Source organism: Myxocyprinus asiaticus, chromosome 38, assembly GCF_019703515.2.
Source record: "Myxocyprinus asiaticus isolate MX2 ecotype Aquarium Trade chromosome 38, UBuf_Myxa_2, whole genome shotgun sequence".
NCBI classification, from domain to species: domain Eukaryota; kingdom Metazoa; phylum Chordata; class Actinopteri; order Cypriniformes; family Catostomidae; genus Myxocyprinus; species Myxocyprinus asiaticus.
The window spans coordinates 36,857,149-37,131,515 of NC_059381.1; the positions used below are offsets into that span (position 1 = coordinate 36,857,149).

The following is a 274,367-nucleotide window of genomic DNA, read 5'->3' on the forward strand; positions in this document are numbered from 1 at the left end:
CTCCCAAGAGTGACCCCTAGTTTCACTACATCGACACAACTTTGAGTGAGTGACAGATAGGGAACTATAGTTAATGTATTATGAACTAACAATGAACAATTTTGTTTTTATCAACTATCATTGACAAAAAATTTATAAATGTTGTTTTAATATATTGTGTCTTGCATTAATGCCAATACATTAAGCCATTAACTAATGTAAATAAATGGAATTTTTTTGTGAAGTGTTACCCTTATCTACACAGATGAGCCAAAACATTATGACCACTCACAGGTTAAGCGAATAACGTTGATCATCTCTTAACAAGGCCACATATCAAGGTCTGGATAGATTAGATGGTATGCGAACAATTAGTTATCGTAGTCAACGTGTTGAATGCAGGGGAAATGTGCAGGAGTAAAGACTTGAGCAACTCTGACAAGGGCCAAATTATTATGGCCAGATGACTTGGTCAGAGCATCTCTGAAATGGTAAGGCTTGTGGGGTGCTCCCAGGCAGCAGTGGTGAGTACCTACCGACAGTGGTCCGAGTTGGGACAAACCACAAAACAGTGACAGGGTGTTGGGAGCCCAAGGCTCATCGATTCGTGAGGGCAACGAAGGCTATCCCATCTGTTCTGAACTGACAGAAGGTCTACAGTGGCACATATCACATAAAATTGTAATAATGGTTATGGGAGGAATGTTTCATAACACACAGTGCATCACACTGTGCTGCGTATGGGGCTGCATAGCCGCAGACTGGTCAGAGTGCCTATGATGACCCCTGTCCACCATCGAAAGAACCTACAATGGGCACGTGAGCATCTGAGCTGGACCTTGGAGCAGTGGAAGAAGGCCGCCTGGTCTGATGAGTCCCGTTTTCTTTTACATCATGTGGACGTCCGTGTATGTGTGCACTATTTACCTGTGAAGTGATGGCACCAGGACGCACTGCAGGAAGACGATGAGCCGGTGGAGGGAGTGTGATGCTCTGGGCATTGTTGTGCCGGGAACCCTGGGTCCAACCATTCCTGTGTACGTGTATTTGTCACGTGCCACCTACCTAAACATTGTTGCACACCAGGTACACCCTTTCATGGCAATGGTATTCCCTGATGGCAGTGGCCTCCTTCAGCAGGATAATGCGCCCTGCTACACTGCACACATTGTTCGGGAATGGCTTGAGGAACATGATGAAGAGTTCAAGGTGTTGCCTTGGCCTCCAAACTCCCCAGATCTCAATCCGATTGAGCATCTGTGGGATGTGCTGTACCAACAAGTCCGATCCATGGTGGCTCCACCTCGTAACTTACAGGACTTGAAGGATCTGCTGCTAATGTCTTGGTGCCAGATTCCCCAGGACACCTTCAGGGGTCTTGTAGAATCCATGCCTTGGAGAGTTGCCGATGTTTTGGCGGCACACGGAGGACCAACAGCATATTAGGCAGGTGGTCATAATGTTTTGGCTCTCAGTGTATTTGTATAATAAATTGTGATTGGTCTTACCTTCCTTGCATCATATTTAACTGTGTATATCTGCATTCTCTGAATTGATTTGTTCCTTCTTGTGCACAACCAATATAAAACAAGACTCGTGCTGAGTGTCATGACAACAGCAAAACAGCTCTGATGCAGCACCTAATTTACCCAGAATCAAAGCCTAACACTTAAATTTATGTAAAGCTTTAACATTATTCTTTTGCTGTCTTGCAAGAAGTGCTAATTCCTTCTGGAAATGCAAATCTAGTTTTCAATGCTACTGTTCAAGACTTGCCTTTAGATGGACTGTGAGAAATGTTTATTCATTGGGTTCATATGCATAAGAAGCCTTGATTTTAGAATGCTGATCTTGGATCAGCTTACCTGATGCATGAAACTTTATTGATTAGGACATGAGGAAGAAAAAGAAAAAAACTGCTCCAGGATTAGCTCATGAACAGTGTGCCCAAAAATATTTGCAATCTGAAAAATATTTGCAATAAAATGTTTGGATCATTTTTGACCCGTAAGTCTGAAAAACAGAAAAAAAGAAGAAGAAGAAGAAAAAGAAAAAAAAAACGAATCCTAATTTTATATTTGGTCAAAATGCATTTGGAATCTTCAAAACAATAATACTTTTACTTAAAATACTTTTTTAATACTTATTTATTGTCAGGGTGTTTTGGATCATTATTAGGACATAGACCATCCCCAAGTCTCTATGACTTTGTGATCCCAAAATATGTGTGGAAACCTATTCAGTGGAAGTAGTAATTTCTCGTCTGCTGGGCAGAAGTTTAAATTCTGAAATAAAAATGTTTTGAATGAAATCCAAGATTCTGTATTTGTTTCAAAAAAGTATTTAATTATTCTCTTTTTTTACTCAAAATGAGTATAATTTAAAATATAAAATGCTATTTTAAAAAGCTTATGTCAATAACTGCTTTTATTTTCAGCAAACTTAACATGTAAATATTTGTATGAACATAAAAAAACATTCAACAACTAAGACATAAACTGAACAAGTTTCACTGACATGTGACAAACAGAAATGGAATAATGTGTCCCTGATCAAGTGGGGGAGGGATGGGGTCAAAATCAAAAGTAACAGTCAGTGTCTGGTGTGGCCACCAGGTGCATTAAGTATTGCAGTGCATCTCCTCCTCATGGATTGCACCAGATTTGCCTGTTCTTGCCGTGAGATGTTACCCCACTCTTCCACCAATGCACTTGCAAGTTCCCAGACATTTCTGGGGGGAATAGCCTTAGCCCTCACCCTCCGATCCAACAAGTCCCAGACGTGCACAATGGGATTGAGATCCGGGCTCTTCGCTGGCCATGGCAGAACACTGACATTCCTGTCTTGCAGGAAATCATGCACAGAACGAGCAGTATGGCTGGAGGCATTGTCATACTGGAGGGTCATGTCAGGGTGAGCCTACAGGAAGGGTACCACATGAGGGAGGAGGATGTCTTTCCTATAACGCACAGCGTTGAGATTGCCTGCAATGACAACAAACTCAGACCATGATGGACCCTCCACCTCCACCTCGATCCCACTCCAGAGTACAGGCCTCAGTGTAACGCTCATTCCTTCAATGATAAACTCGAGTCCGACCATCACCCCTGGTGAGACAAAACTGCGACTCGTCAGTGAAGAGCACTTTTCCCCAGTCCTGCTTGGTCCAGTGAAGGTGGGTTTGTGCCCATAGGCGACGCTGTTGCCGGTGATGTCTGGTAAGGACCTGCCTTACAATAGGCCAACAAGCCCTCAGTCCAGCCTCTCTCAGCCTGTTTTGGACAGTATGAGCACTGGTGGAGGGATTGTGTGTTTCTGGTGTAACTCAGACAGTTTTTGTTGCCATCCTGTATCTGTCCCGCAGGTGTGATACTCGGATGTACCGGTCCTGTGTAGGTGTTGTTACACGTGGTCTGCCACTGCGAGGACGATCAGCTGTCCTTCCTGTCTCCCTGTAGTGCTGTCTTAGATGTCTCACAGTATGGAAATTGGGATTTATTGCCCTGGCCTCCATGCAGCCTGCCTAAGGCACGTTCACGCAGATGAGCAGGGACCCTGGGCATCTTTCTTTTTGTGTTTTTCAGAGTCAGAAGAAAGATCTCTTTAGTGTCCTAAGTTTTTATAACTGTGACCTTAATTGCCTACCATCTGTGAGCTGTTAGTGTCTTAACGACCGTTCCACAGGTGCATGTTCATTAATTGTTTATGGTTCATTGAACAAGCATGGAAAACATTATTTAAACCCTTTACAATAAAGATCTGTAAAGTTATTTGGATTTTTACAAAATTATCTTTAAAATACAGTGCCCTGAAAAAGGGAAGTTTATATCTTTTGTGCTGTATACAAAAAAGGAGGTGTGCTGTATATCTACTCTATACAACCTGGTCTTTTCTTACCTGAACAGAACAGTTGTTTGGAAATTTTTCCAAAACAGAAGGGTTAAGAATGTCATTACTTGTATCCGATTAATTTTTCTGGTGATTTTTATGTGTTACATGTATTGCTAATTTATAGTCAGTCACGACTAAATGAAGAGATGAAGAGATTTTAAATGATTGTGAACGTCATTGCAGTAGATAATAAAATATCAAACCAAGTGTTTTCTGCAAATAAATGAAGCTAGAGCTTATGTCAAAACTAACTTGTCTGAGCCATTTTTTTTCCAATGACTTTCAAGCAACTGTTAAGGTGATTTCCTTTAGTCAATGTATAATGTTTTTTCTATCAAGTTCATATTTTTCAGTCATGACAACTCTCTTTTAGATTAAGCATGTTAATGTGGGTATGACATATTAATAGGATAATGGTCTTTGCGGACTAGATATGCCACACTGCTGCTGCACCTGCAGAGTGAGTACGGAGATTTGCAACTGCTAGAACATACACAGACATACCGAATTAGGCATGTGGATATGCTGCTGTTGCTGCACAATTTGAAAAACACAAGTCATGCTACATTAGCATGTATGACATGGAGCTGCTCAATTAGACGTAAACACAATTCCTGTGTATCAGATCTAGACATGTTGAGCTGGGGAGGAGGAGGGAATAGTAAGGAAACAATAAGAAAATGTTTTAACATTCTATAAATCGATTTTAAAAGCTATCGGCCGATTTATTGGTTATCAGCCATTTCCACCACCTTAGTTATCGGAATAGGTAAAATCAGGGATGTGCACAGGGGGAGGCTTGGCGGCCCAAGACACTGCCCCTTTGCCCTCCTGGGCTGAGGTGCCCCTCTGGAGAAAGAAATTATATTTGCAAATATTCATTTTGCAGACGCTTTTCATCCACAGCCTCAAAGCAATTAATATATGATGAATAGTAAAACACTTTCTACGTATTTTCTTTTAAAAAAAAAAAATGTTTGTTTAGATAAACATGTGCTAGACAATTGTCTTTGGCTGTTGCATCGTGTCTCGTTTTGCAGTGCAACAGATCAGGCGCGACAGGGGGATGGCGCTTGACACTTGAGCGGGACCAAATGCATCAAAAATGCGCATTAATTTAGTATTAACATCGCTTGAGCGGGTCCAAATGTGTTAAAAAGTGCATTAGTTGATAAGGTGAATGATTAGATCACAGAGCTAATATAAGTCCCTGAAAATGAATACTTTTGTTCCATTTTGTTGTTATTTAAAGGCTGTCCGATTACTACAATTGCTGCACAGCTAAATCATAAAGTTATAATATAAATGATAAAGAATGATAAAGTGAGCCCTTCAACTGTTGCTGAACTGAACATATGAAGCAAGCTGTATTCTACAATTTACAGTGTTTTAAAGTATACTTACATACACTACCGGTAAAAAGTTTTGAAACACTCAGTCTTTATATATATATATATATCAATTCACCCCTTTTGGGGGGGTTCTTCCGTACAACCAAGCCTAATGATCAAATACATCAATTCAACCTCTAAGTATCCAATCCCTTTACTTTCAACTTGCTGTCCTAAACTCCTTCTTTGGGGGGGGATACTTCAGAGCTCGAGTTGAAGCTGCTTCCTCGAGCCCCTCCACCGTGGACAGCAAGCCAAATAAGTTTAACCTTAATAGCTTAAAGATTATATGGGTAAACGAACTTGTGAAATGAAGTTCCTAAACGTAAGTTCGGGAGGATAGAGTCCATCTAATCTTTCAATTAACAGCCAGAGTATATAAGCAGCTGTTTACCTCTCCTAATGATCATCTACATCAATTCAACATCTAAGCATCAGTTACTTTACTTTCAACTTGCTGTCCTAAACTCCTCCTGCATTTTTTGGGGGGGATACTTCAGAGCTCGAGTTGAAGCTGCCTCATCGAGCCCCTCAACCATGGACAGCAAGCCAAATAAGTTTAAACTTAATAGCTTAAAGATTATATGGGCAAACGAACTTGTGAAATGAAGTTCCTAAATGTAAGTTCGGGAGGAGTGAGTCCATCTAATCTTTCAATGAACAGCCAGAGTATATAAGCATCTGTTTACCTCTCTTCAGTCTCAACTGTTTCCAGCATCCCTCCACCTCCCCAACTCCACCTTTACATTAGGCATCTTGCCCCATGTAATCATCTCCTATTAATAGTACTGGGGGGAATACTTCAGAGCTCGAGTTGAAGCTGCTTCCATCGAGCCCCTCCACCGTGGACAGCAAGCCAAATAAGTTTAACCTTAATAGCTTAAAGATTATATGGGCAAATGAACTCGTGAATGTCTCTTAGGCCTGTTTGATCAGCATTCGTGGTGTCTGGAAATATTCATTCATTAAACAATGCAGAGTGGAGGTCACATATGTTGGTTTTAAAAACAAAATACAAAATACCCTTTAATAAGAATTTGTCACATTTTATTTATTTATTTTTTTTAATTTTTTTTTTTTTATTGGGCAAGTTATCACAGATGTTTTAAGTGTTATTCATTTATGCAATTAATTCATTATTTATTTGATATTTTTGGTTATTATCTTATGCGTATTTGCTGTTTCATAAATTGTGCAGTGTTTCCTTATTATTTTACTTTAGTTTGTTTTTATTTATTTTTTTATATGTCACAAAAAGTTAATGTGTGTTCAAGAACTATTCCTTTTATTTGTAAATAATAGTGGGAATGTTTAAAAGCTTATCTGAAGCCAAGACTTTATTATTTACAAATTCATTTTCAAAAGTAAACATAACATCAGAAATATTTACTGGAGCAAACAGTGTGACAACTATCAGGGGTCAAACAGTCTGGGATCAATTTTGGACATCTGGGATTTTTTAAATGAAACCTGGAAATAAAAAAAAAAATTTGGATTTAAAAAATAAAAATAAAATATTAATAATAATAATTGTTCATATAAGAAATATTAATAGCTTGACAGCAATTGAACTGTCCTGCATACCTAACGGACATGATTCCATCCCAGATGCATTACCGAGGTTAGCTTCACTTTCCAGCATGTATCAGCTCACTCTGTATAGGAACAAAATACAAAGCACCTTCAGAATTCTGCTGTGCTGTACCTCCGAGCGTTTTGTAAAATATAAATGAGGTCAGTAGCTACATCAGTTTTCCATTCATACTGGAGCTGTACAGATTCCATCTCTTGTCATCCTACATGAAAGTGCCCAGAGGGATTTCTGCCTCGCGGATAGAGCCACACACAAATTATACAACTATTCCACTGCAAAATATACAGAGATCTCCACTTTCAAATAATATCTGCCTTTTTTGTTGGTTGCTCTTTAACATGTTCATACAAAGCAGTTAGGTTTTTAACTGGAAAAAAACCCCCACTCAACTAAGTACTGCAGATGTATTCCTATTTTATATTTATATGTTTATACTGTATATATGCATTTGAAAGACACTTTCTAAATTTGAATACTTTGTGTGTTCCATGGGATTTCAAAAAGAGAGGCCTGCTTAAATAAGAACAGCATGTTTTTAAATTATGTATGAGACAGAGAATGAACTCTTTATACTTTTTTCACTTGTTTCGACTATAAAAAGTTAATAAATGAAAACAATGTGCCTGTACAGGAAGACAAAATACAGTTATATTAAAAATACATTCACTGAAAAGAGCCTAAATATCAATTGTAGTGTTGGTTCTAAAACGAGATAGTAGTAAAGAATTAACAAGAAGTACATGTATCTTGTTTTAAGGACTTTTACATATTTATACAGGAAAACAATACAAAAATTATCATAAGAATAAGAATTTTGCTGTACATCTTTGCCCTATTATCAAAGGTCTTACTAGTGGGGGAAAAAAGAAAAAGGATCTTACATGTTTTTCTGATTGTATTGCTCCAACAGCAAAAAACAAACAAACAGAACAGTTTTATGCCATCTCAGCAAGACAAAATAGAGAGCGGTGGATTACAGCAGTTAGAAGACAAAAAGAGGCCAAATTTTCTGTCTCTCCCTCAGCAGCTGTATTAAAAATGCCATCGCAGCCGCGGTAACTCGTTTAAAAAAAAATTTCAGGTTAATATGCTACAAAGTATAATGTTATAAAAGGACCCACTTTATAGTAGGTGGCCTTAACTACTATGTACTTAACCATTTGATACAATGTACTTATTATGTACAAACATGTTGTTGCCTTGTAATTACATTTAAAGTACTTGCATTTAATTACATTTGTAGTTACACTGTTAACTTTACCCTTAACCCAACCCTTACCCCAAAACCTAACTCTAACCCCTTATCCTAACCCTACCCTTACTTACAAACCTACCCATACCTCAACCTCAGCAGTGGATATTTTGCAGAACAACATGTAGTTACACAGTAAATACATAGTCTTGTATGTATTTAATGTTAGTACATAGTAGTAATGGCCACCTAATATAAAGTGTGACCTTTAAAAATAGCAAATATAAAAATGTTTGGTGGAAATGTCATCACAGTATGTGTAAAGGGTCTATTAAGCTCCCAAAGGGAAAGATTTTCAATATTAAAATATATCCACCTTTTCACACATAACAGTGTGAAAGTGCCCTCTGTCTGCTCATATTAATATAACACATCATTTGAACGTGTTTCACCGCTTTTTAAACGCTCCTCGGGTCGCATCATTTAAATAGATACATTTTCCAAATGAATATACTGAATATTAAATTAAACAATTGACAATAAAATGCAAAGGACACGCTTCAGTAATCAGAATACTTTTTGAATGTAACTGTATTCTGATTACCAACTATTTAAATTGTAACTGTAGTGGAATACAGTTACTAATATTTGTATTTTAAATATGTTATCCTGTTACATGTATCCCGTTACTCCCCAACACTGCTGATATAATACTACTAAAATGAAATACATTAAAAAAAATTAATTATGTTCATATCTGCTTGCACGTGTGACAATGAACAAAATAGAAAATATTATTTTAAATTTGTGGGAAAACCAAAACTTTTCTATGAAAAGTGTTAAAATTTAAGTAATTAGTAATGTGATTTCATTCTGATGAAGTAATTAGCATTACATTCTCAGCACCAAACCCCCTCAAACACCCGCCTCATGTATGTAGCTCTTCTATCTCTGTGTTCTCTCATCTGACTGACACTGAGGTTTCTAAACTTCTCCACTCCAACCACCCCACCACCTGCCCGCTTGATCCTATTCCTTCCCACCTTCTCCAAGCCATCTCTCCAACCATCCTACCTGCACTCACAAACATAATTAACACATCTCTACTTACAGGCACTTTTCCCACCACATTTAACAGGCTCGAGTAACCCCGCTGCTTAAAAAAGTTGCACTTAAACCCACACAAGTAGAACACTACAGACCAGTCTCTCTCATCCCATTCATGGCGAAAACACTCGAAAGGGTAATTTTCAATCAGATCTCTGCCTATCTCTTTCAGAACAAGCTGCTGGATGACAATCAGTTGGGCTTCAAAAGTGGACATTCCACCGAGACTGCCAGAGTGTCTGTCACTGAGTCACTGAGACAGGCGAGAGCTGGATCCAGGTCATCCGTCCTGATTCTACTGGACCTTTCTGCAGCATTTGATACAGTCAACTATCAGATCCTACTGTCCAACCTCTCTACTCTGGGCATCACAGGAACTGTGGCTGGTTTAAGTCCTATCTGTCAGGCAGGTCTTTCAGTGTTTCCCGGAGATGTGAGGTGTCCAAGTCACATCAGCTACTTGCTGGGGTACCTCAGGGCTCAGTGCTTGGGCCACTTCTGTTCTTTATATACACAACATCACTGGGACCCATCATTCAAATGCATGGGTTCTCTTATTATTTCTACGCTGATGACACACAGCTCTACTTGTCTTTCCAGCCCAGCGACCCCACGGTAACTGCTTGAATCTCGGCCTGTTTGGCAGACATCTCGGCCTGGATGAAGTAACACCACCTGCAACTTAACCTAGCGAAGACTGAGCTCCTTGTCTTTCCAGTCAAACCTGCTGTTGAACACAATATCACCATTCAGCTGGGTTCAACTACAATAATGCCTTCCAAAACAGTCAGAAATATATAGGTAACCATTGATAACCAACTCAGTTTCACAGACCACATCTCAAAAGACAGCACGATCATATAGATTTACACTACAATATCAGGAAAATAAGACCCTTCCTCTCTGAACATGCCACAAAACTCCTTGTTTGGTCACTTGTCATAACTAGGTTGGACTACTGTAACGCTCTCATTGCAGGCCTCCCTACATGCGCAATTAGACCACTGCAAATGATCCAGAATACAGCAGCACGTCTGGTCTTCAATGAACCAAAGAGAGCACATGTTACACCCTGTCTCTCTTCACTGGCTGCCAGTTGATACACGTATAAAATTCAAGGTTCTAATGCTAGCATACAGAAAAGTCACCAGGTCTGATCCAGCATATCTAAAATCATTCCTGCAGAGCTATGTTCCCACCAGAAGCCTGTGGTCAGCTAATGAACAGTGCCTTGTTGTACCAACACAAAGAGGCACCAAATAACTTTCCCGGACTTTCGGTTTTACTGTACCACGTTGGTGGAATGACCTTCCCAACTCCATCCGTGAAACAGACTCACTCTCTGTCTTCAAAAATGGGCTAAAGACATTGTGGTGAGCAGGGTGGGGCCAAGCGGCATCTGGGCAGAGTAAGGCCCGGAAGATAAATGGTAAATGAGGTCCACCTGTGAGCCACATCGGTCTCGCATTCCAGTGAGGGGCGGCGGGAGTATTTAAGGAAAGGAGACAGTGGCAGACGAGAAGGAGAGTGCGAAGCTGACTGTGTGTAGTGTTGAGCTGAAAAGCCAACTGAGTTTATGTGTAGTGAAGCTGAAAAGCATAACATAGTGTGAAGCAGTGTGTTATTGTGTGCGACTGAAAAGTGCAACAATAAATGTCTTCGTGTTTTGTCAAGCCGGTCCCAGCTTCCCTTTCCACGAACTGTTACAAACATCTTTTCCATGAGCATATTGACCATGATATATATATATATATATATATATATATATATATATATATATATATATATATATATATATACTGTACTGTATATTCTTGTTGCACTCTAAACTGTCTTGGATAATATTATTCTGATGCCAAATGAATAAATGTAAATGTAAGTAATCATTAAAGGAATTTGATTACAATTTTAAAAGAAGCAATTAATAATTTGAGATAGATTACTTTTTTCTACTTAGCCAACACTGTTTCTAACCTAAACCTAACCATGATTTTAATAGAAAAATAACAGAAAAAAGAAAACATCAGGTTTGGAACAAGATGACGGAAGCATATAATTACAGTTTATTGACATACATCAGTCATTTGTATTGAATAAATAAATGTGGAATGAGTAAACAAATTTTTTCACAGATGTTCCCTTCTTAAAATAAAGTGTTGGATAGGAGACTAGCTAAAATTGTATGCCTCTATTACGAGACAAGGCTGAAAACTGCGGCAACAGCAATATGATTAAAAGACACAAATGTTCAATAAATGTTTACATTTATTAATATTAATTATAAGAAAAACTATTGTTCTGCCAAATAATATAGTTCCTTAGCCTAACTGTAGGCTGTTTAAGGTTGCCTAGTAGTATTGTAGTTGAACGTACAGTTTAACAACGGCTTTGAGCATCTAATCAAAATTTTTAGTCAGAACTATCTATTTTATAATATTACTTTGAGATCAAATTCTGAGTTGCATTATTGTGTTTATAGGTTTATTAGCCATTTGTTGTCACTGCAGTAATGTTTTCAAGTGTGGAAAGTGAGAATTAGAGCATATGACAGATGAGAACATGCACAGATGGTAAACAAACAAGACTGATGATATGGAATAGAGATTTTATATGAAGCAACTTTTTTATTAACATCAAGCAGCTTCACACTTGTAATATTGCCTGTGTGTGTGTGTGTGTGTGTGTGTGTGTGTGTGTGTGTGTGTGTGTGTGTGTGTGTATGTATGTTGTATATTTAAAGGTTCGGGGTGCAATTGAGGAAATTAATTTCTGTGAAGGAACACAACAAGAGAAAATACAACAAAATAACAACAAAATAATCAGCTTTTAGAGTTATATACAGTTTTTATTGATGCTTCATTGATTTTTAAAGATATAAACAGAAGTAATTTTGCCTGTCAGTACATATGCATCCTGAAAACTCTATTGTTGACATTAGAGAGGGTTTGTTGGTTTCCATTATTGTGGTATATTGTGAAGTCTCCTCTGTGAATGGAAGCTAAGGCTTATTCTGTGAACATGTGCAAAAACACACACTGTCAATTTGTTATCATTACTCCATCATGCTTACATTTCTTAAAGCTGAAGTGTGTCATTTTTGTTGTATGTTAAAATACTTTCTCTTATCCCAGCTTTAGGATTTAAGTGTAAATTTGTGCCATTTGTTCCGACTAGCCGACACAGCAACATTGACTCAAACAATGGCATCAGTTTGGTTTGGGGCGGGACTCTCTGTTTGCCGGCAGAGGGGGAGAGTGTTATTAATGGCCTGTCTTAAAACAGGTATCTCAAACAATCATTGGTGATGCTAGTGGTACAGAAATTCCAGACTTCAGCTTTAAAAGAGTTTCTGCCTTTGTAGATGTATTACAAATATATATATATTTGGAAAAAAAAAAAATCATTAAATAAAACACAAAAGAATAGAATGAGAGGCACAAACAAAAAGCAAAGCAGTTACCGAACAAGGTTGTGTTTGACAGCTGTGCATTTCTCTCAACAGAAACTAGCACTCACACACATTCGTAGACCTTTATCTTTGTTTCTCCCATACACACACAATCATACACAATTGTATGTTAGTATCACTAAAAGGCGTAGTTGTGGCATTTAGAAATTCATGATTTTTTAGGACCTTAAATGGATCGGAAAATGCAGAGAAACTGAGTTGTAGTTACCAGTATTGGGTGTAATCTGATTACGAAGTAATTTGGTACTATAATCTGTGTTTTTTTTTTTGTTTTTTTTAGTCAAAAAGTTAGATTTTTAATTCATGTAATCAGATTACAGTTACTAATTTTTTATTTAGTTACTTTTAAGTATATTTTTGGGTTACACATATTTCCGAAATAATTGTATGTAGAATACAGTGGCAAAAAAAAAGCATGTAAACCCATTTATAATTACCCTGAATTTATGTATACAGTAAATTTGTCTTAAAATCTGGTTTGACCTTCATCTGAGTTACAATAATGAACAAACACAATCTGTTTTAACTAATAAAACACAAATTATTGTATTGTTCTTGTACATACGAATATACATCATTCAAACATTCACATTGTAGGTTAGAAAAAGTATGTGAACCCATAGGCTTATGATGTCAACAAAAGCTAATTAGAGTCAGCAGTTGTCAAACCTAGCATCCAATTAATGAAATGAGATTGGAGGTGTGGGTTAGAGCTACTTTGACATTTTGAGCTTGCTGTTCACAAGAAGCATCTGCTGATGTGGACCATGCCTCACAAAAAAGAGATTTCAGAAGACCTACAGTCAAGAATCATTGCTTTGCATAAAGCTGGATACGGTTACAAAGTTATCTCGAAGACTTAGATATTCATCTGTCCACTGTTAAACAAATGATCTATAGAGACTATTTAATACTGTGGCTACTCTCCCTAGAAGTGGCCGTCCAGCCAAGATGACTCAAAGAGCACACCACAGAATGTTCGGTGAGGTAAAAAAAGAACACTAGAGTGACAGCTAAAGACTTGAAGGAATCATTGGAACTGGTAAACATCTCTGTTCATGAGTCTACTAGGAAAGCATTAAACAGGCATGGTGTCCATGACAGGACACCATGAAGGAAGCCATTGCTTTCCAACAAAAACTTTGTTGCGTGCCTGAATTTTGCCAAAGATCACATTGACACTCCACAACACTACTGGGAAAATGTTTTGTGGTCTGATGAAACTAAGTTTGAATTATTTGGGATGAACACACAGCACTATGTATGGCATAAAAAGGGCACCGCATACCAACATGAAAATATCATCCCAACGGTGAAGTACCGTGGAGGGAGCATCATGATTTGGGGCTGTTTTGCTGCTTTGAGGCCTTGACTGCTTGCCATCATCAAAAAATTAATTCCCAAGTTTATCAATTTATCCTACAGGATAATGTCAGGGTTGCTGTGCACCAGCTGAAGGTCAGTAGAAGTTGGGTGATGCAGCAGGACAATGGCCCTAAACATCGAAGTAAATCCACCACAGATGGCTTAAAAAAAAGAAAATCTACATTTTGGAGTGACCAAGTTAGAGCCCAGAACTTAACCAAATAGAGATGCTGTGCAATGACCTCAAGAGAGCCATTCACACCAGACAGCATAAGAATATGGTTGAGCTGAAGCAGTTCTGTAAGGAAGAATAGTCCAAAATTTCTTCTGAATGTTGTGCAGGTCTAATCCACAGCTACTGGAAACACTTGGTTGAGGTTATTGCTGCCAAAGCAGCATCGACCAATTATTAAATCCAAGTGTTCACTTTTTCCACAGCACTGTGAATGTTTAATGGGATGTGTTCAATATAGACATTACAGATTATAACTGTTTTTTTTTTTTTGTTGTTGTTGTTAGCTTAAGCACATTGTGTTTGTCTATACTTGTGACTTTGATGAAGATGAGATCACATTTTGGCCAATTAATGCAGAAAACCAGTTAATTCCAAAGGGTTCACACACTTTTTCTTTCCACGGTACATTTACTGTAAATCATGAATTACGATCAAATGTACATCTGCTTGCGTTTCTGTGAAGTCACATCGAGTCATTGTAAGGCAGAAAATTGGTGCAAAGTGTATGACTTATGTGCAACAATGAACGAGGAGATAAACAACATTATTTTAAATTTGTTAAGTGGGAAAAACACATTCTGTGAAAAGTGTTTTCGAAAGCAATGCAAAAGTAAAGTAATTAGTAATGTAATTACTTTTACCATGAAATAATTCGAAATTTAGAGTAGACTACTTTTTAATAACTTTTCCAACACTGGTAGTTACAAAGTAAAACAACAAAAGACCAGAAAATATGTTGTAAAGAAATTAAAAGATCATGTTGGGTATTGATTGTAATGAAGACATTATATATATATATATATATATATATTCCTTACACTAGGCAAAATAAAAAGTGCGGTAGAACCAAGTTCAAAGTGGAAACAAGGAATATTTGTTTTTACTAAGGTGAGCAAGTGGCAAGTCAAAGTATTTACATTAATGATTTGTCACCAAACATTTTTTATAACATTGCTTTGTAGTAACCTTTGCATTAACCAGTAAAGTACAAACCAGTAAGTTTCGAAATATTACATTGCACGTTTTTAGAAAGTGTTTCGTATTTACATGAACATCTGGCTCCAATTGGATGTTTAGTACCATAATTCATATTTACAACTAGAAATATTTGTATTTGAAGTATATTAAAATAAGCCCTAATGCCCAAGTTCTCCTCATATCATTCCTTCTAATAATGTACACAACCATGATATCTTCTACAGCTCAGATTATGATGAAGTCAAACAAATTAGATTTAGAAACTTTGATGTTTAAAATATAAAGAGTGTAAAAGAAAACATTTCACATGGATATACAAGAATGATATGAATGCAAATGAATGAATGTAAAGAAATGATATGTATTAAACTTGAAAAATGAGAAATGATTGTGTGACAGCATGACCTTTTTTTTTAAATAAACAAAAAGTGCCTTAATATTGCACATTTTACACTTATTGTTTTCTAACTTACCATCGTTATGAATGTACATTCACTCTAAATATCCTATTTCTCTATATAGCACACACAGGCTGTTAATGAAATCTGTTCACACATCACTGATCACTGAGTGAAGAAGTTGCTACGTATTATCATATTATTTTTAATCTCTTCAAAAAGTACAGCACTATAATTCTGTTGTGAATTTTTCTTACTGTAAGTTTGACAAACCACAAGATTGGGGGTTAATATGAATCGCAAAATATTACTATGAGTGAATGGTACCAGTATAGAACAGCATGCAGTAAAGATGAGAGTTAGGGATGCATTAAATAATAAACATGGCTAATAAATATGTGTTGATTGATTTACTACATGCTTTTAAGTCGATATGTCCTTGGTTATGAATAGTGTATCAAAGTGCATTCAATATTTCGTTTATACTGATCAACAAAGGAGTTGGGAGATAAGAAGATCAAATCATATTAAATCAATGTTAATTATTATTTCTTTGAGCTTCAAACTCGCTGTGCGTTGTTTTAGCCCTGTTATCTTTTGATATTAAAAAAGTGCAGAAGACATTGATTTATTGAGGTATAAAATGTTTGTTGCCAAACTATAAAGTCATTTCAATGAGCATGATGCATACTGTTTTATCTCTTATTAAATGTATGTCTGTTTGATTCAAATGTAATTGCAGACCTTTTTGAAAACTGTTTTACATGCAGCTCCATCATAATTACACATATTTATAAATGAATAATGAATGATGTACCATGACAACTAAACTTCATCATTTCAAGAATTAAATAAGGTTGTGAAACATAAACTAGGACTAAGTGTATCAGTTAAATCTGGACAGTATTGTGCTTTTATATATTTTCAGGCATTGTGAAGCTATACTATATTCATCCTCCCTTCTCACTGGTAGAAAGAATTCATCAGCCCCTCCCCCACGCTTCCTCAATAATACACCTTTTTCAAATCTTTTCATATGTAAACACAGAACTATGCTTCATGAGTTCTCAATGAATCCGAATACATATGGTATTTTTAAACAATCCTATACAAGAGATATTTACAATACATGGTGCAAAGGAATTCTTTTCATTTTGTTTACTCTTTTTCATTGAGGAAGCCTAGAGTTTCCTTAATTGCTGGCTTTTTAAAACAAAATCTGAATATGTAAAATTCATCAAGATGTTAAAAACATGAACAGGATAATGTCAATAATTACAGTACGTACTTCAAATTTAACTCAACCCAAGCACCAAAAATTTAAATAAATTTACAAATAAATAAATACTGAGAATTAAGATTTAGTTGCCCAAGTATGACGTTAAAACATCCAAGTTTGATGTACATTGCACACGCAACTGGCAAGAGCTTTTTTTTTTCCGACAAGGTTAAATCTGATTAAGTGGCTCTTATGTAATTTCTTGAAGACATGTTTTTAAGCTACAGAAAACCACTTTTGAAGAAAAAAAGTTATTATATTTCCCCTCGTATGTGAGGTTCATGGCACTGAATCTTTGAAGGATATTTAAGCATTGTGTTTGAGGCAGTTATTAGCAAGTAAATTATTCATCTTCAAGAGCAATTGTATATTCTTCTTTGTTCCAAGAGTTATTTCTGTGAAACATTTGGTACTTATTATTTTTGTATGGCAGTTCTTGACCGGATTAAGCTGCAATGTAGACAAGACTTTGGCCCAATAGTCAGTTGTCTTGCTATATAAGACTAGTTAATTGATGTATAACATTTATGGGTGTTTTATTATTTGATATAACTAATTACAATGTGTATAATTTATTTATTTTATTTATGCATTTTGGCAGATACTTTTATCCAAAGCAACTTACAGTGCATTCAGGGTATACATTTTATCAGTTTGTGTGTTCCCTAGGACTCAAACCCATGATCTTAGCGTTGCGAGCGCCATGCTCTACCAGTTGAACTGCAGGAACCCTGTATAATGAGTTAAAAGTGTTAGCTTGTGTCAGAAGTACCTTTAACTAACACTTTAATGTTTAAATTTTTTTCATTTGTTTCATTTTTTATTTTATTTTATTTTTATTTTATTTTTTTCATTTAAAAAGAAATAATAATACTTTTTGAGCCTAACAGCCAGCACCCGTCCCCATTCACTTTCATTATATGGACAAAAGTGTCTAGAACACTGCAAAAAAAAAAAAATAAAAATAAATAAATAAATAATAATAATAATAATAATAAAATAAAAATAAAACAAATCTTATTTTTGGGAAAAAATATCCAAAAATCCCTAAAACAAGAAAAATTACTTGGAAAGCAAAATGACATAGATTTCTCTGAAAACAACACAAAATATCTAACAAAATTTTGTGGGGTTTATGCTTGAAACAAGAAAAAAATATTTGCCAATGGGGTAAGAAAACACACTTGTTTTCCCTTTCGAATCAAGTTTTTATTTTCTTGTTATATAAACATTACTAACGTTTTAGATTAATCTGAAAAAAGAAAAAAAAAAATTTTTTTAATTTTGCTTCTCAACAGGGACTAAATGTTTTTCATTTCGGTTCGTTCAGAGAACAACTGTATTTTTTCATTCCGGTTCTGGCGTTCCGCAGCCTCCTTTCCAACTGGTAACCGGTTAGAACAAAATAAAAGAACGGTTAATAACAATCTTTTTTAAATGACATGACTCTGTTCTAAGGGTGGGTGACAGTGTTGCCAGATCTCACAAGAGAAACAAGCGACCAGGGGTGCGTTACCCTTACAATAACGTAACTCACTGCTTAACCACCATAGTACGATCGTTGGAGAAATTAACTAGCAAGTCTCGACTGTTTCACAAAACCGTAGTAAATATGTCACACATCCATCATTTGAACCACACTGGTTCAACAACATAAAGCTGTTGTCAATAACGTTACTCAGGGAGTGGAGTAATAACTTCCGCAAATATTAAATTATAATAGCTCATTTACACATACACCAGAAAGCTGTTTAATGCGAGGAAGCTGCTGAAGACAGGAAATCTGCATGCACTGTGTAGATACATACACTGCAATAGATAGGTTTCCCTCTACATCAAACTTTGGGGTTCCCCCGACGCAATTGAGCACATATGCACATGCACTTATGCGTTAGCATAAACACATAAAAGCACAGCATTCTCTTAACAGCCTTTAAAACCTTAAACGGCTGCATTCGCGTTTACGTGACGTTTCAGAACAGCACTTTTCTGCAAAATAATTTTCTTAAATGCATGTTAACGTGCTCAAAGTGTTGACAGAATGAAAGATATATATATGGAATAAAAGATATAGAAGCCTCAGTGAATTGAAATGATGTCCAAACAGCAAACTAACAAGAAACTATACTTCTAACCACGGGTAAAGAGCTGTAGTTCCATGCTGTTGCGATGCTGTTTGCGGATATTCGCTGGAACTACAGTTTCGGGAAACACCAATTTGTTGAACTATGTTGGTAAAGATGGAACTTGCAACCATAGTTGGCTAGAGATGCTTTTGGGAATTGAACCGCTGATCTGGAAAAACAAGCTCAAAATAAGGGACTTGTCTCACCCAAAATAAGTGAAAATTTAAGCATTTTTTTCCCCCCAGTTGGGGATTTACCAGTTTAGAAATCATAGCAAGCATAGCATACAATATTTGTTTTAATTACAGATCTGCTTCTCAGTCAAAACCAGACAGTTTCAGATCTGTATTAATGCATCATACCTACAAATAATTCAGTGAAGACTTGGAAACAATGGAGAAATTTACTTTTTACCTCAATATTTTCCATTGCATCTGGATTAATCAAGCATGTACTGTATATGTAGTAATTATATATAGTTGCCAAAAAGGTCTTCAGCATGTCACAGCATCCACAATGTGCAATTAGGCAAAGAAATGTGTGATGCAGCGTTTTCCTTCAGGATCAAAGCACATGCTTATCATGTTCTAGTAAAAAAAGAGAAGCCCCATGTTGTGGGCATCAGGAAGTGGTGTAATTCAGAAAATGTACTATGATGAACCCTTTGGTCTTTGGTTTAATGAAAAAAAAAAAATGATCAAAAGGAAATTAACCGGTTATTAACCGGTTACCAGCATTTAAAAATAAAGTTTTCACTCCAGAACAATCGTAAGGGACTTTGTTCTCATTTTTGGTTACATTCTGCAAACATTTTTTTTCGGTTTTCGGTTTTCGTTTTTTGTTCCTTGAACGGTTTTTAGTCCTTCCTTCTCAAGTAAATTTATCTTGTTTTATGATTGTTTAGATATTTTTACTGTCAGCATTTTATCATATGAGGGTGAGTACATGATGACAGAATTCTGCCATCATTTGACTTTTTTCATCCATGAAACAAGATTTATGGATGAAAGGATAGTGATTGTGACTGTCAAGATCCAAAAGCACCGTAAAAGTCGTCCATTTCAATCGTGCGCTATATTTCATTTCTTATCAAGCCATACAATAACATTGTGGGAGGAACCGACCGAAATGTAAGTGTTATTTCACCTCTTTACCCATTGAATATGGCACGTACGTGATAACGTCTTTGTTTACATATGCGTAGCGCAGTGAACACAAGGCACAAACGCCTTGGGCCGTCGAGAGTGCGGTGCTAGGCAAAAGTATAAACAAGGCATAAAGAGAAAAGGCGGACAAAAAAAAAAAAACTTTTTGTGTGTATTTTGTGTGTATAAAAGTGAACTAGATTTGAGAACTGGAGTGGGGATGTGCCCCACACTTTGAGAACCATTGCCAAAGAAATGTCAAGTGCCATTTTGTAAGGGAAGAAACCGAGAGCGAAGTTTTTAGTTGAAATATTTCTTTGTATTAAGACATTGGCATTTCTGTCAGTGAAAAGAATGTTTGCTGCAATAATTGTTTTTATCATTTGGCAACAAAGAAGATATTTTGCATCTTGTTGCAATACAAATCTAACCAAACATTGAACAACACACTCAAACTCACTACTTAACATAAAAATTAGATTTTTGAAAGAGGCACCATTTGTCTTTAACCTCTTTAAACTATCAGTGTCAGCCAGCAATTAAGGTGAATCCAAGGTCAAACATAATTAGTCCTGATATTCATCTGGCAACATAAGTCCCGCTTGTATTGCAAAACCAATCGGCAGGAAACGGAAGAATATACTGACATAAAAATAAGTGGGGTTCCCCGGATGGCACCAGTTAGTTGACATAGTAAAGCCAATAGATTATGTTAAAGAAAGAAAATACGGTGGGGAAGATCATTCTCGACCACTTGTCGATTGAATTCACATCAGCTAAATCAGGGATGGTAATTTTGAGCTGTGAAGCGCGCCGTCGTAGTCGGCTCTTCTTCTGAACAACATGACGTTCCAGCACATTGCGTCCAAAGTTGTGTCTGGCCAGGCCGGCTTTGCGATACTGCAGCGCGGTGCTGTCATAGGCTAGCATGGTTGCTCGGGGGTCGCCCAAAGCCAGGGTTAACTCTGACGCGCCCATGTCGTTCTTGATCTCCAAAGGACTGAGAAGAATGTTTTCATGGGGGTCCATCTAGGAGGTAAATATAGATGAACAGGTTAGTATTAGTAACATGTACAGTATCCATTTTCTTATTCTGACATTAGCTGATGCTAACTGACGTTAGATGGTCGGTTGAGAACATGTGCTACATTGCAAAATAGTGTGTTAAGAGAAATATGGAATCTAGTTACAATGGATACATGAAGTTAAAGGTGAAGGGTGTAATTACGGTAAAAACTACTAGTGGCACAAAACGGAATTTCAGTCTCTTTGTTTGAGCCAAGGTCTGTAATATATGGAGAAAGCTAACCGCAGCATTAGCATTCCCATTGATCTCAATGGCAGTTATTCGGCTGGCGCATAACCCCCTAGAAACAGACAAAATCTGCCATGTTTTCTCATTGGTTCTCATTTCTGAATGCAGAAAACTTTGAACCTGAGCCATACATGCCATGTAACAAATCACTCTGGAGCCACGATTATCCTGAGCTGTGACATCAAAGGCCGAAGACAGGAAAAAATATAGAGTCTTCCAAAAAAAGATATCACTGGTAAAATGATTACCATAATACACTAATAACACAGCTGCAAGTAACAATTATGGGGCTAAGCATACCAACGGCAACAATGGCAATACTATTTGATTGCCATAAATTATCACCAGAGATGGTATAATAAAGGTGGTTTAAAAGCCATAAGTAGAATTAATTGAAACGTGAATAAAACTGCTTATATATTTTGACCAGTAGTTGGTCACCAAATGTATATAGTTTTGTCAGGGCATGGTCACAATGACACATGCAAAGTTTCATGTTAATACATTAAAGCATTGCTGAGATACAGCCTTGGTTCTTCAACAAATTCAATGATGTGTTACATGAGAACAGTTTGGTTTGTTAAAAAGCTTTTAATAATTTTTTGCCAGCATGGTCTGAAGAAGATCGGACCCAAATTTGGGGAAGATCCGGTTAACACAGTAGGTTTCATGTCTAGGCCATTTGGTTTAAAGTAAGCGGAAACTTTGAACTGTTGGTGGTGCTAGAGGATTTGAGATGGAGTCTTTTTTGACACAAAAAAGACACATTTTTTATTGTATTAATTCAGATTGTCCTCTGTCAGTGTGCCAGATTTCAAAACTTTCCTCCAAATGGTTCTTTTCCATTGATTTCCATTGCGGAAGAGGAAGAAGCATTGCAATGTATACAGTATGTTGCTTGCAAAAATTGTTACTTTTGATTGGCCGTCAATGGAGAAAGCTGCTCTTAGGCAGCAGAATAATGCAATTACAGCATCTACCTGCAGGGGATAACTGATCCATGCTAACCAGCCAAACCTTGAAGCAATTCCGTTCAGTCCCACTAATCACAAATAAAAATTATTCATAGCCGTTCATACTTAACATTTAAACAAGCATTTTTGTATGTCTGGAAAGATGCTGAAACGTACAATATGGACGCTTTGACAGCATCTAAAACATATACATTTTTACGTATTTACAGCTTTAGAAACAAAATATTTACGAATGCTTTATATTGTAAATACAATATAATAATACAATATTAATTCAATATTCATGGACACAATATTAATTAAATATTCATGGCCTCAATAAGGATTCATAAACATTTGTACATCTCTAAAGTTGTTCATTTGTAAATGATTTATGCTTTAGATGTTGTCAATACGTCAGTATTGCACGTTTCACTGTCTATGCTAACGTAATCAAATGTACGTGCGCTAGAACCAAACATTACGTAAGAGTACGTACAAATACTCATGTAATCACATTACACACTTCACCTTTAAAGATATATAACTTTCTTTTTTTAGCATTCTTTGTACATTGTTTTATTAGACAATAACAAATTGATTTCTAAAGGTCACCTTGGCTACTTTTTGGTTTGTTAAAATACTAACAGAATCTGTCAGCAATTTATTTATTTTTATTTTTTTTATTTTTTTTTATTGACATAACATAAACATGCACTTACCTGTTGCTTTTCTCAGATTTTGTCTGTTTGGCATTTACAATGCAATATTTTACACAGATGAGACAAACCAACGAAGTGCCAGTTACACAGTCTTATGGAAATTAGTTGGTAGAGATGGAGATGTAAAGTGAAGTATGGCATGGTGGTACACAGCTCTATGGAAGACATTTTCAACTATAGTTTTTCTATTTTAAGCCAAATAATAGAGCATCATGTTGAATCATTAAGCAATGTGTTGAATTTTTTTTATTTTTTTTTTTAATTATTATTATTATTATTCTCCATTCAGTTCCACCATTGGATACTTGAAATAGTATTTAGTCATTTTAATAAAAAGCAGCTGTAATAGTATAGTAACTTTGTAAACATTTACTGTATTTTTTGTTAGTGGTTTTGAGGGAAAAGAGAAGTGACCATGGTAATGAAGAGAAAAAAATAAAGGTTGTGCTCTTAAAGGAAATATTCTGCCAAAAATGAATATTTGCTCACCATTTACTCACCCTAATGTTATTCCAAAACCATATGACTTTCTTTCTTCCATGGAACAAAAAAGTCGATATTTTCAAGAGTATCTTGGCTGCTCTTTTCCATATAATCAAAGCGGATGGGGGCTGGGGCTGTCAAGCTCCCAGATGACATGCAATGCACTATAAACTTGTTCATACTATATGTGTGCTATGTTGCCCTACAAAGACAAAACACAGTAGCTATGCTAACACTTAAACTGAGAAAAACAACTTTGCTTGATTTTAGTGAAGATTTGTGGTTACTGCCATTTTTACACTATTTTTTTCCTCTGAATCTGAGAATAGATTGATACAAATATGTCTGTTACAAGACAGATCATAGTCTAGGATACCTGATTTCAGTCATAACTAAATTCTGATGAAATGTATAGTAACTGCATTTTCCTTTGCACATATCCAGGTTTTCTAAAATTACAGTATGCAATAGTTTTGTGAGTTAAAATACGTCTTTTGAAGTGCAACAAATGTGTTGTAGAAGAAAGTCAGTCAAACAGGTTTAAAACAACATGAGAGTGAGTCATTTTTGGATGAACCTATTCCTTTAAGAAGAGTAAACAAGGTTTTCTGGGTCTCAAATTAATTTGACGCATTGTCAACTCTATGAACTTTTTTCCAGTACCTTATTTTTTGAATCGCCTAGTCCTAATGCTGCATCGTCCACAAAGATTGGTTCCCACATGGAGTCATGCACGTCAATATCCCTCTGTTTCATTCTGGCATATAGAGTATCGTCTCTCTCAACTACATTTCCCATCAACCACTGAAAACATACAAAAATCAGCACTGTCAAAGCAGTCACTTTTCAAAAGAGGTGGTGACATATACTGCCTTTACTTCTGAAGGCAGGTTTTCCATATTGGGTTTGATTAAGAGTGTGAGGCAATGCTGGATCATGCCTCAAAGAAAACCACGTCCCTCAATCCAAACTAAAGTAGAGGGTCTTCCTTCAATAAGTTCTCCAATGACATCTGAACATCAGCAAAACGTTCTAAAACCCTCAAATAACAAATTCAAAGACCAAAAATCTTGCCCATTTCTCTAAGTTTTGTTATCGCTCAATCTCTGCTATGATTAAATATAAGCACCTAAAATGATCACTACTAAGTAGTTATAAGCAATATTTTACATGTGCCTAAAATACTGCCATTGTAGATTTTAATAATTTAGATCAGTGGTTCCCAAACTTTTTCACTCAAGCCCCCCTTTACTACTCCAAACAGATATTGTTTTCCTTTTACCAGACTCTTAATGATTTGGGTATCATTTCGATTATAGGAGTATCTGACGCCAAACCAGGCCAGTTTGTTTCCTAATCTCAAACATCATCAGAACAGGAAATGTATTAAAATAGTACATGAGTTTGTTAATAATTTATAATGGTCCAGATTTTTATTCTACATTGTACATGCTCTTTTGTTTACCATTGTTCTTTCATTTCTTTTGGTTCTTTAATTGTATAACAGTTGCATTTGTAATGCCATAATCACAAGAAAGACCACGGATGGCTCCTCATTAAAATGGTTAGTTAGGTAGTTAGTCTTTCTTAAAAAAATAAACGGTTTATTTGTTAACAATAATAATAACACATTTAACACCACTTTTTAAATACAACTTCCACAGTTGTAATGAAAAATTATGTTACAGATTACAGTAATAAATGTTAGTAAGGGTGTTGTTGATGTGTAGATGTGAAAAGAGAGTGGTGATGGTGTAGTGGGCTAAAGCACAGAACTGGTAAGCAGAAGGTTGCTGGTTCAATCCCCACAGCCACCACCATTGTGTCCATGAGCAAGGCACTTAACTCCAGGTTGCTCCAGGGGGATTGTCCCTGTAATAAGTGCACTGTAAATCGCTTTGGATAAAAGCATCTGCCAAATGCATAAATGTAAAAAGTCTTGTAATTAATGCTGGTGAAAAGCAGATGTTTTCCCTTTATCTTGTCAGAGCTGTTCAGTATGTCAGTGCTTTAGCCGTTTGAAATGGTTGAATTGCTCCATAGCACTTTAAAATAGAAAATTCTCATGAAGAATTCAAATGGGTCGCATAAGTTTTGTCGTCTGCACCACGATATTGAGAGAAGCCCAGTTTAATGAGACAGTCGTGTGATCCGCTCTGCGCTATCCTGTTACCGGAGCTCACATATCGAGGGAAGCCTGGTTGACGTGCGTTGCGCGTGCACCTGCGTGCTCCATAGATACAGTAGGATAGAGCAGAGCACGTCTAGCATGCGATTCTTGATGGATTGCAAAACATTCACGCAAAACCAGTCTTTAAGCACCCCGCACTCATCTATGTTCCGGATGAGAAGCATATTTAACGCTTATAAAATGGCAAAAGCAAGATGACGGCCGCCGAAAAAGTTTCAATGCAGGAAAAACCCCGTTCTCACAAAAGCAGGGGATTTAACAGTGGATTTAATACTTTAAAATGTACAACAAGAAAACAAACTGCCGTGGCAGCCATCTCTCTTCACTGAGAGTCATGGTCCTCTACAGACTCCACAGTCCAACTGAAATATAGGCTATCAATCAATTGCACAATTGACAGTCAATTGGACTGGAAGCATGCTTCAAAAGTTTACACTTAATAATAATAATAATAATAATATAACTATTTTAATTATTTATTTATTTTTTTGGACTTCTCCAATCCCACCATCTCCCTGCACCTCCCCTGCAGTGCCCTCACACTTTGGGAACCACTGATTTAGATTATTACTGTTGCTTAAAGACCCCATGATTCAAAATGGAATTTTTGTGGCTTTTAGTTCATGTCTATTAGCCTTGAGGTTATCAATATGCTAGTGTGCTCTTAAAAGGTGACCAAATAGACTTTTGGCAGATGTATACATTTAAACTATACAGTCTTTCTGGGTAAACTTATTTTTTTCAAGCTGTGATGTAACTAAACGTTAATGGCTAGGTTAACACCACAAGTAATTATTTAGAGACATTTTAGAGATACTATATAGTTATTTTGAGTTAGTATCTCATTATTATGAGGTAATTTCTTATTATTTACATTATCATTTAGTCAGTTAGCAGATGCTTTTTTCCAAAGCGAGCCAAAACATTATGACCACATACAGGTGAAGTGAACATGAACGTCGGAACTGGACCTTGGAGCAGTGGAAGAAGGTCGCCTGGTCCGATGAGTCCTGTTTTCTTTTACATCACATGGACGGCCGCGTACGTGTGCACCATTTACCTGGGGAAGTGATGGTGCCACGATGCACTGCGGGAAGATGACAAGCTGGTGGAGGGAGTGTGATGCTCTGGGCAATGTTCTGCTGGGAAGCCCTGGGTCTGGCCATTCATGTGGATACAAATTTGACACATGCCACCTACCTAAACATCGCTGCAGACCAGGTACACCCCTTCATGCCAATGGTATTCCCTGATGGCAGTGGCCTCATTCAGCAGGATAATGCACCCTGCCACACCGCATACATTGTTCAGGAATGGTTTGAGGAATATAATGAAGAGTTCAAGGTGTTGCCCTGGCCTCCAAATTCCCCAGATCTCAATCCGAATCTGTGGGATGTGCTAGACGAACAAGTCTGATCCACGGCGGCTCCACCTCGCAACTTACTGGACTTGAAGGATCTGCTGCCAATTTCTTGGTGCCAGACACCACAGGACACCTTCAGGGGTCTTATAGAGTACATGCCTCGGTGGGTCGGTGCTAATTTGGCAGCATGCGGAGGACCAACAGGATATTAGGCAGGTGGTCATAATGTTTTGGCTCATCAGTGTACAAATGAGGGACATAGCAAGCAATTTGCCATACAAAAGTCAACAATATCTGCAGTACTGCACTGCCAAGTTCACAAAGTGGCTGGAGCAGTAGTATAGAAGCTAGCATAGAAGAAAGAGACAGACAAGTTTTTTTTTAAGTGCATTTAGTGATGATTGGTCTAAGTGCTCCCAGAACGGTTTTTTAGCTGGTTCATGAATGTTAAGATGGTTTCAGCTGATCATGTGGAGATTGAAAGCTCATTCTACCACAGGGTAACAGAGAAAGTGAATGGTCATTGAATAGACTTTGTGCCTCTATGCGATGGGACCACCGGGTGCCGCTCATTCATTAACTGCAGAGAGAGTGTTGGACCTGGAGGAGTGAATTGAAGAGGGTGATGTTCCACAGGCTGTCCTGAAGGCCAGAGTCAAAGCCTTGAATTTGGTGCGTGCAGCATCAGGTAACCAGTGGAGTGAGATCAAGAGTGGGGTGATGTGAGCCCTCTTTGGCTGATTGAAGACCAGGCAAGCTGCTGCATTATGGACCATTTGCAGTGGCTTATTTGTGCTAGCTGGAAGGCCGGCCAACATGGCATTGCAGTAGTCCAATCCTGAAATGACCAGAGCTTGGACCAGGAGCTGTGTAGCATATTCAGACAAGACAGGTCTGATTTTCCTGATGTTGCAAAGCTTCAAGACAGGGCGGTTCATGAGATGTGGGCAGTGAAATTAAGCTGGTCATCTACCACCACTCCCAGGTACCGATATGTCCTTGTTGGCATTAGTGTAGTTGAAGGCAGAGCAGAGGTAGGAAAAACCATGTGCCTTAATTTTTCATCTAAGTGATGTAGTGTAGATCTAGATGAGGAGGGGTCCAAGCCCTAATCTCTGAGGAACACCAGTGGGCAGCTGGTGTGACTTGGACACTCCTCCTCTCCAGGTGACCTTGAAGGATCTGTCTGTGAGGTATGACTCAAACCATCCAAGCAAAGATATTGTGATGCCCAGGTCAGAGAGAGTGGACAGGAGAATCTGGTGGTTCACTGTGTCAAAAGCAGCAGACAAGTCAAGGAGGATGAGGACAGATGATTTGGAGTTAGGTCTCACCAGTCGTAGGGTTTCAGCTGCTGACAAGAGGGCAGTCTTGTATTTCAAAACACTCATTTTGAGATACTTTCTTATTATTTTGAGATTATATCTAATTATCTTGAGATATCTCATTATTTCAAGATACTTTCAAATTTTTCGAAATACTATCTTGTTATTTTGAGATAATATCTCAGATGTTTTAATCAACCTATACAATTCTGAAATACTAACTCACTAATTTATTTTCCAAGGTACTATCTAAATTTTCTGTCTCCGAATAATAACTTGTGCACTGGATTTGTTTGGCAGAAACGGGCTAAGAAATATGTTAACACAGGAATGATAATTGCATTTGTCAATACATATCATGGGGTCTTTAAAAGTGTTACAGTTGTTTGTGAATTTTTAGAAACATATATATATATATATATATATAAATCAAATAATAAGTTTTTTTAATGCTTAAAAGCACAAAACCACCATAACTCAACAAATTGTATTCTGCTCTCCATTGAATAAATAAGCAAAAGGCTGATTGACAGCAAATATTAAAATCAGAGCGCTTTGCACTTTATGATGTACTTCCACCCCCAAACAAAACCCACACCTTATGTCTCCAACAGCCAAATCAACCTCCAAACACAGAAATACATCCACCCACACACATTGCAGTCAGAAATGTTTGACTATGTAGAAGGAAAAACACTGCTTCCATTCTCAAATAAATGCACACTCTAAATGTATGGATTTCATAGGGCTCTCTTATTTTAGTTACCGTACAATCAAGTCAGACATTGAAATTGCAGTGAAGATATGAAAACAGACTGGACAAAACAATCAAAACAACCATTGAAAAAACATTTATATATTTACTTCATGTACAAAATGTTCTGAGTGATTGTCAGTTCAATTTGGTAATTAAACAACACTTTTATACAACAAAAACAATATAGTTGTATCATTTAATTTTTATAACTGGGTGTTTCTTCAACTATGGGCACTTTTAAGTTCAGGGATTGATGTTTATGAAAACTAATTTACATTTTTATTTTAGTTATAAGGTCATCACATTAAAACTTTTTTTTTCCCAAACCTTGCTACTTTTCAAATGCCTTTTCTGTATAGATTTTAATGTTTTACCCTTGATCCAAGCCAAGACTTTTAATCTTTAAATATGAAAATCCATCATAAAAACATCAATTAAAGAGTGACATTGATGATTTCTATACATTTTTACATAAATTAGAACTGTCAGCAAGACTATATAACTATAAGCAGCAGCAATTACAGGCCAAACACACCAACTGCAACAATGGCAATAATAGTTGATTGCCTAAAATGATCATCAGAGTTTGTATAATCAAGGTGGTTTAAAAATCATAAGTAGAATGACTTAAAACGTAAATAAAACAGTTTCAAAATTTTTACCAATTGCGGCGCCTACCAAATTGATATGGTATTGTCAGGGCATGGTGGCAATGACACATGCAAAGTTTCTTTTCAATATGTTATTTAAAAAGCTTTTAAGAACTTTTTGTCAGCATGGTCTAAAGATTATCTTTTGAGCCAAATTTGGGAAAGATCCAATGAACGCTGTAGGTGGATTCAGTCATTCGACTCAGTAGGCCTCAAGAAGCCAAAGGAGACCAGGCTCATGATTTCAGGCCAAATGATTCAGAATGGATACACTTATATTTCTAGACCAATAGTTGGTGCTGTGTCCAAACTGTTAAGGTACCCTCATGATATGATCGATATGACATATACCAAGTTTCACTTCAATACGTCAAAGCGTTGCCATGAATCACGATATAGCATCATGACCTCTTTGTCGCGCTCGCTATCGAAGTCGTTGGTGTGTTATACAAGAATGGTTTGGTCTATAAAAAATGGTCTGTAGATTTTCTGAGCCAAATTTTGTGCAAATCTGATAAACGCTCTAAGAGGAGTTCGACAAAAAAAGTATTTTTCTTCGTTTACATTAATCTCTACATTAATCTGGATACATTTGAAAACGGCTTTTTCATTTTTGAAACTCTCTTCATCCACACTTCCAGTTTCAAACGTTTCCAGATGTTGCTCATCCACACTAAAATGTATGAAAAAGCTTAAATCCCCTTAATGCGCATTCAAAAAATTGCCATTCCATATACGGGCTGAAATGCAATTGTCCTCGTGTTTCGTCGCCGTACAGCAATTCTGAGTAAACTTTGTGTCACCTATGAAGGAATGCATTGTAACGGTTGTTCAAATTAACATTTATCTTTAACAATACTCTAAAAGTAAATAACAGGCACAACAATGCTGCTACAATGTGGGTCGCCATCTTGATTGTTTTGGGTTGAATGGATCACATGACTGCGTCACATGAAAACAAATACGTCATCGTTTTCAGATATCTCCATTTTCCCTGTCCACACTACAATGCAGAGATGCCATTTACAAAATGCTTGGGAGAGCATTTTCGAAAAGCTTAGTTTTTGCTGTCAAAAACGCTGTCTCAGTGTGGATGGAAGGCCAAAACATAGAGAAAATGATGCACTTTCAAATGAAAACGTATAGGTGTGGACGTGGCCTAAATTAACAAGTGAGAGTGTGTAAATTATGTTTATTTTCTAAAAAGTCCACAGGGCCAAAAGTGCCCATAGAAACACCCAATTACCCAAGTTATTAAAAGTTACTTTAAAAATGTAACTAAAATAGTTTAGCTCACCTAACAGACATATTGAAAATTGTCAGCTATTTAAAACCTCATGAGAAGGTGAATTTCAAACATACTTTGTTGGGGTCCATTCTCATTTTCTCATTGTTTGCTGTGGTGGCTTTCTCTGCTGCTTTCTTCTGCCGCTGGGGACCCCTGCCGAAGAAGATGTAGTTGACCAGCGCATACTCCAGAAGAGCCAGGAAAACGAAGACAAAACAGCCCATCAGGTACATGTCGATGGCTTTGACGTACGGGATCTTTGGAAGAGTTTCCCGCAAGTGTGTATTGATGGTGGTCATAGTAAGTACAGTGGTGATTCCTACAGACAAGAGGGATTCACTGTAAATGGTGTTGCCGTATTTGATTTGAGCTCTGTTTACAGGGGTTTATCAATGATATGACTTGAGAGTGAATAACGGCTTTAGTTGCAGTCATCAAACAAAATGATTGCATGCCTTCAGAAGACTTGGAATATGGAACACAAGTCGCATTGACTACTTTTATGATCACTTTGTATGATGAACAGACCGAAATTTAAGTCGTTATTCAATCTCAAATCAAATTATTGGTGACACGTCAATGACATAAAACCTTATTTTGAGGTTCATTTAAAAAGTGATCATATGCATTTTGTGCTATCAGTGTCACTATCAGTGTTGGGTGTAATTGGATTACAAAGTCATTAATTACTGTTATCTAATTACACATTTTAGTCAAAAAGTAGCATAATGCATTACATTAAATTATTGTAATCAGATTACAGTTACTGACTGTCAGTTGCATTTGTTGACTTACACATATTTATAAAATAATACTATTTATGTAGACTACATTTAAAACATAAATTATGTTCATGCCTGTTCGCACATATAGAAATATTTTGTTTTGTTTTTGTTTTTTTGGGGGGGTAGGGTTTTCTCCCCTTTTCTCCCCAATTTGGAATGCCCAATTCCCAATACGCTCTAAGTCCTCGTTGTGGCGTAGTAACTCGCCTCAATCCAGGTGGCGGAGGACAAATCTCAGTTGCCTCCGCGTCTGAGACCGTCAGTCCATGCATCTTATCACATGGCTTGTTGAGCGTGTTACCGCGGAGACCTAGCCCGTGTGGAGGTTCACGCTATTCTCCGTGGCATCCACGCACAACTCACCACGTGCCTCACCGAGAGCGAGAACAACATTATAGCGACCACGAGGAGGTTAACCCAATGTGACTCTACCCACCCTAGCAACCGGTCCAATTGGTTGCTTAGGAAGCCTGACTGGAGTCACTCAGCATAGACATTATTTTTAATTTGTTGAGTGAAAAATAAAATACAAATATATGAAATGTGTGTTTGAAAGTAAGTTAAAAGTAACATAATTAGTAATGTGATGAAGCAATTTTATGAAGCAGTCAGAAAAGTAATTAGATTAGAGTTTAAGAAGACATTAGTAATTTTGAATGGGTTTCTTTTTGAGTAACTTGCCCAACACTGGTCACTATCAACTGCTATTGTATTGAAAAAAGTGAACGGAACATCTTTAAAAATATCTTCTTGTGTGTTCCACAGAAGAAAGAAAGTCATATGGGTTTGGAACGATGTAATGGTAAGAAAATAATGACAGAATTTTCCATTTTTGGGTGAACTATTCCTTTAACAGCATTTCACCCTGCACTCTTTGGCATCTGACTTGGCAGCTAAGTGCTGCAAGTGTAATCTGCATATGGGACCAATATAGACACATTTAAACTTGACCAACGGCTCAACATACTGTATTCCCTCCTCTTACTCCTGGTTCATGATCTTAGCTATATCAGAGCGATAGGCAGTTAGTACACCCCAGTGTGGCAATAGACATGCATACACCATTCTATATTTGTTTTACAACCAAATGCCTAATGAACATACATCTGCTCAGTTTTAATATTCACTTTGTCACTTTGTTATTGCCACAAATCCCTCTCTCTCTTCATTCTGTTAAAATGCTACTGCAGTTTGCTCTTGTGTTGATGAATGCAGCCAGGCCAGACAGCAATCAGAAAGAGTGCTCTGTTATTCACATTGAGAACGCAGCATGCCGCTGCCTACTATTAGTCTTACATAATCAATGATGCCTGGGAAAAACTGGAGGCTTACACAAAAAGGGAAAAATCGAAGGAAGGAGAAAAAATCTTGCTCTGTTTTAATCACAGGCGAGCTCCAGATGCAAAGGCTGTTCCAAAAGGTGATTATGCGGACTTCTTAGATACCTTTTTTTTGACCAAATTTAAGGCCAGCATCACATGTAGCCAGTCCTTCGTGAATAAGGCAGTCCCATACCTACAATATTCCTAAATGCATTTTGACGAGCTTTGAAATGCATCTATTGTGGCGGACGGAAGCAGAGAAATGTTGATTACACACACTCAATAAATAGCGCTTTGGCTGAACTTAATTCAGTTGTGGGCAATGGTTCCACGTGTTTGAAATGAGTTTCCTTTATTTAAAATTACGACGTAATCTCAACAAAAACAGGTTGTGTAGAAAGAACCTGATTAAATTGAGTAAACCCAACCAAATCAAATGTGTCAATGTAACTCAAATAAATCTCTTTTATTATTTATGTTCTACCTAGGGAAAGTGAATGTTAGCATGCTAAATACATGCTGGTTGGAAGCTTTGAGGGTAGTTTCGTAACTATGCAATGGCTAGCATAGCATTTGCTCAATCAATTTCATGTGCGAAATCTACTTGTTCTCATTGTTCACCATAATGGTAACCCCCAAAACTCCAACTCTTCTAAATCTCAACATAACAAAACATTAAACACTAACAAGTCTACCCCTTTATATTCATATTTCACAAAAACACATAAAAAACCCCCACTTTTGAACAAACACAAAGTTTGTTCTCCCTATTGAGTCCCATGCAAAGCATGCTGGGAAATGGAAATCCTCTGCCAAGTTTCATCAGTGCTACATTAACGCCACAAAAAGTATTCATGTAGTCCCAACTCAAATGGATTAAGTAAACTTCCATTTTACAAATTTAAATGGATTGAACTCAATGAAATCAAGTTGTGACAAAATGTTCTAGAATTGTGTTGCTTTAGTTCACGTGTTTCACATGTTGTATTGTGTTGATGCGTACTTAAATGAATACATGTTTATACATTTGTATCTTTTTCTGTTACAGTTTAATGTTATTTTCATTTAGCCAAAATTTTAAGAATCAAGTAAAATGTACTAAAATTAGTTAAAAGACTAAAAAATAAATAAATATATTGATAAATGAACACTGATCGGTACGATCAGTGTTCATTTATCAAGTAATTTATTTTTTTAGTATTACGTATTACGATATTGAGAATTTGTGCTTAATGCATACAAATAATGTCACAATGCCAAAAATCATAATGGTCTTAAAAAGGCTTCGTTTTCTTATTGTATCTTTTGATTTGGGGAAAAATTGACCCGGATTTCATTCCATATGAATCTAAACAAATTCTGTCCTAACTGATGTATTAGATGTATTTGATAAATGTTTAAATTAATAAATGTTTATACACCTTTGAAAAGTTTGGTCTGTCACAGCTTAACAAATTTGTTCATTTTGCTCTTTTATTTTCAACAAAAATATACTTTTTTATTGAGTAAAACTGACTAAAATGAATAAATATGACATGACGAAATACTGACTAAATTTAAATGTTATTTTCATTAGAAGACTAAAACTAACACTAAAACACAAAACTGTACAAATTTACATTGATCGATACATATCAGAGTAATGAGAATTTGAGCTTAAATGTCTTAAAAAATAATGTCATAAATCATAATGGTCCTAAAATAGGTTTCATTTTCTTATGAATATTTTTTATTTTTTTACTTTTGGGGTGAAACATGACCCGAATGCTTTCCTTCCATTTAAACCAAAATAAATGCTGTTTAACTGATGTGCAAGAAGTGAATATTTATATAAAGATAGCTTTCATTAGGTCAGAACCTACCTAAAGCAACCCTGGCAGCAGAGGCATCATAGTTGATCCAAAAGGATACCCAGGACAGGATGGTGATCAGGATGGAAGGCATGTAGGTCTGCAGAATGAAGTAGCCAATGTTTCTCTTAAGCTTGAAGCTCAGGGAAAGACGAGGGTAGGAACCTAGATGAAAATAGCCCAGCAATGAGATCACTCTCTGGAAGACAGATTTATATAATCTTTTTTATACAGTTCAGTCATGACACCTTTCGGAATAAGTTTAGGTTATTAATATGGATATGACAGTTGATCCGATATTGGTCTTGGCTGACTAGATAAGCTACGCTGATGCTGCAGAGAAAGTGTGAAGACTTGCTACTGCTGGAACATACACAGACATACAGTGATGAGCATGTGAGACATGCTGCTGCACAATAAAACATACATACAATCCCCTTGAAGCAAATCTAGACAAGGTAGTACTAGGGAGGAGGGTTTTTTATTTTATTTTATTTATTTATTTGTGAGTTTTTTACTCTGTATAATTGAGTGGGATGATATTCCCACACTGCAGCGTTTAATTGCTTTGGTGGGGTAAATGAAGGTTCAGGCTCCAACGTGTCAGTGTGCATCACTTTTGACATGCATGTATCGGATGGTTGAGGTTAAAATAAGGAAGTCGCAATTTAGAGATGTATTTTATCACGTCAAGTTTATATGATGGTGTGTAAATGTTGCCGATTACACTATATTGTCAAAAGTATTCGCTCATCTGCCTTTAGACGCATATGAACTTAAGTGAAATCCCATTCTTAATCCATAGGGTTTAATATGACGTCGGCCCACCCTTTCCAGCTATAACAGCTTCAACTCTTCTGGGAAGGCTTTCCACAAGGTTTAGGAGTGTGTTTATGGGAATTTTTGACCATTCTTCCAGAAGCGCATTTGTTAGGTCAGACACTGATGTTGGACGAGAAGGCCTGGCTCGCAGTCTTCGCTCTAATTCATCCCAAAGGTACTCTATCGGGTTGAGGTCAGGACTCTGTGCAGGCCAGTCAAGTGTTTTCACACCAAACTCGCTCATCCATGTCTTTATGGACCTTGCTTTGTGCACTGGTGCGCAGTCATGTTGGAACAGGAAGGGGTCATCCCCAAACTGTTCCCACAAAGTTGGGAGCATGGAATTGTCCAAAATCTCTTGGTATGCTGAAGCATTCAGAGTTCCTTTCACTGGAACTAAGGGGCCAAGCCCAGCTCCTGAAAAACAACCCCACACCATAATCCCCCCTCCACCAAACTTCACAGTTGGCACAATGCAGTCAGACAAGTACCGTTCTCATGGCAACCACCAAACCCAGACTCGTCCATCAGATTGCCAGATGGAGAAGCGTGATTCGTCACTCCAGAGAACGCGTCTCCACTGCTCTAGAGTCCAGTGGCGGCGTGCTTTACACCACTGCATCCGACGCTTTGCATTGCACTTGGTGATGTATGGCTTGGATGCAGCTGCTCGGCCATGGAAACCCATTCCATGAAGCTCTCTATGCACTGTTCTTGAGCTAATCTGAAGGCCACATGAACTTTGGAGGTCTGTAGCGATTGACTCTGCAGAAAGTTGGCGACCTCTGCGCACTATGCGCATCAGCATCCGCTGACCCCGCTCTGTCATTTTACGTGGCCTACCACTTCGTGGCTGAGTTGCTGTCATTCCCAGTCACTTCCACTTTGTTATAATACCACTGACAGTTGACTGTGGAATATTTAGTAGCGAGGAAATTTCACGACTGGACTTGTTGCACAGGTGGCATCCTATCAATCACAGTACCACGCTGGAATTCACTGAGCTCCTGAGAGCGGCCCATTCTTTCACAAATGTTTGTAGAAGCAGTCTGCATGCCTAGGTGTTTCATTTTATACATCTGTGGCCATGGAAGTGATTGGAACACCTGAATTCAATTATTTGGATGGGTGAGCGAATACTTTTGGCAATATAGTGTATGTCTGAACTGAATTATTTGGATTTTAGAAAAGTTCTGAAAAAAAAACTACCTTTTTATTTATGCAATATCGTCATAAAATCGAGGTATACTGTGATACCGTCACATCCCTAGTGTACACTTTATGTATGAATGCTTAGGTGATTACATAGAATACAGGCATCAAACCCTGAGCCTAGACCATATGAAATATTCACATATGAACATGGTAACTTTCTTGAAGCTGATACGATGAAAGCCATGCTTGAACATATGCAGTCTAATGTGATGTAGTTGTATCTTAAACAACCTAATCTGGCAGATTTTGGTGTCAAGTTGCTTTTTACTGGCTAGAATTCAAGTAAAGACATGTTTGGGACCATTTCTGAACATCTAAAAGAAGTTACAGTCCATTGAATCGGTGTGATGTTACATTTTCATGTAATGCATTTTGCCATATGCTGTGCACACATTGTGAATGCAAGGAGATGGATATAAAAACATGTTAAATGTTGCATCCCATACATATGCTTGAAGGGAGGCATGCTGAGAAAAAAGGACATCTTCCTATTTGCCAACAAATCATTGTCCTTTAAGATCAATGTAATGAAAGTCACTTTGGTGCATTTAAATGGAAATAGGGTTTCAGCTGTGTTTGATATACTGAAACCCCAGCGATATGTTTGTGCTTGTCCCACAGGTTGGTATCCACTCTACTGAGGGTCAGACACAGTTTGTCGTTAATGCATGCTTTAACATAGTGACAGCAGGAGAGGAAGACTCCATACGATGTGAAAGTCTGGACAAGAGAAATGTGTGTGGCGAAGAGAAGGAATGCATGAATCTTAGACCGCCTTTGGAATTCATTGACTATTCATTTGACATTTTGCTCACATGACCACTGTCATATAACCCCTGACTTATCCAAACCCATCAACATCTCTCTTTTTTTGGTTGTAGCCATATAAAACCTCACTGTACATACTGTATAGAGATTGACCTACATCTTGGCCCCGCAATGGGAGAATAACGGCTAAATTTACTAAGATCTCAAACAATGTGTTAATTTGCTTGTGCGAACTTTCAAATTGCGTGTGCGCATCGTGGATGTATTGCGGGTGATTTACTAACAATAACTGGGCAAATAGCCACACTGCAAATAATTTAGACACATCCATATTTTAAGGGGTATTTTGCATGTGGTAATTGTAGCAAATGCCATGGCAGGTTTGGAGGCAACAAATAGTAACCGTAAACGGAAAATGACATTTTGAAACGGCAGAGTTAGAGACCTTAGACAAAGAGGCGAATGAGCACATCGGAGATTACAGAAAAAAAACATCTATATTTTACACAGAAAAATACAATAAGGGACAAAATTACAAATAAAGTCAATGCAGTGTGAAAAATGAAAAGAACAACTGCGGAAGTTAAGAGAAGGTGGCAAGACATATGAAGAAGAACTAAATAAAAAGTTGCATACAGTATAATAAAACCTCTGCAAAAAAAAAAAAAAAAAAAAAAAAAAACAGGAGGAGGGTCAGTAGAAGAGTACCCGGCATTGAGCAACAGGTGCAGCTCACTTTTTGTGATGAGCAGCTGATCGGGATTCTGGGGTACGATACCCTTGAATTGGTAGTAGAAGGTAAGTGACTTCAAACATGCAAAACATGTTTTTATTTTAGAGGAAAATTACTTTAACTTGTAATGTGTTTCAGCGCCAGCATTTTGATTTTAATATTGTTCTTCTTTTATAATTCTGTTTTTTTAAAAGCATCTCCATCCGAAGTCCCGACCTCCTTTTTACCAAGCTCAGCAGTTCATGACATGGACATTGATAAATAGTTGTTAAAAGAGCAACAACACCAGTCTACAGCTCTTGAAGGTGGATTGTCCTCCATCGCACAGGAGGTGCGAACAGCATAATCCTTGCTGTGAGGGATTAGGCGCAACACTCAGGCCATAGCTGCACATAATGCAAAAATGGTCAACGGCGTATCTGCTCTGACAACCAAATTGGGTGATCTGAGAAGGGGGATCGAGGAATCGTTAATCCAACCACAACCACACATCAAATTTTTCTGCAGAGCAACCAAGAATAAGGGGATTTGGGGCAGACACCCAGGGAAGAGGACGGAACCTGAGAAGGAAAACGGTTAAAAAGCACATGTCAAAGAAAGGTAAATGGGCATAGCTTATTTTTTGTTTATTTCTTTTTAGCCATAGCTCGATATGAAATTAGTTTGAATATTATAACTTGAATATTACAACTGTATTTTTTTTTTCCCCCTTGAAGGACATCCATTTTTTTTTTTTTGTGCCATATAAGTGCAGTGTGACTGTGAAGTTTGAACAAAAGATAATTTTTCTTAGGGTGTACTCACACTAGGCAATCTGTACCGTGCCCGGCACGTTTGACCCCCAAAGCCCAGTTCATTTGACTAGTGTGATTACTCGGGTACGCTGAACCGTGCCTTGGCCTGCTTCAAGAGATGGGCTCGGGCACGGTTCAGTTGTCTCAGGCAAGGTACGCATCTAGTGTGATCGTTAACCGTGACCGAGCACGGAACTTGAAACATGACGTCAATGATGCGACTGGGCAAAGGGATCACTTTGGTCTATGGTGCAGGTGCAGTGTTTACTGGAAATTATAATTTTGAGATTATACAGGAACAACTGGATACAACACACAAGAATACACAAGATATTTGGTAAAATTTGTGACTATTTTCGTGCTCGTGGATACCAAAGAACCATTGAGCAATGATGTGACATGCTGAAAAAACTGCGGGTTCAGTATCTGAAGGTACGGAATGCACACAGTAAATCTGGCAGCTCGTCGGACGAAGAGGATAAATACCAGTGGTACGATGCTGTCGACAATTAGGCATGTGAGAGGGCCGTGTGTCACTGTGCCCCAAATGACTCAAAATAAGCCACAGAGTAAGTAACGTTACAATGATGGACTCCATTGTGCTCTGCGAGAGCACTTTTCTTCCTGTTTTCTTCAAAACAAAAAGTCGCATCGTAATGATGTAAGCGTGCTGAGGCCTGGAACGTTAAGTGCAATGTGAGTGCAGGCCAGCGGGGGAATGGGGACAATCGTGCTTAGGCACGGTACAAGGCAACCGGACCTAGTGTGAGTACAATAACAGCAGCCATGGTGCGCAACCCGAATAAAATTAATACTTGTCTTTCAATCGTATTAAATACCTCTTGTAATTTTCAATTCCGTAATGACTTTCAGGCTTAATAAATCATTTTGCGGGAGCTAATTTCTCTATTTGCATTGACACCACCCTGTATTTTGAAGGAATGAAGGAATGCCCCAAATTACATTTACATTAAGTTTTCTCAGGATTACACCATATGACTGAAACAAAATCTGCCTTTATACTTTACACATAATCATGAGGTTCTAAAGGGGTCCTTTCCTCTTTTATACTTTATTTTTTCACAGGACATTAAAATGGCAACCTACATTTTAAGTTACACCACCTGACTGATTTGATGGACAACAGATTAGTTTTTTTGCTTTTTAAAGGAGTCATGAAATTTGATTATATGCTGAGGTCCACTTAGAATTCTAGTAATGTTTTTTGCACCAAAAACTATTTTTAAATAATTTAGTTATATATGATTATTTTAAAACCCTGTCTCTGGCCCTCGGACTGAAATACTCAGTTTTTGTCTCTTTTCCCCTTTAAGACCTCAATGTAAATGGCACACGCCCACTGGAATGATTGGCCAACATTGTACAACCCCTCGAATACAGCCATATTTGTTTGAAACTCATTCAGAAGAGAGAATGAAACAGCTCCACGACAACAAAGCTATATTTCAGTATTTGCGCACATCGAACATACAACGCGAAATAACAATAGCAACAAAGTCAGTGAAACACAGGATGGGACGTGGTTCTCTCAGCCAGCAGCAGCAGTGAAATGAAGCAGGATGAGACACATCTCTAGAAGTTTAACTTGTTCCGCTCTTTAAACGCAGTGCACATTGGCCAGAAACACATCAAAACGATCAAAGATGGCCATCTAGTGTAAGTTTACATAAACCAACTATTAGAAAATAGCAGAGATAGGTGCAAGAACGCAAGAGCATGTTTATATATATAAAATAATTCTAAATATTCAAGAGTAGGCACAAGAAGGTGTCTTGTGTTAGTCCCCTTTAGTGTTCAGGTAGGCCACTAGGCCTATTTGTCCTGTTTTCTCTCTGTTGCAACTCTGGGCGGGGCCAGGGTTACAATGTTGTCCAAACCATCATGAATTAATGAGCCATCAAGTGACTTAAGAAAACCACGGAAGTAGAGAAAAACGCATTTTTGCAGCTTTGTTTCAATAAATGCTCTTTTTGCAATGGAGAGGAAGTTTTAAGCTCTGAAATGACTTCTTATATGTCAAAATATCAAGGAAAATTTGATTCCTCATGACATGATCCCTTTTTAATATTAATAATATTTTACAACAAGACAAAATAATATCAGAATGTGCATATATTTTCGGTTTGTAGACGTTTTTGCTGTAGCTATGTGTGTCCTTTGTTTGTCCTGGGCAGTGACGTTGTCCACTGTTCTTGAGAAAAAGCCTCCCGGTACTGTACATTTTTTTGCATGCTCTGCACTTTTGAATTCTTCCCTACAGTTGCTCAATGATGTTGAGATCCAGCTTTGCCACTCAGAACAATTGAGGGACTCATAATTCTAATTACTTTAATAACTATCATAAAATTCTGCAAGCAGTCTTTCATTACCTGTGTGGGGCTCCTCCATCAGTGAGTTGCTCTCATTTGTCTCTGATACCTACTGAAGCAGAAACTGAGCTCTTCATATGTGCATGAGGGGGAGGGGTGTCAACCTCAAAGTTTGATAGTAAATAGGGCAGTTAGGTTTCTCAGGGGAAATTCACTAAGAATAAATTGTGGCCGCGGATAGTGTCGTATATTTGCATGTGTTGTTTGCGTTAAGCACCCGATTTATTTAATGAGGCAACGGCACAAACAAGCCCATGAAATAAAAATTTCAGTTTGCACGGTGCAATCGGCTAGTTGCATATGATGGCCATGTTTGTTTTGCGGTTTAGTGAGTGTGGGCATAGCCACTTCCAGTTTCACCGGGTACCGGTCCAGGGACCGCTAAAAATGGCAAGGTGTTAACAGAATCTCTCAATGAAAATCACTTTATAATATTTAGTTGCAATTTCTGTAAACACTTCACTTCTGATGACACATAGGCAACACTTTCCATTAAGGTTCAATTCATAAACATTGATTAATACATTCGGTATAATGAACTAACAATGACAATTTTTTATTTTTTATTTTACAGAATTAATCTAAGTTAATGTTTCATTTAAATATACTATTGTTTATGGTTAATTACTGTTCTTTTATAATATATTACCCAATGTTAATTCCTACAACTTGAAATGTAAAAAAAAATTATTAGTATACGTAGACATTAACACTGAACAAGATTATTTTACATTAGCTATTGCATATATTAACCCCATAAACTCTATGGACCTGCCGCGGGTCCAAAGGGGGAGCTACATCGTGAAAAAATATTACGCTCAAAACGTAAAAGTCACTGTATACATAAGTCAGGCATATGAGGTATCTTTTGATAGCTTAGAATCTGAACTTTTCAGAGATAATCATCACTTCTGCATTTATGTTACTTAAAAGAACAAAATAAGGCCTCAAAACATTCCCGTTGAAAATTAGGCGCCCCTAGAGGTAATGGGGTAGAAATATTTATATGAATATAAAAAAATTTCACATAGCACCTAAATGGACAAGTCATTTATCAAATGAAAGCTCTCATTCTCACGAATGTGACTGTACAGTAAGTATAAGCACCAGAGTGTGGTGAACCATCGGACCAGAAGACATTCCATGAGCCAGTTTAAGGCAGAGTTCCTCTCTAACTTCCAAGGCAAAGAAAAGTTGCTCAATTTTGATTGGATCATGGCAGGACCAACACAAACAAATATCAAGCACAGCCATCAGATAAGCTTCTCGGACAACTGTCAGACACACTTAACAAGGCAGGAAAGACCTTCCAACACATTGGAAAAGACTTCTAATTGGTCCATGAGTGGTTTCTTAGCAACCTCTCACACCCCCCATCCAAAGGTTTGCCCAAGTCTAGAGTTGAGATAAAGACCATAAATATCTTCAAGACCTCTTGAAGCAGCATTAAATTACCATGTGGAAAAAGCTGAAACAAAGAAGCCAAAACTTTTATTCCTAACATGGACACCAACTGCAACACATCAACTCACGTTTGGTCTCTATATCTTCAGAAAAATGCCAAGAGTATTTTTAGAAGAGGTTTGGGAAGGGACAATGCATAGATTAGACTTTATAGACATTGTTCTAACTATATACTTTAAAATATGCAAATGTTCCACACAGAGAAAGGAGGGTGAGCCACACTGTGTGGACCCCCCTCCAATCTCAGCAGCCAATCATGACCCTGAAACAGGAAGGCGCCAAATTGAAATCTCCTCCTCATCAGGAAGGTATAACACTATCCTCTGGATGATCACACCTTTGTTCTGAGTTCCCAGCTGTTTGAGTTTGGGAGCAATAACAGAATAATAATCAACGTCCTGAGTCCCCATCTAGAGGGTCATTAACAGGATACACTTCTATAACACTTCTCCGTTCTGAGTTCCAGGCTGTTCGAGTTTGAGAGCAATAACAGAATAATAATGAACATTCTGAATCTCTGGCCTGAGTGGTAGGAGATGTAACAGAATACAAACCAACTAACGTGCTAAGTCTCACTAAATGAGAGAGAGGATAACAGATCACCCAACGTTCTTAGTCTCCATCCAAGAGAAGATCGACCAAGTACAAAGTCTCACTACAAGAGACTATTGCAATGCCAAGTTCAGTATCCCTATACCAGGGATATAATTACAGCGACAAGGTTTAGCTCTGGCGATCTGTGGCAGCGGGGGCGTGGTCAAGCATCTCTCCGGAGAGAGAAAGCGGTAAGGGCGCTTACTCCTGAGCTAAATTATGTCTAACACCTGTCTCTAATTTCAGTGAGCACGGGGAGAGCGGCATAAAGAGAGCGACACAACGCTCAGAGGGGAGACTGGAGATGACAGAGCTGAGCCAGGGTGACCATTCCTGAATAGAAGTTGTTTGTAGAAGCAGTGTGTGTGTGTTAGTGTGGTTGGAGTGGACGGAAGTAACTATAAAGTGTTGTCGAGGAAAAGGGGAAATAAAAGAGTCACCTGGAAAAGGAAAAACTGCTTCTCGCGTCCTCTTTTACACGATCAAACCTTCTCTTCAAGTTTCGTTCCAGATGATGAATCATGCAGCGACATAAGGGCTATGTATCTGCATGTTCCAGATTGCAAGAACCCTCTTGGTGCTTCAACGAGATCAGCATTCCTCAGCTCCTTCATGTCCAAGGCTGTTAAAACAGAATCCAGATTCTTCTCCACTGTAACGTGGCCCTGAGCCCCAGTGGAAGACGTCACTATCACCGAACTCAAGGAGAACGTAAATATCACTACTAAACCTCTTTCCAGAGACCTTGGCATTAGTGTATACTATCAGTTTATGATTTTTTAATGTTCTTTAGATTGCAAAACCTGTGTATCAAATGTTTTGCAAATAATCTTTGCATCATTTGTTTAATTAGGAATAAGGTTTTCACCTTATTAATTAACAGGGAAAGAGTAAATTATCTTTCATAAGATAATAGTCATACTTTGCCATTGCTACATCCAATTCAACCACTTGCATCTTTGCATCCTTTGCACATGATTTACCTAATAGTTTATTTGATCTTTTAGCATATTAGTACCATTTTGTAGTTTTTGTTAGTTATTCTTGTTTATCTTTTTGCAAATAAAACTCATTTTATTACAACTGTGTGTCCCTCATGTTGATGATACAGAAGAGCTCTAAAGGGTTAAGCTAAACTTATGAATCCTTCAGATTAATCAGATGACCAGCTCCCTCCAATTTACATATTTCTAATTTATTAATTGGTCCATCTGGATAATTCTTTTACTGTTTTTTATTTTTTTTTTTTCTTTTTCACCCAATTTGGAATGTCCAATTCCCAATGCGCTTTTAAGTCCTCGTGGTCGCGTAGTGATTTGCCTCAATCTGGGTGGTGGAGGATGAATCCCAGCTGCCTCCGCATCTGAGACAGTCAACCTGCACATCTTATCACATGGCTTGTTGAGCGCGTTGCCATGGAGACATAGATCGTGCGGAGGCTTCACACCATCCACTGCGGCATCCACGCTCAACTCACCACGCGCCCCACCGAGAATGGCTGGAGTCACTCAGCATGCCCTGGGATTCGAACTATTGAACTCCAAGGGTGGTAGCCAGTGTCTTTTACCACTGAGCTACCCAGGCCCCTAATTCTTGTACTGTTAAGGTGAAACTCCTTAGCTGGTGCCCCGAGGATGGAGGGAGAGGCTGTCTGATATTAATAATCACACACACATACACCTTAAATGAAGTGTGATCAAAAATCACCACATATTTTGGTGTCTTGTGTGAGGCCCAGTTCATTTCAATTGTTGCCAGGGTGATTCTCACTACAAGAGTATTAGGGGTTAACTAACGTTAACATATAGAACCTTTTTGTAATGTGTTACCCACAAATTTAACACTATTTACACTATATAACGCGACCTGATCTCTTTCATTTTCAATGAGCGTGCATATGACCGGAAGTAAGCATGCACACACTCATATCTTGCGGGCCAGTTTTTTTTCTATTTTGTAAATTGCCTCTTTAAAATGTGTTCGTCTACACTTATGCACTTAATTACACAACACATCTAGATATATTAAAACTGGTGGTTTTAATGCTTTTCTCCATTTTTTGATCATAATACTGATGAATTACTGCTTCCATATTACAAAGAAAGTGCACAAAATCATATTTTTGTAATTACATTCCATTTTTTGCCTGCTTTCTGTGGGCTTTAACCCTTGTGCGACATTCGGGACATTTTTGTCTTATATATATATATATATCATTTTGGCTGTGTTAATGCCAACGGCATACACTTTGCCAAAGGTGTGTATTTTTGGGGGAATTTTTTATATTTCAACCTCAGTTCCTATAATACATCTATAATACACTGTGTACACAAAATAGTTACACTCAGGACCTTCAGGACAAAAATGTCCCCATTGAAACCCATTAAAACTGCAATATTTGATCACAGTGCCATTAAAGCATAATATCATTAATTCTATGATGTTATGCTTTCATTCCGGAGCCCTGGCTTCAACATTTATATTTTTTAATATTTTTCACCAGATGGTGCCATTTTTCTCATGTTTAGCCTATGGAGCAAATACATGCTTTTTGCCTATTTTCTGTTTGCTGTATTATAGAGCACTGCAGACCAATTGAATAAATGATGCAGCTAAAATTGTGTGGGTGTGTTGGTATGGATGTCAGAGTGTGTTTTGTATGTGTGTATTGAGAAATTTGTGGGAAGGTTTAAGTGATTTATGAGGACTTTTTTTAGGTTACAAACTGGTAATTACAAGGGTATTATGCTATAAATGTGGTTTATGAGGACATGTCTAGTGTCCCCATAATTTAAATTGCTTAAAAAACATACTAAACTATGTTTTATTGAAAATGTAAAAATGCAGAAAGTTTTTTGTGAGGGTTAGGTTTAGGGGTATGGTTAGGGTTATGGGATAGAATCTATAGTTTGTACAGTATAAAAATCATTATGTCTATGGAGAGTCCTCATAATGATAGCTGCACCAACATGTGTGTGTGTGTGTGTGTGTGTGTGTGTGTGTATGTGTGTGTGTGTGTGTATGTTTGTGTGTGTAAAAAACAACAGTGGCATTATGTAAACAAACCAATATTTAAGGGGTTAAAATCCTGAAAATGAATGAATATTTGGTAGTCATGATCAGAACTGATGTTGGTTAAAAAAATTAACTCGTTGAAAGTGGAAAATTAATATACATTAAATATATAATATTATTATGGCAGTTTTTTGACACAGATATTTTTGTCCTCTAAGGACCTCTGAGTAACTTTTTTTTTATTGACGCACAAGGGTTAATAGTGCAACAGTAATTGCACCATGTAAAAAGCATTGACTTTTGTGAATACGGTGTAAACTATAAAACGCATGGGAACTACATGATTATTAAACAGGTCTTTTAGCAGGGAAGATAATGATGTAACATCAATATGCATGTAACTGTGCTACAACTAACACAGACAGTGGCTGGGTAAACTGGATTAAGGGTGGTTAGTAAGTAAGACAAGTTTTTGCGCTAAAATACTCTGCACAACCACACTAATCTCATTGTAAATTCACTGACAGTAGGTCGAAAGTTCTTCAGCTAAAATCGGTCAGTGCTTATCGAAATTCAAACTACTTTCCTCAATGGGCGAAGTTTTTGAACTGATATCCACAGTTCAAATGTCCATAGAGTGGCACCACAGGCGAGTTGTAAAGCAAGTTGTTTTTTAGTTGTAAATACAGTAATAGAGTGATGAGAAATGCCTATTTTATTAACACTACCCCCAACCCTAAATCTAAACATCAAGGGAGGACATATGTAATCTTAGAATGAAAGTGCAACCTCCAAATTGCACTCATCATTGTTAATGTGAATGCGATTAATTCCTGGTTTTCCAGAACCTGTGTCTCTGAGGCTGTTGAAGCAACGCAATCAGTTGATGTGAACATGTCTGATGGCAGATACCACTTGTCAGTAACTTGGCAGAACGGGTTGATGTCAGGGTACCAGAACACCAGTAACGTGTGATCATGTTAGCACAACAGTGGCACAACTGTTTCATGAATTTGCCCCCTTAGACTTGGCTTTGTAGCTAAGAGAACCATCACCGTAAGTGTCCAGAAGTGCTTTTACCTGTAGAGAATACCACATTCTTGGAGATGAGTTTGTAGTCGACGATGGAGAACTGTGGCAGCTCTATCCTCTCAACTCCTGTTACTGCATGGTTTCCACCTCGCCAGTAAAACTCAATATCATCTGTGGTGTAGCCATCTGAGTAAGAAACAAGCACATATTATAATAACAGATATGGATTTGTCTGTGTAGGGTGAATAAGGAAAGTCTGGAATATTGGGTAATGTGCAGGACATCTAACCTGAAAATATGGATTTAATCACTGTAGCCATATGGATTACTTTTATGCTGTTTCTATGTGCTTTTTGGACCTTCAAAGTTCTGGCCACCATTCACGTGCACTGTATGGACCTACAGAGCTGAAATATTCTTCTAAAAATGTGTTTGTGTTCTGCTGAAGAAACAAAGTCACACACATCTGGGATGGCATGAGGGTGAGTTAATGATGGCAGAATTTTCATTTGTGGGTGAACTATCCCTTAAACTAGGCCTTAATTCGATTAAATCAAAGGACTTTAATTGCCACATCCTCACATCAGAACATGAGGGAAGATTGCTGGAATTGCAATAACAGCAAAGCTCACTACACAGTATTAAAATCTGCATTAGGGTAGGAAATGTAGTCATTCCCAGCCCATTAAACAAATGAACACACACTTTAGTGACCCAAAGGAATCAAGATGTTTATGAAGCTTATCTTGCAGCTGTGGTGGTATCTGGTTAGATGTTACATTATTCAGTAATAAATTCTAAGAAAATAAAATGTGTTATAGTTATGAAAATATAAGAAATGAACATTCTAACTGGTTCTTAAATGGACAGATAGATGTTATAAACAGCCAGCTACAGTCCAGGGCAGAGTCGTTATTCATAATAACTTTGCTCTTTATCAATAATTTAACATGTTAAATCATTTAAGGCATGCTAAGATGTGAAGAATTTGAAATCATGAACAAAGTAATCAAGCTCAGCTGTGAACATTTACTAAACATCTCAGAAATGGACCTGCATTGGTTGTTATGACGTGAGAGTTCCCTATCTGGGTCACTCTCCAAAAATGTTGAAGTTTTGAATTCAATTCAGTTTTCTCACATAAAAGCTGATGGCATGTGTTTATTAACATCTTGAGGTTATTACTAATCATGAAAGACAAATAGATTTTTGCAATTTTTTGTATTTCACAAATAAAACACTACTGACAAATTCTTATAAAAGATGATTTTTAAGATGGTGACAATAACATCTCAAACACACATGAATCACACATTTAAAAAATTACTATACCATTAAACCATTTATTTTCCAATAAAATTCTTTCACACGAGCATTAAACAATGTAACCAAGTGGAAAAAAACACATTTAAACATCTTTTAACTGTGCACATTTTTTTACACACTATTTAGATCTTACAGTAATGCTTAAGCTGGCAAAACAATATAATAATACAAAATAACATAATAAATAATAAATATATAATTCATATAATGTAATAAATAGAAATAAAAAAAACAAATGAAATATTAAAGATAAAAAAAATAAAATAAAAAAAAACTGTAAATGTCATGAAGTGGTATTAAGGCAACAAGAGTAGCCTGGCAAATTAAAATATTGTTTAATAAAATAAATAATAATAAAATAAATATAACCTTTTAAAAGTATATATTTTTCTGTTTAATAATATATATATATATATATATAATGCAATGAATAATAATAATAATAATAAATGGCATGAAGGAGTCAAGAGTAAAAATGAAAATATTTATTTTTAAATAGAAATATAGTAAATAATTAAATAAGATGTAAATGTCATGAAGTGGTGTGAAGGAGTCAAGAATAGACTGGCAAAATAAAATATTTAATAAATAATACATAATAATTTAATAAACAAACAATATATATTTTTTTTTAAACACAAAAATGTATAAAATAACATTTGAATAAATAATAATAATAAAAATAAAAAAAAAGTAGTCTGAAAGGGACATGGGTAGCCTGCAAATTAAAATATTTAATAATAATTAAAAAAAAAATAATATAATGAATATAACTTTTTAAAAATATATATTTTTCTGTTTAATAAAAAAGTAGCTTGAAGGGGTTAAGCGTAACCTGACAAATTAAAAAATTTAACTAATAATAACTAATAATATAATAAACAGAAAATGAAAATGTTTGTTTTTAAATCAAAATACAGTAAAAATTTAGATGTAAATGTCATGAAGTGGTATGAAGAGGTCAAGAGTAGCATGGCAAATTAAAATATTTAATAAATAATAATTTAATAAACATACAATTTATATATATATATATATATATATATATATATATATATATATATATATATATATATATATACAGTAAAATTAGAATAAATAATAAAAACACTAAGTGTCATATAGTTGTATGAAGGGGGCAAATTAAAATATTTATTTAATAATATAAAAAAATAATATAATACACATAACCTTTTAAAATATATATTTGTATGTGTAATAAAAAATATACAATAAAAATATTATTATTATTATTAAAAGAGTAACCTGGCAAATTAAAATAATGAACTAATAATAATATAACAAACAGAAAATGAAAATATTTGGATTTAAATAAAAATACAGCTAATAAATAAATAAGATGCAAATGTCATGAAGTGGCTTGAAGGTAGCCTGAAAATTATTATTATTTTAAAAGTGAAAAACAATATAATTAATATCATTAACAATACTATAATATAATTTTTTATCTTATTAAAAAAATAGGTTGTAGAATAATGCCTTTTATATGTGAATTCTTAAATAATTTGTCATCTTTGTCATGAAAAGTCACACTTTTTTGTCAAAATATTTTGAGAGTGACACATCGAAGAGGAACCTCCTGCTGTGATCTGAATCATTATTTCATATTTTGGTCGAGTTGAGGTGGAATTGAACCTGTATTGTTAGAGAGCAGGGAATAAATGCAAAAACAAGCCATGGGTAAAACTCAATATCAAGTCAAATCATTCTGCATTAATATTACTGACCTCAGCTTCAGAAAAAAGCCACCATAAATATTCAAGCAAAACATGTGATATTTTGTTTGCTTCAGTGCTCTCTGTGCTGAAACTGGCAGAAACATGAGCATTCAGTGCATGCCGAGCCATAAAAGATTGAGAAACGTCTGATTGTATCTGAGCAAACAGCAATCTGCATCAGACCAGAAAACTCTTTTGGCCTTGTAATTCACTCGCAGCCCTCATGTCGTTGTCAAGTTATTAGACTGACGGGTAAAATACTGAAATATTGACTGAAGAAAATACTGTAGCACAATGTTACTACTTAAAGGGATAATTCTGGATAGTTCACCAAAAAAAAAAAAAAAAAATCTGTTATCATTTACTCACCCTCATGTAATTCCAAACTTGTATGGCTTTCTTTATTTTAGAGGATTTTCTGAAGAATATACTGGCCACACTTTTCTCTATAATAGGGACTGGATCGGCCATGCTTCGAAATAAAAAAAAGCACAATAAAAGTGTCTTAGAAGTAGTCAATATGTCTTCTGAAGCCATACAGCATGGCATTTAAGTCATTATTTTTAAAAGTCTTCCCCTCTGCTATAGCTTTCAAATAAAACATGGAAAATTGTCATAAGACACACAAGAGCCAATGACATTTGGCATCAGTGGTGTAGACGTGCCCTTTATGTAGTACATATGACTTATGTAGTCCATCTCGGTGCTTTGTCCCAAAGGAAGTTTTTCGAATTGTCTACACTACTGTTATGGTGCTTTTTTGTCATTTTGGAACTAGTCAAATGCAGATAGAATTATATAGAATTATATATTTGCAGTGAGAAGGAAGTTTTGAGTTCTGAAACTTACAGTATGTTTTTATAGTACAATGACTAATGTGTCAAAATGTTATTCCTCATGATATCACCTCTTTAAAAACCACCATAACAAAAGATTGCCGTTAAAATTAGCATAGCAGTTACTCAATGAGTAAAGTAATACATAACATTCTTAACTTGTACCTTACATTTTCAAAAAAACATAGTTTAGTATGTTTTTTAAGTTATTTGAATTATGAAGGCATTAGAAATGTCCTCATAAACCACATTTATGGCATAATACCCTTGTAATTACCAGTTTGTAACCTAAAAATTTTTCCTTGAAAATCACCCAAACCTGCCCACACACACACACACACACACACACACACACACACACACACACACACATGCATATTGGGTAAAATAGCCAATTCTTATAGAAACATTTTGCAATTGAATGAACTCAAATTATTTATAATAAACATTTATCTCGTTCGGTTTGCCATTGTAGGTTCAAATTATGGGCAGTGTTGTGGGTAATGTGGTAAAAGTAACGTGTTATGTAATCAGATTCCTTTTTTCGAGTAACGAGTAAAGTAATGCAATATTTTTTTATTTTAGACCATAGTATCTGAGACGAGTCACTTTTATTTAAAAAAATGGGAGAAATTGGAACGCCCAACCCAGAAGCTCTAGCACCCAACAGTCAATGGATGTAGAAAGGAAGTCCTGCTTTGCAGGTAAAAGAGCCAATCACCTTTTAGATACAGACATTGCTTGTCAATCAACTCGCTAACTCGCATTTCGTGTTTTAGAGTAAAATGAGGTCAACATTCGGTTGAGTGAAACACAATTGATTCATGTGTTAATACAAACTGCATTAAAAATCAGATAGGCAGAGGGATTATAAGACTAGTCTTCCACTGGCCATGACATGATACACAGGCTGAAATACTCGCTCAATTCACTGACTTATGCAGCTGAACTGCTCTGTGTTACAGCTCCCCTGTAACTGGGAGAATGGGATGAGAAAAGCTGACTCTGGATCAGTGGCTCCGAGCAATGTGCTACATCGATTGTGTACGCAGAGAAAATGTCGTAGTTTCTAAAAAGATTCTACATTTTTGTTTTATAATAAACAAGTAGTTTGATTTGTTAAACAAACCATTTTTATAATATTTTGGTAGCATTAAAAACGATTTAATTCAAGTTGTATCAAAATGCACCTTTGAAATTGTGGCGTCTGTACGCACCGTGGATCAACTCAAAACAAGCACGCACTGAGATGATTTAAGTGAAAAATATCTTTTATTATCAGACACATTCCTTGAACATGTTAGGCTGGCACTCCCTCCTGAATTTTATCCTGACTTTTGAAAAACATCTTAAGTTGACTCTGACATTGTCAATAGGCACTGCATATGATGACGTATGATGCAGGTTCAAGTGTTGGACTTTGCTGCTTTAGGTAAGACAATGGTTATTCTTCATTATTCATATTGGCTGCCATGTTGATGGAAAAACAAATCATGCATATTCATGTTATTGATACTTCATTATAAATATGACGTTAAGACCTACTTTCTAAATATCTGTTTGTTTACTGCTGTTCTGACATGAGTGTTGTACAGTAGTTTGTATGACCTGTAATGTCTCTTGTATGCAATGCATGGCTTACTTGTATGGAATGTACAGCATAACAGAAGAGAAAGTGACTGTGAGAAAAAGGTAATGCAAAAATAATGCAAAAGTAACATAACACTTTACTTTCCATACAAATTTACTTTATAATGAATTATGTTACTTTTTTAAGGAGTAATGCAATATTCTAACGAGTTACTTTTAAAAGTAACATTACCCAACACTGATTATGGGTGGATGCAGATGGGTTGGCTGGTAACCAACAAAAGGTTGTGGGACGTTAGCATTTATTTTCAAACAATGTTTCAGTAACAACAAAAGCTGGATTATAAAAAACACTTACATACGCTCGTGTCACGAGTCAGTCGTGTTCACCTGAGCAGATCACATTTATACAAATTTTATTTTTTTAGCAGTCTCTCTTTGGAAAACAACTATAATGATGAAAAAAGTCTGATCTCATGAAAATTACTTGACAGTGGCAACCTTTTTGAATAATGATATTTTGTGGTTTATACATACAGGTGCATCTCAATAAATTAGAATGTCGTGGAAAAGTTCATTTATTTCAGTAATTCAACTCAAACTGTGAAACTTGTGTATTAAATAAATTCAATGCACACAGACTGAAGTAGTTTAAGTCTTTGGTTCTTTTAATTGTGATGATTTTGGCTCACATTTAACAAAAACCCACCAATTCACTATCTCAAAAAATTAGAATACATCATAAGACCAATAAAAAAAACATTTTTAGTGAATTGTTGGCCTTCTGGAAAGTATGTTCATTTAGTGTATATGTACTCAATACTTGGTAGGGGCTCCTTTTGCTTTAATTACTGCCTCAATTCGGCGTGGCATGGAGGTGATCAGTTTGTGGCACTGCTGAGGTGGTATGGAAGCCCAGGTTTCTTTGACAGTGGCCTTCAGCTCATCTGCATTTTTTGGTCTCTTGTTTCTCATTTTCCTCTTGACAATACCCCATAGATTCTCTATGGGGTTCAGGTCTGGTGAGTTTGCTGGCCAGTCAAGCACACCAACACCATGGTCATTTAACCAACTTTTGGTGCTTTTGGCAGTGTGGGCAGGTGCCAAATCCTGCTGCAAAATGAAATCAGCATCTTTAAAAAGCTGGTCAGCAGAAGGAAGCATGAAGTGCTCCAAAATTTCTTGGTAAACGGGTGCAGTGACTTTGGTTTTCAAAAAACACAATGGACCAACACCAGCAGATGACATTGCACCCCAAATCATCACAGACTGTGGAAACTTAACACTGGACTTCAAGCAACTTGGGCTATGAGCTTCTCCACCCTTCCTCCAGACTCTAGGACCTTGGTTTCCAAATGAAATTCAGAACTTGCTCTCATCTGAAAAGAGGACTTTGGACCACTGGGCAACAGTCCAGTTCTTCTTCTCCTTAGCCCAGGTAAGACGCCTCTGACGTTGTCTGTGGTTCAGGAGTGGCTTAACAAGAGGAATACAACAACTGTAGCCAAATTCCTTGACACGTCTGTGTGTGGTGGCTCTTGATGCCTTGACCCCAGCCTCAGTCTATTCCTTGTGAAGTTCACCCAAATTCTTGAATCGATTTTGCTTGACAATCCTCATAACGCTGCGGTTCTCTCGGTTGGTTGTGCATCTTTTTCTTCCACACTTTTTCCTTCCACTCAACTTTCTGTTAACATGCTTGGATACAGCACTCTGTGAACAGCCAGCTTCTTTGGCAATGAATGTTTGTGGCTTACCCTCCTTGTGAAGGGTGTCAATGATTGTCTTCTGGACAACTGTCAGATCAGCAATTTGAGTTGAATTACTGAAATAAATGGACTTTTCCACGACATTCTAATTTATTGAGATGCACCTGTATATCACAGCAGGTCTGAGGTGAAATGTCTGCTGTGTGGTTCAAAAATCGATTTAAATGTTTTCCCAAACAGATTAAGATTTTTAAGGTCAATGCTCTATTGAGTTTTAAATCAACATAACCTACCTCCCTGACGTAAACTTAAACATTACCTAACCAGAGCAGGACTGGCTCCCCCAGCTGAGCCTGGTTTCTCCCAAGGGTTTTCCCCCCACTAACTAACATCTTATGGAGTTTGTCCTTCCTTGCTACAGTCGCCTTTGCCATTGGCTTTCTTACTGGGGGCCTAAAGACAAAAAAATGAAGGTATGATTTTAAATGAAGTTTTTAAATGAAACTGCTCGATGGGGCTTTCACAGACATTACAGTATTGTTTTCTGCAAAGCCGTTTTGCAACTATGTATATTGTGAAAAGCGCTATAGAAAATAAAAATTCCTTGACTTAAACCTGACTGAATGCTCTGATGCGGCCCACGAGAGATATTGGAAAAAGAATGGAATTTGACCCGCTATTAATTATAAGAAATTCATATTCTGAACACTGGGTGTCACTATTACATACAGCCACCTATTACAGACTTTTTTTTTTTTTTTCAAGATTTCAGATTTCAGGAAAAGAATGATGCATTTGTTATAGAACTTCTATCATGTTAGATACTTTGGCCATGTATTCATTATCGTTAAAATGTCAAGATACCACACATCGTACAACTGAGTAGAGCTGCCATTGTGCGAGTGGCCGAAACGAGTTTATTATTAAGCGTGCGAGCCAAGTACACTCTCCTGAAATGTCTTTTATATTAATTGTAGTAAATTGGTTTATTCTGATGTTTCATTAAAACATGAAAAATAATTAATCGGCTTCCTTGCACCACTTAAGAGTGAGGACATATGAGACAGAGCTCAATACACTTGCGCATCTGTACCTGTACTGTGCACACTCATCTCGCACATACGCACCAACAAAATGTCATTTTTTATTTGTATAGCGTATTTCACAACACACATCGTTTCAAAGCAGCTTTACAGAAAATCATGCATTACAGAAAATGAAACTGTAATATCTATAAAGTCTTCGAGTCAGGGAGCGCAATTGTATTTGTAACACAAGAATACCCAACAGTTCTACAGTATACAGTATGTGCTTTGCAGTGGCACTGAATGGACGTCAAAAAAACAAAAAACAAACACAAAATCCAAGGACAGTGAAAGTAAAAGAAGCTCAATATAATATGAATAATTATAATGGTAAAATGGTATTTAGTATGAAAATGTTAAATCACTGCTCCATTACAAGTGTTCTTGGTGAGAGAAATATCCTTTATTAACACAAAGTGTGATTAAAACTCGCATAATATTAAGCATATAATATAACAATCATGCATTAGGGGACATCTAGTAGCATCTAGCCTTTTTTTTTAATTATTACCCATTAAAAAATCGTTTGGACACCCCTGCAATAGTGTCATAATAAGTAAATGTGAGATTACACAATTGCTCACTTGTCGACTCCTGTGCTCTTTAGGACTCGTACCCACAAGTGTAATGCTATATCAGTTGAACTACTGTGCAATTTGATCACATTTGAACAAGCTTCTAAATTTAGTTAGTTATGTAATGCAAATGTTAAGCTTACAATTCATTCGCTTTAGTAAAAGTGTTTAGATGCCATAGGATAGCACTGTGTGAATAACAGAGTGAAAAGTGTTTATAACCGATAACCTGCCGTTTTACTCGTGATTTGTGTGAAAGTGAATAAAAGTCATTGTTGTTGTAGTGCCTCTAGTGTTCATTTTACGTGCAAAGAGCCAAGTTAAAATGTAAATAACATGAATCTATGAGACTTGGTTGGATGAAAAGGTAGAGTGCTCTAGGTTGGTTTAGCTTTCACTGCATCACCCTGTAAAAACAAACACTACATCATACCAACATGACATCACAGAGTTTTGTGTGGTCGGTTTGGCCATTCATAGCCACTTAACTCCATTGTTTCTATGTCATTGAGCCTGACTTTGCAAATTAGCTTTTGCCGGCATTCCTGTCAGGACTCTTACATCACTTCATTTGGATCGCTCCTTTAGCTGTGAACCCACATAAGCCGGAACTCCACCATGAGGAGAAGAATGAGGAACAAAGGAAAAATTACAATATTTATGCATCTGGGAGGGGGGTTATCCTTTATCCAGTCAAAGGCAATGGGATGGTGTAAAGCGATTTTAAATGTAAACTATAATGATTAAATGGATATAATCTTCTGTTGGTGGTGTGTTGTGTCAAGTGGATACTATTAGAGACCAGTACATATCTGTAATGGAAACCATTATAAACCAATGCGAAAAAAAAAAAAAAAGTAAAACTATATGCGCTCCAAACTAATGTGTTTATGAAAACAATAATAAATGATAATAACACAATCACATGTATTGCCACCCTGCCAGGCCCGGTTCCACAGGAGTGCTTGAGGGTGCTTAGGAACCTTAGAGCACCCTCGATTGCAGACCAGGGCAAACTACTACCGCGGGTCGATTTATCATGAACGTTTTTGATTAGATCTTTCATTTATCTGGCTTTGAGACCTATCACACATCCACAAGCTTTTAATATGCTCAGGGTTGCCAGATAACAAATGCAACACCCCAATCAGAGATTTATACTTGCACAAATTGGAAATATTTCACCTTATGTCATACTTAATTTATGCAATCTGGCAACTATGCATGCAAGTGCACCCGCTTTCTCCTCTTCGAATAGTGCAATATTCTGCTCAAAGAAAAGTGTGATGCAGCCACTCCGTGTCCATTCGTGAGGATGCGTGTGCTGTTCCCTATCTGTCACTCACTCGACGTTGGTGTCGATGTAGTGACACTAGGGGTCACTCTTGGGAGCCCGAGACACCTCTGGTCTTTGATAAAAGGCCAATGAAAATTGCCGAGTGGTATTTGCATGCCACTCCCCCGAACATACGGGTATAAAAGGAGCTGGTATGCAACCACTCATTCAGATTTTCTCTTCGGAGCCAAACGGTCATGCTCATCGAGCTGAATAGCACTGTTCATTCACCTCTGCTGGATCTGACGGCGCATTTCAGCGGCTTCTCCCTCCTCTGCACTGGTGCACTGCAGAGAATGCCCCTGGGCGCTTCGGCAGAAAAACTAAAAAAAAGAGCATTTTTCCCCTCTGAAAGAGTATATATTTCTCTAAAAGAGCGCACACACGGAACGTCTTTTTAAAGACGCGTCTTTTTAGAGTCTGGCTTCTCGTTCGAGGCCCGCGAAGATGATGAGCTTTCGAGCGCAGCGTCGGAGAGCGGGCTTGTCCAGTCGGACGCAGAAGCCTCAGCTGGGCTTCCCCCTTCGGGGACGGTCGCCCAGTTACAGGCCGACGCCGAAATGACGGACATGCTTTCCCGGGCGGCCGCGAGCGTCGGGCTAGAGTGGAACCCTCCGCTCTCCCCTGAACCCTCGCGGCTTGATGATTGGTTTCTGGGCTCGCGGCGCCGCTCAGACCGGCCGCGCCCCGCTCCAGTGCCATTCTTCCCGGAGGTGCATGAGGAGCTGACGAAGTCGTGGGAGGCACCTTTTACTGCCCGAACCCGGCTCCGCAGTTCCCCCGCTCTCACTACCCTCGATGGCGGGGCGGCCAGGGGCTATACGGCGATTCCCCTGGTGGATAAGGCGCTCGCAGTGCACTTATGCCCGCAGAGCGCCGCCACCTGGCGTGGACGCCCTAAGCTCCCCTCCAAGCCCTGTAGGCTCACGTCGTCCCTGACGGCCAAGGCCTACAGCGCTGCTGGACAAGCCGCCTCTGCCCTGCACGCCATGGCTCTCCTGCAGGTCCACCAAGCCAAGGCACTGAAAGAACTGCACGAGGGTAGTTCCGCCCCAGATTTGATGCAGGAACTGCGCTCGGCGACCGACCTCGCCCTCCGGGCGACGAAGGTCACAGCGCGGTCTCTTGGGCGGACGATGGCCACACTAGTGGTCCAGGAGCGCCACCTGTGGCTCAACCTGGTCGAGATGGGCGAGGCCGACAAGACACGGTTCATTGCTGCCCCCATTTCCCAGGCGGGCCTATTTGGCGACATCGTTGAGGACTTTGCCCAGCAGTTCTCGACGGTAAAGCAGCAGATGGAGGCAATCCGGCACATCCTGCCCCGGCGCGGCTCAAGACCCCGCACCCCGTCTGCTCGTCGCCAAGGGCGTCCCCCTGCGGTGACTGCACCGGCTCCGCCGCAGCCCGCCCCTCCGGCCCGGCCCCGGCGTGGAGCCCACCGCAGGAAGCCGACGCCACCCGTCTCTCAGCCGGCACCGAAGAACCCACGGAGGTCTTCGAGGCGCCCCTGAGACGGACAACCCAGGGACGAGGGAACCCACTCACCTGGAGCTGGTAGAAAGACCACTCCATCCCCCGGTGGAGGGCCGGGTGGAAAATCTTTTGTTGCCTTTTCGTTTGATTTCGCCGTACGCCCAAGTGGCTGCGGTACCCAACAGTTCAACAAAAGAGCGGCTTCCTTCCTCCCTGGGTCACATACCCGCTGTGTACGGTTGTCACCACGACTACCGTCCACGGGCTTTATCTTGCAGGATTGGCGCTCCAGCGGTGCCCTTTTCGCCCCTGAGCGCCCAGCTGTGGCACAAATCCACCCCCGATGTGACAGCCTCCACGGGTCGCGAGGACAGGCCTCTTCCTCCACCGTCCCAGGCTGTTCCGGGGGTGGTCACAAGGAGCCAGGTAAGTGCTTCGATGTCCCTAGACTCAGCACGGCCACGACGTGCTGTGGCACCTCGCGCTCCGCCCCGCCGCGAGGCCCCACCTGCCGGTACGTCCGACGACGTTGTCCCCTTGGTTCCCCTCGCACGGAATTTGGACGCATGGCTTGCACTTCCCAATCCGTCGCGGTGGTTGATCCGGACCGTCCGACTCGGCTACGCGATTCAGTTCGCCAGGCGCCCGCCCAGGTTCAGCGGTACTCACTTCACCTTCGTCAAGGGCGAAAACGCTGTTACTCTGCGCGCGGAAATCGCTACCCTCCTACGAAAGGGTGCGATAGAACCTGTCCCTCCAGCCGAGGTGAAGAAAGGGTTTTACAGCCCCTACTTCATCGTACCGAAGAAAGGCGGTGGGTTGCGGCCAATCTTGGACCTGCGAGTACTGAACCGGGCTTTACACAGACTCCTGTTCAAGATGCTGACGCAAAGACGCATTTTAGCGAGCGTCCGGCATCAGGATTGGTTCGCGGCGGTAGACCTGAAGGACGCGTACTTTCACGTCTCGATCCTTCCTCGACACAGACCCTTCCTGCGGTTCGCGTTCGAGGGTCGGGCGTATCAGTACAAAGTCCTCCCTTTCGGCCTGTCCCTGTCTCCTCATGTCTTTACGAAGATCGCAGAGGCTGCCCTTGCCCCGTTAAGGGAGGTAGGCATTCGCATTCTCAATTATCTCGACGACTGGCTAATCTTAGCTCACTCTCGAGACGTGTTATGCGCACACAGGGACCTGGTGCTCTCGCACCTCAGCCGACTAGGGCTTCGGGTCAACTGGGAAAAGAGCAAGCTCCTCCCGGTTCAGAGCATCTCTTTTCTCGGTTTGGAGTTGGACTCAGTCTCTCTGACGGCGCGCCTTACGAACGAGCGCGCCCAGTCGGTGCTGGCCTGTTTGAAGGCGTTCAAACAGAAAACAGCGGTTCCACTGAAACTTTTTCAGAGGCTCCTGGGGCATATGGCATCCTCGGCGGTGGCCACCCCGCTCGGGTTGATGCATATGAGGCCGCTTCAGCACTGGCTCCAGACTCGAGTCCCGAGACGGGCATGGCGCCACGGGACACACCGCGTGGCCATTACACCGGTCTGTCACCGTCTTTTCAGCCCTTGGACCGACCTCTCGTTTCTACGAGCAGGTGTTCCTCTAGAACTGGTCTCCAGGCGCATCGTGGTCATGACAGACGCCTCCAAGACGGGCTGGGGCACTGTTTGCAACGGGCACGCAGCCACCGGCCTCTGGACGGGTCCGCGGCTGCGTTGGCACATCAACTGCCTCGAGTTACTGGCAATTCTGCTCGCCCAGTGGAGGTTCCGGCCGTTGATCCAGGGCAAGCACGTGCTAGTTCGGACAGACAGCATGGCAGCGGTAGCATATGTCAACCGCCAAGGCGGTCTGCGCTCCCGCTGTATGTCACAACTCGCCCGCCGTCTCCTCCTCCGGAGTCAGCAGCACCTCAAGTCGCTGCGAGCCACTCATATCCCGGGCAACCTCAACGTTACAGCGGATGCGCTGTCACGGCAGGTTCCCCGCAGGGGAGAGTGGAGACTCCACCCCCAGGTGGTCCAGCTGATTTGGAGTCGATTCGGTCGGGCTCAGGTGGACCTGTTCGCCTCCCAAGAATCCTCCCACTGCCCGCTCTGGTACGCCCTCACCGAGGCTCCTCTCGGCATAGACGCATTGGCACACAGCTGGCCCCCTGGCATTCGCAAATACGCATTTCCCCCAGTGAGCCTACTTGCACAGACACTGTGCAAGGTCAGGGAGGACGAAGAGCAGGTCATCCTGGTAGCGCCCTACTGGCCCACCCAGACATGGTTCTCGGACCTCACGCTCCTCGCGACAGCTCCCCCCTGGCAAATTCCCCTGAGGAAGGAACTTCTTTCTCAGGGACGGGGCACCCTCTGGCACCCGCGCCCAGACCTCTGGAATCTCCATGTCTGGCCCCTGGACGGGACGCGGAAGACCTAGGTGGCCTACCACCCGCGGTGGTAGACACGATCACTCAGGCTAGGGCCCCCTCTACGAGGCGCCTGTATGCCTTGAAGTGGTCTCTGTTCGCTAAGTGGTGTTCTTCTCAACATGAAGACCCCCAGAGATGCGCAGTCGGATCAGTGCTTTCCTTCCTGCAGGAGAGGTTGGAAGGGAGGCTGTCCCCTTCCACCTTGAAGGTGTACGTTGCTGCCATAGCAGCACACCACGACGCAGTTGAGGGTAAGTCCTTAGGGAAGCACGATCTGATCATCAGGTTCCTAAGAGGCGCTAGGAGGCTGAATCCCTCCGGACCGCTCTTCGTTCCCTCATGGGACCTCTCCGTAGTTCTTCAGGGCCTACAGAGAGCCCCCTTTGAGCCTTTGCAGTCAGTCGAGCTGAAGGCACTCTCCCTGAAGACTGCCCTCCTGACTGCGCTCACTTCCATCAAGAGGGTAGGTGACCTGCAAGCGTTCTCTATCAGCGAAACGTGCCTAGAGTTCGGTCCGGGTTATTCTCACGTGATCCTGAGACCCCGACCGGGCTATGTGCCCAAGGTTCCCACCACTCCTTTTAGGGACCAGGTGGTGAACCTGCAAGCGCTGCCCCAGGAGGAGGCAGACCCAGCCCTGGCGTTGCTGTGTCCGGTGCGTGCTTTGCACATCTATTTGGATCGCACGCAGAGCTTTAGACTCTCTGAGCAGCTCTTTGTCTGCTTCGGTGCACAGCGGAAAGGAAGCGCTGTCTCCAAGCAGAGGATCGCCCACTGGCTTGTTGATGCCATATCTATGGCATATCTCGCCCAAGACATGCCGCCCCCGGTAGGGCTACGGGCCCATTCTACCAGGGGTGTAGCGGCTTCTTGGGCTGTGGCCAGAGGTGCCTCTCTAACAGACATTTGTAGAGCAGCGGGCTGGGCAACACCCAACACCTTTGCAAGGTTCTACAACCTCCGGGTGGAACCGGTTTCGTCCCAGGTAGTGGCACGCAACACAAGCGGATAAGCCCGGGATAGCCGGCCGGGTGTATCGCTTGCACATAGCGCCTCCCACCTCCTTTTGAGCTGAAGACGTGCGCTGTTAATTCCCAGTAGTGTTCACAAAAGTTGTTCCCTGGTTGATTTCCTCCGAGCCCTGTGGCAGTCGAGTCTTCGGAGAGACTCACTGCCGGCCCAGTACACGTGCTATCTAAGAGCCCGGTGCTGGGGTAGGTGCTCCGCATGTGGCGGTTCCCTGTAAGGCTAACCCCATGCGATCTATATCTTCCGCTAGCTCGTTTCCCTGCTGGCAAACGGCGTCTTCCTTGGGCAGAGCCCCTCTGCCGCAGTCTCCATGTTGTAGTACCTCCTCCCCCATTGGGCAGGATCTACCTTGAAGGCTCTCCACATGGTTGGAAAGACCATGTGATGTATTCTTCCACTTAAATATCCCCCCTCTTGGGGCGAGGTGTGGTCTCCGCAGTGTCCTCCCCTTGGGAGGGACACCCCCCGACTAGACCTGGCGGCCCAGTCGGATAATCCCCCTTCTTTTTAGGGAGTGGAAAAAGAGAAGGGGAAAAGAGGCCACGACTGGGTTAAGCCCGTCTCTATCTTTGGGTAGTCGACTTGTCCCCAAGTAGGGCCGTTCGACACTCATAACTGTGTTGGGGGAGGTTACGTGTCGACCTGGTGCGCTGGCTATGAGGCACACAGCAAGTCTGCCCACCACACACCGCCAGTTCACGTAACACAGTTCAGCCTTGTGGCATTTTGTATAGGGACCCCTAGTGTCACTACATCGACACCAACGTCGAGTGAGTGACAGATAGGGAACGTCATGGTTACTGGTGTAACCTCCGTTCCCTGATGGAGGGAACGAGACGTTGGTCCCTCCTGCCACAACGCTGAACTACCCGCTGTAATGGCCGGACCTTATATCGGCTCCTCAGCGTAAAACCTGAATGAGTGGTTGCATACCAGCTCCTTTTATACCCGTATGTTCGGGGGAGTGGCATGCAAATACCACTCGCCAATTTTCATTGGCCTTTTATCAAAGACCAGAGGTCTCCCAAGAGTGACCCCTAGTGTCACTACATCGACACCAACGTCTCGTTCCCTCCATCAGGGAACGGAGGTTACACCAGTAACCATGACGTTTAGTGCCTAATCTGCGAGCAAACTTTAGTGATGAACTTTAGTAAAATCCCAATAGATCTTCACATCATTTGCACACGGAATGGACACGCGGGCAAATCCAAGCAAGAGAGGAATATGTTTGTTCTTTGTGTTATTTGTAAAATACTGAAGTTCCTCACACCTGTATGCAAATGTTACTCTGGCAGTAATCATTTATCAGTGTCATGCAGCCTGTTTTATTCAGTTGTTTGCTGAATGGGATGCCAAACAAACCACTGACGAGACCCACATCATGTCCCATGAGTGTGTAAACAGGTTGATAATGTTTTGAGAATAAAACAACTTTGTCCACTTTGCAGCAAACTTTAAAATAAGCTTTTAGAATCTATCATTTCAGAATATTTTATTTTACTATTAAACCAAACTCCTGATGTAATTGAATACTAAATTACCACTGCATTGAAGTATGGTAAAATAAACCATTAATAATTTTATTTAGCCTTTATTCAGTTTTACAAACACATGATAGAAAACTAGCAGCAAAACTTCAAGCAATCACAGAATGGTCCCATTAGTCTGTATACACTTCAGAAAATTGTGCATCATTCATCGAGTGCATTAGTGCACTACTACTGCTGGGTTTAAAAGATACAACTATGCAGATTATCTTTTCTCTTCCAGGATCTACTTAACGGCTGATGTGGCCCCTCTACCAAAATAATTGCACACCCCTGCTCAATTGAATATGTAAGACTAATACTGTTAATTAGCAAGCAGATTTCCTTGAATACCAGCAAACACACAAACATCCCTGCATTTTGTGAACGCACAAGATGCTGCATCAAAACTTAAAAACGTGTATGATTTTGCAAATCAGTATGTCCTAATCTGCAGGTGCAGCATTTTGCTGTTATTTTCAGTGACAAATCATGTAAAAAAAAAAAAAGAAGCAATAAATGTTTTGTAAATTAAAAAACAACAACTTTTCTTTACGTTGTTTTAGTAGCATTTAAACATGATTTAGTCTATTAAAAAATGGGTAATTACGATACATCTCCACTTTATACGGAGCACCACCACTATTTTCAGTGATTTTGATCTGGAACTGGGCCTGTAAGTAACGTTAACTCACGTTCAATATCCACTGCAGTTATCCACTAGTCCAAACACAATTTTATCATTATCAATGTACGACAGATAACGCTACTGCTGAAGTTTTCATTGATAATTAAGGTTAATCTAACGTTAGCTAAGTTAGGTAATGTTAGCGTTAGCTGTAAGTCTCCTTGCTTATGTCGACTGACATATCCGACTGCTTGTTGTGAAAAACAATGTATAACGTATGTAACGTTATATCTAGCTAGCTAACATTAGCTAATTATCTAACGTTAACGTTATTACCAGCAGCTCTGACAACATAACTATTTTCAGCATCTGAGGAGCAAGTTGGCTCATCATGTAACATTAGGCTATTTGTAATGTTAACTAATCAAGTTGAAGTAACGCTATTGTTTTAAGCTTATTGTTTGTACCCTTGATTTTCAGATCATGAGCATTTTTTTGTATTTCAAGAAGAGAGAGTGAAATCCACTACCAGATGAAGAAGAAACAGCTACAGAGGTAGCTAGCTAGGATAGCTAGCATAGTTAGATGGCAAGTCAATAGCCAAACAGATTATTCATAGGATTATGTCAAGAAATAAACTGGAGTAACAGTGGAATTTTAACGTTACTGGTTTCTTTGTAGCAGAAGAGACAGCTTCTCCAGGTAGCTGATGAGACTGCCTCAGCTGACTCCCATAGCGGGACAGACATTCAGAGCAGCCTGATCTCACAGTGAAATCGGAAAGAGTAGACCGACTTTTCTTTCGTCAAAATGGGTATACGTTGACTGAAATGTCGAAACACTGCCCCCAGTGGCCAAAGTGGTAAGTGTTGTAGGGCATATGGGCATGTGTGAGCTCCATTTATGTCCAGGAGAGGTCGCCAAAAGCTAGTAGTGAAGCAAATTGTTTTCAGCTTTACAGGACGTTATACAATGAAGAGAAAAGCATATATTTATAGATTCTACCCCCCAACCCAAACCCAAACCTTACCTTAACCATTAGTGGAGTAAAAAATTAATGTTAGAGGGAAAAGTGAAACCTCCAAATCATGCTCGTCATTGATTATTCAAACATGGTTACTGCCTGGCTTTGAACTCTAGTCTCCCATGCAGCTGATTCAACGTGCTGCCAATCGTGAAAGGTGGAAAGGTAAACACAATGAAACCACTGCAAACATGTCTGATAAGAATTCTCCAAGTCAGCGCATCGGCATTCAGTCGCTGATCCTAGGGTACTGAAACTGTCGGAAACATCATGCCGACTTCACGTGTGATCATGTTGTTCAGAGAGGGGCAGCAGGGCAGGTACTTCCCATAGGGGCAGCAGGGGAGACAGAATCCCCTGAGGGAGGGACACCAGGTGATTTTGACAGCAGAGAAAGGGGCAGTAGGTCAGAGTAGTTTCAGTTCAGTTTTTGAACTGCGTTAAACTCCGTCTCGTTTATGTTTTGTGGGTGTGACTTTTTTGCCATGTCATCACCATTCATATCTATACAACCAATGTGTTTATGATTAAATTACTACTAGAGCACAAAATTGTTTACAAGAGCACAAAGTTCTTCATAGATCTAACCTCTTAATTTTGATCTCAAAGTGCACCAGATTGATGCATTTAACTTTAAAATGTACACAATTTTCTTACGGGGGAGCATGCCCCCGGAACCCCCAGAGGGTCCGAGGTCCACCCACAGTCTCACAAAATCAAGTGGGAAACACTTTCTCTATCTGGCAATACCAGCTATAATGATGTGTGTTACATATTTTTGTTGGCTGTATAGAATCAGAACTAGCGATGCAGGCAGATAAGTCTCATCTTTAAATCAAGAAGAGTCACATAATTAACAACTTAATGCGTATGCCTATAACGCGTAAATAACAAATAATAATCACAAGTAAATATGCTTAGGTTTACTGTAGTGGTGCAGAAAAGAACAACGAATCACTTATTTTTCTAAAATGGATGCATATGAAAAATAATGCAAAAAGCCAAACTAGGTAGCAAAAAAGTTTTTAATTTAAAGCTCGCACTTTCCTCAGCCTCACACACTCAATGTCTGTTGCGAGAGCTCACATGTAAGCTGAGATGGTCTCTGCACACATTGAGTATTATTACAGACATTATAATCGATTATTAAATTCAGTAATTGATGTATCGAATTTTCATCTTCACATCAATGCACCCCTACTAAACGCATCAAATAAATAAATAAAAACCGTCATTTAATTTGGGTTCCATTTGCACACCCTAGCACACCTGTGGCTGCGCCACTGGAAAGATCTGAGCAGTCCAGTTACAGTTTTTTATGCGAGCATGGGTACAAGTGTGCTGAAATTTCATCACATGAAAGATTTAAGGAGATTAATAAGGATTAAAAATAAATAACCTGAAGTTAGGGTGTACTTAAGTAGTGTTTGAACTGTATAGGGCTGGTGTCCCTGAAAAAGAGGAAAGGATAAAACCATCTATCCTGTAAAGTCAGGGTGGAACTGAAGGTCGACAGGCCTTGGAGTAGTATTTTACAATTCTTATTCATATGAATACAGATCAAGAATGGAAATGTCTCCTTCATCCATCGGCAACTCCAAATAAATGTTTGATCCAGATTGTTCAAAGCTACTTTAATCCTATTTCTGGTGTGCAATCAAAATTGTCCCTAAATTTCACCCTGGACATGGTAAAGAATATTCTTTACTTTGCCAGATGAATCAACACAGAAACAGGGACATCTATGTCACAAAAAAGAAAGAAAGAAACCTAGACAAGTAAAGTTCTCTGTAAACTAGAGAAGTATGCAGTCACAAAATTGGTTGTGATGGCTACCTGGCTCTATATGTTGTGCTTCGGCAGTGCAGAAAATTTGAGTAATATGCAGAGGCCTGGTAAAACGAGATTATGTCGTCAAGAAAACAAAACTGTTAAACACTGTGCAAAGTCACTTCAATGGAAAGACGTTTAACCCTTAAATGCATGGGTGTTTTGCCAAACATTATTATATACTATCAAAAACATATATCTATCAAAAATGGATCTACTAAATGCCCAGATAGTGTCACAATCTCAAAACATTTTCAAGACAATTAAAAATAACAGAATTTTTTCTATGTTTATTTTTCATATATCAAAGAGATGATGAAACAAATCTAGAACAGGATTAATTGCTTCCACACTGAAATTTCATGAGAAGCAACTGGCTGTCAAATACATATTGAGCTACACATAACACATAATCTACATTTTCTCACGCACTTATTGCGTCTAAATAGATGCACGACTTACATCGTTTCAGTAGTACACCCTAATGACAATAGTCATATCATACTGTTCATGTGTTACACTTGCTATAGTTTACTTCAGTGTTGCTGCTTCATCAAGTAGCGATGTCAAATGTAAATCAAGTCAGTCAATGACACATCTGCACCGCTTTGAGTAATAAAATAGCATGTATAATATGTATGTGTACAAGCATATGGAATACTGATAATTGACCACTGTCACAGAGAAAATCAATGAGATGTAGTAGTCATTTGTCTTGTAAAATATATATATATATACACTATACTGCCAAAAGTATTCGCTCATCTGCCTTTAGACGCATATGAACTTAAGTGACATCCCATTCTTAATCCATAGGGTTTAATATGACGTCGGCCCACCCTTTGCAGCTATAACAGCTTCAACTCTTCTGGGAAGGCTTTCCACTAGGTTTAGGAGTGTGTTTATGGGAATTTTTGACCATTCTTCCAGAAGCGCATTTGTGAGGTCAGACACTGATGTTGGATGAGAAGGCCTGGCTCGCAGTCTTCACTCTAATTCATCCCAAAGGTTCTCTATCGGGTTGAGGTCAGGACTCTGTGCAGGCCAGTCAAGTTCTTCCACACCAAACTCGCTCATCCATGTCTTTATGGACCTTGCTTTGTGCACTGGTGTGCAGTCATGTTGGAACAGGAAGGGGCCATCCCCAAACTGTTCCCACAAAGTTGGGAGCATGGAATTGTCCAAAATCTCTTGGTATGCTGAAGCATTCAGAGTTCCTTTCACTGGAACTAAGGGGCCAAGCCCAGCTCCTGAAAAACAACCCCACAGCATAATCCCCCCTCCACCAAACTTCACAGTTTGCACAATGCAGTCAGACAAGTACCATTCTCCTGGCAACCGCCAAACCCAGACTCGTCCATCAGATTGCCAGATGGAGAAGTGTGATTCGTCACTCCAGAGAACGCGTCTCCACTGCTCTAGAGTCCAGTGGCAGCGTGCTTTACACCACTGCATCCGACGCTTTGCATTGCACTTGGTGATGTATGGCTTGGATGCAGCTGCTCGGCCATGGAAACCCATTCCATGAAGCTCTCTACACACTGTTCTTGAGCTAATCTGAAGGCCACATGAACTTTGGAGGTCTGTAGCGATTGACTCTGCAGAAAGTTGGCGACCTCTGCGCACTATGCGCCTCAGCATCCGCTGACCCCGCTCTGTCATTTTACGTGGCCTACCACTTCGTGGCTGAGTTGCTGTCATTCCCAATCGCTTCCACTTTGTTATAATACCACTGACAGTTGACTGTGGAATATTTAGTAGCGAGGAAATTTCACGACTGGACTTGTTGCACAGGTGGCATCCTATCACAGTACCACGCTGGAATTCACTGAGCTCCTGAGAGTGGCCCATTCTTTCACAAATGTTTGTAGAAGCAGTCTGCATGCCTAGGTGCTTCATTTTATACACCTGTGGCCATGGAAGTGATTGGAACACCTGAATTCAATTATTTGGATGGGTGAGCAAATACTTTTATATATATACATACACTACCAGTCAAAAGTTTTGAAACACTTGACTGAAATGTTTCTCATGATCTTAAAAATCTTTTGATCTGAAGGCGTTTGCTTAAATGTTTGAAATTAGTTTTGTAGACAAAAATATAATTGTGCCACCATATTAATTTATTTCATTATAAAACTAAAATTTAATAAAAATAAAAAAAAGTTTTTGAAATTGATGACTTGGACCAAATAATAAAGAAAAGCAGCCAATAAGTGCCCAACATAGATGGAAACTCCTTCAATACTGTTTAAAAAGCATCCCAGGGTGATACCTCAAGAAGTTGGTTGAGAAAATGTCAAGAGTACATGTCTGCAAATTCTAGGCAAAGGGTGACTACTGTGAAGATGCTAAAATAAGTTTTGATTTATTTTGGATTTTGTTTAGTCACAACATAATTCCCATAGTTCCATTTATGTTATTCCATAGTTTTGATGACTTTACTATTATTCTAAAATGTAAAAAAAAAAAAAAAAAAAATTATAATAAAGAATGAGTAAGTGTTTCAAAACTTTTGACCGGTAGTGTGTGTATATATATATATATATATATATATATATATATACATACATACACACGCAGTTGAAGTCAGAAGTTTACATACACCTCAGCCAAATACATTTAAACTCAGTTTTTCACAATTCCTGACATTTAATCGTAGAAAACATTCCCTGTCTTAGGTCAGTTAGGATCACTACTTTATTTTTAGAATGTGAAATGTCAGAATAATAGTAGAGAGAATGATTTATTTCAGCTTTTATTTCTTTCATCACATTCCCAGTGGGTCAGAAGTTTTTGATACATTTTGTTAGTATTTGGTAGCATTGCCTTTAAATTGTTTAACTTGGGTCAGACATTTTGGGTGGCCTTCCACAAGCTTCTCACAGTAATTATTCGGGTTTTTGTCGGGAGTCAGAATGTGGGAATAAAGAATGTTTATTGCAATGTAATTTCCTCAAACGCTACTCAAAATAGCAGCACAGTGAGCAATGAGCCTAAACAGCATAATTCATAGATCTTAAAATGATAAATCTCACATTAAAGTCAAACAAAAATGATCAAACTGTCACTGCCTGTATATGCACACTGCCCGGGCAGGTTCATATTTCCATGTCATCTGCGTGGAGTTAAACAGTTGCGTTTAAATAGCTTCTTTCGGGTACCTTGATTTTTAAATGGTTTAACATCAAATGGCATTGAACTTGTCTAATTTTTGTACTTAATCTGCACACCAGAGCAAAATAGAAAAACACTGTCTTTCCATTTATCAAGCGTTGAAACAATGCTTTGTTTAAAAACAACCTGGAATCATGTTTAAAAGTATAACAGTCATGAAACATAATGCAGGTGTTATTTTTATCTTTACTCTGTGATCCCACAATGCCATTTTATTGCCACGTTAAATAAAATTCAAAAAAATTACGATTTTGAGAATAAACGTGTAATATTTTGCGAATAAAGTAAGAATTATGAGAATAAAGTTGCAGCATTATGAGATTAAATTTGTATGAAAATAAAGTTAAAAAAAATTTAAAAAATTAAAGCTGTAGCACTTTGAGATTATAGTTATAATATTTTGTGAATAAAGTAAAAATTACAAGAATAGTCATAGCATTGTGACAATAAAGTAGTATATTGCGTGAATAAAGTAGAAATATTTAGAGAAAACAAAATCTCAATATTAGGCTAAACAGAGCATCATTATCACAACGCTGAGCCATGCAGCAGCTTCATTAATGCAAGAGATGGATGTAGTTCAATCATATTATAGGATAGGATTTAGCAATAAGAAATCCTTTGTCTTTTGGTGCATCAGCACAGAGTTTTAATATCCGGACTCTGCAGTGATTATGTAGGAAATGTCATTTATTCAGAAGAACCAGACAGACATTTGCACAGTCCTGCTTGGCGTTGGTGATGTTTGATCTGCTTTTTTGTTGGGTTTTCCTCTCTAAACAATACTGAGGGGATATTACCACATACAATGTCTTAATTCACAGCAGTTCAAATTATTTTTCGCTTCACTTGAGTGTGAGCCTATATCTCATGCCTCCCTTGACAGGCACCCACAGGTTGAAAACTCATGTACTAATGCACAGCTGATTCATTAACAGAAAACTTCCCTCAAATTCAGCTCGGTGGCATGGCCAAGTTATCTCCCTGGTTAGTGGTGTTGTATGTAGACCCATGCACTCCACTTTGCTTTTGTCCACCACATCACTTTGATGTTACTTTCCTTTTGATTTATTCTCAAAATATTACGACTTTAATCTCATAATGCTTGGAATTTATTCTTGTAATTTTTACTTTATTCTCAAGATATAATGATAAATGACAATTGCAAATTTAAGTTGATAAATGACTTTGATTTTATTGCTAGCATTAGTTTCTGCACTATGAACAATGAGCCAACAAGTTGTAATTCTCGTTTTGATCCTCCACAACGTAAATTAAAACGTGTTTGATTTGTTTGTTGTGCGCCTGAAGTTTGCTCGTATAAATTCTGAATGGTGTCAGTTTTGTGCTTAATATAATTGTTATTTGACAGGTAGGGTGGTCATTTTTTAGGTCATGGAAGGAAGGATTCTTCTTATTCTTATGTTAAAATCTGGCCTAGCAACGCCCCTGACTGAAACTCTTTCACATTTCTAATGGACACTGTCATCTTATGTTAAAATTCAAGTAGGCTTCTATAAAGTCTGTATATGTCATGCACTATAACAGTTTTCTTAAGGCATTATAAAGGTATTCATGGTGCTTCCATACAAATGATATTAACTGGGCTAACTGGGTATCCTATGGTATTTGGTCATAAATTTACCTCGTTTAATAACAATTGTTTCCTTTATCTGAGCAGTGCAAGACTAGGTGACTTTTCCTCTATTTGCCATCTGAACATACAAAAAAAAAAAAAAAAAAAAAAAAAACATGGGCTTGATTCTATAAGTCTAATTAGTCATAAAAAACAAGCAGCACATTTGGTATTTGCGGTCAAAATTGACCGACCATTGAAAATGAATGGGAAAGATAAAAAAACAGTGCACTTTTTTTTGGTCTGTCAAATACAATCAATAAATCAGCCACAATGCACTCACAGACTTAAACACACACACAAACATCAGCTGGTGAGACTATAACACAGAGCTTTTTTTTTGTTTAAACATTTGTCAAAAAAATAAATAAAAATAATTCACAATGTTAAACACACACACTCAGAAATGAAGGGGTGAGACAATAACACACAATGCAGAACACACAGAGAACCAGGGCATCAATAAGTGGAGCTCTACAGCCATCTTTTGGTCATTGTTGGCATTACAAGTCATCTGTTGTTTTCCAGCTGATGACAGCAATCTGACACACACACACACACACACACACACACACACACACACACACACACACACAATACACATTTGAAAAATACATTTTTACTATAGAAAGTTTGAAATTGCAAAATGTTTACTCTGATTCTTCTGTTTTATACTCTAATTGAATTTTCATAGTTTTACAGTTCATTTCTGTTTCTTGATGTTCATTTTCTTGACATTATTATGCATTTACTTTGAGATATGACATTTTTATATTTGAAATAAATTATTTCTAGAAAACTTCTTATTCTGTCTTTTCTTTGTAACACCATGGTCAGGTTTGACACAAAACTGACACTTTTAAAATGCTGAACTTTGATAAATGGTTTGATAACATCTAAATACTGTATATATCCAAATGCATATCTTGTAATAAAATATAAAATTAGGTTACAACTAAGGCTGAAACAATTAGTTGATGTTATTGACAAAAATTTTTGTTGTCATTTAACATAACACGAGATCATAAAAAACTCTAATGATGATGCGCGAGATGAGCATCGCAGCTCGCACCTGATTGTGGAGAGGATGAAAACACAGCTCACAGTCCAGACGCACTCCATACTTTGCAAACAGCATATTGTGATGTAGATCTTATGAGGGAATTATACTACAAAAATACAAAATATCTAAATACAGAAGAAGTGTCGTCTCCTGACATGAAATAAAGCGAAAAAGGATCTGGCATCCCGCTTGAGCAAAACTTGCCTGTCAGAGCGTATAAAAATGAAACAGTCCAGCATTATGTTTAATAATGTTTTGTTTGTTTTGTTCACAATTCTTATGTTTTTTGTCTTGGATGTTGTCTGCCTTATTATCTACGACAGACAAACACTTTTGGACATTGGTTCAGCGATCTCACACCGAAAACCGGACTTCACATTCCTCAATGCCGACCCGCTGTTTACAAACACACCAGCGGAGCCCTTTGTCTGGGCAGCACGGCCGCGGAAACGCAAAAGAAAAAGGGGAAACAGAGCCGGTGTTCTCATCAGAGTAAGACGCCGTGCAAATCGACCCCCGCTACCCACTATTCTACTGGCAAATGTTCAGTCTCTGGATAACAAGCTCTGCGAGCTGAAAGCGCGGATCTCTTTGCAACAAGAGATGAGGGACTGCTGCATTATCTGCCTAACAGAAACTTGGATGTCTGCGGAGATTCCAGATTCAGCCATTGAACCTGCGGGGTTCTCCGTGCACCAAACGGACAGAGCGAAAGACCTCTCAGGTAAAACTAGAGGAGGTGGTGTATGTTTTATGATCAACAAATCCTGGTGTGATCAGAGGAACGTACATTCCATCAAGTCTTTCTGTTCTCCTGATTTGGAATTTCTCATGCTTCTGTGTCGACCATTCTGGCTACCGAGGGAATTCACAGCGGTCATTATCACTACTGTGTACATTCCCCCACAAGCCGACACAGACCGGGCACCGGGAACTGTATGGGATTATAAGTGAGCAGGAAACCGCGCACCCTGAGGCCGCATTCATTGTGACCGGGGACTTTAATAAAGCCAGTTTAAAATCAGTCGCACCAAAATATCACCAGCACATTAGTTTCAACACACGAGGGGACTGGGTTTTGGATCATTGCTACTCTCTGTTCCGGGATGGCTACAAATCCCTCCCCCGCCCACCATTTGGCAAATCGGACCACTCTTCCATTCTGCTTCTGCCCGCTTACAGGCAGAAATTGAAACAGGAAGCACCCACCCTCAGAACGATCCAGTGCTGTTCGGACCAGTCAGACTCTATGCTACAAGACTGTTTTGATCACACGGACTGGGAGATGTTCCGGTCCGCCTCTGATGATGACATCGAGCTTTACGCTGATAGCGTAATGTGTTTCATCAGAACGTGCGTAGAGGAAGTGATTCCGACCAGAACTGTACGAATCTACCCGAATCAGAAGCCATGGATCAATAGCGATGTTCGCGTGGCACTTAATGTGCGGACCTCCGCTTTTAATTCCGGGAACGTGGAGGAGCATAAACAAGCCAGTTATGCCCTCCGAAAATCAAAACAGCAAAACAGCAAAACGCCAGTACAGGAGCAAGATTGAAGGACAGTTTAACACCACCAACTCTAGAAGCATGTGGCAGGGAATTAACATCATCACGGACTTTAAAGGGAATAAAAACTCCGCCATGAACACCGCTGCCTCTCTACCGGATGAGCTAAATACTTTTTATGCTCGTTTCGTGGGAAATAACACCGCCCTCGCAGAGAGAGCTCTCGCGGCTGAAGCTACAGAGGTTAGTTAACTCTCCGTCTCTGTAGCGGATGTAACCCGATCCTTCCGACGGGTGAATATCCGCAAAGCCGCAGGCCCAGACGGCATTCCGGGCCGCGTCATCAGAGTGTGCGCGAACCAGCTGGCTGGTGTTTTTACGGACATTTTCAACCTTTCCCTCTCTTTGTCTGTAGTCCCCACATGCTTTAAAACATCCACCATTGTGCCTGTACCAAAACAATCAAAAATAACTTGTTTAAATGACTGGTGTCCTGTTGCTCTGACCCCCATCATCAGCAAATGTTTTGAGAGACTAATCAGAGATTACATCTGCTCTGTATTGCCACTCAATCTTGACCCGCTGCAGTTTGCTTACCGCAACAACCGCTCCACTGATGATGCCATTGCATCTACAATACACACTGCTCTCTCCCACCTGGAAAAAAAGAACACTTATGTGAGAATGCTGTTTGTAGACTACAGCTCAGCATTCAACACCATAGTGCCCTCCAAGCTAGATGAGAAACTCCGGGCTCTGGGCTTAAACAGCTCGCTGTGCAGCTGGATCCTGGACTTCCTGTCAAGCAGACGCCAGGTGGTTAGAATAGGCAGCAACATCTCCTCATCACTAACCCTCAACACTGGAGCCCCACAGGGCTGTGTTCTCAGCCCACTACTGTATTCCTTGTACACACATGACTGTGTGGCAACACATAGCTCCAATGCCATCATTAAGTTTGCTGATGACACGACGGTGGTAGGTCTGATCACTGACAATAATGAAACAGCCTACAGAGAGGAGGTGCACACTCTGACACACTGGTGTCAGGAGCACAACCTCTCCCTCAATGTCAGTAAGACAAAGGAGCTTGTGGTGGACTTCAGAAGAAAAGACAGAGAACACAGTCCCATCACCATCAATGGAGCACCAGTGGAGAGAGTCAGCAGCTTCAAGTTCCTGGGTGTCCACATCACTGAGGAACTCACATGGTCCGTCCACACTGAAGTCATTGTGAAGAAGGCTCATCAGCGCCTCTTCTTCCTGAGACGGCTGAGGAAGTTTGGAATGAACCGCCACATCCTCACACGGTTCTACACCTGCACTGTGGAGAGCATCCTGACTGGCTGTATCTCTGCCTGGTATGGCAATAGCACCGCCCACAACTGCAAAGCACTGCAAAGGGTGGTGCGAACTGCCAGACACATCATCGGAGGTGAGCTTCCCTCCCTCCAGGAAATATATACAAGGCGGTGTGTGAAAAAAGCTCGGAGGATCATCAGAGACTCCAGCCACCCGAGCCATGGGCTGTTCTCACTGCTACCATCAGGTAGGCGGTATCGCAGCATCAGGACCCACACCAGCCGACTCCATGACAGCTTCTTCCCCCAAGCAATCAGACTTCTGAACTCTTGATCTCCCACGATCAAAATACATCAGCACTGCACTTTATTACCCTTACTCTTATATCTCACACCGGACTGTCATAAATTATATTATTATTATTATTATATTATGTTCTCTCTTAACAACTGACAATCAACCGACAGCCTGAATGTCAATACAGTACAATACTGTACATTCTATATATATATATATACTTTTTTTATATATATATTTTTATTTTTAATTTTTATTGAATAATGTGTATCTATATAGTAAAAAAAAAAAAAAAAAACAGCGTATTGTATACTGTACAGTGTATGTTATTATTTGTATATTGTTGAGTGTAATTATGTGTATAACAGATGTTTAAATTGTGTTGTGTTAATTTGATGTTATTGTAAATTGGTATATGTCTCATCACTGTTACGACTGCTATGTTGATCGGAACTGCACCCAAGAATTTCACACACCATTGCACTTGTGTATATGGCTGTGTGACAATAAAGTGATTTGATTTGATTTGATTTGATTTAATGCATCCTTTATTAAAGTTCAAATAATAACGAAGAGGGTTGTATAAATAAGCACAAACTCCGAATCTGGCATTTCTCTGTGTGGTCAGAGCCGCTTGTATGAGTCACGTGAAAAACAGAGCGAGAGAGTTTCAAACTTCTACTGGCTGATAAACCCTCTCCTCTCGCACGGAGACACTCGTCCTTCACTTGCTCTCGCTGCAGCTAGATTTTAACATGATAGATCATGACGTAGTGAATCATAATATATGTGTCACGGTGTGTATCTTATCGTGAATAAAATCGGCGATACTCAGCTCTATTAAGATAAGAGTTTGTTTTTTTGTGAGTTAAAGATGGATCGAAGTGAACAAAAAGGTGAAAGAGTGAAGTCTTAGCCCAATATACCTAAGATTAATCGTTAGATTAGTCAATGATCAAAATAATCATTAGTTGCAGCTCTAGTTACAACAAGCCATCAGACTACACAGTAGGTGTCTACAGCCATTTACTGGCTGTTACTGGCATGACATGGTTTTAAGTCATATTATTTATATTTTGTTCATCAGATTTATGTCACATTCTCATATTTCCTTGATGTTTCAACTTATAGAAGTGTAGGTTCTAAATATTTTTCACAAATGTGCTAATTTGCATATGCAAATTAATGGTCAAATGTAAATAAGATAAAAATAGCATAAAATCCCAAGAGAAATGCATAATTTTATTGTTCTTACTTCAGGGAAGAAGAAATGGTATCATTATCATCAATAAAAAAAAATAAAAAAAAGGGTTACATATCTGACCCTTCCGGTCAAAAATGACCGCGAATACCAAAGGAAGGTGACATTTTTCAATACACTAGGAGGGTTAATGGGGATATTTTGGAACAGAAAATACTGAAGATATTTTAATTTTAAAAAATGGCCATGCCGTTGTTTGGTGTAGAGTTTATTGCTATATATTATAATTTTTTACAGATAATCACCTTTGTTTTTTTGTTTTTTAGACAGACTCTACATCCCTGATGTGGTTTAAGTAGCAGCTAGAATTACCTTTACAGAGTGCAATCGATTGCTTTAAAACTCAAAACGACAGCAATAAGATCCTATTTGCAGTTGGTTATCTCATTATCCATTCTCTAAAAAACTCTAGGATGAAAAAGATAGGACTACCTTGTTTTGATTAAAGTTAACACAATATACTTGATGCAAAATAGTGCAATCAGATTTTAGAATAACACAATAAAGCGACAGGAAATTCTGTCAGTCACTTACTTTCTACTTTTGCGGCGCTGCATAGGTAGCCCCACCCATAGTGAAATCCCATTGGTCCAAATCCTTTTATTATAGCATCTTTATTAAAGTTACATTTAGTCTAGTTATGCGTCACAGCAGATATTTGTTTTATAGCTATCCTCAGGGCCAAGCCACTGTTCATTTTTCCACACATGACATTTTCGCAATCTGCTGAAAAAAAGAAATACAACTTGTGTAATCTCGGCTATATATTTATTGTGACCTACAATATGTTTCACAAACAACTGTGCTGTCTTTACTAGCAGCTCACACATCCAATTAGGGCTGAGAAAAAATATGTATACTACAACTTTTGCACTTTCTATGTTCACACTAATTAGGATACATTTCATGCCCTTTTGAGGTGTTATCTGCAATTCCATGTAGCTTTGAAAGTAAAACATAATTTTTAAATTTCAAATTACATTAACAAAGGAAAATGCATTAAAATTAAATGACAATGCAATAGAATTTTAATGACAAGGAAGTTTCCAGGTATTGAAGTTTAAGGTCCTTTGATGTTGTATAGCTGGTGCATGAAGTGGACTTTAAAATCTTATGGCACATTGCTTAGCAACAGATAACCAATCATAAACTGCATAAACTGCTTGCCTCAATAAATATTAATTAACTTGGTACAGTCGCAGAAACCTCTATCCATCCATTTATATATACAAAGAAAGTCATGTTTTATAGCATATTTAATATTTCCTAATTTTTAAGAGTGTTGAAATGCCTGAATTTCTCTTGTTTGTGCTTGTCTCTTACTCAGACTTTTTTTTACTTTCCCTCAATAAAAAAATATAAAGAGTGTTAAATGTGTAAAATGTGTACTTTTTTATAACACTGTCCCCAATGGATCCTTTTCACATTTCTTGGTATGGAATGCAGATGTAAACTACAGAGGGATAAACTTCTATAGTGTTGCATGGAAGATCAGAGAAAATATATAAAATATAAAAATTCCCATTTGCTCCAACAAATCAGCTATTACATTTCCATGACTTTCCAAAAGAGGAAACAAAAATAGAGTGTTGTATTACGCAACATACAGTAGTCTCTTGACAACTCGTAAGAATTTGTAAGAGATGGCAAAATCCTAAGAAATCATACGACTCGGCTTGTATAAAAAGGTACAATATTTATTGCAAGCAAGTACAACAGGGTCATATCAAGGAATTCTGGGCCCCCTGACTGTATATTGGTCTGGGCCCCTTTTTCTGACTGTATATTGGTCTGGGCCCCTTACATATAAAAAAGTACAGTTTAAAATTTGTTATGGGCCCCCTTGAACCTGTGGGCTCCTAGAATCTTTACCACCTTTCACCCCATTAGCTACGGCCCTGTTTACAGTGCATAGAGATCAACCGATTAACAAACAGAATTTCAAATCAATACAATACAGACATAACATTTTAGCCAGCCTCCTATCCAACTCTTTATTTTAAGAAAAGAAACATCAATGAACAAATTTGGTTCCTCATTTTATATTTATTTATGCAATACAAATGACTGATGTATGTTAATAACCTGTAATACACTTCCCCTGTCTCGTTTTAAACCCCAATGTTTTCCTTCTTCCGTGGTACACGAAAGTTATTAAAATCATGCTTAGGTGTTTGTGCAAACTCCACACAGAAAGGTGAGGACTTGAACCCAAGACATATCCTTAATGCACACAACTAAATCACATTTTAATGCTTTTTGCATAAATTAGTTTTTGGAAATTAAGCCAAATGTTTGTTTTAAAAAAAATATCAACCCATGGAACATGAAAGTGCCCAAAGTTGAAGAAACATGTGTTGTTTAGGGGGTTATCTGAAATATATTACACTACAATTATAGGCCACCATGGAAAACTATTTCAAATAATTGCGCATTAGTGTCGTTTTGCAAACAGAAAACACAGAAAAATATCGGAAAATATGTGCAGACTTTGTTTTGGACTTCTTTCTACTTTTATTTATATCTGTGCAATAGACAGAAATTCTAATCACACTGTTTTATATCTTCTTTTAGATATCAACATTTCAGGCTACATCCACATTAATCCGGATACATTTGTAAACGGCGCTTTCATTTTCGAAACGCTCTCCGTCCACACTGCTGTTTTCAAGCATTTTCCAAAAGATGCTCATCCAGACTAAAACGTATGAAAAAATCTTAAATCCCCTTACTGCGCATGCAAAAAATTGCCGTTCCATGTACAGTCTGAAACACAACTGTCGTTGTGTTCCATCGCCGGACAGCAATTCCAAATAAATTTCCCTTCGCCTAATTTTTTTTTTTTTATCTTTAACAAAACTATCAAAGTGAATAGCAGGCATGACAGCGTCATGAGACAGCAAATACATTATAGTTTTCAGATATCTCGATTGTCCCTGTCCACACTACAACGTGATGTCGTCAATTTCAAATTGATCCATTTGAGAGAGCGTTTTCGAAAAGCTCAGTTTTTGCTGTCAAAAACATCGTCTAGAGAAAAAGAATATTTTTCAAACAAAAACGTATTAGTGTGGACGTGGCCTCAGTCAAAAACCTTCTTTAGAAGAAGCTTAAGCTGAGAAAGCTCTTTGACTGAGATGTTATATATCTAATAAAGATTTGCAAACTAAGACAATGTGCTGGACTTTATCTATTTTTTCATTGGCTGTGACCACCCAGGTTTGCAAGAGATTGTCAATTGTTTGTTGACAGATATTCTTTAGGCTGTAGCTTACAAAATACAGCAGAATGCAATTTTGCTCATGAATATGTAGTGTGGGAATTGCCTCTAACAAAACAAACTAAATTAATATTTTACTAAGGTTTGATGCCACTAACCTGAAAAACTTTGTCCAACCCAATAACTAGTTCCTATTCAGTAGTGCTAATTGCTGCGAGCTGGTGCCATAAACATAACATTGTTTCCTGCTGGACTGATAAAAACCTGCATTTTCTGACTCAATTGGACACAAATCCACAAAAAGTTGTGTTGCAGCCAGTCAATTAGATTGGAAATGCTTCAGCATCTCATGCCATTTTTCTGTGCAGTATGCATCAGACAGTCAGTGAACAGACTGTGGGTGGACTGAGGGTCACTAATGGCCCATTGGCTGCCCTGTATGACCCTATCTTCAGTGCTAGTACTGAACCCAATGTGTCTGGCTTACCTCTTCCACAACTGGGTTATCTTTAGTAAAGTTTACTAAAAAGGTGAAACTTTCGTGAAACTTGAAAGAGACAGAGCTTGCAATAGAAAAAGACTAAAACCATTTAGACAAAAGTTCACAGGATTCTCACAGGATTTGAGATTATAGGCATATTCTGCTCACAGACAGGCTGTCAATACAGGTAATTACATTTGAATACACAATGTTTTTTGCACTGTGACATTATTTTGATGACAACTACCCTCCTGAGACCTGTGCGTGACTACTATGTGCATTTTTTCATTTCACTTTTTGATTTGTAACTAATAGTACCTAATAAACAAGACAAAATTATTATTCTTTTTTCTAGAGCAAATAGTTTTCCTAAAAACCGATGTCCACATATGTGGACACCAGAACTAAGTTGTGAAATTTTAAATAATACCAAGCTATGGAAAGTCTGATTTTTTTTTTCACCAAATTGTTTGTTTCCAGGAGAGTTGATTATTCATGTTTTTGAGACGCTACAGATATTTCATCAGAAATTAGCATAAATAATTCTGATTAAAAGTATTGGCCAGCATCATCCATGTTAAAATACAATTATACATGATAAATTCTGAATCGATGTACTGATTATCATTGCCCCATGTCTGTCAAACATGTTGAGTGATCCAAACATCATCTGCAGCCTGAAACTCAATTTTATGAGTGAATGCACTTAACTGCATAGAGAGCTACAGGATGCTCTCTTGCTCCCTATTTAGTGAATGACTTAACCTCCAGTGTGCTGTCTGTCTGCACTGTTCTCAGAACAGTTCAAAATGCACCTTATTTTCATCCTAACTCTATATGAAGCCTCTGAAGTCAATATTTTTCAGCTTTCGGATGAATCCATTTATTCTCAAAGTGAAACTGCACAGCAAATATACAGTAGGAATGCATTTATTAATGTTAATGAATAGAACCGTATTGTATAGTGATAACAAAATATTTAAAAAAAATATATTAAAATGAAGCGAAATTACCCACAGATGTGTTCATGTTGAAAGTTATTCAACATAACTAACATGTATTTTCAACATTTAGGGAATAATGTATCAAAATTCATATTTGTGGACATCATGTTTATCAGCACGATGACGCACAAATTATTTAATGCGCCATATCAATGAAAAGTCCTGGTTACTTTTGTAACCTCCGTTCCCTGATGGAGGGAACAAGACGTTGTGTCGATGTAGTGATACTAGGGGTCACTCTCGGAAGCTCAAACACCTCTGCTTTTTTGAAAAAAGGCCAATGAGAATTGGCGAGTGGAATTTGCATGCCACTCCCCCGGACATACGGGTATAAAAGGAGCTGGTATGCAACCGCTCATTCAGGTTTTGTGCTGAGGATCCGAGGTCCCGGCCATTTCAGTGGGTAGTTCAGCGTTGTGGCAAGAGGGACACAATGTCTCGTTCCCTCCATCAGGGAACGGAGATTACGAAAGTAACCAGGACGTTCCCTATCTGTCACTCACTCGACGTTGTGTTGATGTAGTGACACTAGGGGTCCCTATACAAAATGCCACAACTAGCTGAACTGTGTTGCGTGAACTGGCGGTGTGTGACGGGCAGACTGCTGTGTGCCTCGTAGCCAGCACACCAGGCCATCACGTAACCTCCCCCAATGCTCTTATGAGTGTCGAACGTTCCATCAGGTACAAGTCAACTGCCCAACTATAGGGACAGGAATTGTTCACAGAAAAAGAGTGGAATTTGTTAACTGACTGGGAGCCATAAGTGTCTGCGTTGGGGGGTGTCCCTCCCAAGGGGAAGACACCGCGGAGACCACACCCCGCCCAAAAAGGGGGGGGTATTTTGAATGGAATACATCACATGGTCTTACCGAGTCTTGTCGGAAGTATGTCATGTGGAGAAGTCCCATGGTAGGTCCTACCCGAAGGGGGAGGAGTTTCTACAGAGCATGGCAACTACGGGCAGAGGGGCCTCTGCCCAAGGAAGATGCAGTTTGCCGTCAGGGAAACAATTTTGTGGAAGATATCACATGGGGTCGCCTTTGGGGACCAGCAAATATAGAGCACCTACCTCAGAACAGGGGCTCATTAGCGCACGTACTGGGCCGGTCAGCAAGTTTCTCCGCAAACTCAGCTGCCAGAAGGCTAAGGAGGAAAGTCATCCAGGGATCACAGTCTGTGAACATGACTGGGAGTCAAGAGTGCACGTCTTCACCTCAAGGGAGGGGAAAGGCGCTATGAGCAAGCGGTACACCAAGCCAGTTGTCCTGGAACTTACCTGCTCGTGCCTGTCAATACACGGGATGAGACTGGCTCAACCCAGAGATTGTAGAACCTCGCAAAGGTGTTGGGTGTTGCCCAGCCCACTGCTCTGCAGATGTCTGTCAAAGAGGCGCCACTGGCCAGGGCCCAGAAGGCCGCCACACTCCTGGTGATGTGGGCTCGTAACCCCGCAGGGGGTGGCACGTCCTATGCCTGATATGCCATCGTGATGGTGTCGATGACCCAGTGGGCGATCCTCTGTTTGGAGACAGTGCTTCCTTTCTGCTGTCCACCAAAGCAAACAAAGAGCTGCTCGGAGCTTCTAAGGCTCTGCGTGCGATCCAAATAGATGCGTAAAGCTCACACCGGACACAGCAATGCCAAGGCAAGGTCTGCCTCCTCCTGGGGCAGCATTTGCAGGTTCACCACCTGATCCCTAAAAGGAGTCGTGGGAACCTTGGGCATATAGCCCGGTCAGGGTCTCAGGATCACGTGAGAGTAACCCGGACCGAACTCCAGGCACGATTCACTGACAGAGAATGCCTGCAGGTCCCCTACCCTTTTGATGGAAGTGAGTGCAGTCAGGATGGCAGTCTTCAAAGAGAGTGCCTTAAGCTCAGCTGACACCAAGGGCTCAAAGGGAACTCCCTGTAGACCCCGAAGGACTACGGAGAGGTCTCATGAGGGGACGAGGTGCGGTTTGGAGGGATTCAACCTCCTAGCGCCTCTCAGAAACCTAATGATCAAGTTGTGCTTCCCCAAATACTTACCATCTACTGCATTGTGATGCGCCGAAATAGCGGCTACATACACCTTCAGGGTGGAGGGGGACAGCCTCCCTTCCAGCCTCTCCTGCAGGAAGGAAAGCACTGATCCGACTGCGCATCTCTGGGGGTCTTCGCGTCGGGAAGAACACCACTTAGCAAACAGACGCCACTTCAAGGCATACAGGTGCCTCGTAGAGGGAGCCCTAGCCTGAGTGATCGTGTCTACCACCGTGGGTGGTAGGCCACTTAGGTCTTCCGCGTCCCGTCCAGGGGCCGGACGTGGAGATTCCAGAGGTCTGGTCACGGGTGCCAGATGGTGCCCCATCCCTGAGAAAGAAGGTCCTTCTTCAGGGGAATTCTCCAGGGGGGGCTGTTGTGAGGAGCGTGAGATCCGAGAACCACGTCTGGGTGGGCCAGTAGGGTGCTACTAGGATGATCTGCTCCTCGTCCTCCTTGACCTTGCACAGGGTCTGTGCAAGTAGGCTCACTGGGGGAATGCGTATTTGCGTAGTCCAGGGGGCCAGCTGTGCCTCGGTCAGGACATACCAAAGTGGGCAGTGGGAGGATACCCGGGAAGCAAACAGGTCTACCTGTGCTCGACCGAATTGACTCCAAATCAGCTGGACCACCCGAGGGTGGAGTCTCCACTCTATCCTGAGGGTAACCTGACATGACATCACACCTACTGCGGTGTTGAGGTCGCCTGGGATGTGAGTGGCTTGTAGCGACTTGAGGTGCTGCTGACTCCAGAGGAGGAGATGGCGGGCGAGTTGTGACATGCAATGGGAGTGTAGACCGCCTTGGCGGTTGATGTACGCTACCAATGCTGTGTTGTCCGTCCGGACCAACACATGCTTTCTCTGGATCAACGGCCGAAACCTCAGCAGGGCGAGCAGTACTGCCAACAACTCTAGGCAGTTGATGTGCCAACGCAGTCATGGGCCAGTCCAGGAGCCGGCGGCTGTGTGCTTGTTGCATATGGCGCCCCAGCCCATCTTGGAGGAGTCTGTTGTAACCACGACATGCCGGGAGACCTGCTCTAGGGGAACCCCTGCCTGTAGAAATGCAAGGTCGGTCTAAGGGCTGAAGAGGCGGTGACAGATCAGCGTGATGGCCATGCGATGTGTCCCATGGCGCCATGCCCATCTCGGGACTCGAGTCTGAAGCCAGTTCTGAAGCGGTCTCATATGCATCAACCAGAGTGGTGTGGCCGCAGCTGAGGATGCCATATGCCCCAGGAGCCTCTGAAAAAGTTTCAGTGGAACCACTGCTGTCCGTCTGAACGCCTTCAGACAGTTCAGCACCAACTGTGCGCGCTCATTCGTGAGGCGCGCTGTCATCGAGACTGAATCCAACTCCAGACTGAGAAAAAAGATGCTCTGAACCAGGGAGAGCTTGCTCTTTTCCCAGTTGACCCGAAGCTCCAGTCAGCTGAGGTGCTGGAGCACGAGGTTCCTGTGTGCGTGCAGTAACTCTTGAGAGTGAGCTAGGATTAGCCAGTCATCGAGATAGTTGAGGATGCGGACACCCACTTCCCTTAGCGGGGCAAGGGCAGCCTCTGCGACCTTCGTGAAGATGCGAGGGGACAGGGACAGGCCAAAGGGGAGGACCTTGAACTGGTACGCCTGGCCTTCGAAGGCAAACAGCAGGAAGGGTCTGTGTTGAGGTAAGACCGAAATGTGAAAGTACGAGTCCTTCAGATCTACCGCTGCGAACCAATCTTGATGCCGGATGCTCACTAGAATGCATTTTTGCATCAGGATCTTGAACGGGAGCCTGTGCAAAGCCCGGTTCAGTACTCGCAGGTCCAGGATTGGTCGCAACCCACCGCCTTTCTTCGGTACAATGAAGTAAGGGCTGTAGAACCCTTTCTTCATCTCGGCTGGAGGGACCTTGCGTAGAAGGGTAGCAATCTCTGCACGCCAGGTAGTGGCGTTCTCGCCCTTCACCGAGGTGAAGCAGACGCTGCTGAACCTGGGCGGGCACCTGGCGAACTGAATCGCATAGCCGAGTCGGACTGTCAGGGTCAGCAACCGCAACGGGTTGGAAAGCACGAGCCACACGTCCAAACTCCGGGCGAGGGGGACCAAGGGAATGATCATGTCGGACGTTCCGGCGGGTGGGGCCTCGAGGTGCTCGATGTGCCACGTCGAGGGGATTCGAGCCCCGTGGCCGTGCTGAGTCCAGGGACATTGAAGCACTTACCTGGCTCCTGCTGCCCACCATAAGATTGGCCGAGGAGGGGGGAGAAGGAGTCTCGTCCCCGTAGTTAAACCAACAGGCCCTGGACGGGAGTTTCGGGCGCCCACGCCAGGTGGCGGTGCTCTGCGGACACAAGTGCACCGCGAGTGCCTTATCCACCTGGGGGATCACTGAATACCCCCTGGCCGCTCCGCCATCGAGGGTAGCGAGAGCGGGGGAGCTGAAAGACCGGGACCGGGCAGTAAAAGGTGCCTCCCACGATCTTGTCAGCTCCTCATGCACTTCCGGGAAGAAAGGAACGGGGGCGGGGTGTGGCCGTGAGCGGCGCCCCGAGCCCAGGAACCAATCGTCGAGCAGTGAGGGTTCAGGGGAGAGTGGAGGGTTCCACTCTAGCCCGACACTCGTGGCCGCCCAGGAAAGCATGCCCGTCATTTCCGCATCGGCCTGGGACTGGGCGACCACTCCTGAAGGAAGAAGCCTAGTCAGAGCCTCTGTGTCTGACTGGACGAGCCCGCTCTCCGGTGCTGCGCTCAATAACTCGTCTCCTTCTCGGGCTCTGAACGAGATGTCGAACTCGCCCTGAGATGAGCTGGCGATCTCATCCGAGCGCCCGACCGGAGCAAGCGAGTATGCTGGGGAATGGGAGGTTCGTGGGGGGATACCCGGCAAAGGTGGTCCCATTGAGGTCCCCAAATCGCCCCCAGTGCTAACCAGCATGGCCTCATACCCGTAGGTAGAAGGATCGAGGCGGGGAGCCGCTGGGGTGGCTTGCTTTCTTACGAATGCAAGCCGCGACCACAACGTTGCCATGGTCATGTTCTCGCAGTGAGGACAAGACCCATCCACGAACGATATCTCCGCGTGGGCAGCGCCCAGACACGTTAGACAGCGATCGTGGCCATCAGAAGTGGAGAGATATCGACTGCAACCAGGAATAACACCCAGACGGAAAGGCATCTTTAAAAAGACGTTCCGTGTGTGCCGCACTTTTAGAAAGAAAATATACACTTTTTTTTAGAATATACTCTTTTAGTTGTTTCTGCCGAAGCACCCAGGAGTGTTCTCTGCACTCCACGGGTGCAGAGGGGGAGAAGCCCCTGAAATGCGCCGTAGAATCCAACAGATGAGGTGAATGAACTTCGCAGATGAATTCAGCTTCAATGAATAGAACCGCTCGGCTCCGAAGAGAAAATCTGAATGAGCAAATTCTACTCGCCAATTCTCATTGGCCTTTTTTTCAAAAAAGCAGAGGTGTTTGGGGCTCCCAAGAGTGACCCCTAGTGTCACTACATCAACACAACGTTGAGTGAGTGACAGATAGGGAACTAGAGACACTAATCTTAACACCCAAACAGGTTTCAATGAAAAAACTTAAAGAAATCAATACTATGCTGTTGTGTCACGTGACTCGATGTGTCAGAAGTTTAACCATTAAATGACAGTCTAGAGTGTTGTGAACAGTATTCAGTCGGTTAAAATTTATTTAAATTATACGTTGCGTATAGCAAAGCCAAAATACAACGTCCACGCATGTGGACGTGGGGTCGCACAAGATTAAGCACATTTACTCTCTTAATTCTCATTACCATAATAAAATCTTATTCTCAATAATATCTCATTCCCATTACTGTAAAAACATGACATAATATTTAAATGGTAAAGAATTTATACACTATTGCAGTATTACTTGTATTTTATTTATGCTGATTTCAAGAATAATAATAATAATAAAAAAAAAAACACATTACAGATTTTTATCCACTGTAACAGTTAGAAGTAATGAGTAATGAGTACAATTAAAGTAATGAGAGTCTGATCTAAAATATTTGGGGGATATGTAATGCAATCCAAAAAAATCTTAATGTTACTGAAAAATAGGCTCCGTTTTCTTTATATAAAATGCACTGTAATTTCTGGTTTATTTTTTTCTTCAAATTTTGTGTTGAAATGTGACATGTATATGTTTTTTTGGTGCTGTTTACAGCATTTTATCAGTCTAAAGAACAACACTGCAGACTTACTATGTGTATGCACTACCCTAAATAGTTTAGCTGGACATAGATTTATAAAGCACCTGTCATGAGCCTTCATGGTTACTGCTCAGCCATTTTCAACTCAATTTTGGATAACATGATCTAGAAGCGCCACAGGCCATGGCATTGCCTGAGCACATTACAGTTCTGTGAGCCCTTATGCTGCAGACAAAAATGAAACACGGCCTCCTGTGATTTTCTGTTTGTATTTGCGCCAGACATTAGCTATTCACTACAATGCATTTGCCCTCCTGATGGCCTTTTCTCCTCTAGCTGCCACTGCTTTCTATTGCTCTGATTTAATGACAGCAGTTAGTGGATCATGTTGAAGAATTCCTGCTGTATCTCCACAGCTCTCCCAGCATACACTGCATACGTACAGTCCCAATTAGGTTTGATTAGGCTTCTCAGCTCATGGTACTGTGTGGCATGAATGCTGGCATACTCTCTGTATCTCTCGAGTTTATGGAGATGAAGGTCATCCTAATTAAGGTAATGGTGGAGAACTCATTCACTGTGTTCACAGAAAACCCTCTAGAGTTTCTGTTAGAAACAAGGAACTCTTACAATTTAGTGTGAAATGATTATGATGCTTATTTGAAATGATCAAGTTTCTACTGATAAAAGATTCTATTAGACAATGCGACTGGCATTAAAGGGGTCATGAAATGCTCTTTTTTTAACCGTTTTATTATCTTCCCAGAGGTCCACTGATAATGTTAGTAAAATTATCGATATTTTTTTTGCATTAAAACAATGCTTGGGGAATAATTTTCCACCGTCTCTGGCCCTCTGTCTGAAACATTCGGTTTTGGCCTAAGTGCCTCCTTAAAACTTTAATGTAAACACCCACTGTTCAGATTGGCTAACTGTGTGCAACCCCTAAAATTCAACAGTATTTGAAACTCAGTCTGAAGAGAATGAAAAAGCTCCACAACATTATAAAACAACATTTCAGGGTTTACACATAACACACATCCAACACATTGCATCTGAATATATTAAACTGTTCATCTCAAGCACAACTGTTAACACTCACACCCTGTCTACACCGGACATGAGAGTCACGTCACGTCAAAAGCAATAGAACCCATTATAATCAATGATGCTGTCTGCCATGGAAGCGTAGGTTGCGGCCCGGTGTAAACAGGGTGTCAGCACCATAAACTATCAACAGTCATGACATTTGAAATATTCATGAATGGAATTGTCCTTACTGTTTTGCATCGGGTCCAAGTGTTTTTAACTGCCCCATCCTTCAATAGCAGTTCCTTTGCAAAGCTTGAATCGTTTTATAACTGGTTCACAAGCAATCCACGCTGATCGCCACAAAAAACCATGCAATCCACGCCAAAATATGCATAAGACACATCCACATGATGCACATACATAGTCCAAAACACGTAAACTAGACGCACACACATCCAGTTTCCAGTATCATCATGCACTGAAATGCACATCGCCGGAAATGCACCTAAATGGTCAGAGATATTTATCCAGCACGTTTTCATACACGAAAAATGAAAAAAAAAAAAAAGCAGATGGGCAAAAGAACGTGTCCATGATGCGTTCGTGCACAAAACAGCAAGAGGCAGGGCAGCTGTATGAAAGAGAATGCCTCTTCCTATTCAGACTTGTAACTTTACACCACGTCTTTTAAAATGGGCCCGAGATATGTATGTCAAAGATGTCGGTCTGTGCATGTTTAAATACAAAAATAATTGAAAATAGTCCAGATGGGTCCCATTTGGTGTTCAGGAATAGTTAGACCACAGCAGGCCTTGTTTGTCCTTGTCTCTCAGTTTATGAACTGAAGCACCAGTGGGCAGGGCAAAGGGTGCAATGATGTGAAGTAGGCATTGATGTTTTTGAGATGTAGAGGCAGTCATGAATTAATGAGCCCCCAAATGATGAAAGGTTGTCGCAGAAGAGATCAAGGCATTTTTGCAGCTTGGTTTCAATAAATGTTTTTATTGCATTGGGGATTAAGTTCTGAATTCTGAAATTCAGTTCTGAATTTACAGTATGTTTTCACAAGTGGTCAGTGTTAAATACAGGAGTAAACATGGTCAAAAGCATTTGTCAAAACTCGAACCAAGTGTAAACGCTAATGCAACCTGATGTATCCCTTACAACAGTGAAGACCGCCCACTTGCTTATTGATCAACCACTGCACAACAACACTGCCTATTGCAATCCGAAAAAAAATGTCATTCTCATCACCACAATGTGAAAAAATCAACCTAATCTAATAGAATGAACATTACTATAACTAAATTTTTGCAAACTGAATTTTATGTGCTGAATTCTATGTACCGTTGCAGTTTCCTGGTGAAATGAACACTAAAGGCGCTACAACAACTGTTCGCATTATTTACTTTTACAAAAATCACGACTACAACGGCTGATTATGATTTTATAAACACTTATTTTTCGCACTATTACTCACACACTGCTATGTTGTGATATACAGTAGAATACATGCATCATTTGAAAAACAATACAATTTAACGCTTGAATTACAGACTAACCTACATTTACACAAGTAATTTAATGTGATTAGCTTGCACGATAGCTCACCTCATAGAGTGTTGGGCTTTGAATTCGGAAGAGCGCGGTTTGAGACCAGTCAAGCATAAAAGCTGACACGGGAGATGAGATGTAGAAGCAGCATGAGACGACATGGTTGCTTCAGAACATTTTTATTTCTCATTTTGTTTTTGGACACTATCAGTTAGGTTTAGTCGTTGCGTAAGGGTAAGGATGTCTGTTTTTTGTCGGACCTCTTATTTCATTTAACATCACTATTTGTTAGGTTAATGGTTAAAGTGTTAGGTTAGGGAGGTACATTTTACTAATTTAAACCTAATTTAAATATTGACCTTAAAAACCTCGTCAGATGATGACAACATTTCACTCTCTTTTGGCACCCCCCGCTGGGCATTTCACTGGGAAACTGCAGCTAAACTTGTAATGAGACACGTAATTTTAGTTTTGAAAATTTTTTGCCACGGTCACGTAATTATCACAAGACCAGGCTGGAAAAAATCTAATTCTTATTAGTGGTCAGTTTTTTATGGCCGATGCCGATATCCATAATATATCACACAATTTAATATAGTAAATAACATAAACATAAAATTGCTAAAAAAAAAAAAAAAAATCAATAAACTCTTATTTAGCACTATATTTACTCAATTTCACACAAAACTTTAACTTTCTAAAAAATAATCAAAAAAAATAATATTGTATTTTAAATGGCAGTTTCTTCTGATTTCTGTTTAGTCAAATTTTAGTAATTTATTTGCACATGAAGAAATTCTTAATATATTAGGAAGAAGGAAATAACACTACACACAGTAGTCCAGCAACCATGGATGGCATGTCCACGTTAGCAATCACATTTTCTTATAAAATACAGAATCAAACAAATTGCACATACAGTGCATAGTGAATAAGACATTTACTCATAGCACATGTGAAGTGCTTTTACTTTGAAGTTGCACTCACACGCTCATGCAGATCCAGTGCAAGCAGCAATCTCCTGACATTTTAAATGGCCTGGATCGCCTGCTTGGATTATCACGGAGTGACCATCAAGATTTGTGAATCAGAGGAACTTCTGATCCCGATCATGAAGTTTTTGATTCTGGCTGATAGAAAACGTGCTTCAGAGGAAGATATGAATGCGCTCGACGGGAAGAAAACGGGAAGAAAATGCTGGAGGTTAGTGAATTACATCTGCATATTTTCAGACAGTATATAATAGAAGTTTTATTGATATTTGCCTTTTATCATTATAAAAGAAAGTTAAAGGTAACAGGAAACTGCTGAGGAGAGGCTGATAGAATACGTGCTTTAGAGGTAAATAAATGAGCGCTCCACAGATCTGCTCAAGTTTTGTGAGGTTTGTTTATTACATCTATTTAAATGAGATATGCGCATATTTGCAGATGGTGTATTATATTAGTTTTATTGATATTTTCTTCTTTATCATTAGACAAGACAGTTAAAAGTTACAGGGAACTGTTGAGGAGAGAGAGGGAGAATGAAACAGATGAGCAATTTAACACTTTGAGCTCAAACGCATCTGCCGCGGCTCTGATATGCAGACCGTTTAAATGAGACGCCGTTGCACTCCAGTCTATTATTGTAGCAACACGATGCACGTAAAAACAAAACAAACCATGACTGATCATTTACGTTTCAGTCTCTTCACATGCAAGCAGGCGATTCATGCCGCCCTCAAGAAACAAATCGGCCAAACATTAAAAAGTATCACCGATATGTCGGTTGACCACTAATTCTTATTACTGTATCACAAAAAAGTCTAACTCTCATTACTATAATAAAAAAATAAAAAAATAAAAAATGATCTCCGTAATGCCGAAAAATCTTATTCTTACCGTAGTACTAAAAAAAATCTTGTCACTGTTATTCAGAAAATTTTTATTCTTACTGTAATGCAAAAAATATCATTCTCATCACTGCAATGCAGAAAATCTTATTCCTACCGTAATACAAACCGTAATCTTTCTCATCAACGTATTACAGAAAAAAGTTTTCTTACAGTAATGCAAAAAATCTAATTCTCACATACAGTGTAATGCAGAAAAATCTTATTCTTACCATAATAATAATTTTAAAAAATCTTATTCTCAATGCAATAAAAAAAAAGAAAAAAAAAAAGTCTTACTCTCATTACTGTAATATAAATAAATCTCATTCTCATTACTGTAATACAAAAAAAATATATATATTTCTCATCACCGTAATGCAAACAAAATCTCATTCTCATGTACGGTGTAATGCAGAAAAATCATATTCTTACCATAGTTCAAAAAAAATAAAAAAATAAAATAATAATAATAATCTTATTCTCATTAATGCAATACAAAAAAAGTCTTACTCTCATCACTGTAATAAAAATACATTTTATTCTCATCACAGTAATGCAAAAAAAAAAAAAATTTCATTACTATGCAAAAAAATAAAAAAAAAATAAAAAAAAAATATTAAATTGTAAAGCATAATTGTCACGTACAATTGCAAGTATACAACATGATTGTATTTGTTGTATACTAAATTACTGAATTTAATTACACTGATTTTAATTTCAAAACATCATTGTGTCCGAACAGGTGATCAAATGCAGATTATCACTGATTATTTTTTTTATTTTTTTACAGTATTAAAATGTGGAGAATGTGGTTAAGTGCAATTAATATATAATTAAATGCAACAAAAATCTTAATGGTCCTAAAAATATGTTTTTTTTTCTTTATGCAAAATATACATTCGTATTTTTGTTCTTTCGACTTTGAGGTGAAACATATGAGATTCACCCTCATAGGTTTGCTTCATAGACTGCATTCATCTTCACACAAAGGCCAGAGATTCAATTTCACTGTTCTGCACCATCACGTAAGAGAAATGAATGTTAGAGACACTTACAGCTCTCTATCTCCAGTGTACAGTTCTGCTCATCCAGCGGGTATCTGCGCAGGTCCATCATGCAGGCTGCAGTGGTCGTGATCCTGTGAACACACACAGCCAAACCATCAGTCAAATACAGCTGTTTCATCTCAAGTATCAAGTTCCTCCTTAAAGTGTACCCTTACACATTACTTCTTGCTTTGCACCTTGATCACATTTTATTCTAGGAATACTCTTTAATGAAGCAATTCATTAAAGCAATTTTGGACTTAATGTTCTTGCCTCCTTAAGCCCGGTGCATACTATACAGTGTAGATCTGCATGCAGATTGGTTCAGTGGAACTTGCTGCTGCTACAAAACAGCAATTGCCATTTTTTAGAGCACTAAACCTGCTATATTTTGGTAATTACTGCTTCATGGATTGCTGAATTACTCTATGTTATAATAACCATCTCCACTCCACTTCCTTTTGAATTTATGCAATGTCACATCCAAAAAAGCTTTTTACGATGAGTGAATTGAACAACACACGATTTCCTCTTGAAAACAGTCAGAAAGCATGTGAAATGTGCATTAAAGTGGTTTTGAGCTAAGAGAGAGTGCCCTCAATGCTGCATATGATTACTGCAGTGGTAGATATAGGAGCAATCTTCCTGTAAGAATTGATAGCCGAGTGAAAATCCTTGTCCTAGTTTTCAGTCGTGCTTGAATTACCTAGCGTGAGAACTAGATATGCCTAATTAAACATTTATTTATGATCCATTATTCTGAAAAGCTGGCCATAAAACTACCATCTCTACAGTATCGGACATTCACTAAGGCTGAAAATAGACACTAAACCATTTTTAAAAAACATTGATAAACACAGTAAGGAAGCATAAATGTATATCCAATCCATTACATATATAAATGTAGATATAATTCCTTTATTAACTTTGAATGTATGCCTTATTAATGCTCTCATAAACACTTCAGTAACACTTTCTATGAAGCCCATTTTTATAATGCATTGTAAAGGCATTATAAATGTATTATAATTCATTTGTAAAGTCTCATAAAATATGTTGTAACTTCTCATAAATAATTGTAACCACAATTATAATGCATTATAATTAGGGCTATCAATCGATTAAAATTTTGAATCAAATTAATTAAATGGTGTCCCAATTAATTAATCGCAATTAATCGCATACACAAATATTTGCTGGAAAGCCCCTCAAATAACAATAACGCAGTATATAATGACGAAATAATTATACATAGTTATCTTTAAATATTAAAAAAATATATATATATATATATATATATATATATATATATATATATATATATATATATATATATATATATATAATACAAAATTATTCAGATAATTAAAATGCATTACATTATTGTAGCAAATGAGTAAAGCATTGATAAGAAAATACAAAAAGCGGCTTTAGAATACAATGTATTGTTTATTACCATATTATTGAACATAAGACAATCATTGGCCTACAGTTCACAGCAATCCATTTTGCAAGTGAATTTGTCAATCACTCCAAGATGTATTACGAGGGCTTGCTTAAGGACCCGTCAATGTACACCTGCATCAGACAGATGCATGTGTAGCATCTCGGGTGCGTTGCATCATAAACATAATATTTTTAGGTCGCTGTGTCAAATTACATATAGTTTAATACTTAGAAGAACACATCTTGAGATCCCTTAGTTCAGATTTGCACTCCATCAAGTGTTTTGAACGCAAGAACGTAACGCATGTTTGTGTTGTGCTGTCTGCTGAAGGTTTGTTTTGTTCACTGTATAAACTGCGCGTTGCCCATACAGCTGAAGTTTCGCTTACTGCCCACTGGAGTAAACAGGTGATACTATAAGCTTTCATTTCTCAGGAATCTTCCTTATTACAGCCCGGGGACATTGCGATTAATTGTGTTAATTTTTTTAATACGTTATTTTCAATAAAATTAATCGCACTGAATTAACACGTTAAATCGACAGCCCTAATTATAATGCTTACCTATTCATATTTATATCTTAGAATATAATCCATTATAACATGACCAACATCAAATTTTATCTGTAGAAGTTCTAATGTATTATATCTATTTTTATTTAATATATATATATATATATATATATATATATATATATATATATATATATATATATATATATATATATATAAGATGGTTATTTATATCTTCAGCTTTATTGTGTCAATAGGAAATATACATGTTAGACTCAAACATAAACCCAAACATTGCTTTTGCAAATAGAAAAGATTAGAATAGAAGAACAGGGAGCCCTGCAACAGATGTCATGGCCCCCACAAAGCCCCCCACTGAACATCGTGTCAGTCTGAGATTACATAAAGAGACAGAAGCGATTGAGACAGCCTAAATAGATAGAAGAACTGTGGTGAATTCTCCAAAAAGCTTTTTATGCTTTTTAAGCTGTTTAGCTTTGTTTATGTTTACTGGACTTTGCATGACATTAAGTGATAAATGAAAACTATTTATGTCACTATTTTTGAAGACATCCTCACTATGCAACATTTTTCATAAGTGTATAAAACTTTTGCACAGTACTATATATATATATATATATATATATATATATATATATATATATATATATATATATATATATATATATATATTGTATATACTCTATTAATGAATTAACAATGAAGAAACAACTACTTATAAATAATTAATTAACTATCAACTAATGCTTTATAAAAAACTTTATACCATGTAGTTGTTATAAAGTATTATCACATTCTGCCTGTCAATTTGTTTTGTGTTCCACAGGAGAAAGTCATTCATACTGGTTTGGAACAGCATAAATTTGAAACAACGTGAGTAAATTATGTCAGAATTTTCATTTTTGGGTGAAATATCCCTTTAACATGCATCCATTTTGGGAATAAAACAGCAATGAGAGGCAGCTGTCTGCGATTCTAGGGCTATAGTTTCACCTTTAAAAGTTAAAAACTGCCAAAATCACTCAAGCAGAATAAGGCCCTTGGGTCGGCTTGCAAGGCTGGGTGAGAACAAAGAGGAAAGAAAGAGACGAATACCTCAGGGGAAGCTTGTTCACATTGCTAAATGTACAACCAGGGCTGGCAGGTGTTGTTAAGTAGGCAAGCTGTGTTAGTGAGAAAGGTTAAGGTTAGAGTACGGTGAAGACTACTTAGACAACTTGACGTAAGTGAAGACTTCTCCCCATCAGCAGTGTATGTATTCATACACCTTACTGAAAGAACTCACCGTCTAATGCTTTCATGTGCCCTTGTCTAAAACAAGACTAAGACAGAAATACAGCATCATAAATAACTAATTTGAGATGCTCTCATAGTCAGCAACTTTGTAAGAGGAATAGTTCACCCAAAAATGAACATTCTATCAATACTTACTTATCCTCATGTCATTTCAGACCTGTATGCTTTTATTTTTCTATCGAATACCAAAGAAGTAGTCCATACGACTTGCAAAAAGTGGCCCCACAGGTCTATAGTATTTGGACACTTAAGAAACACTTAAAATGTCTTAATGTCATTGCATAACATAGCAAAATATTAAAGCAAGTAACATTTACACCGATGAGCCAAAACATTATGACCTAATGCCTAATATGCTGTTGTTCCTCAACGTGCTGCCAAAACAGCACCAACCTGCTGAAGCATGAACTCTACAAGACCCCTGAAGGTGCCCTGTGGTATCTGGCACCAAGACATTAGCAGCAGATCCTTCAAGTCCTGTAAGTTGCGAGGTGAAGTTGCAGTGGATTGGACTTGTTGATCCAGCACATCCCACAGATGCTCAATCGGATTGAGATCTGGGGAATTTGGAGGCCAAGGCAACACCTTGAACTCTTCATCATGTTCCTCAAACCATTCCCAAACAATGTGTGCAGTGTGGCAGGGCGCATTATTCTGCTGAAAGAGGCCACTGCCATCAGGGAATACCATTGCCATGAAGAGGTGTACCTGGTCTGCAACGATGTTTAGGTAGGTGGCACATGTCAAATTGACATCCACATGAATGGCTGGACCCAGGGTTTCCCTGCAGAACATTGCCCAGAGCATCACACTCCCTGCACCAGCTTGTCAGTTCCGACACCCATGTGCCCATTGTAGGTGCTTTCGACGGTGTGCATGTGCACACTGACCAGTCTGCAGCTACACAGCCCCATACACAGCAGGGTGCGATGCACTGTGTGTTGTGACACATTCCTCTCGTAACTATCATTAAAATATTTTGTGACTTGTGCCACAGTAGACGTTCTGTCGGTTCGGACCATCGGAGCAGATGGGATAGCCTTCGTTGCCCTCGCGCATCGATGAGCCTTGGGCAGACAACACCCTTTCACCGGTTTGTGGTTTGTCACTCCTCAGACAACTGTCAGTAGGTACTCACTACTGCTGACTGGGAGCACCCAACAAGCCTTGCCGTTTCATAGATGCTCTGACCCAGTCGTCTGGCCATAACAATTTGGCCATTGTCAAATTCGCTTAGGTCTTTAATCCTGCCCATTTCTCCTGCATTCAACACACTGACTACGAGAACTGATTGTTCGCTTACCATCTAATCTACCCAGACCTTGACATGAGGCCTAGTTAGGAGATGATCAATGTTATTTGCTTTACCTGTGAGTGGTCATAATGTTTTGGCTCATCAGTATATTTTAAAGAAAGATAGCAAAAGCACAACTTTCAAGAAAAACATTTAAAAAATGACCTTTTTTTAGGATTGAAATGATAAAACAATAGATATAGTGTTCTTGAAGACAAGAAGTACATGTGTGACCTTGAACTGACTTCATACATTCACTTAAAATCACATTGACAACAGTTAGTTAAAAGTCATGGTAAAAATGGCTCAAAAGTCAGTTGTGAGAAAAGCTCTAGCAGAATTTGTTTGCAAATGTATCCAAATATTTTTTTTTTTTTTTTTTTTTTTTTTTGTGGCCAAAGTATGAATTAGCTATGAAAATGGAATCTGCAGTCTATGCCATATGAAAATCCCAATGTTAAAAAAAAAAAAAAAAAAAAAAACATTCAGTGTTTTGCTGAATACTTGCGGTATTTCAAAGCATAAATAACTTGGGATGTGACCCAAACATTGTGGATGACAAAGCTTGAGGCAGCAGATGGAGTTCAAATTAACTGTTTATATTTTAGAGGAAACATCATTTCAGCTAATCTATGATGCCATTAGGAAATTACTGCAAAATCATATGTCTCTTGGAAGTTCTCAATAAAACGATTGTATAAAAGGACATTTGCTAAATGTCATATGTTTGTTTTCTCTAGCAGTTACTGTATATGACTTCAAACATCTAATTAAAAACTCTATAAAATTAGGATTCCTTTTGTGAATTCTTTCCTCCAAACTAAATCTTATGTATATATATATATATATATATATATATATATATATATATATATATATATATATATATATATATATATAAGTTGAGTAAACAATTGAACCTAATTAAACAATTGTGTTGTAATGTAAACATTAGTGTACATTGTGTTTAGCAGCGTGGCGTTTCGCTATAAATCGTACACATTTTATAAATGGCATATTGGAGGAAACAAGAGAATCTAACTTTTTGTCTTAAACAAGTTTCAATGTAAAAACGTTATTAGGCTTCTTACAAGATGTAGCTTTGTTGGCGTTTCTCCCAAAGACAAACTCCTTTGCTGACAGCCCAGAGTCATATGAACTGAGATCAATCAGTTTAAATAAAATTTAAATATGCGCTGCATATAGCGAAGCTAAAATACAATGTCCATGCATGTGTATGCAGCGTCGCACAAGGATAATGAAATATATTTTAACTGAAAGGTTGAACTGTGTTGTCAGGACAAGCGTACTTTTTTTATAAACATACGTTTTTTTATAAGATCTACCTTTATATAATTCATTAACTACTTTTCAAATCAATGATTTTACATTTTTGGTTTGATACCTTTTCCATTTTTGCTGTTTGATGATTTTTTTGGTGTTTTATTATTGTTTGCTGTGTACTCTATACAGCAAATTATAGGTTTTAGCCAACTATAATGGCAAATTCCCACTAATGTGGCATGTCATCATAAAGGTCAAAGGTCAATGTGTGTTTAATTAATTGTACCTTTTTTCCAGGGCAGTAGTGGTGGAAATGCTCAACAGCTTTTTCATAGCCAAGACTTTAAGTTTTTTTTTTTTTAAGTTTGTGCTTATACAGAAATTGACTTTCAACAATAAACCCATCCCAAGAAATATTCACATGGGTAAAAAATGTGACAGCTAGCCCTGGCCTATATAGCTGTAAGCAGCAATGATCGGAGCCAAGTGCACTGGCACAAAACATACACTGCATTTTACTAAAATGTAAATGAGAAATTGTTACAAGGATATATGACAAAGTTATGAGGATATATGAAAGTTTAAAAAAATGTAATCACTAGGTGGTGCTCTCCCCAAACTGCTCAGGTAAACTGAAGGCCTTTTCACATAGAAGGCGACATGATGATAAAAGATGAATCGCCTATGATTTATATTAAAAGCTAGGTGAATGATCGCCGTTAGCACATTCACGTCTTTGCAATAGGTGCGACTATCGTCAAGCAATTTACTCCTGTACAGTAAATGCCACTACTTGACAAGTCCTAAAACTGATCAGAAACCCTCAGGATATGGTTCCGATGATGCATACCAACTTTTGTTTCAATGCCCATAAGCATTGCGAAGATACAGCAGTTTACGATAAAAATTCAAAATGCTGGAAAGGTCGACGTTTCAACAACAGAGCACAACAGTTTGGTCCGGAAGTAAAAATCACATACATTTTTTCCATTGGCAAATTAATTTTTAATGAGAACTAATAAACCATTAAAGACAGACCTACCATGAGATCCGAGGTTGGTGATATGTGCTTTTGTTGAAGCCATCAATCTGTGTTATTTCAACTTCATTTAAAAAAAAAAACAGTGTTTAGCAGAATTCCTGGTGAAGAACTACACTACCCATGATCCAGAGGGGAAACGATACACCAATCTGAGTATCTCAGCCAACAAAGCATGCCAAAAGAGCTCAGCAGCAACTGGTCTACACTCTCAAACTACTTATATATTTGCATGTTTCTGAATATTTTGCAATCAAATTAATCTTAAAAATATTAAACCAAAATCGAATGTATTATTTAGTGAACCCACCATTGATCTCCTGTGCCTGTTCATGAAAGGGCATGAGAGCAACAGTTCATGCAGTCCCCTCACAACATTGGAGCGTTCAAGTGAAAACTTGTTTTGTTTATCAAAAAACAGGTCCGCCACAGCGATAGTGACAAAACAACACAACACAGCTGCACACAAAACAGAGAACAGAACTTACTAAACATGTCTGAAGAGTTTGTAGTCGAAGAATGTATGCATTTCTATGCCCAGCCTTATTTTTTTTTAATGGAGTACTCGAAATCAAACAGAAACATAGAGGAGGCTACAGGCAGCCACAGTCACACTGTGTCCTAACTTGACGGCAAACAACATGCGATAAAAGGTATCTTTTCTATGTTAATCAGAGTTTTTGTCCTAACCAGTCATGACGAGCGACGGTTCATTCTATCGATCTTTTGTTTTCTATTTTCAGCATTGAGGCTGGTAACTCTGTCTGCTGTGAACTGGCACCGGTCCAAAAACTTTCTCATAAAAGTATATTAAAGCCAGCATCTCATGAGCTGATAAAAATGACTTGATTTTGGCCAAGAATATTACACCTACCAAATGAGGTCTCACTCTCTTCAGATCTGTCACAAATACTCACCTGTTCAGAATGGAGAAGAGGTGACAGACATTCCTGCCTACTCCATTTCTTTCTGTTTGATTGAGGACTCTGGTTAAAAAAATAAAAAATAAAACATGCGCTTACTCCATCCATCAGCTTATGGTTCGGCTCGTCCACCTCCGCAAGGTCCGTCAGGGGTATGCTGACATGAGGGACTTCGCCTGTGCATTTCTGATCGCAGTGGACGAGCTGGATTATAATGAGACTGATTTGAAAGAAGTTTTTAACATCTGCCTGAATCAGCCTCTCAGTCAGCGGGAGATGGAAAAGCTGGGGAATCTCAGCTTCTGGGATTTCATTTACTACATTTTCCATATTGGGGAGCCTGAACTTCCGCTCCAGGAAGAGCTCCCCCATGTGGACTTTCCCACCCTCCCACCCTTGGTCAGCCAGATCCCCAGCCCTCTGATGACTCATTCTGAGAGACAGAGAAGGAGGAGGAAGAATGGTCCCGGCTCATTCTTCAACACAGCTGACCGCCAGAAGGCGGAGGGTCTCACTGCGGACTACCAGGAGGCAGATGAGTCGGTTGCGGACCACCAGGAGGCGGAGGAGCCAGTTGCTGACTGCCAGAAGGCGGAGGGGCCTGCTGCTGAAGGCCAGGAGGTGGTGGAGCCCGAGGCCAGTGACGAGTCATTCCAGTTCCCTGAAGCTGTCGACGAGTCTGTCCAGTTCCCGTGACAATCGTCGATGCTGTCCAGTTCCCCATGGTCGTCGACGAGTCTATCCAGTTCCCTGAGACTGTCGATGAGTCTTTCCAGCTCCCCTTGGCTGTCAACGAGCCCTTCCAGCTCCCTGTGGCTGTCAACGAACCTATCCATTCACCAGCGGCCACCGACCAGTTTCCTGCAGTCGGCGCCCAGTCTCTCCTGTCTCCTGTGGCTGTCGACAAGCCTGTCCAGATCCCTTTGGCTGTCGACGAATCAGTCCAGCCTCCAGCGGCCACCGCCACCCTACCAGACTTCTGTTCAGCAGCCGCCAACCTACCGGACCTCTGTTCAGCAACCGCTGCCTTGCCTGACCTCATCCCAGTTCCGAGGCTTCCTGACCTCATCCCTCTGCTGAAGCGGCCGGTCCTTACCCTCTACCTGGACCCTCCTCCCAGGCCGCCGGACCCCAACCCTTTCCTTCACCCTCTTCCCATGCCTCCGGACCCCGCCCCCTACCTTGATCCTCTTCCCAGGCCTCCGGACCCTGCCCCCTACCTGGTGCCACATCCCAGGCCTCCGGACCCCACCCCCTACCTTGACCCTCTTCCCAGACCTACGGACACCGCCCCTACTTTGATCCTCTTCCCAGGTCTCCGGACTCTACCCCTTACTTAGTTCCACCTCCATTGGTTTCCCCCACCCTCCCTCCCTTGGCTGGTTCTGTTTGCTGCACCCTGGCCTGTGTTCCAGCCTGTCTTAGTTTGTTTTTGTGTCTGTGTTAGGTCTTGTTTTGTGTTTAATGTTTCCCTTTGGATGCCAGGAGGTGTCCCTTTTGAGGGGGCATAATGTCAGGATCCTGTCACCTTTGTCAGTCAGGTTTATTGTGGTGACAGAATCCTGACACGTATGTTCTATATCTCTGTGTGAGCGCACGGCTTTCGTTGTTTACCTTGCCGTGTGCTCTTCTGTCTAGTCTGTGTTTCATGTTCAGAGAATGGTGTCTGGATCCTGACTCTTCGGGCTGGTTCGGTCTTGTTTCTGAGTCGGGATCCGTACACTCATGCTCCATGTCTTGTCTTTGTGTCCGGTTTCGGGTCTTTTGCCATGCGCTCTTGTCTGGTCTTGTCTTTTTGTTTGAGCACATGGCTGATGATGGCATCTTTGCCATGTGCTTTACTGTATTGTCTTTGCATTTGTTTGAGAGCATGGTCAATGACGGCTTCATTGCCATGTGCTCTTCCTGTCCGGTCTGTTGTTTTTTGTGAGCAGATGGTTCTTAAGTTGTTTGCTATGTACTCTCCTGTCTCTTGTCCTGACCCCGCCCCTTGTTACTTCATTATTAGTTAATTTGCTTCACCTGCTTTCCTTATTACCCTCCTTGTTTTCTTTCCTATATAACCCCATAGTGTTTTATGTCTTGGGCCAGTTCATTGTGGTTTATCACCCTGTTAGGTTCTCCCATGTCGGTTTCTGTCTTGCCCTGTCGTGTCTGTTCCAGCCCGGAGCATCGAACCCAGTCTGTTCTGCAATGTTCTGCCCTGGGCCTGGAGTTTTCCCCTTTAGGGTAGTTTTTGTTGTTTTGTTTATTTTTTGAATATTAAATAAATGCCCATTCTTCTCACTTTCTACGAATCTCTTCTACTGTTCCTGACACTTTGTGTTAAGAAAAAGAAAGAAAATCATATAGGGTTATAACAACACAGGGGTGAGTAAACAATGACTGAATTTTCATTTTTGGGTTAACTATCCCTTTTAGTACACAGTGTTGTACATTCTTGTCTTTTTGTCTGCTTTTCAAATACTTATTTACTTCAAAATAAAGTTTGTAATGTTGTGATTAACCTCAGAGCTGCTTGGGTTGGTTCATGGCTTCATAAAACTCTTTTATGAAGGATTTTATAAAATCCCTATGGAACAAATTTATGTGTGGTAAAATACTTCAGTAGTGGACAGCACTGTTGTGCTCTATTGGGACTGCTGGACTCTGCATAAACCAAGGAATCAATAGAGACGCATGACTTTAGGCCAAATTATTATAAAGTTCTATGAGTAGTTATAAAATGTTATGTTTTTGTTAACCCTTTGGGGCTCTAAAAAGACTTATATATCCAGTACAGTATGTATAGTTCTCTTACATGTTAGCACTTTTACAAGACAATGGAGGACAGGTCACATTTTACTAAATACTTTTTTAAAGATTTGAGGAGTGAAAGTAACATTTGTGAAGTGTTTCAGGAGGTGTTTAGAGATTTTTACATCACCTTAATTTCCACCACACCATTAAGATAAAAAAAAAATGTAAAGTTTATATAAAAACCCTTTTAGACAACAAACCAAATGCAGCCACTTTTACTGAAGAGCCAGATCAATGACTGCAGTCCAACGACCTTTAATTAACAGTGCAGAGTTATATACAATGGCATACCCGCTGTCTAGTAAACAAGGCACCGATTTATTATTACCATTCTTCATCCAGTCTAATGTGCAAAAACTTGGTGCATTCCAAAGTGTAGTTGAATGGAACAATAAACAAAGAAAATTTTTGATGTAAATTTCATTGTAAATTATGATTTTTAAGTATCCAGGAGGGCAGCGTAAAAACTGCGACCAACCCATTACAAAATATTATATTCCCATTCTGTTGTTAATACAGATTCATGAGGCACTTGCTGACTGATTGATCATACAATTTTAATGATGCGTTTCTTTAGTGCAGCAAAGATAGTTCAGCTACTGTAAGGCTAATTATACTATAATTAGTTATACATAAAGAGCATATCTCAATCTAATTAGCAGATGCTCTAATGCATATTCATATAATTAAGCATGAGTGCATATAATAGCTTGAGATCTTACATATAAAGAGTCAAAGGGCACTAGCGAAGTCAACACTTAGTCACTTGTTTTATGAGGGTACAGCACTTATGACAATGTTGTTCTAATGATCTTAGTAACCAACAAATTAACATTTATGTTTAAACTCACATTATAAAGTGTTTTCTGTTTTCAAACCAGTCTCCACCATTTATTATACTTCTATGGTGTTACAAAAACACAAAACGAAAATAATACCTGGAACATCATGAGGGTGATTAAATGATGACAGAATTTCTACTAAGTTCATTCTGACAGCCGCAAGATCGCCTCTTCACACAAGGTGATGTGGCTTCCTGACTCTGAGTGTTCAGCAGCAAATTGCCAGTTTCTTGCAGCTGACATCTCTGATCTCTGCTTGAAGATGAAGGCAGTATTGAGGAATGGGCCATCTGCCCTCAAGCACCCAGGGAAGGTTTGACTCAGGAAGCAGAAGTGATCGTTTCAGGGAGTGAGGCAGTGAAGCTCAGGTATGTATGGGGGTTTTGTTGTGTGCAAGTAGCTGCAGGGCTTCAATCAAAGCATCCTTTGCACATTTGCCAATCCACCATGCGTTTGGGTTTTTATTGAGTCGACTATACAGTGGCAAGAAAAAGTCCAGTACGTGAACCCTTTGGAATTACCTGCATTGATGTATACATTTGCCTTAAAATACGGTTTGATCTTCATCTAAGTTACAATAATGAACAAACACAATCTGCTTTAACTAATAACACACAAATTATTATATTGTTCTTGTACATATTGAATACATCATTCAAACATTCACAGTGTAGGTTGGAAAAAGTATGTGAACCCCTAGGTTAATGAGAGTCAGGAGTTGGCAAACCTGGCATCCAATTAATGAAACAAGATTGTAGGTGTTGGTTAGAGCTACTTTGACTTATAAAAAGCACTCAAACATTTTGAGTTTGCTATTCACAAGAAGCATTTGCTGACATGGGCCATGCCATGCAAAAAAGAGATCAGAGCAGACTTACGGTCAAGAATTGTTGCTTTGCATAAAGCTGTAAAGGTTTACAAATAATAACTTAGATATTCATCTGCCCACAGGTAGACAAACTGTCTATAAATGGAGACGATTCAGTACTGTAGCTACTCTCACTAGAAATGGCTGTCCAGCCAATATGACTCAAAAGGCACACCACAAAATGCTCAAAGAGGTAAAAAAGAACTCTAGAGTGACAGCTAAAGACTTGCAGGAATCATTGGAACTGGTTAACATCTCTGTTCATGAGTCTTCTATACAGAAATCATTAAACAGGCATGGTGTCCATGGCAGGACACCACGAAGGAAGCCACTGCTTTTCAATAAAAACACTGCTGCATGCCTGCAATTTGCCAAAGACCACCTTGACACTTCACAACGCTACTGGGAAAATGTTTTGTGGACTGATGAATCTAAAGTTGAATTGTTTGGGAAGAACATGCAGCACTACAGCATATTAGCTGGAAAGGAAAGCTGTTTCAGAAGCTAAACAAGGACTTGGAAAAGACCTCCGTAGTCATGTACATGTGCAGAGACTCGGAGACGACCTCTGTGGTCATGGGCGTAGACAGAGACTCGGAGACGACCTCTATGGTTGTGAATGGGCAGAGACTTGGAAACGACCTACGTGGTCGTGTAAATGGGCAGAGACTTGAAAACGACCTCACTGGTCATGTACATGGGCAGAGTCTCGGAGACGACCTCTGTGGTTGTGAACATGGGCAGAGACTTGGGGACAGAAGCCTTTCTCCTCCTCCTCCTCCTCCGGGTGGCTGAAGTAGGCAGCGCAGGCTCTGGGTTGGATGAGGCTGGCAACGCAGGCTCTGGGATGGATGAGGCTGGCAACGCAGGCTCTGGGATGGGTGAGGCTGGCAATGCAGGCTCTGGGACGGGCGAGACTGGCAACGCAGGCTCTGGGATGGGCGAGGCTGGCAACGCTGTCTCTGGGATGGGCGAGGATGGCAACGCTGGCTCTGGGACAGACGAAGCTTCCAGCTCGTTGGCCGTGGCAGTCATAGGCGTTGGATCATTGGCTGTGGCAGGCGTGGGCATTGGCTCATTTGCCGTGGCAGGCGTGGGCGTTGGCTCATTGGCCGTGGAAGGCAGGAGTGCTGACAAGCTGTGAGGAAGGGTCTTCGTGACCCTATGCACCGACATCAGTGGTGGAGAGTTCAACTTGGAGACAAGGGCCGAGAAAGGTTTCGAGCAGGGAGTCTTGGAAGGCAAGGCTATGACATGGTGTGGAACCAACTCAGACTTGTCTGGGACATGGTGTGAAGCAGACTCAGACTTGACTGGGACATGGAGTTGAGCAGACTCAAACTTGACTGGGACATGGAGTGGAGCAGACTCAAACTTGACTGGGACATGACATGAAGCAGACTCAGACTTGACTGTGACTTGGCGTGGAGCAGACTCAAACCTGGCTGTGACATGGCGTGGAGCAGGCTCAGATGTGGCTGTGATATGGCGTAGAGCAGACTCAGGCATGGCTGTGACATGGCATGGAGCAGACTCAGGCATGGCTGTGATACGGCATGGAGCAGACTCAGGCGTGGCTGTGATATGGCGTGGAGCAGACTCAGGCGTGGCTGTGACATGGCATGGAGCAGACTCAGGTATTGCTGTGACATGGCATGGAGCAGACTCAGGCGTGGCTGTGACAAGTCGTGGAGCAGACTCAGGCATGGCTGTGACATGGCATGGAGCCGACTGTGACGTGGATGTGACGTGGCATGGAGCGGATTCAGACGTGACTGACTCAGAAACCGGGATCGGGATTGATTGTGGAGGATCCGCTAAAGTGAATGTCTCTAACGTCAACTCAACATATTCCTCCCACGTGTAATCTACGGTTCGCCAGCAACTCCCTCCACTGGTGTGCAATGAGACCGATAGAGTACATGGACTTCAGGGTTGCATCGGAAAAGTCCATGCACATGGCAAGGACACAAAACAGACGGGAATATTCTGGGATGGGTAAGTTCGCTCGGGTCAACCGAATGGAGAGCGCTGCTAGATCCATTTAGGTTCGGTCGGTTGTTCTGTAGCAATGAAAGAGGTCACAAGGGCAGGATCTAAGAGCAGCTATTTTAATAAGAATAAAACTAAATACAAAACAGGATGAACATGGAAACAGGGCAAGACAGGAAACCAGGAAGCAAAAACAAACGAAAACAAACAGGACTGAAACTGGAGCATGAACTGGGGAGAAACATTAACAACCGACAAAGGTGAACAGAAAACAGGGCATTATATACACGAGGGATAATTAGGTAAATGACACACAGGTGAAAACAATAGGGAACAGCTGGTAGCAATCAGGGGAGGGAATCATGGGAAGTGTAGTCCAGGGGGAAACAGATGACAGAGGCAAAACTAAGGGCAAACAACAGAGAATCTAAACACTTCCTGTTTCCTTGCTCGGCTGTAATCTATCGCAAGCGTCAATATTCCGCTTTGATTAATGGCATTAAGATGGTGAGCCAAAACCGCACACACTCACTTCTGTTTTTAAGCAGGCACTCAGTGCTAATTTGGACAGACACGAAGAAATAACTAAAGCACTCGGCGTGTTCATATGGGAGTTTCACGTATGATTAAAATACTCGAGCAGCATTATCACATCATCCCTTCTTGTATGCATTGTAATAGCAAGGTTTTTCCTTCTATAGTGATGTACAGCTTCTGAATATTGAATACATGTTGATATGAGTTTGAAGTCCACTTTATGTTGATGCATGTAGCGTAAAAGTGCAGGTATTAAGTTAAAATGTTGATTTAGTAATTAGAGAAAATATTGTTTTTTTTAGTTAAGGACCCTGACGAAAATTAACCATGGATTTACTATAATAATATTGTACTACAAATAATCATGACTTCTGTCACCATGGTTTTCTGAGCAGAAATCATGGTTTTGATACAACTAACCATGGTTTTATAACAGTATACTGTAGTTTCTATATAGTAACCATGATTTTACTATATACTGTAACCATGACAGTAACCATGTTTATTTTGTGGTTACTATGATTTTACTACAAATAGCATGGCTAAATTATGGTTACTGTTGTAAAACAATGATTGTTATTTAAGGGCAAACCTGTTGAAGTGTTTACCAAATAGATTATTCTTTGGATTTGGCAGTATTATTTATTTTTTTCTGAACAAAGCAAATACCGAACCGTTCCGAAACCATGACCTTAAAACTGTGATACAAACCGAACCGTGAGAAATTCAAACCGTTACACCCCTAAAATCTTCCCATAACAAGGTGTACATGTTATGCTTGACCACATACTGTATGACCAACACCACAAAATAAATGAAAACATAAATTAAACAAAAGAGTTACAGCTGATTGGCTGATGTCCACCTACAGTGTGTGTGTGTGTGTGTGTGTGTGTGTGTGTGTGTGTGTGATGTAATTTCATAACATATATCTTCAATTAAAGATCATACTGTAGTATCATGACATAACAAAGTGGACGATAAATCAATGGACACACGAAAAACCTCAACTATCAGTGTTAAAATAACACATTTACCACAAATGAATAGTGAGAGAAAGTCATACTAAACTCCTAATTGTATGGGGAAAATCTGTATTTTTGTCAAAGATGTTTGACGTGGACATGAGTAAATGAGGTTAAAATTGAACTTTTAGGCCCATAGCAGTGTGTAACATTATAAATTTGCCTTAATTCTTTTTACCAAGCCTATTCAAATTGTAATCAGGTGAAATTAAACAATATAAATACCCCAACTAGTACTGGGGACTTAAATGTCAATTGTAGGAATGACCCCTTTAATATCTTATGCAATTTTGCTTCTCAAGTGAATAATATCATGTTTTCGATTCTTTTACTAGAAAACAACAAAACTTGTTAATAAGCTCGCAAACTGTGCCATACCGTCCCTATTAGGTCTTTCTCAAGGCTGCTGACCGAACGTCTCGTGTCTGTCTCTCTGGGATCCTGGTTAAGTGTAGGAAGATGAAGTTGATCTGAGAAGAATCCGAAAGTTTAAGAGTTCAGGCTCTGTTATTTGGCAAGATCCAGCCAGGCTGCCCACATATTATACAACAATCAATAAAAAATAAAATAATAATAATAATAATTATATATATATATATATATATATATATATATATATATATATATATATATATATATATATATATAATATTTTATTATATAATATATACTTATTTATAATATATATAGCTCATTTATGGGCTTTTTGAGTTTTGATGCTAGAGGGGGAATGGCATCAGCACATGACGCAGGCCAGATTCAAATCTGGGACGTCGCAACCAGCTTTTAACGTTGCAAACAAATGCACTATTCACTGTGCCACAGCTTGTAATCAGTTTTGCAATTGCACATGAATATTGCAATGGCTGTGTGGAGGTGTTTCCCACCCACTAAACTCTTTTATTCAGCACACAAATCATGCTTTGTAAGAAATGTTTTCCAGTGCATTAAAAAAAAAAAAAAAATCAGTCAACAGATGAATGACTACAAAAAGTCAAATTGGGTCTTGAGTAAGCCATTTGTATATGTTGATTAATCTGAAAAGTGTAAAACACTAAAAAGTGTATGGGTCCACTGCAGCTTTCTGATTAGTCAGTTACAGTATGATGATGTTTATAGAGACTGGTCTCTATAGATTCCTTGGGGAATAACGAGTTGAATGATACCCAATTTTCCTATCTCGGCCATTTTGGCCGTCGGCCATTTTGAATTTTGTTGTAAAATACTGTATTTTACAAACGCATTGGCGTAGGGTTACCAAACATGGTATGCATCATCAGCACTATGCCCTGAGGTACCTATAAAGTTTGGGGCCAGCGCCACCTTGTGGTCAAAAATTATAATGAAATGTTTAAAAATGCTTGTAACATTTGATTAATTTGACCTATCGTCCTGTGAAAGTTAACAGTTAGAAAGAGCATATTATATATTTTATAGTATATATATATTTTTTATAGTTACTTTCTGAGCACTGGTAATGATGGATCAGAAGAATCAATCACAGCTGTGTGTGATTACAGGATATGTAATTTATTTTAACCTCCTGAGACCTGACTGTGACTGCTGTGTGCATTTTCCATTTCCCTTTTTGATTTGTAACTAGCATTTCCATTTGTACTAAGAAACATGCTAAATGTATAGAAATGTTTGGAAATGGCCAATCACAGACAAAGCATAACAAGTTGAAATATAATAGAAATTACTATCATGTATAAACCCTAAACTAAAACCAAAACTAGCTGCAAACTTGCCGCAAATTTGCCACTTGTTATTTTCACATGCAAATGACCTTTGATTTGCCAGAAGTTTACAGCTCTTCACCGGTAGTGGTAAATCTCTTGCAAACCTTTGGCAAAAATGGACAATTCGCTGCAAGTTTGCCGCAAAGCTCATTTGCATGTGAAAATTATCAGTGGCGAATTTGCAGCAAATTTGCTTTAACTCTTGATAAGGGAATGTATTCAATACCTCAGTTTTGTATATTGCATATTTATTTGTCATATTTGAGCCAAAACCCCTATTTATATTTTTGGTGGTGCTTGTGGTGCAGAAATGCCATTTCACATTTGAAGTGCATGATTGCATTTAAACATAACGTCTGCTTCTATTACATTAATCAGTCTCTTGATAAAATCCTAATCAGCACTATTCATTTTTCTATAACAAATAATAAATGTACATAAATGTAATTTATATTCACTAGCTAACATCGGTATTGACTTCTTCATTTATTGTTGATTTATTTAGCTTCTCATTCAAGTGTCCACTGATATTGGCTGTTCTTTTGTTATGTGCAGGGCCCTTGAGCAAAATAAATGAGACTGAGCTTCACAAGTATCCGTCACCTTGAGACACAGTCAATGTTACTGACAATTTACATACACTAATACATGCAAAACTTGTTTTATGGTGCAGCATTACAGAACTGCAGGGTAAATCTGCAACTCAATGGGAAAGAAATTAGTTGAGCAGTTTCAGCATTCATCACTTTACACAGGGACTGTGTATATAATCTGCAACCTTAGACAAGCTGAATTTAATAAAATACTTCCATGTTATGGATTGGGCCAAAATACGCACCCATGTTATGCACAATTTCCTGTAATGTAGTTGCCAATTTGATTTATTTCTTTCATGTTTTTGAGTGTTATCTCCTCTCACATTATGCATATTATAATTGAATTTTGCTGTTGAAATGTAGCATTTAAAGAGGCCAATTTGTATTTTGACTAGAATTTTCATTTTTATTTTTATTTTTTTTTTTTTAAATACAGTTATATTATGCCCTGTTGATTTGGGCTAATGTGAGAGTAAAACAGGGTGAGGTCAGGTAAAATGGGCCAGATAAAATTGGAGTTCTTTAATATTCAATATCCGATTATTCCAAACTATTATAAACAGTTGGCACAATAGTATTTGACATGTTTCGTGTGATTTGGTCTGAGTTAGCTGAGGTATGCAGGGCAAATCATTTCACAAAACTTAAGATTAGTGCCTTGGCATGCTAACTGCACCTTTAAACTTAGAAGATTTATACATTCATAAGCAACAGATGAACATCTACATGTAAGGTATCATGCATTATGTCATGATGGTCTCTATAAAAAAAAATATATATATATAATAATAATTAAATCAGTGCTTTGCAAAACAACCTCATTTGATGAAAAATTATTTTTAGTAGGGATGTCCCAATACCAATTATTTTATTTTTTTGTATGAGTACCTACACTTCCTTTTCGGTACTCACCGATGCCAATACCGATATCCGTTTTTTTTTTTTCTGAAATTCATATCAACAATTTATGTAATTTTTTTCAATAAAATGGTGTCTAAATAAATTAATTCTTTACAACTTTTAAATAAAACAATTTTCAACATAATATTGTATTAGTTTTATCAAATGTATTGTTTTTATACATAACCTCACTGTACAATCCAAAAAAAGTGCTGCATAACAGAGCATCACAGATGTGAGGTATTGCTTAAATATGATATTATTAGTAGTATTATTAGTATTATTATTATTAGTAGTAGTAGTAGTAGTAGTAGTAGTAGTTTCACAGTGAATATTACATAACTATATACAGTAGTGATATATTTCTGTCATACTTTTTTCCATTTAAATTGAGCTTTTATTTTGGCATAAGCTTTTATTTTGAAGCCCTTCCCATTTCTGTGAGTTTTTGAAGGTAGCTACTCACCTCCGGAAAAGCAGGTGAACAGCTAAGTGACCCAGTGTGATTATTAAACCACAAAATGCTGCAATTTAATTAAATAAATATGTAGTCTGTATGTGCCTTGTGCTACAAAGTGAATTAGCGTTCTGCTTGCTGTCATCTGCTACAAACAGAGCGTATAATGCTCATGATTTGTTTTCTATGCATGGGTCAAGGAGCTCTAAAAGGTATGTGCAGCACATGTCAGCGCAACACTGACTCCACACATTCACTTTGAAACGTGCAGCACATGCAAACTATATATTTATCTCATTAAATTGCATCCTTTGCAGTTTAATAATAACACTAGGACAAAATATAATTTTAATTTGTGCGCTTAATGTTACGCAGATGGTATCGGAGCATTTTTGTGAGAAATCTTTTACATGAGTGCGGTAACGGACCCAATTCTGATATCGGTATCTGGACATCCTTAATATTTAGTTGCTGGCCCATTTTAGAAACCACCTATTAGCTAAAATGGGCCATTGACTTTTAAGATATATTTTGATGGTTTCTTACATGAAAACTGTTCAAATAATATTGAAAGAATCTAAATTCAAGCTATTTTGGCTATTTATTGTATAAACGTAGTACCCATAAAAGTGCATATATTCACACAGTCACCATACACATACAATCACGAAAATACACATAAAATTACACTTTTAAAATTCAATAACATTTTTATAAATTAGAAGAGCATTCATTTCTTTGTTCACAGGGATGTTTTTACTGTACAGATTGACTGGCCCATTTTAGCTGAATGCAGTGGTGTTGATGCAGTGGATTTTAGCCATTATCGTGAAGCCAAAATTTGAGTATTAGAATAAAAAATAAAAAACTCGAAATCCCAACATTATCCTAATATATGACTGTTACGATATTTACTAATAATTTACTAATAGTCCTAGTAATGGCATTGTAACGGTCGCATCTCAAATACTTTATACTCACGCACAACTACTGTATGTCAAAACCACATCTGAGGTGAATTAAGCTGAATAAAAATACCGCAATGTATGCAATGAAAGCAATTGGTGACCGAGGCTGTCAGTCCCTTACATTTTGCCTTTTGTGTTCTATGGAAAAAAGAAAGTCATATGTGTTTGGTACAACATGAGGGTGAGTAGATGATGACAGAAAAGGAATATTCTGGGTTCAATTGTTGACAGCATTTGTGGCATAATGCTGATTACAAAAAAACAATAATAATAATTTTGACTTTCTTAAAAAAAAAAAAAAAAAAAAAAATCTGGGTTAAAGTGAGTCACTTACAATGGAAGTGAATGGGGCCAATCCATAAATGTTAAAATACTCACTGTTTCAAAAGTATAGCCACAAGACATAAACATTACACATGTTAACATGATTTTTAGTGTGATAAAATGGCTTACTAAAATTTTCTTTGCCATGTTATATTTTATAACTTCTTTGCCATAAACGGCATAACACAGTAAAACCATAAAACAACCATAAAACAACTATTTACAGCTCAAATAATACACGAGTTTTAACAGAAAAATGTATGTTAGTGCTTTTATAAAATTATACGTTTCACATTTCTGCCTTTAAACCCTCCAAAAATTGGCCCCATTCACTTCCATTGTAAGTGCCTCACTGTAACCTTGAGTTTTACTTTTATTAAAGAAAAGGAGTGATGAGTTTAAATAATTTTTTCTGGTAATTAAAATGATGCCACAAATGCTGTTGATTGAGCTTGAACCCAGAATATTATTTAAGATGGCCACATACCAGCACTTTCGGGCGATTGCAATACACCCAGAGAAAGTGTAAAGGGTGTTAGAGTCAATGACAGTAGACGCAGTAGGGTAAAATAAAACCTGACAGGATATTCTTCAAAAATATAAATTAGAAAACAACACAACAGCTTTGAGTGAATAATCTCTTGCATTCCTTTGATCGAACTGCACAGTTCAGTGACAGATGAGATTACTTTGCACTCAAACGCAAATAACTGCAGAGCTAAACAGTCCCTGCAATAATAAGGCTGCACTGGCAGATCTTAATAATCAATGAATCATGTTTGGAAACAATCGGCTAATTGCTCTTTGGTCCAGAGAAAGAAGATGAGCGCTTACATAATTCAGACAGCCACCGCACAGCCAACAAACCAAGTGCTAACAGATCGTGAAGTCCAGCTGTGAGATGAAGCATTTATCTAACTTCTCCATTCCCCAGGCAGCCCAGGGGTTTATATTAAGCTGGATCTTTACTGAAGTTGTAATTAGTTTGGAGGAAGACAGTACTTCAATAAATCCTAATTAGTTTTTCATTAACAGTCACATTTGCATGTCAAAGGTAAATCAGTGGGTCAGTATTTTATATGCCTAAATGTATGGCCTTGGGTGCCCAGAGGAAACGTCCTTGCACTGATGTTTCTCCTAAAAAAATTTCCTGATTAAAAAAGTTTCACTCCACAAGAAATAAATAGTAATTTTTAAACATATTTATAAAATCATGAGCACTCACATTAAAATGAAGACTCCAGTCATATCAGTAACCTTATAAAAGCTGTTTTATTCTACATGGAGAGGGTCCGCACATGGGGGCTGCCATGTTAGAATCACATGACCAGCAGAATACTACTTGCTTAATCTCAGTAACTGTCCTGTTATTTGACACTTTCATTCATGGATTAAATTAATCATTTCTGACTGTGAATAGCGAGTTTCTACAATGAGATCTGAAACTGAAAACTACTGATTTTAAATGATGCTGCATCCAAACCACTAGATGTCAGTGTAAGTCCAAGATGACACAAAGACAAAAGTGACTGAGTGCACCTTTAAGAGAAATAAAAATGGACACATATGTTGTATATTGTAAAGGCTAATTTAGTAACGGCTAAAATATCACCACTCAACTAGCCAACTTCTAGATCAAGAATTTCAAGGATTTTCAGGACAAATATCATCAAACGAACACCATAGCAAAACAAAATTGTCAGTGCATTTTGTCAATATTTTTAGGTAAACTAAATGACCATGTTCGCCCAGTAAGTAGCCTTAAGAGTATATAGTTATAAAATAAATGTGGACAGTGTATATCAGATAATTTGGTATTATTATGATTTGAGGAGAAATGTTTGATCATATTAAGATCTGAGTGCAGATTTTGTGTTCTGAGAACAGTTTGAGACATTGTTGAGATCTCTTCTGATACTCTAGAGGAGACCCATGTAACCGTAAATTCTTCAGCTGAAATCGGGCTGTGAATCGGTCTTATCGAAATTCCAAACACTGCCCCCAGTGGCTGAAGCTGGAAGTGTTGTTTAATGCATGGGCACTTGTGAGTTCAATTCACAGAGTGGCACCAGAAGCAAGTTGTATCTTAGTTGTAAATGATGTAATACAATGAAGAAGAATGCATATTTTATTAACTCTACCCCCTAACCCAAACCCCAACCCTAAACCTAATGGTGGTCGCACACCGGACGAGAAGCGCCATGCCGCGTCGCAGCTAGCACACGGCACAGGTATCAAACACAGGGCACGTCAATGCGGTTCACGTGGCAGACAGTACACACAAAAGTTAGCAAGGCTTTTCCCTTTTTAAAGAATTAACAAGGCTAGAGTAAATAATATATGTCCATTGATAATGATTAGGGTCAAATTTAATGGAAAATATTCAAGTTGCGCGGTGTGGCATGGCAGAAATTTGAGCAGTCTCCGGAGCTGTAGGTGGGCGCCACCGACAGATGACGAGTGGCGGCGGTGATGTGCGAACATTCATAGACAACAACTGTTTTGAATTTTTGAACACACCATGTCATCCGCCAGATGCATCCGGTGTGCGACCCCTTAACAGTCAGTGGAGTAAAAATTTAATTTTAGAGAAAAAATGCAACCTCCAAATTGTGCTCAGCATTGTTTATGTGAACGCAATTACTTCCTGGTAAAAGCGAGACCAGAACCCGTGTCTCGAAGGTTGCTAGAAGCACTAGAGAGAATGTGTTCATGCTTGAATTGATGGAAAAATGTCTGATGGAGGATAGAGCTTGTCAGTAATTTGGCAGAATGGAACTTAAACGATTTCATTTAGGGGTGTATACATCCACTCAACACCACTGAAATTAGAGTCTCTTTAGTCGCGTTTCCACTATCGGGCCAAATTAGGGCATGCTAGTGCATGCCAGGGCCAGTCACTTCCGGGGCTTCACTGTGCCTCCTCAGGGCTTCCCCGGGGCCAACTGCCAGTGGCCTTTGGACCGCTGATTACCTTTGGGCCAGAAAAGGCCAACAGGGGATTGGGGTGGAGTCAATGTCAATGGTGGGGTTTCGCTGAGTACGGTCAGAGGTTTTAACACCAAGATACTCATTTCCCATTTTTCATATCTAGCTACCAACTAACCTTAACAGATCAACAGAGAATGGAGAATCGTCAGTACTGGTCAGTTGACAAAATCAGGGATCTTCTGAATATTTGGGCTGATGAAAATGTGCAACGTCAGATAGAGGCGGCATCTACTGAATGAAGATATGATTAAATCTATAGTCGCCGAACTTGCCAATTTGTGTATCCAGCGCACAACGGTACAGGTTCAGGAAAAATTTTAAAGAAATTGCGTGTAACGTTGGCACTAGGATGGCATATTAAGGGCGTGTTTTAGGGCAATGCTGCGGGGCTATTAGCCCAGTGGTGGGAATGCAGATTGATTTTGGTCTCGCAGAGGATAAAACAGCAAAGGTCTGCACCGCATATCAGCTCAGATTGGCCAAGAACCGCCCACTTAGACCGGAAAAACGTGATGTGTCATGTAAAGCAGTCAATGACAGTTGGTTTTGCCATTACGTGCAGTTTAGGGGAGGGGTTATCGGAGATATACAATACCAAAATAAAAGACCAACATGGAGAAAGAAAAATTTTATATAATAGCGCGGCACTCTCTGCGAGCAATTGCACAGAAAACACATGGGAAAATAATGGAAAATGTATAGAGTCTACGTACAGCACAGAAAACCTCATCACAGAGTATTTCAAAGACATAACTATGTAAACAAAGCAGAATATGCAGCTCTGCTTGTGGATTTCCACTTTCCTGTTTGCAACATGCCTCAAACGAAACTGAATATCTTTCATAGATTTGATGTCACTAACCTGGCAAACTTGGACAAATCTGGTGATTATTTTGTACCCAAAAGCGCTCATTGGATCAAAATGGAGCCTTGTGAACACAACTCTTTACCAGGTGGACTGATAAAAAGTTCTCAGTGCTTCTACTTGCAGAAAATGTTCCATCAAACCAGCCAATAAGATTTGTGTTGAGACAGACTATCCCTCACAGCCTCATTTTCATTCCACACAAAATTAAAGATGCTACTGTGAATAAGGGCAATAGTAATAAAATTTAGAATTGTGAATTGAATTGTCAGAATAGATGCATGTGAAGTACCTGAGGCCATAAAGCACAGTGCCGTCTGGATGGAGGCGAATCATTCTGTTCTTCACTGTCACACCGTGAACAAAAGATTTCTTGTCGTTCAGGAAGTACGTGTCCGGCACCCACAGCTGATCGGCTACTCTGTTATCCAGCGTCAGGTTTAGAGGAATCTCGGAATAGGACAGACGCTTGTCTCGCCACGCTTGCTGGAAATACATAGTCAATGTGTAGTCCTGAAAAGCAAACAGGAAACAGAAGACATGTGGGTTACCAGGTCTGAGAATGAGGTTAGAGAGTCAAAGCAAGAGAAACGAGAGAAAGATTGGGATATTTTAGAGGGTCATTTTATAAAAACAAATAAAATCTTTTGGGGTTAAATATTATATGACTGCCTTTAATATTATATGAAGTGAAATTAAAAGCACAAAAGTGCTTGTCAGGTAAACACAAAGTAAAGAATGAGTGTCTAGGATCTTGAGACCGCAGGAAAACCCTGTAGATGGCTATAACAACAAAGAAGTGAGTCACAGTAGAACAAAACTGAATTTACATTTTTTCAATCATTCTTTAAAGGAATAATTTTAGAAATTTAAATTCTGTAATTGTTTAATCACTGTCATGTCGTTCCAAGCCTATATGCTGTATTTTATTTTTCATTTCCAAAATGAGAGCTTTTGAAGAATCTACATGCATTTCTTTTCTATACATTAACAGTTCATAGTTACTGTCAAACTCCAAAAGTAATTGAATAAATGAATCGATATATCAATATATATATATATATATATATATATATATATATATATATATATATATATATATACATATATATATGTGTGTGTGTGTGTGTGTGTGTGTGTGTATTTAATATAAATTAATTTATATATTACATAATAATTTATTATATAATATATACTTATATTGTATAATGTAAAATATAAAAACATAAATAAAAATAAATAAATAAATGTATATAATAATATTATTGTATAAATGTATTTATTTAATTTTATTTATGTTTATATATATATATATATATATATATATATATATATATATATATATATATTAATTTAATAATAATTAATTCATATGTTAATATTATATCCTATAATATATTTAAAAAAATACATAAAAAATATATATTTAAAAAAATAGTTCATATGACTAGTGCATTATATTTTAATTTTTTTTAATCTACACAAAAGCTTTGAAATGATATAAAGACTGATAAAATCTTAAATTCAGGTCTGCTTCTCACACAAATCGATTGGATGCCTTCAGAAGACTTGGAATATAGTGCAGAAGTCTTATGGACTACTTTTACATGACTTTTTATGGTGTTTTTTGGAGCTTGTTAGACGTGGTCACTATAAACTGTCATTGTATGGACAAAAGCTGTGTACAGGTACTTAAAAATTTCTCTTTCACTGAAAAAAAATAAATATAATAACAGCATGACATGAGGGTGAGTAAATTGTGACAGATTTTTTCTTTTTGGGGGAACTACTTATTTAACTCTTCAACTTGTCAACTTTATCAAAATAATGCCAGTGTCACAACGAACTCTTGCAGCTGATTGTGCAATTTTAAAACATATTCATAAGAGGAACAGAACATCCTGCCCTATCAGCACATGCTCCTATGCTCCTGCAAAAGAATCCCTGCTGATCATTATGTAATAGTCTGCACTGCTGCGCTCCCTTTCGCGTGCTTCACACACGTGTCAAGCTTCCAGTTTTGCACGTGGGAGTCTTCCCAAACCGTGCCCGCATCACTTTTCAGTTTCCAGAGCTAAATCCAGACAGACCTCATTTTTTGAAAGTAATATTAGGCAGGGAGTGATATATTCAGCACTACCCGGGGTGTCTAAACTTCTCTTTGATGAAGAACAGAAAGAGAATATATACAAAGGTACAAAATGCAAATTCACAAAATGAATTAGTTTCAGGGCAAATATCGGGCATACTTTAATGTGCCTTTTGACCATGTGTGATAGATGGTGTAAACTTCAATTAAATTTGAATTGCTCATGAGTGCAACCCAAAGCCAATCACTTCGCACGCTTATTGTAGTTAGGTATTAGCCAATATGGTATACCAACAGACAGATATGCAAAATAAATAAATAAATAAATAAATAAATTTAAGAAATATTGCGAGTTCATTACAAGTTAAGCTTAATAGACATCATTTTTGGCATAGTGTTGGTTACAATAATAAAATAATTTCAACTTGTCTGTCCTTTTCTTAAAAAAAAAAGCAAAAATCTGGGTTACCATGAGTCACTTACAATGGAAGTGAATGGGGACAATTCGTAAACGTTAAAATACTCACTTTTTCAATAGCCACAAGACGTAAACAATATGTGTGTTAACCAATTTATAACTTCACTGCAATGATGATGTAAGATTTTAACAACTTTATAGCTCAAATAATACAAGAGTTTTAAAAGAAGAATTATTGTAAGTGCTTTTATAAAATGACAAGCTTCAAATTTCTGCGTTCAATCCCTCCAACAATTGGCCCCATTCACTTCCATTGCAAGTGCATCACTGTATGATTTTTTTGTGTTGTTGTTGTTGCTCCTGGTGGAGTGTGCCCGAAGCCCCAAGGGGGGCAGCATGTCCTGGGCGTGGTATGCCAAAGCGATGGCGTCAATGACCCAGTGGGCGATCCTCTGTTTGGAGACAGCGCTCCCATTCCGCTGTCCTCCGAAGCAGACAAAGAGCTGCTCAGAGCATCTAAAGCTCTGCGTGCGATACAAGTAGATGCGCAAAGCACGCACCGGACACAGCAACGAGAAGGCTGTGTCCTACTCCTCCTGGGGCAGCTTCGCTTGCAGGTTCACCACCTGATCCCTAAATGGGGTCGTGGGAACCATGGGCATATAGCCTGGTCGGGGCCTCAGGACCAAGTGAGAATATTCCGGACCGAACTCCAGGCACGTGTCGCTGACAGAGAATGCCTGCAGGTCCCCTACCCTCTTGATGGACGTGAGCTCAGTCAGGAGGGCAGTCTTCAAGAGATTGCCTTTAGCTCAACTGACTCCATGGCTCAAACGGGGCTCCCCGCAGGACCATGGAGAGATCCCATGAGGGAACGAGGCGCGGTCTGGAAGGACTCAGCCCAGAGCGGGCATTGGGAGGATTTCCTGGAAGCGAACAGGCCTACCTGTACTTGACCAAATTGACTCCATACCAGCTGGACCACAAGGGAGTGGAGTCTCCACTCTCCCCTGAGCATGACCTGTCATGCCAGCGTGTCTGTGAGTGGATCGCAAGGACTTGAGTCGCTGCTGACTCCAAAGGAGGAGCCCGAGGCTGCATGCCCGTTGCACACGGCACCCCAGCCACGCTCTGAGGCATCTGTCCTAACCACAACGTGCCTGGGGTACTTGCACTAAGGGGACTCCTGCCCACAGGAATGGAAGTCCCATCCAAGGGCTGAACAAATAGCGGCAGATCGGCGTGATGTCCACGCGATGTGTGCTGCGGCCCCATGCCCATATTGTGATTCGAGTCTGACGCCAGTGATGAAGCGGTCTCTTATGCATCGACCCGAGCGGCGTGACCACTGTCGAGGACACCATATGCCCCAGGAGCCTCTGAAAATTCTTCAGTGGGAATGATGTGCTCCGCCTGAACAACTTCAGGCAGTTCAGCACTGACTGTATGCGCTCGCTCGTGAGGCACGCCATCATCGAGACTGAGTCTAACTCCAACCTGAGAAAAGAGATGTTCTGTACCGGGGAGAGCTGCTCTTTCCCCAGTTGACCGGAAGCCCCAACCAGCTGAGGTCCCTGTGCGTACAACAAGTCTCGAGCGTGAGTTAGAGCCAGCCAGTTGTCGAGACAGTTGAAGATGCGAACGCCAACTTCCCTTAGCGGGACAAGGGCTGCCTCTGCGACTTCCATGAAGACGTGAGGCGACAGGGACCGACCGAAGGGGAGGACCTGCTACTGGTGTGCCCGGCCCTCGAATGAGAACCGAAGAAAGGGCCTGTGCTGAGGAGAAACCGAGATGTTGAAGTATGCATCCTTCAGGTCTACTGCCGCGGACCAATCCTGATGCTGGACGCTCATTAAAATGCGTTTCCACATCAGCATCTTGAACGGGAGTCTGTACAAGGCCCGGTTCAGAACTCGCAGGTCCGGGATTGGCCGCAACCCACCGCCTTTCCTTGGTACGATGAAGTAAGAGCTGTAGAACCCCTTCTTCATCTCGGCTGGAGGGACAGGCTCTACCAAGGCCTTCCGCAGAAGGGATGCGATCTTTGCATGCAGGGCAGCGGCGTTCTCACCCTGCACTTGAGGTAAAACGGATGGCACTGAACCGGGGCGGGTGCCTGGTGAACTAAATCACATAGCCGAGTCGGACGGTCCCAGTAAGCCATCGCGACAGGCGAGGGGGTGCAAGCCATGCCCCCAAGCTCCGGGCAAGGGGGACCAAGGAGACGATCGCGTCAAATGTACTGGCGGATGGGGCCTCGCGGTGGGGCAGAGCCGGAGGCACCACATTGAGGGGTCTCGGACCCTGAACTCGTGGCCATGCTGAATCTGGGGACATTGAACCACTTACCTGGCTCCGGGTACCCACCATAGGACTGGTCAGCGACGGGGGAGGAGAGAACCACCCTCGTAATCCATCACAACCACCCGGATGTGGGTGTGCTGTGCCGCAGCTGGGCGTGCAGGGGCGGGGGGCCCGCCTCCACAGCGTCGTGCCTGCTATAAATGTGCAGTGTCCAGCGAATGCAATAGCGACATCCATAAACAGTGGGTGTGTGACCCAGGAAACGAGGAAACCGCTCCTTTTCTGAAAATGTGGGTACCGCAGCCTCAGGCATGCGGAGAATCAAAGAAAAGGCAACAAAGGATTCTCCTCCCGGCCCTCCACTGGGGGATGGAGTGGTCTGCTTACCATCTCTAGGCCTGCAGCGGGTCTCCATGTGCCTGGGTCGCCCATCTCAGGGGCACCTAGAAGCCTTCCTCGTGTGTCTGCTTCCTGCGGGGGGCTCTAGGCTGGGGCTGGGCTGCTGGGGGACACCCCTGGCTACGAGCAGACAGGGTACGGGAGCTTGATCCGCGCCAGGGCAGAATATTCTGGATGGCCTCCGCCTGCTTCCTGACAGCTGAGAACTGCTGCGCAAAGTCCTCGACAGTGTTGCCAAATAGGTCAACCTGGGAGACGGGGACGTCAAGGAACCGTACCTAGTCAGCCTCCCTCATCTTGACCAGGGTGGACATATCCTGTCCGCACCATGACCTTCGTCAAGATCGGTCACCGAGTGCAGCTCCTGCATCAATCCTGGGTCAGAACTACCCTCGTGCAGTTCTCTTAGTTACTTGGCTTGGTGCATCTGCAGGAGAGCCATGGTGTGCAGGGCGGAGGCAGCCTGTCCAGCTGCACTGTAAGCCTTAGTCACCAATGGCGACATAAACCTACAGGCTCTGGATGGGAGTCTCGGACGGTTCCGCCAGGTGGCGGCATTTTGTGGGCACAGGTGCACCACAACCGCCTTATTCACCTGGGGAATCGCCGAGTACCCCCTGGCAGCCCCACCATCGAGGGTAGTGAGAACGGAGGAGCTCAGAGACCGGGTCCTGGCAGTGAAAGGTGCCCGCCATGACCTTGTGAGCTCCTCATGCACTTCCGGGAAGAAAGGGACCGGGGCGGGGCGTGGCTGTGAGCGGCGCTCTGAGCCCAGGACCCAGTCGTCAAGACGCGAGAGTTCAGGGTGAGGCGGAGGGTTCCACTCTAGCCCAACGCTCGCGGCAGCCCAGGCAAGCATGGCCGTCAGCTCGGCATCAGCCTCAGACTGGGCGACCACACCTGAAGGCAGAAGCCCAGCCGAGTCCTCCGCATCAGACGGAAGCAGCCTGCTCACCAATACTGCTATCGAGATCTCATCCTCCTCCTGAGCACCGAATGAGAGGTTGAACCTGCTGTGAGGCGGGCCGCCTGACTCATCCCAGAACTCAACCGGGGGGCACGAGCGTGCTGGGGAATGGGAGGTCCGTGGGGATTCACCCGGCAGAGTTACTCCCATTGAAGTCCCCAAATTGCCTCCAGTGCTAACTGTCGTGGTCATGTGCCCGCGAGCAGAAGAACCGGGGTGGGGAGCGGCTGGAGTGGCTTTCCTTCTGAGGAAGGAAAGCCGCGATTGCAATGTGGCCATGGTCTTGCTGTAGCAGTGCAGACATGAATCATCCACGAACGCTGTCTCAGCGTGTCTGGAGCCTAGACACCAAAGGCAGCAATCATGACTGTCAGAAGCGTAGAGATAACGACCGCAATCAGGAACTGCACATAACCGGAAAGGCATCTTTAAAAAGACGCTTTCCATCAGTGCCCACTCTTTTAGGAAATATATACTCTTTTAGGGAGAAATATACTCTTTTGGTGCTCAACGCGTGCTGTTGAATCACCCAGGGGCGTTCTCTGCACTTATCCATGTGAGAGGGGAAGAAACCGTGTGATGCGCTGTGAAATCCAACAGCCGCAGAGATCACTTGCTTTCTACAGAGGCGAATAGATTGGCAGTGGAATACATCAACACCGCTTGGCTCCAAAGAAAAAATCTGAATGAGTGGTTGGGAGCCAGCTCCTTTTAAACCCGTACATCCGGGGGAGTGGCATGCAAATTCCACTCGCCAATTCCCATTGGCCTTTTCTCAAAGATTTATAAAGTAGTTCCAGGTCTTGACTGCATAACGGTTCCACATCACTTTGCCAAATTATTTCAGTTATTTCAAAGAGCCGTACAGGCTACCACAACAAAATAACCAATTAAAACAAAGACACTGGTTAAGTACATCAGATAAGAATGAAAAACAATGTCTATAAAATCAAAAATGTATTACAATTTCAGTTGAAAAGCACCCTTGCGCTTCCCCCCTCTCTTTCTCTCCCACCCACACCAATTCCACTCTGACACACACACACACACACACACACATAGAGAGACTCGTGTCGTGACCAACAAACAGAGTCTTCATGTCAATGCACCAGCACAACTCGATAAACAACACAGAAACGGTTTCTATGTTATCCAATACAACAGTTTCTATACTGTGAGAAATATGCCTTTATGTCTGTGGAAAGCACCCTTGTGCACCCCCTCCCCCACTCTTACCCTCTCACTCACACACTCTCACATATGAACACACACATACGCACACACATACTCACAAGCGACAAACAGAGCCGTCATGTCACCGCGCCCTGCGACTCAGTGGGGTTGTAAACAGTATTTTAACAATGGAAAAGCTATATGGTGACACTCGCTGCTGCTGAGAAGTATACTTAAACTTACATCTTGGCGATTTGAAGTGATGTTACTGTTGATGAAAGCTGCAGCAAACACAGGTAATTCCACACGCGACCTCTCTCAGTTTCTTTCTCTTGTGCTCACACAAATGCAAACACGCACTGCCTTGTTACTCCAGTAAGTGCTTGAAAGCAGCGCAAGCCTCTGTTGCTCATTCTAAAGTGACATTTTGGAACTAGCAATGACGGCTTGGGCTGTATCAAAGCAAGACGCTGAATCCGTGGTGGAAGAAATTAGTTCCACTCACAAGAGCGTTTTAGGGACGAAAACCAGAAAATGTCTTGAGATAAAACCCTGAATGATGTCTTAATGTGTGGTAACCATGGTATCGGCCTGTTGAATTGTTGGAAAATAATGTACAACTGAGGTGCAATGGCCACTCCGTTGCGCGTCGTGTCCGCATTACCACCTCAAGGTGTGAATTACTTTTCAATAATTCAACAGTCCATCGTCAGTTATTTCTTACATATCTTTCTTAATGAGAATTTTTTTTTTTTGTGGTCAGAGGTTGAATTATTATCAATTGAACCCTATGCAGGTTTGGTATTAAGTTTGGCAATTGTTAAGTCTAAAAACATTGCTCAGACTCTTAGTCAAAATCTGTCTGGGGTACTTGACACCAAATGCAAGTACTCTGTGTCTGAAACATGATGATGAAATTTTTCTATGTTTACCTACTGAGAAACCCAATCTCACTTCTGCTATCTGACTCTAAACACCATTATGAAATCCCATGCAACATCAGGCAGGCTTTCGTGAATTTTTCTCGTCGTTCTCTTAAAGAGAATTTTGGAAACTGAAAAGTTTAAAAAGCTATTCAGTCTGTGAGATTTAGTTGGGATGTTTGAGTGATCAGCAAGACTTCTTAAGGTTTTAAGCTTCTTCTCATAATTCTTTTATCAGGGCATATTTAGGACTGCAGGAGGGGAGCTGTCTTCATCATGATACTTGTAATCCATTTATTTAGGCTAGAAATTCAAGCACACAAACTCGTGTACTGGAAACGCTATTGGAAAGACCGGGGCTAGTTGTTATACTGAAGTTTCATCGTGTAGGTTTATTTTTTAAAGTAAATTTCTATACAAAATCATGCGATAAACTGTCCACATATGTGGACATTGTATTTTGGCTTTGCTACATGCAACACATAATTTAAATTAATTTAAACCATCTGAATCTTGTTCACAACACTCTGGACTGTCATTTAAGGGTTAAACTTCTGACACACCGAGTCACGTGACACAACAGCATAGTATTGATTTCCTGGAAGCGCTTCTACGGGCGCAGAGACAATAAGAAAATGCCTCTGGTAAGAAACCTCTAAGTTTTCATTGAAACCTGTTTGGGTGTAAAGAGTAGAGTCTCTAGATTTGTTTGATATGCCGCATTAAAAAAATCATTCATTTTTTGCATGTCAGCGTGCTGATAAACACGATGTCCACATATGGGGATTTTGGAACATTATTCCCTCATAAGTTGAAAAAACCTGGTATTTTGAACAACTTTCAACATGAACACATCTGTGAGTCATTTCACTTCATTTTAATATAAGTTTTGTTAAATTTTATTTTGTCATCACTGTACAATACGGTTCTATTCATTAACATTAGTAAATGCATTCCTACTGTATATTTACTGTGCATTTTCACATTGAGGATAAACGGGTTCACATGAGCTGAACAATTTTGCTTTCAGAGGCTTCATACAGAGTTAGGATGAAAAGAAGTTGCATTTAGAACTGTTCTGAGTCCAGTGCGGACAGACAGCACACTGGAGGTTAAGTCATTCACTAAATAGGGAGCAAGGGAGCATCCGATAGCTCTCTATGAAGTGCATTCAATCCTAAAATCTGTCCAAAAGTTGAGTTTCAGGCTGCAGATGATGTTTGGATCACTCAACATGTTTGGCAGATATGAGACAATGATAATCAGTACATAGATTCAGAATTTATAATGTATCATTTTATTTTAACATGGTTGGCAGTGACTGGATGATGCTGGGCATTGTTTTGGATCAGAATTAATTGCACTAATTTCTGATGTAATCTCAAAAACATGTATAACCAACACTCCTGGAAACATAATAAACAATTTGATGAAAAAAAATCTTTCTATAGCTTGGTATTATTTAAAATTTTACAACTTAGTCCTGCTGTCCTCATATGTTTAGGAAATATTTTTAGTAAAACTATTTGCTCTAGAATGTTTTTTTATTATTATTATTATTTATTTTTAGGTGCAACTAGTTACAAATCAAAAAAGGGAAACGGAAAATGCACACAGCAGTCTCATGAACTAACAATGACCGATTTTTACAGGAGGTATTCATCTTGGTTAATGTTACTTTATAACTCATAATGCATTAACTAATGTTAACACAACTTTGAATTGTAAAAATATTTTACAATTCATTGAAATTAACATTAACCAAGATTAATGTGTGCTGAAAAAGGATTGTTCATTGTTAGTTTGTGTTTACTAATGTAATTACCATTTTTAACAAATACAGCCATGTTGTAAAGTGTACCAAAAGATCAAATCATTGTTTGTGCCAACTAATATTTTTATAGTTCACTTGTTTACCCAACAGCTATAGCAAAAATGTGATGATAGGAATTTTAGTTTGGTGGATAGAATTCACAAAATTATTCTAATCTAGGGTTTTGAATGGTGTTGGAAACCAACATGCAAAAACACTGCTAACATTGCACACATTTGTATAATTGGACTTTTGCCACAAAACTTCATAGTAACTGAGATAAAGCCCTTGTTACAACTTCACCGTGTGACAACTAGCCCCGCTCTCCCTTACACATTCCTCACACCATCAGAAACCCTAGAATGAGACCGCAAACAACAAAAATAGCCATTGTCATTGCTATCTGGCATCTTCTCAGTGGAGGTGGCTGTCAAACGCTTGGAGCTAATGAGCATCATGGCATTCAGTATACTAGTCTGAGAGAGGAGGAGCCATGTTTTTGTTGAGTTTGTCTGGAGAGAGATGATACTGTAGCATAACTGGAAATGCATGCCAACTTTTACCTTTCTTTTAGGAAAACTTCATTATTGACATTTTAAGTCAACAAGAAATCAAAATGGAATCTGTTTACTTTCTTGATTCACATTCCTGATCTGAAGTTTTTCTGGAAAAAATTGGCTTATGTCACCAAGCCCTATCATTTTTCAACCCCTTGCCTGCAATCACCTGGCCAATTTCTGGTATGTAACGCACACTTTTCAAGATCCGATTAATTCCTGAGGGATACAATTGCCTACAAAAAGTCCCATCCCATTATTTCTTGTCAAATATTCTACGAAATATCACTACTGAATACATAGTAGTTAAAGACACCTAATATAAAATGGGTCCTGAACATTTAGATTTCAAGGGGTCTTTAACATGTCTGGAAGAATGTTCATTTTTGGGTGAAATCTTTCTTTAAGCATTAGCCAATGGGACGGCACCTGTTATGGCATCCTCTTCAGAGTTCACCCTGTTGCACCATAATGGGTGACCACCACTCAAGAGGTAATCAAATGGAGAGGGATGCTAGATTTGAGTGCAATAATTATCAGACACAATTAGAGCTTGTTGAAGCACAGACTCATTATGTTGTTGAGTTCAAATTAATTAGACGATGAAGAGATCACATTACCTGTACAAGGGCAATATTTCACTAAAATGTGAGAGCATATAGCCTACCTTAACACATGTCCTGTACCTACCTACAGTGCTGTGAAAAATGATTTGCCCCCTTCCTGATGTCTTCTGTTTTTGTGTATTGTTCATACTAAATTGTTTTAGATCTTCAAATGAGATATAACATAAAACAAAGGCAACCTGAGTAAACACAAAATACAGTTTTCAAATATATATATATATATATATATATATATATATATATATATATATATATATATATATATATATATATATATATATATTATTGAAGAAAAAAAAGTTATCCAACACCTATATCACTGCTGTGAAAAACTAACTGCCCTGTTAAACGTAATAGCTGGTTGTGTCACCATTAGCAGCAACAACTGCAACAAAACGCTTCCAATAACTGGAGATCAGTCTTAACAATGCTGTGGTGGAATTTTGGCCCACTCTTCTTTGCAAAACTGCTTTAGTTCAGCCCCACTGGAGGGTTTTCAAGCATGAACTGCCCTTTAAGTTCCTGCCACAGCATCTCAATTGGGTTTAAGTCAGGAATTTGTCTAGGCCACTCCTCAACTTTCATTTTTCTTCTTTTGAGCCATTCAGAGGTGGACTTACTCCTATGCTTTGGATCATTGTCTTGCTGCATAGTCCAGTTGCGTTTGAGCTTCAACTCATGGACTGATGACTGGATGTTCTCCTTTAGGATTTTCTGATAGAGAGCAGAATTCATGTTTCCCTTGATTATTGCAAGTCGCCCTGAAGCAGCAAAGCATTCCCACATCATCACACTACCACCACCATGCTTGACCGTAGGTAGAATGTTCTTTTTGTGGAATTCTGTGTTTGATTTATGTCAGATGAAACGGGACCCCTGTCTTCCAAACAGTTCCACTTTCGACTCATCAGTCCACAGAACATTCTACTAAGTTTTCACCATTTGGAGATAATGGCTCTCACTGTGGTTCTTCTGAGTCCCAGAGCCTTTGAAAGAGCTTTGTAACCCTTCCCAGACTGATCAATTCTGGGATTTCTTTCGACCTTGGCATAGTGTGCTACTGGGTGAGACCTTTTAGCCAACTTCATGCTGCTGAAAAAGTTCTATTTAGGTGTTGATTTGATTAAACAGGGCTGGCAGTAATCAGGCCTGGGTGTGTCTAGTCCAGCTGAACCTTGAATACTTTTTCACACAGGCCCAGTTGGTATTGGATAACTTTTTTGCTTCAGTAAATAACATTATTATTTAAAAACTGTATTCTGTGTTTACTCAGACTGCATTGAAACAATTTATTATGAGATATTTACAAAAACAGAAGAAATCAGGATGGGGCAAATACTTTTTTACAGCATTGTACCTACCTACCTACCTACCTACATACCTATCTACCTACCGTTTAATACCCTAACCAGAATGTTTGAGGGATATCAAAATAGTGCTGTTTTGCAAGCACCATAAACATCATATTTCCTTCTTGTTGTTAGTCTGGAACAGTTTTGCAGTCTGACGTAATTTTTAGTGGGCACTGAACCATGCTAACCTCTTATTAGCTGAAGGATGCTAGCCCGAGGGCAGAGCGATACGGGACAACAAGGCAGCCCAGTTCAAATCTTGCTAGTGATGGCTCTGTAAACTTTCAACTGAGATTATAAGATTATTAAATCACCGGTTCTACTCTTTCCCTTTCCAAGGACAACTTGCCTATGTTGCTTTCTTTCTAGCATGTGGCAGCCATTTTTTTAACCTCTTCGAAGGAATAAAGCTGTACAGACTGAAATTTGCAGGAAAAGCGAGGAAAAGGAAACTTATTGGTGATGCTACTTTGAAATTGTATCATTTTAAGATACAAGTTACTAATAACAAAAATTAGGTAAACTACAGTAGGTACTATAGGAATAAGTAGTTAGCTACACTACAAATTACAAACCAAAAATGGCCTAACTTATATATGTACACACACATATATACCGATGACATGCGCAGGAGGACTTGTATGTAAACGTGTTCAGCGGGAGACACTAATGTAAACACCGAGATGTTGCGCAACAGTGAAATACGTCCATGTAGAGCATGGCATGGTCATAGAGTAACAATGTATATACACTCACCGGCCACTTTATTAGGCACACCTGTACATCTACGTATTCATGCGATTATCCAATCAGCCAATTGTGTGGCAGCAATGTAATGTATAAAAGCATGCAGATATAGGTCAGGAGCTTCAGTTAAAGTTCATATCAACCATCAGAATGGTGAAAAATGTGATCTCAGTGATTTTGACCGTGGCATGATTGTTAGTGCCAGACGGGCTGGTGTGAGTATTTCTGTAACTGCTGATTTCCTGGGATATTTACAAACAACTGTCTCTAGAGTGTATAGAGAATGGTGTGAAAAACATCCAGTGAGCGGCAGTTCTGTGGGCGAAAAAGGCTTGTTGATGAGAGAGGTCAACAGAGAATGGCCAGACTGGTTCGAGCTGACAGAAAGGCTACGGTAACTCAGATAACCACTCTGTACAATTGTAGTGAGCAGAAAAGCATCACAGAATGCACAACATGTCAAACCTTGAAGCGGATGGGTTACAGCAGCAGAAGACCACGTCGGGTTCCACTTTTGTCAGCCAAGAACAGAAAACTGAGGCTGCAGTGGGCCTACCATCTGCATGTCGCAGCAGAAATCGAGATTTATCAGACCAGGCGATGTTTTTCCAATCGTCTACTGTCCAATTCTGGTGAGCCTGTGCCCACTGTAACCTCAGTTTTCTGTTCTTAGCCGATAGTAGTGGTACCTGGAGGGGTCTTCTGCTGCTGTAGCCCATCTGCCTCAATGTTCGACGCGTTGTGTGTTCAGAAATTATTTTCTGCATAGCACTGTTGTTACGTGTGGTTATTTGGGTTACTGTCACCTTCCTGTCAGCTTGGACCAGTCTGGCCATTCTCCTCTGACTTCTGTCATTAACAAGGCGTTTCCGTCTGCAGAACTGCCGCTCTCTGGATATGTTTTGTTTTTGGCACCATTCTGAGTAAAGAGACTGTTGTGCATGAAAATACCAGGAGATCAGCAGTTACAGAAATACTCAAACCAGCCCGTCTGGCACCAATAATTATGCCACGGTCGAAATCACTGAAATCAAATTTTTTCCCCATCCTGATGATTGATGTGAACATTAACTTAAGCTCCTGACCCGTATCTGCAGGTTTTTATGCATTGTACTGCTGGCACACAATTGGCTGATTAGATAATCGCACAAATAAGTAGATGTACAGGTGTACCTATTAAAGTGGCTGGTAAGTGTATATATAATGTGCCTAAATTAACTTATACTGTATTTTAAGACCCTGTTAAATCAAAAATAAAGTGCTGATGCTTTAAATCCATATCTATTAGATTTAAGGTAATCTATATGCTAGTGTACTTCTCAACGGTGAATTTTATTTATTTTTTTTTCAAAAGATATATGCATTTAAATTCTGCAGTATCTCTCTTCTGGATAAACTGACCCAGAAAAATTTATGACTCACAACTTACTGCATTAATTTTGTCCAATCAATTGCTTTCTAGAAAGAGAACGCACCTGCCCCCTACATCTGATCAGTGCACATAGCTGTATTCTCACCTGCCCTGATGATACTTTTGGAGGGCACTTAGAAAGGAGCACAATCCATGCTGTAGGGTCATTTCAAACAAAAATGTCCCATAATTTCCACGTGAGTTGTGTAAGACAGTTGTCACCTTTCAGCCCTCTGACGCTCTAACTGTGGAGGGTAATGGTCTTTGAAAGGCATTGTAGGGCTGGGCGATAAAGCAATATTGATATTCACTGAGAAAAAAAAATCCTCGGTATCGATGATAAACATTTGAGTAATTTTCAATATTTTGCCTATGTTCTACATAGATGATCAGATTAGCTGTGGGTATCTAAAAAAATCAAGCAGTTCGGCAAAGTTATACACACAACTAACTAACTGCATCAAAGTCATTAAATCAGCCGGTTGGGAACTATTAGCTGGCTAGCTGCTATGGAAGCCATGGTGTGCCAATTAAAAAAGAATAAAGAAATAAATGATCAATCTATTAATTTAAAAATATTAAATAAAATGTGGATAAATAAACTTTTTTTAATATAAATGGACAAATAAATAGACACATTTAAATGTGTTTACTTAATTCACGTTTAAAAATGTAATTATATTTAACAATAAAATTGTGCATTAATAAATCATGTTTAAAATGCAATTAAATATAACAATAAAATAGCACATTAATAAGTCATTTATAAATGCACCTTTGAAATTGCGTTTTAAAAAAGCATTTGCCATTTGCTTTTCTTTTTCGTTTTACTTTGGCTTTTCTTTTTCCATTTGCCAATTGCTTTTCTTTATCCATTTGACAATCAAGTTTAAAAATGCCATTGGACAGTTGACACGTGGGAGCAACCAATGAACTTTCGACTCAGTTTTAAGACACACCCCCTCTCCCACATCCCACTCGAAGGAGATGTAAGACGGCCTGTCATTGGATGGTTATTTATAGAAATACGAGCAGTTTGTGCTCTATGAAACTTGTGCAAAAGAAGTGGACGCGAAGCATATCAGAAGTTAAACGTCTCTTGTCACCACTGCTGTTAAATGCTGGGTGCGGCCCTCCTCAAGAATGCACAATGGAAAGGAGCCGTTAAAGGTACCGAACCACTGGAGAAAGCCTCTGGATCCTTGACCTACCAGAAGCAAACGCTTCTCTGTGCTGCCTAATCTTCCTTCAGCAGTGACACCACGTCCATGGTCAGTTATATCACATTCGTTTTAAGACACTTTATGTCCACCTTTTAAATATGTTAATGTCCTTTTTATTAATATAATTGCATGAGTATGATTGGGAAAAGGTGGACTAGCAGAGGATACACAGAAGGCAAGCCAGCACACTTTTGTGAAAAAAATGGCAAAGCTTAAACTACTATTGTGTTTTACTTGTTGTCAAGCATTTAAAAATTGTCTCTTTGGAATGATACATTAAAAATAGTGCTTTGTACATGGATGTTTAATGTACCAAATAAAGTCTGCTTCTCAATCTTGTGTTGTGCACCTCTTCAAAAAGGTACTTAATTTATTGACTAACATTAGCTTTACACACATTAAATACAAATTGTACACTGGCACTGAAGTGCTTTATAAATGATTGCTACTTTTATCACATACATCTTAGAATCATAGTCTTGGTGTTCTGGGTTAAACTTTTTAATGAATTTATTTTAATTGTATCAAACTTGATTGTTTTTCAATTTAATTGACACAGATAATGGCAACTAACATGTCATAGATGTATGAGGTAAAATGGCAAAACTTTAAGCTAAACCTTTTCCTAATATAAAATAGCAAAAATCAACAAGTGGTTTACCCCTGCTCGTTTACGGCGTGAAATGTGTAAAATAAAGCCATGTCACTTAAAAGATATAACTTTTATTGAAATAAAAAAACAACAACATTTTTGTTGGTCAAAGCGAACAGCAGAATTATTTTACTAAGCTTTATAAACAGAAACAGTTTCACAAAGTTTTATCGATTTGAATCCCAGTGGTTGTGGATGATCCAGTGCAGCACACTGAAGAAACAGTATATGGGGTTTGTTCACAAATATGACAGAGGGAGCGATCGTACAGTAAAATCATATGAAACTGGTAGATTAGGCATCACAGAGAAGCTTTGCTTCAGGTAGGTTCAAGATCCGGCAGCCGCTGCAGCTCGGAGTTCTGGCGGCTTTCTCCAGCCGTTTGGTACCTTAACGGCTCCCTTCCATTGTGCACACTCAAGGAGGACCGCGCTTGGCATTTAACAGCAGCCGTGACAAGAGAACACTAACTTCTCATTCGCTTTGTGTCCGCTTCTTTTGCACGAGTTTCACAGAGCACAAACTGCTCATACATCTATATATAACTATCCAATGACAGGCCATCTTACATCTCCTTCGAGTGGGACGTGGGAGAGGGTGTGTGTCTTAAAACTGAGTTGAAAGTTCATTGGTTGCTCTCACATCCAATGGCATTTTTAAACTCGATTGTCAAATGGATAAAGAAAAGCCAAAGTAAAACGAAAAAGAAAAGCCTTTAGCAAATAGATGAAGAAAAGCAAATGGCAAATGTTTTTTTAAAATGCACTTTAAAAGGTGCATTTAAAAATGACTCATTAATGTGCTATTTTATTGTTACATTAAATTACATTTTAAACATGAATTAAAAACATGATTTATTCATGCAAACATGTATTGTTAAATATAATTACATTTTTAAATGTGAATTAAATAAACACATTTAAATGTGTCTATTTATATGTCCATTTATAAATTGGTTTATTTATTCATGTTTTTATTTTCAAATAAATAGATTGATCATTTATGTCTTCATTCTTTTTTAATCAGCACTCCACGGCTTCCATAAGCGACTACATAGCCCAGCTGTCATGTAAACTAGTATTGAGGCTATGTAGCCGGTAGCTAGCACCTAGATATCTGGCTAATATGATGTTGTTGAGTACCAAACAAAACAGCACTGAAAATGGAATACAGCTATCGACTGAACACAACAACAACTCCGACATCAACACCATTGCTGTTTATTTATGCACTTTTTAGTTTAGCATTTCTTCATGAACCATAGTGCTGTCACGTTCTCTCATTTTTTGACAGGCAAGAAAGTACTTCTTCTTGTGATGTTTTTTGGTGATTGTCAATCCAGCTCATGGTGCATTACCGCCACCTACTGAGCTGGAGTGTGGATTGTCACAAGAATATCTTTCAGTGAAGTCAAACGTCTGCTGAAGATGCTGAAATCTGCAAAATTTCTTCGAAAAGAGGCTAAAAACCTTATGTAGGATTAAATCCTAAACCGAGTATACTTCTTGAACTTCAAATTAAAACTTTACCCTGTGGAGTTTACTTGTAAACAAACAAGTTACAGTATGTTTACATTTAATCTTGAGGTCTAACAAACACATGGAATGCATTTCCTTCCCCATTAATGGTATGAAATGCACATTGTGATAAATATTGATATCGAGCCATATGAAAATAAATATCATGATAATATTTTTGGCCATATCGCCCAGCCATAAGGCACAGGGATGATCACTTCTAAAAGGAACACGCACTCGGGAGTTGGATGCGATGAAAAGTGGCTTGAGTTTATTTATATTTTTAGTGCAGCCTTTTTCTGAGGTTTCTTGGGATATACAGCACAAGTAAGTATTCTTTATTCTTTATGTTAAGAGTATTGTGATTCAAAACATTGATATACTGTGATCTTTTACTCGCTTCTCATTCATCTGGATTGGACTTGCATAACAACTCCAGCCTCGTCGTAAACAAAGACAGCGATATGCTATGTTTGTTTGTGGCCTAGTTATGTATTAATGTTGTCAGTTAGATCATCGTTCCATTCTCAATCAGTAGAAAAGTGGTTGGACTCGATATTGAGATCACTTCTCAGTTTTCCTGGCTGAACTCCGGCTCTAGCACAAGCAGCAGCACGTGGAAAGGGTTATGTGTGTGTGGCTTTGCCTGGGGCTGCGATGTTAACAAAAGCCTATTGGCTATTTTTTAAAAGGCACGAGCTGTTTGAAGAGTCCTGCCCCTGCTTAATGTTTAATTAGCAAATATGTCAACAGGCCAAAGAAAACTGTGCTCATCAAGGCACTTCATGTGGACTTCAAAAAACAAACCTGACTACATTAGATTACACCAACTAACCTTGGGTCAAAATGGGTAAATTGACTTTTTTAACATTTAGTTTTATAAATATTTTTTAAATATAAATATTTGTTGAATTATAAGAAAATTTGCATCACTACCCCTAAAATTCATATGTGGGTCCTATATGACCCATATGTGTTTACCATGGTGTTCAAAGCATTTAAAACTGGTATAACCATTGTAATACATTGTTTGTTATGTAATGAAATATCTGTTAAATACCATGTTCACGTTCATATTTATGAGTAGTATGCAAGTATAGCTTGTTGTCATTCAGCCGATACTTGCATCTAAAATGCATGACATTATACCTATTACAGGGACAGTTATCATGGAGCAATCTGAGGTTAGATGTCTAGTTTACGGCAAGGGCACAATGGCAAGCTTCTGGACTACTTCTTAATCTGTTTGAACCTGCAACTTTTCTTTTTTCAGTACACCTCACCACTCCAAACAACCAATATAGCAACATAGAGTAATAGTGTCATACAGCAATATAGAGTATGTAACATAAGTTTGTCATTTTTTCAAGTTTAGCACCAAATTTTTAGTAAAAAAACAAAACAAAGAAAAAACAAACATTGTATCCTAGTCCATTGTACTTGGATTTGTGTGGGTATAGTTGTTTAAGGGATCACCCAAAAATGAAAATTCTCTCATCATTTATTCACCCTTATAAGATCCCAGATGTGTATGACTTTATTATTTTCTGCTGAACACAAAGATTTTGAGTAGAATATTTCAGCTCTGTAGGTCCATTTAGTGAAGTGAATAGTGACCAGACCTTTGAAGCTGCAAAAATCACATAAAGGCAGCATAATCACATTCTGAAAGTGAAAGTGGAGATTTATAGTAAAAATAAATAAATAAATAAAAAGACTTGATCTGTTTCTCACCCAAAGTAACTGCATCACTTCAGAAGATATATTTTAAACCACGGGAGACGTATGGATTACTTTTATGCAGCCTTTATGTGATTTTTGCAGCTTAAAAGGTCTGGTCACCATTCACTTGCATTGTATGGACCAACAGATCTGAAATATTCTTCTAAATATCTTTGTTTGTGTTCAGCAGAAGAAAGAAAGTCATACACATCTGGGATGGCATGAGAAATTAAATTTAATAAAATTAAAATTATTTATTAAATCACTGATTTTTGGACAAACTATCCCTTTAAGACATTTCATTTTTTACCACCAAACATGGAAATTAGGGGCCAAGCACCAAAGGTGTGGAAGCCCCTATTGTATCTGTTAGTATTCTTCTTCTTCTTATTATTATTATTCCTCTGACTGGGAGTCGAATGCATACCATGGTTTCAATTTCCTGACTAGATTTTGCACCATTTTGAATTTTCTGAAAAACCTACTTTTTCGAACTCCTCCTAGACCGTAAGTCCAATTTGCATGAAATGTGTCGAGTATCATCTAGAGACACTGGGGACAAAAACTTATCAAAAGCTTTTTGATAGACCAAGCCTTTCTTGAATAGCGATGAATTTGACGGCCAACATGGACAAGAAGTTGTATCTTCACAATGCTTTGCCGTATTTACACAAAACTTGGTATATGTCATAGCCTTCATGACTTGAGGGTACCTGCACAGTTTCGGCACAGAGCCACTTAGTGGTCTGGATATATGAAAAATGGCTATTTTTGAATTTTGTCATAAAATGCTGTATTTTACAAACGCATTGGCGTACCGTTACGAAACTTGGTATGCATCATCAGCACTATGCCCTAAAGTTTTGGGCCAACACCACCTTGTGGTCAAAAGTTATAACGAAATTTTTAAAAACAACATAAAAAAAAAAAATTTAATAAAAAAAAAAAAAAAATCACCTATTGTCCTGTCACTGCTCTCTATAGGTTCCTTGGGTCATGCTGAATTCACTGATACCAAATTTGCCATGGTCGGCCATACTTCCTGTCTGCCATTTTGAATTTAATTGAAAACATACTTTTTTTAACTTCTCCTAGACCGTATGTCTGATTCACACAAAAAATTCTCGTGTATCATCTAAGGACACTCAAGACAAAAACTTATCAAAAGCTTTTCTCAAATAGCACTCCAACGAATTTGATGGCAAGTTGCCCAAAAGCATCTAAGGCTGTATCTCAGCAAGGCTTTGCCATATTTTCATGAAACTTTGTGTGTGTCATAATAACCAAACCCTGACCTCAGGGTGACAGTGTCACCTATTGGTCAAAAGTTATTATTATTTGTATTAAAATTTAAGCACTTCTACCTGTTTTTTATGCTGCTTTTCTTAAAGTCATAATCAGTAATGTGCAGTGATACTTCCTTACATGCCGTTGTTGTGCTTGGCCCAGTAATTGCTACTTGCAGCTATATTTGCCAATATTTCTGTTATACAGCCTTTTTTACACTGTCACCCAAAACACCTACTTAATTTTCAATGTATGTGAAACTCTTAATAAATAAATAAAATATAAATCAACCATTTAAAAATGTATCATTACACTTAATCCTCCTGAGTTTTTTTTTTATTTTTATTTTTTAACACATATATGTATGCATATTAAGAGGGCATAGTTGCATTTGCATTCTAAGGTTCAAATAATTTCTAAGGGTCAGATCAAGTACAAATAGATCCTTGCAGTACCAATTGCACTTTTTTTTTTTTTTTTTGAAAACAGCATTTGTACAGTTTACTTTACACTAAATATCACAAATTAAATGGAAAACATAATTTATGTACAGTACAGTAACTAAGTCGAAAACATTGTGACAAACCACAACATTTATCTTAATATTTAAATGATTCAAATGATATTGTAATAAATATTACAGTATTATTTGTTTAGTGCTATAAAAGAAGAGTCAAATAAATTGGTGAATGTTTTTGTTATTGTTGTAGTTTTACCATCTGAACAAACTGGTTCATTAAAACGAATCAGACTTCCCTTCATTTGCTTCATTTGAGAGAGAAGACATTTTAGCCACATTTGATTATTGGCTCATATTTAATTGAGCAAAGTAGCTTGTTAGTGGAAATCGCTACTTTTGGATAGTTACTCCTCAACACTGAAAGGATCCCTTTCTCCCATCTATAGTTGTGCTCAAAAGTTTGCATACCCTTGGAGAATTGGTAATATATGTACCATTTTTAAAGAAAACATGAGTGAACAGGCAAAACACATTTCTTTTATATCTTATGGGATTCATATTCAACTGTAGGTTATAACAGAATGGCACAATCATAAATCAAAACATGGCAACAATGAAAAAAATGAAATGACCCCTGTTCAAAAGTCTGCATACCTTTAGTTCTTAATACTGTGTATTGCCCCCTTTAGCATCAATGACAGCGTGCAGTCTTTTGTAATAGTTGTCTATGAGGCCCCATATTCTTGCAGGTGGTATAGCTGCCCATTCGTCTCAGCAAACTGCCTCCAGGTCACGCAAAGTCTTTGGTCGTCTTGCATGAGCCGCACGTTTGAGATCTCCCCAGAGTGGCTCGATGATATTAAGGTCAGGAGACTGTGATGGCCACTCCAGAACCTTCACCTTTTTCTGCTGTAACCACTGGAGGGTCAACATGGCCTTGTGCTTAGGGTCATTGTCATGCTGGAAAGTCCAAGAGCATCCCATGCGCAGCTTTCGTGCAAAAGAATGCAAATTGCCAGTATTTTCTGATAACATGCTGCATTCATCTTGCCATAAATTTTCACAAGATTCCCCATGCCTTTAGAGCTCACACATCTCCAAAACATAAGTGAGCCACCACCATGCTTCACAGTGGGGATGGTATTCTTTTCACTATAGGCCTTGCTGACCCCTCTCCAAACATAGTCACTTATGGTTGTGACCGTAAAGCTCTATTTTGGTCTCATCACTCCAAATTACAGTGTGCCAGAAGCTGTTAGGCGTGTCAAGGTGTTGTCGGGCATATTGTAACCGGGCTTTTTTGTGGCATTGGTGCAGTAAAGGCTTCTTTCTGGCAACTCGACCATGCAGCTCATTTTTGTTCAAGTATCATCGTATTGTGCTCCTTGAAACAACCACACTGTCTTTTTCCAGAGCAGCCTGTATTTCTCCTGAGGTTACCTGTGGGTTTTTCTTTGTATCCCGAACAATTCTTCTGGCAGTTGTGGCTGAAATCTTTCTTGGTCTACCTGACCTTGGCTTGGTATCAAGAGATCCCTTAATTTTCCACTTCTTAATAAGTGATTGAACAGTACTGACTGACATTTTCAAGGCTTTGAATATCTTTTTATATCCTTTTCCATCTTTATAAAGTTCCATTACCTTGTTACGCAGGTTTTTTGACAGTTCTTTTCTGCTCCCCATGGCTCAGTATCTAGCCTGCTCAGTGCATCCACGTGAGAGCTAACGAACTCATTAACTATTTATACACAGACACTAATTGCAATTTAAAAAGCCACAGGTGTGGGACATTAACCTTTAATTGCCATTTAAACCTGTGTGTGTCACCTTGTTTGTCTGTAGCAAGGCCAAACATTCAAGGGTATGAAAACTTTTGATCAGGGCCATATGGGTGATTTCTGTTATCATTATTATTTAAAAAGGAGCCAAACAACTATGTGATAATAAATGGCTTCATATGATCACTATCCTTAAATAAAAGACAATTTTTTTGCATGATCAGTCATATTTTCTAAATCAATGCCAAAATTTCACAATTTCTGCCAGGGTATGCAAACTTTTGAGCACAACTGTACATTAGAAGTCAGTTCTTCATTTTACAGCAGTGCTCTGTCATGAAGGGGCCAGAATTTGAAAGGCACAGAAAGCTCAGATTGAGTGTGATGTAAATTAATGCTATTCTTGCCTCCCTCTCTCTCTCTCTGTCTCTCTTTTTGAGGGAGGTGTTCTTCTGTTGATCCATGTGCATTGGCCAGAGGAGAAGCAAGACAGCACCTTGATGACTTCTGAGAAAAGTGTGAACCTTTTAATAGATCTCTGCTAAGTAAAAACGACTCCGGCTTCCTATTTATTAAACATCAATAGCAGTTGAATCAGTACGCTGTGTGTGAGACTAGGATTTATTCACTAAGCCTGCACTAAGTGAGAAATCTACTTTCCTTCAAAGCAATAAAACACAAAATAAACAGTAGTCATTTCAATTTCCTTCTAACAGACTTCATGAATACTGAGCAGAATTAAAGGGACAGGCAATTTTGTGATATTTACTCAACCTCAAGTCAATCCAAATCCGTTTAAATTTTTTATTCCATGAAAATCAACTGGTCACTAGCTTAACCCCTCTTTTCCATATAATGAAATGAATGTCAAGCTCCAAAAGGGCTAAATAAGCACTACCGGAGTGGCATCGGTTGATAAGAAAAAGCACTGCCACCCCATCTGTCACCCACAAAAATCGAGAGTTCATGGCAAATTTGCCACTCATTATTTTCACATGCAAATGAGCTCATGATTCACTGCAATTGTTTGCCAGAAGTTTGCTGCTTTTCATTGTTAGTGGTGAACCTGCAGCAAACCATTGGCAACAATGGACAATTTGCCGCAAGTTTGCCTCATTGTCATCACTTAGCGATATGGAGGTATGACTGTACTTAACAGAACTTTTAAGTTTAGGTATATTTAATAATTTTACACTCTTTTCTGCAGCGTGCACAGTGATACAGCATCTGACAGGCATAGTTGCCAAGTTCGCTTATTATTAGCGACTTTGCACTTGTTTTTTCTTCTTCCATAAACTCGATTATAAATATGGGTACTTGTTCCAGAATACAGTTGCCCTTACAAAAATGGAGAGTTTGTGGTAAATTTGCAGCTATTTCCGAACGGATGACATTTTTTTCGACTGATAAAATATATGGGATCAAAATCCCGTCAAAAGTATTGTGGTCATGGATCCAAAAATAATAAGTGTGAATCAAAATAATAAGCGTGAATCAAAAAATAATACGTGCAGATAAAAAAATAATAAGCGCAAAAATAAATAAAAAGGGCAGATCAAAATAATTAGCGCAGATCAAAAAATAACAAGCATGAATCAAACTAAACTAAAAACTAAAACATAAAAATATGTAACTACATCTCAGAGTTTAATGGCATTTTGGTGCTGATGTGTGAATGTGGAAAAAAGATGGAAAGTCTGCATGTGTGAACAGCAGATGTGGTACATCTACCAGTAAAGGCAATCCAACCATTTTAGGTAACACTTTACAATAAGGTTCCATTCATTAACATTAATTAATTAATACAGAGTTGTTCAACCTTTTGCACAGTGCGACCCACTTTCTTTGTAGCTTTGGTGCTGCTGAAGTTTTCAGACGGTCCCTTACCACACCATCCACAGTTTTAGCACATTTTAGCACAATGTGAGGACTTTTCAGACAGTTCCTTACCCACCATAGCCACAATTTCCAATGAATATCAAGGTCAAATTAATGATCTTCAACGATTTCACGGTGATGCCATCGTACCAGCTTAAATATGGGACAAATCGAAATCAATACGGGACACATAATTTAATCTTTAAATACGGACAATCCTTGGGAATGCCACTCTGAAATGATGATGTCCAGAGATTGGATTGCATTCAAAATAGCATTTTAATGCATGGATCTAGCGCATGCAATGCTACGTAAAGAGACCTTGTCCAAAAAAAACACAAAAAAAACAATTTGTAGCATTGATGGATTATTGTAATTGGACAGCTAATAATTAACATCAGTCGTTCCGTAAACCTGGAGATATTAACACAATTCAACAATAGAGGTCACTGTAGCCCCAAACATTGTAAATGTACAGTCCTATCCTTCTAATTGGTGATTTGTACACTTAACAGAAAAGATCTCGCAACTCAGCAGACAATGATCCCTGACCCAGTTTTTGGTCACGACCCAGTGGGTGAGAAACCCTGAATTAATGCATTAAAGCTGCACTATGTAACTTTTGGCTCTCTAGCAGTTGAAATTAATTGAGGAGGAATGATGTTTTGGTAATTACTTGAGTTGGGCTTCGAATCTGCTACTCTGCGTGATTTAATCTATTGGTATGAGGTGTCAGTGTTGGGCAAGCTACTCAAGAAATGTAGCAAGCTAAGCTACCAACTACTCAACAGAAAAATGAGCTAAGCCAAGCTAAAAGCTATACTTCAGAAAAAGTAGCAAGTTACTCTACAAGCTACACACCAAAAGAAGCTTGCTACATTTAAGATATTTCATATTTTTTTCAACCAGATGCACGGAGCATACTGTCATAGACAAAGCATCAAAAAGACTTATTCACATAATGTTTATTAAAGCCATGGTACAGCATAGTACAGTGTAGTGCAATACAGTACACAGGTATGCAGTATGCTGCAATATTTATATAATATGCATGTAAAAAAAAACATGTAAATTCACATTTATGCATGCTACCTGTACAAATCCATATGTTCAATATGAAAAAAATTGCTATTTCTACATTATATTTTTCATATTTATACTACTACCTCTACAAATCCATACCCTTTTGAACATAATTTCCTTTGCACATTCCTGTATAGAAAATCTGTACATATACTATTCATCTTATCTTGTAATTCTGTATTTGCTGTTGTATTTCTAAAGCTTCTGATTAGGGGCCAAATTTCTTGTGTGTGTGTGAGCACATCTGGGCAATAATAATGTAATATCTGATGGTATCCGATGGTAATACCATGGTACTTTGAGATACAATTTCCATATGTATGTACTATTCTGTATTTATATGGTGTTTCAAAGTACTTCAAAGAATACCATGGTACTACCGTGGTAATTTGATATATGATTAACTCATTCATATACAATTGAATGTATATGGTTGTGGAGCGGGACGTGGTCGTGTGTCTGTCACTGGGGAGAGAGGAAGTGGTAAGGGCCATCACCTGGTGATTAATGATGTGTAACACCTGTTTCTCGTTACATTGATGACAGAGATGGGCTTGAAAAGGACACTGAGAACACCAGTGAGGGAGAGAGAGTCCCAGTCACACAGACTTGCTAGATTGTGAAGCTAAACGCTGCAAAGCTGTTAACCTAAATTATTTACAAGTTTATGTTGCCTCTTATGACTAAAGCTAGAGTAGATACCTTGTTGAGAAGCTGAAGAATAAATGCACTGTTGTGAAGCTGAAGAATAAATGCACAGTTGTGAAGCTGAAACGCCAAAGACTGTTTGTTAGACTGGGAAACCATTAAAGCTTGATTTACCTGGACTGCCACCCCGCTTCCTGCTTCCTTATTGTTGATACTTCTACAGTGGTGCTTCAAGGTAATTCAAAGAATACCATGGTACTACTATGGTACTTCACTATGACAACCTTATTCGTATGCCACTGTATTAACATGGTGCTCCCAGGTAATGGTACATGTCCAAAAAACATGGTAATGCCATGGTACTTTGTGTTTTCATGTAGGCTACTAAGTCTTTAGATACTCTTTTGGTGGTTAAGTCTTTACCTGCAGTACCATTCAAGTTGCACGTGTTTATAAAGACCTTTTTCATCACTGACAAACGATAGGATGCATTTGCAGGTTTGATTTCCATTGATTGTAGATCCACTGCAACCAGCATTATCTTTATTTTCCATATTTTAAAATATTCTGTGAGCTAACCAAATGATTCAGCAGCACATGCGTGAGCTTTCTGAGCCATTCAGATTGAATCGTGAACCGATTCAGACAGCTTTGTTATAACGTGTGACCAATTCATTGTAAAGAACGACTCGGATGAGTGATTCATTTGGGAGTCAGATATCTTTAGTTCTGATTCAAAACTGGCGACAGTAAACACCGGCGTGATGTATGATGTAGCGGTGTAGCTTTTGTAAAATGTACGCGCTAATCAAAAATATAGCTTCGCTACCGAAAAAGCTACGTGATTTTAAACTAGCAAAGCTACTACCTCGCTACTGAGAAATGTAGTTAAGCTAATAGCTTTGCAATTTGTAGCGACGCTACTGACCAGTGTAACCATGGTTACAGGTGGTCATCTTAGAGTGAATGTCTCATGATGACAAAACTTGCCCCCTCCCCTCAAAATATAAAATAAATAATGAATGGAAGAAAAAGGTGGATATCCATATAAATATGTCTTGAGCAGGTAAGTAGCATATCTTCCGCTGTTGTTTTGACTTATTGAAAACAGTTGTTTTAAAATAAATAGCGACTACAAAAGTTAGGCAACGATGACATGAGACATACTGATTGCTAGTCATATCAGAACAAATCAAACAGTGGAAACTATAACTTAGCTAGCAGGCAAATAGACCAAGGTAGTAACTAGTTTAGATATTGGCAATGTTACCAGCATAAGTTAAATTTCACTGAATTACTTCCTTCATTGAAAATTAAACGATGCACTACAGTATCACAATCCATAATAAAATGCCCCATTAGAGTGGCCAATGGTATCTAATGAACTACCGCACTAAGAGAGCTACCTGGCTAACTATCGGTCCAATAAAATACTGTATCTTATCTGTCCAGCAAGAAGAACTCCATCTCTGGTTCGGGTTTAAATCCATTAAGATCGGAGTTGTCGCCACCTCTGAAAAGCCAGTCCAATGTTCTTTCATGTTTTATTATGGGCTCTGTCACTTTTCCTTTTTGCTTGCAGACTCTACTCTGTTTGAGGCTTCTTTATTTTGAAAACCAGAGGGTTGCCTTTTTGAATGATCCATGGTCAATGTCACTCATTTGTGGCTACAAGCTTTCAGCTCCAAACTACCACACTTATCACTGCACATATACATGCGCTGTAATAGCTGGATCTTTTCTTTACGGACATGAGGTTAACATGCATGGAAGTATGCAATTTGCAAAATATAAATCATTATTATAGGCTTACCATAGTAAATTGGGGTAAGGCAAAAACATGGTTTGGGAGATTGTTGGTGTACTTGCTCAATTAAATTTAGTTCATTTCTAACAAAAATATTTCTTACATAGTGTAGCTTTTAATTTATTATGAACTAACAATGAACAATATATATTTGTACAGCATTTGTTAATGTTAGTTAATAAAAATACAACTGTTCATTGTTAGTTCATGTCCAACTTTGGATTAAAAATATTACAATAAGTTGAAATTAACCAAGATCAATAAATGCTGTAAAAGTATTGTTCATTGTTAGTTCATGTTAACTATTGTTAAATGTAACATTGTTAAATGTTACCTAATTTTACTGAAATGTACCACTTCATGTGTGAAAGTGGTTAATGTCTTGGTGCTCTGGAAAGTGACATTTCCTTATTTATTTTTAATTGTATGTAAAAATGCAAAACATGCATTTAATGTACACAAATGCCTAAATTTAAAATGTACAAATGTGCTAGCAAACAGTAGCAAAATATTTAATGCTGTCAGTCAATTAAAATATTGAATCACAGTTAATCGCATTATTTTTCAAGGTTAATCGTGATTAATCAGACTTTGAAAGTGCTGAAATTTGACTCTCTATACTTCTGTTCCTGTCAAAATGCATTTAGTTCCTTCTTAGAAAAGAAAATAATATGTAACAATGTTTTATTAACACTTTCCAAACAAAGTATTCCACAGTATAAAGAGAGAAATGCACTAAAATAGCACCAATTCAAGTAAACAAACGTTAAAGTCTATAGTGAGAGGTTAGTTTATTAAAATATTTTAGCCCCATAGTTTGTGTTTTCATTGCAATGGGTATTAAATCTATTAAACCCTCATTCTTCACAATAATAATAGTGGATATCCACTTTGCTACAGCAATTGTGAAGCTGCATTTACATGATTTGCCACTTTGAACTGCACATGAAAAGCACTTTCAGAGAAAGTCTTGTTTTGCTTTTAGTGCTAGCACTGTCCACATAATGATACTTCAAAAGGAACTGTCAGGTCAAATAAATTAAACAGACGTTTTTGGTGTTACTCAGAGGACAGGATATAAGTTTAAGTCTTTTGAACTAATAATGCTTAATGTGACACCATCAGATACAAATAAAATCTGTTGTCTTTTGCCCTTGCTACAGTATATAGATCACCCGGGCCACATTCTGATGTCCTTGGTGAATTTGCAAATTTTCTATAATATCTAATAGTTACTGTGGATAGAGCTTTAATTGTTGGTGACTTCAACATTCACACAGACAATGAAAATGACACACTGGGATTAGCATTTAGCAATATTCTCAACTCTCTTGGAGTCAGACAAAATGTGACAGGACCAACTCATCCCCATAATACACAAGATTGAATTCAGTCATATAGAGTTGATGTTGATACTATAGAAATTCTGCTTCAGAGCGATGACATCTCAGATCATTGCCTCGTATCTTGTATGCTGCGATCAGCTAATGTTACTTAATCTACACCATGCTATCGTTCAGGCAGGACTATTCTTTCGACCACTAAAGACAGCTTCATTGATAATTTTCCAGATTTATCTCATATACTCAGTAAGCCACAAAGTCTAAAAGAACTTGATGTAATAACAGAAAATATAAATACAGACAATTTCAATGTAAATAATTCATTAAAAGATATGCATGTTTCCTTCAAGTGTTTCTAACACTTGTTTGTTTTTAAGCAGGGCCCTACTGAAATCTGTTATTTTTCTCCCAAATCCTTTTTTCCTCTTTTTTTTTTTCTCCAGAATCCCATGTTTTAAAGTTTAATTTAATGTCATTATCAAAATGATGTCTAATCAAAAATGTTTCCTTAAACTTTTAAAAACTTTTAACATGTAAAACAATTACTTATCAACATACCATTGCATTTTTTATCAAACTTTTATTTAGAACAAAAGCACTCTTGCTTATGATATATTGCTTATTTTATTATTATTACAATCATTATTCATTAATCATTATTATTATTATTATTTCTACAAAGAGGATTACATTTTACTAAACAGTTATAATATATTTTTATATTAATATATCAATTTCAGGCGTTAAGCTTATATTATGAATTGTGCTTTTAATTTGATGTGCACTTTTAACGGAAGTTTAACTTCTCTGGATAAACAGTTCACTACATGGCCCAGTGTGATCATTAAAGTGCAAATGCTGTGATTTAATTATATAAATGATATAAAAATAATGCTTCAGAGTGGATTAGTGCTCTGCTCTGTCATCTCTCATACAACACAAATTATTCTCATAGTCTGTGGAGTTTCCAGTGTATGAGCGATCTGCTTCACACATTAATTTAAAGCTCATGCAGCTCATACAGACATTTGCGGTTTAATAATCACACTAGGACATATCACATTTTTAATTTGATTAGTTGTGCATTTCAGTGTAAAAGGAGCAACAGAACACGCGCTCAAATATGCGCGTGAGCATTTGAAAGCAGTTATGTGTTAGTAAGACAATGTGTGGGTACCGAATTAAGTCAGTGCTTGGTACCACCGGTACTGTAGAATCACTGGTATCCTTGCATCTTTTTTATTTTAGTATCGACTTGGTACCGAAGTACTGGTACTTTTGACAACACTACTGGGATGTGTTCAATAAAGACATGAAATATTATAATTGTTTGTGTGTTAGCTTAAGAACAATGTGTTTGTCTATACTTGTAACTTTGAAGATTAAATCACATTTCATGACCAATTCATGCAGAAAACCAGCTAAATCCAAAGGGTTCACATACTTTTTCTTACCACTGTACATACAAAAATTCATTAGATCATGTTAAGTGAAAACTACACTTTATGCTTCATTCCATTTCAATTATACTGCCTTCAATTTAAATTCAAATTACATTCTGATTGCTACCTCAATTCAAATACAATTGAATTGGAATTTAAAAGGCATTTAAATATGAATGAAAATACACAAATCACACATTAGAGAAGGGAGGAAAATAAGCTAGATCGGTGAGCAGCTCTGCAAATGTGGATCCCTATATCCTCGCAGATAAAGATGTAGTGAGCCTCAGCAAGATTTACACAGTCTTTGAGCAGATTGTGCACACTATGCTTTGGCTCTATAAAGAAATGCCATATGTTTCCCCTGTGCATCTCACAACTGCCACGTCTTTTAAGTGAGAAAAAGATACGCAAAGCCATTGTGAAGTGTAAATGTCCTAATTTCTTCAGGCGACCCTGACGACTTTGTGGTGTCATGTGATGTTGATCTAAGAATGTTTGATATAGCAATAAAATAAAAACAATCAAGGCTTTTTAGTTGTTTATGGCTCATAAGATCGAAACCATGTATGGCTAAAATGCAAAATTCACCCAACAATAAAAATTATGTCATCATTTATGCACCCTCATGTCGTTCCTAACCTGTATGACCTTCTTTACTCTGTGGAACACAAAAGGCCCCTAGTTTCAATACAATCACAATCACACCCTGTTTCAGTCTTCAAAAAGGATTGAAAGTATCATAAAAGTGTGACTCTTGAGTCATATTCTAAGTCTTCTGAAGGAAGAATAGGGAGAACAGGGACTTTTCCCATTGGGCCGCCACAAAACGGGCTGCCGTGTTATGCTGAATGGTCCGTGACTGGCTAAAGAGGGCCACAAAACAGCATCGCGATATGCAGAAAAGGACTCAACAACTTTTGGGCCAGTTTCTATGTAAAATCCAGGGCCGATTTCTCTTCCCAGTCCGCCCCTGTCTGAAGGCATATGATACTCAAAATGTTGGTTATTATTCAGTAAATATATTTGTTCCTTGAGATCTCTTTACAGTGCATGAGAGAAATGTTTTGTACCTTCACATTAAAACATGCGTTGTTTAGGGCAAATTGATTGTGACACATTTCAAGAAAGTTATGCAAAAATAAAGAAAACCATACAGGATTTGGAATCACATGAGGGTGAGTAAATGATGAAAGAATTTCGTCATAAGGTCGAAAGTTCTTTAGCTAAAATCAGTCAGTGCTTACTGAAATTCAAATCACTGCCCCCAGTGGCCAAAGCAAGAAGTGTTGTTAACGTATGGGCAGGTGTGTGTGAGCTCCAGTTTCCGGGTGAAATGTCCAAAGAGGGGCGCCAAAAGCGAGTTGGTTTTTGCAACCTCTGAAATAGGGTTGCGCAGTTTACCAGTACTAACAAAGTATCGCGAAACTAGAAAAATTTAAACGGTATGATATCATCTTGTTGCTAATTTCAGTACCATATTACAGTATGCTGTCATTAGCAAAATGATGAGATGTGACAGTTTTGAGATTAAATCAATGACAATTTGAAACTAAAAAACCTCTGGATATGGCCAAGTGTGATCATTAAACAGCAGAAGGATGTAATTTAATTCAATAATATAAAGTCACATGCGTTGCACACTACAGAATGCACAAGAGGTGCCGCTCCGCTCTGTCATATGATTCCCACACACAGCACACACACACACACACACCCATGCACGCATGCGCGCACACACAAATGCAACACACCCTACTGGTGCTTAATTTTAATGCAGTGTGTTTAGAGTATAAACGGCTGTTAACACGTAAATGAACTCCTCTGGTGTAGCTCAGAGATTTCAGCTCCAGAGTCACGATGGGATTATCCCAGCATTAATGGGAAGCTTGCCAACTAACCCATCAAAAACAGGAAGAACTCAAAGGTCTGTCAAAATAAAAGTCCAGCTAACATGAAAGCTCTATTCAAATGGATGTGTGAAATTGAAGACAAATAAGCATTGTGAAATTATATATATATATATATATGTTTTCCGATATCCGTTAAAATGTGAAATGTACTCATGTGTCTTTTTTAATAGGTGCAATGAAATGGAGCTGTAAAATATGCAGGTATAAAGCTTGATAGAATTCCTTGGGGAACATGCAGGAGATCTCATCAAAGAATTCAACTTATGCAATCTTGATTTCAATATACCAGATGTGTGAATTTAAATCAAAATTATTGTTGGTTACTTCCCCAAGAAGCCATAATATCTCATAATATATCATAATATCATAATATTTTCTCTTTTGATCAATATTTCTTAGGTTTTGAGTCTCACTGCTGTTTAATGTTGCAGGACAACGAAGAACAAACAGGAACTGAATGGCTTGTGATGGCAGTAATTGTGACTAGGACAGGAGCTTCAAGTGACAGTCCAAAGAATCACTGGAATCGTTATCGAGGGCGTGAAAGTTCTTACAGGCCTTGAAGGTGTTCCCAGGGCTTGCTGTGTCCTCCTTGGTTTGACCTATGCACTGAATCTCCATTATCCCAGGCATCTAAATTATACCTTTGAGGTATTTCAGAAACTTCTCTTGGAGCTGGATGCTTCAAAGCTGTCAAACAGAGTCCAGTCACTCAGGTCTAAACTGCTGTCTTAAAATAAGATTGATTTTAGTATACTCTGTTCTGTGGTTCCATGTTGCCAATCAAAGACCTCACAATTTTGAGCATTTATTTTGAACATTTTGTTCCTAGAAAGAGAGAAACACCGAAAAAGTTGTTCTGCAAACTTGACACCTTGCCCTAAGATGGGGAAAAAATACATGAACAACAGTTCTGTTGATAAATAGTAGTGATGTTCACTCTGTAATTGTGATTGGTACAAAGAAAGGAGCTTCTACAAGTGACAGTCCATTGGACTCTGGAATCGAGTTGTCGAGGGGGTGAAAGTTCTTACAGGTCTTGACGGTGTTCACAGGGCTTGCTGTGTCCTCTTTGGTTTGACCTAATGTATGCACTGAATCTCCATTATCTGGGCCTCCAAAGTATACCTTTGAGGTATTCAAAAATGTTTTTTATCTAGGAGCTTGATGCTTCAAAGCTGTCAAACTAAGTCCAGTTGTTCAAATCTACACTGTTTTAAAATGAGATTGTTATTAGTATAATCTGTTCTGTGATTCTATGTTGCAGAAAAAGATGTCACAGTTTCTTTTGTGTTCAGAAAAGGTGGAAACCTTGTTTCTTATATGTATTTTATTTTAAACAACAACAACGCAACTGCATTGTGTATTTTGAACAGTTTGTGCCAAGAAAGAGAGAAACACAAAAAGAGACTTGTTTTGCAAACTTGCACTTTTCTCATCCTGTGTGAATTGTTATGCCTTAAAAGGTAATTGGAAAAAAAGATGCAGTTAGTTCTGTTGATAAAGAGTAGTGAATGTTCACTCTGAGAATACTAATAGATGCCATTTGTATGACTGTTGTTGGCAATAATAAAGGAGTTCGTAATTCATCTTTGACATCTATGTCTGTAATTCATACCTGAAATCAGATTTAATTAAATTATTTTAATGAATCCACTCATTAAAAATAATAATACCAACTTATTTTTGTGTTAAATCAAAACAATTCCATTAAGTAGTATTCATTAGCATAGTGTTTTTTTTTGTTTGTTTTTTTTGTAACCAATATTTTTGTTTACATTTTACTTAATTTTTTTGTTTGCTATTTGCAGTTACTCATTTTGAATAGTTGATTTGATTTGTAAGGAGCTAATTTGATTAATTCTAACTCAATTCTTATGTGTTGTTGAATTGAATTAATAACATTGCTTGTAATCTGTTGCCACAATTTTATTGAGTAGATATAGTGTATTATTTTTTACAGTGTTGTGCCACAGGTAATCAGATGTTTTTTTATTTTGTTTTTTATTTTTTTTTTTTTTTTCATTAATGTTTTCATTAATACTGTGCAGCTCTGTTGTGCAGCATTTAATTTTACCAAAAAGAAAATTGCAATTTTTTGGTAAAAAAAATACATAAATAATAATTAATCTTATATTTTTTATTTTATTAAAGCTGTATACAAGCCCCCCAACATGATTACACAGAAAGTCGACATGTTGCTACAGAATGTTCTAGTACTCTGACATCGACCACCTTCTGCCGAGTTACTCACTAGTGCCATATCCCATCAGACATTTTTTAATCAATTCCAATTGTTTAGCTTTTCCTGTTTTTGATGAAATTACACAGAAAACGACTTAATTAAAAGAACTGCATAAAGTCTCACAGATACAAATTATGTGTTTTCGTTTTCTATGTTAAATGTTTTAATTAAATGTTATGATCAAATGGTGTTTAAACAAAATGATACATACAGCTTTAATAAAATAAAAATATAATATTAATTATTATTTATGTATTTTTTTTACCAAAAAATTGCAATTTTCTTTTTGGTAAAATAAAATGCTGCACAACAGAGCTGCACAGTATTAATGAAAACATTAATGAAAAAAACAAAAAAACAAATCTGATTACCTGTGGCACAACACTGTAAAAAATAATACACTATATCTACTCAATAAAATTGTGGCAACAGATTACAAGCAATGTTATTAATTCAATTCAACAACACATAAGAATGTTACACCTTAACACTGGCATTGTTTATGTTTCAGCTTTGATGATAATTAAATTCAGCCATTCAAGAGTGCAAATATTTTTACTTATACAGTATTTGGATTTCATTTCAAAATAATTTTGCAATTCATAAGGTCTTTCTCAGACAAAGTTTCTCAATCATTTATTAAAGACAGTTGGTATTGAATTTTGAGTAGTGAACTTGGGCATCTCGCACCAGAACCATGGATGGGTTGCACTGTGGGGTCTATACTGAACTCAGTCCAGGTGTTGCTACACAGTAATGGTTCTGGAGCCTTTCCTGGAGCTAAAGGTCATTTATTTGATAAGATCAACCATTTCTCAGAAACAGTTTTTGTATCCTCAGGATGATGTTGAGAGTAAAGTGGCCGCTCAAGTGCACAATGAAGTGGTTCCGTGTACAGAACTGAAATGATTGGCTGTGCTCCGTAATGGATTGACAGTGTATGACTATAAACAATTGTTTAACCCTTCAGAGGTCAAAGTAAAAGGCAAAACTTCAATCAATGCTAAACCATTTGAATGATGATTCTTTCATGCACATCAGTGGATTGTGTTGTGAAACTCTTATTTTTTCTTTCTATGAAAGATAAATGAGATCAAGGTAAATGAGAGGGATGTGCAAAACTACATATTTTAAAAACCGACTAGTCGGTACGTTACCTGAAAGAATAGTCGACTAAACAGTCTTTAAGAAGGCCTGTATAATTAACTTGGTTTTAGGTTTACCGGGACCCAATCTGAGACAATTCTTATGCTGTCTTTTTACTGCTTACAATAAACGACAGACCGGATGTTTTAGACCGTAGACTGGGATTTTTGGATACGATTTGAGCTTCGGATTTGCCAAAATATTTAAACTTGTGCGACTACACAGTATGCAAATGATTGTAATGTGCAAACCATCTACACAGGACATTCTTGTGTTCAAAAACAGCACAATGATCAAAGACGTCATCAATGTCAGTGGCCACCAATTAGTGGAACGCAGTCCAGATCTAGACTCCAGATTGGTTCCATTGGGACCACGAGACATCATGACAACGAGAGCCCCCTCTTACAGTTTCTACCCTGGAAGCGAGCAGTGCAGCATGAGAAAATAACAAAAGCATGTACATATAGTACTGGGCTTCCGGGGCTTAATCCCTCAACTTTATTGTGAGTAGAGTTGCCACCTGTCGACCATAGTGGAGTCACACAGCGAGCGTCAATATAGATGGATACTGGCATTTTCTCAAAAAGCATACTGCAGAGAATGAGAATGAAGCAAAGTGAAATTTTGACAAACAAAAGTATACTTAACTATAGCAAGCAGTATTTTGTAGTATTATTATTATTAATATTTTGTAGATCCTCTTCTTAAGTAAAATACCAAAATGGCCCGTTCAGAATTTCAGACTTGGAAATGGTCTATTCAGACCGCAGACTTTTCAGGGTAGGCCCCTGAACCCCCATACAGTATCATTTCTCAGCCACATAACCTCCATTGTCCCTTTCATTAGGTATTTGAATATAAAACATGTCTGAATAATATCTTTAAATGCACTCAAAACACAAATACTGGACTGCTCAATCAGCTTCAAAACCTACAGTTGAACTCATATTTTAATATTCATATCCATTTGAATCCATTTGAATAATTTGGTGGAAGATCCCTCTGACCCCATTACTTTGGCTGTGTTTCCCCAATGTCCTCATTATTGCCCCTGGGATATACTGGACAAAGCAGCAGTTTTGAAGAGACTGTTTGACTATTTAGGATTTATTATTTCTTTCTTTTACAAAGTACTATTTCTGCCAACGTGGAAGTATATATTACAAAAAAATTGCATTTCTTATTTCATTTCATAGCCATACAAGCCATATTGGCTTCTGAAACAGTGTTTTTTATCATTATACTTAATATTACTTTTACTTTTTACTTTTATTATTACTTTGCTGGAACTTTAATTGAATAGGTTGTGTTCACTGTATGTAGAAAACAACTAAAACTAGTAGAACAAACTAACTAACTTTTCAGTTGTTGGAAGACTAGTCAACAATCATGATTCATCCCTAGTGAATGATGATCTCATCTGTTTCTCCCACTCTGTGTAAAGCGTGCACTAATGTCTTTCTGCATGAGCTCTGTGCAGTCTATTATTATGTGCAGTGGGTGTCAGGTATGATGCAATATGTGTGTTGATGTATTCATGAGCATGCGTTCAAAGCAGCGGGCATTCTGTGTGTCGCTGTGGGTGATTTCTGGGCCCTGCTGCTGCCTGAGATGTTACAGGGAGAGCTGTCCTGCTCCTCCAGAACACTACTCCTTATAAGTATGTTTCTTCAACCACAGGCACTTTTATGTCCCAGAGGGTTGAGTTTTATTAAAACTAAAAGATTGTAACTTTTTTTGGTTTTGTTATACAAAGGTCACATTAAAGCATTTTATCATGCCTTTAATCATTTATTTTAGATTTTTCAAATGTATTTCCTGTATAGATTTGAGGGCTGTCAATCGATTAAATGTTTTAATCGAATTTATTACTTGAGATACCGATTTATTAATCAAATTAATTGCAATTAATCGCAAATATTGATATTTGCTGAGCAAGCCCCCCATATTATATATATATTAGGGGTGTAACGGTACACAGAAGTCACGGTTCGGTACGTACCTCGGTTTTGGGGTCACGGTTCGATACGAGTTCGGTACAACAGGAAAAAGCAACAAATCCCAAATGCTAGGTTTTCTTTTCATTTATTTTGAACAGACAGTAGTGCAAATTACAGTTTGTTCCACCTAGCGGCATTTAGTCCCCCCTGAGGTAGTTGGTACAGTACAGCCTCCTTTAGTGTATTAAGCACTAAGCAGAATGCACTCTTTCATAGGCTGTATTTTTTTGTAGGGTTGATAAAAAACAAAAGGTATTTGCTCACAATCAGCTACAAAACTGAAAAGCATCTCTTGTGTTATAAAAGTACAAAATAAATAGAATAATGAAAAATAAAACTTGTGCATTAGGAGATGCCATTCTTGTTTTGGGTTGGTGCATAGATGGTCTCTTCTTCTTCTGCTCTTTTTTCTGTTGTGGCGGTTAGCAAACAGCGTTGCATTACTGCGTGTGCCCCCTTTTGGATTGATGTGTGGATCTCCTGTGACTGACTCAGATGTATTCTTCGTCTGACTGCATGCTCCGAACCGTAACGGTTCGGGATGAATACATGTACTGTTACACCCCTAATACAGTATATATATGCAACACTCCCTTTTGATTGCGTCTCATAAAAAAAAAATTTGCTTACTGCCCCCTGTTGACTGCAACTCAAAAAATCATTGCGCTTACTGGTCCCTTTTGACTGCCACTCTAAAAAAAATTGGCTTACTGCCCCCTGTTGACTGCAACTAGCAAAAAATGTTGTGCTGACTTCCCACCTGTTGACTGTGACTGGCAAAAAAAAATTTGCATACTACCCCCTGTTGACTTCAACTCAAAAAATCATTGCGCTTACTGGTCCCTTTTGACTGCGACTCTCAAAAAAATGTGCTTACTGTCCCCTGTTGACTGCAACTCGCAAAAAAGTTACACATTCTGGCTCCTTTTGACTGCGACTCTCAAAAAAATGTGCTTACTGCCCCCTGTTGACTGCAACTCGCAAAAAAGTTACACATTCTGGCTCCTTTTGACTGCGACTCTCAAAAAAATGTGCTTACTGCCCCCTGTTGACTGCAACTCGCAAAAAAGTTGCACTGACTTACCACCTGTTGACTGTGATTTGCAAAAAGTTGTGCATACTGGCTCCTTTTGACTGTGACTAGAAAACAAATGCGCTGACTGCCCCTTGTTGACTGCAAATCGCAAAAACATTTTTTTTAACAAATCATTTTTATAGCATTAATCACACTGAATTGCTGCACTGAATTTAGTATTATCTTCATATGCTATTTATACAGGAGCTCAGGTTTTACAAGGACAGTTTTCATATGTTGTATATTTTATGATCATAAATCTAAACCCTACGTTGATAAAAACACTTACATAAATACATAAATATTTGGTTACATTTTGTATATTTGACTGACACTTTTTGTCTTTTTTCACATTAGTTAAATTTGTTTAAACTATTTATTTATATGCCATTTTAGTCAGTGACATGACATGGGATATGACATGACTAAATCTTGACTAAATTTCTTGGAAATGTTTGTCAAAAGACAAAAAATATGACTAAAATAAGTCTTGAGTGTGTGTATTGTTACATTTTTAAATGTTCATTTTAAGTGTCCCACAGTCCCACAGCACAACCAACAATTTTGCCACTAGTCAAGTTTTAAAAAGTGTGGAAATATTCTTTAATTGTGTGAGTATAAGATACATAAAATGCTAGTAACTTCCACTTTATTCCAAAAAATAAAAAAATAAAAAAATAAAAATAAAATAGAATTACCACGACTTTCAAGTGCAATACATAATTTGAGATGAGGTGGAAATTAAACTGTGGCGAAAATGTTCATGATGTTTCAGAAAATTACAATGAATGTACGTGCACTGTTATATATTGTTAGTAGACAAATTAAATAAACTAATGAGTGTGTTTAAAAGTGTGTTTTAAGGGATTCTATTTTCTAAAAGTCTACAGGGCCAAAAGTGCCCATATTTTAAAAACAACAACAACAACAACAACAACAACAACAACAACAAAAAACACTATCCATTACTGAGCCTCTGGAGCCATTACTATGCTGGCCACCTCTTCCTCTGCCATATCTATTGATGAAAATGAGATATAACATAACCCTCTTCACGAATGGGGATCGATATTGATCCATTTTGATGAAAGAATGGATGACAGAATTGGACAAAATAAAGGATATGATGTGTGTGTGTGTTTGTGGTTTGAGATGAAAGCACATTTGTTCAGTGCTCTTTGCTTTAGTGGAAACGACATGTTTGTGTTTGCTTGCACACACACACACAAATCCATACAGAACACACATGCACACACTTCACCCTTGGACAAGGACACCCCTGAGGAGGCAATATCCCCTCGCTGCAGGAGTGACCTGATCTGGCAGGGTCCGCATAAGCTGATGAGGATCTAATGACAGACTGTGACGGCTGTGTGGGACACAAACACATTCATTAATGACAATAAAATATATATTTTTTTTATGTTCAGAGGAAATCATTAAAGTAATTGTTCATCCAAAAATGGTCTTTTAACAACAAACATTGTTTAGACTGGATTTGAATGCTTATAATGGCCCTGGCTAAATACTTCAACAAACAAAATGCTTAATATTACTTAGAATTATACAATACATATATTCTAACACATCCCCAAAACAACATCAGGCATTTCCTCTTGTTTGCTAAAGTTCAAAAAGCAGCACAGATTTGGCAGCAGAGTGCTAATAAGCCTGTTATTTTATTCTCCATTTAATAAAGAAACTGGCAAGAGAGACAGACATTTTTAATGTGTTTACAATCGTTTGATGCATTAAAGGTTATGTTTGAAAACAAAACAGATCCAGCTCTTCTAGTAAATATTTAATTAATATGCAAGTTCTGCCCTTTAATCACAACATTTTGCAGCTATACTGATATTAAGTACATTGTATTTTACATTTTTGCTGAATTGTTTTGTTTTTTATTGTTTTACTGTTTAAGTTTCTTTGAACAGCCTATAATAAGCATTGTTGGGTGTTACATAAAAAAAAAAATAACCCACTATAAATGACTAATTACTTCTATAAAGCTGATTTCAAAAAGCAGTCACAATAGTAAATACTTTATTTTTACGTTACTTTCTAAACAGAAATGTTTTTGTTTTTCCGCAGAACAAATCTAAAATAACGTATATATTGCATGCAAGTCGTACACTCAACACCTCAAATTTCTCCCTTACAATGACTCTTCAGCTGTCACAGAAATGCCAACAGACGTACATATGAATATAATTCATATTTCAAATGTATCCAACATAAATAATATTTAGGGCTGTCAATCGATTGAAATTTTTAATTGAATTAATTACATGGTATGCCGATTATTAATCGAATTAATCGCAATTAATCGCATACATAAATAGTTGCTGAGAAAGCCCTTAAAATAACAATAATTAAATATATAATGATTAAATAATTATAAACAGTTATATTTAAATATATATATATATATATATATATATATATATATATATATATATATATATATATATATATATATATATATATATATACAGGTGCATCTCAATAAATTAGAATGTCGTGGAAAAGTTCATTTATTTCAGTAATTCAACTCAAATTGTGAAACTCGTGTATTAAATAAATTCAATGCACACAGACTGAAGTAGTTTAAGTCTTTGGTTCTTTTAATTGTGATGATTTTGGCTCACATTTAACAAAAACCCACCAATTCACTATCTCAAAAAATTAGAATATGGTGACATGCCAATCAGCTAATCAACTCAAAACACCTGCAAAGGTTTCCTGAGCCTTCAAAATGGTCTCTCAGTTTGGTTCACTAGGCTACACAATCATGGGGAAGACTGCTGATCTGACAGTTGTCCAGAAGACAATCATTGACACCCTTCACAAGGAGGGTAAGCCACAAACATTCATTGCCAAAGAAGCTGGCTGTTCACAGAGTGCTGTATCCAAGCATGTTAACAGAAAGTTGAGTGGAAGGAAAAAGTGTGGAAGAAAAAGATGCACAACCAACCCGAGAGAACCGCAGCCTTATGAGGATTGTCAAGCAAAATCGATTCAAGAATTTGGGTGAACTTCACAAGGAATGGACTGAGGCTGGGGTCAAGGCATCAACCACACACAGACATGTCAAGGAATTTGACTACAGTTGTCGTATTCCTCTTGTTAAGCCACTCCTGAACCACAGACAACATCAGAGGCATCTTACCTGGGCTAAGGAGAAGAAGAACTGGACTGTTGCCCAGTGTTCCAAAGTCCTCTTTTCAGATGAGAGCAAGTTTTGTATTTCATTTGGAAACCAAGGTCCTAGAGTCTGGAGGAAGGGTGGAGAAGCTCATAGCCCAAGTTGCTTGAAGTCCAGTGTTAAGTTTCCACAGTCTGTGATGATTTGGGGTGCAATGTCATCTGCTGGTGTTGGTCCATTGTGTTTTTTGAAAACCAAAGTCACTGCACCCGTTTACCAAGAAATTTTGGAGCACTTCATGCTTCCTTCTGCTGACCAGCTTTTTAAAGATGCTGATTTCATTTTCCAGCAGGATTTGGCACCTGCCCACACTGCCAAAAGCACCAAAAGTTGGTTAAATGACCATGGTGTTGGTGTGCTTGACTGGCCAGCAAACTCACCAGACCTGAACCCCATAGAGAATCTATGGTGTATTGTCAAGAGGAAAATGAGAAACAAGAGACCAAAAAATGCAGAAGAGCTGAAGGCCACTGTCAAAGAAACCTGGGCTTCCATACCACCTCAGCAGTGCCACAAACTGATCACCTCCATGCCATGCTGAATTGAGGCAGTAATTAAAGCAAAAGGAGCCCCTACCAAGTATTGAGTACATATACAGTAAATTAACATACTTTCCAGAAGGCCAACAATTCACTAAAAAATGTTTTTTTTTATTGGTCTTATGATGTATTCTAATTTTTTGAGATAGTGAATTGGTGGGTTTTTGTTAAATGTGAGCAAAATCATCACAATTAAAAGAACCAAAGACTTAAACTACTTCAGTCTGTGTGCATTAAATTTATTTAATACACGAGTTTCACAATTTGAGTTGAATTACTGAAATAAATGAACTTTTCCACGACATTCTAATTTATTGAGATGCACCTGTATATATATATATATATATATATAATAAAAAATAATAATACAGATAATTAAAATGCATTACATTATTTTGGCACACAAGTAAAGCATTAAAAAATACAATACAAAAAGTGGCTTTAGAATGCAGTATATTGTTTATTTCCATATTACTGAACATAAGCCTATCATTGGCCTACAGTTACAGCAATCCATTTTGCAATTGAATTTGTCAATCAGTCCGAGATATATTATGAGGTCTTGTTTAAGGACCCGTCAATGTACACCTGCGTCAGACGGATGCTTTTGGAATGTCTCGGTTGCGTTGTGTCATAAATAAAATAACGTTTTGAGGTCTCTGTGTCAAGTTAAACGAAGTTTGAAACTTAGAAAAACACGTCTTGAGATCCCTACCATGGGATTTGCGCTCCATCAAGCTGTGTTTGTATGCAAGAACGTGTTTTCATCTTGTGTTTTCTGCTCTCTGTAAGTGTGGTTTGTTCTCTGTATGAGCTGCGTGTTGCCTATACAGCTGGAGGTTTGCTTACTGCCCCCTGGAGAAAACAGGTAGTAGTATAAGCTTGAATTGCTCATATGGAAGGAATATTCCTAATTATGGTTCAGGGACATTTTTAGTTGCGTAAATTTTTTTAATGCGTTATTTTTTATAGAATTAATCGCACTGAAATAGCGCATTAAATTGACAGCCCTAATAATAATATTTTAGAAACGTGTAATTAGCTTCTATGAAAGTCAGTAACCGTATTCTGATTACAAGAATTTAAAATTAAATGTGTTACTCTACTTTTAAAAAAAATAATTACATTACAGTAACTTATTACTTTGTAATTGCAGATTACATTGTTACATCGTACCCCATATAGGGTCAACATGTGTTAAATATACTGTATCTTTTTCCTGAGCAATAACTAACAGATACAATGTCCAATAGTTATTTGAAGCCAAAGCCGTGTCCAAAATTACACACTATACACTATTTACTTATAAAATACACAATCCACTCAGCCATGTGTATGAATTTTCAAAGTGTAGTATCATCCCAAATGGAACACTTAACATTTTTTACTACACTGAAGCAGCTGATGGAAGTAATGTTTCAAGCGCACATGCTTTAGCAATTTAGCCATCCTCAGTTCAACACTTGTATCTTAAATAACGTACATATTCTTACAGTTTGGGGTGATGGTAAAGCATTCAGCTCACATTTGCAAGGTGCTGTATCCACTGAAGATTTGCTAGCTGATACATTCTTCATTATTAACTTCTGTTTTGTCAGACCAGCAGTGCAGCCAGGTAACTCCGCCCCTTCTGCTATTTATGGCAAGCCGTGTGCACTGAGTGCATAAAGTGTCCAACATTCCACACTAGTTTTGAAGGGTACTTAAAGAACACTTCTTTTTGTTGCGTTTTCAGTGTTAACATACTACTCACACTACTTACACTACAAAATGATGTAGAATAGTGCAGAAGTGTGCGGTTTGGGACCGAAGTTCCGAAGTAGCTTCCCAAACACTGCTGCAAACTACAGAAACTCACATAACATCACAGGAGAAAGGACATTTGTTCATTGCTTTGACGTCTAAAGGTTAAAAAATGCATTATTTCAATAGTATGTTTTGGAGTATTGGCTATTATTAACATGTAAGGCAATGATTGATAGAAGGGAGAGAGACAGAAAGGACAACATGAGGTATAGCGAGAGACCCGACTGAGAACAGCAGAGCTACCTCGAGTACCAGCTGAAAGTTGACAGTGACACAGAGGCACTAGCACAGAGGAATAATCCCTCCATTTCAGCTCTCTCTCTCTCCTTTCCTTCAGTTAACTCCCTTAACTGTGCTTGTAGGACTGAATAATTAAAAGCCCTGAGGTTTCTAGCTTTAACGGAACTGCTGATGCAAACGCTTGCCTTCTCCTAAGTTTCATTACTTCTTATTCTTCACTTCCTCAAGATGAATAAGAGAAGATAGCAGTTTTGCATTCTGTTATGTAAATTTGAGTGGTGACGGCCTGTGCAAAACTCGCCGCCGCAAGGCTAAAGCGATGTTGGTGGTTGCCAGAGCGTTGCTATGCAGTTGCTGAAGTCTTCTGAGTTGGTACTGGGGCATTGCTATTGGGTTGTTAAGGTGTTTTGGATGGTTGCAGAAGCATTGCTATGGGGCTGCTAGGAGGTTGTTGGTGGATGCCGGAAGGCTTGGTTTGTGGGTTTTTTTGAGTGTTGATATGAGTTGCCAAAGCGTTGATATGTGGTTGCTAGGGTGTTGTGGGTTGGTCCTGGGGTGTTGCTATGTAGTTGCTAGGATGCTATGGGTGCATACTGGGGTGTTGCTATATGGTTTCTAGGATGTTATGGGAGGGTGCTGGGGTGTTGCTATGCGGAAAAAAAGCCTGGGCATAGAAATGCATCTATTCTTCGACTAAAAACTCTTCAGACATGTTTAGTAATTTCTGTTCTCTGTTTTGTGTGCAGCTGTGTTGTGTTCTGTTGTCACTATCACTGTGGCAGACCTGTTTATAGATCAACAGAATGAGTTTTCACTTGAACACACCAATGTTGCGAGGGGAATGTGAGAACTGTTGCTCTCATGCCCTATCATGATTGTGCACAGGAGATCAACGGTCGGTCAATATTTTCAATAAATAATACATTAGATTTGGGTTTGTTTCTCACCAAACCTTATCGTATGCTTTTATAACAATCATGAGTCTCATGGAATAATTGATTAGACTTCTGAATTATACTTTTGTGTTCTTTTGAAGCTTGAAGATGTAGTCACCATAAACTGCCATTATATCACATCACTGAGCACAATTTTTTTTTTCACAATTACTCCCTTCGTGTTAAGAAAAAGAAAGAAAGTCATATAGGGTTATAACAACACAGGGGTGACAAGCACTATCTAGCAGACATTTTTGCATCGGCTCCAACATCCAGCGTGTTTACCTTCCCTTGTGGTATGACCAGAAGCTTGTTGCATCAGCAGCGTGGGAGACCCTGGTTAGGATCCTGCATTGAAACCAGGAAGTAGTCGTGTTTGTATAATCAGTGACAAGCTCAATTTTTAGGTTGCATTTTTCACTCTAACTTTACACTTTTACTTCACTGATGGTTGGGTTTAGGTTTGGAGGTTGAGTTGGGGGTTCCGTCTATAAAATATGCATTCTTCTTCACTGTATTGCATCCTGTACAGCTAAAAACAAAGTTCTTCATGCAACAACACTTAGCGCTTAGGCCACTGGGGGCAGTGTTTCGAATTTTTGGTAAGCAAAAGATTTTAGCTAAAGAAATGTACACCTTCAGTACTATTTCCGATTTCACTGTGAAATCAGCAAGGTTGTTGAGGGTGAATACCAGATGGTTGCTATGTGGTTGTGGATAGTTGCCAGAGTGTTATAATGTGATTGCTAAGATTTTGTGGGTGTTTGCCAAAGCATGGCTATGCGGTTGCTAGGGTGTTTTGGGTGGTTGCTAGAGTGTAGCTATGTGGTTGCTAGGGTGTTGTGGGTGTTTGCCAGATCGTTGACTAACTGACTAAAAAAAATATGCCAAGCAGCCTCTTTTTAATGCTGTACTTAAGACTCTGGGAGAGTAAAATAAATGTCCATGGTGAATATTCAGCATTGCTGTATACAAAGCACTGCCCACAGAGAGGTCACTGCCAAACCAAGCAACTTTTTATTGGTCAACATGGGTGAATTCGCCTGTTAAAGTTCACCAAATTTGAAATCCATGCGAAATCCGCAAAGGGAAATTCTTCTCCACCGGAATTTCATGATTGCACAGATTTCCATTGAGATGACTGTGTTTTGCCCGCAGAATTTCACTGTGTAAAGCTAAATGTGACCACGCATTAACAATAAACAACAGTCAGCACAGTAAAACCTCCTGCAAGAAGCTTTTGAATGCGCAGCGAGGATCACCCTAAAGCACTGCGTTTTTTTGCCGCTCTGTATTGGTGCCTATTTTATTTTAATTATTTGATAGTTTTGTGCAATAAGATGTTCTAATTTTTAGCCTATTTATTTGTTGATTATCGGTTCCCATGTTGAAGTGATACACTTTGTGTCCGTATATCACTCTAAAAGTCATCTGATCGGGTTCACATGAACATAATGGAGCCTAATTATACAAACATATAAGAGCCTAATTATATATTATTTTCCTTAACACCGACTAGCTGACTAGCCGTTCAAACAACTGACTAACTAGTTGATTATGAAAACTGGCAGTTTTGCACATCTCAGGTTGCTAGGGTGTTCTTAGTGGGTGCTGCTGTGTTGCTATGTGGTTGTTAGGGTGTTCTGCGTGGTTGCTGGAGCATTGCTCTGCAGTTGCTAGTGTGTTGTGGGTGGGTGCTGGTAGAGCTGGGCGATTTTTTTCTATTAATTCGAATTTACGTTTTTGAAACGATTTTATTTTTTTTTAATTGTGGAATTGAGGTTTTGCATAAAATATTAGCAGATGCTTGATGCCACCCTCAATCTGATAAGCTGAACATGTGTGGAAATACACTATATTGTCAAAAGTATTCGCTCACCCATCCAAATAATTGAATTCAGGTGTTCCAATCACTTCCATGGCCACAGGTGTATAAAATGAAGCACCTAGGCATGCAGACTGCTTCTACAAACATTTGTGAAAGAATGGGCCGCTCTCAGGAGCTCAGTGAATTCCAGCGTGGTACTGTGATAGGATGCCACCTGTGCAACAAGTCCAGTCGTGAAATTTCCTCGCTACTAAATATTCCACAGTCAACTGTCAGTGGAATTATAACAAAGTGGAAGCGATTGGGAATGACAGCAACTCAGCCACGGAGTGGTAGGCCACGTAAAATGACAGAGCGGGGTCAGCGGATGCTGAGGCGCATAGTGCGCAGAGGTCGCCAACTTTCTGCAGAGTCAATCGCTACAGACCTCCAAAGTTCATGTGGCCTTCAGATTAGCTCAAGAACAGTGCGTAGAGAGCTTCATGGAATGGGTTTCCATGGCCGAGCAGCTGCATCCAAGCCATACATCACCAAGTGCAATGCAAAGCGTCGGATGCAGTGGTGTAAAGCACGCCGCCACTGGACTCTAGAGCAGTGGAGACGCGTTCTCTGGAGTGACGAATCACGCTTCTCCATCTGGCAATCTGATGGACGAGTCTGGGTTTGGTGGTTGCCATGAGAACGGTACTTGTCTGACTGCATTGTGCCAACTGTGAAGTTTGGTGGAGGGGGGATTATGGTGTGGGGTTGTTTTTCAGGAGCTGGGCTTGGCCCCTTAGTTCCAGTGAAAGGAACTCTGAATGCTTCAGCATACCAAGAGATTTTGGACAATTCCATGCTCCCAACTTTGTGGGAACAGTTTGGGGATGGCCCCTTCCTGTTCCAACATGACTGCACACCAGTGCACAAAGCAAGGTCCATAAAGACATGGATGAGCGAGTTTTTTGTGGAAGAACTTGACTGGCCTGCACAGAGTCCTGACCTCAACTCGATAGAGCACCTTTGGGATGAATTAGAGCGAAGACTGCGAGCCAGGCCTTCTCGTCCAACATCAGTGTCTGACCTCACAAATGCGCTTCTGGAAGAATGGTCAAAAATTCCCATAAACACACTCCTAAACCTAGTGGAAAACCTTCCCAGAAGAGTTGAAGCTGTTATAGCTGCAAAGGGTGGGCCGACATCATATTAAACCCTATGGATTAAGAATGGGATGTCACTTAAGTTCATATGCGTCTAAAGGCAGATGAGCGAATACTTTTGGCAATATAGTGTATGTGCGGCTGTGCGCTTCAAAGTAACATAGGTTAACAACCAATATAAAAGCCGGTAATATTTCCACACAATATAATATGTGATTGTAAGTAGACTTCTTCCATCATGCATGTTTGCCCCGGCTTAATCAAACAATAACTATGTTCAGTGTAAGTTGTGTAAGTCATGAAGCACTAAGCTACATTTTCTGAGATGTCAACAGAAATGTATGTGTTTATTATAAAGTGTTCGAACATACGTGACAGTTATGGGCGCTTCATATCAAATCATATAATGGATAGACTATAAATGGAAGAATCATCCACATCTCCTTTTACCATGATGATTCAGATAGATCGCTAATTGTTGCTTTGTTCTGTGACATGTTTCAGATGTACTGCATTTATAGCCAACATTTAGGAAGCAAAGTGATCATTTTGACAAAAGTGATATAATTTCATTTTGCTGCTCTGCGCAGCGTGTACCGCTAGAGGGCGCAACATGCTCACAGCACTGACTGACGTCATTATTTTAAACTGAGCTTTTTGCTTCTTGCGTTTTCAACTACAGTGAAATGTTTCCGATATCTGGACTCTATCTGCAGGTGTTTATGGTTATACATACAAACTGATTGATATACTAAAAATACTTTTTAGATAAACATGACTATTTCTAGATATTGATTTCTAGACAACTTTCTAGATGGACTTGATTTAGATAAAAATAATACCTAAATTGGCTTTGAGGTATTGTGTAGTTTTCTTATTTTATACTATTATTTCTGAACATCAGTGTTATTTTAAATAACAATGCTATGTATTTGCTAGGATGCTGTAGGTTGGTACTGGAGCATTGCGATGTTGTATCTAGGGTGTTGTGGGTGGGTGCTGGACCATTGCCATGTGGATGCTAGGATGTTGTGGGTGAATGGCAGAGCATTGCTATGTGGTTGCCAGGGTGTTGTGGTTGTTTGCCAAAGCTTTGCTATGCTGTTGCAAGGGCGTTGCAGGTGGTTGCCATAGCAGTACTATGTAGTTTTTTGGGTGTTGCTTTATTCTTGGGGATTGCTACCTGTAAATTGCTAATGTGTTCTAATATACCCAGGTGGTTGCTAAAGTATTGCTATACAGTATCTAAGGTGTTCTAAATGGTTGCTATGGCAATGCTATATTGTTGCCAAGGTGTTCTGGGTTGTTGCTAGGTGGTTGCTTGCTGGCACAAGTAAAATAAAAAAAGAAGCCCACTCTCAAGTCTCAATAATATTCTGCTCTCTGATATAGATCCTTTCTTCAATATAGGTCTAAAGAAAAATAGTTGTTTTTCTTTTTGCCAGGCAAAAATCTACATTTCTAAGTCTGATCGCTTAGAAGTTTAATATCACACCTCTACCCAACAAGCCACATGATTCAGGTTACTGTAATAGCACTGAGTGGGGTTACATACGACACACAGTATTATACTTACTTTTAGGTGTCTGTCCAAATCACTAAGCCCCAATATGAGCAATAGAAAATGACATGATTTGAATGTGGGCCTTTGAGGATGCTTTTTAACAGCAGTCACTGAGAGCATAGCGGGGGGTTGTAAATTGTCAATGGTGTAATTCAATTGAATGTGATAATTGTTCACACTCACTCTAAGTGGCTGTAGCAATATATAAGACACAGCATGTCAGCAATGGTTAAATAATTTTTTGTTTCACTGACTTAAAAAATGCAATACCTAACTAATGAAACAGTATCGCTTTACATCAAGATTTAATGTTAGCCTACTGAAATACCCAAGGGAGTTTTACAGCTATTTATGTTTATATCAAATACATGCTTTTATTAAGCACTCATGAAGGCCACTATGACAAAAAGTCCCTTGTTAAGGTGCTAACATATCCTCGATAATACTCGAATATGGCACAATAATAGAATGCTTTCATTTCAATAACAATTTTAAATTCATTATCTCCCCAAAAAGTTGATGGGACAAACTTTCTAAATGTTACCCAAGTTATAATTGTTGCTACACCTCTGCTGTCTAGGGTTGACACTAGTTTACTACTGAGACTTCTAATGCATGAAAATCTCTGAGAATACAGAATGTAATAAAATGACTGGACATTTAACTGCTCCATTAATTACTTATTAAAATGCATAATAAAATTTTACGTCTCAGCTGGGATTCTTCAGACCTTCAGAGGTTTGAAACTTGACACTTGGTTGATATAACAATAGTTCTGTTATTCATGAACTTCCCCAGAACGTGGCTGCTCTAGTAGTGTAGCAACACCAATATTGCTTTGTTTAATGAGGATTTAATGAGTTAAGACAACCAGAATGATGAAAATACCACCTTCTCAGTCTCTATGACACTGTAATTCACACCTTTGTAACACATCAGCCGAAGGCACAATTAGATTCTTAAAACAATCATTTTACAGTGAGTGTGAGTCGACAGGGGTGCGTGAACACATCGGTAGAGTGCTTTATTTCACACTCACACTTACTACAATTAATCCGCTAAAAATAAACATAGGCAGGGGTGCAATTCCCAACTTCTATCATCATACACAGAAAACCTGCAGGGTTGCCGTAACTATGTGAAGCAGGTTCATAGTATGATGCCAGAGGATTTAGAAGCTGCTTTAGGAAGACATCAGATCATCAGATATTCACAACGGCCATCATAACTAGGTTATAAATTGACCAGAATTAACTACAATGTAAAATACAGTATTTTAGTGTGAATTTATGTATATTTCTGGCTACAAGTTTTAGAACTTTCTAGTCGTAGTTACTTAATTTATTACACATAAATGACAACTATATGCTGTGATTTCCAGTGCTGGGTCAGATTACTTCTGAACTGTAATCTGGTATTGATTACAAATTACATGACAAAATTGCAGTTTGTATTTTAATCTCTTGGATTATATATATTTTTTAGAGCTGTCAGGTTTAACGCGTTAACGTATTCGATTAATTAAAAAAGTTTAACGTGTTAATTTTTCTTAATCACAATTAACGCATTTACCGTTAATGCAGCATAAACCAGCATAAACACTGGATGGAAAGGCGGAACCTTTGAAATGTGTCTGCTCGGATTCATTACACTGATGTGCACACAACAACACCCACACAGCAGTGGTTCAGTGTCAGTGATGTCAAGTGATGGGGAAAGGAGCTTGTAATGAGGTTCAAGGATGAGCAAGGAGGAGGCGGGAACCGGCACAACAGTCAACATATCTTTAATGAAATAAGTCAACTTATACAAAAATAAATGCACAGACACACACACACAGCGGTCTCTCTCTGTCGAACTGACGCCTCCGGCTCGTCTTTATCCCCCTCCTGGCTGATTAGGACAATTCAGCACGGGGCATGCGTCCTCATGGCCCAGCCACGCCTTCCTCCTCATCACACTCCTCCACCACCTGATTTAGGCCGGGGAAACCTCCGGCATGACATACTCCATTCCCTTCCTGTAGGGGAGGGGTTGCCCTTCCAGCCGTCCTTCTGCCAGCAGGTCTTCCTCATCTCTCTGGAGCCCGGGAGAGGGAAGGGGAGGGAGAGGGAAAGAGTGAGGGGGAGAGACAGAGAGAGAGAGGGGAGAGAGAGAGAAAACTCGCTCCCCGGTCCACGGACACGCCGTCACCTGGTCCTCAGCCACTCCTCCCCTGGCGGATGGCAGCGAGCCCTCCGACCCCTGGCAGAGGGTAATGGCTCCTCTGCTTCCTGTTGGATTGCAGCAGTTCCTCCAGCTCCCGGCAGATGGCAGCGACTCCTCCATCCCCTGGCGGACGGCAGCGGCTCCTCCACTTCCCAGTGGACAGCAGCAGCAAGGACTCCACGACAGCACATCCATCCTCCTTCCTGGGTTTTGGCACCAGTGTAACAGGGTTCAAGGATGGGCAAGGAGGAGGTGGGAACCAGCAGAACAGTCAACATAACTTTAATACCATAAGTCAACTTAAACAAACATAAACACACAGACACACACACAGCAGCCGCGTGCGTCTCTCTGTCAAACTGGCGCCTCTGGCTCGTCTTTATACCCCTCCAGGCTGATTAGGACAATTCAGCGCTGGGCGTGCATCCTCACGGCCCAGACACGCCCTCTTCCTCAGCACAGAGCTCTTAACGCCATTTGTTGTACAAAACAAGCCCAGGTGGGACTTGTGATAGAAATCAAGTATTTTTCAGCCTAAGTAAGTTGCATTTTAAGTACCACAGAAGCAGGTCAAGTCTTAATTATCACTAAAACACACAATGGAAACATTTAATGTTACTTAAATCGGTGCTATTTTAGGACATTTCTATCTTTATACTGTGGAAGACTTTGCTTGGAAAATGTTAATAAGGCATTAAATTGTTACATACTGTTTTGTTCCCTAAGATGGAAATAAATGCATTTTGACAGGAAAATAAGTATACACTACCGTTCAAAAGTTTAGGATCACTAACTTGTTCTTTATTTATTTATTTATTTATTTATTTATTTTTTCACATTTTAGAATAATTGTAAAGTCATCACAACTATGGAATTATAGAAATGGAAATATGGGAATTATGTTGTGACAAAAAAAAAAAAAAAATCCAAAATAAATCAAAACTATGTTATATTTTAGCATCTTCAAAGTGGCCACACTTTGCCTAGATTTTGCAGAAATGTACTTGACATTTTCTCAACCAACTTCTTGAGGTATCACCCTGGGATGCTTTTTAAACAGTATTGAAGGAGTTACCATCTATATGCTGGGCACTTAGTGGCTGCTTTTCTTAATTATTCGTTCCATTTCAAAAACTTTTTTATTTATTTATTTATTTATTTATTTTTATTATTAAATAAATTAATATGTTGGCACAATTATATTTTTGTCTACAAAACTAATTTCAAACATTTAAGCATACACCTTCAGATCAAAAGATTTTTAAGATCATGAGAAACATTTCAGTCAAGTAACCCCAAACTTTTGAACGGTAGTGTATATATAGTGTCAAATTTCAGCACTTTCAAAATATGCAATTAATCGTGATTAACAACAAAAATTATGCGATTAATCATGATTAAAATATTTAATAGACTGTCAGCACTAATTTAATTTTGGATTACTTTTGGATTACCTCTGACCAAACTCTTTTTTTATTTGATGTCCCTTGCATTTGAGTAGGGCACTATATAAGTTTGCTTAAATGCATTTAAAGGGGTCATGTCATGAGGAATCAAATTTTCCTTGATATTTTGACATATAGATGTCTTTCTACTATTAAAAACATACTGTAAATTTCAGAACCCAAAACTTAATCCCCAGTGCAATAAAAGCATTTATTGAAACCAAGCTGCAAAAACGTCTCATTCTCTACTTACTCGACAACCTTAAGTCATTTTAGGTGCATTAATTCATGACCGCCTCTACAGCTCAAAAACATTAACACCTACTTAAATACATCACACCCTTGGCCCCGCCCACTGGTGCTTCAGTTCATAAACATAGAGAGAAGGACAAGCGAATCGACTAAACGAATTCGATGGTCCTAACATCAAAGGGGACCCATCTGGACTATTTTAATAATTTTTGTATTTAAACATGCACAGACAGACATCTTTAACCTGGCCGCTTTTAAAAGACGCTGTGTCAAGTTACAACTCTGAAGAGGAGAATCGATTCTCTGTCATTCAGTTGCTGCCTCTTACTGCTTTGAGCAGAAATGCATCATAGACACGTTCTTTCACCCATCTACGCTATTTTTAATTTTTGGTGTATGAAAACATGCACTGAATGGATGTCTTTGTCTGTTTAGATGCGTTTCCAACGATGTGCATTTCAGTGCAGGATGATACTGTAAAATGGATGTGGCTTCAGCATATTTGAGCATGGATTGCATGCTTTTTGGCTCATATCAATGTGGATTGTTTGTGAACCAGTCATAATATGATTCAAGCTTTGCAAAGGAACTGTTATTGAAGGATGTGGAAGTTAAAAACACTTGCACGTAAGTAAACCTTTTAATTTAAGAATATTTCAAATGTCATGACTGTTTTATAGTTTATTGTGCTGACATCCTGTTTACACTATGCGCGTTTTTGTCTAAAAATTCAGAAGCATGGATCGCAAATTTATTTACATGATCTAAAAATATGAAGGGAGTTATATTTTCCACTGTAATCTGATAGAGCTCTAAGCCCTCCATCAACGACAGACTCTAATATGTTTGCAAGTTATGAACACAGCTGCATTTCCCAAAAGCATTGTTACTTAAGTAGTACTTGAAAATCTTTGTAGATCTATGAGTCCTCTGGTGTAATCATAAAGCTCTTACTCTATGTTCATCCTAAGTAGACAGACTCATGCAGTCACCTGCAGGACAACCACATATTTACACCATACCTTAATTCAGTTATTGTTGCGATGCTTACACTACTTGATGCAGAATACAAAGTGACTTTAATATCAAATATTTTATTTAGGTTCTATCTGCTATTCTTATATTTGCCTGTATTGTTTTAGATCAATAATTAAAAATAAAATCATGTAATAAATGCATAAAATAGATACATAAATGGATGTAATGAATAATAAGTAAAAAAAAAAGAAGAAAAAAAAAAAGAAACATGGTTACCAACTATGTGATCGTCCACACAAATCAAAGACTAATATCCAATAGTTTCATTCATGAATGAATCTGTCTTTTTGAAAAAATCTTTTACGTGAACGAATCGTTCTTGTTCAACTCTATACACTAACTCATATTTCTCGTTAACTGACTTCTCTCCCTTTCGAAACCAATGAGCTCTACTGCTTTTCATGCTTGTAAAGACTGACTATAACACAAGCCAATATCATTCTAGTGCTGGCTGTGAAGGAGAACATCTTTGTTTTCACACGCTGAACGAATACACCCTTCACTGAACTAGTTGAGTCTGAACGAGATGAAAAGTCTCATTCATGAACGAACTGAATTAATCACTTAATCATCTTGCTTGTGAACGAGGATCTGCTGAATGAGTGAACGAGTTTTGTTCGTTAAGTTCGGCATGTGAGTCATTCGCGCTTAACAAGGAGAGAAAGGGGTGAAATGCATTAAGAAAAGTTTATAGGTATGCACAAAACATGATCCCCAATTTATGAATGTGTAAAAATGACTGAAGACTATACAAAATGACATTAATTATGAAAGAAAATGTGCTTTGTTGCACATTGTATGCTTTTTAGGCTTTTCTTGAACTTTTACTACAGTATGTCATGATAAAAATTTAAGCACAGCATTTGACAATATATAGGGGAAATAAGACATGCCATTTGTGGTGAAAACAGTTATGGTGTTTAAACTCTTAATGGTGTTTTAAATGCTTGAATGTATGTGCAAAAGGGTTAAAGACAGACTTTAGCATGAGCCAATAGCATTTGAGTGCAGGCTGTGAAGGAGCATATCATTGGTTTGACCCACTAAACACACCCCATTACTGAACTAGTTGGTCATCTCGTTAATGAACAAACTGAATGTACTGGTATACTCGTTCGCGAACTAAATGAATTAATCAGTCATCTCGTTCTTAAATGAGGATCTGCTGACTGGCTGAACGAGAGGAGGAGGCAAGTTGTTCATTCAGTTCGGCAATCTCATTTAACAAGAAAAGGAGTCGGATGAATTATGAAAAAAATTGACTGATGAACACACATTACAATGACATACGGACGTTATTGAAACTCATAATAATTTTTTAGGATAGTATTGTTGTCTTTTTTGTAGAGCGTGATAAAAAGTTGTGCTTGGCAGTTCACAGTATGACAGTTCAGCAGTTCACAGTCATTTGTGGGGAAACACTTGTGATGCTTGAACATTCTGCAGTGCTGAAGTCTCTTAGCTGAATTGTAAACACGCAAATAAGGGATAATTAGACTTGTTTTGGTGGTGAATGACTCTGCGCTCATTTAAAAAAAAAAAAAGAAATTGGTCAATGAATTAATCTGAACAAATCTTTTTGGTGAATGGATTCAAAAGACTCGAGTCACAGAGATGAATCAAAATCACCACCACAAATGTCTAATGTTCACCTCGACTTAAAGGTGAATTTGGGAATGGTAAACATTGCAAACGCATCTCAGATGAACGAAAGTGATTGTGTAATAAATGATCGTCTAAAACTAGATGATTTTGCTCAAAATAATGTTTAATTATGTAAATAATTATTTGGAATATTTAGAAAATAACTTTAAATATTCAATTAGCAAGATATATTTTAAGTAATTACAAAGTTTAGCAAAAAGTTGTAGTGAAGTTACAGTGACGAGCAATTCTAAGGTGACATTTCAGCGGTCGCAAACGTATAACGACATTTAAGAAGCACGTGAAATGCATTCTCGAGTGCACGTTTGGGAAAGGCACCTAGAGAGGAACGAACATTAGTAAGAGATCACTCTTAGGAGCTAAGATCCATCATTATTCGGAAAGGCACTAGTCAATCACTAAATTAACTAACAATGAACAATACTTTTACAGCATTTATTTCAACATACAGAGTATAACATTTTTTAAATCAAAAGTTGTAAATGTTAACATTAGTTAATGCACTATGAACTAACATGAATTAACAATGAACAACTGTATTTTTATTAACTAATATTAACCAAGATTAATAAATGTAATTTATATTGCTCAATTGTTAGTTCATGATACCTAATGCATTAACTAATTTGAACAAATGGTACCTTATTGTAAAGTCTTACCAATTAATTTAAAATAAGTTTAGTACCCAAACTACTATACTATACTACTGTATACCATACTATACTATACTGAACTAGAATTCAACATTATGTTTTTTTTTATATATATAGGCTAATTAGTTTAATTACCACACAAAATCTAAAATAATAAAATTCTGAATGCAGTAGTTTATTGTAAGAAATGGCAATTTTTTCAGTGCAGTTCACCATTAGTTAGGTGGTAATTGGATGAAAACTAATGTTTAATCATGCCTCCATATCCCATTAGATTTCACTGCTTGATGTAAGCAATAGGCTGTTATAGAATTTTGAATTGTTTGTGTCATTACCATTTTATCAGATTCATTACTATAAATAGTGATGATGATATGATATGGTGATATAAGCCTATTAAGCTAAAAGCTAGAAAAGTACCATTGTCATCACATCTCGCCCCAGTGCATCAGATCATTCAACAATCCTGCAAAATCTATCATTCTTTAAGGCAGATGCATCAGAAGCTATTTGCATATTTTGTATGAGCCATTAGCCTAGATCAGTGGTTCTCAAATGGTGGGTCGTGACCCCAAAATGGGTCGCAAGTCTGTTTTGATATGGTCAAGGACAGCAGGGAAAAACAATGCAAAATGCAAAATTCCCATATCTTTTGTTGTTGACATCAAATGCCATGCGTCCATGTAAACTACAGTATTTTGGCACAAATTAATCTTTGGAAATATGGCTAATGCTAATACAACATTTGTGTTATTGCATAATAAATAATACTTCTACTGTTGTTAATGCATTTTTAAAATTGTCCATTTTCCTATTCAGTCAATGTCAATATAATTTGGGGTCTATAAAGTTCATGAAGATAATGACACATTTCCGATGTTCTTTCTAGTTCATTTGTGTTACTTTTATATGACAATTAACTTTGCTAATCCTGTGATTTTAGTGAGGAAAATAGTAAAAATGCAGTGATATACTATTGGATGTTTTGCCTGATCTCATGAAATTTACATGACTATGGTAACATTTTCTGGGAAATGTGCACTGTGTAAAATGAGTTAAATGTTCTCCCAAACAGATGAGGTTTTTAAGGTTAATGATCTATCGAGTTTTAAATCAACAAAACCTACCTCCCTTCCCTAAACCTAAACCTAACCAGTAGTGTCATAAAAAGCATATATGAGATGAAAAACACAATTGCTGAAGCATTCATTTAATTTTGTGGTGGTTCTATAACACTTTTGGCTCACATGTTGACTCTTCAGGACTCTTTCCCTGGTCCATTGCAACTCAGGTGCAATGCTACCGCACAATTCGATCACACTTGAACAAGCTTGTAAATGCAGTTGGTTATGTTGTGCAAACATTAAAATATCATGATCCTGCCATTTTGGTCTGGTTTTATTCGTTATGTGGCAGGATTGTGACAGTTTCCTCCACCTCTCTCTCAGGATGTCCATGTGCTTATGTTTTCCTCCTTCCCTCGTGTTTCCCACAGGTGCTGCTCAGCAGGGCAATCAGCGTTGTCATGGCAGTGCTGATTCGCGCTGCTTGTGATTATTGGCAGCACCTGTGTTCAATCTTCCCTTCCTCTTTATATTTCTCCTTTGTCTCATCTTGCCCGTCAGATCGTTGTGTTCTGTTCGAGTCTCCAGACCGGTCGTGTTGTTCTTATTACTATCCAGTTCTCCTGTCAGTTCGTTCTTAGTTCCTTTTGTCTTGTTATTTTGTTTCTCCCATGTGAGAGTTTTGTTTTCTGTTTTGTTCAGTTTTGTTAGTTGGTTTGTTTTTTGTTCTATTTTTGCCTTGCTTTGGTTTTGTTCTCCTTCGTGAGTTTTGTTTGTATTTTGTTGGTTTTGTTTAGTTTAAATAAAACACCTTTCATGTCCATCCTGCGTTTTGGGTCCTACCTCAAATATTCTCTGAAAGAACGATCTGACCAACTTTGGACCCAACGGAGGCATGAGGGATGTTTGATTGAACCCAGCCCTGGCCCTTGGGGAATCGGTCTTCCAATGCCTTGCCCGGTTTCCAATCCCTTGGACTGCTTACAGCACGGATGTCCCATCGATGTCCTTGCTGAGGAGTTGGCAGAGGCGGCCTCCGGGTGGGGTATTGATGAGACCATCCTTAAGCTAATATTTTTGGCAAGTCTGGACAAGCCCATCGGTCCAGAGGAGCTGGGTTCGATTTTTCATTTTTCCTTTTGGTATTTGTTGGACCACCTCTGCCAATTGTCAGAGATGGAACGTTTGCTGCGAGGATGGAACACCAAATCCCAAAATTAGAGGAGGTGACCAAGTCAGCGGCAGTTTCTTCGGGTGCCTCTCAGGCTTCTCAATGCTGTCGCCAGAGGAAGCATGCTGCCAACCACCTAAAGGCGGCGGCCGTTCCCGCTGCCAATTGGCAGGAGGTGGCGGCCATTCCCGCTGCCAACCACATGGAGGTGACGGCTGTTCCTGCTGCCGACCACCTAGAGGTAGTGGTCGTTACCACTGCAGTACTTTTTACTGCCTGGAAGAGGAGGAGAAGGAGAAGAGCCCTTCAGGCTTTGCCAGTGCTCACGGCCACGAAAGTCGTTCCCCAGTCTCTGCCAGTGCTCATGGCCACAGAGGCCGTTCCCCAGTCTCTGCCATTGCTCATGGCCATGGAGGTCGTTCTCCAGTCTCTTCACGAACACAGAGGCCATTCACCAGTCTTTGCCAGTGCTGACAGCCACGGAGGCTGTTCCCCAGTCCCTGCCAGTGCTCAGGGTCACGGAGGCCCTTACCCAGTCTCTGCCAGTGCTCACGGCCACGGAGGTCATTCCCCAGACTCTGCCAGTGCTCATGGCCACGGAGGTCATTCCCCAGTCTCTGCCAGTGCTCATGATCATGGAGGCCATTCCCAAGTCTTTACCAAAGCTCATGGCCACGGAGGACGATCCCCAGTCCCTGCCAGTGCTCACAGTCATGGAGGCTGTTCCCCAGTCTTTACCAGTGCTCATGGCCAAGGAGGCCATTCCCCAGTCTCTGCCAGTGCTCACGGCCAGGAGGCCATTCCCCAGTCTCTGCCAGTGCTCACGGCCATGGAGGCCATTCCCCAGTCTCTGCCAGTGCTCACAGCCATGGAGGCCATTCCCCAGTCTCTGCCAGTGCTCACAGCCATGGAGGCCGTTCCCCAGTCTCTGCCAGCGCTCATGGCCACAGAGGCCGTTCCCCTGTCACAGCCTGTGCTCACGGCCATGGAGGCCATTTCCCTGGTTGATTCCACTCCCGCCCTGGAGCCGTCTGTCCTTGCTCCCGCACTGGAGCCATCTATCCTCGCTCACATCCTGGAGGCATCTGATCCCACTTATTCCCTTAAACTATCTCCTGGGTTAATCATGCCTAGTCAAGCCATCAAACCAAGTCAAGCCATCAAGCCAAATCAAACCGCCTAGTCAAGCAGTCAAGTCAAATAAAGCCACCACGCCAAATCAAGCTGTCAAACCAAACCAAGCCAAGCCATCACATCAAGCCAAACAATCACGCCTAATCAAGCCACAAAACCAAGCCATCACACCAAGCTAAACCATCACTCCTAATCAAGTCACCACGTCAAGTTAAACAGACACGTCATCTCACCTATTCAAACTGTCAAACCAAGTTAAGCCACCAAATCAAGCCAAGCCATTACACCAAGCCAAACCATCACATCTAATCAAGTCACCACACCAAGTCAAACCGCCATATCAAGTCAAGTCATCTCACCAATTCAAACCATCACACCAAAACAAGCTGCCATGCTCAGTGAAGTCGCCAAGCCATTACACCAAGCCTAACCATCACACCTAATCAAGTCACCACAGCAAGTCATACTGCCCTGCCAAGTCAATTCATCTCATCAGTTTAAACTTTTAAGCCAAGTCAAGCAGCCCAGTCAAGTCAAGCAATCATGCCAGTGCTAGCCTGCTCACCCAGTCAAGCCTGCTGGCCCAGTCAAGTTACCAAGCCAAGCCTTGTCAAGTCCCTTAATCAAGCCACCAATCCTAGTCTAGGTGTTCCTTGGGTAATCCTGCCAATCCCATCCTAGACCTCCCACCAGCCCCACCTTGGGATGTCATGCAGGCTTTTCCTGGGTCCATCCTGCCGGCACCACCCTGGTCCGTCCTGACGGTGCTGTCCTGGTTCAGCCTGCCGGTGCCACCCTGGTCTGTTCGCCCTGGACCTTACCTTTAGTTTCTGTTTGTTTGGATTTTTTTTTTCTTTTCCTTGTCTGTTCTGTATATTGTAGTGTCGTCCACCTGTTTCCCCCACCCTCGTTACCATTGTCTGGCCTTTCGTCTAGTTTTGTCTTGTTCGTGGAATGCCTGGGAGTCACCTGTCATGATCCTGCCATTTTGGTCTGATTTTATTTGTTATGTGGCAGGATTGTGACAGTTTCCTCCACCTCTCTTTCAGGATGTCCATGTGCTTTTGTCTTCTTTTAGTTTTCCTCCTTCCCTGGTGTTTCCCACAGGTGCTGCTCAGCAGTGCAATCAAGTGTTGTCATGGCAGCTCTGATTCAAGCTGTTTGTGATTATTGGCAGCACCTGTGTTCAATCTTCCTTTCCTCTTTATATTCTCTACTTTGTCTTGTCTTCCCCATCAGATCATTGTGTTTTGTTCAAGTTTCCAGTCCAGTCATGTTGTTCTTATTTCTGTCCAGTTCTCCTGTCGGTTCATTCTTAGTTCCTTTTATCTTTGTTTTGTTTCTCCCATGTGAGAGTTTTGTTTTCTCTTTTGTTCAGTTTTCTAAATTGTGTGTTTTTTTTTTTTAATTAATTTTTTACTTGCTTTGGTTTTGTTCTCCCTCGTGAGAGTTTTGTTTGCATTTTGTTGGTTTTGTTTCTTTTAAATAAAACACCTTTCATTGCCATCCTGCGTCTTGGGTCCTGCCTCAAATATTCTCTGACATAAAATTAATCGCCTTACAAGCCATACGCTATAGTAAAAGTGTTTAGATGTCATAAGATAGCATTGTGTGAGGAACAGGGTGAAAAGTATTTTTTAGGGATGTCCTGATACCATTTTTTGGGGAATGTGTACGAGTACCGATACTTTCTTTTTGTTACTCACCGATACCGAGTCCGATACCTGTGTTTTTGTTTTATTTTTTCTGAATTCCATATCAACAATTTATTTAAATTTGATCAACAAAATGGTGTTTAAATAAATGAATTCCTTAAAACTTTAATCAAATGAAAGTATAAATTAATTTTCAACATGATATTGTATTATTTTTTTATCAAATGAATTGATTTTATACAGAACCTCACAGCACAATCCAAAATACAACACAGGGGTTATATTTTGTAAAATAAAGTGCTGCATAAAGCATCACAGATGTGAGATATTACTTGAATATAATAAACTTACTATTGATTTATAATTATTATTATTATTTGTCATATTATAGTGAATATTACATAACTATACAGTAGTGATCTATTAATTAAACCTTAATTAAATTGAGCTTTTATTGTGGCAGAGCTTTTATTTTGAAGTGTTTCTATGTTGTCATGACATATGACTGTAGTTTCCCAATCTGGAAAAGCCGGTCGCTACATGACTCAAAGTGATTATTAAACAGCTATTTAATTAAATATGTAGTGTGTATGTGCTTCGTGCTAAAAAAGTGAATTAGCGCTATGCTCGCTGTCATCTGCTACAGACAGACGGTGAAGGTGTTTCTTGTGTATGAGTCAAGGATCTCAAAAAGGAATGAGCACTTTGTGTCTTTATGTAAGCACAAAACCAGCTCCACACATTCACAAGCGCTCACATTTAAATCGCTGCACATGCAAACTATATATTTAAACTTGCGCCTCGATTGCTCGATTGGACTTGTTTATTTAATAAGGCTGTGTCAATTGTGAAAAGTCATGCTGGTATATGGATGGCACCATCTTGATATTTACTTTATTCACAATGGTTACAGGTGTTAGAATTCGGTTGTCAATCCCAAACACTGACTGTTTGAACGTGGCCTTGTTCTGTTGTGTTTCTTATATACCTTTTTATTTGGAAGCAGCACTCAGTGGAGCCTGTTGACACGGTGATTGGAGAATCTCTTTGACTGGCATTTGCGATCGTACATATTGCAAGAAAGTTGTCAATAGTCCATTCGTTTGAAGAAAATAATATCATTTGGATTTTTCCCTATAAAATCATCCACCAATTTTAAGACTGCTTGCTCTGTCTGTATCACTGTTCATCATCAGCCTCAAACGTGGCTGAAGGAAAAAAACATTCCTGTTTTACATCCATTCAGTGCATAACCCCTTATCATGTGAGCATTGAAGGGCCAAAGAGCTAAAGGCCAACCCACAAAATGAAATTAACACATCTGATTGGTAAGATTTTCTGTCCCTTTGCTAATACAAATGAATCACAGAACCCTTTAAAAAATCCTGTGAAGGGGCACGTTGTGATGTAGCTATACAGCGTGGTTTGATTGTCTGTCACAGACCGCTTACATTCCGTCAGGAGAAACAATACAAAGATATTTGATGTAGTCTACATTAAATGTAAGTTTTTTTTTTTGTTTGTTTGTTTTTCCTCCCCTTTTTCTCCCAATCTGGAATGCCCAATTGCCAATGTGCTCTAAATCCTCATGGTGGCGTAATGACTCACCTCAATCCAGGTGGCGGAGGACGAATCCCAGCTGCCTCCATGTCTGAGACCGTCAATCCACGCATCTTATCACGTGGCTTGTTGTGCGCATTGCCACGGAGACATAGCGTGTGTTCGAATCTTCAAATAACGTTTCCATCTCAGTTCATGTCACCCCTTCTCTGAAGGGTTTGAAGGGTCCTGACCACACGCTACTGTTAAATTGCAGTTTGTGCTGTTAAATAACCTCACAAGGACATAACATTATTTTAATTTGTGCGCTGAATATTTACATAATGACATTTATACATCAGATAGTATCGGTTTTTGGAGCATTTTTATGAGTATGAGTACAAGTACATGAGTGCAATATCAGACCTGATTCCGATACCAATATCATCATTGTGATTTGTATGAAAGTGAATAAAAGTCGTTGTTGTACTGTAGTGCCTCTTGTGTTCATTTCACCAGTGGTCATTTTCACCACGATACATACAATGATCCAAATAAAAATTGTTTTGCAAAAATGTCAGTATAGTAATGTGATTCTATGAGACCAGGATGCCTCCAAATAAAAGTTGGTCCAGTTTTGCACAGTCAACTTCTATCAAATCCAGAGTTTCCACGGTCATGGAAAACCTGAAAATGGCTAGGAAAAGTCATGGAAAGTAATAATCTTTTTTTGTACTAAATATAGTTGTACTCTGTTCCAAAATATTTCAGTAGATAGAAATTGCTCTTTGTGAGTGCAATCTCTACTAAATTATTGTGTTAATTGCTATCCAGTAATCACAAACGAACAACGACAAAGTCATCATGGAATCTCATTTATCGAAAGGAGCGTGAACCCTGTATATCAGCGAAAGTCCTTGATGGTTAATAAAAATCCCTAGACTGTTTGACATTCTGGTCTTAATCCACTACACAGCAACACATTGTGTCATTAGAGTATGGACTCGGCGAGACAGGTGGGAGATTAGCATAGCATAACAAGCAGCATGCTGCAATATGCTGTCAATCCCCGCAGTTGCCCTCGTGACAAACAAACAAGCCAGAGTCTGCGAGATGCTGAACACTGCACATCATACTCAAATTTCACTGTCAGCAAAACGCGGCGTCGAACGGCATGCTGTTTGGGGAGCTTATTTCCATGCCCCTCTGCCTGGATAGTGGGAGCGCTTAGAGCTAATTGACTGACAAGCAAAAGCTGAATCATTTGGTAATAAGGCCTCATAAACTTTTGTTAGTGTGCTAGCATTTGTCATTAAATGACTGAGACATCTGGCGGCAGTTCATGGGACATGTGCACCAGACAGCAAAGACGAGCTATGATTCAGCATGTGCTTATTACAAATGTCCCAAAGGGATGAAGCTCAATGTTCCAGCAAGACCTTACACTTTGGGTCTATATTAGTGGTTCTCAGCTGGTTTTGCTTCTGGACCTAGATTTTATTAAACCCATTTAGTTTGTAGTTTTCAGTTTTGGGGAGTAGCAAACTACAAGTAATTACATTTTTTAGTACCATGACATTAGTTCAGCTATTTTCACAATAATGTAGCTTTTCCTGTAACAAGCTACATTTTACAACGAGTCGTGCTGTAGCATCACAATATGCTACATTTGTCACATTGTATTGTGTATGCAGCAATGGAACCGAGGGAGAAATCAAACACACTCACCTAAAGCGTCCTCTCTCTCTCTCTCTCTCTCTCTCTCTCTCTCTCTCTCTCTCTCTCTCTCTCATGTAGCGCTGGGACAAACAATTCATTTACGTGAATCAGTTCTTTCGGATAATTCATGTAAATTAACCAGTTAAAATAAACAATTCACTTATATTTAGCATTGGAAAATTTCACTAATGAACTAATTCACATAAATGATTCATTTATTCATATTAAAGCGACTTTGCCTTTTTAATTGAAATATATAGTGTATTGCTGCTGCTTATCACTATATTTCGATTCAGTTATATAAAATAGGGTGTTTTCTAGTTTATTAGTGTATACTAAGTATAAATGTACACTCAATTTAATAGTGTCACCCTATTTGCTTAACCCTTATGAAAATAATAAAAAAAAAAAATTACTCTAGTGAAATGTTAGTAACCATTACTGTAGTAATCATGTTTCTTGGCGGAAACCATGGTTTTGATACAATTAGCCATGGTTTTACTACAGTGAAAGTAGGAACCATAGTACATTTTGTGGTTACTATGGTTTTACTACAAATACGAGGGTTAAACTATGGTTACTGTAGCAGAACCATGGTTAATTTTCATAAGGATATGTCATTGTAGTAAAATATATAACTATCAGGTATATTATTGAATTCAGAACTGATCTCAGAATTAAATAGTCATCTGTTTGTTTTATATCATAATATAAAAAAACATTTTCTTCTTTAAATAGCTTAAATGTACTAAGATGCTTTTTCATAGTAGCTTGTAGTGTACTACTCTGCTTTTTTAGTAGATTTTTTGTATTTTTTTTGTAGGTTGGCTGAAGTTTAACTACCTAATTTTATGAGTAGCTTGCATAACCGGTCCTGCTCGACCCGCTCCAAGCGGTGTTCAATCCGGCATCAGCCGGCATGGGAGGCGGGTGCGCTAATGAGCTAGTGTCAGTCGCTAGTGCACCTCTCGAGGCCAGGGGAGTGAGGTTTACACACTGCACAGCTACCTACCAGCTGGCTACTGTTACACTCACCCCCTTACACGTCACTCCCATATGGGTCACGGCACCACTGTAACTGGTCCAGCTCGACCCGCTCCGAGCGAGAAAATTGTCTTGTTTCCACTTTATATTAGGTGTCTTTAACTACTATGTACTAACATTAAATTACATACAATACAATGTATTTATTGTCAAAACAACAGCAGGAGTGAATATGTTATTTCTAGGTTTCTCTTGAATTTGGATGGATTTGTGCTCTTGGCAGCCAAAAATTCCAAAAGCAAAATCATGCCTTACTTTCTCCACATGTGGTTGAATAGAAATTAGGGCTCTAATGGAGCCATCTAACGTGTCCTGAATGCAATCTACATCTCCTTCCTTCATCACAGCATGACTCTTGTATTGGCACCTGTCGACATCAGCAGTCTCGCGGCTGCCCATCTGCACTGCTCTGGTTTAGAGCAGGTATGTCAAAGAAATGGTGGAGGAGTTTGAACTGGTCCACATGAAGATTTAAGGAAAATTATTATAGCTGTGTTCTTTAGTTACAGCATTAAGTTCTTAAATTGTTTTGTGTTTCATGTTAGATCTTGCATCTTTCAATTGCATGCATTCGGCCATCATATGCACAAAATTTATGAGACTGTATTTGTGAGGGACATTGTCCCAGGGAAATCTGGTTCACTTTCAGAGTTTGAAGTTTGATGTTGCTCTTGATAATGACTACATTAACTGGCACAAGGAAAAAATGGATTTCAGAATTGTTCCCAAGTTTTCACTGAATGATTTTTAGATATAATTCATTAATACTGATGCAGTGCAGAGTTTGACTGAGAAACGAACCTGTAATTATAATAAATCACAGTTTCTTTTTTTTTAGGCCTAGCTTTGTGTTGATGTTTGGCTTTACATAGCTTATTGAAGCAAAGATTATTAAACGCACAAGAGTAGTATGTGGCTTTCTCTTCTTGTAAATTTTGTTGTTTGAATATTTATTACCAAGTAATAATATTTATTACCCTAATTACCTAGTTTAATGTAATATATGCGTTGCCTAGTATGTCACCTAAAGATTTATGTACAGTATATCATCCTGAGTCCCCACGTTCACATGCGTGGACATTACTGTGATGAGGTGGAGGGCATGGCCATGCCGAGAGGATTGCCCAATCAGTGAGAGAGAGATAAATGGAGGAGCCGGGGATGCCAGAGAGAGAGAGAGAAAGAGAGAGACGCACGCAGCAGTGTTTTGTGTGTGCGCTTTTGTTATGTTTCAGTTTTTGTTGTGTTTTATGTTGAATTAAAACTTTTTTGATTGTTAATCCAGTTCCTGCTACCTTGTTTCCCGATAAACAAGAGGCTTGTCTGCCACACTAGTGCCAAAACCCAGGACTGGAGGAAGATGCGCCGTCAGAGAGTCCTCGACGCCGAGGAAAGAAGTGGTTCGATGGTACTGGAGCGGTATGCCAGGAAGCGGAGGAGCCGCTGCCATCCGCCAGAGGACGGAGGACCTGCTGCCTGGACAGCTGGCTGAGGACCGAATGGCGGCGTGGTCAGGAACCAGAGTTTTTTTATTTCTCTCTCTCTCCCTCTCTCTCTCTGTTTCTCCTGCTATCTTTCTCTCTCCCCTCCCCTTCCCTCATCCTACCCAGGTACCCAGGAGGCGGGGAAGACCAGCCGGCAACGGAATGGCCGAAGGGGCAACTCCTCCCCTCCAGGAAAGGAGGGGGGTAAATCAGACCAGAGTTTTCCCCAGCCTGAATCGGGCAGTGGGGGTAAGTGACGAGGAGGAGGGTGTGGCCGGGCCGAGAGGATTCACGCCCGGCACTGAGTTGTCCAATCAGCGGGAGAGAGATAAAAGGAGGAGCCGGGGATGCCAGAGAGAGAGAGAGAGAGACGCACGCAGCAGTGTTTTGTGTGTGCGCTTTTGTTATTTTTCAGTTCAGTGTTTTATGTTGAAATAAAGTCTTTTTGATTGTTAATCCGGTTCCTGCTTCCTCCTTTCCTGATGAACGAGAAGCTTGTCTGCCACAATTATGTTTTGGCTTTGGTATAGGCTATGCATTATTTAATTTCACTTAAACCGACTGATTCCAGTTCAGGAGACTCTATGCTGTCATTAAAAGGTTTAACTTTCGACACACCAAGTCATGAGACAGAACAACATGGTGCCGATCTCAGCTGAGTTTGTCTTTGGGAGAAACGGCAACACAACTACATCTGGTAAGAAACCTCATTAAGTTTTTACATTAAAACCTGTTTGAGTCAAAAGATTAGACTCTCTACTCTAATCCGATATGGCATTTTAAAAATGTAATCGATTGATGGCGAAACGCCACGCTGTTAAACACAAGGACCAAGTACGTTTAATATAGGCACATTTTCCTTAAAATATCATATTTTCTCTGTGCATTTTCACATTGAGAATGGGTTCATCCAAAAGCTGGAAAATGTTGCTTTCAGAGGCTGTATGCAGAGTTAGGGCGAAAATAAGGTGCATTTCAAACTGTTCTGAGACCAGTGCAGACAGACAGCACACTGGAGGTTAAGTCATTCCCTAATTAGGGAGCAAGTGAGCATCCTATAACTTTCCTATGCAGCCAAGTGCATTCAGTCCTAACATCCGAAAAAAGTCAAAAGTGGAGTTTCAGGGTGCAAATGATGTTTGGACCGCTCAACATGTTTGGCAGATATGGGACAATGGTAATCAGTAAATAGATTCAGAATTTATAATGTATCATTTTATTTTAACATGGTTGGCAGTGATTGGAATTATGCTGGCCATTACTTTGAATCAGAATTATGTATGCACATTTTTTATGTAATGTCTGTAATGTCTCAAAAACATGAAAAACCAACACTCCTGGAAACAAAATAAAAATCTGACAAAAAAATAAATACAATAAATAAATAAAAATCTGACTTTCTATAGCTTAGTATTATTTAAAACTTCACAATTTAGGGGGCCTGGGTAGCTCAGCGAGTATTGACGCTGACTACCACCCCTGGAGTCGTGAGTTCGAATCCATGGTGTGCTAAGTGACTCCAGCCAGGTCTCCTAAGCAACCAAATTGGTCCAGTTGCTAGGGAGGGTAGAGTCGCATGGGGTAACCTCCTCGTGGTCGTGATTAGTGGTTCTTGCTCTCAATGGGGCACATGGTAAGTTGTGCGTGGATCGCGGAGAGTAGCATGAGCCTCCACATGCGGAGTCTCTGAGGTGTCATGCACAATGAGCCACATGATAAGATGCACGGATTGACTGTCTCAGAAGCGGAGGCAACTGAGACTTGTCCTCTGCACCCGGATTGAGGTGAGTAACCGCACCACCATGAGGACCTAGTAAGCAGTGGGAATTTGGCATTAAAAATTGGGAGAAAAGGGGATAAAATAAAAATTAAAAAAATTCACAACTTAGTTCCACTGTCCACATATATGGACATCAATTTTTAGGTCCTTTTGTACTAGCCAAATGGTTATTAAAGCAGAATAAAGATGATTCTAGACTTTATAAGTTTCAGAAGACCATGTATTGTGCTTGCACTCTACATGGGTATGCCAAGGTTTAACAAAAAATAATTCATAGAAAAATACCTAAAATAAATTTGACACCCCTGACTTAGAGGCTAAGCCACATTATGTAATCTGTTAGGCACTTCATAGTTTATTTGGATCTGAATTTACTTTACAATAGTGCTTTCAATGTCATGGCGATGTTACTCTTCAACTCATCTAGTATAAATAACACTGCTCCATGGTTAAACAGTTATAGGCAAATAATAAAGTTGGTTGTTGACTGTCAAACATCAACAATGGTATATGGATGAATCTTGACACTTCAAAGCCTATACACCACCATGCTCTCCTTTCATCATTGTTATTTAATATATAATTAAAAGAATATTCTCTTTTTTTATTTCACATTTTTGTCACAACTCTACTCCATAAAAAGAAGTCACAGTTCTTGGTAGTGTGAAGCAGCCATTTCAATGTTTCCTGCAAATTACATACAAAGAAGTGAACCATTTTAAATCTTTAATTAAAACTCCTGGACATGGTTTGGAAGGCGGCTTAATTTCACAGCTGTAAATCCATGAGTGCTTTCAGATGCTGCTGATCCAAAAGCTCTCGAGACTGCAGGGGGTGATATGAGAGAGAGAGAGAGAGAGAGAGAAAGAGAAAGAGAGAGACAGGAAAAGGAAGTGATGAGAGAAACAGCAGGTTGTGGTAAACATGCAGAGGAAGTCAGGAAAAGGGGGAAGAAAGGAGGAGTGAAGGAAAGAGATCAGGGACAAAAGAAAAGCGATGGTAGAATGAAAAGCCTTAGTGTCAGTATAGATTTCCTGTTGACTTGCCACATTTTCCTGGTGCACTCATTTTGACCCTTAAAGAAATGAATTGAAATTTAAATGTATGTATTCAGTACATCATGGTCATTTGCATGAGATGAAGACTACAGGCATATCAGTTTTCGAACTATTTTTTATTTATTTATTTATTATTATTATTATTATTGTTTTTACATGGAGTGGGTCGCCTCATGTTGAGATCACATGACCAGCTGAATACTACTTGCTTAATTTTAGAAACCCTGCTGTTTTTGGAAACTTTCACTTGCAAAATAAATAGGGCTGTCGTTTAAACATGTTAATTCAGTGCGATTAATTCTTTAAAAAATAATGCATTAAAAAAATGCACACAACTAAAAATGTCCCTGAATCCAAATTAGCAATTCAAGCTTGGAGTACTACCTGTTTTCTCCAGGGGGCAGTAAGCGAAACTCGCTGTATAGGCAACACACAGCTCATACAGAGAACAAACCACACTTACAGAGAGCAGAAAACACAAGATGAGAACACGATCTTGCATACAAACAGCTTAATGGATCTCTAGACGTATTTTTCTAAGTTTCGAACTTTGTTTAACTTGACACAGCGACCTTCAAACTGTATGTTTATGACGCGACGCAACCAAGATGCTCCAAAAGCATCTGTCTGATGCAGGTGTACATTGACGCGTCCTTAAACAAGCCCTCATAATAAATCTCGGACTGATTAACATATTCAATTGCAAAATGGATTGCTGTGAACTGTAGGCCAATGATTGTCTTATGTTCAATAATATGGAAATAAACAATATACTGCATTCTTAAGCCACTTTTTGTATTGTATTTTTTAATGCTTAACTTGTGTGCCAAAATAATGTAATGCATTTTAATTATCTGTATTAATATTATTTTTAAATATATATTTTATTTATAATTATTTAAATATAACTGTTTATAATTATTTAATCATTATATATTGAATTATTGCTTCTTGAGGGGCTTTCTCAGCAAATATTTATGTATGCGATTAATTGCGATTAATTCGATTAATTAATCGGCATACCATGTAATTAATTCGATCAAAAGTTTTAATCGATTTACAGCCTTAATGAAAACATTTGAATTGATGCAAAAATGTCTGATGGTCAGTAATTCAGTAGGATGAGGTTGATTTAAAGGTACTTGAACTTTCGAAAGCAGTATGTCAGTTTCCTGTGTGATCATGTTGAGAGTCGAATCTACTGATTAGTTTGAACTATAGTTGATTGTTTCTACCTGGAATCTTATAAACACAACTGCATTTCCTCACAAAAGCTTGCTGCCTAACATCCCCTTTTCTGTTTCGCTTAAGAAATTTGTACAGGTTTGAAATGACAAGAGGGTGAGTAAATGTTGACAGAATTTTCATTTTTGGGTGAACTATTCCATTAAGGACATTCTTAAACAAGAAGTTCGTTTCAGAACAATGACGACTTTTTCCATCAAAAATGAAAGAGTTTTCAGAAAATGGATTCTGCACACTAGTGTATTTTTCATAAAATAGACAAAACCAGATAATTGTAATTGAGGGGGAAGAATTCATCGAGCACGATAAGAAAGGCACTGCTTCTCTAACAAATCTTTCCACTCTGAGTGGATCAGGACTGGAGATGTGACAGGATTTTTAATCTCTCTGATGCTTGTTTCTATCTACCTTGTTTCCAAGCAACCGTAAACCTCATAAGTGCAAGAAGGCAGATCTGGTCCCAGTCATATACTCATGTACTGACTGACATTTCACTGCTGTAATTGTGAAGTAATGTAATGACTGCTCACATGTTATGAGTATTCAAATGAAACTTGTGTACCTTATATAACTGCTCCAATCATCAAAGAAATTCAAGTACCATGCGCTTGTTATATTCGCTGCAGTATTTACAGGAAGATCCCGAAAATATAGCTTATTCTTTGGCATCTCCTAAGCCCCAATTTTGTTAATTATGACAAACATAAGATGTTTATGAAGCATCTTTATTCTTTAATCCTATCACTGTTCATGACTGTGATGTAACTAAAGTCTATTGGCTATTTTTTAAATAAAAGTACGAGCTCTTCGATATGTCCTAGCCAAACTTTCTGTTTCAATAGAAAATAAGTTAAAGGGATAGTTCACCCAAAAAGGAAAATTCTCTCATCATTTACTCACCCTCATGCCATCCCAGATGTGTATGACTTTCTTTCTTCTGCTGAACACAAATGAAGATATCCCAGAATATCTAAGCTCTGTAGGTCCATACAATGGAAGTGAATGGTGGCAGGAACTTTGAAGGTCCCAAAAGCACATAAAAATAGTATAAAAGTAATCCAAAAGACTCCAGTGGTTAAATCCATATCTTCCAAAGCAATATGATAGGTGTGGGTGAGAAACAGATCAATATTTAATTCCTTTTTTATATCAATCTCCACCTTCACTTTCACATTCATCTTCTTTTGTTTTTGGCGATTCACATTCTTTGTGCATATCGCCACCTACTGGGCAGGGAGGAGAATCATATTGCTTCAGAAGACATGGGTTAAAACACTGGAGTCATATGGATTACTTTTATGCTGCCTTTATATGCTTTTAGGACCTTCAGAGTTCTGGCCACCATTCACTTGCATTGCATGGACCTACAGAGCTGAGATATTCTTCTAAAAATCTTCATTTTTGTTGAGCAGAAGACAGAAAGTCATACACATCTGGGATGGCATGAAGGTGAGTAAATTATGAACTATCCCTTTAACACTGCACTTGTCAAGCAATTTCATAGGGTCTCTAAGGGTGAACTGTGTAATTTCTGCGCCACTAGTGTCACCAAATGAAATTGCGCAAATATTGCCTGTTTTTAAACACATTTCTAAAACACTGCCCCCATCTTGCATTGGTTGGACAAACAGATGTTTTGAACAATGTTTTGATAGTGCTATAAAGACACAGGGAGGAATTCACTAAGAATGAATTTCGCCCAGTAAAAGCGTTGGTTATTTGCATGCGCTGTCTGCCCTGGTTTAGTGCCCAGTTCACTAAAGGAATTAAGCAGATCAGGCAACGACACAAACATGCACACAAAATCACTGCTGAACACAATTTAGATGGCCAATTTTGATCTTGCGGCCCAATTATAAGCGCTTAATATACACTTAAAGTCTCCGTATACATAAGTCAGGCATATGAGATATCGTTTGAAAGCGTAGAATCGGACCTTTTCAGAGATAACCATAACTTCTGCATTTATATTACTTAAAATAACAAAATAAGGCCTCAAAATGTTCACCTCACAATTTAGCGCCCCCTATTGGTAATGGGATAGAAGTATTTATATGAAAATAAAAGTCTAAGTAGACTAGTCATATATCAAACGAAAGCTCTCATTCTCAGGAATGTGACTGTACAGTTTATTGTGTTCCCCTAATACCACAGTTCGAAAGATTTTCAAAAGAATCACAAAGTGAAATATGATTTCTGTAAGTCATCAAATACAAACGTCTCATTTATGCTCTGATAACTGCTGCTGTAAGTCCCCAATAGCTAAAAACTTTAGATCTGCTTTTACCGTAGGCAGTTTTCTAAAAAATGAGCCATTGTTTACTTGTCTGTGAGCTTGCTTGGCTGAATAATCCAATGTTATATCTTAGATGTCCATAACAAAATATACCATCCAGCACAGCAATAAAAGTATGCAAAACAAATCATTAGAACGATATTTTTTCACTAAAATGGTATATATCATCACAAAGGGGAGGAACTCAGCTTTCTAATGACACTTAGAAAGCTTCTAGTCCACTCAGAGGCCTAGATATTCAATGAAACAACGATGGTATCTATAAATTCTCCTCTAATGGCTGGACTATCAGGCAAATACAATCACCTCCATTACTAATTGCCTCTGACAGGGGCCTCTAACCATTGCAAGTTGATTTGGTGATTATACTCTTAAAACGCTCCCCAGTGTGAATTTTAGCCATGAAGCTAAAGTGTTTATATTCTTTCATAAGAGAGAATTTTCTTCTAGTTTACTCTAATCTATCAAGCAATGCCATTGTTAAATTCTGCATGCACAAAGGGTTTAAAAAGCACTTAAAATCCCTCGCATGTGATCAATACATCTTGCCCTGTATACAATGTGTATTGATCAAGTCCTGAGGGGAAGCTTCTACAGTGCTGCTGCAATGATGTACAGATCCAAGTGAATCTGATTATCTAAAACACAATTATCTAATCTACATATCTATACACTAAGGGCTGAGCCACTTATCTAAATACAATAAAATGCTTAGCACAAGCACTTCTTGTAAAGTGTTCCAAGTCTTCCAAGAAAAGTTACTGGTTGTGTTAAAGGTCTTACTACATATTGTTCCAATAGCTCTACATTTAATAAATGCTCCACAAATATAATTATAATTGTAAAAGTATTTCACAAATTGTGTGTTGGATTTGTATGTCAATATGTTATTCTGCTGTCAGCACTTGGTCACCTAGTTTACTATTAGTTGTGTGCCTACTTGTTTATGGTGCCAAACAACACCACGGTTTTGAATTTGGCTTATTTAATCTGAATTCAGTCCTGACAATATGTTTTATGACTTTTAACTAACCGTCTTTTTTTTTTGTAATTGCTGTGCCTCCAAACTAGGGCTAGGCAGTATATTGAATATTAAGGATATAATCACAATGATTTTGCTGACAATGTAAAATTAAGAAATATTGTGTATATCACGATGATTTTAAAATGCTTTCTATTTGGCCATTTCGTTTTATAAAGAGCATCAGTTGACTACTTTCACAATCTTTCAGGCTGCACAATTAATCAAAATAACATCAACATGGCTTTATGGTCATTTGTGATTTTTAAACTGCAAAAGGCTGCAGTGATAGACCGATAAACATGTCTGTGTGCGCTTCAGAAGATGCACTGTTCTGTGGCTCATGTTTTTAGAGCAGTTATAATCAATCATAATCATAATCTTCTTTATTTATCACACATTATACATTTGCACATATACAGTGAAATTCTTCTTTTTCACATATCCCAGCTAGGCTGGGGTCAGAGTGCAGGGTCAGCCATGATACAGTGCCCCTGGAGCAGATAGGGTCAAGGGCCTTACTCAAGGGCCCAACAGTGGCATCTTGGTGGTGCTGGGGCTTGAACCCCCGACCTTCTGATCAGTAACCCAGAGCCACCACTGCCCCCTGCTGAGCCACCACTGCCCCCTGCTGAGCCACCACTGCCCCACGTACATTGTGAAATAAAAGTACTGCATATTTTAAGCATTTGCAAGTTATTATACAGATCTACAAAGGTGGCACTGTATAATGGAAAAGAAAGAGATAAAACCATTTCACCAGATGTGGAACATTGTGAATGACATAAAACACTTTCCGTGTCAAAATAAAAGCTCCAGGTGAACTTGATGTGTCAAAATAAAAGCTCCACCTTGTTCATTCACAAAACAAAATGTTTAAGTAAAAATATACGAAGGTAAATAATGTTTTTTTTTTATTAAGCTACTATGTATCATTGTATATTAATTATAAATGTGCATATCAATGAAAATGATTAGATCTCATTGTGTTAATTTAGTGAAAAACTGAGGTAACATGCATAAATTATTTTGAAACAGATTTTTATCAATACCTGTTTGGGTGAAATTATGATTCCTCTGATAAAAAAATAAATAAAAAAATAATATATTTTTTTTAGCCATTTCAGAGCAAATACATAATTATCGAAATATACATCGACTATCGTCAATAGGCTTAAAGATATCGAGATAGATTTTTTTAGCCATATCGCCCAGCTCTACTCCAAACATAATTGAATTGTCATTGTTTGCACTGATACCAAAATTATCATGCATTTGTTACTGTAATTAAAAATGTTCCATCCCCCCCCCCTCAAAATATTTTGACTCGTACGTCCTTTTCTTTAAAAAAAGCAAAAATCGAGGTTACAGTGGGGCATTTACAATGGAAGTCAATGAGGACAATTATTGGAGGATTTAAAGGCAGAAATGTGAAGCTTATAATTTTATAAAAACGCATACATTAACTCTTCTGTTAAAACTCATGTATTATTTGAGCTGTAAAGTTGTTTAAATTTTAATTTTTACAGTCATTTTAGGGTTTTAGGGTTTGTTGACATTACATTGTCAAGCAACAATGTTGCAAATTAGATATAACTTTACACAGAAAAGGTTAGTAAGTTATTTTATCACACTAAAATCATGTTTATACACATATCCTTTATGTCTTGTGGCAATACTTTTGAAACAGTCAGTATTTTAATATTAAAAAATTGGCCCCCATTCACTTCCATTGGAAGTGCCTCACTGTAACCTCGATTTTGTGTTTTTTAAAGAAAGGAGGAACAAGTTAAAATTAAATTTTGTGGTAATCAATATTATGTCACAAATACTGTCTATTTAGTACTAATTAATACTAAATAGACAGTATTTGTGGCATAATATTGATTACCACAAAATTTTATTTTAACTTGTATTGAACCCGGAACATTCCTGTAAGAACTTGGTAATTTACACTCATTATTTATTTATTTATTTTTGTAAATAATTTATGCATTTAAATTTTATAACACATTTCCATCAAACTGAATTGAGTAATCTAAAAAAAAAAAAAAAAAAAGACTTCTATTGTTCTATTTTTATCACGGAAAATTAATATATTAAAAACATATATTAATTTAATGTTGTTAAAGTTTACACAATTCAATTTGACGGCAATGTGTTATGAAGTTGAAATGTGTAAATCTGTAAAATTGGCTAACATATTTATTATGTGTAACATATAAACCATTTTTTATTGGATTTCTTTCTATAGCAAAAATAACCATATTGTGATATGTAATGTTTCTGTGATATAAAATCACTCATATCGTAATATAAGATTTTGTGCTGGCTTAGTTTTCAGTAATTAAATGAGGATGAGCACTCATTTGAAAAATATGCTGTTTATGAATTCCTTTTATCTAATGAGTGTCTCAAGTTGGCTGTGTACAGTAAGCATATGTTTCCTAATTAAATGTTGACTGTATGTAAATACAAGACAATTTAAGCATATTGAATAATGAATATACAGTATATTATACATGTATTTAGTATAATATACATGTATATTAATGATAATGTAAACTATATGGACTTCTTCAAGCCCAAACAGGTTTAATAACATTATTGCAAACATTATTGAACCTTTAGCATTTTAATTCTTATATTTTATTGACATCATAAGAATTTTACACCTTCAAAGAACTCCCGACAGAGATCCACCATTAATTAATCTGGTGAAGCTATAATGATTTTCTGAAAGTACATTACCACTCCCATATCTGCTGTGATTGCCTCTTAAGTGAAACAAAATCAGCCCTTGTTTCATTAGCTGGAATAATGTTAGCAGATATATACACTGACAGCCAAAAGTTTGGAATAATCTACATATTTTGCTGTTTCGGAAGGAAATTGGTACTTTAATTCACCAAAGTGGCATTCCACTGATCACAAAGTATAGTCAGGACATTACTGATGTAAAAAACAGCACCATCACTATTTGAAAAAAGTCATTTTTGATCAAATCTAGACAGACCCCATTTCCAGCAGCCATCACTCCAACACCTTATCCTTGAGTAATCATGCTAAATAGCTAATTTGGTTCTAGAAAATCACTTGTCATTACATCAAACACAGTTGATAGCTATTTGGGTCGTTACATGAAGCTTAACATTGTCTTTGTGTTTATTTTTGAATTGCCACAGTATGCAATAGACTGGCATGTCTTAAGGTCAATATTAGGTCAAAAATGGCAAAAAAGAAACAGCTTTCTCTAGAAACTCGTCAGTCAATCATTGTTTTGAGGAATGAAGGCTATACAATGCTTGAAATTGCCAAAAAACTGAAGATTTCATACAAAGGTGTACACTACAGTCTTCAAAGACAAAGGACAACTGGCTCTAACAAGGACAGAAAGAGATGTGGAAGGCCAGATGTACAACTAAACAAGAGGATAAGTACATCAGAGTCTCTAGTTTGAGAAATAGACACCTCACATGTCCTCAGCTGACAGCTTCATTGAATTCTACCCGCTCAACACCAGTTTCATGTACAACAGTAATGAGAAGACTCAGGGGTGCAGGCCTTATGGGAAGAATTGCAAAGAAAAAGCCACTTTTGAAACAGAAAAACAAAAAGAAAAGGTTAGAGTGGGCAAAGAATGAGACATTGGACAACAGATAATTGGAAAAGAGTGTTTTCACTCTTTGAGCTTTTGTGGGATCAGCTAGACTGTAAGGTGCGTGAGAAGTGCCCGACAAGACAGCCACATCGATGGCAAGTGCTACAGGAAGCGTGGGGTGAAATGTCACCTGAGTATCTGGACAATCTGACAGCTAGAATGTCAAGGATCTGCAAAGCTGTCATTGCTGCACATGGAGGATTTTTTGATGAGAACTCTTTGAAGTAGTTTAAGAAGTTCTGAACATTTTTTTTTCAAATTGTAATAGTAATTTGTCATGTTATTAATGTCCTGACTATACATTTTGATCAGTTGAATGCCACTTTGGTGAATAAAAGTACCAAATTATTTCCATAAGAGCAAAATCTGAACATTATTCCAAACTTTTGGCCGCCAGTGTATATCATCAGCTACTCTTTTGGCCAGTTGTATGATTCAGTCTGTTGCAGTCGTTTTGCCCTCATTCACCCAGTGCTCATGGAAGATGGATAGTCGCAAACCAGACACACTCTTAAATGATGGATGAACTTTTTGTTCAACTAAAAGACCATCTCAACGATAATGTCATAAAAGACTCCCATGATCAAAGTACAGCATTCAATGTTACAATAATCCATTTAAAAAAATCTAACTAAATAAGTCTACAGGAGTCTTGAGAGCACAGAGATGTTGCATTAGATACCAAACAGGACAGCTGGTATAAATATCTCAAGTGTCTCAGATTTCTCTTCCTGTTCTCTTAGAATTGAATTCTCTCACTTAACACTCATCTTTATTTTCTGTTCTACAGCAGTCCACTCCATCCAGCCCATCTCTGTTTAACGCCTACTCACCACCACAAACACCAGCAGCCCATCACTCAGTCCACCTGCAACACCATATGCTCATATCTTACATTAAAAATGCATTAGAATGCAGAAGGGATCTATTATATGACTATACCAAGCAATTGTAGAGTCCAGGGAGGCAAATAACACAAAGCGTTTAGTTCCGCTATGTCTACATTAGCACAAAATCTGTTGTTAAGATGATAAAGTTAAAAGGCTAAAGTCTCAAGGATGTGTCCAGATGGGGTTAACAGCTACGAGTTGCTCATAATCTCATAATTACGGTAATTCCAATTCAAAGTGAATGCAGCATTAACCATCTTTGTTTAACCCCTCCTTGGTCTTAACAATCAAGTCCCTACATTGTCCTTAAGGGTCAATTTTACACTTTTTTATGTTCAATTTAAAAAGCTTATAATAAAGGCTATGTTTGCTCTATCTTTCTACTTTTGGTCTTAAATCATTTGTCTAGGTTCTAACTAATTCTGCAAAAAAATATTTTTTTCTCTATCACCTTCTATTCCAATAGACAGACCTGAAAGGCTGGGGATTCCCCAACACAGCTTCAAAAATCTTGTTAATAAATCTTCAGAAGCTTATACTAAATGCTATGTTTGCTCTATCTCTCTAAATTTGGTCTTAAATTGTTCGCTAGGTGCCAGCTAACACTAGAAAAATAATATTGATGGTTAAATGTTATACAACATTGCAAACATGAGGTTCTTGGCTTTCAAATGACACCAAGATTCACATTTGTATTCCATTCAGAGGCCGAGATATTCCACAAAACATGGGGAAAAGGGTGGGACTTCCTAAAAAAGATCTATGGGCAGAGTCACAAACCATATTGGTGCACCCCCTGCTTTTCAGATCTGTATATTCTGATAGAAAGTGCTAGAAAAAAAATTATAGTGTTTGCTGCCATCTAGTTGAATGATTCAAAACTAAAAGTAGGGAGATCGAGCAAACAGAGCATTTATTACAAGCTTTTGAAGCTTTTTTTAACAAGATTTTTGAAGCTGCGTTGGGGTGTCCCCTGCCTTTCAGAACTGTATATTGGAAAAGAAGGTGAGAGAGAAAAAAAATATTTGTTCTAATGTTAGCTGGCACCTACACGAGCGATTTAAGTCCAAAAGTAGAGAGATAGAGCAAACAGAGCCTGTATTATACACTGTAAAAAAAAAAAAAAAAAAAAAAAAAAGATTTTTACTGACATTTACCGTAAATAATTACAGATTTTTTATGTCTTTTTCATAATAGAGAATATACCTGTAAAATACAGAAAAAACAAGTTTTTCAATAAATCTGCTGTAAAAGTACAGTCAAAATCTATAACTTTAAATTATAAGAATCCACCGTTTTATAACATGACTGTACAATTTTTTACAGTTTTGAGTGTTAATTTAGTATTTATCAGTGTAAAAACACAGTTATCAGTGTAAAAACACTGACCAATATCTTTTTTTCCTGCTCTGTGCGCATTTATTTAAAAACACAGAATTTTTGTTTTTTTAAGCATGTTTGCTGTAAATTTTAAGTAATAAACACATTATAAAACCTAATGAAAATAAATTTTACAGAACTGTTCTATAAAATGACTAATACGCAAATACATAAAAAAATACGACAACTGCAATTTAAAAGTAATTTTTCATTTTCTAACATTAAATGCATGGTAAATTTATTGAAGTTCCACATCAAAAAAGACATTACATTTAACCAAAAACAATAGCTTAACATCTGCATTTGACCAAACCTGGATTTATGGTCAAATATTAATGATTTAAAAGTAAAAATATATTTGGACAGGGATATTTTAATCTCTACGCTCTAGCACAATACTTGTTTTTATTATAATGCACTGGTCCTTCATACACACAGAAACACCCACCGGGAATAAAATAATAAAGATATTTTGATTCAAATAATTTAATAATGTCAAACTGTTAAAGCTAGGGTGTGCAATCTTTTCCAGAAACATTTTTAGTTATACTGGTTGAAAGTTTCTTCACATCCTGATAACAATCAATAATTTAAGTGGTTTAAATGTAAAATATATATATATATATATATAAATATCTTCTGCGGAAGGGACAGGACTAAAAAAAATGATCGACCAATCATTGCATTTGGTCCGAATGTAATGATAGGATATCCTTCCTGTCTGTCAATCTATATTTGCATACCGCCGCGCAACTTGTTCGCGCAGACAATCACACGTCATCAGCGCGGGTTCCTTGACGCTGTGCAGAGCGAGCACGAGATTGGAAGGCGAACCGTAGCTACCTTATGTTCCTCCTGAACCACCAGTAAAAGAAACAAGAAAAGAAAGACCGTGTTAGAAACTTCTACAACGAAAAAAGTCTGGATCAAGAGCGTGCTAAAAGCAGAATTAACATTGCCGTTGCTTTTCCTCGCTGGAGGCATCTGTGGGATTCAAAGGGTCTGAAAAATACAACTTTATTGTAAACCACAGAAAACGAGGTCAGCAAACAGTTCTGTGTTGTGATTGGACAAAATCGTCGTTGCCGGAACTGTTCAGCCAATGAATGCCCGAGAATCAGCTGTTTGAATCTGAGCACCAGCTGCGCCGCGGGAGAGCTGTCTGTCTGAAGAAGGAAGAGACAGCCTGGCTGCACAGAAGTTCATGCCAAGTGTTAATGTTTAGCATCAACTAAAGGTAATATCTTGATTTTATTTTTGTCAAATATCTGCTGCTTTGCTGGGAGTGAAAACGGCTTACTTTGTTTTTAGTTACTTTATTATGAATAGTGGCGTTCTGATATCAAGCTAAGTTATTTAGTGCAAGCTAACAGCAAGGTTAAGCTAAGCTGTCAAAGTGTACAGATTTAAGCTATCAAAACAATACCATAGCTGAAGTCTTAACCCCTTTAACAAGCTGAGGGACGTTAGTCTTAGAAATTTTATATGATGGTGCATCTGTTAAGTTCAGTACAGGCAAACAAATGTTACTCAGTTTGTAGTGGTCGTTGTATTATTGAGCTTATTTTTAATGTGCTAACTTGGCAGTAAAATTGAAAGATACGGTTCGCTCTTGATAGAAGTCCAAAGAGCTAACGTTACATGTGATTATTGTTATAAAGCTGACTAAGGTAATAATGAAAACCTTGTTAAATTTGTGTGGCATTTTGACACAGAAAATGTGTGGGAACCGTACTTAAATAGTAATTACAATTAACCCTTATGGAGAATAGTGGATTTTAACCCTTATGGAGAATAGTGGATTTTAACCCTTATAGAGAATAGTGGATTTTAACCCTTATGGAGAATAGTGGATTTTAACCCTTATAGAGAATAGTGGATTTTAACCCTTATGGAGAATAGTGGATTTTAACCCTTATCTTATTTCTGTGCTTTTTTTCTGTTTTTTTGTCACTTCTGTCCCTTATATGTCAGAAAACCTCAGTTCAACCCAGTCATCAGGACCATATATCGCTGTGTTCCCACATGTCTTCAGAAGATTTCTACAAGCAAATGGACGTGACCAAGGTATGTTTTTTGGTTGTGTTTACACAACATTAGAAAATGGAATAACCAAATTGATGCAGTATGAAGGCTGGAATATTAGTGCTACAACTACACATACTATGATTCAATATTTTTTATTTTTTATTTTAATGAATTTGCCAGTAGGTTATATAATCAAACTGCTTATTATGCCAGACAACACACTCTTCAGTGTTAGAGTTACAATGACAGAGCAGAGAAAATAGAAAATCAGTCATCGAAATTCAGTAACTTCCAGTTGATCAGCTAATTCAGATACTAATACTACAATTACTGATGATAACAATAACAACAACAGTTATTATGATTTCAGATTTTTACATTTTACATTACAATTGTTTGCATGCTAAATTGATCTAAAAAGTGCACAGGATGTGTCAGAATTACTGTACACAGGTTGCAGGTTCAAACAGATAAACGTTTGATTTGATCTTTTCACAGACGAGGCGGTGGCCACTGGTTTAATGACGGCTAACAAGATCATTGAGAGAAGCCGCCCACAGTGTCCAAAGCCTGGAGTTATAGAATTTTCTTCCTTATGGATGCCTCCTAAGATGACTGACATCTTTCTCAGAGTTAATGTTAAAACTGTTATGTAGTGACAGCTAAGGGTGAGTGAATTGAGACCGAAGAAATCTAAAGTGCACAGTGATAATGAACAGTGACATGTCATTCAATGAGATATTTGATGTGAGCATTTCATATAGTTAAAGGTGGGTATGCGATTCCATGACAATACCATGACAAATACCATGATATAGAGCGAACAACGACACAGCAAGTAATGTAACTAACGTTAGCAAGGTTGTGGATTAGCTTAGCTAGCTTGCGGGTTAACACAGTGTCTCTACAGTTGCTGCTGCGAATGGCCAGAGAGGATGAGACGGTTTCCCAGAGCCAGCAAACCAGCTCCAGACAGCGATACTCACAACTCTCCTGCTACAATAGCTAACATCACAACAACAGCATATCTTGGCAAGCTAGAAAGTAAGCTGAATGTCCGTGGGCAAGTAATGTAACATTCCCTGACACACAAATCATGGCTGGAATAGTGTTGTGTGGCTTGGTCCGAGCCACTTTGTTTATTTCCCATTTACAGAGCCAGGGCTGTGTACAAACACCGGGGTATTTTTTCAGCGCACACACTGAACGGACAGCTAGCATACTGTGAGGAGATATTCACTGAATTTGACAAAAAGACGTGTATTGGATTAGAATCGCATACCCCACCTTCAAAGTCCCAATCCTTAAAATTTTTTCAGCACACTTTCCATCTTACTGTTACTGTTGAAAATGCACTAAACAACTGTGTGTAGGCCCCATTTAAGGACTGTAACAACTGTTTCAGTATTAGGTTCTGTGATTGGCCCTTGTGCTTTGTATTGGGGGGGTTATATATGTAAAAATATTAAGAACACTTTACCCTATTATTTCACCATTTTAATTCTACTTAATTATATGTTATATATATATGTATATACAGTTGTGCTCAAAATGTTGCATACCCTTGGAGAATTGGTAATATATGTACCATTTTGTAAAGAAAACATGAGTGAGCAGGCAAAACACATTTCTTTTATTTCTTATGGGATTCATATTCAACTGTAGGTTTTAACAGAATGGCACAATCATAAAACAAAACATGGCAACAATGAAAAAAATGAAATGACCCCTGTTCAAAAGTCTGCATACCCTTAGTTCTTAATACTGTGTATTGCCCCCTTTAGCATCAATGACAGCGTGCAGTCTTTTGTAATAGTTGTCTATGAGGCCCCAAATTCTTGCAGGTGGTATAGCTGCCCATTCGTCTTGGCAAAATGCCTCCAGGTCATGCAAAGTCTTTGGTCATCTTGCATGAACCGCACGTTTGAGATCTCCCCAGAGTGGCTCGATGATATTAAGGTCAGGAGACTGTGATGGCCACTCCAGAACCTTCACCTTTTTCTGCTGTAACCACTGGAGGGTCAACATGGCCTTGTGCTTAGGGTCATTGTCGTGTTGGAAAGTCCAAGAGCATCCCATGCGCAGCTTTCGTGCAGAAGAATGCAAATTGTCTGCCAGTATTTTCTGATAACATGCTGCATTCATCTTGCCATCAATTTTCACAAGATTCCCCGTGCCTTTAGAGCTCACACACCCCCAAAACATCAGTGAGCCACCACCATGCTTCACAGTGGGGATGGTATTCTTTTCACTATAGGCCTTGTTGACCCCTCTCCAAACATAGCGCTTATGGTTGTGACCATAAAGCTCTATTTTGGTCTCATCACTCCAAATTACAGTGTGCCAGAAGCTGTGAGGCATGTCAAGGTGTTGTCGGGCATATTGTAACCTTTTTTTGTGGCATTGGTGCAGTAAAGGCTTCTTTCTGGCAACTCGAACATGCAGCTCAATTTTGTTCAAGTATCGTCGTATTGTGCTCCTTGAAACAACCACACCATCTTTTTCCAGAGCAGCCTGTATTTCTCCTGAGGTTACCTGTGTTTTTTTTTTTTTTTTTGTATCCTGAACAATTCTTCTGGCAGCTGTGGCTGAAATCTTTCTTGGTCTACCTGACCTTGGCTTGGTATCAAGAGATCCCTGAATTTTCCACTTCTTAATAAGTGATTGAACAGTCCTGACTGGCATTTTCAAGGCTTTGGATATCTTTTTATGTTCTTTTCCATCTTTATAAAGTTCCATTACTTTGTTACGCAGGTCTTTTGACAGTTCTTTCTGCTCCCCATGGCTCAGTATCTAGCCTGCTCAGTGCATCCACGTGAGAGCTAACAAACTCATTGACTATTTATACACAGACACTAATTGCAATTTAAAAAGCCACATGTGTGGGAAATTAACCTTTAATTGCCATTTAAACCTGTGTGTGTCACCTTGTGTGTCTGTAACAAGGCCAAACATTCAAGGGTATTTAAACTTTTGATCAGGGCCATTTGGGTGATTTCTGTTATCATTATGATTTAAAAAGGAGCCAAACAACTATGTGATGATAAATGGCTTCATATGATCATTATCCTTAAATAAAAGACAGGTTTTTTGCATGATCAGTCATATTTTCAAAATCAATGCCAAAATTTCACAATTTCTGCCAGGGTTTGCAAACTTTTGAGCACAACTGTACTATATATATATATATATATATGTGTGTGTGTGTGTGTGTGTGTGCGTGTGTGTAACTACGCTGTCTTTTCTGTTAATCAGACAAAGTCTCTCATCAAGAGCAGCTTAATGCTTCATTTGCAGCTCAGTGGGCAGAGGGAGTTGGGTCTGACACACAGTGCTCTTTTTATTGAATCAAATTGTTTTGAGTCGTGAATTAAGAATTGATTTAAATCTAATTGTAACACCAAGAATCGGAATCAAACTAAATCATGAGATTCAGTGTGAGAGAGGCAATTCCCACCCCTACATGGCAGTACCACCATGTCCAAATAATATTTTCCCCATGCAGTCCTAATCTGAATCTTTTAATAAATGTATACTGATACAGTCCATACTACAGATAAATTGAGAATTCTATAGAAGGTAATTAGTGCCGTTATTCACATTATTGTTTATATTTTAGATACACATTATTATAAATCTTTAAAACCTTAGACCATTATTGTAAAGATCCACAGTAACCATTTCTTTGTTTCCATTTGGTGTTTATTTTGAATGGTAGGTTCAGTTGTCATGATTGTTGAATTTCAACTGTCAAAATAAAAGATTGAAAGCATGTATTGTTGTTGCGCTTTTATTGTTCTGGCCAATAGCTTCACATTGTTTTAAAAGAGCAATAGTGGTTGGTATGTATTTATGTAAAATTAAAGTACACCATTCTTTTATCTGCCGAAGTAAAATGTTCACATAATTAAGCATATTGATTCCTGTATAAAACCTGTAATTTGAAGAACAAAAGAACCACAAAAATATGTATACTTATAGGAATATATTGTAAAATTGGTAGACCTTAAGGTGGTTTTAACAAACTTAAAATGTTATTACATCCCAAGCACTGTAAATGAATTGGAAACTGTTGCATATTTAATGGCTTATTTGATTTTAGAAATGTAAAATTTAATATGAATTTCTGTGAATATACTGAATGATCACGTAAAATAAAAGCTTAGATCTGTGAACACACTAACCATAAACTTTTACATAGGGTTAATTACATGTAATTTTACATGATTTTCTGTATTTAACCAATAGAATCCAGTGCTGTAACAGTGAGATCTCATGGATAAACAGTACATCGTAATAGTTTGTAAGCAGGTCAACCAATATTTTGCGGATATCCTCTGTAAATGTATAGGTTAAGAACATTTATTGACAGAATACCTCTGTTGAAAATTTCTAAATAAGATTTAAAAAACAGTAAAGTGACTGTTAATTTAAATCATTTTTCTTTATTTTACTTTTAAAAATGTGTACTTTGACAGGCGCATGTTGTAGATTGATTGAATAATTCTATGAAACAACGTAATTCTGCTGTCATTTAAAAGATAGCAACCTTCAAATTGTGGGCTTTAATTGTATTTATGCAGTATTTCCTTGATTTTATTACATTTTAGAGATTTTTTCTAACAATAAAAATGTGTAATTCTACTAAAATTTGGTCGTAAAATTACAAAGAATAAATACAGGGAAAAGCTGTAATTTTACAGTAATTCATTGTTGAATTAAGTATAGTATTTTACTGTAATTTTATGGTAACTGTTTGGCAACTTTTGCTGCCGGACATTTTACTGTTTTTTGACTTTTTTTTTTTTTTTTTTTTACAGTGTACGTTTTGAAAACTGAACATAAAAAGGGTAAATTTGACCCTAAAGGACAACGTAGGGACTTTTTTTTTTTTTTTGTAGCTTTGTATATAAATATATGACATTTTAAAAAAATGACATTGCCAGATTCAGATTACCTCTGTGGAGAATGTCATAAAGTTTCAGGTCAAAAACTTAACTTTTAAGTTGATGTAAATCAGTGTTATAAATTTAAAAGTGTCAATTGACCTATAAGACCAAGGAAGGGTTAAAACGGAGTGGGAAGCTTTGTGAATTTTCAGCGGTACCTTGCAGTCTGTTTCTTCAGAAAGCCACATTTTTACAAGTTGAACAAGTTATTGATGTGATGCAGTGGATAAAGACATCCATATGACGCATACATATGTTGTGTACAACCCCCAATACTTGAATAAATAAAGTTCCCAATTTGTTTTTAATGTTTTAATTATGTATTTTAATTTCAAATAATAAAAGAAACGAGAGAATCTGTTGATAGTAAACAATTGTTTTACAAAACAATTAACAACACTACAAGATATTACCAATGGGTTAGCTTAGCAAGGGTTGGACTGCCACCAGAGATATCTCCAAGCCCCAATTGATAAACAATGCTGCAACGCTAGCATTTGTGCTACAGATATACGATAATCAAAAGACAGTATAATTTATCATGTTTATACACATGTCTCTGCAAACATTTGTTAAACAAGCATTTACCAGCATTTAATGTATCAGCCACAACATTAAAACCATGCCTAATATTGTGTAGGTCCCCTTCGTCCCGCCAATATAGCGCCAACCAGCATCTCAGAACAGCATTCTGAGATGCTATTCTTTCATCACAATTGTAGTTAGAGTTACCGTAGACTTTGTCAGTCCGAACCAGTCTGGCCATTCTCTGTTGACCTCTCTCATCAACAAGGCATTTCCGTCCACAGAACTGCCGCTCACTGAATGTTTTTTTTTTTTTTTTTGGCACCATTCTGAGTAAATTCTAGAGACTGTTGTGCGTAAAAATTCCAGGAGATCAGCAGTTACAGAAATACTCAAACCAACCCATCTGGCACCAACAATCATGCCACTGTCCAAATCAATGAGATCATATTTTTTTCCCCATTCTGATTGTTGATGTGAACATTAACTGAAGCTTCTGACCCGTATCTGCATGATTTTATGCACTGCACTGCTGCCACATGATTGGCTGATTTGATAATCACATGGATGATTGTTGGTGCCAGATGGGCTGGTTTATTGAGTATTTCTGTAACTGCTGATCTCCTGGGATTTTCACACACAACAGTCTCTAGAATTTACTGTGAGCGGCAGTTCTGTGGCCGGAAATGTCTTGTTGAAGAGAGAGATCAACAGAGAATGGCCCGACTGGTTCCAACTGACTAAATCTACGGTAACTCAGATAACCGCTCTGTACAATTGTGATGAGAAGATCTCAGAATGCTATTCTGAGATGCGGGTTGGCGCTGTTTTGGCAGCACGAAGGGGACCCACACAATATTAGGCAGGTGGTTTTAATGTTGTGGCTGATTGGTGTATATCATGTAATGTAGGTACTTTAAGTCATTGATCAATATTATTTAATAAAAGTGAATGTTTATCAGTAAGTGAATTCAGAGTTGAAGATTTCCGCACAAGTTTCCAAGTTGGAAGTCTGACTTCAAGTGGCATTCCATTGCACTTTTCCTAATAGGAAATTGGTAATTCTGATTTTCCGAGTTGAATGGAATTTATTTATTTATTTTATTTATTTACCTTTATTTAACAAGGAAAAAAGACTCATTGAGATAAAAAAATCTCTTTTACAGGAGTGTCCTGGCCAAGATAGGCAGCCAAGTTTGCATACACAATTATACAACAAAGTTGCAACATGCAATACTAAATCCAACATAAAACATACAACCAGTTACAAGCATTTACACACCATTCATTTGCTCTCTAGGTTACGTAGTAAAATTTAAAATTGACTATAAGACACCAAGTTTTGTAGCTTCATCTCCGTCTGGAGAAGATTCCAATACGAGGTGGCGGCATATTTGAAGGAAGTTTTACCAAGCTCAGTTCTGACAAGGGGCACACAAAGATTGTAACTTGATTGAGATTGTAATGAGTAATTGCCAGGCAATTTCCGTTGAATAAAACAAAAAAGATAAGAGGGCAGATAACCCAATATGGCTTTATATATCAATAAATACCAGTGCATTTTCATTTGAACATTCAGCGAAGGCCTAGCAACTCTTTTGTATAGTTCACAATGGTGTGTTGAAAATTTACAATCAGTTATAAATAAAGCACCATGGTACAAAGCATCCAGAGAGGCAAGAAGGTAAGAGGGAGCATGCTAATACACTACATCCCCATAATCAGTAAAAAAGTAATTGCCTCAAATAATTAATATGTGACCCAAAATTTAATGTGTTATCGATAATAATACCAAGGTATTTGTATTCCGACACTGATGTAATCTGACTCCCCTGAGAAGTCCAAAGAGCAATGGAATTTTCTGAAGACATTTTAGAGTTTGAGAATAACATGCATTTTGTTTTTTTCAATATTTAAGACCAGCTTCAAACCACAAAACCTATTTTGGATGATATCAAAAGCAGAGTGTAAACATGCCACAGATTGCTGCTTAGAGGGAGCTGGACATTAAAAAATAGTATCATCTGCGTCAAAATGAAACCTTGCATTATCAACATTAAAGTCAGGACAATTTATATATATATACTGAATAATAGCGGCCCCAACACAGATCCTTGAAGGACTCCCTTAACAACCTCCATAGTATCTGACTGAATACCTTCCACCTGTACACATTCGGTTCTTCCCTTTAAATAAGCAGTGAACCACAAAGTTACATTTTCTGATAGTCCTACCCATCTAAGCCTATTTAATAATATGTCATGGTCCACAGTGTCCAAGGCCTTTGATAAATCAATAAAGAGACAAGCACAATGTTGCTTATCATCTAAGGACTCCACAATATTATTCAAGACTTTTAAAACGGCCGTTGTAGTATTGTACCCTTTACGGAATCCTGATTGGTTAATAGACAAAATATTATGACTGTTTAGGTACCGTGTCAATTGTTTGCTAACTAGATTTTCCAGACGTTTCGAGAGAATACAAAGTTTAGATATAGGTCTTTAATTATCCATTAAAGAAAGATCGCCCCCTTTTGACAGAGGAACTACAAATGCTGACTTCCATATCCGTGGAATTTTGTTCGTTAATAAAGAAAATGCAGCATACTGTACGTCCATCATGTTCATACATGTTTAAAGAAATACATTTTTAATTTTTTTTAATATTTGGTTTAGGTTTCGACTGTTAGAGTTTTACACTTTTTTGTCACTGCTTATTATTAAATATTGGCCTACAATAACATTATTTCTGTTGACTAAAATGATATGCCATTCAGGACAGAGTAAAAATGACAAAAATGAATGAATGTGAGATGATGAAATATCGACTAAATTTAAAGGATATTTTCGTCAAAATAGTAAAATTATGATTTATGAAAAATCTGTTTAAAATTAACACCATGTATATCACTGCACAGACTCTATAGAGAACAGCTTTTAACCATAGTTGACATGTCAGGAACTAACAGAAGTCAGGCACTTATAGTGGCAAGAAAAATATGTGAACCCTTTGGAATTAGCTGGATTTCTGCATTAATTGGCCATAAAATGTGATCTCACCTTCATCAAAGTCACAAGTATAGACAAACACAATGTGCTTAAGCTAACAACACAACAATTATCATCTTTCATGTCTTTATTGAACACATCCATTAAACATTCACAGAACTGTGGAAAAAGTAAGTGAACTCTTGGTCAATCATCCTTTGGCAGCAATAACCTCAACCAAGCATTTCTGGTAGCTACTGATTAGACCTGCACAATGTTCAGATGTAATTTTGGACTATTCTTCCTTATAGAACTGCTTCAGCTCAACCATATTCTTAGGATGTCTGGTGAGAACGGCTCCCTTGAGGTCATTGCACAGCATCTCTATTGGGTTAAGGTCTGGGCTCTGACTGGGCCACTCCAAAAGGTGGATTTCTTTTTTTTTTTTTAAGACACTCTGTAGTGGATTTACTTCGATGTTAAGCATCATTGTCCTGCTACATCAACCAACTTCTACTGAGCTTCAGCTGACATACAGCCACCCTGACATTATCTTGTAGGATATCTTGATATACTTGGGAATTAATTTTTTCTTCGATGATGTAAAGCAGTCCAGGCCCCGAAGCAGCAAATTAGCCCCAAACCATTATGCTCCCTCCACCATATTTCATCGTTGGGATTATGTTTTCATGTTGATATGCAGTGCCCTTTTTACGCCATATGAAGTGCTGCATGTTCTTCCCAAACAATTCAACCTTAGTTTCATCAGTCCACAAAACATTTTCCCAGTAGTTTTGTGGAGTGTCAAGGTGATCTTTGGCAAACTTCAGGCACGCAGCAATGTTTTTGTTGGAAAGCTGCTGCTTCCTTCGTGGTATCCTGCCATGGACACCATGCCTGTTTAACGTTTTCCATATAGTAGACTCATGAACAGAGATGTTAACCAGTTCCAATGATTCCTTCAAATCTTTAGCTGTAACTCTAGGGTTCTTTTTTACCTCACTGAACATTCTGTGTTGTGCCCTTTGAGTCATCTTGGCTGGCCATTTCTAGGGAGAGTAGCCACAGTACTAAATCGTCTCCATTTATAAACAGTTTGTTGACAGATGAATATCTAAGCTCTTCAAGATAACTTTGTAAACCTTTCCAGCTTTATGCAAAGCAACAATTTTCAATCGTAGGTCTTCTGAAGTCTCTTTTTTTTGTCCACGTCAGCAGATGTTTCTTGTGAATAGCACACTCAAAATGTTTGAGTGCTTTTTACAGGTCAGAGTAGCTCTAACCCACACCTCAAATATTGTTTAATTAATTGGATTGCCAACTCCTGACTCTAATTAGCTTTTGTTGACATCTTTAGCCTAGTGGTTCACTTACTTTTTCCACAGCACTGTGAATGTTTTATGGGATGTGCACAATAAAGACATGACAGATTATAATTGCTTGTTTTGATTGAAGATGATATCACATTTTATGACTAATTAATGCAGAAAACCAGCTCATTCCAAAGGGTTCACATAGTTTTCCTTGCCACTGTAATGAATTAACCCTTTAAGACTGTAATGACATTTTGGGCACTCAATGTCATGCTATATTGTGAATATAGTCACTACCTAAAAACAGCCTTCAGCCGTGACTATATATCCAATTCAGAACAGAAGTAGATAGCAGACCTTGAGTGTTAAACTATGTTGCTAATACTTTTAGTATACTTTATTTTCACTCTGTTCTGTTAAAAGGGTCATGACATGAGGAATCAAATTTTCCTTGAACTTTTGACATATGAGAGGTCATTGTACTATAAAAACATAAGTTATAGAACTAACATAGTTTCAGAACTGAAAACTTACTCCTTAATAGAAAAAGAGCATTTATTTAAACCAAGCTGCAAAAACGGCTCGTTTGGAATTCGTGGAACTTGTGATGTCACAAGGACCAAATACATCTGCATATGCAATGACTATTTTTCTGTCATTACACCCTTGGCCCCGCCCACTGGTGCTCAGTCAGTCACACAGATGAAGTGGAGAGAGATGGGCCTGTCATGGGAGATTATTCCAAAGTGGGCTTACACAGGACACCTTCATGTGCCTGTTGTCATAGCTTTATGTGTTTTTGTTCATGTCTTTTATTTTGGTAAAATAGTTCCATGCCATGTTTGTTCCTGTTTCATTGTCATGTGATCATGTCATGTGTTTCCCATGTTCTTGTGTCTTGTCCCCATTGGTTCATTGTTTTATTAGCTTGTTAGCAGTCTCGTTATCTTGTTTAGAGTTCTGTGTGTTCATTGGTTATGACTGTCATGTGTTCTCCCAAGTCCAAGTATTTAGCCCTCATGTTTGCCATTGTCCATTGTCAAGTATTGTGAATGTATTGTTGTTGGTGTGCAGAGTTCCATGTCAAGTTCCATGTCAAGTTCCATGTCAAGTTCCATGTCAAGTTCCATGTCAAGTTCCATGTCAAGTTCCATGTCAAGTTCCATGTCAAGTTCCATGCCAAGTTCCATGCCAAGTTCCATGCCAAGTTCCATGCCAAGTTCCATGCCAAGCTGTTTATGTTTGGATTCATGTTTGGGATATTCATCATGTAAATAAACTGCATTTGGGTTTATCACACTTCATTGTCATCATCTCTTCGTCTACCTGTTGCCAGCCTCGTTACACCTAAAATAGTTTTCTACCTAAATGTGCACTAGATGAATGGCTTTGACAATTATCATACATCTCAGGCCTTTTTAAAAGACGCGATGTCAAGTTATAACTCTAAAATGAAGACCCCCATTGTGTTTCATTCATCTGCTCTATCTTGCTGTTGTGCTGTTTGGTGTCCTGGACTGTTTTTGCACCCATCTGTGCTATTGTTAATTGTCGGTCTTTTGTAAACATGCACTCGATGGACGTCTTTGATCATTTTGACACATTTCCGGCGATGTGCGCCACGTTTTAAAAGTGGTAAAAAACGCGTCTCACTCTGCTACTGCCACTTACTGGGAAAAAAAACACATACCGTTCTGTGTGTAAACAAACCGGGAAAATGTGAGATTTGAAGACAAGCGTCTCTGCTTTGGCCGGTTGAAGCACTCAACATAACCATGGATTGAATTACATTTGTGTATTCAGAAGATTTTAGTGTGAATTGCTTGTGAAACAGTCACAATATGATTCAAGCTTTGCAAAGGAACTGTTATTGAAAGATGAGGCAGTTAAAATTGGACTATTGGACGAAAAACTGTAACAAATTTAATTCATGAATATTTCATATGTCATGACTGTTTGATAGTTTATGGTGCTTCTTGAGTGAACAGTTTGATACATTCTGATGTAATGCATACGTTATGTACATTATGTGTTAACCCTGAAATGTAGTTTTAATGTTGTATGGAGTTGGAAAATTTTCTTCGGATTGCATTTCAAATATGCCTGTATTGGAAGGGCTGCACGATGTTAGCCAATAACAACAGCAGGCATTTACATTGAAGTCTTAAAGGGCCAGGCAGCTTAAAACCGAGTGTTTCAGACTGAGGGCCAGAGACAGGGTGGAAAATTATTATATATGACTATAATATGACTGTTTGGTGCCAAAAAACTTTATTAACTTTCTAAGTGGACAACAGGAAATATAATAAAATTATAAAAAAAGAGTATGTCATGACCCCTTTAATCTCACATTTATAGCCTGTTGGGTGTTAGGAAAGCACTTTACAGTATATTTAAAAAACATATATTTAGGTTTCATGCCCTTGAATATCTGGAAATTGTTTCGGAAAAAGGAATCTCTGTTCAGGTAACTATACTTTGAGTTCACAAAGTAATGTGGTTCCTAAACCTTTTAAACTATGCTGAGCTTATTCCAATCAGACAGAACAGAGCTGAGTACTCCTCAATAAATGTCAAGAGGTAATACAATTTTAGAACCAGCCAGGCAGGCCAAGAGCGGCACCTGGAACCATAAAACTGTGCCAATAAATCTCTCTGGGTATTTTAAAAGTTTCATCTGGCATTAGGTTTCTATGTAGGCTAGATGCTATGACACCTGGAATGGATGATGGATTTTCTTGAGTACAGTAATTTATTCAACCATTAAGTGCATCAAAGGCCATAAGTGCTATCATGAAGTATGCACTCTGCCTTTAGTAGTGTATGTAACTTTGTTTGTATGGCAGTTGCCTTGTTTTGAAGTATTCTCGTCTGTGTTTTATGTAATTTAATTTCCCCATCGTTTTTTAAGCTCATATAAGAATTCATATATTATTGTACTTGTTAAACAAATGGACACAAGTGTCAGTAGAGAGCATGCTTGAGATGAAATATGAGACAAGTGATGTTTGAAGAAAACAAAGAAAAATCAAGGTAAATTTAACTTGTGAGCAGAATATTTTTACTGGGCATCATTTGCAATCAACCTGTAATTTTGCCAAATTATGCAAAAAGTGTGAAAATATTCTTTAATTTTATGTTTAGGATACATAAAATGCTAGCTATGAAATTAGCCTTAACGAGACAAATGAAACATTTATTTCAAAAAACATTAAAAATGTAATTTCCATCAGTTGTGTTTCTGTTAAACACAATTTACATTTATATGATTGCACACATATGCCCCTTGTGGCAAAGATGAAAAGGCAACATGCATTTGTGTAGTGTTATAAATTGCCCTTTGACACTTTTCAGAACTAATAACCCATTAAATCGTGGTTGCGTTGCTAGAACGCATATTTGTGTGCTTCAGGCCTAAGGGAATGGACCTTCAGCAAAGTGTTACACACACACACCCACAGAGAGAAATAAAAAGAGAGAGAGGCGCTGCATAAAGGATGTCAAGGGTAAAGGTTGGAAAAAGTTACACCTACGAGTTTGTTTGTAGTCAATAGAATTCCACCTCTTTTTTCTAAATAATTAGTGATGTTGTATTAGTTAATTATTGACACTTAGCACCAATCTTGTTTTCTGTCAGCTTTGTATGAGAATAAATACAAAACAAGACACCGTCTGTGTAGTGTAAAAGTGGCTATAGATGGATAAATATAGGCAAGAAAGAAAAGACCAATCCTAAATCAGCACACACAAACAGATCGCTATTGGGTTAGATGTTGAATTTCGGACATATTAATAATGTCAGTCAGTGAGAAATTTTATACATTGTCTAAAGTTTAGTAAAAAACAAAAATAGATAGCACACCCAAGACTGAGTCAGTATGTTAAAGGGGTCATGTCATGCAAAAAATTTTCTTTTAATTTTATTATTTTCCCTGAAGTCCACTTATAATGTTAATAAAGTTTTTTTTTGCACCAAAATTGTCAGAATTTAGTTATATATGATCATTGTAAACCTCTGGCCCTTTGACTAAAATTCTCTGTTTTTGGCTGTCTTCCCCTTTAAGACCTCAGTGTAAACGCCCACTGTTATGATTGGCCAACATTGTACAACACCTCAAATACATCCAGATATGTTTGAAACTCATTCAGAAGAGAGAATGATCCAGCACCACAACAACAAAAACTATATTTCAGGGTCTACACATAACACACATCCAACATGAAATAACAATAGCAACAAAGTCAGTGAAACACATTGTACCTGTATGTATCAAACTGTTTACTTAAGCCCATCTGCACCATAAAGCATAAATATCAAAACGTAATCATCGGCTGTGATGTTCATGAATAAAACTGTTTACTTACTGTTTTGCAGTTGGGTCCAATAGTGTTTTTAACTGTCCTTAATCTTTAAATAACAGTTCCTTTGTTCACAAGCAATCCACGCTGTAATGAGCCACACACACACAAACAGTATAATCTTGCACTGATGCGATCAGAAACTGTTCAGCTGTTCGATGTTTTCTGATGTTGGAATGCTTCAATAGAGGCCAAAGGAAATGTGCTGGTCTTCACAGCCACGACATCCATGTCTGTTTACACATAGGAAGGGACACAGTTCCCTCAGGCCGTGACAGCAGTGGAATGGAGCAAAGCAAGATGCATTTTTAGAAGCTGAACTTGTTCTGCTCTTAAAATGCTGTGCACATCACTGGAAACATATCCAAATGATCAAAAACATCCATCTAGTGCATGTTTACATAGACCAACAACAAATAATAGCTCAGATGGGCGCAAGAATGGTTTGGGCAGAATTAATTGGGGTTTAAAACAAACTCGAACCAGAATGTTGGTTTGAATGAGCCAGTAAATAGCAACTGGATTTCATGGACTTCATATTGGAAAAATCCAGGGATAACCGTTTGATTTTCTGTTTCAGAAAACCAAAATCTATGCATATTAGAAATCCCCAACCAAATCTCAGAGAATAAAATTTATGATCATGCCAAGAGTATAAAGACAATTGGAAGTTCCCCCATTCAGTGCTGTCCATTACTGCACAGAATAATGTAGCTTCAACACCAGTTCTCTAGTACACAACCATCTTAATCCTAATTAAAAATATATATATATTTAAAAAAAGCATATGGAGTTCTTCCTTCATTTTGTATATTAGGGGGCAAAAATGCACCTTATCTTAAGCATTTTGAAACAGCACAGCTGGGTCAACAGAAAGCACAAAAACCAGCAAATGATTCAGTTAGTGCAGATACGCCACTCATCCTAAACATAACCCATTTCATGCTCACAAATGATCATGTAGCTCAATCAAACATGACAGAGGTCACCAAAATGGCATGACACAGGATTTGTGGCTCGTTAAATCATCAATCTAGCCATTTATAATCTGTATTCCTGCACAAAAAGATGGAAATTTCAAAAGCAGAGGATTACTGTGTTCTAAATTTTTAGATTTAGACTTAAAAAGATTGGGACGGGTTCCAAACATTTGGTCAACAGCTCTCAACCTTTTGGTTTTCAGAATATTTTCTTCTCGACTGAGGATCCTTATAATTTCATCAACCATGCAGGAATGATGCTAATTATTCTAACATGGACCAATCGGATCTTTGTTGTTGGCACATTTGTGGCCTGATGGGGTTCACTTGTTCTTCTTTGACTTTTAGATTTATTGGGGAAAATACTTACTTAATATGCTAACATGAAATGGCATTTGCAACCCACTTTACTTTAGTTGTGTCACATATTTCAGAGTGAAACACTATATTCAACAATCAGGAATTGACTGGATCATGAAAAGTGGGCATTTTATACAAAAATGGAGAACTGGATTATGGAGGACTACTGGAGGATTACACTGCTGGCACCTACTTTTGACGAGGCTTTTTGACCGTGACATGGAGGCTGAAGTTCCACCTTTCGGAGCATGTTGGTTTCGAGTCCACCTTAGTCGAGTCCAAGTCAAGACCAACTGCCGGTTGCAAGAAACCACATAAGTTAAGAAAACACTAAATGATAATACACTCAAAATTTCAACTAAGGATTTTCTGAACTTATGGTGTTTCTTGGTCTTTAACCTATTAAGTTCGAGTCAAGTCCGAGTCCAAAGGGGGCCGAGTTGGACTCAAGACCGAGTCCATAACAGCCAAGTCCGAGTTGAGATTGGAAAGTGAATCTGTTTATGAATCTGAATTCAAATTGCAACCGCAAACTCAACACAGCCGTTACAGCAATATTTTAAACTTATTTTAACCTTCACAATTAAGAAAAAAGAGTGTCTGATCTGAGTCACATGGGTTACCTTCCTCGTGGTTGCTATAAGGTAGTTCTCACTCTCGATGGGGCGCGTGGCGAGTTGTGCGTGGATGCTGCAGTGAATATCGTGAGCCTTCACACGCGCTAGGTCTCCGCAATAACACGCTCCACAAGCCACGTGATAAGATATGTGGGTTGACTGTCTCAGAAGCGGAGGCAACTGAGATTTGTCCTCTGCCACCCGGATTGAGGCGAGTCACTGCGCCACCTATTAGAGTGCATTGGGAATTGGGCATGTCAAATTGAGTTACACAGCTTTACCCAATGGTAACTCCTCTTTGTCTACTCTATCGTAATTTGATATTATACTGTAAATTATAGTACATTAAAGTTAAACCAACACATGCATATTAACCAATAGCCTGCATGGCCTAAGTGATGTCAGCCAAAAAAGAAAGTTTCCAAAGCAAAGCAAGTTATGACATTTTGATAAAAATTTAAAAGACAAAATTTTTTTTTCCATTGGAATAATATGCACTGATGAACTGTGCACAGTAAGAACAGGAATGTGTTTTAAGAAAGTACATAGTTAATTTTGATATCATGTTGACTTCAATATATTTTTGTTCACCTTATGGGTGGCACTGGTAAAATAACAGAGCACTCAATGTCATGGTAAGAATGAAGATTACATTGAAGGCAGAAAGAAAAACATTTCTGCACTTCATACATCAAGCTGCACCTAGCATCACAATCCACCTAAAAGCTGTAACACCATTCATTAGCACTTGATCTCACTTTAACCCCTTTGTTTATATTCATCTCTCCTGAAGTGAATCACATGCACCCAAGGCACTGTGAAGAGTGTGACCTTCCCTACAACCACACCCCTGACGGCCTCCAAGAAAATAACGGGTTGTGAATGTCATGAAGATTTTGCAAGTCGGTGTCGGCTTCTCATATCGCCTGCGGCTATGTCTAATCTTTATTCCCTCTCTGGGAAGGTCTGCTGTACCATCTAACACCTACTGTGGGCAATGCAGAAGACCTTTGATGATGGAGACATGTGACCGTATACCTGGACAGGATTGAATGCATTAGAACCATTATAAGGTTTGTAAGATGAAGGCAAAGCACCTTTTGACTTCAGTGCAGCTCCAGTGAGATAATTCAGAGCTAGCCTCATATAAGTTCCTATATAATTTAATAATGCAATGGAACCCAGTCCTGAGAGCTCTATGGGAAAAAGAGATAACTTTATTTCAAGACAATGTTTGCTCTTCTAACTAGATCTAGAAGATGGAAAGGGTACATTTCGAACCTCTGGTTCCAACTTTTGAGAGTCAATCCATTCAAACTCAATGACTCTAAGGGGAATAAACTGAAGTGGAGAAGTTTGCTATAGTTCCTCAAATGGAAGTAACATTTCCTGTAAGCCGGCTGATGGCCATTAATGTCACATGGTAAAGTGGCAAGAGGGAAGGAAGCAATTAATTTTGGATTGGCAGGATTGTAAAGTTGCAAGAATCAAAATGTATGTATACAATCATAAATGCCTCTCTTTTAAGGTTATCACGTCGCTTATATCCTCCAGTAAGTCTGATATGCAGGGAACAGGGAAGAACTACATTAAAGCAGTGCTGGTTCTTCTCCAGAGAGGATATGTACTGTATGTAAAGAATGACTTCAGTGCAAGAGACAAGGAGACAATGGCTTGTGCTTGGACTGATGTAATACACCTTACAGTCTTGTTTCATGATCTAAAACAAATCATACCCCAGGGTGTCAAAAAAAAAAAATAAAATAAAAAAAAAGGCAGAAGCCAACCTACTGACATCAGGAGCTTTGATCAATGAAGTGTTCCGCCTTGAAGGGTCATGAAAACTCCTGTTTTAGCACAATTCAGTTCTCTTCACCTTTTTACAAACCACGTCTCACCACAAATACTAGATCTACTGTACTAGATCCTCACCACAAACCTCAAAACTCCCACGTAATAAGTATGTGTTGCACAAACATTTAGAAGGTTTTGCCATTGATTGAAATGTCCCTCTGGCAGCATCTCTCTGCCATGCAGTCTTTTTTATTTTTATTTTTTTATTTATTTGTATTTTTCTCCCCAGTTCCCACTACTTACTAGGTCCTCGTGGTGGCGTGGATACTCACCTCAATCTGGGTGGCGGAGGATAAGTCTCAGTTGCCTTCGCTTCTGAGATGGTCAATCCGTGCATCTTATCACGTGGCTCATTGTGCATGACACCTCGGAGACTCACAGCATGTGGAGGCTCATGCTACTCTCCGCGATCCATGCACAATTTACCACGTGCCCCATTGAGAACGAGAACCACTAATCACGACCACAAGGAGGTTACCCCATGTGACTCTACCCTCCCTAGCAACCGGGCCAATTTGGTTGCTTAGGAGACCTGGCTGGAGTCACTCAGCACACCCTGGATTCGAACTCCAGGGGTAGTAGTCAGCGTCAACACTTGCTGAGCTACCCAGGCCCCTGCCATGCAATCTTGTACACTCACGTTCCGGTATCGCTGAGGAAAATGTCACGTGGTGTCATGAATAATCATGAGATAGCACCTTCTCATAGGACAAGGCCACACAGTCTCATGAATAATTATGAGATGCTGATGATGCGATCATGCACCTCACATCCTGTGATGTTGACTCGATGTTGATTTTAAACCTGGAAGATATAAATAGCGCAAAAATCCCTAAATTAACAATGTTTCTCCTCAAATTCAAATTAACGGTAATTCAAATAACATTGTCTTCCTATGATGTGCAACATACATATCTGTTCTTAGAAAATGTAGTATAATGTCTCATGACCATTTAAATAAAAATAAAAAGACACACCGATCGGAACCCTGAAGCTCACTGTAATTCTGCAAGGGCTGCTTGCTTATGGTTTGTTGCCAGAGTTGACAGTAATGACTTCTAAATTGAATAAACTCATTTGAAAGGTATTCTCCTAATGTAGTGTAATTCGATAATCCCTGTAAAAATATATTGAATTTGGACAGTGTATTTTACAGCAAAATGCAGAGTGCCTGTAAATGCAATTATTAGAAACCTTTCAGAATAGTTTTTTTTTTTTCTTTTTTTGTTTTTTACAAATGCATACCTTGGGGTGGGAAAACCAAAACGGTAAGAACACAAATCAGTACACAAGTAAAAACAGAGGTGTCAGTCCCTTGCAAGTTTGCACTTTTGCACTATGCAAATGCACTTCGGCCCATTCTTCAGGATCGCTGAAAATGCCACACCTTCTCATTAAATTATCAGGAGGTACAAATTATACATCTCTACTGCATATCTGGAGACATTCTCTCGTTTTTTTTTATTTCAAAGCTGGATAATTATAAGCCCATTCCTTATTCCCATTTCCTAAATAAAAACAATGATCTTAAAATTAAAAATACAAGCATGTTTTCATTGTCTTCTATCTTGGGTAACATAGTGTTAGCATTGTATGACCTTTTAAGCACCTTTATTTACTCAGCAACTGAGAAATAGCATGTATCTGTTTGATTTAATGTTTGCTAATGTTTAATGAAACTAGTGTTAATAGGTACGTAATACTTTTCAAGTTAATGATGAGATTTTCATCCAAATATGCAATGAGTGATCCAAAAGTAATCAGATTAGATTACCATAAAGCGTAATCAAAAAGATTATGTTACTCATTACCATTTAGGTCATATAATTTGAAAGTATTTAAGTAACCTACCCAGCACTGGATGCTACACTGATATGAACGCTTATCATAACCATGCATGCCTACGACACAAAAAAAAAAACAAAAAAAAAAACACACACAAATAAATAGGGTACTATGGGACTCCCCAGCTCAAAAGGCCATTTTTCCTGTCAAAACTCTAAATAGCATCAACCACCCCAGTACTTTAATAAACACCCATTTGTCACTATGCACTGGGAAAATGTCCTGATCCAAGAGGTTATTGTGTACAGGGACAAAAGGTCATTTTTGAGGTAATTTGATTTTACATGTAGTGGGATTTTTTTATGTTGCAGATTTGCTGTATGCAGCTAATCAGAATCCCTAAAATTAGTGCATACTGTATTTTGAGACAGAAGACTTTTAAGTTTTGTTCAAGGTGATTAAATCAATAGTTTTTCAGTAACAGTCACATAAGTGAAAGGTATTTGTTGAAGGGTCTAAAGCCCCCCATGAAAAGACCCACTCTGGCCAAAACACTGTGCACAATACCTGTAGTACATCAAACTGTTTTCCATAATTGTGAGGGAATAGACTTGTTGTGAAGTATGTGCAAAATGGGCCCACAATGATTGCTCCAATCACAATGGCAAATCATTTCTGAAATATGCCTGTACTTACATTGTTCCGAGATGCACTGTACACAGGGTTGGGAGGGTTACTTTTGAAATGTATTCCACTATAGATTACAGAATACATGCTGTAAAATGTAATTTGTAACGTATTGCATTAGATTACTCAAGGTCAGTAATGTATTCTAAATGCTTTGGATTACTTCTTCAGCACTGGTAGATTTTTTCACTTGTTTTGACTATAAAAACTCTGCCAGTACAGTAAGACAAAATACACATGTTAAAAATACATTCTCTGAAAAACCTTAATATCTTATGTAGTGTTGTTTCTAAAACAAGATAAATCAAACTGATCGTGTTTTATGGATTTTTAGATATTTTTACAGGAAAACAATACAAACATTATTATCAAGAATACGATTTTTGCCCTAATATCAAAGGTCTTACGAGAAAAAAGAAATTATGATCCAACGTGAATTTTCTTGATAAAAAAATATGATCGTGTCTGGTAACGTGCATGTAAAATGCCTAGAAATAGCATTTTAGCTTAGCATAAAGCTGACAATTTACACAAGGTTTATTTCTGTTTCTTCTGCTCCAAACTTACTTCAAACATACTTCTCTGTCTGCTCATATGAATGTAAAACATCATAAGAAAGTGTTTCACCGCTGTTCAAATGCACTTTGGATCGCATCATTTATATGTATAAATGTTTTCCATCTGAAAGGACTAAATATTAAATAAAACAAATGACAATAAAATGCAAAGTAATCTCTTCAGTAATCAAAATACTTTTTGAATGTAACTGTATTCTAATTACCAATGATTTAAACTGTAACTGTAGTGGAATACAGTTACTTATATTTTGTATTTTAAATACGTAATCCCGTTACATGTATTCCGTTACTCCCCAACACTGACTGTACACTATACTGTACTAAAAGTAAAATAATACAGGAGTTCTTGTAAAATACTTGAGGTTATGAAATGCCAAGAGTGATTAAATGAGCTGAAAATTTAAATCACCCTTTGACGAAGAACTCGTGTTCAATAAGTATGTACTTAAAGGAATGGTTCACCAAAAATGAAAATTCTCTCATCATTTACTCACCCTTATGCCATCCCAGATGTGTATGACTCTTTTTTTTTTCTTCTGCAGAACACAAATAAAGATTTTTAGAAGAATATATCAATGCAAGTGAATGGTGACCAGGACATTCAAGCTCCAAAAAGCACATAAAGGCAGCATAAAAGTAATCCATACAACTCCAGTAGTTAAATCCATGTCTTCAGAAGTGATATGATAGGTGTGGGTAAGAAACAGATCAAGTCCTTTCTTTACTATAAATCTCAGCTTTCACTTCCACATTCTGAGTATTGAAATATTGATCTATTTCTCACACAAAGCGATTGCATCACTTCAGAAGATATGGATTAAACCACTGGAGTCTTATGGATTACTTTTATGTGGCCTTTGTGTGATTTTTGGAGCTTGAAAGATCTGGTCACCATTCACTTGCATTGTATGGACCTACTGAGCTGAGATATTCTTCTAAAAGTCTTCAAATGTGTTCTGCAGAAGAAAGAAAGTCATACACATCTGGGATGGGATGAGGGTGAGTAAATGATGAGATTTTTTCTTTCTTTTTTTTTTTCTTTTTTTGGGGGGTGAACTATCCCTTTAAATGTTACTCAAAAAATAAAGTACTTGCATATAGTGACGTGTTTTACCCTATCGCTATTGCCCAGGGGCCCTTTTTATATTAACCTTTATTAAAAAAAAAATAATATATATATATATATATATATATATATATATATATATATATATATATATATATATATATATATATATTACCATTATTTTTATTATTATTATTATTCACAAATTATATTGCTCCATCAATAGTCAATAAATAAAAATACTTTTTGTACATTTTCTTTAAGGGAGGCCTTAAGCCCTGTTGAACCCTTTGAGAGAAAGAGAGAGTGTATACATCAAACCCTATATTTACAGATTAGTAAGGATGGTTATAAACAGTCATTGAAGATTAAACCAAAAAAAAATGCATTAATTATCTTAAACAAAAGCAAAAGACCTTTATCTCTCATTCATCCTCGGCAGATGTTTGCTGGACACCTTTATTAAAAGATTCAATATCGCGAATGGTAAGCTTGGCCAGCTCCACTTTTCCCATTATGACGATGGGCTGACGCATTGCTCCAAGTGCCAAAACCAAATATTTCTCATTGCCACAGGGAGCTGCATGACGTCAGGGTTCATGGTGTGTTGGACACTCGCTCTAGCTATTTATCTAGTGCAAAAGAAATGTTTAATCCAGATGACTGCGTACAAGATCTGAGCCAGGAAAATGTGAGTGTGGAAGAGTGCAGGGCAGTGATCTGTGTATTTGTGCTTTCTTGGCCCAGTAATGAGATCATTTAAGCTTGCGGACACACAAACACACACACACACACTCACACACAAACAGACACTATGCATCTATCCGTATACGGTCATAATCATCCTGCTTTTTCAAAGATGTCTTGACTGTACTAATGCATACACATTTCAATGCATTCACATTTCAAATGCTTCTCAAGTTGTAATAACATATTATCTGTCTGGAGTGAAGAAAAAAAAATCAATAAGTGCAACTCATAGTGGAAATCTCTTTGCCATTCCAGGAACTACAGAAACACAGACACTGCTGGGAGAGTACAAATAACCCAAAATACAATGCAGGTCCTGATGAAATCAGAAAAACATCCTGTGAATTCTCAGTTTGTTATGAATATAACTTCACTTGACTAGACATCAACCACAACGCTTGATGTCTTACTCCAAAACCATCAGTAGGGGATGCTCTTGTATCTAAAGAAAAAAAACAAAAAAACATCCCTACCCCAATGACAATCCTAAGGGTTGAAAGAGTATAAAAATCCAAGCCACATATATTCTTGTAGGTTTCCACTCATTTCGCTTGTTCCAAGAAATCACTGCAAAAACACCTTTTCAGTCGCTATGCAGTATGAACGATGTTGCCATAGAAACCACATTAAACCTCTCCTGACAATTAAACGTCCATATGTCAGTACAAAAGGTAAAGTGGAGAGAAAAATAAAAAGTTTGATGGGCAGTGTAGTATGCCTGAAAAACTGCTTATTGAAATATGGCTGTATAAATTACATGATAAATGCTGATTGATAGCCTATTTAAACTATTCATCTGAAATATAGATTAAAGATTACCTGGACAGCTGAGTTGGGATAAAGAGATGGGGGAAATGAGGGGTTAAAAGGAGACACGACACTACACACACACACACACGCACACACACACACACACACAACACAACAGTATGATAACAGACTTACCATATTCACTTCTGACACCATGTCTATGCTGGCTATATCTATATTCATGCCTACTCCCACCGGAGGACCTAAAGAAGCAAACCAGTGACATTACAGCTCAGGGTTTTGTTTGATGTAAAAACAGAAAAAACAACATTTCCTCAATGTCAGCCTTATAACATACAGGGGAAAAGTCAAACGAAACACCCCCCAGGGGCGTAGCAATCATTTCAAAAGTGAGGGGGACAGAATGTTTAGCGAAAGACGAAAATACATATATAAGATATATCTTTTTAGGGCTGTCAATCGATTAAAAAATGTAATCTAATGAATTACGTGATTGACTAGTGAATTTTAAGGTTTGCATGTACACATTTAGACATTTGCTGTATGAAAGACACAGTGTAAACAAATGCCCTGTGAAAAAGTGGCGGGACTAACTTTGGTTTTATTGAAAGTGAGGGGGACACGTCCCCCCATCCCCCGCGTATTCTACGCCCCTGCGCCACTATCGACCACCTAAACACACATTTTTATTGATTAATAAGGACAAACTATATCATAACAAATGAACCATCACGTGCAGTTGTAACTGAATCAAAATATGCCCCAAAATAACAGTGTTTTCAATTCATTCTACAACTTTTCGAAGCATCCCTAATGAAAAATCTCGACTGTTTTGACCATTTGAAGCCAAGTGAAACCAAGTGTCAGAATCGTATCCAAAACATGAGGTAGCTCATTTGTGTATTGTTGCGCGTGAACGTTCGGCGATGATTTTACACAACGAAAGTTAAGAGGTGACGTTAAAAGGCTGACACGAGCCACCTAATTAAAGACCGAAGGATTTTCGAGCATTTACCTCCAAAATCTGGCCTCAAGCGAATGTCATATCCTTTCAATAGTCTATCAACAGTTTCTTTTACGATTGACATATTGCTTGGATCATTGACACTGCGTAAAGAGGAAAAAATACACTGTTAGATTCAGATGTGTCTTTCAAGATCAGTTTAGTTGTGTGTGTGTGTGTGTGTGTATCTGTATATGTGTGTGTGTGCGTGTGTGTGTGTGTGTGTGTGTGTGTGTGTATGTGTGTGTGGACTACAGACACCCAGATGAAGTGAGGAGAGCGTTTGGATCGGACTTACCTTTGCGCGCACACCACGGCCACTATCACGGGAAACGTCCAGACGCGCATAAAGCTCATTTTTCTTATTCTAAAGATCGTCATACTTTTATATGTTTCCCGCTTTCCGTGAAGACAGAGGAGATCCAACTTAGAGTGAGCTGTGCAGTAATTCCACTGTGGTGCGCATGCGCACAGACTCCAGCGCAGCATCGTGGAGCGGTGTGGTGCTGATGTTGCTGGAAGACCACTTTCCCAACCAGAGGAGAAATATTCAAGGGAAAACAAGAAAGCGAACAGTTAGTTATTTGGTCATGTAGGTACACCATACACAGGCTTTTTAAAGCGACTTCACGAGCAGTTTCTGGTCCGCCTGAAAATTCGGAGTGAGGCACGAAAGTGATTTGTTATATATATATATATATATATATATATATATATATATATATATATATATATATATATATATATAAAGCACTGTTAGACTCGTTTTAATGGTCACATTTGAAAAATATGACGAAATGATTGCTGACTGTTAGATCCATCATTGTGGGGAAGTGCAGTCGAGAAATGGGATGCTCGGAGAATTGATTCAGGAATCTAAACATCTAGATTACACTATCCTAATACTATCCTGTATTTTAAAACAGAATTAAGTAGCATGTGTGTTGGATTTGTTTTTATTAATGTCATCACTTATTTAGGGCATTAGATTCATGCCAAACATTTATCAGAAGCTTGGAGGGTGCAAAAGAGGAATAAACACTGCCTGGCCAAAAAAAAAAAAAAAAAGAAAAAAAAAAAAACATTGCTGTTTGGATTTAAATAAGCAGATACTTAAGAGCCTGTGATTGGATCATTATTGCAGTGATGAATATGTTTCAGCTGGCAACAATTCTTTTAACCCTAACTGATGTAGTGTGTAGCTTCTCGTTTCTTAAACAACCATGTTGGAAGACGGATCTCGTTACTGTGTTTCAGAAGGGGCAAATTATTGGCCTGCATCAAGCAAAGAAAACAACTAATGAGATTGCTGAAATCACTGGAATTGGGTTAAGAACTGTCCAAAGCATTATTAAAACCTGGAAGGGTAGTGGTGAACCATCAGCTTCACAGATGAAATATAGTCGGAAAAAAAATCTTGAATGATCGTGATCGGAGATCACTAAAACACTTGGTGAAGTCACATCGTAAAATATCCACAGTAGAACTCACGGCTATGTTTAATAGTGAAAGTAAGAGCATTTCCACATGCACAATGTGATGAGAACTTATAGGATTGGGACTAAACAGCTGTATGGCCACAAGAAAGCCACTTGTTAGTGAGGCTTATCGGAAAAAAAAAATGACTTCAATTTGCTAGGGAGCATAAAGATTGGACTGTGGAGCAATGTAAATAGGTCATGTGATCTTATGAGTCTAGATTTACCTTATTCCAAAGCGATGGGACGTCAGGGTAAGAAGAAAAGCGCATGAAGCAATGCACCCGTCATGCATAGTGCCCACTGTACAAGCCTCTGGAGGCAGTGTTATGATCTGGGGTTGCTTCAACTGGTCAGGTTTAGGCTCAGCAATGTTATGCGGCAATTAAATTAAGTCAGCTGACTACCGGAATGTACTGAATGACCAGGTTATCCCATCAATGGATTTTTTCTTCCTTGATGGCACAGGCATATTCCAGGATGACAATGCCAAGATTCATCGGCCAAAAATGTATCTAACTCTGGAAGGAAATAAATGTTGTGACGTTGCATAAGGTTGTCGAAACAATGTCACGACGAATGCACGGCGTAGTCATAGCTAAAGGCGGTCCAACGAAATATTAGAGTATGCAACTTTTTTTTTGGCCAGGCAGTGTATATTCAACTCTTGATCTGCAGAAATGTACCAAAGAAGAAATTCGTGGAAAATGGCTAGTGTGATTTAAATCATCAGGGTTCCATTAATTATTCGCCTACTATAGTTGTGAGGAAATTTAACAAACATACACAAACTCACAAATGCTTAAGTGATGGAAGCCTCTAAGACAGCTTTAATCCTTCTTGGAATTAATCCTTCTTGGAAAATATTACAGTTATTAAGACCATAAAGGTTTAATGATGTTGAGAATAGTGATACAATGAATGTCTCTGGTGTTCTCAAATACACAACATTGTATAACATTGTTTTATCCTTCCTGAAGTTCAATGCATCAAAAGGGAACCGTATTTTACAGTGTTTGTTGGACTTTGTTTTGTAAATGCTGTGATATTTCTTGGCTCTTACAGTATATGACTGTACAGAACAGACTGACCTGATGTCTCATCTAATAAAGGCAAGAAGCCATGAAACATTTTGATCTAAAGGCCAGTCCTTAAATTCTTGAACATTACATTTCTAGACAAATATAAATTGTGGCTATGTATGATTTTTCAACATTTTCAGTATTATTTTTATTTGTCTTTTTTTTTTTTTTTTAATTTATTACTACGTTTTATATACTAACTAATACCCATACTTCCATTTGTGTTGTTTCATAATTCTGATGAATTTACTATTAATTTAAATTGTGGAAATTAGTAATAATAAAGAATGAGTAGGTGTGTCCAGACATTTGACATTTAATATATTTTGATATATTTACTATATTTAGTATATTGTTTGTTTTACTGTAAATGTCAATCACATTTTTAGTTCTTGAGTTATATATCACGTTGATTTTCTGAGCAACAATGAATTATCAGGATTCCATATACATGCTAGTTCTTACTCAATGTGGCGCTGATGTGTCAGTGATTGAACTGATTTACATTTGACATTGCTATTTGACGAAGCAGCAACACTGAAGTAAACTATAGCAAGTGTAACACATGAACAGTATGATATGACTATTGTCATTTGGGCGTACTACTGAAATGATGAAAAGTTGTGCACCTGTTTAGACTCAATAAGTGCCTGAGAAAATACATATGTGTATCTTTTGTGTTATGTGTAGCTAAGTGTATCTTATGTGTTTCTCATGTGTAGATTATGTGTTATGTGTAACTCAGTATGTGTTTGACAGCCAGTTGCGTCTCATGAAATTTCAGTGTGAAAGTAATGAATCCTGTTCTTGATTTGTGCTATTATCTCTTTGATTTATGACAAATAAAACATCAAAATATATTTTATTGTATTACTTTCTAATTGTCTTTAAAATATTTAAAAAATTTGACACTGTCTGGGCATTTTGTACATCCATTTGTGATAGATATAAGTGCCAGGCAAAAAAAAAAAAAAAATATTTATATATATACTGTATATTATTATTTATAGACTTTCTTAAAGGAGGGGACCATGGTAAGATTAAAGAAACATCAAGATTGACTGACTGGTTGTGTTTGGTTATTGTTGACCAGATGATAAAAACTGTTGAATGTTAAAACTGTAATCCATATTCATCCAGTTTGATCAGCAGTTATGTATTAATTATGATAATTAATGAAACAAAAATGATTCACAATTGAAGTTTTTATTTAATAAAATGTGAAGCATTTACATTTAAAAAAAATGTAGATATTAAAAGATTGTATACCCATTTTATTGGAATGCAATTAAGAAAACTATTAGAAAACAGTCCTTAGATTTGGATGGCCTTAATTGGGTAATTTCCCTTTATGTACTGTATATAGGAGAGACTGGGGCTGGTTGTCACACTTTTTTTTCTTCTCAAATGCATTAATCAGGGAATGTTTCTGAATAGCCACATACGTTGCAGTCTTAAAAACCTATTGAGCAGTTCTACAGTAATTGGAAAAGATACAGTTCATTGAACCCAAGAGTGGGGCATGTTGTCGCACAGTATAGAGTATTAAGTTCAGTAGACATTCACAGTATACTGAATCTGCTCTGCTTGATCTACTCCTGTAATTATGTAATCCTGATTGTCTTTCATTATCCAATAATTGTTTCATTTTAAGTCACTGACAGACATTGTACTCTGAAATGACCTGCAACAACTTGGACTTTATTGGTCCCTCTCTGTTCATCCAGACCCTGAAGCAATAAACATCCCAGCAATTTTACACTGCTGCTTCACAGCTGCATTGAGGTTTTGGTGATGGCATGCGGTGTTTAGTTCTCCAGTAATGTTGTGCAACATCCAGGTGTTCTTTAATCATGAACACAGGATGTTTTCAAATGTGTGAGATGCCTGCAGACCCTCAGCTGTCAATTCTGGATTCTACATCACTTGCTTAAAGATTCGACTGATCATCATAGGACGTCCACTCCTGCAGTGACTTAAAGCTGTGCTGTAAGTCTTGTGTAAATGGCACTGAAACAATTTTAAGTTACCTGCCGACTATGAACTCACAAAGACCCAATCTTATTAGGGTGTTACTCTTGAACACGATTTTGTGGTGTAAAGCAGGTATCTGGACTGTGTGGATTTTAAGGTCAAATGAATTGGTCTGTGCCACTCCAAAATCACTTATTGTAATATCTACATACCAGGGGTGAAAAGTAATTGAGTAAAATACTTAAGTATTACCCTTAAGTATTATTTTTGGGGATTTGTACTTTGCTCGAGTGCAGTTTAAACTAAATACTTGTACTTTTACTTAATTACATTTCCAAATAAAAAAAATGGTACTTTTTACTCTTTACAGTTTTATTTAAACTTAAAAAGTACTCATTACATTTTTGCAGATCATTTTCTTTCATCTTACTGGACTGTAAAACATGTCTGTATTTAACGGTAAAATATACAGTAAAAATAATACTTAAAGTAAATAATAATTATGAATTTTATTGAATTCATCATCTGCTTAACAGCCAGGTTTTTGTAGCAAACCTCAGAAAACAATTCACAAAACCAACAACATTACTAACTTTCTTCAAAGCTTATTTTTATTTAATTTTTTTATCTTCCTCTATGTCTCAAGGGGTTGGGTGCTCCTTCTCCCATGCAACGAACATTGTGTGACTGTGGCAATGTTTTTGCAACATAAAATTGTGGTTGATTACACGTGAGCTCTACTCCTATCTACAGCATATACATTTATCATTTTAGATACATTTCAGTCTGGTTTCAGACCCTTGCACAGAACCGATTCTGCATTGTTGAAGATCAAAAATGATATTTTTCTCTCCATCAATTCAGGTTCACCTGTTGTCTTAGTTTTATTAGATCTCAGTGCCATGTTCGACACTATCGACCATAATATTCTTCTCAGTCGTCTTGAGTGTATGGTTGGCATCAGGGTATGGCCCTCCAGTGGTTTTCCTCATATCTAAAAGATAGGACATTTTCTGTAAATCTAGGGAATTTTTCTTCTACAACGGCTCAGTTATAATGTGGTGTCCCTCAGGGGTCCATTTTAGGACTCTTGTTATTTTCCATGTATATGCTTCCTCTGAGCTCTATTTTTCAGAAGTACAGCATATCTTATCACTGTTATGCTGACGATTCACAATTTTATTTCCCTGCGAGGTTAGACAAGAAGTGTTCATTTGAGTACACCCTAAATTGCTTCAGAGATATTAAACATTGGCTGGCAAACAATTTTTTACAATTAAATGAAAGCAAAAGTTCTGATTTTAGACTTATCCATGTCCTCCTTACCTGGCCTAGCTGCCCAGTTAGGTCCTCTGTCGTCGAATGTACAAGATCATATAAAGAGTCTTGAAGTGATTTTAGACTCATTACTTTTCAATAAGCAGATCAGTGCTGTTGTCAAGAGTAGCTTTTTCCACCTGAGATCTATCGCTAAAATAAACATTTTCTTTTCCATAAAGACTTGGAAATTGTGATCCACTCACTTATTACATCAAGGTTAGTCTATTGTAACTCATTGTACATTGGGCTCCCCCAAACTGCGTTATCCCACCTACAGTTGGTTCAAAACGCAGCAGCTAGGCTTTTAACAGGGTCAAGAAAGAGGGATCACATTTCCCCTGTTTTAGCATCTCTACACTGGCTTCCTGTGAAATGTAGGTTCGATTTTAAAATTCGGATTTATGTCTTCCAGGCACTATCTGGTCTTGCGCCCCAATATATCAATGACCTTCACCTCCCTTACTTCCCCACCAGAGTGCTCAGGTCTTCTGATCAACTTCTGTTGAGGGTTCCACATTGCCGCTATAGATCTAAGGGTGACCGTGCCTTTTCTGTGATAGGTCTTAATTTATGGAATAGTCTCCCTTTCCATGTGAGGTCAGCTTCATCATTAGCCATTTTAAAATCTTATTTGTTTGATCTTTAAAGCACTTTGGGTCAACTTCTGTTGTTTTTAAATGTGCTCTATGAATAAAGCTTGACTTGACGTCTCAGGGCAGTTCCGAAGTGAAATGTCCCATTTGTGGAGCAAAAAGCGAATGAAATGTTCTCCTGAACAGATGAGGTTTTTGAGGTTAATGTTCTATCAAGATTTAAATCAAAACCTACCTCCCTATCCAAAACCTTAAACTTAAACCTAACTGATAGTGTCATAAAAAGCAAATGTGAGATGAAAAACACAATTTCTGAAGCAACTGGTTCATTTTGTGGCTCTTCTATGACAATTTCGGCTCACGTGTCGACTCGCGTGCTCTCCAGAACTCGTACCCCGGTCCTTTACAAAATGAAATGGTTATGTAACGCAAACATTAAAATGAGTCATGCACTATAGTTAAAGTGTTTATATGTCATAAGATAGCATTGTGTGAAGAACAGGGTGAAAAGCTGTACAGGCAACAGGCAATTTAGCCAATGCAAATATGTCTAATGGGAGATGCCGCTTGTCAGTGAGTTGGCATAATGTCGCAGGTCCTAGGGTAATGAAACTTTAGGTAACAACTTGCCGACTTAAGGTGTGATCATGTTGTCAAACCAACGAGCAGGCAGCTGAGCTCAGCCAAGTCCCTGGCTCAGCCTTCCACAGATGGCACGCTCTTGCACTCAAAGACAGCTGAACCGAGCACAACAGAATGCAGGGATATCGAGACGGGTATTTCAAAGTTTAAAAATAAAGTTTTTATCATCTTGATAAATTCAAGAAGAACATGGGAAAGTACTCGGAGGAGCAAGGTGAGCGCTTCCATCAGGATATACTGGACTTTGAATGGCCCTACCTAGGACAGTATAACGAGAACATGATGGGAGACTACATTTGGGAGCTGATTCGTGAAAGTGATTTACAGTATAATCGTAAATCTCGAAAAACTACTCACTTCTAAATATTTTGTAGTCATTTTTGTATGACTTTAGTATAAATACATGTTAATTTGGATTCATATGTTGTTTTTGTCTGACTTTATGTGAACAAAAAGACACAAATTTGCCCGTTTTCTCATTGGAAGTAGGTAAATTTAAAAATATCACTGTCCTGGTCACAAAAGCAAAGTTCCCTATCTGTCACTCACTCGACGTTGTGTTGATGTAGTGACACTAGGGGTCACACTTGGGAGCCCGAGACACCTCTGGTCTTTGATATTTTGGTATTTGCATGCCACTCCCCTTGACATACGGGTATAAAAGGAGCTGGTATGCAACCACTCATTCAGATTTTCTCTTTGGAGCCGAACGGTCATGCTCATTGAGCTGAATTTCTACTGTTAATTCACCTCTGCTGGATCTGACGGCGCATTTCAGCGGCTTCTCCTTCCTCTGCTCTGGTGCACTGCAGAGAACGCCCCTGGGCGCTTCGGCAGAAAAAAGACAGTATATTTTCAGTCGTTATCTCTTAACTTCGGATGGTCATGATTGCTGTCTTTCGTGTCTGGGCGCGACACACACGGAGGCAGTGTTCGTGGATGGTTCATGTTCTCACTGCGAGAACATGACCATGGCAACGTTGCAGTCACGGCTTGCTTTCATAAGAAAGCAAGCCACCCCACCGGCTCCCCGCCTCGGTCCTTCTACTTACAGGTATGTGTACCTACGGGTACGACTAGCACTGGTGGCAATTTGGGGACCCCAATGGGATCGCCTCCGCCGGGTATCCCCCCGCAGACCTCCCATTCCCCAGCACGCTCGTCTGCCCCAGTCGGGCTTCCGGATGAGTCTGCCGGCTTGTCTCACGGCGAGTCTGGCCTCTTGTTTGGAGCCCGTGAAAATGATGAGCTCTTGAGCGCAGCATCGGAGAGCGGGCTTGTCCAGTCGGACGCAGAAGCCTCAGCTAGGAGGCTATCCGGCATATCCTGCCCCGGCGCGGCTCAAGACACCCTGTCTGCTTGTCGCCAAGGGCGTTCCCCAGCGGTGACCGCCCCTTCGGCCCGGCCCCGGCGTGGAGCCCACCGCAGGAAGCAGACGCCACCCGTCTAACAGTCAGCCGCTAAGAACCTACGGAGGTCATCAAAGCACCCCTGAGACGGGCGACCCAGGGTCGAAGAAACCCACTCATCTGGAGCTGGTAAGAAGACCACTCCATCCCCCGGTGGAGGGCAGGGTGGAGAATCTTTTGTTGCCTTTTTTGTTTGATTTCGCCGCATGCCCAAGTGGCTGCGGTACCCAACAGTTCAGCAAAAGAATGGTTTCCTTCTTCTCTGGGTCACATACCCAGTGTGCACGGCCGTCATCACGACTACTGTCCATGGGTTTTTCCTTGCAGGATTGGTGCTCCAGCGGTGGTCTTCCCTCCCCTGAGCGCCCAGCTGTGGCACACATCCGCCCCCGATCTGACAGTCTCCATGGGTCACGAGGACAGGCCTCTTCCTCCCCCGTCCCAGGCTGTTCCAGGGGTGGTCACAAGGAGCCAGGTAAGTGCTTCGATGTCCTTAGTCTCAGCACGGCCACGACGTGGTGTGGCACCTCGAGCTCTGCCCTGCCGTGTGGCCCCACCTGCCGGTGCATCTGATGATGTTGTCCCCTTGGTCTCTCTTGTGCGGAAATTGGATGCGCGGCTTGCGCTTTCCAATCCATCGCGAAGTCTGGTCCGGACCGCCCGACTCGACTACGCGATTCAGTTCGCCAGACGCCCGCCCAGGTTCAGCGGTATCCATTTCACCTTGGTGAAGGACTAAAACGCTGCTAACTTGCGCACGGAGATCGCTACCCTCCTACGGAAGTGCGCGATAGAACCTGTCCCTCCTGCCGAGATGAAGAAGATGTTTTACAGCCCCTACTTCATCGTACCGGAAAATGGCGGTGGGTTGCGGCCAATCTTGGACCTGCGAGTACTGAACCAGGCTGTACACAGGCTCCCATTCAAGATGCTGACGCAAAAACGCATTCTGGTGAGCATCTGGCATGAAGATTGGTTCACGGCGGTAGACCTGAAGGATGTGTACTTCCACGTCTCGATTCTACCTCGACACAGACCCTTCCTGCAGTTTGCATTCGAGGGTCAGGCTTATCAGTACAAGGTCCTCCCTTTCAGCCTGTCCTTGTCTCCTCGCATCTTCACGAAGGTTGCAGAAGCAGCCCTTGCCCCGTTAAGGGAAGCGGGCATTCGCATTCTCAACTATCTCGAAGACTGGCTAATCCTAGCTCACTCTCGGGACATGTTGTGCGCACACAGGGACTTGGTGCTCTCACACCTCAGCTGACTAAGGCTTTGGGTCAGCTGGGAAAAGAGCAAGCTCCTCCCGGTTCAGAGCATCTCTTTCCTCCATTTGGAGTTGGACTCAGTCTCTTTGACAGCGCGCTTCACGAACGAGTGCGCCCAGTTGGTGCTGGCATGTTTGAAGGCATTCAAACAGAAAACAGCTGTTCCACTGAAACTTTTTGAGAGGCTCCTGGGGCATATGGCATCCTCAGCAGTAGCCACCCCGCTCGGGTTGATGCATATGAGACCGCTTCAGCACTGGCTTCAGACTCGAGTCCCGAAATGGGTATGGCGCCGCAGGACACATCGCATGGTCATCACGCCGGTCTGTCACCATCTTTTCAGCCCTTGGACCGACCTCTCGTTTCTACGGGCAGGTCTTCCCCTAGAACTGGTCTCCAGGCACATCGTGGTCACGACAGACGCCTCCAAAATGGGCTGGGGTGCTGTTTGCAACAGGCACGCAGCCGCTGGCTTGTGGACAGGCCCGTGACTACATTGGCACATGAACTGCCTTGAGTTGTTGGCAATTCTGCTCGCCCTACGGAGGTTTCGGCCATTGATCCAGGGCAAGCACGTGTTAGTTCGGACAGACAACATGGCAACGGTAGCATATGTCAACCGCCAAGGCGGTCTGCGCTCTCGTTGTTTGTCACAACTCGCCCGCCTTCTCCTCCTCTGGAGCCAGTAGCACTTCAAATCGCTGCGAGCCAGTCACATCCCGGGCAACCTCAACACTACAGCGGACGCGCTGTCACGGCAGGTTATCCTCAGGGGAGAGTGGAGACTCCACCCTCAGGTGGTCCAGCTGATTTGGAGTCGATTCAGACAGGCACAGGTGGACCTGTTCGCCTCCCAAGAATCCTCCCACTGCCCGCTCTGGTACGCCCTGACCGAGGCCCCCCTCGGCATAGACGCGCTGGCACACAGCTGGCCCCCTGGCCTGTGCAAATATGTGTTTCCCCCAGTGAGCCTACTTGCACAGACTCTGTGCAAGGTCAGGGAGGACGAGGAGCAGGTCGTCCTGGTAGCACCCTACTGGCCCACCCAGACATGGTTCTTGGACCTCCCGCTCCTCGCGACAGCCCCCCGCCCCCCCCCGGCAAATTCCCCTGAGGAAGGACCTTCTTTCTCAGGGACGGAGCACCATCTGGCACCCGTGACCAGACCTCTGGAATCTCCATGTCTGGCCCCTGGATGGGATGCAGAAGACCTAAGCAGTCTATCACCCGCAGTGGTAGACATGATCACTCAGGCTAGGGCCCCCTCTATGAGGTGCCTGTATGCCTTTAAGTGCCGTCTGTTCACTAAGTGGTGTTCTTCCGGATGGGAAGACCCCCAGAGATCAGTGCTTTCCTTCCTGCAGGAGAGGTTGGAAGGGTGGCTGTCCCCTTCCACCTTGAAGGTGTACATTGCCGCCATAGCAGCACACCAAGACACAGTCGACGGTAAGTCCTTAGGGAAGCACGACCTGATCATCAGGTTCCTGAGAGGCACCAGGAGGCTGAATCCCTCCAGACCACGCCTCGTTCCCTCATGGGACCTCTCTTTAGTTCTTCAGGGTCTACAGAGAGTCCCCTTTGAGCCTTTGCAGTCAGCTGAGCTTAAGGCACTCTCCTTGAAGACTGCCCTCCTGACTGCGCTCACTTCCATCAAGAGGGTAGGAGACCTGCAAGCATTCTCTGTCAGCGAAATGTGCCTGGAGTTCGGTCCGGGTTACTCTCACGTGATCCTGAGACCCCGACCGGGCTATGTGCCCAAGGTTCCCACGACTCCTTTTAGTGATCAGGTGGTGAACCTGCGAGCGCTGCCCCAGGAGGAGGCAGACCCAGCCCTGTCGTTGCTGTGTCCGGTGCGTGCTTTACGCATCTATTTGGATCGCACGCAGACCTTTAGGATCTCTGAGCAGCTCTTTATCTGATGGAGGGAACAAGACGTTGTGTCCCTCCTGCCACAACGCTGAACTACCCACTTAAATGGCCGGACCTTGTCTCGGCTCCTCAGCATAAAACCTGAATGAGTGGTTGCATACCAGCTCCTTTTATACCCGTATGTCCGGGGGAGTGGCATGCAAATACCACTCGCCAATTTTCATTGGCCTTTTATCAAAGACCAGTGGTGTCTCGGGCTCCCAAGAGTGACCCCTAGTGTCACTACATCGACACAACATCTCGTTCCCTCCATCAGGGAACGGAGGTTACGCAAGTAACAAAGACTTTTGTGGGGAATAATAGCCATTTTCTATTGCAATTAATTAGATTAATTAATCGGCACATGTTATTAATGCAAATAAATTGTGATTCAATTCAAATTCAAATAATCATGCATCAGACAGACACATTTGGATCGTCTCACTTTAGTTGTTTTAGTTTTCAGTGTCTCTAATCATAAGCACTGTGTTTTTAGGATGCTGTGTCAAGTTAAAAGTATTTTTAAACAGGGGGCCTGGGTAGCTCAGTGAGTATTGGCGCTGACTACCACCCCTGGAGTCGTGAGTTTGAATCCAGGTGTGCTGAGTGACTCCAGCCAGGTCTCCTAAGCGACCAAATTGGCCCAGTTGCTAGGGAGGGTAGAGTCACATGGGGTAACCTCCTCGTGGTCACTATAATGTGGTTCTCAATCTTGGTGGGGCGTGTGGTGAGTTGTGCGTGGATGCTGCGGAGAATAGTGTGAAGCCTCCACATGCTCTATGTCTCCGTGGTAACGCACTCTTTTGTAGTCATTTTTGTATGACTTTAATATAAATACATGTTAATTTGGATTCATATGTTGTTTTTTTCTGACTTTATGTTAACGAAAAGACACAAATTCGCCCGTTTTCTCATTGGAAATAGGTTAATTTCAAAATATCACTGTCCTGGTCACAAAAGCAAAGTTTGTGGGGAATAATAGCCATTTTCTACACTTTTGAGGCATAGGCAATTAGGAAATAACACTAATTGTTACACAGTGTAATAAAGAATAACTATAATAATGCAAATAATTCAAATACATTACAACACAATAATATTTTGTAGCAGCAGACAAGTAAAGCATTTAGGCAATGCATAAAGTGGCTTTATAATCAAAATATTGTTTATTTCCATATCTTGGAACAATCCCGTCTGCACTATTTTAAACTGTTGGTCTATAGTCATGCGTCAGAGCGACACTTTTGGAGTGTCTCACTTTGGTTGTGTCGCGTCTCATTAGTTTTCAGCATCTCTAGTCATAAGCAGGGTTGGGGAGTAATTGAATACATTATGCATTTAAAATACAAAATATAAGTAAATATAAGTAATAAGTAATATATTCCACTACAGTTACAATTTAAATCATTGGTAATTAGAATACAGTTACATTCAAAAAGTATTTTGATTACTGATGAGATTACTTTGCATTTTATTGTCATTTTTTTTTCATTTAATATTTAGTCCTTTCAGATGGAAAACTTTTATACATGTAAATAATGTGATTCAAAGAGCATTTGAACAGTGGTGAAACAGTTTCTTATGATGTGTTACATTCATACAAACAGACAGAGAAGTAAGTTTGAAGTAAGTTTAGAGCAGCAAAATAGAAATAAACCTTGTGTAAACTGTCATGTGAACATTTAGCTTTATGCTAAGCTAAAATGCTATTTTTTTTGCCATTTTACATGCACATGTTACCAGGCACGGTCATATTTATTTTTTTTTATCAAGAATATCCATGTTAGATCATAAATTCTTTGATATCAGGGCAAAAATCTTATTCTTTATGAAAATTTTTGTATTGTTTTTCTATTAAAAAAATATCTAAAAATCCTTAACACCTTAAAACCCCTACTGCCACATATTCATAAAAACATCAAGGTGGTACATCAAGCTTGAATTTATTATTTTGAATTATTTTTCTTACAATTAATCACACTAAATTTGCATGTTAAATCGACAGCCCTAATATATGTATAGTTCAAAATTAAGACAAAGTATTTTGACACTTTCTGGCTCTCAAACTTTGTGGAACATATTCATATGCTTTTAGTTAATGTGATGAAATTCACAAGAAACTCTGCTTGGTTTAAAATGGCAAAATGGCTGGGAAAGTGAACTAGAAAACTTATAGCAACATTTGTTTGCAGATGCCACTTGGTTTGACATTTTGATACCATTTGTAATGACATTTAAACATTTTTAAGTGTGACTTAAGTGTCCAAATACTGTACTTTCTGGTGCCACTCCAGTGACGTAGAGCAACAATATTGAATTCAACTGATGTGCAGATGTGTGTATCAGCAATTTATAAATTAAAATATTAAAATTAAAATATTAAAATGTGGCTCATCCAATCAAATTTCAGAGTAAAAAAGATAACGTCTCCATGTATTAGATGAGAGAATACTCTATACGCACATGCATACATTCTGACTGATAAAGGACATACACGAGCTTCACATGGCACGTTGCCTCATCCTCCTCATCTTTTGGCCACTCTCTGCAGCTGTTCTTGACATAACCTTTTTACATTTTTAATCAGGTTCCCCTGATGTCCTGCTGTTTTGCAGGTGATTTTCAGGTGTTTCATCCCCAGGTTTTGTCTGTATCAACATCAAGTTCCAAAATTACAAACTATTGGCACTGATAAGTGTTGATGATCTGAAGTTTTTTTGTGTTTTATTTTTGTCTTTTTAAGAGACCAGATGATGGTTTGGATGCAACATACACTCATGAGCCAAAACACCTGCTGCGTATTGGGCTGCGTAGCCACACACCGGTCAGAGTGCCCATGATGACCCCTGTCCACCATCGAATGCTGCTACAATGGGCACGCGAGTGTCGGAACTGGACCTTGGAGCAGTGGAAGAAGGTCGCCTGGTCCAATGAATCCCGTTTTCTTTTACATCACGTGGACGCCGTGTACATGTGCGCCATGGAGAGAGTGTGATGCTCTGGGCAGTGTTCTGCTGGGAAACCCTGGGTCCGGCCATTCATGTGGATGTCAATTTGATACGTGCCACCTACCTAAACATTGTTGCAGACCAGGTACACCCCTTCATGGCAATGGTATTCCCTGATGGCAGTGGCCTCTTTCAGCTGGATAATGCGTCCTGCCACACTGCACACATTTTTCGGGAATGGTTTGAGGAACATGATGAAGAGTTCAAGGTGTTGCCCTGGCCTCCAAATTCCCCAGATCTCAATCCGACTGAGCATCTGTGGGATGTGCTGGACCAACAAGTCCGATCCAAGGCAGCTCCTCCTCGTAACTTACAGGACTTGATTGATCTGCTGCTGATGTCTTGGTGCCAGATACAACAGGACAACTTCAGGGGTCTTGTAGAGTCCATGCCTTGGAGGGTCGGTGCTGTTTTGGCAGCATGCAGAGGACCAACAGCAAACTAAGCAGGTGGCCATAATGTTTTGTCTCATCAGTGTATTGTTGTTTTTATTTATTTATTTATTTATTTTACATTAAGCACTTTTATGTCACAGTGGTTGATTTTTTTTATATCAGATTTAACCATTAACATTAGTTAATGTATTAGGTATCATGAACAAACAATGAACAATATATTTTTTACATTTATTGTTTAACATTTTTTAATCTTTGTTAATACAAATTTTATTGCTCATAGTTAGTTGATGTTAGTTCATAGTGCACTAACTAATGTTAACATATACAACTTTTGATTTAACATTTTTTAGTACTTTATAATGAAATTAACATTAACCAAGATTAATAAATTCTGTAAAAGTATTGTTCATGTTATTTCATGTTAACTAATGTTGTTAACTAGTGTTAATAAATGGATCCTTATTGTTAAGCATTACCAAACATTGATATACATACATATATATATATGCACATTGTTGTATGAAGGTCACATTAAAACTGTTTGTTGCATTTATAATTTATTTAATTTATTCAAATGTCTTGAATGTATACATTTTATTGTTTTAACTTTTTTCCAGACCCACAAATAATAATGATATGACAGCATGCTGCTCAGACCCAGACTTTCATTCTTAAACTATGAAAATTCATTGATTTATTACATTTTTAAAACAACGATAATGTAAACAAAGACTGAAATAGACATAAACCAATTTCAGTATTTATCTTTGTGGTGTCGTTTACATTATGGGCAGCAATTAACATACTTGGTTACCAAGGAAACAACAGTGTCAGTGAAGAGCATGCTTCATAAGAAATATGCGACTTGTGAAGAAAACAAAGAAAAATCTTGTTAAAAAGATAATTATCAGAACAGAATATTTGGTCCCACTTCATATCAGCTGTCTTTAACTATGTACATAAGCATTTGATACCATGTACTTGTTATGTACATACAGTATGTGTTGTTGCATTTGTACTTACATTTAAAGTACCTACCTGTACATTTGTACTAAATTTGTAGGTACTATGTTAACCTTACCTCGAACCCAAAACTTAACCCTTACTCAACCCTTATCCTGAAACTTAACTCTAACCCCAACCCCTACCCTAACCCCTAAATCGACCGGTATCTTAACCTCAGTAGCAGCAAATGTGAATCTTATGAGAATTTTGCAGAACAACATGTAGTTACACAGTAAATACTGTACACTGTATTGTATCTATTTTAATGTTAGTACATAGACGTTTAAGACATCTAATATAAAGTGTTAAAAACAAAAATTAAATTGTCTGAAGAAAATTTAAGTTAAGCTTGCCAATGCAAAACTCTCTGATGTAAGGCAAGGTGGTTATTTAGGTGATCAGAGTGGTTTTTAGTCTGTCACTATACATTTTCCGGGCTGTTACACGAGTTGTTTACTGGCCTAAATCAAAAAAAGCCCACCAGCAAGTCTCTTAATTTAAGTCTACGGGATTTATGGGACTTTTTTATCACCTGCCAGATGAGAATCATACGTTCAATCACCTAGAAATCTAACTGCACACTTCCCAACAAGCTGCAATCAATTGAGGTCTCAATAAGGTCTGTAGCACAAACGGTGCTGGACGAGTTACGCAATGAAGTGTAATACTTAAGAGTTTATTCAAATCCCTATCCCACTATGAGAATAGTTATAGTGATGCCTGCCTTAGCAAACACCATTAATAATGATGTCTCATATTTTCACTGTTTATATCATAGTCATTTTGACCATCAGGACAAGTGCTGTGAATCACTGCAGGTTCGTAAGCTGATGAACTTCAGCACCATGGACAGCGACACATCACAAGTACATGACCAGCAAGAGGGGTCCTGGCTAAAAATTCCCTCAAGCACGCTTTCCACTAGCACTTTTGTTCCTCTGTTAACCAAGTACACTTACATTTGATTACATTTTATTAGTTGTAAAATTGCTTCTCGTCGTGGAAGTGATTAATTGTCATAATTTGTATAAAAATTAGGACTGCCAATTGATAAAATGTTATCGGAATTAAGCAATTTTCATTGGAATTAACGCATACATAAATATTTGCTGAGAAAGCCCCTCAAGTAACTATAATTCAATATACAATGATTAAATAATTATAAATAGTTATATTTAAATAATTAAAAATGTTTATTTCCATATTATTGACCATAAGCCTATCACTGGCCTACAGTTCACAGAAATCAATTTTGCAATTGAATATGTTAATCAGTCAGAGATTTATTATGAGGGCTTGTTTAAGGACCCGTCAATGTACACCTGCATCAGACAGATGCTTTTGGAGCATCTTGGTTGCATCGTGTCATAAACATACAGTTTTAAGGTCGCTGTGTCAAGTTAAACAAAGTTCGAAACTTAGAAAAATACGTCTAGAGATCCATCAAGCTGTTTGTACGCAAGATCGTGTTCTCATCTTGTGTTTTCTGCTCTCTGTAAGTGTGGTTTGTTCTCTGTATGAGCTGCGTGTTGCCTATACAGCGAGTTTCGCTTACTGCTCCCTGGAGAAAACAGGTAGTACTCTAAGCTTGAATTGCTCATATGGAAGGAATATTTCTTAATACGGTCCGTGGACATGATTAATTGTGTAAAAAAAATGTATACGTTAGTTTTTAAAGAATTAATCGCACCGAATGAACACGTTAAATCGACAGCCCTAATAAAAAACTATATACATAATTTTCACACATATTATGTTTATTCACTCTTTGTTTAGATCATCATCATTCTTTAAATGTAATAATCAGTTTCCATTACAGTTTTAATGTTACTGAAATCCAGTTCTGTGTAAAAATGTATCAACATTTGGTGTTATATTAGGTGTATTAACTATGTTCTAACATTAAAATACATACACTACAATGTAATGCAAAATTCTCAAGATTCACATCTGCTGCTACTGAGGTTAAGATACGGGTAGGTTCAGGGGTAGTGTTAGGGTTTAGGGTAAGGATTAGGGTTAGGGTTAGGTTTAGGGGTAAGGTTAACAGTGTAACTAAAGTAACATAAGTACAATGCCACAACACATATGTAAATAGTAAGTACATTGTATCAAATGCTTAATTACATAGCAGTTAAAGACACCTAATTTAAAGTGAATCCACATTTAGCAGCCTAATTAAATAATCAATCACTAAAGATTATGTTAAAAACAATGGTTGATATTATGTCCTGTTCATTTATCAGACTGGAAATGGAAGCTGAGTGCATTGCTTTGTGTTATGCACTATTCTGTGCAGTGTGCTCTGTTGGATGCTGCCCATTTTGGCAAATGTTGCAGGTCATCCAAGTATGATATGCATACACAAAATGTGCATACCATGTTCACGAAACATAAACTATATACTGCAGCAATATTAAAAGTAGCATGATATACTGCACATAGTCCAAATCTTTTTGTCTTTGCCTCTTTTGTAAGTTTCTAATCATTGATAGCATAAGCAGGTGTGCAGCATCTTGCTTGCTTGTTAAAGTTGTTTAACAAACAGAAATGAAAATATCTACAGAGTTAAACTTGAGTGCCTGAGTTCAGTGTGAGCCCTGCATGTGGATTCTGTCCACAGTGATGAATGTTTCCGTGTTTCTGTGCCATAGAATCCAGCAGCCCTGTATTGATCTAACACACAATGTACCTGTTCACAGGCACTTAGAAAATAGAAAAATATCCAAGGGCAAACTGCTTTTTTTCAAGTCCGTTGTGGTTTTAAAGTTGGACAAACATGGAAAACATCAATGTGGACCAGTGTTACTGTTGATGAAAACTAAACAATGAAAACAACTAAAATAAAATAAAAACACATTTGAAAAAAAAATATTTTTTTTGAGTTGTGGCCCTAAATAGTACCCCTCAACCTTTCAGTTATGAAAAATACAAAATTGCAAAAAATATATATTTTTCGAATTTATTGATTACCAAAATGATATACACCGATGAGCCAAAACATTACGACCACTCACAGGTGAAGTGAATAACGTTGATCATCTCCTAACAAGGCCACATGTCAAGGTCTGGGTAGATTAGATGGTAAGCAAACAATCACTTTTTGTAGTCAACGTGCTGAATGCAGGAGAAATGAGCAAGAGTAAAGACCTGAGCAACTTTGACAAGGGCCAAATTGTTATGGCCAGAAGACTGGGTCAGAGCATCTCTGAAATGGCAAGGCTTGTGGAGTGCTCCGGGTCAGCAGTGGTGAGTACCTACCAACAGTGATCCGGGGAGGGACAAACCAAAAACCAGCGACAGGGTGTTGGGCGCACAAGGCTCATCGATACACGATGGAGGCTAACTTGTCTGGTCCGAACCAACAGTAGGGCTACTGTGGCACAAGTCACAGAAAAGTTTAATGATGGTTACGGGAGGAATGTGTCACAACACACAGTGCATCGCACCCTGCTGCGTATGAGGAGCACCCATGATGACCCCTGTCAACATCGAAAGCACCTACAATGGGTACGCAAGCGCAAGAACTGGACCTTGGAGCAGTGGAAGAAGGTTGCCTGGTCCGATGAGTCCCTTTTTCTTATACATCACGTGGATGGCCGTGTCCGTGTGCGGCGTTTACCTGGGGAAGTGATGGCACCAGGATGCACTGTGGGAGGACGACAAGCCGGTGGAGGCAGTGTGATGTTCTGGGCAATGTTCTGCTGGGAAACCTTGGGTTCGGCCATTCATGTGGATGTCAATTTGACATGTGCCATGTACCTAAGCATCGTTGCAGACCAGGTACACCCCTTCATGGCAGTGGTATTCCCTGATTGCTGTGGCCTCTTTCAGCAGGATAATGCGCCCTGCCACACTGCACACATTGTTCAGGAATGGTTTGAGGAACATGATGAAGTGTTCAAGGTGTTGCCCTGCCTCCAAATTCCTCAAATCTCAATTTGATTGAGCATCTGTAAGATGTGCTGGACCAACAAATCCGATCAACGCTCCACCTTACTGGACTTGAAGGATCTGCTGCTGATGTCTTGGTGTCAGATTCCACAGGACACCTTCAGGGGTCTTCTAGAGTCCATGCCTCAGCGGGTCGGCACTGTTTTGGCTATTTTTGAAATGCTTTGAAAATTTTATAATATCTGAGAATTTTGTAGATGCATTTGTGAAAGATATGCATGACGGGTTGCTAAAGATGTTTGGCCAATGCCTTTTAGGATTAATGCATTACTTGGAAGCCTTAAAATCTAAAATTAAAATAAAAGTTAAATATACAAAAAAAAACCTGAAACTAAACTGGAACAAGTTATAACTAACAGTCATAGAGTGAATGATAAAGAAACTAAATTAAAAGGACAAACCAACCGTTTTTGAGAGATTGCATGCGTTAACACGTTAATTCTGACAGCTCTAGAATTTAGACAAAAATAGTTAATTTTGATACTGTAGAAGATGGGCCATTGATCTGAATCAACACAACAAGCACATTTAAATATTAGCAGCATGCAGGATCAAGAGGTCATTTCCATGACATCAGCTGAGAGCAATCCAGAAAGAGGTAATCGCCACGCTGTGAGCAAAAAGTGAAATCACAGACATTCTTTCTAAGGGCTGAAGCAAGGTTGATTTCATTTATTGTTGATATTGTTATTCGTTGTTAATAATTTTAACAATCCCTTAACCCTAAGTATTAATCTTTGGCATGTAACTTGCCTTGCACCATTTGTGTGACAAATATGAATGATCAAATCATGTGGCTTGTTGAGGAGAGGTGTGCAATTACCTTTTTTTTTAAGCAAGATGTTTTGTGATTTTGTCCTTGCGGATAGTGCCTTGAAAAAGAACTCATCCCCAAACCATCATTTCACACAAATGATCTGCACAACCTGAGACTGAATTATTCAACTGTTTATTTTTTTATTTGTGAATCACTGAACTCTGCAACAGTGAAGCCCCAAAATATATATATAATAAGTATACATCTCCCTACTTTAATATGTGGTTGAACCACCTTTTTCAGCTATTACAAGCATTAGTATTTTTGGATAAATTATCTTTGCACAACATAATGGAGCAATATTGGCCCATTCCTCCTAGCAAAACTGCTCAAGCTATACCAAGCTTGGTACAAAGTATACCAAACTTGACAATGGACAGCAATTTTGAGGTCTCTCCACAGATCAGAGGTCAGCACTCTGACTGGGCCACTCAAGGACATCCATTTTCTTCATTTTAAGCCACTCCAGGGTTGCTCTAGCCCTAGGCAGAGTGCCTCTAGTTCCATATTCCTTCCACTTCTGTATGATGGACCACACTGAACTCTGAGGTATGTTCATTGCCTTTAAAATGGCCTTGTATCCTTCTCCAGATTTCTGCTTCTCCACAATTATATCCCTCATTTGTTTCGAATGCTCTTTTGTATTTATTTTTGTTTGTTCAAAGGAAAATGTAACCATAGTGTTTGATATTATAGAGAGGGAAGGTATTTATGATGTAACATCCAAAAAAAAAAAACCTTCCTGCTTCCCATATATATGAAAAATGATTGATTAGCAAAAAGTGCCTCAACATCTTCTGATTGTCTAAACAAGGAATCTGACATTTGCTGTCACATTTTATTTTGAGTTAGGGCTGTCACAGAGACAGGTATGACATTTCACCTATTTCAGTGATATCTGTCAGGTAAGCGCTTAGGTGATTTTCCTGCATTCAGTTATAACACAGATGAGCCAAACCATTATGACCACCTGTCTAATATGCTGTTGGTGCTCCGTGTGCCGCCAAAACAGCGCTGACCCGCCAAGGCATGGACTCTACAAGAACCCTGAAGGTGTCCTGTGGTATCTGGCACCAAGACATTAGCAGCAGATCCTTCAAGTCCTGCAAGATGCGAGGTGGAGCCGCCGTGGATCGGACTTGTTGGTCCAGCACATCCCACAGATGCTCAATCAGATTGCGATCTGGGAATTTGGAGGCCAGGGCAACACCTTGAACTCTTCATCATGTTCCTGAAACTGTTCCCAAACAATGTGTGCAGTGTAGCAGGGTGCATTATCCTGCTGGAAGAGGCCACTGCCATCAGGGAATACCATTGCCATGAAGGGGTGTACCTGGCCTGCAATAATGTTTAGGTAGGTGGCACGTGTCAAACTGACGTCCACATGAATGGCCGGACCCAGGGTTTCCCAGCAAAACATTGCCCAGAGCATCACACTCCCTCCTTGTCGTCTTCCCAGAGTGCATCCTGGTGCCATCACTTCCCCTGGTAAACGGTGCACATGTCCACATGATGTAAAAGAAAACGAGACTCATCAGACAAGGTGACTTTCTTCCACTTCTTCAAGGTCCAGTTCCGATGCTTGTATGCCCAGGCACTTTAGACGGTGGACAGGATCATCATGGGCACGTGCGATGCACTGTGTGTTGTGACACATTCCTCCTGTAACCATAATTTTTTTTGTCTCTCCTTTTCTCCCCAATTTGGAATGCCCAATTCCCAATGTGCTCTAAGTCCTCGTGGTGGCATAGTGACTCGACTCAATCTGGGTGGCGGAGGACGAATCTCAGTTGCGTCTGAGACTGTCAACCGCGCATCTTATCACGTGGCTTGTTGAGCAATTTACCGCCGAGACGTAGTGCGTGTGGAGGCCCACACTATTCTCTGCGCCATCAACGCACAACTCACCACGCAGCCCACTGAGAGTGAGAACCACACATTATAGCGACCACAAAGAGGTTACCCCATGTGACTCTACCCTCCCTAGCAACCGGGCCAATTTGGTTGCTTAGGAGACCTGGCTGGAGTCACTCAGTAAGCCCTGGATTCGAACCTGTGACTCCAGGGGTGGTAGTTAGCGTTAATACTCACTGAGCTACCCAGGCCCCCCTCCTGAACCATCATTAAAATGTTCTGTGACTTGTGCCACAGTAGGCCTTCTGTCAGCTCAGACTAGATGGGACAGCCTTCGTTACCCTAGTGCATAGATGACCCTTGGGTGCCCAACACCCTGTCGCCGGTTTGTGGTGTGTCCCTCCTCGGACCACTGTCGGTAGGTACTCACCACTGCTGACACCGCGGGCACCCCACAAGCCTTGCTGTTTCAGAGAAGCTCTGACCCAGTCAAAGTTACTCAGGTCTTTACTCCTGCCCATTTCTCCAGCATTCAACATGTTGACTACGAGAACTGATTGTTTGCTTACCATCTAATCTACCCAGACCTTGACATGTGCCCTTATTAGGAGATGATTAACGTTATTCGCTTCACCTGTGAGTGGTCATAATGTTTTGGCTCATCAGTGTATATCACTTACAGAAGCTTAAAACACATTTTTTTCATCGTTATGTGCTTCAGTATAACCCTGTCCCTCTCAGAAAGTGTAATTTATTGTAAGTAAATTTAATACGTTTGAAATGTAAAGGTTTTTAACATTCGTCAGCACAGTAAATGAGAGTCTGAAAGAACAAGTGACCATGTGGCATGAATGATTTGAACTCAAGCTGTGATCTCAATGTTTTCTGCAGAATAAGTGACATCACTGAAGTAGGCTATGCCATTTTAAAACAACAATAATACAAAGTGAATACATTATGCAAATGAAAAATAAATTATATGTGTGTCTATAAATATCCATTTTTGAGGAGCATGTCTGCTGGGAAACAGCAGTCCTTTGTTGTATTTGCAAGGAAATCTGCAGTTAATTGAGAAATCAATCTTGAGTAATCAAAACAACATAACTGCTCTGTGTTGCCTGCTGTCATTTGTGACGCACAATGGGGTGTGAAAGTCAACTAGTGAAAATGCTTCTATTTTGCACTCTTTTATAATTTAATAAATCAGAGCAAATTATATTTTCTTCACAAAAATGTTGGTAAAAGGTCCTATATAGGCCTTTTCACTAGAGGTTTTTTGCATCCCACTGTCTGTATTCTGATGTTATTACATTTTGCCATTTAAGTTCTGTGCTGAAAATGAATTGAAAGTGGATTGGGTTGGTTTTGAACATATGTCATGCTTCAAATAATCATACATGATCAGGCCTCATGGCTATTCTCAGCTACCTTGCATTTGTTTAGCTCCCAAAGCCCACCATAAGCCCTATGATCAAAATAAATACAAATACTGTAATATCTGAATATTGATTTTAGCTTTGAGCATGGTGATTTTTACTGTATTTTACATGTGGTTCATTATGAAAGCAATGGCAAAGTTTGTCAGTCTATGTGCCCACTAAAAATATGTAGGATTTACTTTACAAAGTCAAGTTAATTAGTCTACCTTACTTTGTTAAAGGTGAAGTTCAATATGTAGAGACTACTATAAGTAGTCCCTGAAAAGTGTACACACTGTTGCTCTGTGGCACATCAAAACATAATTTTTTGTTTGTTTGTTTGTTTGAGGGACTATCTGTTTTTTTTTTTTTTTTTTTTTCCTCAGACCAATGAAAGACGGGGAGAGTGTTCACAAAATGTTTAAGAGTTCTTTGCAGTTCTATTTGGTGCCACTAGAGGTGCAGGAATTACACACTTCACCTTTAAGAAGCTTTAGTCACACACTGTAAATTTACTCTAACTTATTAAAGTTTTGTTCAAGTAATGAAAGTACCAATAACTGTGTACCATATTTTCCAAAAATAGACTCGCACCTGGTCAAACTCACGTTGTCATACACATTTTGTGTAATGCCAACATGTATCGCCATATATAGAAACCAAATATGATCAGTTCTGTTGTCACTGTCAACGATCCTCATGACACACTGGCTAAACACTGTATAAACGCCACACACACACACACAAACACACACACACACACACACACACACACACACACACTTGGGATACCCTCAAAAATGACTGATATATCCAATACTATCTCCAAAAGTGCTATAATGAGAAATAATTACTATCTTATCCTGGACCCCCTTTATATTAGGTGTCTTTAACTACTACGTACTTAAGGATTTGCTACAATATACTAATTATGTACATATGTGTTGTTGCATTGTACTTACATTTAAAATACATGCTTTTAATTACATATGTATTTACACTGTTAACCTTACCCCTAACCCTAAACCTACCCCTACCTCAAGCTCAGTAGCAGAAAATGTGAATCTAGTTGTTTTTTTGTTTTTTTCAAAACAACTAGTTACATAATACGTACATGGTATTGTTTTGTATTTTAATTAGGGCTGTCAATTTAACGTGATAATTCAGTGTGATTAATTATATAAAAAAGAATGTGTTAAAAAAAAATACCACAATTAATCACGTTGCTGGACCGTAATAAGCAAGATTCCTGAGCAATTCAAGCATGAAGTCAGGGGCGTAGATTCTGGGGGGGATGGGGGGGAGAGTAATCAAAACAAGCAAGTACAACCCCCCCAATATACATAACATGATCAATGGAAACTTGTAAATGCTTCATGCTGCAACCCCCCTATGGGCCCCCCAATGTTCAAGACAAATCTACACCCTTGCATTAAGTATCACCTGTTTTCTCCAGGGGGCAGTAAGCGAAACTTCAGCTGTGTAGGCAACGTGCAGCTTATACAGAGAACAAACCAACCTTTCAGCAGACAGCACAACACGAGGATGCCTTCTTGCATTCAAAACACAGCTCGATGGAGCGCAAATCCGAACTTATGGATCTCAAGCCGTGATTTTCTAAATATTAAATTACATCTAACTTAAAAATGGTATGTTCATGACGCGACGCAATTAATGTGAGATGCTCCAAATGCATCCGTCTGATGCAGGTGTACATTTACGCGTCCTTAAACAAGCCCTCATAATAAATCTCAGAGTGATTGAAAAATTCAATTGCAAAATGGATTGCTGTAACTGTAGGCCAATGATAGGCTTATGTTCAATAGTATGGAATAAACAATATACTGCATTCTAAAGCAACTTTTTGTATTGTCATATCAATTCTTAACTCCTCTGCCAAAATAATGTAATGCATTTTAATTATCTGAATATAATTTTTATATATAGTATATATTTTTAAAATGATTTAATCATTCTATATTGAATTATTGTTATTTGAGGGGCTTTCTCAGTAAATATTTATATATGCATTTAATTAATTTGATTAATTTGATTAAATTTTTGTTGATTGACAAACCCTAATTATAATGTTAGTACATAGTAGTTAAAGACACCTCACATAAAGTGGGACCCTTACCCTCTTTAAGGGTTTTTTTTAGGTTAGAAACGCAATCACTAATAATTAATTAATAATTATTTGGTAGAAGATGTCTCAACGGCGTTATTTCAGGAAAGTGGCACCTGCAGCTTTCCCTGTTCTTACTGTTCGCGACGAGCACATTTCTTTTGAGCTGTTTAAAAGGGTTGATTTGGGCTGTAACTGTGAGTGACGAGTGGCAAAAAATGACTCAGAGCACACATATTTAAGGGAACGCGCCTGATGTTGCACTCATGTTATAAAGTAGCTTATAATCACACAGGCCACAAAAAGATGGTTCGAGGGCCAGATGTGGCCTGCGGGCCACCTGTTGAGTTCCATGGCTCCACATACAAAAAGTTCTGACAAACTTGCTCAAAACTTGCTGCAAACTTGCCACAGATTTCCCACTCATTATTTTCACATGCAAATGAGCCTGTGATCCACTGCAAATGTTTGCCAGAAGTTTGCAGCTCTTTACTGGTAGTGGTGAACCTGTAGCGAACAATGAAGAGTTTGCTGCAAAGCTCATTTGCATGTAAAAATAATGAGTGCAAATTTGTGGCAAGTGTGCAGAAAGGTTGTCAGAACACTTGATTTTTGTAAGGGTCTATGCTGTATACAAATAAAGAGATTTTAGTCTGTGAGTAAAACAATATCTTGTTAAGTGTCTGCAAGGTCACTGCATCTTGGCTTACCTCTAGCTGGGATTGAACCAGGCAGCAACCTTCTGATTACGAACCCTGAAAAAAAATGTCTGATATACCTGGAGAGAGCTTTCCAGTAGCATTTCCTTCATCTCAAAGGCAGTTTGTTCAGCTGGCGTATGCAGCCCTGGAAGCACACGACCTAGATGTTGCCATCTTTGCTCATGTTCTGGCTCGATTTCTTTCCTTTTTATTTCTTTTTTTAAATGCCATGACTGGCCTCTTTGGAGTCACAGGAAAATGATGTCATGACAGTCCCAAACTCTTCACTAGCAACTCTCTTGAGCTGTGACATCAGGAAAAAATATACAGCCATTTCACACTTTTAAGCCCTCCAGAAAAATCAGGCAATGGTGAAACCCATTACGAAAATCGAGAGTTCATGGCAACTTTGCCGCAAACTTGCTGCAAATTCGCCACTGATAAATTTCACATGCAAATGAGCTTTGCGGCTAACTTGTTGCCAAAGGTTTGCCGGAGGTTCACCACTACCGGTGAAGAGCTGCAAACTTCCGGCAAACATTTGCAGCGAATCAAAAACTCATTTGCATGTGAAAATAATGAGCTGCAAATTTGCGGCAAGTTTAGATTTTTTTGAAGGGACATCTTGTTTAAAAATATTTGAGATTCATATGGTGATTGCAAAAAAATCATCCATCCGAATACCTGGCAACTTTTAAATGGCGTCAATGGAGAAAGAAGCTATTTTTGCCTGCAGAATGGTGTAGTTACAGCATCTACTAGCAAGGGGCTAACTGACACATGATTATCAGATAAACCCTGACCTCTTGAGCCCTGAGCTTTATCCACTACACAGCTTTTATGGCATGTGTTCTTTGCCACATTTTTTTATTGTATGCAATATTGGTGATTTACTCAATGTTGTGTTGAGTTGAAAAGCATTACTCAAGTAGATCTGGAGAGATAGCATTTTTAATTCAAACAAAGCAATTCAGTTTTATGTATTTTTTAAAGTATTTTCATTGAAAGGGGTTTAATGAATCCAACAACACTAATATTTTATGTTTCTGAGTATGTTTCTAACTCTTAAATATGTTTGTATCAAAGAAAGATAACCATTCAAAGATTAAGAGTGGTTTGCATCATTTTCAAGTGTTTACAGTCTCTTGGTTCATTATAGCGGTTTGAGAAAATGATTATGACTATGGACATTCATTTATGAAAGCTAATAAAATGGTAAAAGATGCTTTGGCCATGCAGTGGCCCCAAAAGGAATGTATTTAAAACATATGGATGGTTTTTGCATTATACAGTATAACAAAATATCGAACCAAAAAACATGTATTTTATAGAAGTATAGCAGAAACACATTTTTCAAGCAAAACATTTCAGATAAAGGAGATTGTTAGGCTTGAAATTATTAAACATTTTAAACATTTTAAAGGTGCACTCATTGGGGCCTGGTAGCTCAGTGAGTATTGACGCTGACTGGAAGCTATGATTTATAGTTAAAAAGTACTTAAATATTGATATTGTTCACAGCAGAAGCGACTAAGACAGAAGACATTAATTTAACCAGTGGAGTTGTATGGATGACGTTAATGTTGACTGTCTGTTCTTTTTGGAGCTTCAAAGGTCGGATCGCCATCCACTTGCATTTTAAGGACCTACTGAGCTAAAATATTTTTCTACTTTTCTTCAAATGTGTTCAGCAGAAGAAAGAAAGTTATACACACCTGGATGTAACTTTTTTTACATTGTTCTATCTGATTTTGTTATTCTCTGATTTAATTTTTTTGCATCATGCCTAAGAAGATTACCACTTGTTTTAGTTTATGACAACTTCAGTAAGTGTAAGTTTGCTCATCTTTTAACTAAGGCATGGAAAAAAAGGGCACAGCCATCATCACTGAAATGCTGTTAAACCCTGTAATGTCATTTGCTGGAAAGACTTTTGGTCCTGTTTGGTTCCTGTACACTGACGACGAATTTCTTCATCCACTCAGAGCAAATGAATTGCTTTATGGCTGGATTACACTATACAACTTCTAAAATCTGAACAGATTCTAAAAAATACTAGGTATTACACACTTACTACCAAACACATGCCATCTCATTTTAGTAGACACATGACAGATGTAAACAAACACGGATGTACGAAAGCGCTGACATCGTTGTTGCTGCTACTTGATGTGGCTTGTTTAGGAGAGGTGTGCTATTTTTGCACCAGTAAGCATCACTTACATTTTATTCAAAACATGTAAAATTCTAGTGAATTTTGCAATACTACAAACAAACTGACAAAGGGACAAGCTGTTCCAAAAATTACACAAAAACAGACTAGAACAAGTAATATTACATTGATAATTTTTTGACTCAAGTAATTCCACTGTACAGATTTATGGCAGAATAATCCCCAGACATTCCCTGGAAGAGTAAACAGGATGTAGAGTTGGCTCTTAGCATCACAGCAAAACCTTAGAGTTGACATGTCAGAGACAGCTGTTAAAATTACATGCTTGTTGCGCATTGTTTCATTAAGATGCTGTCTTCCTGGTGGATTTTTTTTTTCACCATTTGTATTAGAATGAGACAGACAACTAACAATTTATATGATATTTTGGATATCACCTAGTAATCTCTGCCACACAAAATAACATCATGAATGACATTGAGACATATGTGGGGGAGTCAGCTATAAAATATACGGCAAATATCAAGGAGAAACAGCCAATAATGAACACATAATAATTAATAATTAATACATGGGTAGCACTTTATAATAGCTTTCATCAATAAATCATTAACAAACATTGTAAAAGGCTACGTCCACATTAATCCGGATACATTGAGGTTTCATTTTCAAAAAGCTCTCCGTCCACACTGCCGTTTTCAAGCGTTTTCCAAAAGTTTCTAATCCACACTGAAACGTATGAAAATGCTTAAATCCCGCATGCGAAAAATTGCCATTCCATGTACGGTCTGAAATGCAATCGACCTCATGTTCCATCACCGTACTTCCCTTCGCCTGCAATGTGAAGGTTGTACAAAGTAACATTTATCTTTAACAATGCTATCAAAGTGAATAACAGGCACAACAATGCTGCTACAACATGGGCCGCCAACTTAATTGTTTTGGGTTGAATGGATCTCATGACATCTTCACATGATAACAAATACATCATCGTTTTCAGATATCTCCATTTTCCCTGTCCATACTACAATGCAAAAATGCCATTTTCAAATGTATTCACTTGGGAGAGCATTTTCGAAAAGCTCTGTTTTCGCTGTCAAATATGCCATCTCAGTGTGGACGGAAGGCCAAAATGTAGAGAAAAAGAATATTTTTCAAACAAAAACGTATTAGTGTGGATGTGGCTTAATGCTTAATAGATCATTAATGTCTATTCAAATAATAAGAAATATGAGATAATGTGCTTGGTGATGATTGCTAATTGATATAACTAACATTAACTAATGATCTGTTAAACATTATGTAATGTAGATTCGAATACTTACAAATGTTATTAAACTTTCATTCATATGTTGCCTTGCAATTTTTGACATCTACAAACGATTTTAACAAATGTTATATAATGATTCACAGATAATTTGCTAATGTACTTTTTAATGCTTACAAATGTCATTAAACCTTTTCATAAATGAGCTCATGCACTATTTTACATTTACAAATGATCAGAAATTATTCATATTTTTCATCACTTCAAACACTATTCATGTTACAGGACGTGATTACACTTTTGTGTGCAACTTAAAACAAATATCTTGCTAAAAGACATATACATGTCCACTTCAACCTTTTAAATATCCTTCTAACATTATCAGAGAAGTTATCCATGCGAGTGCATTACAAAGGGCATTTTCCAAACAGCATTTTTGCTTGGGGAAGAAGTCGTTCAAAACTAAAGTAAGAAAGTGTAGTTTTTCACAAAAGGCTCTTTCACAAGACTTTTAATGAAGGCTACATTTAAACTGTAATGCCATGCTCCCTTCAGAGTGCCTACATCAAGACCTCTGTCTTTCATGGTGAGTAGGGCATAGGGATGATAACTTTCGATTAGAATTCGCCCAAAGACTTGACTATGAGTAAGAGGTGTTCTAAACCCGCTTAGCTGTGTTTTATATAAAACAGCGACAACAGCAAGTATAATATACCGTTAAATGCATTTGTAATAATGATACAACGATTCTGGTCAAAAATCCTTGTTTTCTCATTTGAACTTGTCTTGTAGATCAACTACTGAACATTTGAACTTAGTTGACTGTTTGAAAAGGTTTTCCCCTAACTTCTCATGTAAAAATGAATGGGCCTTTCTGATTGCAATGTGCTTATATTATCTAATATTATTTCTTATCTGACAAGAATAACCTACATAAATTTAACCAGGAAATCTTGACAGAGCTTAGTTTAAATAGGTGAAAAACTCAAGAATCATGTTAGTAAGATTGAAATGTATTCATGTTAAATTGGTAGGATAATTGATGAACACTTAACTTTCAAACAATTTTTTTAAGAGGTCTGAATGAAGCATATTTTATATTAAAAATAAATGTAACCCTGCTCTGTAAATTGCACTCAGAGTGACTGAGTAACAGAGTATGTAACTTTAAATTGAATGTGATGGTGTTTGTTTTTTTTTTTTTTTTTTTTTTTTTTTACAATATGAGCATTTCTTTATCTCTATAAATTTTGAACATGGAAGGTTCTTCAAATCTCTTTAATAAATTGTACATTTCTACTTGTGGAATTCTGTGTATCCTTAAAGCAAGCAGCTCTTTCAGGTGTGATATGAAAGCATGTTGACCTCACCTTGAGCATTTCTGAAATCCTGTCTGTCACACTGTATTCACACCATTAACTTCCAAACTCTGCCTGTTGGCCATGTGTTCTCTCTGCTCTTTGATGCTCTGTAATTTTGGATGAGAATTCTACATGTCCCAGCCAATGTTGTTGATGTCTTCAACCTTGACAGTGGAGTTAACTAACAGCCAGCACTCATGGCATATTACCTGCCTCACAGCCAGAAGAGAGGCCACCTGGTGTGAGAGGCCACTTTTTAAAGGCCATGCTGACTTTTCTCATGTCCTTCTAGAATCAATAGCCATCACAACATGTATTTGACACTTGTGTTCTGAGATGAAATCAACATACCTCTTAAAGACATTGTTTCCCCCTTTTGATAATACTGTTCTCATTACATAATGCATTGAAGGTATCTCACTTATAAAGGTACATGTGACTAGCCACATTCACACGATGATCTGCTGTGATCATGATTGAAATCACTTGACAAATGCAGTAGTTTTCCTGCAACCTAGTCTCATAGAATGAACGTTACTATGACAACATTTTACAAATTGAGTTTTATGTGCCGAATTCTAGTTTTGCCACAGTTTTCTGGTGAAATTAACAGTAGGGGCCCTATTTTAAGAGTGTTAGCACTAGAGTCATGGTGCATGTGGGGAGAGACAGGACCCAAAAGCAGAGGGAAGTTCAACTGGAATTCATTAGCAACTCAAACAGTTCCTTTTCAAAAACTCAAAGCATGCAAAGCCCAGACGAATCTCCTGAGACACGGGCAGATATCAAGGAATCCTCCTCCACAGTACTGGGCATCTGATCACAGGTGAAGGTGATCCAGAGGGCATCCACACATCTAAAGACAGACTAGCTCCAGCTACGCGAGAACACACAGTAAATAAAGACAGCAAACCATACCTTCAAGTTAGACAGTAACACCACAATGATCCGAAATCGGATATGACACAAGCGGGGGTTTAAGTAAAAGGAACAAGCAAGGGGCAGGTGTCGCTCACAGCTGAAGGTTGTAATGATCCGCGTTCCCATGAAAACGCTGATTCAGCATGCCAGCGAAACCTGAAACACATAAGGGCAAAATGTAAACATGCTTTGACAAAACAGACAAGGGACGATGATGCCACGGACCACAGGCGACCACACAACCTGGCAAGGTGCCATAACCGTAACATCACTGGAAAGTGCACGGCGGCAAATCAGGCACAGCGATAACCCACCGCCGGATCCGTGCGCCCACACAAAACATGAACACGAAACACAAGACAGACAGGGGATGATGATGCCATGGTCCTCTACAGGCGAACACACAACTTGGCCAGGTGCCATGACCGTGACATCACCGGAGAGTGTACGCCAGTAACACGTGCATGGCAGTCCCAAACAAACGGACCCATGTGCTCACACAAAGGGGGAACACAAAACACAAAGGCAGGCCAATACTGCCACGGTCCCGTCAGGTAGAACCTCAAACTAACAAGGTGACCGGACCGTCACATACATACATTTACATGCAATACACCCCCAGTTTGCGTGCATACACCCACAGATAGTGCAAACACTCCCACCCAGGCCCACTTGCGCTTTGCTCTAGCACGAAAATTGCTCTTAGAATTAGTCTTCTTACATAGCGCACAGTCGTAGCGCTGCACATTTGCACTCACAATAATAGAGTCCTAGAGGTGCTACAACAAATAAAGTTCAGAGCATAAGTTCAGGAGGAGCTTGTTCATCTAGGCCTGCCAATCATATCCAAAGGCTATATAAGCGGTTGCTTCCCTCCCTCCAGCGACAATTCTTCTGGCATCCCTCCACCTCCACCTCCCCATCCCCATCTCCACCTTTATTTTTCATAATGCCTATACCAATTATTTAATTTCCATTTCTCGCTTAAGTCCGATCTCAGAGCTCAAGCCCAGTCCTGCGCTCGAGCCCCTCCACTTTGGACAGCACACCACATATGTTTACCTTAATACACTCCAGGACTGTATGTACCAGCAGACTTGTAAACTGTGCATTTTTTCACTTTCACACAAATCATGAGTACAATGGCTGATTCTGACTTTATAAACACTTATTTTTCACTCTGTTATTCGCACACTGCCATTTTATTATATGGAAATACTTTTACTCTAACGCCTCATTTGAAAAACAATACATTTTAACGCTTGTATTACAGACCCACCTACATTTACATGCTTATTCAAATGTGATTAGCTTGAGAAGTAGCACACCTGATAGAGTGTTGGAATTTAGACTCGGAGAACCAAGGCTCAGGCCCAGCCACGCATATACGCTGACACATGAGCCAAAAGTGTCATAGAAACAATACAAAATGCTTCATAAAATGTGCGTTTCATGTTACAAGTGCTTTTAGGTTCGGTTTAGGTGTTGGTTTAGGGTAAGGATGTCTGTTTTATTTACCTCGTATTTGCTTTTAGCATACTGTTGTTTGGGTGTAGGTTAAAGTTTTAGGATAGGGAGGTATGTTTTACTCATTAAAACCTCCATCTAACATTCTGTCACCATTTCACTCACTTTTGGTTCCCTTCACTGGACATTTCACTAGGAAACTGCAGCAAAACCTATAGAGAAGCACTTCATTTCGTTTTGCAAAAATTTTGCCACAGTCGTGTAATTTTCATGAGATCAGGCTATTTTCCTGTGTTGATGTATTTCCTATAAAAACAGGAAGTTTGGGTGGGGAAAAATGGTAAATAAATATAATTTATATATTCATAAACATCATTAGGCTTTAGCATTGTCACAGCCATAAACCACAATTTGCTTCTTGTTGGTCCACTGCATTTGATTGGGCAAAATCTGTGTAGTGCAGCATGGATAGTCAATATTTTTGTTTTGATTTCCTGGAATAGAAAAACTGTGTATATCTACTTAATAGGAATTATGTCAATGCTCAGGAGTACTATAGCATTAGATGACTTCAAACCTCTTTAAAAATGAAGGAGGGAACGAGATGTTGTGTCGACGTAGTGACACTAGGGGTCGCCCTTGGGAGCCCCAAACACCTCTGATCTTTGAGAAAAGGCCAATAGAAATTGGCGAGCGGAATTTGCATGCCACTCCCCCGGACATACGGGTATAAAAGGAGTTGGCTCGCAACCACTCATTCAGGTTTTGTGTTGAGGAGCTGAGACAGGGTCCTGGCCATTTCAGCGGGTAGTTCAGTGTTGTGGTAGGAGGGACACAAAGTCTCGTTGCGAAAGTAACCAGGATGTTCCATATCTGTCACTCACTCGACGTTGTCGGCAGTGTCGCATGTGGAGAAGTCCCCGTGGTAGGTCCTACCCAGAGGGGATGGAGCTTCTACAAACACGTGACCGATGGCAGAGGGGGACTCTGCCCAAGGAAGATGCGGGTTTACCAATGGGGAAACCATTTCACGGAATATACATCACACAGGGTTACATACAGGCAACCAGCACATGTGGAGCATCTACCACAGTATAGGGCCTACTAGCACACATACTGGGCTGGCATCGAATTTCTACGTGAATCCACCTGCCACAGGGCTAAGGAGGAAGGATATCCAGGGCTCACGGTCTTGTAAACACTGCTGGGGGGTAAAAAGCATATGTCTCCCCCTCCAGGAGGGGAAAGGCGCTATACGCAAGCGGTACACCCGGACAAATGTCCCGCAAACTTACCTGTTCGTACCTGACAACACACGGGACAAAACCAGCTCAACCCGGAGATCGTAGAACCTCGCGAAGGTATTGGGTGTTGTCCAGCCCGCTGCTCTACAGATGTCTGCTAAAGAGGCGCCATTGGTCAGGGCCCAGGAGGCCACCACACTCCTGGTGGAGTGTGCCCGAAGCCCCAAGGGGGGCGGCACGTCCTGGGCGTGGTATGCCAAAGCGATGGTGTCAACGACCCAGTGGCGATCCTCTGTTTGGAGACAGCGCTCCCTTTCTGCTGTCCTCCGAAGCAGACAAAGAGCTGCTCAGAGGTCTAAAGAGTCTTTACAGAGACCGCCTTTAGCTCAACTGATTCCAGGGGCTCAAACGGGGATCCCCGCAGGCCCCGCAGGACCACGGAGAGATCCCATGAGGGAATGAGGCGCGGTCTGGGAGGATTCAGCCTCCTCGTGCCTCTAAGGAACCTGATGATCAGGCCGTGCTTCCCAAGAGACTTACCGTCAACTGCATCGTGCTGCGCCGCTATAGTGGAACCCCTTCTTCATCTCGGCTGGAGGAACAGGCACTATTGCATCCTTCAACAGAAGGGTCACAATCTCACCCATCACGAGCGGCGTTCTCGCCCATCACTGAGGTAAAACGGATGCCGCTGAACCCGGGCGGGCGCCTGGCAAACTGAATCGCATAGCCGAGTCAGACGGTCCTGGTCAACCATCGCGACGGAACACCTCCAAGCTCAGGGCGAGTGGAACCAAGGGGACAATCGCATTGGACATACCAGCGGATGGGGCCTCGCGGCGGGGCGGAGCCGGAGGCACCACGTTGAGTGGCCGTGCTGAGTCTGGGGACATTGAAGCACTTACCTGGCTCAGGGTACCCACCATAGGACCAGTCAGCGACGGGGAGGAGGGGAACCGTCCTCATAAACCATCACAACCGCCCGGGCATGGGTGTGTTTGTGCCACAGCTAAGCGTGCAGGGGTGGGGGACCCTCCTCCACAGTGCCGTGCCAGCCGTAAATGTGCGGTATCCGGCGATCGTGATAACGACAGCTGTAAACACTGGGTGTGTGACCCAGGGAATGAGGAAACTGCTCTTTTTCTGAAAATGTGGGTACCGCAGCCCCTCGGGCGAAATCAAAGGAAAAAGCACAAAAGATTCTCCTCTCGGCCCTCCACCAGGGGATTGAGTGGCCTGCTTACCACCTCCAGGCCTGTAGCGGGTCTCCACGTCCCTGGGTCGCCCGTCTCAGGGGCCTTCCTCGGGTTCTTGGCGGCAGGCCGTGAGACGTGGGTGTCTGCTTCCTGCTCTAATGGGGCTGGGCCACTGGCCCGGGCTGTGGCAGAGCAGGTGCCGCAGGGGGATGCCCCTGGTGACGAGCAGATGGGGTGCGAGATCTTAATCCACACCGGGGTAGGATATGCTGGATGGCCTCCATTTGCTTCTTAACTGCTGCTGCGCAAAGTCCTCGGTGTCGTCGAATAGGCCAACCTGGGAGATGGGGGCATCAAGGAACCGTACCTTGTCAGCCTCCCTCATCTCAACCAAGTTGAGCCATAGGTGGCGCTCCTGGACCACCAAGGTGGACATAACCTGCCTGAGAGTCCGCGCCATGACCTTCGTTGCCCGGAGGGCAAGATCGGTCACCGAACGCAGCTCCTGCATCAATTCCTGGTCAGAACTACCCTCGTGCAGTTCTCTCAGCGCCTTGGCTTGGTGCACTTGCAGGAGAGCCATGGTGTGCAGGGCAGAGGCAGCCTGTCCAGCGGCACTGTAAGTCTTAGTCGCCAGTGACGACATACTCTTTTAGACTGCTGAAGCGCCCAAGGACGTTCTCTGCACTCCACTGGTGCACGAGGGGGAGAAACCACTGTAATGTGCCGTAAATCCAACAGCTTTTTAGAGGTGAATGGAACGGCAGAGGAATTCAGCTCACTGAACACAACCGCTCGGCTCTGAAGAGAAAATCTGAATGAGTGGTTGCGAGCCAGCTCTTTGTATACCCGTATGTCCGGGAGAGTGGCATGCAAATTCCACTCGCCAATTCCCATTGGCCTTTTCTCAAAGATCAGAGATGTATGGGGCTCCCAAGGGTGACCCCTAGTGTCACTACATCGACACAACGTCGAGTGAGTGACAAATAGGGAACTGGTTTGTAAGTTTCAACTTAAAAGGGTATTTCTACTATTTTTTTCTGTTTAGAGTACATGGGGTTAATGCCACCCAACACGGAGCTTAGCTATACCATGGTCACTTTAAAGCTGACACTGATTTTTGCAGTGTAAATTTCGATTGGAAGAATAAAATAAAATGTAACTTAATCTATGGGTCATTAGATCTAGAGTTATGCCTGTTCTACATCAGACACAGAGATAAAATAGTACAATAAGATTACATTTAATAGTATTAATTAAATGTTGTTTTTTTAAACTATACGAATAATTGGAAAAATGGACATGAGTTTTATGGAGGCCACTAACTCTGTGAATTTGTATTGGACTGGAACTACCAGTGCATTACATGGTTTTAATGCACGCATTCCAGCCAATCAGTTTTGAGTATTCGAAAAGACCATGGTATAAATTGTTTTATAAAACATATTCAGTGCATATAGTATAAGTATTTTGACGGAACTTAAATACATCACTGGCAGCGGGATGAGACACCTTGTCACTGCTAACTTCAATGCCGAGCACGGCTCTAGAGAGACCGTTCTCTTTCGCATCTGTGCACTGTGGTGTCCTCTTAGGTCCAGGGAACAGGTAACCGAGTTGTCATCATGTCCCACGCTCTCCGCTGGCCCATGAGATGCCAAACCGCTGAAGAAAGCTGCCCCCCCCCCCCCAACTAAAACCAAACCCTTCCTTCGATGAGTCCTTGATCACGGTGAGGACTCCATGTTTATCCAGTTACATCACACTCCTCTTAGACACTTTATTTACACCTTTTGTGTTCATTTTAATTTAAAATAAATGATTCTCCATCAGCAGACGGCATACAGCCACTGTCATCACTTACATGGGATGAATATGGGAGAAGAGAGGAATTGGCAAATGGTGGACTTGAACTTGGGACGCCCGCACTGAAAAACAACTGTCATTTTAATGTCACCACTCCAGTTTTTAGGTATATTGATGTAAAATTCATATATTTATGTCCCCATACCTTTTCTTCAATGATCTTATAGTATTTTTAAATACTTTTTTAAAGTTTCCATCACCGTATTGGGAGGAATATAGCTTGGCTGTGTGGCCATTGCTTTTTGCAGTTAGTGTAAATAATTATTTGGCTTTATGGAACCCGTGGTAGGGGGTCCTCTAGTGGCCACAGGGCCCTATGCATATTTGCTTATTATATAAGGATATATACTGTATATAATGAAAAACAAATCTTAATGAAATAAAACATCAAAATAGTCTGGATAAGCCAAGAATTAGATACTTTGATCAGTAATTGGTCATGATGCATGACATTTTTCATTTTGATATTATATCCCAAACATTCTTTCTAGAGTCGGGTCTGAGGGGTCATTGCCCCCTAGATTTGCCCCTCCGCAGAAACTTTCACGTATGTGAAGATTTATTGAAATTATGTTTAATACAAGTGGTCTCTGAGACCCTAAACATTAAGAATGTATTTTTTCATGGATGACGTTTGGCTTTGTGGCCAAAAAGAACATGGGTGATTTCAGCAGAATTCTGTATTAATAAATCTAAAAACTCAAGTTCTCCTTAGTTAAGTTGTTTCCATGGGTTTCACCTACAAGGTCACTCTGTAAAACATTTAAATGAGCAGTCTCTCAAATACCGATGAAACTGCCTGTTACAGCATGTTTTCACACATATTTCCCACTCTGTAAGGGCCAACAACTACACAGTTGTTTGCAGAGCCCCATGCTGACCAAACACAAAACATTTGGTTTGGGTGTAGTGTTGTTGTGACCAGAAGCACAGTTTCCATGTCCAGTTGGCACACCTTTACCCCATGTTCACGCTCCAGTGGCCCACTCAGCTTGGTTTTCCTCCTAGTTCTTGCTATGCCTCAGTAATCTGCAGCCTTGCCATTCTCTTTGCCACATTCCAACACTCTCATTGTTCAATGGTCAAATCACAGCCCTGCTTTGCAATCATTATATTTCCTAAAAGCTCCAAGATTATTATTTCTGGGTTTGGTATGGCTCAAACTTGGCCTTGCAATTACTGAGAGTGTGCAGCGAGCTAGATTAATTGATTTGGGCTGCATTTCCCAAAAGCAAAGCAAGCTAAAGTTGATCGTAGAGACCACTGAAGCCAATGGTTTCTACAATCTACCTAGGCTTACGATGCTTTTGGGAAATGCTGCCTTGGTGGCAATCTGGACTAGGATGAAACTGAGACAGAATTTGAAGTCCTTCTGATACCATATCAGCATTTAATGAAGCAATAAACCACAAGAGACTGTGCGTTACAATGATTTTACCATGAGAAAGGGCTAGGTCTAAACCGTTATACATTTTGCTTGTTGTAATTTAAGGAAGTATTTCTTTAAAGTGGTATACCAGAGTTTCAGAAATATGCTCTGGTCAAGTGCAGGCACTTAAAATGTGTTAATTATAACTGGATTATCCCTCCTATTCTGATCAAGTAGGGCTGCTTATTTTGCTGTTTGTGGTCATTTTTGACCAGACACAGTACAGGTGCATCTTTAAAAAAAAGAAAGAAAGAAATATTAACATTTTTTTCTTCCTTGAAGTTAAAACAATAAAATTATGCACTACTTTTGGGATTTTTATGTTTTTTCTTTATTTACATACTGTATACATTTCTTGATTTCACCATTCATTTGCATATGCAAATTAGGAAATTTATGTAACTTTCTACAGTAAAAACCTAGTTAAAACATGAAGAAATATGAGAATGTGTCCTGTATTGAGGGCAGATTGCTGCCATCTGGTGAAAAAAGAAAATGTATATTACTTGAAAATCATGTTATGACAATAATAGCCAGTAGATGGCTGCAGCGTGCAGCCATCTACTGTGTAGATTAGATTAGATTAGATATCTAATCTAATCTACACAGTAGATGGCTGCACGCTTACTTCACCTACTGTGTAGTAATACTACATTTTATCACAAGTTATGCATTAAAGCCACATTATGCTTACAGTCAAACCTGACCTGGTGTTACAAAAAGAAGAAAATAATAATTTTGTTACCAATCATTTATTTCAAACATTAAAATGTAATAACTTAAAGTAAAATGATAATAATAATGTCAAGAAAATGAACAGTAATAAACAGAAATGAACAGCAATGGACTGTCAAATTCAATTAGTGTATGAAACGGAGGACTCAGACTTTGTTCTATGTTGTCTGTATGTGCGTGTATGTGTTTATGTGTGTCTGCGTGAGTGAGTTCATGCATTTGTGTAAGTTGTGTTCTGTGTTCTGCCTTCTGACTGTGTTAGTCTCACCCATTTATTTCTGTTTGTGTGTGTGTTGCATTGTGTATGAATTATGGTCTTACCCCCTCAATTATGTGTGTTTGGTGTGGGTTCTGCATTGTGGCTGATTTCAAGATTTTATTTGACAAAATAAAATAAAAAATGCTCTCTGCTATAGTGTCACCAGTTCATTTGTTTGTGTGTGTGTGTGGGGGGGGGGGGGGGGGGTATGCTTATAGTCTCTCCCCTTCATTTCTTGTGACTGATTTTTATATTGTATTTGACATATAAATAAAGCTATGTTTTTTAGTCTTTCCCATTCATTTCCTATGGTCAAATGTGTCATTTTTTTATTTATTTATTTTTATGACCACTTAGACTTATCTAATAAAGTATAATTGTGTGTGTGTGTGTGTGTGTGTGTGTTTGTGTGTGTGTGTGTGTGTTCAGATGGCTATTGGAGGAAAAGTCACAAAGTCTAGTACCACTCAGAGAAACAAAATAATTTATATAACGTTACAAAAAATTTCGGTCAAAAACGATCGAACAGAATAGGAAGGTTATTTAACTCGTTTAAAAAAAAAAAGAGCTCAAAGGAAATGGATGGAAAATACAATCACTTTAATGCACGTCTTTGAGTAGCTTATTGCTTAAAGGAATAGTTCACCCAGAAATGAAAATTATCTCATTATATACTCACCCTTATGCCATCCCGGATGTGTATAACTTTCTTTCTTCAGCAGAACACAAATGAAGATTTTTAGAAGAATATCTCAGATCTGTGCAAGTGAATTGGTGGCAAAATTTTGTAGCTCCAAAAATCACATAAGTCAGCATACGATTCCAGTGGTTAAATCAATGTCTTCATTAGCGATCTGATAGGTGTGGTGAGAAACAGATCAATATTTAAGTCCATTTTTACTATAAATTCTCCTCCCTGCTCAGTCAGTCTCCACTTTAACTTTCACGTTCTTCTTCTTGTGTTTTTGGTTATTCACATTCTCATGCATACGCCCTCTACTGGGCAGGGAGAGAGAAGAATTTCTAGCAAAAACTGATTTAAATACTATATTGATCTGTTTCTCACCCACACCTATCATATCACTTCTGAAGATATAGATTTAACCACTGGAGTCTTATGGATTAATTTTAATCTGTACTTTTTGGAGAGTCAAAATTTCGGCACCCATTCACTTGCATTGTGAGAACCTACAGAGCCAAGATATTCTTATAAATATATTAATTTGTGTTCTGCTGAAGAAAGAAAGTCACCCTCATATCTGGGATGGCATGAGGGTGAGTAAATGATGAGAGAATTTTCATTTTTGGGTGAACTATTCAACAGTGGCTTTAACAATATAATAAAAGACACTAATGTAAAATAAATAGTTATATTCATGAATGATAATAATCAGAATAAACAATTATTTTGCCATGTAATACAATATAGTTCATTAGCCTTGCTAAGTGTAAATCGGGCGTAAAAAACCAAACTATTTGTTCCGATGTCAGATTCCAGTAGAATGGCCCCTTTGAAGGTCTCTGGGTTGTTCTGTCTTGAGCGCTGAAGTAAAGCAATTATTGTTAATTCACACATTTGATTCCGTTATTAATTTTATCTGACTCCAATTTTATATTAATCTGACTCCAATTGTAAATTGACCTCTAATTTATATTTAAGATCTAATTAATTTCTGATCATTCTTTTAATTTAACATTTTTAGGTTATTGATTACTCTAAATCCTCTTCTATCCATTGTCCTTTCGATTTTGAAGACTTACGCTGGCCGTTATTAAATTACGTAAACCTCCCGAAAATGGATAGCCAGTTCCGTTCTTAGTCAGCAGTTGTAGGGTTAACTAATATCGTCTGGTTTGGCCTGTCTCCTAAACAGACGATATTGCCGCTTAGTCACGTACATACAACTTGTTAAGATGGGCAGTGAGCAGTGACTGAGAGTCTTTAAATGGCTTTCTCCTAGCCGGTTGTCCTAGGTGGTTGTCCTACCTGGTTGTCCTGAGTGGTTTAAATTCAAACTGAGAGTCTTTAAATGGCTTCCTCCTATATTAAAGCCCCAGTAATGTTATAAATGATTTTGGAGGAATTAAGAATAAATCAAATAATAACAATTTATTTGTCAGGTAGGATATAAAACATTGTTGCAGAAATTCAAATCAATGTCAATTTCACATGATCAGAATAAACAAGTATTACTAAAAATAAAAGACATGTCAGAGAAACATACCTGACAAAACTACATGCAGTGGTACAGCATGGGAGATCTGCTTACAGATTCCTGGTGAAAATGACTACACACATCAATTGTGCAGGATATCTGTTTACAGATTCCCTGAGCTTCTTGCCAACTTTCCTTAAATACCTAGACAGAATAAACATTGTGTACCAAATGGTATTATCCTTTGAACAGTGAGAATTTGGGGGCGAATGTGTTCTTGACTACCTAGGGTTTAACCTTGTTAACATACAGGAGATAATTTAAATTGTAGGTCAAGGAGGGGGATAGACCTCCAGAATTATGCAGTATTTGGCAAAAACCTTATAACTTTGTTACCATTAATTTTATCAACATGGGAGGGAGACCATTATACCAGTCGCACACAGACCTCTTAAATGATATAAACACATACAGTTGCATTCTTTTTTTTTTCATGGTATTTGTTATACTATTACATATAAATCTTGTGTCTTTGTATTGGTCCTGAGCTGTTGAAGGGGAGAAGGAGGAGAGAGAAGTGGGGACAGCAAGATGGTTTGCAATTTATCACACTGGTGATATTCAAGTGAAGATTTCAGCTTTGTAAAACAATGCAAAGGCGATTTGCAATTTATCACACGTGGTGATATTCAGGTGTAGACTTCAGCTTTTGTGAGAGTTCTAAGATGTTGATTCTCGCAGAGTTCTTTGACTTTTACCGGAAATGGCGTCTTTTGGTTGTAGACATCCTGGTGCCAGCCTTACATAAGCAATGCATCAACTTAGCAAATTAATAGGCTAATGAGCAGTCACAGGTGTGTATTTATTGGTTATACATTGGCTTTGAATGTGTCTCATCCAGTCAGTATTTAGAGTTCAAACTAAAAAAAAATGTCATTTCTCTGTCATTCTCTGACAGGGAATGTGGACTGAATGGCCAATCAAATTTGACATGAATGAAATGGTTTCCGATGGCCTGTCCTGCAGCTTTAAACCTTTTTGGCTTTGGATTAGGATAATGGCCCAGTGTAGTTTCAGTGAGAGTGGTCGAGGCTATGCCAAGCAGATTCAAACATCAACATTTGAATAAGCTCCTGTTGAAAGAGCCATCCTGTCGCAGATGTGTTCCCATCAATTCTAAGTGAGTGGGAAAGGTTGCATCAGTACAAACCGGGCCATTATATTACCATCACATTACAGACTATGACTATAAACAGTGCACAGGAAATGATACTGCACCAGAGATCTTCCATCAAAAAACCACAACAGAAAATAAATGTAAAATAAAATATTTTCATCAATAATTCACCCCAATCCAAAGTACTTATCTGTTTGCCTCTGCTTAAAGTTTTGTACTATCATTATCTCAGAATACACAACATTTGGTCTCATATTTACTGTAACTGATGAATACACTACACAATAGTAGTTTCGATACTACTATTCTGATGCTTTTCATACTGCTGTCTCCTGGATAAAAGCGTCTGCCAAATTAATAAATGTAATGTAAATGTAAATACACGAATGGCTTAAATAAATTCACTGTTTGAGAACACAACACGAATAGAGCGATGTCTGAGTCTTCCTAGTAAATATTAGACATTCCCATCCTAAATTTAAGCATGACAGAAATGAAAATGAAAAAAAAAAGAAAAAGTTCAAACTTTCATGAGAACCTCTGAAATCAGAGAAGCATTTTTAATGTAAGAGAAAAGCTTTAAAATGCAACATTTATGGGGGCCTGGGTAGCTCAGCAAGTAAAGATGCTGACTACCACCCCTGGAGTCGTGAGTTTGAATCCAGGGCATGCTGAGTGACTCCAGTCAGGCTTCCTAAGCAACCAATTGGCCCAGTTGCTAGGGAGGGTAGAGTCACATGGGGTAACCTCCTCGTGGTCACTATAATGTGGTTCTCGCTCTCGGTGGGGCGCGTGGTGAGTTGTGTGTGGATGCCGCAGGGAATAGCGTAAAGCCTCCCCACACGCTAGGTCTCCGCGGTAACACACTCAACAAGCCACATGATAAGATGCGTGGATTGACGGTCTCAGACGCAGAGGCAACTGAGATTCGTCCTCTGCCACCCGGATTGAGGTGAGTCACTACGCCACCACGAGGACTTAGAGTGCATTGGAAATTGGGCATTCCAAATTGGGGAAAAAGGGGGAGAAAAAAAAATGCAACATTTATGTAAAAAAAAAAAAAGTATATGTTTTAGTAAGCATCCACAGCATGGTTTTAATTAGGCTTTAAAATGTAGTTCATTAATAAATCATAAACAAACATTATATAACAGGATGAGAAGTTAATGCACATTCAAATATGAATGTGCAAATACGTGAATCAAACTTTAATGACATTGCTATTGAAATTTATACTGTAAACAGAGGTAACTTGCAATTCTTAACTTAAGGAGCTATTTCTACTTGATCTAACCCTTAAAATGAGTTTGTTGGTGTAACCCAATGTATTCAAGTTGATTCAATGGTGTTAAATTATATTTTTGACTTCAATAAAACCAGTTAACTTAGATTTTACCACAT

The 274,367-nt window shown here is 38.8% G+C and overlaps 1 protein-coding gene across 2 annotated transcripts; it reads right to left on the reverse strand.

Moving 5' to 3' along the window:
* Nucleotides 1-20,610: 20,610 nt before the first annotated feature.
* On the reverse strand, nucleotides 20,611-229,328 carry LOC127429134 (gamma-aminobutyric acid receptor subunit beta-2-like). Of its 2 annotated transcripts, XM_051677978.1 has the most exons (10): nucleotides 229,063-229,328; nucleotides 228,777-228,868; nucleotides 227,936-228,003; nucleotides 119,780-120,000; nucleotides 94,776-94,858; nucleotides 48,029-48,166; nucleotides 35,166-35,318; nucleotides 31,271-31,515; nucleotides 24,286-24,426; nucleotides 20,611-21,178 (listed from the first exon to the last, which is right to left on the reverse strand). In XM_051677978.1, the coding sequence occupies exons 1-10, from the start codon at nucleotides 229,251-229,253 to the stop codon at nucleotides 20,831-20,833; spliced, it is 1,680 nt and encodes a 559-aa protein (XP_051533938.1). In that variant the 5' UTR covers nucleotides 229,254-229,328; the 3' UTR covers nucleotides 20,611-20,830. The 2 variants fall into 2 exon arrangements, with proteins under 2 accessions (XP_051533938.1, XP_051533939.1); XM_051677979.1 differs by lacking the exon at nucleotides 24,286-24,426.
* Between the last annotated feature and the right edge of the window lie 45,039 nt (nucleotides 229,329-274,367).

Coding starts and splice junctions, on each gene's coding strand:
- LOC127429134 (XM_051677978.1), bottom strand. CDS start 229,253: ATGCTGCGCTGGAGTCTGTGCGCATGCGCACCACAGTGGAATTACTGC. Junction 35,319..48,028: donor GAATGTGGTATTCTCTACAG/GTAAAAGCACTT, acceptor ATTTTCATCTAG/GTTCCTACCCTCGTCTTTCC. Junction 24,427..31,270: donor TGAGAATGGACCCCAACAAA/GTATGTTTGAAA, acceptor GTATGTTTTCAG/TGGTTGATGGGAAATGTAGT.